Source organism: Coregonus clupeaformis, chromosome 3 (assembly GCF_020615455.1).
Source record: "Coregonus clupeaformis isolate EN_2021a chromosome 3, ASM2061545v1, whole genome shotgun sequence".
Classification (NCBI taxonomy): domain Eukaryota; kingdom Metazoa; phylum Chordata; class Actinopteri; order Salmoniformes; family Salmonidae; genus Coregonus; species Coregonus clupeaformis.
Genome location: NC_059194.1, coordinates 7,160,867 through 7,449,224, shown reverse-complemented (window position 1 = coordinate 7,449,224; position 288,358 = coordinate 7,160,867). Strand labels below are relative to the sequence as shown.

General features: G+C 44.5%; 8 protein-coding genes, 1 non-coding gene and 1 pseudogene across 13 annotated transcripts in view; 5 read left to right on the top strand and 5 right to left on the bottom strand.

The window, feature by feature from the left end:
• Window positions 1-85,596: 85,596 nt before the first annotated feature.
• trnaa-agc lies at window positions 85,597-85,669 on the bottom strand. The gene has a single exon. It is a non-coding gene; the product is annotated as a tRNA-Ala (tRNA).
• A 33-nt stretch (window positions 85,670-85,702) lies between these two features.
• On the top strand, window positions 85,703-99,173 carry LOC121539797 (bromodomain-containing protein 8-like). Of its 2 annotated transcripts, XM_041848477.1 has the most exons (18): window positions 85,703-85,804; window positions 89,557-89,653; window positions 89,796-89,865; window positions 91,110-91,159; window positions 91,280-91,402; window positions 91,611-91,691; window positions 91,907-91,971; window positions 92,083-92,243; window positions 92,522-92,713; window positions 93,568-93,664; window positions 94,316-94,479; window positions 94,614-95,084; window positions 95,173-95,375; window positions 95,636-95,728; window positions 95,816-95,884; window positions 96,051-96,336; window positions 97,972-98,016; window positions 98,524-99,173. In XM_041848477.1, exons 1-18 carry the CDS (start codon window positions 85,786-85,788, stop codon window positions 98,581-98,583), a joined length of 2,346 nt encoding a protein of 781 aa, XP_041704411.1. In that variant the 5' UTR covers window positions 85,703-85,785; the 3' UTR covers window positions 98,584-99,173. The 2 variants fall into 2 exon arrangements, with proteins under 2 accessions (XP_041704411.1, XP_041704416.1); XM_041848482.1 differs by lacking the exon at window positions 97,972-98,016.
• A 111-nt stretch (window positions 99,174-99,284) lies between these two features.
• LOC121539815 (DNA damage-inducible transcript 4-like protein) lies at window positions 99,285-101,261 on the bottom strand. The gene is made up of 2 exons (XM_041848486.2): window positions 100,990-101,261; window positions 99,285-100,277 (listed from the first exon to the last, which is right to left on the bottom strand). Exons 1-2 carry the CDS (start codon window positions 101,159-101,161, stop codon window positions 99,832-99,834), a joined length of 618 nt encoding a protein of 205 aa, XP_041704420.1. The 5' UTR covers window positions 101,162-101,261; the 3' UTR covers window positions 99,285-99,831.
• A 575-nt stretch (window positions 101,262-101,836) lies between these two features.
• On the bottom strand, window positions 101,837-121,731 carry LOC121538080 (annotated as a pseudogene).
• Window positions 120,260-170,030, bottom strand: LOC121539826 (serine/threonine-protein phosphatase 2B catalytic subunit alpha isoform). Of its 3 annotated transcripts, none has more exons than XM_041848490.2 (14): window positions 169,596-170,030; window positions 156,181-156,381; window positions 154,565-154,689; window positions 151,721-151,832; window positions 150,409-150,554; window positions 147,164-147,303; window positions 146,409-146,486; window positions 145,990-146,084; window positions 145,769-145,894; window positions 144,163-144,246; window positions 143,876-143,960; window positions 143,640-143,737; window positions 142,963-143,010; window positions 120,260-122,117 (listed from the first exon to the last, which is right to left on the bottom strand). In XM_041848490.2, the coding sequence occupies exons 1-14, from the start codon at window positions 169,642-169,644 to the stop codon at window positions 121,936-121,938; spliced, it is 1,569 nt and encodes a 522-aa protein (XP_041704424.1). In that variant the 5' UTR covers window positions 169,645-170,030; the 3' UTR covers window positions 120,260-121,935. The 3 variants fall into 3 exon arrangements, with proteins under 3 accessions (XP_041704424.1, XP_045063019.1, XP_045063021.1); XM_045207084.1 differs by lacking the exon at window positions 169,596-170,030 and adding an exon at window positions 168,892-169,020; XM_045207086.1 differs by lacking the exon at window positions 169,596-170,030 and adding an exon at window positions 167,899-167,928.
• Window positions 170,031-173,894: 3,864 nt separating this feature from the next.
• Window positions 173,895-190,105, top strand: ube2d2 (ubiquitin-conjugating enzyme E2D 2 (UBC4/5 homolog, yeast)). Its single transcript, XM_041848496.2, has 7 exons — window positions 173,895-174,180; window positions 176,632-176,695; window positions 187,829-187,860; window positions 187,998-188,075; window positions 188,343-188,448; window positions 188,708-188,801; window positions 189,019-190,105. The coding sequence occupies exons 1-7, from the start codon at window positions 174,157-174,159 to the stop codon at window positions 189,062-189,064; spliced, it is 444 nt and encodes a 147-aa protein (XP_041704430.1). The 5' UTR covers window positions 173,895-174,156; the 3' UTR covers window positions 189,065-190,105.
• A 1,486-nt stretch (window positions 190,106-191,591) lies between these two features.
• Window positions 191,592-200,007, top strand: zgc:110843 (uncharacterized protein LOC541492 homolog). The gene is made up of 3 exons (XM_041856751.2): window positions 191,592-191,766; window positions 198,900-199,111; window positions 199,387-200,007. Exons 1-3 carry the CDS (start codon window positions 191,673-191,675, stop codon window positions 199,474-199,476), a joined length of 396 nt encoding a protein of 131 aa, XP_041712685.1. The 5' UTR covers window positions 191,592-191,672; the 3' UTR covers window positions 199,477-200,007.
• An 808-nt stretch (window positions 200,008-200,815) lies between these two features.
• LOC121545875 (CXXC-type zinc finger protein 5-like) lies at window positions 200,816-206,305 on the top strand. The gene is made up of 3 exons (XM_041856764.2): window positions 200,816-201,053; window positions 201,821-202,753; window positions 205,768-206,305. The coding sequence occupies exons 2-3, from the start codon at window positions 201,953-201,955 to the stop codon at window positions 205,810-205,812; spliced, it is 846 nt and encodes a 281-aa protein (XP_041712698.1). The 5' UTR covers window positions 200,816-201,053; window positions 201,821-201,952; the 3' UTR covers window positions 205,813-206,305.
• Window positions 206,306-208,092: 1,787 nt separating this feature from the next.
• zgc:92242 (uncharacterized protein LOC436899 homolog) lies at window positions 208,093-215,972 on the bottom strand. Its single transcript, XM_041848500.2, has 5 exons — window positions 215,789-215,972; window positions 213,951-214,364; window positions 210,124-210,359; window positions 209,310-209,535; window positions 208,093-209,160 (listed from the first exon to the last, which is right to left on the bottom strand). Exons 2-5 carry the CDS (start codon window positions 214,129-214,131, stop codon window positions 209,009-209,011), a joined length of 795 nt encoding a protein of 264 aa, XP_041704434.1. The 5' UTR covers window positions 214,132-214,364; window positions 215,789-215,972; the 3' UTR covers window positions 208,093-209,008.
• A 45,805-nt stretch (window positions 215,973-261,777) lies between these two features.
• Window positions 261,778-288,358, top strand: part of LOC121539853 (PH and SEC7 domain-containing protein 2-like) — a 34,366-nt gene continuing 7,785 nt past the window's right edge. Inside the window, exons 1-6 of one of the 2 annotated variants that reach the window (XM_045207078.1) lie at window positions 261,778-262,204; window positions 268,047-268,746; window positions 268,923-269,597; window positions 285,936-286,130; window positions 286,482-286,562; window positions 287,034-287,194. In XM_045207078.1, the coding sequence (XP_045063013.1) occupies window positions 262,120-262,204; window positions 268,047-268,746; window positions 268,923-269,597; window positions 285,936-286,130; window positions 286,482-286,562; window positions 287,034-287,194 (1,897 nt within the window). In that variant the 5' untranslated portion in view covers window positions 261,778-262,119. Of the gene's footprint in view, window positions 262,205-268,046; window positions 268,747-268,922; window positions 269,706-285,935; window positions 286,131-286,481; window positions 286,563-287,033; window positions 287,195-288,358 lie in introns of both variants that reach the window. The other variant, XM_041848510.2, reaches the window with a different exon arrangement.

The following is a 288,358-nucleotide window of genomic DNA, read 5'->3' as shown; positions in this document are numbered from 1 at the left end:
ATGCCTGAAGGTACCAAGTTCATCTGTACAAACAATAGTATGCAAGTATAAACACCATGGGACCACGCAGCCGTCATACCGCTCAGGAAAGGGACGCGTTCTGTCTCCTAGAGATGAATGTACTTTGGTGCGAAAAGTGCAAATCAATCCCAGAACAACAGCAAAAGGACCTTGTGAAGATGCTGGAGGAAACAGGTACAAAAGTATCTATATCCACAGTAAAACGAGTCCTATAGCGACATAACCTGAAAGGCCGCTCAGCAAGGAAGAAGCCAATGCTCCAAAACCGCCATAAAAAAGCCAGACTACGGTTTGCAACTGCACATGCGACAATGATCAGACTTTTTGGAGAAATGTCCTCTGGTCTGATGAAACAAAAATATAACTGTTTGCCCATAATGACCATAGTTATGTTTGGAGGAAAAAGGGGGTTGCTTGCAAGCCGAAGAACACCATCCCAACCATGAAGAACGAGGGTGGCAGAATCATGCTGTGGGGGTGCTTTGCTGCAGGAGGGACTGGTGCACTTCACAAAACAGATGGCATCATTATGTGAATATATTGAAGCAACATCTCAAGACATCAGTCAGGAAGTTAAAGCTTGGTCGCAAATGGGTCTTCCAAATGGACAATGACCCCAAGCATACTTCCAAAGTTGTGGCAAAATGGCTTAAGGACAACAAAGTCAAGGTATTGGAGTGGCCATCATAAAGCCCTGACCTCAATCCTATAGAACATTTGTGGGCAGAACAGAAAAGGCGTGTGCGAGCAAGGAGGCCTACAAACCTGACTCAGTTACACCCACTCTGTCAGGAGGAATGGGTCAAAATTCACCCAACTTGATGTGGGAAGCTTGTGGAAGGCTCCCGAAACTTTTGACCCAAGTTAAACAATTTAAAGGCAATGCTACCAAATACTAATTGAGTGAATGTAAACTTCTGACCCACTGGGAATGTGATGAAAGAAATAAAAGCTGAAATAAATCACTCTACTTTTATTCTGACATTTCACATTCTTAAAATAAAGTGGTGATCCTAATTTTTACTAGGACTAAATGTCGGGAATTGTGAAAAACTGAGTTTAAATGTATTTGGCTAAGGTGTATGTAAACTTCCAACTTCAACAGTATATCTTTTTTAAAGGTAAAATCCATATTAATCCAAATGCCTAAGTATTTATATGCAGGAACACGTTCGATTGGAGAACCATCTAATGAGTGAACAGTTAATCTGAAACATTCTTAAAAACAACATGTATTTTGTTTTGTCGGTATTAAGCACAAGTTTTAAATCAGCAAGGGATTCCTGCATAGATATAAAATCAGACAGTATTTTTGACACAGCCAGATCAACAGTCAGGGCAATAGCATACATAATAGGATCATCTGCATGTAGATTAAGTTTAAAATTGACCAATGGTGTTTATATAAAAAAAGATAACAGGTCCCTAAATCGACCCCTGTGGTACACCTTTATGTACTTAACCCTATCAATCACGATGGCCTGAGTTCTGTCACTAAGATAATCATGAAACCATGAACAGGTGTCAGAGCTCATGCCTATTGAGGACAACTTATTCAATAAAATAGCATGATCAACAGTATCAAAAGCATTTGACAGGTCCACAAACAAAGCAGCACATTTCATTTTAGTGTCTAAAGCATTGGCAAGATCATTAACAACTAAATTGGTTGCTGTAATAGTGTTATGCCCAGGCCTAAACCCTGATTGGTTTACATTCAAAATACATTTCTCAGATAGAAAACATTTACCATGGATTCAAGAATCTTCGCTAGACAAGAAAGCCTTGAAAGTGAGGGTGTATGAAAGAGGGTGTATGAAAGAGGGTGTATGAATGAGGGTGTATCACTTTCTGCATGCCTGCTTTGTGTGGAAGTATCTCTATGTGTACTTATTGCATGTGATAGCCTGGAACAATGAGATGATTATTGAAGAGATACAGCCAGTTGGGAGGATGGCCTCACTGATACACACTCCCCTGGTCAATATTACAGGGATCAATAATGAAAACGAGCACTGGTAGGACCTGCTGTTCTAGCCATGCTTTAGACCCCTGCTTTAGACCCCTGAAGCTAGTGTGTGTGTGTGATTCAGTTCTGTCTTCAAGGCTTTTGCATAGACCCATAAACGCACCCAGATTTTATGAACACATACACAAGTACACACCCTCTTCCACCTCCTTCCCCCTGCTCTCGCTCTCCACATTTCTGAAAGTCTTCCCACTGGGGATGTTGCGTAGTTGGCCCCTGCATGTCGCTTTAGTTTGATGGTTGTTTAAGGCTTTAATTGGTGCCAGAACCTGGGAGCAGAGTGGAGCAGCAGACTGGGAGGAGGGTGGAGGAGCAGACTGGGAGGAGGGTGGAGGGAGCAGACTGGGAGGAGGGTAGAGGGAGCAGACTGGGAGGAGGGTAGAGGGAGCAGACTGGGAGGAGGGTAGAGGGAGCAGACTGGGAGGAGGGTAGAGGGAGCAGACTGGGAGGGTGGAGGAGCAGACTGGGAGGAGGGTGGAGGAGTAGACTGGGAGGAGGGTGGAGGGAGCAGACTGGGAGGAGGGTAGAGGGAGCAGACTGGGAGGGTGGAGGAGCAGACTGGGAGGGTGGAGGAGCAGACTGGGAGGGTGGAGGAGCAGACTGGGAGGAGGGTGGAGGAGCAGACTGGGAGGAGGGTGGAGGAGCAGACTGGGAGGAGGGTGGAGGAGTAGACTGGGAGGAGGGTGGAGGGAGCAGACTGGGAGGAGGGTGGAGGAGTAGACTGGGAGGAGGGTGGAGGAGCAGACTGGGAGGAGGGTAGAGGGAGCAGACTGGGAGGAGGGTGGAGGGAGCAGACTGGGAGGAGGGTGGAGGGAGCAGACTGGGAGGAGGGTGGAGGGAGCAGACTGGGAGGAGGGTGGAGGAGCAGACTGGGAGGAGGGTGGAGGAGCAGACTGGGAGGAGGGTGGAGGAGTAGACTGGGAGGAGGGTGGAGGAGCAGACTGGGAGGAGGGTGGAGGGAGCAGACTGGGAGCAGGGTGGAGGAGCAGACTGGGAGCAGGGTGGAGGAGCAGACTGGGAGCAGGGTCGTAGAGCAGACTGGGAGCAGGGTCGAGGAGCAGACTGGGAGCAGGGTCGTAGAGCAGACTGGGAGCAGGGTCGAGGAGCAGACTGGGAGCAGGGTCGAGGAGCAGACTGGGAGCAGGGTCGAGGAGCAGACTGGGAGCAGGGTCGAGGAGCAGACTGGGAGCAGGGTCGTAGAGCAGACTGGGAGCAGGGTCGAGGAGCAGACTGGTAGCAGGGTCGAGGAGCAGACTGGGAGCAGGGTGGAGGAGCAGACTGGGAGCAGGGTCGTAGAGCAGACTGGGAGCAGGGTGGAGGAGCAGACTGGGAGCAGGGTGGAGGAGCAGACTGGGAGCAGGGTGGAGCAGTGAGCAGGGACACAACATGTCAGCCATCTTTACCCTCACTCCTCTTATGGAGGTAGAGAGAGGGGGGGTGGAGATGGGGGAGGCACAGAGAGATGGCAGAGGGAGAGAGTGCAAGAGAGAGAGGGGTAAATAAAGAGAGATGGGGTCATAGAGCAATTAGAGAGACAGAAAGAGAGAGAGAGAGGAGTGGGGGATGAGAATAAACAGAGGCTGGAGTTGGAATTAACAAATGCTCCTATTGTAAAGAAAGCTTGTATCAAGGGGGCAATGTGCCTTCCGATTGTTTAGGGCCCCAATTAACCAGCAAAGCTACAGCATTAATTAGCTTTAGTGTGGGTAGGAGAGTTGATTCAGCACAAAACTGGCACACGAGTGGGAATGTATGTTACTTAGTGACTGCTAAACAGCCTGCTCTTCACAGCAATGGAAGGGGTAATTTCAGTAGTGATAATCATGGTCCGCAATCGCATTGCTTGTTACAATGGCTTTGACTCATATGTGTATTTAAGGAAGATGTCTGCACAAACCATGTTCAGCTTTTAACAGTTAGTCTTCAACAACGCTTTCGGATTGTTAGCTAATATTAATAAATATATATGAAGCTGAAAAAGACTGTCTTGTTGAACGGACTTAGTTTCTATTGTGAAGCCATCAGGTATATGGTGTTGGTCAGATCTGCAACGTCTAAGCCACAGTCACAGCAGTTAGGATAGTGTGTAACTGGTCTTCCCTTCTCGTCAAACCTGAAGAAAGGGGTCTCCTACACTGGGTCTCCTACACTGGGTCTCCTACAGAGCAAAAGGTTAATCACAAAGACCTTTGTTTTCCCCCCCCCTTCTCTCTCTTCTCTCCTCTCCCTCTCTCCTTCTCACTCTTTCATTCTCCCTCTCGCTCTCCCTCCTTCTCGCTCGCTCTCTCTCCCTCCTTCTCGCTCGCTCTCTCTCCCTCCTTCTCGCTCGCTCTCTCTCTCTCCTTCTCGCTCGCTCTCCCTCCCTCCTTCTCGCTCGCTCTCTCTCCCTCCTTCTCGCTCGCTCTCTCTCTCTCCTTCTCGCTCGCTCTCCCTCCTTCTCGCTCACTCTCTCTCCCTCCTTCTCGCTCACTCTCTCCTCGCTCGCTCTCTCTCCTTCTCGCTCACTCTCTCCTTCTCGCTCGCTCTCTCTCCTTCTCGCTCTTCTTTCTTTTTCCATGTCTCCATCCTCTCATTGTCTACTATATCCCCTCCTCTTGTTTTACATGTAGCTAAACACATAGCTCCCTCTGAGTAAAAGACAGTGCAAACAAGTGACTCACAAGAGGTGTGTGCTGAGGTAATTACTATGGAAACCATAAGGTTGTTCACTATCCACCCTTGCAGGTCACCCACAATTGGCAATGGATAAACCTGCACATCCTCCCCTCACACTTGCTTTTCACCTCTCTTTTTTTCACTCTGCAATCCAAAAGTTCTACGTTAGTGTAACAACGGGCCATACTGTAACATTTTGTTTAGCAAAATAGCGTCAACAACAGTATAAAAATACATGTTTAATATTCTTCTTTGTACATCACATTTTTGCTTCACAAGAAATCACCTATTTGCCAGCTTGGTATTACTCCTGCTGCATAATGCCTAAATCATTGTATGCTTTGACCAATGAAATTATGCCTCAGACATGTTTCAAGGGAGTTACTTTTATAGGCGAGGTGGTTCTGAAGGGCTACAGTGCCCCCTGATGGACAATAATGAGAAAGAACTTGATTCTCACCGACTTCATTAACGCCCTCTGTACTGTACTCTGCAAAGAACAACCTTTTTATGTCTACATAAACTGGGGGAAGGGGGGGGTTCTATTAAGCTATATGGAATTGTTTTTTATAGAAGGTCACACCAAGGATCATTTTGCTATTTGATTTGGAGTTAAGACCCCTTGAAGAATCAAGAAAATGATGTAAAAAACTATATTTGATGAAAAATGTTATTTACATTTTAGTCATTTAGCAGACGCTCTTATCCAGAGCAATTAGGGTTAAGTGCCTTGCTCAAGGGCACATTGACAGATTTTTCACCTAGGGGATTAGAACCAGCGACCTTTCGGTTACTGGCACAACACTCTTAACCACTAAGCTACCTGCCGCCCCATATTTGGCCTGAATGCTATTAGCCCATACAAACGCATTGATTAACAGATTCACTACATGGACCAACAGATAGTCCCCTCCAAAGAAATCAAAAGGAAGTTTGTTTTGAAGTGTATGAGAGATGTATGAGAGATATAAGAAAGATGAACATTTTATTTTTACATGTATTTAACCCCTTCTTTTTTGGCACTAAACAGTCTCCATATACTATATGCTTCCATAAAAACTGGTACCGGGAGACCTTCAGACGAGTCTTGAGAGGTCTGTGAGCATAATAACCAATGTGTACGTTTTCGTGAGAGTCTCACCTTTCCACAGAGGGGTCATATTAGTGTGTAGCCCAAACTGTTCAGACGCTACAGACAGAAGTTGGCCGATCAGCTGTACTGACTTCAGACAAGTCCCCAAATCGGAGAACACCATCGTGTTAGTGAGAGTCTCATCTTTCCATAGAGGGGTCATAACAGTTTGTTCGGACGCTACAGACGATTTTGTGAGAAGACCGATTTTCGGGATGTCTCATGGTCTGACAAACCTTTCACCACAGATGTGGAAGTGCTACATCAGCGGATGCGGTGGATTGAGACGCAACCAACGCAAAAATATATATCTCTAGCTTAAACTGATGGAATTTTATATTATGCTAATTCGATGTACGTGGGGGCTTTCACAATTCATATCTCGAAATGTATAACATACTAACTTCCTGTGTATCGAACATTACATTTTTGATCAGAGTCCTATTTATTTCAGCAACAACACACTCACTCATCAAAATTAGCAAGTTAGTTACAGTCCCTCCTAAAGACATGATTGACATCAGGAAAAGAGGGTAGGCTATCAGCTTATTTTTAGTAGCCTAGGGTCTGGGAAAAATTTGCCCTTTTATAAAAGCACTTCATGCAATTCTACATCATTTTACATGACTGGAGACTTTTTTTTATACCGCACAAATGATTGAAACGACAGACTACTTTGACTGACAAACAGAATCTGAGATCAATAAAAACTACCTTGTATTGAATCCATCAATAGCCTAGGATTAGGTGTGTGGAGACAGGCTATAGTATGAGGAGATTAAGCATTTCACACTGCAGGCCTTAATGCTCGAATCGGTTTTGATTTTCAAACCCGTTGTGGAATACTGACTGTCCAAACAGCAAGTTACAAGTGACCAAATTGTGTGTGTTCAGACAGCAGTAATTTGCTGACATGGCTACGCTAGTTGTCATAGCAACGACGGGTGTGTGAGCATTGGTGTCGGCTGATTGGTGCTCGTGCTTCCTATCACTCAGAAGTTTGAAACAAACAATATTAAAATCTGACTATCCACAATCATTTTATAATAATATAATAATATGCCATTTAGCAGACGCTTTTATCCAAAGCGACTTACAGTCATGCGTGCATACATTATTTTTTTTATTTTTTTGTGTATGGGTGGTCCCGGGGATCGAACCCACTACCTTAGCGTTACAAGCGCCGTGCTCTACCAGCTGAGCTACAGAGGACCACATTTTATTGTGTGTGCATGTAACCGTACTCACTGACTCACCCAACGATGTGCAGCTCACTCGACAGCAACAGAGATGGCCGATGCCCTCATGCCAAAGGCCTATATCTCTCTTGTTTTACTTTGTAAAACAATGTTCGCTCTATAGGCCTATTTGGAATTTGATAAAATATTTTGGTAGCTTACATCAGACAGATTAGACTTATATTTTCAGCAGGAGCCACTTGCTTTCCAAACTGTGTTTTCCCGCGATGGTATTTGAAATATTGAGAAAGGCCTGTTTTGTATTCATAAGTGAGTTTATGCTGTTCACTTACAGATTTGCCACACGCTATGCCTAGCTACACAATATCCACAGCTAGGATTTTTTTTTTTAAATAGAATCTATAACCAGATAGTACCAGTCGGCCAGCCAGATGGGACCGGTCGGACGGCAAGAATGTACCAGATGGGTCCGGTCGGCCGGACCAGTTGACGGCTTGAAAGGAGCAGTTGGCCGGCCAGATGTGACTGGCTGGCCAGATGGTAACAGTCAGCCCTCCAGATAGTTCCAGTCGGTTGAGAATGGGACCAGTCGGCCAGTGGGCCGGATGGAGCCGGCCACAATGTACCAGTCATCCGGCCAGATGGAACCAGTCGTCCGGCCAGCCGGATAGGGTCGGCCAGCCAGATGGGACCAGTCGGTCGGACCAGTTGACCAGCTTGAAAGGACCAGTCGGCCGGGCTAGATGGGACCGGTCAAACAGCGGGCCAGATGGGACCGGTCTACCGACCGGCCAGATGGGACTAGTCAGTCAGCAAGATAGAAGAAAAATGGAATTTGAACAGCTAAATAAATCGATCTGGTGCCCTTTGAGATGAACATTGAGAGATGAGCTCTACTAAGAATTGTTATTAACAAATAAAACATGTGGGTCAACTATCCCTTGATGTGGATCACCACCTCAAGCTGAACCTCGACAAGACGGAGCTGCTCTTCCTCCCGGGGAAGGACTGCCCGCTCCATGATCTAGCCATCACGGTTGACAACGCCATTGTGTCCTCCTCCCAGAGTGCAAAGAACCTTGGCTTGACCCTGGACACCCTGTCGTTCTCCGCTAACATCAAAGCAGTGACCAGATCCTGCAGGTTCATGCTCTACAACATTCGCAGAGTACGACCCTACCTTACACAGAAAGCGGCACAGGTACTAATCCAGGCACTTGTCATCTCCCATCTGGATTACTGCAACTCGCTGTTGGCTGGGCTCCCTGCCTGTGCCATTAAACCCCTACAACTTATCCAGAACGCTGCAGCCCGTCTGGTGTTCAACCTTCCCAAGTTCTCTCATGTCACCCCACTCCTCCGCACACTCCACTGGCTTCCAGTTGAAGCTCGCATCTACTCCAAAACCATGGTGCTTGCCTACGGAGCTGTGAGGGGAACGGCACCTCCTTACCTTCAGGCTCTGATCAGACCCTATACCCAAATGAGGGCACTACGTTCATCCACCTCTGGCCTGCTAGCCCCCCTACCTCTACGGAAGCACAGTTCCCGCTCAGCCCAGTCAAAGCTATTCGCAAGCTCCCCGACGACGCCAGGACAGCGGAGTCACTGACCACCTTCCGGAGACACTTGAAACCCTACCTCTTTAAGGAATACCTGGAATAGTATAACAGTAATGCCTTCAAAAATGTATAGCCTCTTGTGATTTCTTTTCAAAAGAACCAAGTAGGCATATTAGATTTCAAATAAGTAGTTACACCAGCAAAATCGGAAAGAAGTGGACCAATAAAAGAAGAATGAGGAACAACAGTACTGTTCTTGCTGACAGACACACAAATGATCATATAATATGACAGCCCACCATAAGGAATAGTTCCACTGACATACATCAGCTAATGTGAAATAAACATATTAAAACAGAAAATCACCTGAAGACAACATGGCATAGCCTAAACTCTCTCTCCCTCAAGTCCATTCAAGTTGTTTACGAACCCATTTAACAAAAAACACAATGACATGGCTATCTTACATGTTGCACCAGGTAATCCATATCCAAAGGTAAACATTGACATTGTTTGACGGTTAATGTTTACATATACAGTTGAAGTCAGAAGTTTACATACACCTTAGCCAAATACGTTTAAACTCAGTTTTCACAATTCCTGACATTTAATCCTAGTAAACATTCCCTGTCTTAGGTCAGTTAGGATCACCACTTTATTTTAAGAATGTGAAATGTCAGAATAATAGTAGAGAGAATGATTTATTTCATCACATTCCCAGTGGGTCAGAAGTTTACATACACTCAATTTGTATTTGTTAGCATTGCCTTTAAATAGTTTAACTTGGGTCAAATGTTTCAAGTAGCCTTCCACAAGCTTCCCGCAATAAGTTGGGTGAATTTTGGCCCATTCCTCCTGACAGAGCTGGTGTAACGGAGTCAGGTTTTTAGGCCTCCTTGCTTGCACACGCTTTTTCAGTTCTGCCCACACATTTTCTATAGGATTGAGGTCAGGGCTTTGTGATGGCCACTTCAATACCTTGACTTTGTTGTCCTTCAACCATTTTGCCACAACTTTGGAATTATGCTTGGGATCAGTCCATTTGGAAGACCCATTTGCGACCAAGCTTTAACTTCCTGACCTTGAGATGTTGCTTTAATATATCCACATAATTTTCCTTCCTCATTATGCCATCTATTTTGTGAAGTGCACCAGTCCCTCCTGCTGCAAAGCAACCCCACAGCATAATGCTGCCACCCCCGTGCTTCACGGTTGGAATGGTGATCTTCAGCTTGCAAGCAACCCCCTTTTTCCTCCAAACATAACGATGGTCATTATGGCCAAACAGTTCTATTTTTGTTTCATCAGACCAGAGGACATTTCTCCTAAAAGTACGATCTTTGTCCCCATGTGCAGTTGCAAACCGTAGTCTGGCTTTTTTATGGCGGTTTTGGAGCAGTGGCTTTTTCCTTGCTGAGCAGCCTTTCAGGTTATGTCGATATAGGACTCGTTTTACTGTGGATATAGATACTTTTGTACCCGTTTCCTCCAGCATCTTCACAAGGTCCTTTGCTGTTGTTCTGGGATTGATTTGCCCTTTTCGCACCAAAGTACGTTAATCTCCAGGAGACAGAATGCGTCTCCTTCCTGAGCGGTATGACAGCTACGTCGTCCCATGGTGTTTATACTTCCATACTATTGTTTGTACAGATGAACGTGGTACCTTCAGGCATTTGGAAATTGCTCCCAAGGATGAACCAGACTTGTGGAGGTCTACAATTTTTTTCTGAGGTCTTGGCTGATTTCTTTTGATTTTCCCATGTCAAGCAAAGAGGCACTGATTTCGAATGTAGGTCTTGAAATACATCCACAGGTACACTTCCAATTGACTCAAATGATGTCAATTAGCCTATCAGAAGCTTCTAAAGCCATGACATCATTTTCTGGAATTTTCCAAGCTGTTTAAAGGCACAGTCAACTTAGTGTATGTAAACTTCTGACCCACTGGAATTGTGATACAGTGAATTATAAGTGAAATAATCTGTCTGTAAACAATTGTTGGAAAAATTACTTGTGAAAAATTGTAAGACACTAAGATATCAATAACGAGTAAGTAAGAAAACCGATACTCCATAACAAGGAGTACCGGTACCAAGTCAATGTGCAGGGGTACGGGATAGTTGAGGTAATTGAGGTAATATGTACATGTAAGTAGGGGTAAAAGTGACTAGGCATAGATCTTAAACAGAGAGTAGCAGCAGTGTATGTGAAGAGTGTGATGGAATGTGAATGTGTGTGTGTCGTCAATATACACTATATATACAAAAGTATGTGGACATCCCTTCAAATTAGTGGATTCGGCTATTTCAGCCACACCCATTGCTGACAGGTGTATAAAATCGAGTGCACAGCCATGCAATATTCATAGACAAACATTGGCAGTAGAATGGCCTTACTGAAGAGCTCAGTGACTTTCAACGTGGCACCGTCATAGGATGCCACCTTTCCAACAAGTCAGTTCATCAAATGTCTGCCCTGCTAGAGCTGCCCGGTCAACTGTAAGTGCTGTTATTGTGAAGTGGAAGCATCTAGGAGCAACAATGGCTCAGCCAAGAAGTGGTAGACCACACAAGCTCACAGAACGGGACCGCCGAGTGCTGAAGTGCATAGTGCGTAAAAATTGTCTGTCCTCGGTTGCAACACTCACTACTGAGTTCCAAACTGCCTTTGGAAGCAACTTCAGCACAATAACTGTTCATCACGAGCTTCATGAAATGGGTTTCCATGGCCGAGCAGCCGCACACAAGCCTAAGATAACCATGGGAAATGACAAGCATTGGCTGGAGTGGTGTAAAGCTCATGGCCATTGGACTCTGTAGCAATGTTCCCTCTATTTTTTGTTGTTGCACTCAGCAAATGTCAGGTCTGCTGAGCGCAAACTTAAACATTGTGAAAATTCTGTGCAACTTCCAGCGCGCATTTACTGTGAACACTGAGGATGTACCCGCTTTAAGTTACAGTTTTAACAGTGGCCAAGTAGGCTGCTGTGGCTATTTGATCATAATATAGGCCTACCAGTGGCCTACCATCAAAAACAATGGAGAAAATGCGTCCCATAACATTTAAACATGGAAATAGCTGTTCTATCATTCAGCCTACAGTAGCAATGTAGGCCTACATTCCATGATACTTTTTTTTCAAAACAGGCTGGGCTTGACATTAACCTGTTGATCCACTTGTCCTTCAGACAAGGAGGTGACTGAAAATGATGTGTTGTTTGATGCAAGAAACCATTTTACAAAATAAATTGCATTATTATTCCCATACCATTATTACAGAGAATCAGACAAATTATGCTACCCTCTGCCTATTGGCTACTTCGTTTATTAAAGTCTGTCTCAAAACACAACAATGCCTATGACTCGCTTTTCAAAGATGTTTAGAAATGTACACATTTTGTGCTCTTGTAGGAAGCAATCACTCCCCTATTGCTGACTACACATTTTCTACTACTGGGCTAATAACTCACTAAATAGCAAAGGATATACACAAAATGTGTACACGTGGCTACATGCAGCTCTCTCTTTGATCTCAAAGCAGCACATCTACTCACGACCGCTCATGCTGTAAACAAAGTCCAGTTCAAAGTAAATGGCACAGATCCATATATGTTACTCATTTCAGGAAACTAATGTCGCACGTCACTTCTTCACAGGAGAGGCATTTGAACATAAACATACATGTTTTATCAAAATAAACATTTTTGGGGCAGAAATGCCTTCTGAAACAGGTGAACTTTAATGTGCCTTAATAACAAACTTGTTTTCCATCCGTAAACACAAATAAAAATGCTAAATGACAAGCCTAGTTGGTTTAGCCACGATTGGCTGAGATAATGGATGGGCTGGACATGCTGGGAGATGAGTTTGCATTGGTCTGCCATGTAGAATCCTTCTGTCATATCCTTTGCTAGCTAGCCTACTAAAGTTTCATTAATAAGATGATATGATTTGATTACAATATGATTTGCACAATTTATACATACAGTGGGGGGAAAAAAGTATTTAGTCAACCACCAATTGTGCAAGTTCTCCCACTTAAAAAGATGAGAGAGGCCTGTAATTTTCATCATAGGTACATGTCAACTATGACAGACAAATTGAGAAAAAAAAATCCAGAAAATCACATTGTAGGATTTAATGAATTTATTTGCAAATTATGCTGGAAAATAAGTATTTGGTCACCTACAAACAAGCAAGATTTCTGGCTCTCACAGACCTGTAACAACTACTTTAAGAGGCTCCTCTGTCCTCCACTCATTACCTGTATTAATGGCACCTGTTTGAACTTGTTATCAGTATAAAAGACACCTGTCCACAACCTCAAACAGTCACACTCCAAACTCCACTATGGTCAAGACCAAAGAGCTGTCAAAGGACACCAAAAACAAAATTGTAGACCTGCACCAGGCTGGGAAGACTGAATCTGCAATAGGTAAGCAGCTTGGTTTGAAGAAATCAACTGTGGGAGCAATTATTAGGAAATGGAAGACATACAAGACCACTGATAATCACCCTCGATCTGGGGCTCCACGCAAGATCTCACCCCGTGGGGTCAAAATGATCACAAGAACGGTGAGCAAAAATCCCAGAACCACACGGGGGGACCTAGTGAATGACCTGCAGAGAGCTGGGACCAAAGTAACAAAGCCTACCATCAGTAACACTACGCCGCCAGAGACTCAAATCCTGCAGTGCCAGACGTGTCCCCCTGCTTAAGCCAGTACATGTCCAGGCCCATCTGAAGTTTGCTAGAGTGCATTTGGATGATCCAGAAGAGGATTGGGAGAATGTCATATGGTCAGATGAAACCAAAATATAACTTTTTGGTAAAAACTCAACTCGTCGTGTTTGGAGGACAAAGAATGCTGAATTGCATCCAAAGAACACCATACCTACTGTGAAGCATGGGGGTGGAAACATCATGCTTTGGGGCTGTTTTTCTGCAAAGGGACCAGGACGACTGATCCGTGTAAAGGAAAGAATGGGGCCATGTATCGTGAGATTTTGAGTGAAAACCACCTTCCATCAGCAAGGGCATTGAAGATTAAATGTGGCTGGGTCTTTCAGCATGACAATGATCCCAAACACACCGCCCGGGCAATGAAGGAGTGGCTTCGTGAGAAGCATTTCAAAGGTCCTGGAGTGGCCTAGCCAGTCTCCAGATCTCAACCCCATAGAAAATCTTTGGAGTTGAAAGTCTGTGTTGCCCAGCGACAGCCCCAAAACATCACTGCTCTAGAGGAGATCTGCATGGAGGAATGGGCCAAAATACCAGCAACAGTGTGTGAAAACCTTGTGAAGACTTACAGAAAACGTTTGACCTGTGTCATTGCCAACAAAGGGTATATAACAAAGTATTGGGAAACTTTTGTTATTGACCAAATACTTATTTTCCACCATAATTTGCAAATAAATTCATTACAAATCCTACAATGTGATTTTCTAGATTTTTTTTTCTCATTTTGTCTGTCATAGTTGACGTGTACCTATGATGAAAATTACAGGCCTCTCTCATCTTAAGTGGGAGAACTTGCACAATTGGTGGCTGACTAAATACTTTTTTTCCCCACTGTATTTGCCATACATTTAAATTAAAAAACATATTTCTTACATATTCATGTTGAAATGCATTTTTCAAAAACTGTCCAAATACATTTTAAATTATATTAAACAAATATATCGATAAATACATAAAAAAATGTGTTCTAAAATAAAATAGATTCTTCAATGCATTTCAACATGTCTTTTGTAATACGTTAAATATATTTTCCAATGCATTTTATATATATATATATATATATATATACACATATATATTTTAAATATTTTGACATTTTCACTTAGGGGTGTACTCACTTTTGTTGCCAGCGGTTTAGACATTAATGGCTGTGTGTTGAGTTATTTTGAGGGGACAGCACATTTACACTGTTATACAAGCTGTACACTCACTACTTTACATTGTAGCTAAGTGTAATTTCTTCAGTGTTGTCACAAGAAAATATATACTCAAATATTTAAAAAAATGTGAGGAATGTACTCACTTTTGTGAGATACTGTATGTTGTAATATATTACAAATGTGTTATATAAAAAATATGTATACATTATTTGGCCAATTTTATAATATTTCACATTATTTCCTATATGTTTTCATCTAAAAATGTGTTTGTCATGATTTTTTTTCCAGATGGGAGAAGACATTTTTGTTATTTGCTGTAACATATGGTCAATAAAGTTGTATTTTATTATATTTTATAACATCCTGCTCCGTTAGGACAGCAATAATTCAAGCCATTCATTCAACATTTCTGCTCTCCTGAGTGTACACTTTCCTGTTTATGTTGCAGGTGCAGTAAAGAAGTGGGACCTGAAGGCACCGATCAAGATATCAAGGGTGCCATGGCAGAGCACCTCAAGCATGCGCCGGGGAGAACGGGGGGTGGTGGCAACAAGAATCATTGATTGGGCTCCAGACTCTATGCTGTAACAGTTCACTGGACAGAACCCATTTGTTATGTGTCGTTGTTTTGTGGTTGGTACTATACATTTTCGCATCTGCCATTTTCACATGTAACAGTGTTGTTTCCCAGCCATCTGCATCCACTCACCATTCCTGATGAACGACCACTGCGCTGCTGCTGACACCAGGGCCAGGAGGTTGCCAACTTCAACAGCCAGGTGTTGTTAGAGCAGGTGTTCTTCCATATTGCCACCTGTGTATATTACCCTGATTGTGGCCACTATTTTCACAGCTCCTGCTTTTCCAAAGTCCTTCACAACATGGCACCGACACATGTTTTGTTTTTTGCCCTAGTACTACACAGCTGATTCAAATAATCAAAGCTGATGAGGTCGTTATTTGAATCAGCTGTGTAGTGCTAAGTCAAAAACCACAACGTGCACCAAGGGGGACCCCAGGACCGAGTTTGGGAAACCCTGCCTTAGGGTAGAGTCCTGCATCGGTTGGTGGGTCAATTTTGAGCATTCTATAAGTCTGCGGGCCGGGTTGCACTCAAAAACAAACGTTGCCCGTTTGTTCCAGTTTTAGTCATGATAATACAATTGTAACTTGTAATTTCATTCTGTTGTCAGATTGGGCTCCCGAGTGGCGCAGTGGTCTAAGGCACTGCATCTCAGTGCTTGAGGCGTCACTACAGACCCCCTGGTTCGATTCCAGGCTGTATCACAACCGGCCGTGATTAGGAGTCCCATAGGGCGGCGCACAATTTGCCCAGCGTCGTCCGGGTTTGGCCGGTGTAGGCCGTCATTGTAAATAAGAATTTGTTCTTAACTGACTTGCCTAGTTAAATAAAAATACAAATAAAATTGGCACTGAGACAGGATGCTTGTGCACACAGACAGTGGTATAGCATACCCTGCTTTCCCTCCACTTTCCCTTCCCATCATCTTACTGTCTCACAGTCACCATTTTCTCCCTATAAGGTAGCTAGGCCTACACGAAGTGGCAACGTTTGAGAACAGAATGAGAGGAAGGAAATTATGGGAAACAGTTCACAGGTGAAGTTACAAGTTTGGAAAGATATCGTTGATGTTATCCTTGGATGGATTTTCACTCAGCATGCAAATCCGTTTTGATTGATAGTTCCAAATCAGTTAGCCAAAGCGGTAAGAATGACTTTTCAAAAAAATTAATGCATTCAGGCTATATCACAACCTTGAAATAGGCTGTGTTGAATGCATGGGGATACTGCCTGTAAGCTACTAGTCATAACAATGAAAACAATTGATAGGGTTTCGGTTCAAATTCATGCGGGCCAGGTTGTGTTAGCACTCTGTCCTGATTGGCAGGTTGCGGTGCGGTCATGGTGTGGGTTACCTCAGGGCTGTATGTAGTTAGCGCTCAATACGTTTCACAATAAAGTCAATTATCATTACTTTTTTCAAATCACTGTTGACAAGACTAATTTTCATTGTTCCTACCACTAAAGTGTGATGGGGTAGAACCGTCAACCTATATAGTCTTGTAAATCCTGCCAACTATGCTAAATGTAACGTGGGAGATTTACACATAAATACCTATTCCTGTAGCCAATACTACACCACCTTTTTTATATACAATAAATCCTATTTGTCATACTTACTTTCTTAAAAACCACCATCACCGCTCCCAACCTCCTAATTCCCGCTGACCAGCACATAGTAAGGGGATCACCTTATTGACACAAACAGGAAGGCTTTTATACAAAAGGCCACACCCTTAATTAACAATCACATACACCTGGCACTGGCAGACCAACAAGGGTGCATTCACAATAGGTTGACGGTTCTACCCCGTCACAAAACAACATATGTTTTTCCTACATTCTGGTTCTGGACATTGTAAAAACAGCGTTTCCCAAACTCGGTCCTGGGGATCTCAAGGGGTGCACGTTTTGGTTTTAGCTCTAGCACTACACAGCTGATTCAAATAATCAAAGCTTGATGATTAGTTGATTATTTGAATCAGCTGTGTTGTCCTTGGGCAAAAACCACAACGTGCACCAAGGGGGGCCCCAGCACTGAGTTTGGGAAACGCTGCTCTAATGAAAGGAGAAGAGGAGATGAATGTGAAAAAGTGGAGAAAGGGTGAAAGAGAAAGAGATCAAGACCACCGTTAAGACAATCTCCTCTAAGCCAGACTGGGGCCCAATGAGTGATTCCATTACAGACGAAATGGGATAGCAGCACAATTATCCCAAGTCCAATTCTCCAAGCCCCATTGTATCTGTAAACTGAGGCCTAAGCAAGGATTAATGTGTGTGTCTGGGGGGGGTGAGGGTGGTAAGGAGGTAGACTGAGAGCGGGGAGGAAAGCGGAGGAGGGGGAGGGAAGTGGGAGGAGGGGGAGGGAAGCGGGGGAGAGTTGGGGGTAGGGGGAGGGAAGCTGGATGAGTGGGAGGGAAGCAGGAGGAGGGAGAGGGAAGCTGGATGAGGGGGAGTAGGGGAGCGGAAGGGTGGGAGTGGGTAGTGTGAGGAGGGGGAGGGAAGCGGGAGAAGCGGGGGAGGGGGTGGGAAGCGGAAAGTGTGAGAAGGGGGAGGGAAGAGGTAGGAGGGAGAGGGAAGTGGGAGGAGGAGTGGGGGAGGGTGGAGGGAAGCAGTGGGAGGTAGAAAGGGGGGGAATTGGGGGAGGGGGAGGGAAACAGGAGGAGGGGGCGTGAGTGGGGAGGGGAGGGAAGTGGGGGAGGGGGAGGGAAGTTGGTGATGGAGAGGGGCAGAGGAGGGAGTGCGGGGGAGTAAAGCAGGAAACGGAGGGGGGAAACGGGAGGAGGAGGAAGTGAGGGGGGAGGGAGGGAAGCTGGAGAAGGGGGGAGGGAGAGGGAGGGAAGCGGGACGGAAGCGGGAGGAGAAGGAAGTGAGGGGGGAGGGAGGGAGGGAAGCTGGAGGAGGGGCTGTAGCTCTAGCTCTTTCCCATGAATGCACTAAAGCTTTTTCAACATCAGAGAGAGAGGAAGAAGAAAATAGAAAAATAAATATATAGAACACAGGAAAGAAAAGAAGCTCTTGAATCAAAAGGCTGGCCTTGTGTGCCATGGAGATCAGTTTGGGGTGGTTGTCTGGAGGATGCCTACCACAACAGGAAGAGAACAAAAACAGTGGCAGGGAAAATATATAAACAAAAAGTATATTTACTGTTGCATGTAATGGCAACACCATTCGCGAGAGAGTGACGCAACGTTGCGATGGCAGGCAGAATTACAAAAAGCCCCTGGTCTTCCCATCATGGTTCTCATCTCACATTACCATACAATGATGACATTATGTGCAAGGTCCTTTGCTACTGCAGCCATATTGTGCCAATGCTCAAAAGTCTTGGATGAAAGTCAGGACTTTTAGTTGGGTACCAGTCTTACAGGGGTGGCAGACTTTTTTTATGCAAGGCCTTTCCTTTGACACATCATCAACACAAAAGGTGTGAGATTAACCACCAACATACAACATTCCTTACCGGAACCCAGAACACAGAAGACATGGAATACAGAACTTGTGTGCTGTGGATTCCCTCTTGTGTCCACCACTATCTGCATTCCACACACCTGAATTCGTAGTTAGCAATGGCTCCAGAAACGACCTTCGAGTAAGTAGAAAAAAGGGCTTAACATCTCATAGAGTCGAGGTCCGCAATTCTAATTAGCATGATAATAAAAAAATCCCCATCAAATTCCATCTGTTTAAGCTAGAAATATCTGGAGGGTTCTGCATGGGCTGGGTCTCAATCCACCGCATCAGCCGATGTCGGCCTTACGCATCTGCGGTGGAAAGTGACAGAGCTACAGTAGTGATTGTCAGACCAGGAGACATCCCGAAACTTGGTCTTCTCACGAAAACGTCTGTAGCGTCCGGAGGGTTTGGGCTACAAACTAATATGACCCCCCCTGGAAAGATAAGACTCTCACAAACACGATGGTGTTCTCCGTTTTGGGACTCTGAAGTCGGTACAGCCGTCTGTACACTCTTAGAAAAAAGGGTTTGAAAATTGTTATTTGCGGAGGGATAGGGTTCTACCAAGAACTGTTTTGATCAGAAGAACCCTTTTTGGAAGACAACTGTTCTTTGTAAGGCAAAGGGTTCTACCTAGAACCTTTAACATCCTAAGAACCGTTTTTGGAAGAAAGCGTTCTTTGATGATTCTTTGGAAGGCAAGAAGGATCCTTTGGAAGGGTTCTACATAGAACCATATACAAAATATTTCTCGGCATGCTCTATTCCAGGGAGATTTTCAGAATTGTTTGTTTTACTGTAATATCTGTACATTGATTGGTAAACAAATTTTATGCTAAACAAAGATAAATAACATAGTTTTCTACACTAATCCAATCTGTAGGATTTATTGCTCCCATTACTGAGATGTTTGTGCCAGTTTACATGACCACTGTGTTACGGTATACAGTACCTAGGCCCTCAAAGAAAGACCTTATGATATACAGCGGGGAAAACAAATATTTGATACACTGCCGATTTTGCAGGTTTTCCTACTTACAAAGCATGTAGAGGTCTGTAATTTTTATCATAGGTACACTTCAACTGTGAGAGACGGAATCTAAAACAAAAATCCAGTAAATCACATTGTATGATTTTCAAGTAATTAATTTGCATTTTATTGCATGACATAAATATTTGATCACCTACCAACCAGTAAGAATTCCGGCTCTCACAGACCTGTTAGTTTTTCTTTAAGAAGCCCTCCTGTTCTCCACTCATTACCTGTATTAACTGCACCTGTTTGAACTCGTTACCTGTATAAAATACATCTGTCCACACACTCAATCAAACAGACTCCAACCTCTCCACAATGGCCAAGACCAGAGAGCTGTGTAAGGACATCAGGGATAAAATTGTAGACCTTCACAAGGCTGGGATGCGCTACAGGACAATAGGCAAGCAGCTGGGTGAGAAGGCAACAACTGTTGGTGCAATTATTAGAAACCATCTGGATGATCCAGAGGAGGAATGGGAGAAAGTCATGTGGTCTGATGAGACAAAAATAGAGCTTTTTGGTCTAAACTCCACTCGCCGTGTTTGGAGGAAGAAGAAGGATGAGTACAACCTCAAGAACACCATCCCAACCGTGAAGCATGGAGGTGGAAACATCATTCTTTGGGGATGCTTTTTTGCAAAGGGGACAGGACGACTGCACCGTATTGAGGGGAGGATGGATGGGGCCATGTATCGGGAGATCTTGGCCAACAACCTCCTTCCCTCAGTAAGAGCATTGAAGATGGGTCGTGGCTGGGTCTTCCAGCATGACAACGACCCGAAACACACAGCCAGGGCAACTAAGGAGTGGCTCCGTAAGAAGCATCTCAAGGTCCTGGAGTGGCCTAGCCAGTCTCCAGACCTGAACCCAATAGAACATCTTTGGAGGGAGCTGAAAGTCCGTATTGCCCAGCGACAGCCCCGAAACCTGAAGGATCTGGAGAAGGTCTGTATGGAGGAGTGGGCCAAAATCCCTGCTGCAGTGTGTGCAAACCTGGTCAAGACCTACAGGAAACGTATGATCTCTGTAATTGCAAACAAAGGTTTCTGTACCAAATATAAAGTTCTGCTTTACAGATGTATCAAATACTTGTCATGCAATAAAATGCAAATGAATTACTTAAAAATCATACAATGTGATTTTCTGGATTTTTGAAGTGTACCAATGATAGAAATTACAGACCTCTACATGCTTGTAAGTAGGAAAACCTGCAAAATCGGCAGTGTATCAAATACTTGTTCTCCCCACTGTATGTAATGTCTTGTCATAAATAATAAAATGTTAAAGGCTAATATCGCTGGTGGAACCGTTCATAGAGGGTTCTAGGAATAACACTCCAAAGATATAAGGGTTCTAGGTAGAACCATTCTTAGACGCTTCTAGGAAGAACCTTTAGATGATAAAATTGTTCTTGGTAGAACCCTTCATAGAGGGTTCTAGGAAGAATGCTTCATAGAGGGTCCTAGGTAGAACCTTATACAGGGGGTTCTTTGAAGAACCCTACATAGAGGGTTCTAGATAGAACCCTCTGCAAAGGGTTCCACCCAGCTCCAAAAAGGGTTCCCCCATGGGGACAAACTGGAAAAACCCTGTATGGTTCTACTTAGCACTTTTTTTCTAAGAATGTAGCATCCGAACAGTTTGGGCTACACACTAATATGACTGTAGTGATGTCATAGTATCGTGGGGACCAGGTTAGAGTTAGTAGATAAGTGGTTTGGGGCCATGGAGTCTACATTCCTTATGTCAAAGGAGATTACTGATGTTTATGATAGCAGGATGGATGGACAGGATATACTGACTTGGGGCAAAGGGTAATAACATCAGAGAAAGGGAGTGCCCATGGAGGGTTACCAGATGTAGGTTAAGGAATGATAACCAAGGGTATAAAAGGGAGAGTGGATCTTTGTTAGAGTTAGTTGGAAACAGCAAGAGGCAAAGCTCTGCCCGTGTTGTATCTAACCCGGTACCGACTAATAAAACCTTTGCATTAACTTTCTACAAAGTGTCTAACTATATTCTTACATCCTTGATTACTTGATAACCGAGAAACTCATCATAACAATGACCCCACCATCGACTCTCACAAACACGTACATGTCGGTGGTTTGGTCTAGGACAGAGTCCCCCGCTGACTTTTCAGAGAAAAAAGAATACATCAAAGACTGTAAAAACACAAATCAGTTCCAAATGATTTTAATTTTGGAAATCTGTTCCAAAGTATTCCCACGCATAATAGGGTGATGTATGTGATCATATACAAATTAAGGCTAGGTTTGAAATGATTATATTTTAGTCAAACATTATACCTGTTTGGGTTTCTTGCGGTCAATTTGCAGTCTACAAATTAATTTTTACTATGTTCCAGCCCCCTGACCATCCGCTCAAGAAAAGCAATCGGCCTGCAGCTGAATCTATTTGATGATCCCTACTCTAGGACGCCCACAAGCCTCACAAGACTCATCTGAAAGTAGCACGGTACCAGTAAAACAAAATGATGGAAGTATTTATGAAAGTACTTTAGTGCCAAAAAAAGGGGTTAAATATGTGTAAAACAAATCCTGAGCTTTCTTATATCTCTGAGATATAGGCCAGACACTTGAAAACATACTTCCTATTGATTTATTGTTTGACTATCTGTTTTGTCATGTATGAATATGTTATTCAATGTGTTTCTATGGGCTAACAGCAGTAAGGCCAAATTCAATATTTCATCAAATCATTTTATAAATTTTTTTATACTTACAGGGATCCTACAATTCCAAATCAAATAGCTAAATTATCCTTGGTATGACCATTTTAAAACAATTCCATACGTTAACTTAGTAGAAATCCAGCACCAGACCTTAGGGGGTTAGAGATGTGAGAATACAAACTAAGCTTGGCGGCAGGTAGCTTAGTGGGTAAGAGTGTTGTACCAGTAACCGAAAGGCTGCTGGTTCTAATCCCTGAGCCAACTAGGTGAAAAATCTGTCGATGTGCCCTTAAGCAAGGCACTTAACCCTAATTACTCCTGTAAGTCGCTCTGGATAAGAGCGTCTGCTAAATGTAAAATCAATAAATAAATAAGCTTTGTGTCATCACAAAGAGGAACTTTAAAAACTTAAGTGAACAGGAATTTTTACATTATCTTTATTTTAGTTACCTTGATTGTATTTCAGCTATCCCTGAACCTGATTTAGCGTTCAGCTATTTTTTCAGTTGTCTTTAATACTACTGTGGATAATCATGCTCCCTTAAAAAAACTAAGGGTTAAAGGTAGGTTGAATGCCTGGTACACTCCGGAATTATCAGAAATAATTCATAAAAGAGATTATGCTTGGGTCAAGGCCAGGAAAACAGTCTTATGCCCGGGCTGGCAAGCTTTTAAGCCACTGAGGATTCATTGTGTAAGACAAATCAGAAAGGCTAAATCTGATTATTATGTAACCGCTCTTTCGGATTGTAATGGGAACCCGGCTAAATTCTGGAAAACTGTCAAATCCCTGAAGGGTTTTACTTCCTCCTCTCTGCCACAACAAATTAATTCAGACACTCACCTCATTACGGGAAAAAATGCCATCATTAATGCATTTAATCACCATTTTATCTCTTTGAAAGAACTTCTAAGCCTATTCACAATGATACTGGGCTGGATGCTGATATGGAAAACTTGCTGAATGATCAAAGAAATGATAGTCAAAGCTTTTCTTTTAGGCTATTTACAGAAAAATAAGTCCTGGATGTGTTGCTAGCAATATACAACAATAAATCCACAGGGGAAGACCAATTGGATCCTGGTCTGCTCTAGTGTGCAGCGCCCATCATTGTTGGCTCAATAACCCACATTTTTATTTAACATTGTTATCAGCTAATATTAAAAAAGTATGGAAATCAGCTCTTATGCTGCCACTCCATAAGGGCGGGGATACAGTGAGGGAAATAAGTATTTGATCCCCTGCTGATTTTGTATGTTTGCCCACTGACAAAGAAATGATCAGTCTATAATTTTAATGGTTGGCTTATTTGAACAGTGAGAGACAAAATAACAACAAATACATCCAGAAAAACACATGTCAAAAATGTTATAAATTGATTAGCATTTTAATGAGGGAAATAAGTATTTGACCCCCTCTCAATCAGAAAGATTTCTGGCTCCCAGGTGTCTTTTATACAGGTAACGAGCTGAGATTAGGAGCACACTCTTAAAGGGAGTGCTCCTAATCTCAGTTTGTTACCTGTATAAAAGACACCTGTCCACAGAAGCAATCAATCAATCAGATTCCAAACTCTCCACCATGGCCAAGACCAAAGAGCTCTCCAAGGATGTCAGGGACAAGATTGTAGACCTACACAAGGCTGGAATGGGCTACAAGACCATCGCCAAGCAGCTTGGTGAGAAGGTGACAACAGTTGGTGCGATTATTCGCAAATGGAAGAAACACAAAATAACTGTCAATCTCCCTCGGCCAGGGGCTCCATGCAAGATCTCACCTTGTGGAGTTGCAATGATCATGAGAACGGTGAGGAATCAGCCCAGAACTACACGGGAGGATCTTGTAAATGATCTCAAGGCAGCTGGGACCATAGTCACCAAGAAAACTATTGGTAACACACTACGCCGTGAAGGACTGAAATCCTGCAGCGCCCAAAAGGTCCCCCTGCTCAAGAAAGCACATATACATGCCCGTCTGAAGTTTGCCAATTAACATCTGAATGATTCAGAGGAGAACTGGGTGAAAGTGTTGTGGTCAGATGAGACCAAAATCGAGCTCTTTGGCATCAACTCAACTCGCCGTGTTTGGAGGAGGAGGAATGCTGCCCATGACCCCAAGAACACCATCCCCACCGTCAAACATGGAGGTGGAAACATTATGCTTTGGGGGTATTTTTCTGCTAAGGGGACAGGACAACTTGTTTTATTATTTATTTTTACAACTTCACCGCATCAAAGGGACGATGGACAGGGCCATGTACCGTCAAATCTTGGGTGAGAACCTCCTTCCCTCAGCCAGGAGATGGGTATTCCAGCATGACAATGACCCAGAACACACGGCCAAGGCAACAAAGGAGTGGCTGAAGAAGAAGCACAGGTGGGAAAGGGCAGTGTGGAGTACAATAGAGATTGCATCATCTGTAGATCTGCTTGAAACATGTTGGTATTACAGACTCAGTCAGGGACTTGTTGAAAATGTCAGTGAAGACACTTGACAGTTGGTAAGCGCATGCTCGGAGTACACGTCCTGGTAATCCATCTGGCCCTGCGGCCTTGTGAATGTTGACCTGCTTAAAAGTCTTACTCACATCGGCTACGGAGAGCGTGATCACATAGTCATCCAGAACAGCTGATGCTCTCATGCATGCTTCAGTGTTGCTTGCCTCGAAGCGAGCATAGAAGTGATTTAGCTCGACTGGTAGGCTCGTGTCCCTGGGCAGCTCCTTTGTAGTGTGTAATAGTTTGCAAGCCTTGCCACATCCGTCGAGTGTCGGAGCCGGTGTGGTACGATTCAATCTTAGTCCTGTATTGACTCTTTGCCTGTTTGATGGTTTGTCGGAGGGCATAGCGGGATTTCTTATAAGCGTCCGGGTTAGAGTCCCACTCCTTGAAAGCGGCAGCTCTACCCTTTAGCTCAGTGCGGATGTTGCCTGTAATCCATGGCTTCTGGTCGGGGTATGTACGTACGGTTACTGTGGGGACAACATCATTGATGCATTTATTGATGAAGCCAGTGACTTATATGGTGTACTCCTCAATGCCATCAGAGGAATCACGGAAAATATTCCAGTCTGTGCTAGTAAAACAGTCCTGTAGCTTAGCATCTGCGTCATCTGACCACTTCCTTATTAACCGAGTCACTGGTGCTTCCTGCTTTAGTGTTTGCTTATAAGCAGGAATCAGGAGGATATAATTATGGTCAGATTTGCCAAATGGAGGGTGAGGGAGAACTTTGTATGCATCTCTGTGTGTGGACTAAAGGTGGTGTAGTTTTTTTCCCCTTCTGATTGCACATTTAACATGCTGGTAGAAATTAGGTTTAAGTTTCTCTGCATTAAAGTCCCCGGCCACTAGGAGCGCTGCCTCTGGATGAGCGTTTTCCTGTTTGCTTATGGCCTTATACAGCTCATTGAGTGCAGTCAAAGTGCCAGCATCAGTTTGGGTGGTAAATAAACAGCTATGAAAAATATAGAAGAAACTCTCTTGGTAAATAGTGTGTTCTACAGCTTATCATGAGATATTCTACCTCAGGCCAGCAAAACCTAGAGACTTCCTTAATATTAGATTTTGTGCACCAGATGTTGTTTACAAATATACACAGACTGCCACCCCTTTTCTTACCGGAGTCAGCCGTTCTATCCTGCCGATGTAGCGTTTATCCCACCAGCTGTATGTTATCCATGTCGTCGGTCAGCCAAGACTTGGTGAAACATAAGATGTTACAGTTTTTAATGTCCCGTAGGTAGGATATTCTTGATCGTAGGTCATCCATTTTGTTTTCCAATGATTGTACGTTCGCTAATAGGACTGATGGAAGAGGCAGATTACTTGCTCGCCGTCGGATCCTTACAAGGCACCCCGACTTACGTCCACGATATCTCCGTCTCTTTCTCATGCCAATGACGGGGATTTGGGCCTTGTCGGTGTCTGTAGAATATCCTTTGTGTCCGACTCGTTGAAGAAAAAATCTTTGTCCAATACGAGGTGAGTAATCACTGTCCTGATATCCAGAAGCTCTTTTTGGTCATAAGAGACGGTGGCAGAAACATTATTTTATTTTATTTCACCTTTATTTAACCAGGTAAGCCAGTTGAGAACAAGTTCTCATTTACAACTGCGACCTGGCCAAGATAAAGCAAAGCAGTGCGATAAAAACAACAACACAGAGTTACATATGGGGTAAACAAAACATAAAGTCAAAAATACAACAGAAAATGTATATACAGTGTGTGTGAATGTAGTAAATTATGGAGGTAAGGCAATAAATAGGCCATAGTGCAAAATATTTACAATTTCGTATTAACACTGGAATGATAGATGTGCAAAAGATGATGTGCAAATAGAGATACTGGGGTGCAAATTAGCAAAATAAATAACAATATGGGGATGAGGTAGTTGGATAACTGACGCCTAAAGTTAGTGAGGGAGATAAGAGTCTCCAGCTTCAGAGATTTTTGCAGTTCGTTCCAGTCATTGGCAGCAGAGAACTGGAAGGAATGGCGGCCAAAGGAGGTGTTGGCTTTGGGGATGACCAGTGAGATATACCTGCTGGAGCGCAGACTAAGGGTGGGTGTTGCTATGGTGACCAGTGAGCTAAGATAGGACGGGGATTTGCCTAGCAGTGATTTATAGATGACCTGGAGCCAGTGTGTTTGGCGACGAATATGTAGTGAGGGCCAGCCAACAAGAGCGTACAGGTCACAGTGGTGGGTAGTATATGGGGCTTTGGTGACAAAACGGATGGCACTGTGATAGACTACATCCAATTTGCTGAGTAGAGTGTTGGAGGCTATTTTGTAAATGACATCGCCGAAGTCAAGGATCGGTAGGATAGTCCGTTTTACGAGGGCATGTTTGGCAGCATGAGCGAAGGAGGCTTTGTTGCGAAATAGGACGCCGATTCTAGATCTAACTTTTGATTGGAGATGCTTAATGTGAGTCTGGAAGGAGAGTTTACGGTCTAACCAGACACCTAGGTATTTGTAGTTGTCCACATACTCTTGGTCAGACCCGCCGAGAGTAGTGATTCTAGTCGGGTGGGCGGGTGCAAGCAGCGTTCGGTTGAAGAGCATGCATTTAGATTTACTAGTGTTGAAGAGCAGTTGGAGGCTACGGAAGGAGTGTTGTATGGCGTTAAAGCTTGTTTGGACGTTTGTTAACACAGTGTCCAATGAAGGGCCAGATGAATACAAAATGGTGTCGTCGGCATAGAGGTGGATCCGAGCGTCACCAGCAGTAAGAGCACCATCATTGATATACACAGAGAATAGAGTCGGCCCGAGAATTGAACCCTGTGGCACCCCCATAGAGACTGCCAGAGGTCCAGACAACAGGCCCTCCAATTTAACAAATTGAACTCTATCTGAGAAGTAGTTGGTGAACCAGGCGAGGCAGTCATTTGAGAAGCCAAGGCTATTTAGTCTGCCAATAAGAATGTGGTGGTTGACAGAGTCGAAAGCCTTGGCCAGGTCGATGAAGACGGCTGCGCAGTACTGTCTTTTATCGATCGCGGTTATAATATCATTTAGGACCTTGAGCGTAGCTTTATGTACAGAATAAATTACAAATAACGCGAAAAAACACACATGATAGCACAATTCGTTAGGGGGCCGTAAAACGGCAGCCATCTTCTCCGGCGCCATTATTACAATTTCATAGTTTTGAGGTCTTCACTATTATTCTACAATGTAGGATTCCCCCTATCCCCCACTACCTGCATTCCATACAATTAATCAAAGTAGACAAGTGACACTACAGACAAAGCAGAACATTATTTTACTCATAAACAGAAATAGGAACAGACATACTTGATTTTACAACATGGATAGAATCCAGCAAATATCTACAGTTGAAGTCGGAAGTTTACATACACCTTAGCCAAATACATTTAAGCTCAGTTTTTCACAATTCCTGACATTTAGTCCTAGTAAAAATTCCCTGTCTTAGGTCAGTTAGGATCACCACTTTATTTTAAGAATGTGAAATGTCAGAATAATAGTAGAGAGAATTATTTATTTCAGCTTTTATTTCTTTCATCACATTCCCAGTGGGTCAGAAGTTTACATACACTCAATTAGTACTTGGTAGCATTGCCTTTAAATTGTTTAACTGTTTAATTGGGTCAAACGTTTCGGGTAGCCTTCCACAAGCTTCCCACAATAAGTTTGGTGAATTTTGGCCCATTTCTCCTGACAGAGCTGGTGTAACTGAGTCAGGTTTGTAGGCCTCCTTGCTCGCACACGCTTTTTCAGTTCTGCCCACTCATTTTCTAGAGGATTGAAGTCAGGGCGTTGTGATGGCCACTCCAATACCTTGACTTTGTTGTCCTTAAGCCATTTTGGCACAACTTTGGAAGTATGCTTGGGGTCATTGTCCAGTTGGAAGACCCATTTGCGACCAAGCTTTAACTTCCTGACTGATGTCTTGAGATGTTCCATCAATATATCCACATAGTTTTCCTTCCTCATGATGCCATCTATTTTGTGAAGAGCACCAGTCCCTCCTGCAGCAAAGTACCCCCACAGCATGATGCTGCCACCCCCGTGCTTCACGGTTGGGATGGTGTTCTTCGGCTTGCAAGCCACCGCCTTTTTCCGCCAAACATAACGATGGTCATTATGGCCAAACAGTTCTATTTTTGTTTCATCAGACCAGAGGACAGTTCTCCAAAAAGTACGATCTTTGTCCCCATGTGCAGTTGCAAACCGTAGTCTGGCTTTTTTATGGCGGTTTTGGAGCAGTGGCTTCTTCTTTGCTGAGTGGCCTTTTCAGGTTATGTCGATATAGGACTCGTTTTACTGTTGATATAGATACTTTTGTACCTGTTTCCTCCAGCATCTTCACAAGGTCCTTTGCTGTTGTTCTGGGATTGATTTGCACTGAGTTTGAAGGTAGGCCTTGAAATACATCCACAGGTACACCTCCAATTGACTCAAATGATGTCAATTAGCCTATCAGAAGCTTCTAAAGCCATGACATCATTTTCTGGAATTTTCCAAGCTGTTTAAAGGCACAGTCAACTTAGTGTATGTAAACTTCTGACCCACTGGAATTGTGATACAGTGAATTATAAGTGAAATAATCTGTCTGTAAACAATTGTTGGAAAAATTACTTGTGTCTTGCACAAAGTAGATGTCCTAACCGACTTGCCAAAACTATAGTTTGTTAACAAGAAATTTGTGGAGTGGTTGAAAAATGAGTTTTATTTGTATTTAACCCTCCCGTTGTCCTAGGGTCAAAATGACCCGCCACTGTGTTGAACCAACTTTATTTAATTGTTATATTTTTGGGATCATTTGTGAGAAGGAGGCAGTGAGACTTTAAAGAAAGTATCATTTTTTTTTTTTTTTGGCGGGTCATTTTGACCCTAGGACAACGGGAGGGTTAAGGATCAACCATCCATCAATTCTTGAGTAAGAAGTATCCTCACTGTATAATGTTGAAGTCTTGGTGATACATTTCAATGTTAAACAAATGATCACAATCATAGTTGTGACTATTTCCAGCGATGCAAAAACTAATGTCAAGGAAAATGAGACCTGGAGCAAGGTTGTGGGACGGAATGCCCCAAAGGAGATTGTTTTACCTATTTTCAGGCCTCCCGAGTGGCGCAGTGGTCTAAGGCACTGCATCGCAGTGCTAGCTGTGCCACTAGAGATCCTGGTTTGAATCCAGGCTCTGTCTTGGCCGGCCGCGACCGGGAGACCCATGGGGCGGCGCATAATTGGCCCTGCGTCGTCCAGGGTAGGGGAGGGAAAGGCCGGCAGGGATGTAGCTCAGTTGGTAGAGCATGCCGTTTGCAACGCCAGGGTTGTGGGTTCAATTCCCACGGGGGGCCAGTATGAAAAATAAAATTATGTATGCACTCACTAACTGTAAGTCGCTCTGGATAAGAGCGTCTGCTAAATTACTAAAAATGTTTTTTTTTTATGTTTATCATGGAGAGAGAAATCCTGACAAAGGAGGAGGCCATAGCCAACCCCATTAAGGAGGAGCTCTAACACAGTCTCATACATGAAATTCATCCAAACCACTTTAGGTCAGTACAGAGAGTACATGCACTCTGACGTATATATCTTCTCAGTAAGGAAGCAAGGGCAAAGCTTCTGATCAGAGGAATAACAGTCAGAGGAAAACATGTTGTGTTCAAAGAGGATAATCCTTTCAGTTTGAAGTCGCGCTTGGCTGACCAGAACTCAAGTTACAATTAAAGAACTACCTGAATCAGCAGATGTTAGTGCTGTGACTGAGTTTCTGGCTAAAGCTGGATGTAAGGTGGTGAGGAGAGTGTTGAGGCGCATGATAAGATACAAGGGTCAACTTACAACTACTCCAATGGAGATTGTTTTGTATATGCTGAAGCAGCACCCATCACTTCCATAACACAGTCTCTAAAGATGGACCCTCACTGGGTCAAAGTATTTTATGATGGACAAGGCCCTGTAAAGATGGGCCCTCACTGGGTCAAAGTATTTTATGATGGACAAGGCTCTGTATAGATGGGTCCTCACTGGGTCAAAGTATTTTATGATGGACAAGGCTCTGTAAAGATGGGCCCTCACTGGATCAAAGTATTTTATGATGGACAAGGCTCTGTAAAGATGGGCCCTCACTGGATCAAAGTATGTTATGATGGACAAGGCCCTGCACGTAGACAGGACTGGCAGACACAATCTCACGCTAGAGGGGGTCAGGAGATGGTAGAGGACAGTCCTACTACACTGGACAACATAAGATGCATAGAGGAAACTTTTTCACACTATGTGCAGGACAACAATCCTGTCCCCATGAGTAGGGCAGACGAATCACATATCTCAGCTGAAATGACAGAAAGTGAGATTGAGGTTGAAGAGCATAATTTCTCAGCTCCCAAGTAAAAAAACAGAGTGAATGAAACATTGGAGTTGGTACCTGGTAAGCCAGAGTCTACAACAATGACCTCTCATTCCAAGAAAAATAAGAAGAATAAGAGGAAAAATGCTAAAAATGAAGCTGGGAAAGTGGCTACTGAGACCAGTGACAATCAAAAGCTAATAGAAACTCTGAGGATAATCAGGGACCATGAAGGAGGTGCAACTCTCTGGGGAATATAAAAGAAGGCAGCCAAACATCAATGTTGGCCTTCATTCAAACAATCTGGAATCAACAAAACACCCAAGCAGCCCAGGATACCAAGCTCCCCATCAGAGTCTGGAGTTAGGTCACCTGCAGAAACAAAGGCTGATATATGGAGGATGTCATTCTGGGAAAAGTGGAGAAAAGTCCCCCTAATTAGCCATCCAGACCGAAATCATTGATGAATGGTGGAATATGAATGATTGAAATAATCTATATTTGAGTAGCCTATATTATCTGGTTCAGAGGACATTCTGTGTATGTGAGCATAACCTCTGTCACTAACATGGCTTTTCACGAGAATGAGCACTCTGCAGCTAATCTCATTTTAATTCAAACTCTTGATACATGTCCCAAACTAAACCCGCCTTCGAGACAGAAATTCAGTTCCCTAAACCCAGCTATTAGAAAACATTGTACCATGAAACTTTTTCAAACCGTTAATCAGGCTAAAATGCTCTGGGACCCTCCTTCCAAGCCTAGAGGAATATTAGGAGATCATCTGAATATTCGTAGCATTATTTCTAAGAGTGAACAGGTAGAACATTTATTGAATGACTCTAATCTTGATTTTTTTTCTGTTTCTCTGAGACATGGCTGAAGAAATATTTTTCTATTTCTGCCTATAATGTCCCTGGATATTCCATATTCAGGAGGGACAGGGGAAAGGGCAGAGGGGGTGGATTGCTTCTATACATGAAAGATACCTTTAAATGCAATCGTATCATATGGAAACATGCCAATGACCTTGAATGTACAGTGGGGGAAAAAAGTATTTAGTCAGCCACCAATTGTGCAAGTTCTCCCACTTAAAAAGATGAGAGAGGCCTGTAATTTTCATCATAGGTACACGTCAACTATGACAGACAAATTGAGAAAGAAAAACCCAGAAAATCACATTGTAGGATTTTTAATGAATTTATTTGCAAATTATGGTGGAAAATAAGTATTTGGTCACCTACAAACAGGCAAGATTTCTGGCTCTCACAGACCTGTAACTTCTTCTTTAAGAGGCTCCTCTGTCCTCCACTCGTTACCTGTATTAATGGCACCTGTTTGAACTTGTTATCAGTATAAAAGACACCTGTCCACAACCTCAAACAGTCACAGTCCAAACTCCACTATGGCCAAGACCAAAGAGCTGTCAAAGGACACCAGAAACAGAATTGTAGACCTGCACCAGGCTGGGAAGACTGAATCTGCAATAGGTAAGCAGCTTGGTTTGAAGAAATCAACTGTGGGAGCAATTATTAGGAAATGAAAGACATACAAGACCACTGATAATCTCCCTCGATCTGGGGCTCCACGCAAGATCTCACCCTGTGGGGTCAAAATGATCACAAGAACGGTGAGCAAAAATCCCAGAACCACACGGGGGGACCTAGTGAATGACCTGCAGAGAGCTGGGACCAAAGTAACAAAGCCTACCATCAGTAACACACTACGCCGCCAGGGACTCAAATCCTGCAGTGCCAGACGTGTCCCCCTACTTAAGCCAGTACATGTCCAGGCCCGTCTGAAGTTTGCTAGAGTGCATTTGAATGATCCAGAAGAGGATTGGGAGAATGTCATATGGTCAGATGAAACCAAAATATAACTTTTTGGTAAAAACTCAACTCGTCGTGTTTGGAGGACAAAGAATGCTGAGTTGCATCCAAAGAACACCATACCTACTGTGAAGCATGGGGGTGGAAACATCATGCTTTGGGGCTGTTTTTCTGCAAAGGGACCAGGACGACTGATCCGTGTAAAGGAAAGAATGAATGGGGCCATGTATCGTGAGATTTTGAGTGAAAACCTCCTTCCATCAGCAAGGGCATTGAAGATGAAACGTGGCTGGGTCTTTCAGCATGACAATGATCCCAAACACACCGCCCGGGCAACGAAGGAGTGGCTTCGTAAGAAGCATTTCAAGGTCCTGGAGTGGCCTAGCCAGTCTCCAGATCTCAACCCCATAGAAAATCTTTGGAGGGAGTTGAAAGTCTGTGTTGCCCAGCGACAGCCCCAAAACATCACTGCTCTAGAGGAGATCAGCATGGAGGAATGGGCCAAAATACCAGCAACAGTGTGTGAAAACCTTGTGAAGACTTACAGAAAACTTTTGACCTGTGTCATTGCCAACAAAGGGTATATAACAAAGTATTGAGAAACTTTTGTTATGACCAAATACTTATTTTCCACCATAATTTGCAAATAAATTCATTAAAAATCCTACAATGTGATTTTCTGGAGAAAAAAAATCTCATTTTGTCTGTCATAGTTGACATGTACCTATGATGAAAATTACAGGCCTCTCTCATCTTTTTAAGTGGGAGAACTTGCACAATTGGTGGCTGACTAAATACTTTTTTTCCCCACTGTATGGGGCTGAATGTCTTCCTCTCCCCTCATATGTCTCTCACTATTATTGGATTATATTGACCACCAACATCTGATATCTCGTTTTATGACCATCTAAATGCCATGCTTAAAGAATGTGATCATAAGAAGGAGAACATCTTCATGGACGATTTCAATATAAACTGGGAAAACAAAACTTGCAGGAAAAAACTCAGAGATCAGACTATTTCAACCTGACTCAAATAATACAAGGACCAACCAGAGTAACACAGACATCCCAGACTCAAATGTATCTGGTGTTTACTAACAGACCTGATCGAATAACTAAGTCCATGAACTTACTAACTGGCATATCTGACCACAATGTTACCTTGGTGGTTAGAAAGCTCACTAAAAAGAGATTTAAGAACCATATTCATGTGCAACAGTACGATAAAAATAATCCTGAAAAGTGAGCAGAGTAACTACGATGCAGCTAAAAGTCAAATTGACTGGTCTGATCTGTTAAGCAATGAAGACCCAGAGTCTGGATACACAACATTTCTGTCAGGTATTGACAAAGTGGACACCTGTTTTACCAGGAAATGTAAACCAAGACGGAAAACCTCTCTACCATGGCTCAACGAGGACCTCTGGAGACAGATGAGAGAATGGGATCTTTCCTTGAAAAAAGCACTGAAGTCTGGTCAGAATGATGACAGAAGTTTATTTACATCACTGAGAAATAAGGTGGTAAGGAATATATATATATATTTTTTAAAAGTAAAAGCAGAGTTCTTCCTCAGAGTGATCAATGAAGCAAAAGGAAAGTGATTTTGGAAAATCTCAACAAACAGGGAGAGGAGATGAAAAGTCCCAAAAACATCCTGAATTAAAGGTTAGTGAGATAGTAATTCAAGACTCCAATTTCATATGCACCACCTTTAACTCTTTTTTTTGTTGACTGTCAGGGAACTGGCTCAAAGATTTTCAACCAAGAGCACAGTTCTCACTCCATGGATAATAAACCAATATTCAGAATTCCTGAAATCTCAGCGTCGGCAGTTATTATTAGCTTCTTCAGGAGCTCTAGAACAAAATATGTATTTGGTCTAGACACTGTATTCATGAAGAGACATCTAGTCAACCTATCCATCAAATATGGGTTCTTCCCCAATGCTTGGAAGTCTGTTGAAGTGATACCTGTTTAAAATCTGGTGACCCTGTCACGATTCTCTAAAGCAGAACCCAGAAGCAGACCAGGACAAGGTGAGTAGAATGAAGGTGAGTATTTATTTACAGACTCAAATGTGGAAGCAGAATAATCCAGGAGACGGAGCGGGCAGCGGAGGTGAGTTGGTGGGAGTGAATAGGCAGAGCCAATGGTGTCACAGAAGCCACCGACGACCAGGCAGGGGTGGGGTGAATGTTCCGGGAGAATGACTGTAGACAGAGTAAACGGAGGTGAGTACACGGCAAGCAAAAAGTACAGAACAACAAAACTAACTCTAGTAAACTTGAGGCTGATACGCTGACACAACATACTGTTCATGGCTAACGATCCGGCAGGGGATGGATGTCAGGTCAGAGTTTATGAAGTGTAGAGGTGATGATCAGAACCAGGTGTGCAGATAGCTGATAAGATGCAGGTGCGGGTAATAAAGAGATCTCCCGCCTAGCTTCGTCGCCTGGCAACCAGACAGGGTGCGTTCAGGAACCTCAGGAAACAGACTCCAGAACAGAAAACAGGCAACACAGGCAGAAACAGACTCAGGAAGCAGGATTCATGACAGACCCAATACTGGTGGAAAATTACCAACCTATAAGCATTCTTCCAGTACTATCAAAAGTAGCTGAAAGCGTTGTGGCAAATTCGTCCTTATACTGATCAAAGAACCAAAGTATTTTCAGAGTTTGTGTAGAATTGAAATAGACTTTATTACAATGGACAAAGCCGAGTGGTCTGCAGAGCATCTCCTTTTCCACCTCCCAGCTCTCAGTTTATATAGTCATTTTACATACGTTTCATCTTAACCCCTCCCTCTTGGGTTCCCCCACCAGTGTCTCCAGTTTCCACCTCTTGACCACTTCCTTAGTTTATGATAGTGGTGAAATCTGACTTCTCCTCTATGTATTCAGTTTGGAAACAATGGTGGTGCGACCAATCAAGCCTTGTCATGCAAAATCATGTTCCGTTTGAACTCTGTTCAACCCTGGCTCACCCTGGCTTGACCTGGAGATTGATTGTTGGACATGGTAGGTCCACAATCAATCTCCCAAACATACCCAAGCCCAACCCATCTCTCCCCTCCCGTCATGCTGTAATTAATCAAGAAGACGCCCGAGGAGAGACAAAGGGTTTAGCCTGAACTCTGTTCAACCCCGGCTCACCCTGGCTTGACCTGGAGATTGATTGTTGGACATGGCAGGTCCACAATCAATCTCTCAAACATACCCAAGATCAACCCCTCTCTCCCCTCCGTCATGCTGTAATTAACTTATCTTATAGTTTACTGAAAAATCCTCATCATATCCCTCGTCTGGGACTTCATAGATCCCACATCCTAACAAAAGGTATATAATGACTAATATAGTGACTAACATAAGAATACGCATGTTTATGATATAAGGCACAATCCTTGCATTTAAGGTTATATTTTCAAACATTACTTATTCAAAAAGTAACAATATAAATGTTTCTACTCACAATAAACAATATAAATGTTTCTACTCAAAACAATACCAATATACATGTTAGTATCCTAACATATTAAAATACATAAATAATGCAGCTTCGTTTTTAAGACAGTTATTTTGCAATTGTATAAGCAATACATGAAATAATAAATCCCTTTTAATATTATTTATCATAATATAATCCCTTATGTTTACATGGTTTAGTAATGCATGTTTCCCCTTTCGGACACCTCCCTTATATTTGTTTTTTTGATTCTAAGCAGGACCTGCTTAGGAGATTTAAGAAACATGTTCGTGGACACTCGTAACCGGAAAACTTTCCCTCAATTAATGCTTCATTTATGTATGCTCATTACCCCATTTCTGATATCTATATAGAGTCATTATCATCACCAAAGTAATATGGAATAGGATACAAGTTTGAGAGATTAATATCTCCAATTCCAGATTTCTCCAGGTTTTGCTGGTCCTTGTAGTCATGACAAGCCCATCCTCCTCCTGCCACTACCCCATATACACATTCTGAGTTTCCATAAGGACAGTCAAGTGGTCCTCCTATGACATTGCAAGGCTTCCTGTTAGAATTCATATAATGCCCTGGTTTCCCTGGAACTGGGATCACCTCTGTCAATTTCATGTCCCATTCGGTTTTGGTCCTTATAGCCGTTCTCCTCACAGTCATTTGTTTTACCGTTGTTTTGATCAACAGGGATTTCAGCAATGGCAACACACACCAAAATACTATTCCCATTACTACCAGTGCTATACCTATCATTATTGCCATTTTAGTGAACATTGCTCCCCATTTTCCAAAAGTTAAGTCCAACCTATCCCAGGCATGTGCATCCTTCCCAGCATTGTTCTTGACTTCCTGTCTCAATCCTTTAAGCTTGATCATTGCCTCAGAGAATGTTCCTCCTGGGGCAGTATTATTAGGAATAAACGTGCAGCACTCACTTCCAAACATAACACAGACTCCTCCTTTTTCTGCTAGGAGCCAATCTAGAGCCTGTCTATTTTGCCAGGTCATTCTACTTGTTGCCTGTACTTGTTCTCCCAGCGTTGACAATGCTGAGTCAGTATAATTTATGAACCTTTGTTGATTGTAATATATGTAATTGATCCATTCCAAATTTTTATTAGGAGTTATCCAAAGAAGTATTGATTCAAATCCTGATTTAATTTCACTCCTAGCTTTAAATTCATTGGGAATTCCTCTAGGCTGGCCTATAACATCTATCTGTACGTTTTGATCGGCTTCATGTGCCCTTTTTGATCTTCGTATTTTAGTATCTCGTGTATCAACCTTTATAGCCTTCCAGTCAACTATTACAACTTTTTGTATTAACTGTACCCAGGCACAGATCCCTTTCCATCCTTTTGGTAATAATGTCCTTAGTTGCCCCTGACAGACCCAGAAAACATCTGCAATTGCCACTGACTGATCCTCATATGGATCGATAAGTGGTAATGCCAATGTTTGATTTTCGCATACTTCTGGGGTAACTATTACACCAGTACTTGACCCTGCTTCCTGATAGATTTTTCTTTGAGGGGTGTCTGCATTCCAAAAGCTATCTGTATCGTGGTGCCATGTAATTTCACATTCTCATTTGAATTCTCCCAAATTATATAACCCGATTGTTTTAATGCAACACTCATATTTTTGCTCATAGTCTATTTGATATTTCTCTGGTGCTTCCCTTTTCCTTGTTTCTATTCTAACATCTAATTGCTTACATTTCTTTCCCCATCCTGGTTGATTATAAAATTGTTTATATTTAGGATTTCCTAAATATGACAAACATTCTGCTGGGCAATACGGTCTTTCCGAGTTCCTTAGATGACAGAAGTTGTGGTTGAACATAGCACAGTCTTGGTAACTGTTGTCACGATCGTCGTATACAGAGGAGGACCAAGGCGCAGCGTGGAAGGTGAACATGCTTTTTATTAAATGTTACACGAACAAAACAACAAACGATACGTGAAGTCCTACGGTACAAACACAAACCAAAAGGAACAAGATCCCACACCATACTGTGGGAAACAGGCTGACTAAGTATGGTTCCCAATCAGAGACAACAAGCAACAGCTGATTCACAGCTGAATTCTTTGACAATATATATAATAAATGATCAAGCCTGCAAGCAACTCAAGACAATATTATTATGGTGGGGGATTATAATACTGTTTTAAATAGCTCAATGGACCGAAAAGGAAATCACACCACAAACAATCACCCACATGCTCTTAAGGAAATTGTGAATGTCATGGATACATTAGAACTAGTAGATATATGGAGGCTTAAATATGCTGATCTAGTGAGATATACATGGCGGAGACTGAATCAAGCTAGTCGTCTTGACTTCTTTCTTATCTCATTCTCGTTGGCACCAAAAGTAAAAAAAGTGTTGATAGGGGGACAGAATGCGGTCGGACCATCATATAATAGGCATATACATTACTCTGACTGAATTTCCACGTGGGCGAGGATATTGGAAATTTAATCAAAGCCTATTAGATGATAATTTATTTATAATTAGAACAAAGGAATTTATAACTGACTTTTTCCAACATAACATAGGTACAGCGAATCCCCTTATTGTATGGGACACCTTTAAATGTGCCTTTAGAGGCCATGCAATTCAGTACTCATCTCGAAAACAAAAGCAATTTAGGTCAAAAGAGTTTATACTAAGAAAGGAAATAGAAAGTCTAACAGAACAGATAGATGGCAATAAAAACTGTAACATAGAGGCTCAGAATAAATTAGAGGAAAAACAAAAAGAAATGGAAAAACTTATTCAAGAAAGATCAAGTGTAATATATTATAAAAATAAAGCAAACTGGATGGAATATGGGGAAAAATGCACAAAATTCTTTTTTAATCTTCAACATAGGAATGCTTCCAAAAAGAACTTAATGAAACTGGTTACAATTGACGGAGTCACCCATAATTCACCTAATGATATTTTGAAGGAAGAAACAAAGTATTTTAAGCATATGTTTTCTTTTCAGTCGCCTCCATCTCCTCTAACTGAAGCTAATTGTAGAGATTGTTTTTCTATTGATAATGTCAAATTAACAGCCACACAGAAAGACTCATGTGAAGGTGAAATTACAGAGGAGGAACTTCTGGATGCAATTAAAGACTTTGAGTCCGGGAAAACTCCAAGGTTGGATGGCATACCAATCGAGGTATACCAAACCTTTTTTGATATACTAAGAGGACCGTTATTAGCATGTTTTAACCACTCCTATGTAAATGGTAGATTATCTGACACTCAAGAAGAAAGTCTGATCTCATTATTACTGAAACAGGATACAAGTGGAAAATATAAAGATCCAGTCCATTTACAAAATTGGAGGCCACTTACACTTCAGTGTTGTGATGCAAAAATCCTAGCAAAATGTATAGCGCATAGAATTAAAAAGGTATTGTCGGATATTATTCATTCTAATCAGACAGGTTTTTTACATGGAAGATACATTGGAGATAATATAAGGCAAGTATTGGAAACAATAGAACACTATGGAAAATATGGGAAACCAGGCCTGCTATTCATAGCAGACTTCGAAAAGGCATTTGATAAAGTTCGACTGGAATTTATATATAAATGCCTGGAGCATTTCAATTTTGGAGAATCTCTTATAAAATGGGTCAAAATCATGTATAGTAACCCTAGGTGTAAAATAGTAAATAATGGCTATTTCTCAGAAAGTTTTAAACTGTCAAGAGGAGTGAAACAAGGTTGTCCACTATCGGCATATCTATTTATTGTGGCCATTGAGATGTTAGCTATTAAAATCAGATCCAATAATAATATCAGAGGATTAGAAATACAGGGCTTAAAAACAAAGGTGTCATTGTACGCAGATGATTCATGTTTTCTTTTAGATCCACAACTAGAATCCCTCCACAGCCTCATAGAGGATCTAGATACATTTTCTAACCTCTCTGGATTAAAACCAAATTATGACAAATGTACTATATTACGTATTGGATCACTAAAAATACAATTTTTACATTACCATGTAGTTTACCAATAAAATGGTCTGATGGTGATGTAGATATACTCGGAATACATATCCCAAAGGAAATAAATGATCTCACTTCAATAAATTTTAATAGAAAGTTAGCAAAAATAGATAAGATCTTACTACCATGGAAAGGAAAATACCTGTCAATTTGTGGAAAAATCACCCTGATTAACTCTTTAGTATTATCCCAGTTTACCTATTTGCTTATGGTCTTGCCTACGCCTAGCAAACAGTTTTTTAAATTATATGAGAAAAAAATATTCAATTTTATTTGGAACGGCAAGCCAGACAAAATTAAAAGAGCATATTTATATAATGAATATGAATTCGGAGGACAGAAATTATTAAATATTAAAGCATTAGACCTATCACTAAAATCTTCAGTCATCCAAAAGTTATACTTAAATCCGAACTGGTTCTCAAGCAAATTAGTAAGATTGTCTCACCCACTGTTCAAGAAAGGCCTTTTTCCCTTTATTCAGATTACAACCTCTCACTTTCAGTTATTTGAAAAGGAAATAATCTCCCAAATGTCACTATTTCTAAAACAAGCCATAGAAAGTTGGTTGCAATTTCAATTTAATCCTCCAGAAACGACAGAACAAATAATGCAACAAATATTGTGGTTAAATTCAAATATACTAATTGACAAAAACCTTTATTTTTTGACAGAATGTTTAAAAAAGGTATAATCTTCGTAAATGATATCATCGGTAGGACTGGTGGAGTTATGTCGCACATGCAGCTAACAAAAACATATGGAAATGTCTGCTCTACCCAAAATTACAACCAAATAATTGCAGCCTTACCGCAAAAGTGGAAGAGGAAAGTTGAAGGGGGAGAAAGTAAGGAACTTGTCTGTCGGCCTTGCATTAAAGAACATAATTGGTTAAGGAAAACTGTGATAAATAAAAAAGTATATCAGTTTCACTTAAGGACCAAAGGATTGACAGCCGTCCCATATAGATTGCAAAATAGTTGGGAAGAGATCTTTGACGTACCGATCCCATGGCATAGTGTTTATGAACTGACACGCAAAAACGACACCGGATTCAAAAATTAGAATCTTTCAATTTAAATTATTATATAAAATTCTTGCTACCAATATAATGTTATTTATATGGGGGATACAATCTTCCCAGCTCTGCAGATTTTGCTGTGAAGAGATAGAATCATTAGATCATTTGTTTTGGTTCTGTCCATTTGTAGCTTGTTTTTGGACACAGGTCCAGGAATGGCTAAAGGATTGCAATATTTACCTGGAACTAACCTTGCAGATAGCATTACTGGGTGATCTGAAAAGTCATAGTCAATCAATCAATAATATAATAATACTTTTAGCAAAAATGTTTATTTTTAATTCACAATCTGTAGAAGCAATGAGAATAGAAAGGTTCAGAACTTTTGTAAAACATCACAGTACGGTTGAAATATATATGGCAAATAGAAATCCTATATGGATGGTGTTAAGAGATAGATGGGAGGTATTGAATAGAGTTGAAGGATGGGACTAATAACAAATAACAACAAATAATAACAAAGATAGCTAATAATGTAAGCATACTGTGTCCATAATAAGTATATAGGTTGTATGTTTGGAGCTTTTGGGAAAGAGCACAGTTAGAAAGATATGGCATTTAGAAGCAAACCGGATGGACATCATGAAAATGATCGGAGAGGTTGAGAGTAGAAGAAGTTCAGGAGCAAAAAAATAAATAAATATATATATATATATATATATATATATATATATATATAGATATAGAATTATTGTAAAATTAACTCTGTCCATAAGGTGTAGATAGTAAGTATAGACCGGAAGTAGAGGCCTGGGCGTTGTTGTTCACTAATTTACTCCAAGTAGGGAAAGGATGGTGGGGTTGAAAAGTAATAAAGGGGAATATATATATAAAAAAAAAAAAAACATGGGGGATTGGAAGTGATGCAGACAATTACATTGATAGAAGATGCAATCTATCTGCAATATTAAGCTGATCCATCCCCCCCCAAAAAAATAAAATAACAGCTGATTCACGTTGCCTCTGATTGAGAACCACACTGGCCAACATAGAAACACAATAGTAGAACGAACACAAATGAAAACTCACACCCTGGCTCAACATACTAGAGTCCCCAGAGCCAGGGCGTGACAGTACCCCCCCCCAATCACCACAGGGGAGGGACCGGGTGGGCACTCCGCCTTGGCGGCGGATCCGGCTCCGGGCCTGATCCCCACTCCCTCTCCAACCCCCCAAAGTACCCCTGGTCCGGTCTGGCCCCGCTGGCCAGAGCTGGACTGCACACTGGTGGAGCGGATTGCTCTAGCTCCGGCGTGAAGCAGCTGACCGGTGCCGGACCAGGCACCGGTGGAACAGGCACGGGCCGTGCCGGACTGACGACGCACACCACTGGCTTGGTGTGGGGAGCAGGAACGGGCCGGACCGGGCTGGCGACGCTCACCATAGGCTTGGTGCGGGGAGCAGGAGCGGGCCGGACCGGGCTGGCGACGCGCACCATTGGCTTGGTGCGGGGAGCAGGAGCGGGCCGGACCGGGCTGGCGACGCGCACCATTGGCCTGGTGCGGGGAGCAGGAACGGGCCGGGCCGGTTGGCGACGCGCACCATAGGCTTGGTGCGGGGAGCAGGAACAGGCCGTCCGGGCTGGCGACGCGCACCATTGGCTTGGTGCGGGGAGCAGGAACAGGCCGGGCCGGGCCGGCGACGCGCACCATAGGCTTGGTGCGGGGAGCAGGAACAGGCCGGGCCGGGCTGGCGACGCGCACCATTGGCTTGGTGCGGGGAGCAGGAACAGGCCGGGCCGGGCCGGCGACGCGCACCATTGGCTTGGCGCGGGGAGCAGGAGCGGGCCGGACCGGGCTGACGAAGCGCACCACTGACTTGTTGCGGAGAGCAGGAATGGACCGGACTGGGCTGGCGACGCGCACCACAGGCTCGGTGCAAGGGACAGGAACAGACCGGACCGTACTGGGGACACACACCACTGGCCCTACGCAGGGATCAGGAACGGGCCGGACCGGACTGGTAACACACCCCAGTACCTCTCGCCGTGCCTCTACACCTTCCTTCCCCTTTTTGACCAGTGGCCCCCGTAACCTGCCGGCCTCCTCTGCCAACCCGCTGGGCCGCTCTATCGCGGTCTCCTGCTGCCCCGTCGTCAACGGCGTGAGCCCCCCCCTAAAAAATTTCTGGGCTTCTCTCCTTCCCGTGGACCAGGTCTCCATATCTCTCGCCAGCCTTTCGCCCTTCTGCTTCCAAGTCAAGCCCCTCTCTTGCTCACACGGCTTGACCCAGTCGAGGAGGTGCTGGATATCCGCTAGAGATTTCCCTGGCGATGGCTCCTGGACCCGCTGCTTGGTCCAGTTCTGGTGGGATCTTCTGTCATGATCGTCGTATACAGAGGAGGACCAAGGCTCAGCGTGGAAGGTGAACATGCTTTTTATTAAATGTTACACGAACAAAACAACAAACGATACGTGAAGTCCTACGGTACAAACACAAACCAAAAGGAACAAGATCCCACACCATACTGTGGGAAACAGGCTGACTAAGTATGGATCCCAATCAGAGACAACAAGCAACAGCTGATTCACGTTGCCTCTGATTGAGAACCACACTGGCCAACATAGAAACACAATACTAGAACGAACACAAATGAAAACTCACACCCTGGCTCAACATACTAGAGTCCCCAGAGCCAGGGCGTGACAACTGTGGGGATTTGGAACTACTGTTAATTATTTTAAAGGAGATGAAGTGCATATTAGACGGTTTTCTTTCTTTAATATTAATGTAGTATATTGTGCCCATCTATACCAGTCATTGTTTAGCGCCTCCTTCCATTCCCTTTCTTCTGCGTCTGGTGGGGCTCTAACATGTAAGGGGTTTAGTGCACTTTCCCAAGGAATGTAGCACTCATAAGTCCTACATCAAATTGTTTATCTAAGTCTTGGGCTGTTATCCTTATGTCTATGATCCACCTGTCTTTTTTTAAAATTATCTTAAGGTCACAGTTACCCCATGTGATTTCCCCATAATCCTTGTGCTGGTTCCTCCCACACCAATGACCATTTGACCGTCGTACTTTAATAGCGATCCCTTTCTGTATTTTAGTGATGGTTCCTGCTTGTGCAGGAATATACATTCTAATCCTGCCTGTTTCTCTTTTCTGTCTTGTTCTTGTGCTCTTTACAATTGTCAGTATGCCATTTTCCTTACTCAACTGTTCTGGTCTCCAATTTCTGTTAGGGGGACTAGTCAAGGGCAGAGAAATCAATGGTGGGGAAATCTGGTGAGTCTTTGATGTCTAGAACATCTTGGAGGTCTGGGCTCTCTTGGAGGTCTTGTAGGATCTTGGAGGTCTGGGATGTTCTTGGAGGTCTTGGAGGATCTTGGAGGTCTGGTAGGATCTTGGAGGTCTGTCCTTCCGCCGAGGGAATCAGCAACAGCACGTAGCTCATCAGTAGCATTCCCATTGCCATCCTCCCCCATCTCCTGATTCTTGCCAGCTCCAACATACTCAGCTCCCTCATCTCTAGGTCGTTGGTTACCTTGTGGTACCCTGGTGCAGTGGTTTAGATGATACCAGGTCGAGCTCCCCTCTATCCGTACAGCCGTTGGTGTAGCCTGGGTGATGATGTATGGTCCCTCACGTCTCGGTTCGTTCCACTTCCTTCTGAAGACCCGGACGTAGACCTTTTCCCCTGGGACTACCGGTCGTGGTGGATTCACTTCTGCTTCTGGAACTCTGTTTTTCTCCTGTTGGTAGATAACTGTATTTATCACAGTTAGTTGCCTAATATACTCTTCTAATTCTCTTTCCAACTGTTCTCGAGGTGGACCTTTATATGGTCCCCTTATTACTGACACTGGCATGGGTCGACCCGTAAGCATTTCATGCGGTGTTAGATGCGTTATTCTGTTAGCTTGCATGCGATAACTCATTAGTGCCAGAGGTAAGGCATCTACCCAATTCAATCTCGTGCTTCTACAGATCTTTGCAATTTTCGTTAACTTTTTCCACCATGCCCTGAGATTGGGGGTGATACATACATCCCAATCTTTGTTTTATGTGCAACTGCTGCAGCACTAGTTTTACCATTTTCTGTATAAATGCGGAACCATTGTCTGTACCGATTTCTGTCGGGATTCAGAATCATGGCATCACTTCTCTTCTTAAGAATTTCACTACTGTTGCTGCCCCTAGAGTTTTCGATGGAACTGCTTCTACACATCTGCTAAATCTGTCAATTACTATTAGCATATACCTTTTCCTATTCACTGGTTTTATCATCTCCACATAATCTATTACCAGGTGTCTGAAGGGTCCCTCTGGTACTGGTATATGTCCAATTGGTGCTGTTATTCCTTTCCGGATATTGCTTTGCACACATGTCTCGCATTCTGCTAACCTTGAATCTACTGTTGCTGGCATATATGGAGACCACAAACCTTGTTTCCTAATTGTTATTATTACCTCCCCTCTCACACAATGGTCAAATCCATGGGCACTAGTAATAAGTACGTTCAGAAGTGTTGTAGGAGCCACTATTAGTCCATCATATGTTCTCCATAACTTATTCCCATCTCTTGTTGCGCCTCTTTTTTCCCACATAGTGTGCTCATTTATGTTGGCTCTCTCTTGCATTCTTATTATATCATCTATTTCTGGGGCTGCTTCTATCAGAATCAGTGGAACCTGTATGGCTACTTTACATTTGGATGCTATTTTTGCCGCCTCATCTGCTGCATCGTTTCCTCTAGTACTGTATTCCTTTCCCTTTTTATGTGCTTGGCATTTAACAATTGCTATTTGTTTTGGCCTCATTTATGCAATCATTAGTTCTGTATTTGTTCAAAATACAAAATTGGGCTTCCATCTGTTTTCCTAAATCCTCTCTGTTTCCAAACTGCTCCAAGCAGGTGACATACCCCATGCGCATATGCTGAATCAGTGTAAACATGTACTACTTTGTCCCTTCCTCGGTGACATGCTGCTGTCAATGCTCTCAGCTCTGCTAGTTGAGCAGAACATGGTTGGTCATAACTTTCACTCTCTATGGTGTAGAAGTTGTCGTCTAGCCCTTTCCTTACTACTGCATACCCATCATGATTCCCTTCATAATCTCTAAAGCAAGACCCATCTACAAACAACTCCTCCGTAGCTCCTAGGATTGGAATTGACAACAAATCAGGTCTCAATTTAGTGAACATCAAAGACTCTGCTACATAGTCATGTGGGTCACCTTCAGTTTCTATTGGTATCCTCTCTGCTGGGTTAACTGTAGTACACCGTTTTATGGTTACGTCTGGATGGGTCAATAATGTTAAATGCTCTAATATTCTAGCATTGGTCAGTACAAATCTTCCTTTCTCAATCAACTCAGTTATTTTATGATGAGCATAGATCACCACTGGGTATCCCATTGTGATTGTGGATGCTTTGTCATATGCATACTGTACAGCTGCCAATCCCTGGTAACATGGTGGATGTCCTTGTGCTACCGAATCTAATTTAGAGCTATAGAACGCTATTGGCTGCTTTCTCCTTCCTGCACAGGTTTCTTACATCAATACTGCTGTTGCGAATCCCTGACAGCAGTTTGCTACATACAGTAGGAGGGTTTTGTGTAGTCTGGAGTTCCTAGTGCTGGGGCTGTTTGCATATCCTGTTTTATCGTTTCAAATGCTGTTGTTGCATTGCTATTCCACATTAGCTTTGCCCTCAACTCTGTTACTCCTGCATTTTTCATTATTTCTCTCAACGGGGCTGTCTTTACTGCATACTCCTCTACCCAATCTGAACTGAATCCTGTCATTCCTAAAAATGTCAGCATCTGTCCCACTGTCTGTGGCATCAGAGCCTTACTCAACCCTTCCAATTGCGAGGGAGCAATCGCTTTAGTCTGCTGAGCTATAGTTCTTCCTAGGTACTCAACCTGTGCCTGACAATACTGAAGCTTTTTCTTTTACACTTTGTGTCCTCCTTCTGCAAGCCTCGCCAATATTTTTACAGTATCCTGATGGCATTGCTCTATCGTGGTTGCACAAACCAGTAAGTCATCTACATACTGTATTAGTGTTCCTTCCAATGTTAGGTCTTCTAAGTCAGCTCTTAACTCTTGATTAAATAAATGAGGAGAATGCTGAGGCATTCTCCTGTATGTAAATTGCTGACCTCTGTATGTAAATGCAAATAAGTGTCTACTCTCTTCCGCTAATGGTACACTGAAAAATGCTCCACATACAGTGGGGAAAAAAAGTATTTAGTCAGCCACCAATTGTGCAAGTTCTCCCACTTAAAAAGATGAGAGAGGCCTGTAATTTTCATCATAGGTACACGTCAACTATGACAGACAAAATGAGATTTTTTTTTCTCCAGAAAATCACATTGTAGGATTTTTAATGAATTTATTTGCAAATTATGGTGGAAAATAAGTATTTGGTCATAACAAAAGTTTCTCAATACTTTGTTATATACCCTTTATTGGCAATGACACAGGTCAAACGTTTTCTGTAAGTCTTCACAAGGTTTTCACACACTATTGCTGGTATTTTGGCCCATTCCTCCATGCAGATCTCCTCTAGAGCAGTGATGTTTTGGGGCTGTCGCTGGGCAACACAGACTTTCAACTCCCTCCAAAGATTTTCTATGGGGTTGAGATCTGGAGACTGGCTAGGCCACTCCAGGACCTTGAAATGCTTCTTACGAAGCCACTCCTTCATTGCCCGGGCGGTGTGTTTAGGATCATTGTCATGCTGAAAGACCCAGCCACGTTTCATCTTCAATGCCCTTGCTGATGGAAGGAGGTTTTCACTCAAAATCTCACGATACATGGCCCCATTCAGTCTTTCCTTTACACGGATCAGTCGTCCTGGTCCCTTTGCAGAAAAACAGCCCCAAAGCATGATGTTTCCACCCCCATGCTTCACAGTAGGTATGGTGTTCTTTGGATGAAACTCAGCATTCTTTGTCCTCCAAACACGACGAGTTGAGTTTTTACCAAAAAGTTATATTTTGGTTTCATCTGACCATATGACATTCTCCCAATCCTCTTCTGGATCATCCAAATGCACTCTAGCAAACTTCAGACGGGCCTGGACATGTACTGGCTTAAGCAGGGGGGACACGTCTGGCACTGCAGGATTTGAGTCCCTGGCGGCGTAGTGTGTTACTGATGGTAGGCTTTGTTACTTTGGTCCCAGCTCTCTGCAGGTCATTCACTAGGTCCCCCGTGTGGTTCTGGGATTTTTGCTCACCGTTCTTGTGATCATTTTGACCCCACGGGGTGAGATCTTGTGTGGAGCCCCAGATCGAGGGAGATTATCAGTGGTCTTGTATGTCTTCCATTTCCTAATAATTGCTCCCACAGTTGATTTCTTCAAACCAAGCTGCTTACCTATTGCAGATTCAATCTTCCCAGCCTGGTGCAGGTCTACAATTTTGTTTCTGGTGTCCTTTGACAGCTCTTTGGTCTTGGCCATAGTGGAGTTTGGACTGTGACTGTTTGAGGTTGTGGACAGGTGTCTTTTATACTGATAACAAGTTCAAACAGGTGCCATTAATACAGGTAACGAGTGGAGGACAGAGGAGCCTCTTAAAGAAGAAGTTACAGGTCTGTGAGAGCCAGAAATCTTGCTTGTTTGTAGGTGACCAAATACTTATTTTCCACCATAATTTGCAAATAAATTCATTAAAAATCCTACAATGTGATTTTCAGGATTTTTTTTCCTCATTTTGTCTGTCATAGTTGACGTGTACCTATTATGAAAATTACAGGCCTCTCTCATCTTTTTAAGTGGGAGAACTTGCACAATTGGTGGCTGACTAAATACTTTTTTCCCCCACTGTAAGTCTATTACTGAGAACCATTTTGCGTCTGGTGGAATGTTGGTAACCAGTGTGTGTGGATTGGGCACCTCTGCTTGGTAATCTTGAAATATTTAATTCACTGGTCTCAGGTCCTGGACCAGTCTCCACTTCTGTTTGTCCGCTTTTAGCACTGGTAGCAGTGGCGTGTTACAGTCACTCTGAGTTTTAATCAGTACTCCTGCTTCTAACAATCCCTCTATTGTAGGTTGGATTCCTGCCTCTGCTTCAGGATTCATTGGGTATTGCTTTTTCCATAGGGGTTTTGTATCTGCCTTTACTTTAACACAAACTGGATTAGCTGATTTTACCAAACCCACATCTGTATCATGTTTTGTCCACAGTTCTTCTGTGATTATACTTTCCATTTGTTTCCTTAACTTTCCTGTTTTGTTTCTTCTTTAACTACTGGCATCTGTCTTTCCTCAGTTATTTCCACTTCCTGTGGTTCCCCCATCAGTTCTGCAAAGCATAGGACTTTAATGTTTTTGTCAGCAGAATGGAAAATCAATGGATTCTCTGTATTTTCCCATTGTGTATTCTTAGCTTCTTTCATCATTGGTCCTAAGTCTTTTGCCTGATATCCCTCAGCCACTAAGAGTGTTATGTGAGGTTCTGTTCCTGGTATCTCAAACCAGGTCTGTATGATATCAGATCCTGGAGCATCTTGTGCTTCCATTGCTGCCCCTTGTTCCCTATTACAAAATATTGTGATCTCATGGAGGCCGGTTTACCCCATGCCTTCATTTTGATATGGGTCATATTGCAGTGTACAATGATAGCCTAATTTTGGTCATTTCATTTCTGGAAACTGAGCCTTGATACATTTCCCCCACTTCTTCATTACCTCTTGTACTGGTGGTTCTATGTTCCCTATCCAGTATACATTTGCCGTTTTGTCCATAGCCATCATCATCTGTGGACGTTTACCTTCCTGATCTATTATTAGTCCCTCTGATGTGCATTTAATTTGGATGCCCATTCTACACAGTGCATCTCTTCCTAATAAATTAACTGGAGTTTGTTCTGATACTAATATAGGTATGCAGGTAACCTTTCCTCCTGCTTCTAGTTTTACTGGAACTGTCATAGGTATTAGCTGTGTTTGTCCCGAAAATCCTACTGTCTTTGCATATTTGCCTGACATGGGGAGGTGAGAGGCATAATTTGGACTTATACATGAGTAAGTTGCTCCAGTATCTATCATCATTGGTGTGCCTCTATTATTCCCCTGAACCTGCAGCATAGGTTCTTCATCAGCCTGCATAGTTACTGCCACTAGCTGACCCTCCCCTTTAGGATTCCCTGGGCATCCCTAGTATCCCTGATTTGGTCCTCCCCACGGGTTCACTCGGCCCTGTGGAGCCTGTGTCTGAGACTGCTGCCATGCCTCTGAGCTAGTTCCATTTCCTTTCCAATTGCCCTGTTGTGGTTGCTTAGGCAGCCACGGGTTGGTAGGACAATTCCTTCTTCTATGTCCTGATTGATTGCACACCCAGCAGACACCTACAAATCTTCCTGGTCCACCATTTTGGTATGTCTGCTGCTGTGGTCAGTGCCCTTGATTCCTGGGTCTGCTTTCATTATTTTTGTTTTGCCACTGTCCAGGGGATTGTTGTGTGTACACATTCACTACTGGTATGGCAGGAGCTCTTTGGCCTTGCTGTGGAGGCGGTGGTTGTTGACCTCCCTGGATGACAGGTGCCATAGTGCCCTCTTCTGGCGGCGTTGGAGTGATTACTGGAGCTTGTGTTTTCTTTTTGTCCTTTTTTGTCAGCTCTTCCAGCTGCATCTGTGTCAGTTTTCTTTGAATGTCTCTCCCCTGCTCTGTCAGTTTCTGTTCGTCCGTCCTGTATTTCTCCACTGCGTGGATAACATGGTCGCAGAACTCTTTGTGTGACTTTGACGTTAGTCCCACCACATCTTCCAGTCTGCTTCTGACAGGCGTTGGCATTGCTTCCATCAATGATGTCCTGAACAGTGTTGTCATCAGTGGATCCCCCTCTGGATATTTTTCTGTTTCTTGTCACCACCTCTTGAGCTGGTCCTCCAGGTAACCTGCCAGGTTTTCTTTATCCCCCAATGGCTCCCCTCTCAGTGCTTTAGGGCCTATTTTGGTTTGATACTCCATTCTCAGAGTGTGCCAAAGTCCTGGCCTATAATTGTCAAAGGCCATTCCATCCAGTACCGTCCTCCGCACCGCCTGTATGAGGCCACCCGCCTGTAACAGGTCCTTCATTTTGGCCACTCCCACCACCCTGGCCAGCAATGCCTTCAAGTCTCCCACCGCCAGTAGCTTCCCCATTGTTTGTTCTTCAAATGTTCTCATCCATTTTCCTGCTACTTCATGCAGGTTTGGCAGTCTATTCACCAGGCCTTCCAGGTCCTGAGATCCCCATGGCACATAGTGAACCTGTGTCCCCTTTACCAAAATGGGATATTAAGCTCCATACTTTTCTGGCTTTTTTACTGTCCTTCTGTTCCTTCAATTAGATTTTTCCAGATGGGCTTGCAGTGCCTTACCTAATTCTGTTACTATAGTTTTGCCTCCCGTTGTCACGATCGTCTAAGGAGGAGGACCAAGGCGCAGCGTTGAAGGTGAACATATTTATTCAATTAATGATCACACGTAACAAAACAACAAACGATAACGTGACGTCTACGGTTTAAACACAAACCAACACGAACAAGAAACCACAAACACAAAGTGAAAGACAGACAGTTAAATATGGCTCCCAATCAGAGACAACCAGCTGACACTCGTTGCCTCTGATTGGGAGTCACTCAGGCCAACATAGAAATACAAACATAGAATTACACACCCTGGCTCAACATAACAGCGTCCCCAGAGCCAGGGCGTGACAGTACCCCCCCCTAAAGGCGCGGACTCCGACCGCGCCAACTAAATACCACAGGGGAGGGACCGGGTGGGCACTCCGCCTTGGCGGCGGATCCGGCTCCGGGCCTGATCCCCACTCCCTCTCCAACCCCCCAAAGTACCCCTGGTCCGGTCTGGCCCCGCTGGCCGGAGCTGGACTGCACACTGATGGAGCGGATTGCTCTAGCTCCGGCGTAACGCATCTGACCGGTGCCGGACCAGGCACCAGTGGAACAGGCACGGGCCGTGCCGGACCGACGACGCACACCACTGGCTTGGTGTGGGGAACAGGCACGGGCCGTGCTGGACTGACGACGCACACCACTGGCTTGGTGTGGGGAGCAGGAGCGGGCCGAGCCGGGCTGTCGAAGCGCACCCCTGACTTGGTGCGGGGAACAGGCACGGGCCGTGCCGGACTCACGACGCACACCCCTGGCTTGGTGTGGGGAGCAGGAGCGGGCCGAGCCGAGCTGTCGAAGCGCACCCCTGACTTGGTGCGGGGAACAGGCACGGGCCGTGCCGGACTGACGACGCACACCACTGGCTTGGTGTGGGGAGCAGGAGCGGGCCGAGCCGGGCTGTCGAAGCGCACCCCTGACTTGGTGCGGGGAGCAGGAACGGGCCGAGCCGGGCTGTCGAAGCGCACCCCTGACTTGGTGCGGGGAACAGGCACGGGCCGTGCCGGACTCACGACGCACACCCCTGGCATGGTGTGGGGAGCAGGAGCGGGCCGAGCCGGGCTGTCGAAGCGCACCCCTGACTTGGTGCGGAGAGCAGGAACGGGCCGGACAGGGCTGACGAAACGCACCACAGACTTGGTGCGGGGAGCAGGAATGGGCCGGACTGGGCTGGCGACGCGCACCACAGACTTGGTGCGGGGAGCAGGAACAGACCGGACCGTACTGGGGACACACACCACTGGCCCTACACCGGGATCTGGAACGGGCCGGACCGGACTGGTAACACACCCCAGTACCTCTCGCCGTGCCTCTCCACCTTCCATCCCCTCTTCGACCAGTGGCCCCCGTAACCTGGCGGCCTCCTCTGCCAACCCGCTGGACCGCTCTATCGCGGCCTCCTGCTGCCCCGACGTCGTGAGCCCCCCCCTAAAAAAATTCTGGGGGTCTCTCCTCCCCGTGGGCCAGGCCTCTATCGTTCTCGCCCAACTCTCGCTCTTCTGTCTCCAACTCCCGCTATTCAGCTCCTCAATGGGCTTGACCCAGTCGAGGCTCTTCCTCCATTGTTCCCAAGTCCACTCTCTCTGCTCTTCCCTCGGCTTGACCCAGTCGAGGCTGCCACGGAGATCTGCTAGGGATCTCCCTGGCGATGGCTCCTCGACTCGCTGCTTGGTCCAGTTGTGGTGGTTTCTTCTGTCACGCTCGTCTAAGGAGGAGGACCAAGGCGCAGCGTTGAAGGCAAACATCTTCTTTATTTAATAAATGATCACACGATCAAAACACCAAAACGAAACCGTGACGTCCCTGGTTACATACACCAACCAACACGGAACAAGAAACCACAAACACAAAGTGAAAGACAGACAGTTAAATATGGCTCCCAATCAGAGACAACCAGCTGACACTCGTTGCCTCTGATTGGGAGTCACTCAGGCCAACATAGAAATACAAACATAGAATTGCACACCCTGGCTCAACATAACAGTGTCCCCAGAGCCAGGGCGTGACACCCGTGGCTCCTTGCTGTGATAATTGTCCCTCTGTCTCACTCTGTTCTTGATCAGAGTCAGCACACTTTCTAAGTTCTTCACCTTCCTCATCACTTACATTCTCCCGTTCACTTTGTCCATCATACTCTTGTTCATCTATCCCATTATTTTCCAGTTTCGTTAACATACCCCTCAGTCCCCCATAACAGTCTATATCTCAATGTGATCCTCTTTCTCTTTTTGTTGTGGAAGCCTGCTGCTTCCCTTTTTCTACTTCTAGCTCTACATTCCCTGTTATTGAGACTAGACCTGCGACCTGAGGATATTGTCCCCCTTGTGTGTATGCTGGAGGTGCAGTTGAACCAGCCTTTTCCAGTTCTTTCTCTTTTTCTTTTAATATTTTTCTAGCTCTGGCTATGCTCTCTCTCCACCCCTTTCCTTCCTCCCAGAACATTTTCAAAATGTCTCCCTCTTTCCCCCTCTTCTTCTTTCTCTTTTCCCATTTCTCTCCTGCTCTATAGTTCTTTATTATGGTATCCATTTCCTCACGCACTGCCACATCAAACGTCCCTTCCTTTGGCCATTTTGTTGCCGTTTTTCTGGTTCTCATTTCCCATTTATCAGAGATCTTTCCAATCTCTTATTTATTCTCTGGGAACCTTCTCTTCATGATTTCTACTGGTGTTCCTGCCATCTCTATGTTTGGTTCAGTGTCTATGTTAGGGTGTAAGGTCACCAGTATTCCCTTATTGTTCTCCTCGTGCCTAATTGTTCCCTTATTATTGTTGCTCGCACTGAACTTCTCTCAATACTATAGACACTTCTATTTCCTATTATCCTGGTATCGTTACTGGATCAACGACATAGGTAATAACTGTTTCGCATTAGATTGTGCCCCTTTCCGATAATGTTATCATTGTAGCCTATTGCATTAATTTAGTCAAAATGTAAATTTGTTGTTTAACAAATCTAGAACCTACAAAAAGTTGGTGCTATCCCATCCGCGTAATAGTCAAAACAACCACTGTTCCACGTAATGGAAACAGATTTTCGTTTTAGAATTCATAACTGTTTGCATAAATCACTGGTGTTACGCAAACTATAGAATTGAGTAATAATAATTAGAAATTGTCAAACAATGTTTCCAATTCAACTTCCCTATTAACTTACTTTCCTTTGTTATCCATTCAGATCATGGCCACAGCTCTATCCCAATAGCCAGTCCGCTATTATTAGAAGTCAGTAGATTTAGGTAACTGTCCGTTCTGATTAGGCTACAGGTAACAAAACAAACACTTGCTGTAGTTGACAAGCATATATTCAATTATTTTCCATATTCCATTTAATATTTAAAATTACAACCCCGTTCTCAGTAGGTTCCTCCAGCAAACCATTAGGCCACACAAAAAACCTGTATTTCCTCAAAATCGTTCCGTTTACATCTCAAAATAAACACTGGCTGCTATTATCAATCTAAGCAACCCATGGCCATAGTTGAATTATAATCAGAAACCCAGATTTTAGTCAGTAACACAGAACCTATGCCTATTGAAATGACAAGTAAATCCCGCAAATATCCCAATTACAATGGTTTGTAGTCTTAACATCTGGCACATAACACAATTACCAGAAAATAGCCTTAAAGGTCGTCCAAGTGTTTCTTTGCAAAGATCTCAAATGCACAAAGGGAATAAATTAGCAGTCAACGAGTCAAATCTACATTCATTGAATTGGAAACAGATCTAACAAGTTTAATCAAATGGATTATGTTTTACCTTGCGATGTTCATCCAGAAATATTTTTGACATCTTCTGGTGTGCATCTTTTTGACTACAAATCATAGAAACCCGCCCTTTTTTACATATGTTAGTGTTGGGGTGGTGCTGGAAATGATGAATATGAGGTAGAAAAGTGGTGAAATTTCCATATAAGTATTTTGTATGTTAGTGGAAATAGTGTGGAAGTTTAAATTGTTAGAGGCTAGTGTTGGGTAATGTAGTATTAGTAGTAGGAGTAGTGACTGTTGTAAATAGTAGTGGGCCTGTAGTGGGATAACTGTAGAAGTTGTGACTGCAGTAGTGGTGGATGTAGTAACTGTAGCCCAGTAGTAGTAGTAGTAGTAGTAGTAGTAGTAGTAGTAATAGTAATAATAGTAGTAGTAGTAGTAGCAGTAGTAATAATAGTAATAGTAATAGTAGTAGTAGTAGTAGTAGTAGTAGTAGTAGTAGTAGTAGTAGTAGTAGAGGTAGCAGTAGTAATAATAGTAATAGTAATAGTAATAGTAATAGTAGTAGTAGTAGTAGCAGTAGTAATAATAGTAATAATAGTAATAGTAGTAGTAGTAATAGTAATAATAGTAGTAGTAATAGTGACTGTTTTAGATAGGTAAGTCTACAGTGAGGTAATCATATGGGTTAGCTATGGTAAGTTGGGTCACTACTGTAGAGTTTTTAGAGAATGCAAACACTCTAAATACACAATTTTTTTCTGTTTCCAAGGTGACTCACTGGCCTATCATACAGTGGCGGCTGGTGAAAAATATTCTCGGTGGGGCTGTGCCATACTTTTTTTTTCCTGTAACCATCGCGATATATTTTAACACAAACTGCAGGACAGCAGTGCTCAGTGAAACATTCAGTAATTATTTAATGCCAATATTAAAAAGTTGAGGCATTCTTACACAAAAACATATTACACAAACCCAAGCCTTTCATTTGCATTTAAAGTGAACTTTTCACCATTGGTAGTAAACAGGCAACGCAACAGGCATGCTGTCAGAACAGAGTGGAAAGTGGACAATAACATGAAATTATTATAAAGTTTATAGGAAATCTTACACTGTATAAAAGGATGTATAATATAGAAATGGATATCAAGTGGATGAACTCAAACCTTTGACTGGAAGAATAGCATACAGTATTTTATGATCATACTAAATGTGACTAATTGTTAATGTGCTCCAGAACTGCAACAATTAATTGATACAAAACAACATATATACAGTAATATTAGCAAAGACACTATTAAGACTTTCTAGAGTACCATATATAACTGGATTTTTTATGCTAAGGTCAACTATATACAAAGAAACATGCGGCCAGAGCTGCTCTGTGTGTGTGTGTCTGTCATCTTATTTGTACAGGAATTTTGCCCGTCTGTCCTTCTGAGTGGCAAACCTCTCAATGACCCTTTGATTAAAGTCAGGAATGTCCCTGACAAGTTTCTTCTCCATGGAGAGCATGGCCAGAGCGTTCAGGCGATCCTGTGTCATGCTGTTTCTCAGGAAGGTCTTGATCCTTTTCAGTGTAGAGAAGCACCTTTCTGACTCAGCAGTTGTCATGGGTGTGGTGATGAGGATCTTGAGGAGGCTGGCAGTCTCTGTGAAAGTGCTCTGAAGGTTGTTCTCCATGAAGAACTGGTACAGGGGCACTGCACCACTACAAGCCTTGAACTCACTGTTCTCATAGATGAGGGACAGTTCGGTTTTGAGCTTGGCCTTGTTCAACATGGGGTACGCCTCCACGGTTGTTTCAAGCGCTGTATCGGGGAACTTCACACTGTGTTGTGGGAACAACTCTCCGTGCAATAGTGTTGCGCTGATGAGGTGCTGGGTGAAGGAGAACCTCTCTTTGGCATGACTCAGGATGGTATCACATACCTGTAAAAGATACATCATCAGCTTTAATTTGCAATTAAGCTATTTTGATGCAAGTGATCCTGACTGGCACATGCCTATGTCCAACTCAAGTATATGATTACCAAGGTGCTGATTGTTCAGGGTTTTGGCTACATACTACCAGGCCTGAAAAAAGTTCTAGGGGGAAAACACTGACAATTACATCACAACTTACCTCTATAGCCAACCTCTGTTGTTCTCCTGGTCCCAGCATCCTCCGTCGCTTGATGGGCTGTTGCTGCTCGTCAGATGCGCTGTCCCCACACAAAGAGGGAATTGAGGCCCTGGGTCCAAAAAATAAAGTTTAATTTGATAACTTGCAATCAGACTTCTTAACTCACTGTAATTCCCCCTCAACACACAACCAGTGACTTTTATATATATATATATATATATATATATATATATATATATATATATATATATATATATATATATATATATATATATATATATATATATATATAGACAGACAGACAGACAGACAGACTAGTGTGTATATACACACAAACTATGTCTAGTAACTGCTTTTAACCTGTGATGTACATAATTAACTGATGTTATTACGTTTTAAAGCCTTTTTCTATTACATTTGTGAGAGGGATGCAACATCATTTTGTTCTGCTGTGCACTTAGCAATAAAGTTAATCTTCAATAACAACTAGGCCTCTTCTAGAAATTGACCTGGTGGACACCTGAATAATTATTACAAACTGTGTAGTACTTTCCTGCATTATTATCAACGTCTGATTGTGTCTTCTCTTTCCTTTTAAAATACTAAAACAAATATAATTGTGACGGCTCTATGATAATCACTCACTTTGATGACCAGACACATTTAGGCTTTTAAACTGTTGTAAGTGAACTATTCATCTTTCTAACAACATCTTTATCAGCCAATAGTAAATATAGTTATTTACCTGATTGTTAGCATGCTGTCTGTGAACCTCTGGACAAGTGCTTTAATGAAGACAGGGTCGATGTTCCTCTTCTGCAGCTGGCTGAAAAGCATGTCCACATTTGGCATGATCTTGTGGAACAGTGCCAGGAAAAAACAGAAAGCCTCGTCTTCGAGCATCCTCACAAAGCCCCCCGCCTCTCTGACAGTCGGGGCATCAAAGTTCCCAGAGTCTCTGATGGTCTGGAAACACGTTAGGAGGTCATCCCTGTACTCGTACACAGTGTTTACAGCGCGACTGTGGAAGTTCCACCGTGTTGTAGAGGCTCTGGGGAGTCTATGCGCAACCACTTCGTCAAGCACGGTGGTTCGCTTGGGAGACCTGGAGAAGAAAGCAGAAAATCCTGCAAGGTCGGAAAAGAAAGTGCCGATCCTGGGGATGCGTGAAGTAGCCTGCTGCATGATGAGGTTCAGCTGATGTGCATAGCAGTGGACGTAGTGCGCATTTTCGTACACATCCACTATTTTACGCTGCACTCCGCCGGTGGCTCCCCTCATCACACTTGCTCCGTCGTAAGCCTGGGCAATAAGTTTGGCCTTTTGTCCATGTGAGAGTATGGTGCTGAGCCTCTCCAGCAGCGCTGTAGCGATGGTGTCGGCGGTTGCGTTCTCGATCAAAATGAACTCGAAAAACGCTCTTGGGACGTTACTTTTAGCATCGATGTAGCGTATCACAAGCACCAACTGGCAGTGGGTGGAAACGTCAGTCGTCTCGTCAGCTTGAATGGCGATAAAATCAGCACTCTTTACTTCCTCCAGGATGTAATCCTTAAGCACTGACAGCATACAGTCCAACAGCTCGTTCTGTATCGTCTTTGACGTGCCCTTAAAAACGGTAGCTGTCTTCAGGTGCTCCTCCAGCACACTGTCGAGGGAGGCAACAAAATCCACTAAGCCCCGGAAAATGCCGGGGTTGTCCGAGGAGTCAGTCTCCTCGTGCCCACGCAAGGCCAACTCAAAAGCCCCACAGAACTTCACACAATCGATAATTTTGGATAGAATGTGCCTGTTTTTATCCACCTCCTCATTGTGTTTCCTCACCGCAATCCTGTGGCCGTCATCCAGCTGCGTAGCAATGTTCACCCTTCCTAATACAGCTAGCTTTACAGAGTTGTCCATGTGTGCCCTGGTGTTCTCATGTTTCTTTACCTTCTCTGACAGGTGCTTCATATCCCTCACTCCGGTACCTGTCCATGCTGAATCTGACCCCGTCGTTTTAAAAAGCAAGCACGGAAAGCAAAATAAAGCATTAGCATCAGTGCACCCAGCTAGCCAAGCCTTCCTGGTGTACCAGCTACGGGAGAAGCCGCGCATATACTGCTTCCCTTTCTCGCTAGCCTGCTGTCTGATTGAGAGGTCAGGTTGATCTGGGCCCAGCTCTTTCACCCGAACTTTCTCTGACAAAGTTCTCCTCTCAAACGGATCTTGGAGGAGAGATTTCACCGAGTTAGGGTGGGGTCTTGGAGGAGTAACGTTTGCGCTCGCCATTGTCGTCTAGTAAAATGGCGCCACTGGAGCCCGGTCCTTATTTTATCAGGGGCGAGCTTGGGGCGATAAAATAATCGCCCTCCTTGGATTCGATTTAAGATCGCTGATTGGCTACATTTTATGTCATACATTCATATCTTAAATTAGCAATTGGCTTAACTGCTACGTAGACCCGCCTCCTCGGGGCACTTTCTGTATCGCCCAGAGCTGACGAGGCGTTTGACAGGCAGAGGAAAGGTTGCGAATATGATTTTCTATCATATCTTACACATATTACTGTGTGCATTCCATATTTCAAACACACAAATATTGACATACTGATGTTTTTATTATTATTATTATTATTTTTATTTATTTTTTATTTTATTTTTTTAAATAATTTTATTTAAGGGGGCGGCGCCCTAGCGCCCTCTATCGGCCAGCCGCCACTGCTATCATAACAAGTTTATGTTCAGGACACTTCGTCTGAAAACTGTGCAACTACTTACTATGGGGTATTTTGGTATGGTGCTTGTCACCACGCTAACATCAATGGAGAGTACCTATGGGGAACGACCAAACATTTCGCTACGGGTGTCAATTGGTATCACTGGAAAGGTTATCAATATTCTCTGAAAACTCCTCTATGAAGATTAGACCAGTGTCTTAGACCAGTGGGGTATTCCAGAAAGTAGGATAATTAATTTAGCTAGCTACCTTTGATAAACAGCCACATTTAACTCTTAATGTACTGGTTAATTACAATTTTGAACAGTAAGCCGGCTAAGTCATTGATCCAACTTTCTGGAACAGCCCCCAGTGTAGAGAAGCTGCAGCCAGCAGGGTCTCCCAATGTGTATAGTAGGGGCTTGGAACCCACTACTCTGACATTATGTTGTTAATCAGACAATCAGACAATCATAGCCACCTGCACCAGATTAGAGTGAAATGTGGGATACCAGGGCTGTTCAGTTGTACATACACTGTCTGTTATGTATGCTATGAGTGTTTCTGATCTGACGAGATTTACTTTATGTTATGTTTATCAACTGTCACAAACATTGGCCTCGTTCCAGGCCTACTACATTCCAGACACCTGCCAGATCTCACAACACCTGGATAGGAGTTTAACATATTGTAGCGACCCTGTGTCTGATGCTAGTACAGCAGTTGAACAGTAGTTGATGCAATGCAATGACTGCAATGTAGTCAGCCTGGAACGAGGCCAATGTTACAATATCAGGTATGTAGTGTATGTTGTGTGTGTGTGTTGTAGCAAAAGGCCGAAGGCATTACCTTTAAACACTCGTAGGCCCGGTATTAAGCTTAGTTCTGGACTAAATGCACTGTCAATGACAATATTCCATTGATAACTATTGTTTGTCCAGGATTTGGCTTAAATCTGGGTCTGGGAAACCGTCCCTTAGTGCATAAATGTGTTGTTCTACTTTTATGGATGCCGTGAGCTCACGTCACTTTGCTATGATAAGATTGAACGAGTGCTGAAAACGATACCTGTTGATATAGATGAAACAATCCAAACTGTGAACTGTTACTGAGTTGATTTAACTTTTTAATAAAGATTAGTTCAGAAAAGATGTGGTGAGACTTTCTACGAAGCACACACACCATGCTTCATAACTGCATTTATGATGCCTTTTGATACACTTATGATGCATTATAACACTTGCTTTAAGCTGTCATATTCATAGGGGGTGACTAACTGGAGTCATAAGAACCAATCAAATCATTGCTACTGATGGCGCTAAGTCATACTACATAAAAATGCAATGATAGCATCTAACCACTAGAGTCTGCTATTGCACTTCAGTAGAGCAAGAACAGCAGGAAACCATGTAGTGTAACCTATAGGTAAAAACGTGCACTCTGTGACGGAAAAGTTTAAGCAGAATCCTTGGGATGTCCAACTCTGAAGTCACCCCATTGATGTTTAAAAACGGTTAAGGTTAGGGTTGGGTAAGGGTTATGCTTAAGGTAAGGGTAGGGGTTAAGGTTTAGGGTAGGGTCGTCTTAAGGGTCCCACTTACATTTACATTTTAGTCATTTAGCAGACGCTCTTATCCAGAGCGACTTACAGTTAGTGAATACATATTTTATTTTTTTATACTGGCCCACCGTGGGAATCGAACCCACAACCCTGGCGTTGTAAACGCCATGCTCTATCAACTGAGCTACATCCCTGCCGGCCATTCCCTCCCCTACCCTGGACGACGCTGGGCCAATTGTGCGCCGCCCATGAGTCTCCCGGTCGCGGCCGGCTGCGACAGAGATGGATTCGAACCAGGATCTCTAGTGGCACAGTTAGCACTGCGATGCAGTGCCTTAGACCACTGCGCCATTCGGTGACATAGGCTGATTTATTATTTAATACCAGGCCTGTATCACCTATCCAACTGAGTCGGTCTCTGCTGTGAATAGTCTGTGGCTAGAAGCAATGTAGCATTCGTAAAGCCTTTATAAGCACCACAAAAAAACTCATAATGTAACAAGATCTCATATACAGTTGAAGTCGGAAGTTTACATACACTTAGGTTGGTGTCATCAAAACTCATTTTTCAACCACTCCACCACAAGTTTCTTGTTAACAAACTATAGTTTTGGCAAGTCGGTTAAAACATCTACTATGTGCATGACACAAGTCATTTTTCCAACAATTGTTTACAGACAGATTATTTCACTGTATCACAATTCCAATGGGTCAGAAGTTTACATACACTAAGTTGACTGTGCCTTTAAACAGCTTGGAAAATTCCAGAAAATGATGTCATGGCATTAAAAGCTTCTGATAGGCTAATTGACATAATTTGAGTCAATTGGAGGTGTACCTGTCGATGTATTTCAAGACCTATCTTCAAACTCAGCGCCTCTTTGCTTGACATCATAGGATAATCAAAAGAAATCAGCCAAGACCTCAGAAAAATATTTGAAAACCTCCACAAGTCTGGTTCATCCTTGGGAGCAATTTCCAAATGCCTGAAGGTACCACGTTCATCTGTACAAACAATAGTACGCAAGTATAAACACCATGGGACCACGCAGCCGTCATACCGCTCAGGAAGGAGACGCATTCTGTCTCCTAGAGATGAGCGTACTTTAGTGCGAAAAGTGCAAATCAATCCCAGAACAACAGCAAAGGACCATGTGAAGATGCTGGAGGAAACAGGTACAAAAGTATCTATATCCACAGTAAAACGAGTCCTATATCGACATAACCTGAAAGGCCGCTCAGCAAGGAAGAAGTCACTGCTCCAAAACCACCATAAAAAAGCCAAACTACGGTTTGCAACTGCACATGGGGACAAAGATCTAACTTTTTTGAGAAATGTCCTCTGGTCTGATGAAACAAAAATATAACTGTTAGGCCATAATGACCATTGTTATGTTTGGAGGAAAAAGGGGGTGGCTGCTTGCAAGCCGAAGAAGCTTCCCACAATAAGTTGGGTGAATTTTGGCCCATTCCTCCTGACAGAGCTGGTGTAACTGAGTCAGGTTTGTAGGCCTCCTTGCTCGCACACGCTTTTTCAGTTCTGCCCACTCATTTTCTATAGGATTGAGGTCAGGGCGTTGTGATGGCCACTCCAATACCTTGACTGTGTTGTCCTTAAGCCATTTTGCCACAACTTTGGAAGTATGCTTGGGGTCATTGTCCATTTGGAAGACCCATTTGCGACCAAGCTTTAACTTCCTGACTGATGTCTTGAGATGTTGCTTCAATAAATCCACATAATTTTCCTTCCTCATGATGCCATCTATTTTGTGAAGTGCACCAGTCCCTCCTGCAGCAAAGCACCCCCACAGCATGATGATGCCACCCCTGTGCTTCACGGTTGGGATGGTGTTCTTCGGCTTGCAAGCCATCGCCTTTTTCCGCCAAACATAACGATGGTCATTATGGCCAAACAGTTCTATTTTTGTTTGGCCTTGCCATTCTTGGACCCGGGGATATAAGAGACCGTGAATCGGAAACGGTTGAAGAATAGAGACCACCTTGCCTGTCGGGAGTTCAGTCGTTTAGCACTGTGAAGATACTCCAGGTTGCGGTGGTCCGTGAGCACTTGGAAAGGATGATCTGCTCCCTCCAGCCAATGTCTCCACTCCTCCAGTGCTAACTTCACCGCCAGTAATTCACGATTTCCCACGTCGTAGTTCTGCTCGGCCGAATTCAGTTTCTTAGAAAAGAAAGCACAGGGTCGTGATTTAGGCGGCTCACCTTGGCGCTGGGATAGCACGGCTCCAACTCCAACCTCCGAGGCGTCCACCTCCACGATAAACGGCAAGGTAGGATCCGGCTGACATAAAATGGGAACGGTGGTAAAGCGTTGTTTCAAAGTCTCAAAAGCACGCACTGCCCCCTCCGTCCAGTTCAGACCGCGACCCTTGTAGCTGGTCATCGCCGACAGGGGAGCTGCGGTTGTGCTGAAATTACGCACGAACCGTCTATAGTAATTGGCAAACCCTAAGAATCTCTGGAGCTCTTTCACCGTCTGGGGTTGAGGCCAGTCTCGTACCGCTTGCACCTTGGATTCATCCAGTTTTACCCCTTCGGGAGTGAGTATGGCCCCAAGGAAGGAAATCGTAGTGACATGGAATTCACTCTTTTCTGCCTTCACGAACAGAGAGTGTTGTCGGAGTCGGTCCAGAACCTGTCGTACATGGGACACATGTTCACTCAGAGAGTTAGAGTAGATTAGAATGTCATCAATCTACACTATAACAAAGCGATCAATCAAGTCCCTGAAAATGTCATTCATGAACGCCTGAAACACTGAGGGCGCGTTGGTAAGTCCATAGGGCATGACACAATATTCATAATGCCCTCGATGTGTGATGAAGGCGGTCTTCCATTCATCCCCTTCTCTAATGCGCACCAGATTGTACGCACTCCTGAGGTCCAGTTTACTGTAGATTGAGGCCTGCCCCACCTGCTCGAGGGCTGCCGGAATCAAAGGAAGAGGGTAACGATTTTTAATGGTAATATCGTTCAAACCTCGATAGTCTATACAAGGACGCAGTCCGCCATCCTTTTTCTTAACGAAGAAAAAACTGGATGCGGCGGGAGACGTAGATGGGCGAATGGCCCCTTGCTGTAGCGCCTCATCAATATACTTGCTCATAGATTCTCGTTCCGGCTGTGACAAAGGATAGATTCTTCCGCGAGGAGGTGTAGCCCCGGATAGCAGATCAATTGCGCAGTCCCAGGCCCGATGAGGTGGTAACACGGTAGCCCTCTCCTTGGAGAACACCTGCGCGTAATCCTGGTATTCTGTTGGAACAACAGTAGACACCGCACCCTGCGCATCCTCCACAGTAGACGTTTTGCAAGGTAAATTAAGGCACTCCGCCCTACATACCTCACTCCAAGCAGTGATAGTACCAGATTTCCAGGAGATGACCGGATCATGGGTGACGAGCCAGGGGTGGCCGAGAACTAGCGGCTCCCGTGGAGCGGAGATGACGAACATAATGATGTTATCATGGTGCATGGAACCCACTTGTAACCTTATTACCTCTGTACGGTGCGTAATGAACCCAGTGCCCATGGGCTCACCGTCTAGCGCGTTGACTCGCAGGGGTGGTTGAATTGGGATAAGTTGTACTCCCAATTCCTCAGCGAGACCTCATCCATAAAACTGGCAGCCGCCCCGGAATCAATAAGACCTTCCAACCTGCGCACTCTCTCTCCGACAGATAAGGTAACTGGCACATACATTTGTTTAGATGTAATGTTGAAAACTTGAGTCTCACTCACCGGTTTGGCAGTTCCGAGGCGATATTCTGGGGTACGGTTTGGTCGTACCGGACATTGACGAATGAAATGACCCGACTGACCACAGTACAGGCATAGTCCGTCTTGCCGACGTTGTTGTCTCACCGAGCTTTGTAAGGGTGACCGTCCCAGTTGCATGGGTTCCTCCTCAGATTCTCTCCTCCGCTCTGTCGATTGCTTAGGACCAGTGACTGAGGGCTCCCGGACTGCGGATACCTTGTGTTGCACTAACAAATTATCAATAGAGATGGCTATGTTGATAAACTCATGCAGCGCAGTGATATCTCCCCGACAAGCCAACTCAGTCTGCACTTCTTTGCGCAGCCCTCTTCGGAAAACGGTGAGCAAAGCAGTCTCGCTCCATCCGCTACCGGCTGCTATTGTACGGAACTCTAATGCGTAGTCGGCTACTGTGCGACGGTCCTGCTGAAGTTCGCATAGTTGGTCTCCCACACTACGCCCAGATACTGGGTGGTCGAACACCTCTCGGAACAGTTTCTTAAACTGAACTTCCGCATTCAACTCGGGGACCTCAGCTGCCCACAGCGCAGTAGCCCAATCCAGTGCTCTTCCCGTTAGCAGAGAAATCATGAAATCCACCCTGCTACGGTCATCGGGAAACATAGTACGATTATAGGACGTATACAGGGACGTCTGGAGTAGAAACCCCTGACATTTGCCAGGTTCCCCCTCGTACTTTGTCGGTAGAGAAATCGGAGGTGCATGACGAGGACTGACCGTGCTCGGAGGTGCATGACGAGGACTGACCGTGCTCGTTGAGTAGCTGCAGGAGTTCATCCATCCGTTTCTCCTGTATCTCCCATCGCCTCTGTAATTCCGCTGGATCCATGGTTGAGGCGAGGTATTCTGTAATGAATACTCGGACAGAGTGGTAAGATCCAATCGCAGAATTGCGATGTTTTATTAAAGTACAGACAAGGGAATTGCTTAATCGTGGTCGGGCGAGCTGTGGTCAAAACCGGGCAAGGCAGAGACAGGCAGAGGTACAAAGGGAGCGGGCGTAGTCGTAGTCGAGGGCACGGGCACAGGATCAGAGTACGGTAATCACTGGGAGAAACAAGCAGAGGATTAAGCAATTCGGGGAGTCAAACAACGAAGCACAGGTCTGATACACTGGTAATCAAAATAACAAACTCTCTCTCTCTCTGAACAAAACGCTTAGCAAGTCAAAATGGAACAATACCTCGCACCGACTGAACTTCTGAGCACACCTTATATCCTAACTCTAATTACTGACAGGTGTGCTCAGAACTCAGGTGAAACAGATCGAGTCTGATGACTCCCCCTCTCTGTAGATCGGGGGAGTGTCAGACTCTGTCTAGACCCAGCCAACCCCCGATCCCTTATAATTATCAGTAATGAGAGATTCCAACTGACTTTCTTAACTATCTAGCTAACCCTGCTTTTAATTATTGGCACCCTTAATGAAGAAGAGCAAAAAAGTATAAAATAAAAATACAAATACTGAGCTACAGTGAGGGAAAAAAGTATTTGATCCCCTGCTGATTTTGTATGTTTGCCCACTGACAAAGACATGATCAGTCTATAATTTTAATGGTAGGTTTATTTGAACAGTGAGAGACAGAATAACAACAAAATAATCCAGAAAAACGCATGTCAAAAATGTTATAAATTGATTTGCATTTTAATGTACTGCAAACTGAGAAATCATGTGACTAAACTGAATAAAAAGAAGAAGAAACTACACTATGAAAAAAATATAAATGACATAAAGAATGATAGTAAAAAGCTTTGGAGCACCTTAAATGAAATTTTGGGAAAAAAGGCTAACTCAGCTCCATCATTCATTGAATCAGATGGCTCATTCATCACAAAACCGACTGATATTGCTAACTACTTTAATGATTTTTTCATTGGCAAGATTAGCAAACTTAGGCATGACATGCCTAAGTGTCTATAGGGATATTTTGCTTGAATAAAGTTCAAGTAGAATAGATTGAGAGGAATAAGGCCAATGAATATGTGTACAACTTAGAACCGCTGCGGATCTACGGTAGCCCTCTTAATGAGGCGATCTCTAGGATGGGCCAAAAATCCTTATAACACGTTAGGTGAAGTTAGGTAAGTCCATGGGGCTTGAGGCTGTGGTATATATTCGATTGTATGTTACCGCTCATCTTATGGTTGACTAATTATATGTCTGATGTAACCGCTCATTGAATTTCCGCGGGAACTCGTGGTAGCTAAAATTTAGGAACAAAGGAATTTTATGACGCAGCGGAGGGAAAAATGCTACATGCTACATGCTAAATGCTACATGCTACATTTTTACCTTGGGGGTCCATAGGAATGGATCAAGCCTCCAGAACTGTGTTTAGGATAGTGTGAGATGTGTGTCCTATGGTTTGTGAGCTCTGTTAAGTGTTATTGTTTGTCTATGAGGGGTAAAAGAGAGGAGGTATAGCGGGACTGTTAACTTTCTGTTGTCTGGCGTGGAGAGAGCTGGGAGAGAGGTCCTTCCACTGTGAAATCGTATTGATGTTTGAACTACGCATGCGCGTGATTTTATGTCTCTAGAGTTACGTAGGGGTAAATATGCCACTCCTCTGCCTACACTCCTCTGCGGGGAGATACAGACGAACAAATAGATAGAGATTTAGAGGCTAATAGTGTATTCTGGTTGTTACATCGGCTGTTGTTTGAAGAGTAAACTGTTTTCTTGAGACCTATCGAATTGATAAACTAGAGATGTCGACGGATTAAAAAATATAAATAATTAAATATTCTTAGCGCGAATGTGACTAGAGGAATATAAAATAGTTGTTACAAGGGGGAAAAAGGACATCAGAACTATGAAAGTAATTACGGCTGTTGATATAGTTGAAAATAGTAAACCTTGCAATACCATTAACTAAAGGTTATCTGGAAAATGGAATAAACGTTGGCCTGACATTGAACAACCATGGCCAGTGGAAGGGACTCTTAACCCTGACGTCATCAACATAATGAAAGTGCTTCTGTCAATTCATAAAGCAGGTCAAAAGAAAGGAAAAAAAAGGGAACAACGTAAAGAAAAGAGACAAAGAGAGCTGGGTGTTCTTAAGTTGTTTGAAAATGAAGGACAAAAACTGATAAAAGATACCAGAGATAAAAGAAACAAAGGTATAGAGAAAATTGTAAATGCAGTGAAGGTGACAGAAAAACTAATGACAGAATTCAGTACACCTTTCTCACATACGGATTCAGCAATAAGACCCCCACCTTATGAGAAAGAAGTAGAGTTTAAGGACGTCTATCCTCAGCTTCCAGTGATCATTCAGGAGGGTGATTATTGCATCAGAGATGAAGATGAACGAATAATAGAGAGAGGACAAGCAGAAACGACCATAAAAATGAATCCAAACTCCAGAAGTAAGAAAAAACCGAGATGTCTGGAAACTAAGGGTAGAATGAGGTTCAGGAGGATGGAACTTGATGAAGATGATGATGATGATGATGATGATGATGATGATGATGATCAGAGTGATTCAGAAGAGATCATGGGTGGATATGACCCTGTGATCAGACGGAGGTTGGCCAGAGCAGAAAGAAGGGGTGATGGATGTTTGAAGAAGAAGAATACAAGAGATTCGAGTTCTGATGAAAGTAAAGATGGAGACAGCGATAAAGATTTGGAGATTAAAGGTGCTTCATATTCAAGAGGATTTTATCCTACAATGACTAGCACAGAAGAAATAGAACGAGATATAGACCGATGCGTATCATGCCTGGATAAAGCGAATGATTTAGAAGAAGTAAAAGGACTGGAAGAACAACTCAAGAAGCTGAAGATACAGAAGAAAAAACTGCTGAAAAAAGGATCCCAAGAATTGGAGAAGAGGTATACATTAAGGCCAAGACAAGGGAGCACCAGTAAGAAGATGATGCCAGTGATCATTCGAGGTCAAAACCTAGAATATAAGCCTTTGCAAAATACCGATATGTCAGATATACTTGAGAAGCTGCCTACTCTTCAAGATGGAGCCTATCCTTGGATTTCAAAATTGGAAGAAATTACGGTGGGAACACAGTCTGCTATAGGAGACATTAAGCGACTTTTGGCTAATCTCCTTGGGATTCCAGGTATGGAAGACATTTTTCAGAGAGCAGGACTCAATAGATATGTGGGGACTGCAGTGAACGACCCTGAATTGTTGGCTGCAAGTAGGAATCGTCTGTGGAGAGCACTGAAAGATACGTTTCCAACAAATGTGCATCCTGATAACATTCTGATTGACCCACTAGGACAACAAGAAAATCCGAGAGCCTATGTGTCAAGAGTCCATCAAGTGTGGAGAAATATTACTGGAAATGATCCAGATGTGAGTCAAATTGAGCAGTCGATTTTGAGAGCTAAACTGCAGATGGGACTGCCCTCACCAGTAAGGAGCAAACTGGCAGAGGCGGTTGGACTTGGAAGCATGACAAAAGGCGTCTATACAGATCATATAGCCCATCAAGTGGATCTGTACAGGAAAAAGGAACACAACCAGAAAGAACAGGACCAAGAAACTCTCAGAAAACTCAATCAAATACAACTGGTGGAGAATAAGAAGGAGAAGAAACAAGCTTTGGTTATGCAGAATCAGGGTGCACCAAATCAACAATCACTGCCACAGCTTTAACAGGACCAGTTCCAACCGCAATTGTATCAGCCACCAATAGCGGTTCCAGTTGTTCCATATCCACAGCCAGTTTCTGGACAGACACAGAATTGGAGAGGAAGAGGACGAGAAGGCTTAGAAAGAGGAAGAGGAGGAAGGTTTAAGCCATACTTCCAGCAACCTTCAGAAGCGTGTTATAATTGTGGACAGGTTGGTCACTTTGCACGTGAGTGCAATGCGCCAGGAGGAAACATCAGAGGGAATTTCAGAGGGAGATACAGGGGTCAGTCAAGATCATCTGGAGGACCGGTGAACCCTTATAGGGATAAGGAGCAAGGATTCTAGGGGTGCCTAGAAGATCCGAAAGGGGGGTGTCAGCTGGTAGCACCAATTAGGGAAAAATATCCAACAATTGAAGTGAAAACAAAGGACTATGAGAAGTGATGGTGAATAGCGGAACAGCTTTTATCTGTGTTCAGCCTGAAAAGGTTACACATCTCACTATGTAAAATTAACTAATTAGGATAGGGATTCGAGGGAGTAAAACAGCTGATTATTCTTAAGGAACCAATTGAGCTCTGCTATAAAAATCAAAGAGAAAATTACAATACCCATACTGGTATCAGAACATATACCTATTGCATTGTTGGGAAGAGATGCATTGTGTAAGTTGAACTGTACAATAAGATGATTATGATTATAAGATTATGAAAGAGTAGGGTTTTTGGGAATCATATTTGCTTGAAAAGATTGTCCTCCTTCCTATAGGACAATCTGTCTGAAACATAATGTTTAAAAGGGGTGACTATTATTCTTGGTTATATTCATACACCAAGAGGTGCATAAGATGTCAAATTAGGCTAAAAGATGCTCGATCGTTTGCCAAGTCTGTGTGTAAAGAAGTCATAAGCAGGTGGGGACTTCCCGATCACATATTCTAAAATTTAGTGGGAAAGGATTTTGTGGATAAATCAGTGAAAAGGTTTTAAAAGTTAGGAGAAAAGTCAGACCAAAACGTTACGAAAACTAGGGTTGAAGGAACTCTAGGACAGTCAGCTAAGCTTCAATGTTAGTAGGAAGAGAGAGAGAACAGTGGTGAAGGGAAATGTGGAGTTCAGTGGGAAGATAGATATGGCAGGAGTTTAGATCTGTTAGGAGCAGTTGCATTGAGAAAGTATGCGTTGCTGAATGATGAGAGAAGAATGAAGATTGAGGGTGATTGCGGTATCTATATTTACAATTCCCAGCAGGAAGATCAAGGTGATTATAAGTGTATTTTTTATAATCAACAGTTTGAAAGTGAGGGATTAGAGCAGGGGTGTCAAACGTCCGGCCCACGGACCGGATCAGGCCCACAAACGGGTTTAATCCGGCCCGCGAGATGATTAAAAATTTTTTTTAAACATTTAAAAAATTGTAAAGTATAAAAATGCGCTGCAATTTTTCAATAAAATAAACTGCTGTTCCAATTGTGTCCACTGGATGGCGCAATAGCAAATGTGTTAAGCAAGCAAACTGTTTATACCGGGGCAGAGCAAGTAGGTCAAGCACGTGCAGCCAACGAGCTACTTTGTTTTGCCCGCGATATTTATTACGGCTTCTACTTTTAACATTATGTGCTTTGGCACCCTCATTGCCCCAATATGTCTCTGTCAAAAAAGAGAAAAGTGGACGAAGAGTGCAGAGTGTTCCAAGAAAAATTGTCATCCTATTTATTCACGGAATTGAATGGGAAAGCTGTATGTTTGGTGTGTTCAGAGCATGTTGCAGTGCTGAAAGAATATAACCTTCAGCCGCCACTATGTGAGTCTTCATGCCGACAAATATGACAACTTTCAAGGACAGCGGAGATGAGAGAAGGTGAATGAACTGTTGGCGGGTCTGAAGAAACAGCAGTCTGTGTTTACTCACAGCCGAGACATCAGTGACGCTGCAGTGAAAGCTAGCTACCTCATTGCTTATGAAATTGCAGTGGCTTCAAAAACATTTAGTGAGGGTGAATTTGTAAAAACATGCATGATGAAGGCAGCGGAGATTGTGTGCCCTGAAAAGCGGCAGGCTTTTGCAAATATCAGCCTGACAAGAAACACAGTTGCAGACAGGATTTCCGATCTTTCAGTGGATTTGAACAGCCAGTTGAAGCAAAAAGTAAAGTCATGTATTGCGTTTTCGGTTGCAATTGATGAAAGCACGGACATTACAGATGTTGCACAACTGGCCATTTTCATCCGCGGAGTTGATGACACATTGACCGTCACCGAGGAGTTTGTGGAGTTGGTGCCAATGACAGATACAACGACAGCAGCTGATATTTTTACCATACTCGTCGGCGCGCTGGACAGGGTCGGAGTGGACTGGTCTCGCGCTGTCAGCCTGGCTACAGATGGTGTGCCCTCAATGATCTGGAAAAAAGCAGGCGTTGTGACAAAGTTCAGAGAGAAAGTGCAATCTGCAAATGGAGGACGTGATTTTTTGACTTTTCACTGTATTTTGCACCAGGAGGCTTTGTGTTGCAAGTCATTAAAGATGGATAACGTCATGAAGGTGGTCATCCAAACTGTTAATTTCATCCGATCCAGAAGCCTGAATCACCGTCAGTTTGACAGCCTTCTCAGAGAGAAAGACCACATCTATGGCCTGCCATACCACACTGAGGTAAGATGGTTAAGCCGAGGTGCTGTGCTGAGGCGTTTCTTTGATTTACGAGAAGAAATTGAACAGTTCATGGAAGAAAAGGGCAAACCAGTGTTAGAATTTCATTCTGCAGAATGGATGCAGGACCTTGCATTTATGGTGGATGTTACAGAGCACCTGAATAACTTGAACAAACAGCTGCAAGGGCGCAACAAAGTTGTCAAGCAGTATTATGACAGCATACGTTCTTTCAAGTTGAAGCTGTCATTGTGGGAGACGCAACTTGCCGGTGGTGATGCAGCTCACTTCCCCTGTCTGAAAAATGTGTGCGCGACCCAACATGTGGCAGACATGAAGCAGTTCAAAGATACAATAACGGGACTGTTACGGGAGTTTGAGCAACGCTTTCAGATTTATGTTTATATGTTTTTATGTTGATGTGCTATTGTTTTTAATTGTTTTTATTTTATTTGTATATTTAACCTATTCTTGACTCTGTGGTTCTTGCACTTGTTTGGGGAACAGGATTTCATTATTTTTATCTACATTTCTGCCTGAGAAATGACACCCTGCTATAGTTCTGTGATCTGTGAAACAGTTCTGTTAATCACTGAGGCATTATGTGTTCTTTTTCTTTAGAATTTTCAAATAAACTTGACGTGTTTTATGATTAATAGTGATGTTGTGCTTGTACTATTTTGGACACACTGTCCTCAGGCTCCAGCTTTATGTTGTATGTTGATCGTATTAAAACAAATAAAACAATCTGAAGTTGTTGTTTTTAAGTTATATATACCATGATTTTTCCGGTCCGGCCCACTTGGGAATAGATTTTCCTCCATGTGGCCCCTGACCTAAAATGAGTTTGACACCCCTGGATTAGAGTTAGGATTGAGAGTCAATGTAGTGACACTAGTGGTGATAGATGGAAATACAAGTCAAGAGTTCAAAGCCTTAGGGAGAATGGATGAATTAACAACAATGACATCAACACTTCAGCCTATTATAACAACAGTGAGAAGCAATTTAACTCTTTCAACATTGACAGTTATTAAAGCTATAAATATATCACATTTGATTACAAGGGAGCCAATCGCTCCAGCACCAATTTTAGAGGAAAATACTGTTATTAGGGTTAGGATGGGTGATACAGCTCATCTTCCTTGTAGATGTGAGAGATGGAGTGGGGGTGGTGACGTTCCTCCCACATGGAGAGATAATTATGGAGAAGAAGTGTTGTTATCAGGACCAGAAGTAGAAGCTGTTTCACCTAGTCAAAGGAAGTATATTTTGTATGAAGTGGAAGAGGGTTATGAGTGATTGCTCACTTATTTTGCGTAATGTTACATGGAAAGATCAGGGAGAATATATGTGTACTTATTTAGTGCAAGCATTAAAGTTTGTTCCGGCTAAGAATTATTGGTTAAAAGGCTATGTAACTCGTAAGGTGACGCTTATGATGGAAGATTTGAAGTCTGTTGAAGCTTCCACAGTCACCAAAGGAGTTCAGGAGAAGTATATTACAGTAGCCTCTCCAACAGTAAATACTACACAGAGGATATCTGTACATTTCCCACTGGAAATAGTTAAGAGTGTTAAAGCAACTATTTTAATAGTAACTTTGAAAGAGATAAATCTGATTCTGAAAGAGAGGAATTTCATAGTCTGGAAGCCTACCATTGGAGGATAAGTCTAGGAGAGAAGTGGGGACTGGGACTTTTTCCATGGTATGGTGTAACATTTTTGGCAGATCATATTGATAATATTACCTATACTTTGCAGGGTTTTGCAAATGAAACGATAAGAGGGTTTAACCTTCTGTCGAATACTCAAAGAAGTCACAGACTGACGCTGTTGAAACATGACATGGCTCTTGACTATATTTTAGCAAAACAGGGTGGCTTATGTTTGCCTATGAATTTGACGGGGGATGATCGTTATACTTTGATCCCAGATAGTTCCGATAATATCACTAGTGTTATAGATGCATTGAAGAATATAAGGGATGCGTTTGGTAGATCTGAAGGAGCTGGATGGTCAGCGAAGACTTGGTTGCAAGATCAGTTCATCCCAGTGGGAGCAGTGATGGTTCAGATTTTAGTAGCAGCTCTGATAGCACTGTGTGTGATGTTTTGCTTTTGTACTTTGTTACTGACCTTTGCGAAGGCTATGATATTGAGATGGGTTGGAGTTGTGATGCCTGGAGACAACACTCAGATGCCGTTGTTGACTGTTCCTGATCTGGATGAAGATGGACAAGTGGGACTGGATGGAGTATTGATGGATAAATATCAATTTTGATTATCTGATCATTTTTCAAATGTTTTTCAATATTAGTGTGATTTTAGTATTTTGTGATGAATCAAAGGGGGGAAATAGAATGTGATTCATTTATATATCATTTTATATATCATTTTTATATTCTTAGTTGATATTGATGTTTTAATTTGAATGTGTTGTTTTGCAAAAGATACTGTTTGGTCTTTTATTTTCTTCCAGAAGCATATGGGGGAATATGTAGAGATTCAAATGCTCAAACAAGGACAATATGAAGGGACTAGAGGAAATGGAACAAGGAAGGTGTGGAAATGTTCTGATTCCATCATCGACGATGCATTGGAAGTCGACACTGCTGAGGAGATGAAGTGTAGTGGACTACATTCCAGTGTCTGCAATGAAATATAGACATATTTGCATGTGTAATACATAATTTGTGTCATATTCTTTCTGTATTAATTTTTGTAGAATGATATTTGCTGTTATTGGATACATGTGGGGATCTCAGATGTTTTTGTTTATTTCGTGGATGCTTAGGGATATTGGGTCTAGGCAGGGATAGAGAGAATCCACCAGTGGCGGCTCCTGAAAAAATTCTCAGGGGGGGCAATTTTTCTGATGATTTAGGTGACCTACACACATTTTTAAAAAGATATGTCCAGCAACAACATGAAGACAGGGGCAGCATATAAGTCAATACCAGAAGCATTTATTGACTGATCTCAAAAGTGTTGGCTTACAAAATCAAAATAAGTTATCACAGTAAAAATAATCAAGGGTGTTCTTTCACATTCCTCAACACTGCATAAACAATATGCATTTCCATAAACAAATGAAATATCAGCTGAAAATACAGCATCTTGGTATTTGTTCAGATTGCAGGATCAACAAGAGCTTTTACCACATTTTTTGCCTCATGGTTGAATTGGAAATATGTGCACCTGAGCATAATTCACAACAAGTAAGCAGGAGCTTTTGATAGAGGCTACTGAAAACATTGATGCAAGTTATTGGTAATAAGACATTTTTATAGACTTCCATATTCTGCCCTCTTGTATAGATTTGTGAAAATGAACAGTGATAGACATTTTGCCTGAAAACAGAATTTGAAAGTAATTTCTAGAAATGGTAAACACAGCTATCTGTATGGCTTTGTAAAATGAACAACCATATTCTGGCCAATTGTATAGATTTGTAAATATGAACAACCATATTCTGGCCAATTGTATAGATTTGTAAAAATGAACATGAACAGATTATTTTTTTAAAAACTTTTTTTTAAATGAAAAATAACTATTTTAAACAACATCAACTGTGAACTGATTTGGGCGTGTGTGTGTTAAAGAGACAGACAGGGAGGGACAAAGAGAGAGAGAGGCTACATTACTTGTACTGAAACTGTTCTCTTCTCTGTTTCAATACAGCAAAGCGTTCAATGACTTGTGAAAATGAAAGATTGAATGATATTGTTTAATCTTACCTTATGGCCTGCACACTGCTTGTGAAGCTGTCGAGGGCACGTTTGATAAAGACAGCATCGATGTCCTTCTTCTGTAGCTTCTGGTACAGAATGTCGACGTGGGGCATGATTTTGTGAAAAAGCCGCAGGAAAAAAATAAAATCTTCATCATGTAGCATCCTCACGTAGCCAGATGCCTCTCTCACGGTGGGCTGGTAGCAGAAAACTGCATTAGCTACATCGCAGCCTGCTAGCCAGATTTTTCGTTCATACCAATTTTTGGAAAATCCTCGGGTGTAGGACTTTCCCCCTTTAGTAGAAACCTGTTGAATTATTAAATTTGGTCTGGGAGGTCCTAATTGTTTCGTTGCCAATTTATCTTGATTTGTTCGCCGACAAAAAGGGAACTTCTTTCAAAGAGACAATCGAGTTGCACTGCCATTTTGACAGTAGTAGTGAATTGATTGATGAGGCTACCCGCTCTTTTTTTAGTTACGTTCATGGTTATGTTACGTATGACGAAAGCGCGTAAGTGCAAGCCCTCAGAAACCCATAGAGATTGTATTGAAAGCTCTGATATTTGAAAAAAATTGATTTTACATTAGAGGCTATGAGAGACTTCTGGGCGATTTTCAACCTGACTGAAATCGCCCCAAAACGGGCGGGGACATTTGAAGCACGACTTTAGCCTGATTGGACATTTAGTGGCAGATCAGACGTCTAGATTAGAACACTGATAACTACTGTTGCCGTGATATAATTGATTAGAAAAAAAATCCCTTTATTTTCCCGTTTGGCAGTGCGTCGCCCATATCGCCCTAATGAACACACCGCCCCTGGAATCCACAGTAGGGTCCGATGGGTCGACCAGCCTGAGTGTGGACATTTTTGATAGTATTTTGTTTGCTGAGGCTTTCATGTGTATTTAGTTGCATCATAGTTTCAAATGCATTGATAAAGATTTATGAATTGATCTGGAGTACTTAGGTGGTTGCCTGGGGCAGAGGGGCCGTGAGAGAATTTTACTGTCTTGATTGATGGATGGATATTTGGAAAGAAGGCTGCCAGACAGGTTTTTCGCTCTCACACTCCATAGAGATTTGTTCATATTTCATAGAAATGTATTTACACTCCATAGAAAAATGTGTTTTTGGTTTATTGTTAAAGATACTCAATAAGATAAATTGTAATAATCCTATTCTGTTTGTTTTCAAGACTTAATTAGTCTCGAAGGGGGGAATATGTAGTGTATGAGGGATTATGACTTTGCTAATGTTTTCAAAGTGGAACCTGAGAGGATGTTTATTCAGTTTTAGGAGGAGCAGTTTTAGAGGGACACCCCATAGAACAGAGGAAGTCTGTTGTGTGGAGACAGGTGATTGGTCAGTATGGGAAACCACTCATATCCTGGTAAAGATTATAAATACTTGGTTTGAGACAAAGAAGATCAGAACAGACATATTATTTTGGGACACTGTTCTCCAGATGCTGCAGATGTCTGTAAACTTATGCTGAAATCTTGTGATATAAATAAAACGTATAATCAAAGTACAGTATAAGCGGACTCCTTGGTTTCACAGCATAATTAGCAACGTTTACTCGACACAACATTAGCTATTTATCAGTCATATTGCTTGGGGATAGAAGCTGTTCAAGAGCCTGTTGGTGTCAGACTTGATACACCGGTACCTCTTGCCGTGCGGCAGCAGAGAAAATAGTCTATGGCTTGGGTGGTTGGTTTCTTTGACGATTTTCCGGGCCTTCTTTTCACACCGCCTGATATAGAGGTCCTGTGATATAGAGGTCCTGGATGGCAGGGAGCTCGGACCCAGTAATGTACTGGGCTGTCCGTACAACCCTCTGTAGCGCCATGCGATCGAGGGCGGTGCTATTGCTATACCAAACAGTGATGCAGCCAGTCAATATGCTCTCAATGGTACAGCTGTAGAACCTTTTCAGGATTTGTGGGCCCATACCAACATTTTTCAACCTCCTGGGGGGAAGAGGCACTGTCGCGCCTACTTCACGACTGTGCGAGTGTGTTGGGACCATTTTAAGTCTTTAGTGATTTGGACACTGAGGAACTAGAAGCTGTCTACCTGCTCCACTGCCGCCCCGTCGGTGTGGATGGGGGCGTGCTCGCTCCCCCGTTTCCTGTAGTCTACGATCAGCTCCTTGGTCTTGCTGATGTTGAGGGAGAGGTTGTTGCTCCGGCACCACACTGCCAGGTCACTGACCTCCACCCTGTAGGCTGACTCATCGTCGCCGGTGATCAGGCCTACCACCATCGTGTCTTCAGCGAACTTGATAATGGTGTTGGAGTCGTGCGTGGCCACAGTCGTGGGTGAACAGGGAGTACAGGAGGGGACTAAGCACACACCCCTGTGGGGCCCCTGCGTTAAGGGTCAGCGTGCAGGCGGTGATGTTACCTACCCTCACCACCTGGGGTCAGCCCGTCAGAAAGTCCAGGATCCAGTTGCAGAGGGAGGTGTTCAGACCCATAGTCCTAAGCTTGGTGACAAGCTTGGAGGGGATAATGGTGTTGAACGCTGAGCTGTAGTCAATGAACAGCATTCTCACATAGGTATTCCGCTTATCTAGGTGGGTGAGGACAGTGTGGAGAACAATTGAGATTGCGTCATCTATGGATCTAATGGATCTAATGGCGCCGGAGAAGATGGCTGCCGTTTCACAGCCCTCTAACCAATTGTACTATTATGTGTGTTTTTCCGCGTTATTTGTAATTTATTTTGTACATAATGTTTCTGCCATTGTCTCTTATAACCAAAAAGAGCTTCTGGATATCAGGAGAGCGATTACTCACCTCGTATTGGACGAAGATTTTTTCTTCAACGAGGCGGCCGCAAAGGATATCCTACAGACACCCGACAAGGCCCAAATCCCTGTCATTCGCATGAGGAAGAGACGGAGATATCGTGGATGTAGGTCGGGGTGCCTTGTAAGGATCCGATGGCGAGCGAGTAAACTGCCGCTCCCATCAATCCTATTAGCCAATCTTCAATCATTTGAGAATAAATTGGATGACCGAAGATTACGGTTATCCTACCAACGGGACATTAAAAACTGTAATATCTTATGTTTCACCGAGTTGTGGCTGAATGACAACATGGACAACATACAGCTAGCGGGCTATACGCTACATCGGCAGGATAGGACAGCTGACTCCGGTAAGAAAAGGGGTGGCGGTCTGTGTATATTTGTAAACAACAGCTGGTGCACAAAATCAAATACTAAGGAAGTCTTGAGGTTTTGCTCGCCTGAAGTAGAGTATCTTATGATGGGCTGTGGACCACACTATTTACCAAGAGAGTTTTCATCTATATTTTTCATAGCTGTCTATTTACCACCACAAACCAATGCTGGCATTAAGATTGCACTGAATGAGCTGTATAAAACCATAAGTCAACAGGAAAACGCTCATCCAGAGGCAGCGCTCCTAGTGGCCGGGGACTTCAATCTGTTCTACCTAATTTCTACCAGCATGTTAAATGTGCAACCAGAGGGAAAAAAAACTCTGGACCGCCTTTGCTCCGGACACGGAGACGCATACAGGGCCCTCCCTCGCCCTCCATTTGGCAAATCTGGCCATGGCTCTATCCTCCTGATTCCTGCTTATAAGCAAAAACTAAAGCAGGAAGCACCAGTGACTCGGTTAATAAAAAAGTGGCCGGATGACGCAGATGCTAAGCTACAGGACTGTTTTGCTAGCACAGACTGGAACATGTTCCGGGATTCCTCAGATAGCATTGAGGAGTACACCACATCAGTCACTGGCTTCATCAATAAGTGCATCGATGATGTCGTCCCCGCAGTGACCGTACGTACATACCCCAACTAGAAGCCATGGATTACAGGAAACATCCGCACTGAGCTAAAGGGTAGAGCTGCCGCTTTCAAGGAGCGGGACTATAACCCGGACGCTTATAAGAAATTCCGCTATGCCCTCCGACGAACCACCAAACAGGCAAAGAGTCAATACAGGACTAAGATTGAATCGAACTACACCGGCTCTGACGCTCGTCGGATGTGGCAAGGCTTGAAAACTATTACAGACTACAAAGGGAAGCACAGCCGCGAGCTGCCCAGTGACACAAGACTTCCAGACGAGCTAAACCACTTCTATGCTCGCTTCGAGGCAAGCAACACTGAAGCATGCATGAGAGCACCAGCTGTTCCGGATGACTATGTGATCACGCTCTCCGTAGCCGATGTGAGTAAGACTTTTAAGCAGGTCAACATTCACAAGGCCGCAGGGCCAGACGGATTACCAGGACGTGTACTCCGAGCATGTGCTGACCAACTGGCAAGTGTCTTCACTGACATTTTCAACATGTCCCTGACTGAGTCTGTAATACCAACATGTTTCAAGCAGACCAAGGACTCTAAGATAACCTGCCTAAATGACTACCGACCCGTAGCACTGACGTCTGTAGCCATGAAGTGCTTTGAAAGGCTGGTCATGGCTCACATCAACACCATTATCCCAGAAACCCTAGACCCACTCAAATTTGCATACCGCCCCAACAGATCCACAGATGATGCAATCTCTATTGCACTCCACACTGCCCTTTCCCACCTGGACAAGAGGAACACCTACGTGAGAATGCTATTCATTGACTACAGCTCAGCATTCAACACCATAGTGCCCTCAAAGCTCATCACTAAGCTAAGGATCCTGGGACTAAACACCTCCCTCTGCAACTGGATCCTGGACTTCCTGACGGGCCGCCCCCAGGTGGTAAGGGTAGGTAACAACACATCTGCCACACTGATCCTCAACACGGGGGCCCCTCAGGGGTGCGTGCTCAGTCCCCTCCTGTACTCCCTGTTCACCCATGACTGCATGGCCAGGCACAACTCCAACACCATCATTAAGTTTCCCGACGACACAACAGTGGTAGGCCTGATCACCGACAACGATGAGACAGCCTATAGGGAGGAGGTCAGAGACCTGGCCGTGTGGTGCCAGGATATCAACCTCTCCCTCAACGTCACCAAGACAAAGGAGATGATTGTGGACTACAGGAAAAAACAGAGGACTGAGCACGCCCCCATTCTCATCGACGGGGCTGTAGTGGAACAGGTTGAGAGCTTCAAGTTCCTTGGTGTCCACATCACCAACGAACTATCATGGTCCAAACACACCAAGACAGTCATGAAGAGGGTACGACAAAGCCTAGGAGACTGAAAAGATTTGGCATGGGTCCTCAGATCCTCAATAAATTATACAGCTGCACCATCGAGAGCATCCTGACTGGTTGCATCACCGCCTGGTATGGCAACTGCTTGGCCTCCGACCGCAAGGCACTACAGAGGGTAGTGCGTACGGCCCAGTACATCACTGGGGCCAAGCTTCCTGCCATCCAGGACCTCTATACCAGGCGGTGTCAGAGGAAGACTCTCAAAATTGTCAAAGACTCCAGCCACCCTAGTCATAGACTGTTCTCTCTGCTACCGCATGGCAAGCGGTACCGGAGTGCCAAGTCTAGGTCCAAAAGACTTCTCAACAGCTTCTACCCCCAACCCATAAGACTCCTGAACAGTTAATCATGGCTACCCGGACTATTTGCACTGCCCCCCCACCCCATCTTTTTACGCTGCTGCTACTCTGTTAATTATTTATGCATAGTCACTTTAACTCTACCCACATGTACATATTACTTCAACTACCTCAACTAGCCGGTGCCCCCGCACATTGACTCTGCACCGGTACCCCCCTGTATATATAGCCTCCCTACTGTTATTTTATTTTACTTCTGCTCTTTTATTTCTCAACACTTTTTTGTTGTTTTATTCTACTTTTTTATTAAAAATAAATGCACTGTTGGTTAAGGGCTGTAAGTAAGCATTTCACTGTAATGTCTGCACCTGTTTTTTTCGGCGCATGTGGCCAATAAAATTTGATTTGATTTGATTGGATCTGTTGGGGCGGTTTGCAAATTGCAGTGGATCTAGGGTTTCTGGGATGGTGGAGTGAATGTGCCCCATAACAAGCTTCTCAAAGCACTTCATGATTACAGAAGTGAGAGCTACAGGGCAGTAATCATTGTGGCACGAAGCCTTATAATTCTTAGGAACAGGGATGATTGTGGTCATTTTAAAATATGTGGGGATTACAGACTGGGACAACGAGAGTTTGAAAATTACCGTGAATATGCCTGCCAGCTGTTCTGCGCATGCTCTGAGAATGTGCCCTGGAATACCGTCGGCCTCAGAAAGCGAGATCACCCAATCCTCTGGGTCGGGGACGGCCCTCACACCCGGCTCGATGTTGTTGTCGTCAAAGCATGCAGGTTCTCAATGGAGTTCAAGTCCGGAGACTGAGATTGCCATTGCAAAATGTTGATTTTGTGGTCAATTAACAATTTCTTTGTGGGTTTTGATTAGTTCTTGGGGTTATAGTCTTGCTGGAAGATACACTTGTGGCGAAGTGTCAGCCTCCTGGCAGAGGCAACCAGGTTTTTATCAAAACTGACCTGGTACTTGGTAAAGTTCATGATGCCATTGACCTTAACAAGGGCCCCAGGACCAGTGGAAACAAAATAGCCCCATAACATCAAAGATCCACCACCATATTTTACTGTAGGTATGAGATTCTTTTCTGCATTTGTTACTGTTTTCAACGCCAAACCCACCACTGGTGTGTGGCCAGAGCTCTATTTTCATGTCATCTGACCATAGTGCCAATGCCATAGTGCCAATGCCAATGCCATCCAATCCAAGTGCCAATGCAGTTTATCAAACTCCAGGCGATGCTATGGTCAGATGACATGAAAATAGAGCTCTTTGGCCACATAAACCAGTGTAACATGGCTCATATAGTGAGGATCGCTACAGTACAACTCAGATGTGTGAGTTTACGGCGTTTTGCCTTAGTCCTCGTGTCAAAGTCATTTTGCTATTGGCCAAGTATGTTTATTACTTTTGATGTTATATATTTTTTACAACATTTTTTTCATAATTGTTCTGCATTTGTAAGTTGTTGTAAATACAACCTCTGGAGCTAGCCTAGGCATCTGATAGTGGGCGCTAGAACTGCACTATGGTCTTGGATTGACGTGCCCAGCCGGTAGTACACTCCTGTCCCCCGGGGGAAAAAAACAGGAAAATATGTGTACTGTCTTAATAAAACCCAATTTTCCACCATCATTTTCAGATTTTTTGACAAATTAGGATGTTGCACACCCTTGGCTGAACGCGATGTGCAAAAATCCTAAAACAATCGGAAAATGGTGGTGGAAAATTCTGATTTATTAATACAGTACACATCATTTTCCTTTTTTTTTTTTTATGGCCCTCCATTAAAGCTAGTTAAGAAGGGAAATGGTGCCTTTGCAGCCTGAATGGAGGATGCTTTATGCCAGGCCACAGAGGACACAAATGTATTACCGGCTGGGTACATCAATCCTAGATGATGGTGCAGATCTAGCGCCCACTATCTGCTGCCAAGGCTACTCTGGAGTCAGTCTAATGGAGGTCCTGTCAACCAGGGAGGTAATTATAGAGAATTAGACATTTCTTTATCACTTGCCGCTTCAGTTATGGGCTCCACTTCCTGGTTTGAGTGAAATATGAAGTGGGTGTGTCAGGAAGAGGGAAACCATATTGACTGCAGGTCATGGTAAGAAATGTTTGGTCATCAAGACTGTTTAGTTGCTCTGAGGATGCTCTCAGTCGTTCATAGTAGGTCCCCTCCTCTCCTGTAACATGATTTGCTCTGAGGGAATAAACATTATTATAATAAAGAATCAAATCAAATCAAATTGTATTTGTCACATACACGCGTTTAGCAGATGTTATTGCGGGTGTAGCGAAATGCTTGTGCTTCTAGCTCCGACAGTGCAGTAATATCTAACAAGTAATATCTAACAATTTCACAACATATACCCAAAACACACAAATCTAGTAAGGAATGGAATTTAAGAATATATACATATATGGACAAGCAATGACAGAGCGGCATAGACTAAGATACATTAGAATATTATAGAACAGAATACAGTATATTTACATTTTTGTCATTTAGCAGACGCTCTTATCCAGAGCGACTTACAGTTAGTGAGTGAATACATTTTTTCATACTGGCCCCCCGTGGGAAAGAACCCACAACCCTGGCGTTGCAAGCGCCATGCTCTACCAACTGAGCTACACCTGGTAAGATATGTAAACATTATTAAAGTGACTATTGTTCCATTTCTTAAAGTGGTCAGTGATTTCAATAGGCAGCAGCAGCCTCTAATGTGCTAGTGATGGCGACAAACAATTAAAGACAAACAACAACAACAACAAAATATTAAACTTTATTACAACTCTATTACAAGTTGTAATGTAACTAATGTTTTATGTACACTGTATCAACTTCTGAGGGAATAAACTGTCTAATAATGTTTATTGTAATAAACTGAGTCAACTTTATTAACTTTGTTAAAAGTTATCCCGTGATTAATGTTTTAAAGGGATAGTTCACCCATATTACAAAATGACATATTGGTTTCCTTATCCTGTAAGTAGTCCATATCAGTTTCCCTGGCACTGCTTCCAAATGCTAATGTTTTATATACAGTATATTAGCATTTTCTGTGCATCATGTCCAAATCATTTATAAGTGACTTTGTTGAGCTACACAATTAATTTTAGATACTGTACTTTAGGATGATTTGGACATGATGGGCAAAAAAGGTCACAAACGTTACAGCGTCGGCCCATATAACGTATCCAAAAGTACAGTTACAGCAACATCCATTTCTAACATAACACAGAAGCAAAGGGAATTTATCATACTACTTTAGAAAGCTTATTTGATCACATTAAATTCAAAGAATGGAGGATGCGGGCATCGATCCCGCTACCTCTCGCATGCTAAGCGAGCGCTCTACCATTTGAGCTAATCCCCCGTACTGAAAGACAGCGTACATGAATTATTGGAATGTCATCGTCCGCGCCTGTCCTACATTGAAATGATTCCGGCGGAAGTTTAGTGGCGAGGCCCTGTCCATAAAGAAACAAAGAAATGGCGAGTGGAGTCGGGAGTGAGTATTATTTGTTATTGTTTGCTAGCTTGCAAATGTAGCTACAACGTATACATACATTTCAAATGTAATGTACAATATGTTCGTAGCTAGCTGGCTTTATACATTATATTCGTCTAGTTAGCGGCGAGCGCCTGGCAAGCTAGCTAAATTGCTAACTAACAATGTGTTCCTAGCTACAGAGCACGCACCTTCCTAGCCGAATATGGTAAACAACAAAAACAATTATTGGGTTAGATTACATAGCCAGCTAAGTGGTGATGTTATGCTTTTCTAGCTAGCTAGCTCGAACCCTTCTTTGCATTAACAACAAGATTGTAGCTTGCTGGCTGTGTAGCCGGTGTTTAGCTAACTAGCTAGCCTAGATTTGCGCTCTGACCTAAGTTTGGTTCCCCCTTCGCTGCGACCTGTCAAATCTATCTTTCTCTCTATTGCTAGCCTAATAATGGACTAAAGGAGCCTAACGTTACTCCTTGTAGTCCAAGGACCTTACATGTTCTGTTTAGAGGCGAAATGGCTCTGGCAGCCAAATACTCCGTCTAAACGTCCAACCTGGACTTAGGGGTAGACGTAGCTCTTGATCATGACTCTCAGTTCGATTACATTACACATAAGTCATTTGCCCAAGGGAAGGGGTCTTCTGTAGGGGTAAGTTTTGTTAAGAGCCAGGAGGCTCAGTCTGAACATAAACATGAATTGATTCTCAATTGCGGTACAGTTCTAGAAACATAAATCCCTCTACTTTCATATCACATCTAAATCATTTGAAAATACACACTGTTTTAACACAGTTGCAGTCGACAGTATTTTTCAGTGACAACACGTTGGTGGCATCTGTCTTCCGTTTGTAGAGGCAGATAGATAATTAGCACAGGTAGTCGACAGTCTTCCATCTGTTTGCTGTAACATGGAACTATGGCAGTGTGGGAACCCTAATAATATAAAGGTGTGTTGTAATTTAACCTTTAGTTTTTAGAAAATTATTTATCGCCGATATGAAAGATACGTTCCTTATGTTTCAAAAGCCGTACCACAAGCGATGCGTGTTAACGTTTAGAGCAAGCGTCTGGGCTCTTAAAGGGATAATCCACCCCCAGAAATAAAAATCATGAAACTCCTGTCAATTTGGTGAAAGCTAACAGTGCCTTCAGAAAATATTCACACCCATTTGACTTTTTCCACATTTTGTTGTGTTACAAGGTGGGATTGAAATTGATTTCATTGCCATTTTTTGTCAATGATCTGCACAAAATACTCTGTCAAAGTGGAAGAAAAATTTGAACATTTGTATAACATTTATGAAAAATTAAACACTAATATCTTGATTACATAAGTATTCAACCCCCTGAGTCAATACATGTTAGAATCACCTTTGGCAGTGATTACAGCTGTGAGTCTTTCTGGGTACGTCACTAAGAGCTTTGCACACCTGGATTGTACAATATTTGCACATTATTCTTTAGACAAATCTTCAAGCTCTGTCAAATGTGTTGTTGATCACTGATCACAGCCATTTTCAAGTCTTGCCATAGATTTTCAAGCAGATTTAAGTCAACTGTAACTAGGCCACTCAAGAACATTCAATGTTGTCTTGGTAAGCAACTCCAATGTATTTTTGGCCTTGTGTTTTAGGTTATTGTCCTGCTGAAAGGTGAATTTGTTTCCCAGTGTCTTTTGGAAAGCAGACTGAATGAAGATTTTCCTCTAAGATTTTGCCTGTGCTTAGCTCTATTTATTTATTTTTATTTTAAAAACTCCCTAGTCCTTGCCGATGACAAGCATACCCATAACATGATACAGCCACCACCATGCTTGAAAATATGAAGAGTGGTACTCAGTGGCGTGTTTTGTTGGATTTGCCCCAAACATAACGCTTTGTATTCAGGACACCAAGTTAATTTCTTTGCCACATTTTTAGCAGTTTTACTTTAGTGCCTATTCTGTGCAGGCTTCCTTCTTTTCACTTTCATTTAGGTTAGTATTGTGGATTAACTACAATGTTGTTGGTCCATCCTCAGTTTTCTTCTATCACAGCCATTAAACTCTTTAAAGTCACCATTGGCCTCATGGTGAAATCCCTGAGCGGTTTCCTTCCTCTCCGGCAACTAAGTTAGGAAGGACGCCTGCATCTTTGTATTGATACACAATCCAAAGTGTAATTAATGACTTCACCATGCTAAAAAATAATGAGGTAGTCATTCAAAAATAATGTTAAAACATTATTATTGCACACAGTGAGTCCATGCAACTTATGTGACTTGTTAAGCAAATTATTACTCGTGAACGTTAGGCTTGCCGTAACAAAGGGGTAGAATGCTTGTTGACCCAAGACATTTCAGCTTTTCATTTTTTATTAATTTGTAAACATTTCTAAAAACGTAATTCCACTTTGACATTATGGGGTATTATTTGTAGGCCAGTGACACAAAATCTCAATTTAATCCATTTTAAATTCAGGCTGCAACACAACAAAATGTGGAAAAAGTCACGGGGCTGAATACTTTCTGATGGCACTGTATGTTCTATCAGTGGGTCAAATAAACATAAATCCCCATGTTTTAACTTTTAAGTGGTCCGGAAATCGTGTAGGAACGCGTCATAGCTACATAAATCTCGTCACTGGAGATAGGGGATAACACGCTCACATTTTCATAACTCTTTTAAAACAATTACCTGCACTCCAGGTCGCCAAATCAGCCAGTACATGATATGGGCATACTTGTCTAGAACACATCCATCTGTTTATATCGTCGTGACAAAGTATATATTTCACTTAGATGTGCTCAATCTAGACAGTGTACCAAATTATTCAACTCTGTTTCTGTGTTTGTGGGAAACAGAGATATTACAGAAAGGATGAGATAGGTATCCCATTGGGCAATAAATGGAGCAACGCTCCACCCACCTGACTGTCGACCCATCGTATTCACGTTGTCATGCTGCTTTACGCGGTTGCTAAGCTAATCCTCACACAATCCCTTCTCAAAGTCAGGGTACCTGCCTATTTTCCTCGAAAGTACGTAATGTCACGATTCCAAAGCTATACGATATTACAGGGAACACGTTAATTATCTCACATTTTGGAAAATATTTACAATGTTGTACTTCTTGTTCGCGGAATTCATGCTAATGTTCGGTTTTTGAGCTAGCGCAAGATTGATGCCCATTCACTCCTTGAAGGAGTACACAATGGCCGTTAATACGATTTCTAATAGAGTTTCCCATCTCCTCAAAAGTATCTCTGTGTGAAAGAAATGTGCTCTGGGCAGAGACGAACTGCAAATTGAACTCTTGTGAGAGACTCCTAAATTGATAGTGCAGTTTGTTTAGCCGACTTTATAGCTAGCTAGCTACTCCACATGCTGATATTGACTTTGATATTGTTGTGTGTAGCTAGGTTTTCTAGCTAGCTAGCCAGCCAGCCCAAAGAGAGCGCATTGCATTGTGGGTTTTGTAGTAGACTTGAGCTGCAACATATTTCCCAAAACGTTTTTCACGTTTCTACCAACCTTGTCATAACGACAAAATGAAACATTTGTTCACAAAAATTGTTTTCACATATTAGTGTTATTTAACACTGTTAATCATAGGAATTAGTGGTTTGGGTTGGATTTATCCCATTAACAAAACTCCCCCTGCCAGAAGATACTATCTTCAATAGGAGCTAAAGGTAGTTAGCGTCTATGAATGGGCAATTGCTAACCTACCTCTTCCAAACTTCATAATTTCCTTATCTCTGTCTTTATGTGTAGAACACAAGATGCTTTCCGCTGGCCCGACGGAACCGTGGTCATTGAGGGAGAAACTATGCCTAGCCTCCTCTGTTATGAGGAGCGGAGACCAAAACTGGTAAAGAAACACACACTACCAACGTTTTCCCCAGTCTTTCACTCTGTCTGCATCTACATGTTTTTATTTCTCTAGTGTGCATAGTAAACTGTTCTACATGGTCATTTTTTGTACACTACTTGATTGTCCTCCTACCTTTCAGGGTGTCGGTCAGCAGAGCCATCAAGCCTTTCTCAGAGCAAGGCCGCCCAGCAGACTGGTTTTCTCAGAAGGTAAGAGACAGACACGCTGTGACACAACAATTAATCTCTGTCATGATGAACAAGGATAAAAGTTCAGCTACTATATATACAGTATGTGGACACCTGCTCGTCGAACATCTCATTCCAAAATCATTGGCATTAATATGGAGTTGGTCCCCCCTTTGCTGCTATAACAGCCTCCACTCTTCTGGGAAGGCTTTCCACTAGATGTTAGAACATTGCTGTGGGGACGTTCTTCCTTTCAGCCACGAGAGCATTAGTGAGGTTGGGCGATTAGGCCTGGCTCGCAGTCGGCGTTCCAATTCATCCCAAAGGTGTTCGATGGGGTTGAGGTCGGGCTCTGTGCAGGCCAGTCAAGTTCTTCCACACCAGTCAAGTTCTTCCACACCGATCTCGACAAACCATTTCTGTATGGACCTCGCTTTGTGCACGGGGGCATTGTCATGCTAAAACAGAATTGTCTAGAATGTCATTTTATGCTGTAGCATTAAGATTTCCCTTTACTGGAACTAAGGGGCCTAGCCCGAACCATGAAAAACAGCCCCAGACCATTATTCTTCTTCCACCAAACTTTACAGTTGGCACTATGCATTCGGCAGGTAGCGTTCTCCTGGCATCCGCCAAACCCAGATTTGTCCGTCGGACTGCCAGATAGTGCAGCGTGATTAATCACGCCAGAGAAGAACGCTTTTCTACTGCTCCAGAGTCCAATGGCGGGAAGCTTTACAGCACTCCAGCCGACGCTTGGCATTGCACATGGTGATCTTAGGCTTGTGTGCGGCTGCTCGGCCATGGAAACCCATTTCATGAAGCTCCCGATGAACAGTTATTGTGCTGATTTTGCTTCCAGAGGCAGTTTGGAACTCAGTAGTGAGTGTTGCAACCGAGGACAGGCGATTTTTACGCACTCGGCTGTCATTATCTGTGAGCTTGTGTGGCCTACCACTTCGCGGCTGAACTGTTGTTGCTCCTAGATGTTTCCAATTCACAATAACAACACTTACAGTTGACCGGGGCAGCTCTAGCAGGGCAGAAATTTGACAAACCACTTTGAAATTCACTGAGCTCTTCAGTGAGGCCATTCTACTGCCAATGTTTGTCTATGGAGGTTGCATGGCTGTGTGCTCAATTTGATACACCTGTCAGCAACGGGTGTGGCTGAAATAGCCGAATCCACTATTTTGAAGGGGTGTCCACATACTTTTGTATATATAGTGTATCTAACTTGCTGTCTGTGTCTCTGACCCCCACAGCACTGTGCCTCTCAGTACTCTGAGCTGCTGGAGGCCACAGAGGCTCCAAAGTGAGTACACAAACACACACACTTTATTGGAGTATTCTGTTGCGTAGTCAGCACTCCAGCTGTCATCAGAGCGGTTCCCACAGAGTGTAATCATGTGTCTGATGCACGGTGCTGTTTCAGGCGTAAGCGTGGGGAGAAGGGTGAGGTGGTGGAGACCATTGAGGATGTGATCGTCCGAAGACTCACTGCCGAGAGGATAGAAGAGCTGAAGAAACTACTGAGAGACACACAGGACAAATACAGGTCAATACACATGGGCACTCTCGCTCACACACCCATTCAACCTCTCACGCTGTCTTTCTGTTTCGCTCTCGATCTTGCTATCTCTCTCACATTACACACACACACTCCCACTCTCACACGTTAAACCCATCGCTCTCAATGCATAGCCAGTGTCTGTGTTCAAAGCCATTGTAGATGACAATGTGAACTCTACTTCCTGCTCTAACAGGAAGCTGAAGAAGGAGGTGGATCTGATCCAGACCGGACATCTGGACTCCCGGCTGGAGGAGCTGTGGACAGACGTATCACAGTAAGAAACTGGTCTGTCTGTCTGTCCACCTGTCTGTCTCTTAGTGTATGACTGCATGCCTGTCTGTCCACCTGTCTGTCTCTCGGTTTGTGTCTGCATGTCTGTCTGTCCAACAGTGTGTTTATTTGTTGTATGCACTACATTGTGATTCATAGTGTACTTTCTGTACCAGATTTAGCAGTGACGATTGTGTTTAAAATGGTTTTGTTTGGCAGGAAAAAGAAGCAGGATGAGGACGAGGCAGATCTTAAGAGGAAGGCCACAGAGACAGCCTATCAGGGTAAGCTTTGGCCTAATAATAATAATCCAAATGTTTGGGCACCACTGATTGGACCAATGATTAGGCTCAGGAACTACTGTTAATAGTAACCCCTCCTCTCTCTGGTCTCAGCTCGCCAAGCGGTTAAGAACACGCCCAAGCGGGTGCCCAGTGTCACTGTACGCTCCCCTCTGGGTGCCAGTCCCACGAGCATGGAGGCACAGACAGACACCCCCACACCCCCAACAGACACAGCCATGCCCCAGGCAGAGGAGCCCTCTGGCACCACTATGGTAAGGGAATGACCCAAGTACTGGTCATCATACGCGTGCTTTGTTATTTTGTTTTGCTTTTTGTCTTCAACAGTTGTCCCTTGTTGACGTGTGTGTTGCTAGCAAATGACAAGTGACTTGCGTATTCTGTATTCAAGCTCTGCCTTGCACTTCCATCAGCGTGCATGAAATGGGTCAAAGACTGATCAGTATTGGAAGGAATACAATTGAAGTGCTGTGGTCTATTAAATGGAGGAGTAGTCAGTGAATGTTTTTTTCCCCCCAATCTGGCCACGTAGGCCCAGGGCGTGGCTGTGTTTCTACCATCGTCGGATGCTCCAATGGTGGGGCCTAAGGAGGGAAGCCTGGGGTCTCTGGTTGACGACTCCCCACAGAAGAGGCTCCTCAGTCAGAAGTCCACACCACCTCCCTCCCCTCTCCTCTCAGAGCTGCTGAAGAAAGGAAGCCTGATCTCTGCTAGCCCCAGACTGGTGAGAAATACACAACAGAGAAAGTTGAGAGGGATAAAAAAATAACGGATGATTTGCGGTTATAAGGGATGAAATTATTGAGTTATATTGGGTGGATATGTTTAAGGGAGAGGGTTCAGATTAAGTTTGACTTCACAAGCTACTGGTGTTGGAAATTCCTGTCTTAATTGTATCACTCTTGTTGCTGAGAATTTTCATGCACCGCAGGAAATGCAGATGAGCTTCGTGATTTACATAAATTCACTGAAAACCCACACTAACACATGGTTATATTAAAGCAGCAATCAGCAGTTGCTGCATACATTTTTTGACTTATAAATTAATAATTATATACCCATTGATTCTTGAAGAATCTAACTTCTAAATGCCTCATGAGCTTAGTTCAACTGTCGTACCCCATCAGAACCCCAAATAGAAGCTTGTTTTACTCCAATGTTTTTAAACAATGTAAATGTAAACAAACACTATTATAGACAAAAAATTTGGTTCAAACTATAATTTTGACATCATGGATGGTCAGTCCTTGCATCCATAGCACTGTCTATGCAGTTTAGAGTGGTTACATTTCTCCAGCCCCATCCCTCAGCTTTTTACCGAAACAGTGGCGGGGGAGAAACTGCGAATTGCCCCTTTAACAGTATTGCACTTTTCATGTAGCCTACTTTTGGCCAGCTAATAGGCTAACCACAGATCAAGCAACATTATGGACTGAACATTCAAATCCTGTTGCTACAGAATTCTATTGTTGTGACCATATAGGTCAAATTAAGATCCTACATCTGTACCAAGCTGCTCAGTTAAAAACAGTTGAATCAGGGATATTGTGTGTTGATGATGTAATATATCTGTGTCAGGTGGTGGAGGGGGATGTTGCTGCTGCAGGACTGGCTAATGGAGGACTTCCCACTACAACCCTTACTATCCCAGCAGGCCTTGAGGTCGCCAGCTCAGGTAACTACGGCAACCGTGATGTAACACTGCTTGCTAGCTGGCTGGATGTTATGTGTTTGCCTTGATGTGTATTTTAGGATGCTAAGTTGAGTGCTATATGTGCTGGTGTGTGCTTCTGTGCTTTAAATGTGTTAGAAGCAAAGTGTGTGGCTGTGTCCTTTTATTAGATTTACTTTGTTGTGTCCAATGGAAACAGTGTCCCCACTGCCCAGACCAGCCCTGCCCCACCCAACACAGGTTAAAACTGTCCCTCATCTTTTTGTCCCTCCCTCCCACACTGTCTCAGTGTTTCTCTCTAAACCCAGCTGTCTCTCTCTTCCCTCTAGAAAAGGGAAGGAATATCTATGTGAAGAGGAACACGCATCTGATATCTACTCCCAGTGAGACCAGTGTACTATTTGTGGTGACACGTGCTTCTTTCTTTCTTTCTTTCTTTCTTTCTTTCTTTCTTTCTTTCTTTCTTTCTTTCTTTCTTTCTTTCTTTCTTTCTTTCTTTCTTTCTTTCTTTCTTTCTTTCTTTCTTTCTTTCTTTCTTTCTTTCTTTCTTTCTTTCTTTCTTTCTTTCTTTCTTTCTTTCTTTCTTTCTTTCTTTCTTTCTTTCTTTCTTTCTTTCTTTCTTTCTTTCTTTCTTTCTTTCTTTTGTGTGTTCAGTCGGAGAGGCAGGCTCAGAGGTGGTGAAGGCAGAGCTGGGTGAGGAGGTGGAGCTAGTGAAGGAGGTGGGGCTAGTGGAGGAGGACCTGGTAGCTGTTTCCTACATGGAAGACGAGCTGGACCTGAAGACAGTGGAAGACCTCATCACCATCATAGAGGAGAAGGTACATAGTGTGTGTGCGTGGGGGGTGGGATGCAGCTTTTGACCTAGATATCTCTGTAGTAAGCGGTCTTGTTTGTGCGCACTCATCACAGTCCTCTCTCTCTCTCTCTCTCTCTCTCTGTGTGTATTTCTCAGGTGGATGACTCTGTGGAGGCTCTAGATGCTGCAGCAGTGGAGGCTGCTCTCTCTCTCTGTGAGGAGGCTGTTTCTGCCGGCCACTCCCTCTCAGGCCCCTGGGAGGCCCATGACTTGAAGGCCTCAGAGCCTGGGCCCACGGTTCAGTCTGACCCCACACAGGGGCTTCAGGGCGGGGTTGGGGCGGGAGCTAACCCTGGGGGCCTGGAGCCAGAGACAGAGAGTGGAAGGGGGGAAGCCAAGGAGGGGAAGGACTGTGAGGGATTAGAAACAGTGGGGACAGACGTTGCTCCTTCTGTTGCCGCTGACGACAGCCTGGCAGGAAGTGAGGTCACAGAGGAGGGAGTTCTCGAGGTGGAAGGAAGCCTGAGCACAGCTGTGAAGACTGAGAATGAGGAGTGGACCCAGCCGGAACCAAACACACCCTGCCTAGACTCAGAAGACAGCTCTGGATCAGGGAAAGAGTCCAAGGTAATTGTCCTCTTTTCAGTAACACACACACACATACCTCTAACAGGTGCAGTTGAATTATCATCTCTCCTTGTGTATCTTTGTGTAGGAAGTGAAGGATGAGGATGGAGGGAGCGACGGGGATCCTGATGAAGGAATGGAGATGAAGGAGTGTGGAGAGGGGGAGGGGGAGGGGCCCTACCTATCAGAAGTAGAACCGGCAGCCAGTGAGAGCGAGGATGGCTATGGCCCCTCCTCCCAACGCTACACCACAGCTGATTCACTAGCCAGCAGCCCCGCCTCTTCTCAGTTGTAAGTGTCCAACCCTGGTCCTTGTATCTATGGCAACTCTTAACCTGAACATGCCATCACAAGCCTGAATAATGCAAGTTAACTCGACCCTAAAGAATGCTTTTTGACCTCTCCCCCAAGATGAGGGGTGGTTTCTCTGTAGTAAACTGTCTTGTGGACTTTTGTGCACTGTCATCACAATCATACCTGTCTCACTCCATTGACCTCTCTCGCCCTCTATCACTCACTCACTCACCCTCCTGTCTCTCTCTCTCTCTCAGTTCGATATGTGGGGAGGATCAGGAGGCCGTTCAGGCTCAGAAGATCTGGAAGAAAGCCATCATGCTGGTGTGGAGAGCAGCAGCCAATCACAGGTCAGCTCTTAGCCATGTGCCCAATAACAGCCAATATGTCTGAGGCACTGTGTAGTTTGCCTGATCTGTTGTTGTTACCTATGACAGGTACGCCAGTGTGTTCCTCCAGTCTGTGTCTGATGACATCGCCCCTGGTTACCACAGCATTGTACACAGGTGAGAGTTCTATAAGAGCAAACAGTTTGTGTTATTATATGTTATGTGCATATGAAAATAAAATATATATAAACAATGTAAGTACATACTAACCATCCCCTGTAAAACACACACACACACTCCTCCCTCACACATCCACACACCCTTTCCCTCCCTCCCCCTCCAGACCCATGGACCTGTCGGCCATCAAGAAGAGCATCGAGGCGGGTCAGATCCGTACGACAGCGGAGTTCCAGCGTGACATCATGCTGATGTTCCAGAACGCGGTGATGTACAACAGCTCTGACCACGATGTGTTCCACATGGCCCTGGAGATGCAGAGGGACGTTCTAGAACACGTGCAGCAGTTCCTGGCCACTCAGCTCATCATGCAGACCTCGGAGTCCTCCATCTCCACCAAGAGCCTCAGAGGCCGCGAGGGGGGCCGCAAGCCAGGGGAGCCAGTGGAGAAGGTAAGGCTAGACTAGACACACACACACACACCTCCGAGTCCAGCATTGACACCAATGCTCAAGACATATACAATTGATGCCAGACAGACTGTGTACCCATCTCATGCCCCAATAATCTTATCTTGCCTCTCTCCTACCTCCCCGCCATTACACTTCCTCTGTAGGAGCATGGAGCCTCTGTCTGTCTCCCCTCTCCATTACTACTGTCTGTCTATCTGTCTGTCTACTGTCTCTCTCCTCTCCATTACTACTGTCTGTCTGTCTACTGTCTGTCTCCCCTCTCCATTACTACTGTCTGTCTATCTGTCTGTCTACTGTCTCTCTCCTCTCCATTACTACTGTCTGTCTGTCTACTGTCTGTCTCCCCTCTCCATTACTACTGTCTGTCTACTGTCTGTCTCCCCTCTCCATTACTATTGTCTGTCTTTCTACTATCTCTCCCCTCTCTATTACTACTGTCTGTCTACTGTCTGTCTACTGTCTGTCTGCCCTCTCCGTTACTACTGTCTGTCTGTCTGTCTACTGTCTCCCCTCTCCATTACTACTGTATGTCTACTATCTCTCCCCTCTCTATTACTACTGTCTGTCTACTGTCTGTCTACTGTCTGTCTCCCCTCTCCGTTACTACTGTCTGTCTACTGTCTCCCCTCTCCATTACTACTGTATGTCTGTCTACTGTCCGTCTCCCTCTCCGTTACTACTGTCTGTCTACGGTCTCCCCTCTCCATTACTATTGTCTGTCTGTCTACTATCTCTCCCCTCTCTATTACTACTGTCTGTCTGTCTGTCTCCCCTCTCTATTACTACTGTCTGTCTACGGTCTCCCCTCTCCATTACTACTGTCTGTCTACGGTCTCCCCTCTCCATTACTACTGTCTGTCTACTGGCTCCCCTCTCCATTACTACTGTCTGTCTACTGTCTCCCCTCTCCATTACTATTGTCTGTCTTTCTACTATCTCTCCCCTCTCTATTACTACTGTCTGTCTACTGTCTGTCTACTGTCTGTCTGCCCTCTCCGTTACTACTGTCTGTCTGTCTGTCTACTGTCTCCCCTCTCCATTACTACTGTATGTCTACTATCTCTCCCCTCTCTATTACTACTGTCTGTCTACTGTCTGTCTCCCCTCTCCGTTACTACTGTCTGTCTACTGTCTCCCCTCTCCATTACTACTGTATGTCTGTCTACTGTCCGTCTCCCCTCTCCGTTACTACTGTCTGTCTACGGTCTCCCCTCTCCATTACTATTGTCTGTCTGTCTACTATCTCTCCCCTCTCTATTACTACTGTCTGTCTGTCTGTCTCCCCTCTCTATTACTACTGTCTGTCTACGGTCTCCCCTCTCCATTACTACTGTCTGTCTACGGTCTCCCCTCTCCATTACTACTGTCTGTCTACTGTCTCCCCTCTCCATTACTACTGTCTGTCTACTGTCTCCCCTCTCCATTACTACTGTCTGTCTGCTGTGTCTGTCTTACTGTTTGTACAATGTTGTCTTGTTTGTCTGACTGTACTTGTTTGTGTTGTTTACTCTGGGTGTGTGTGTGCGGAGCGTAAGTGTGACAGTGTGTACAAGGGGTAAATGTCACTGTGTGTGTGTGGGTCTCTTTTCTCACTAACTGTTTGTCCTCCTACAGGACAGTGTCCCAATGGCTTCTCCCGCTTTCCTTCTCTCTCTCTTTGTAAGTATTCAGGTCGAAGGTCACAACTCACCAGATCAAGCCAAGCGCACGCTCTGTTTCTCCGTCACACACATCTCACACTCACAAACGCATAAAACACCAGTTTGCTACTCACACTGACTATAGTAAAACATTCAAAATGCATACACTCACCTCTCATATTAACAAACACAACCGTCACCAAGTTTTTGACCTTCGGTATTTGATTCTTAAATGGACCCATCCTGGTTGTGTGTGTACGTGCGTTTGTTCATTTATCGCCATATGCCTTTTTTTAATGTATCCAGTGGTTGTCTTCAACTTCTTTCTTTGCATGTCTCTTCTAGTCCATAGTTTTTATTTCTTCCGTTTTTCCGTCCTATAATCTTTTTTTTTTTTCATTTCATCTGGCGGGCAGCAGAGATCATCTTGTTTTAAACGGGCCATCCAGGAGCCATCGCTGGGTTTCCAACCTGGTGTCGGACTGACCTTTCACCTCTAACCTCACCCAACCTCTCTTCCCTGCAGGACGGGGGCACCAGAGGGCGCCGCTGTGCTATTGAAGCAGACATGAAGATGAAGAAATAACCGGAGTCAAAAGTCAGGGTGCCAACAGGCCAGAGGTTCAAAGAGACTTGATGTAGGGATTGGACGATTTAACCAAGAGAATGTTTGGTGGAGTTGTTACTGTTCTGTGAAGTCGGTTGTTTGAGTTTAATCAGAGTTTTCGGTTCGCTGTCTGTGTCAGAGATAGGGCTGCAGTCCTCTGGTATTCTCCTCTCCAGGCCATTTCTGATTTATCGTTGTGTACAGTTTAACTAACTTAAGTCTATGATTTGCATTTGAAGCCAGTACACTAGATATCAGACATAATTATGTTCCCGATTGACAGTTGCCACTGGTAACCAGCAGACACTGCAGCCCTGGAGGACTGAATCTGTTTTACCACTGCAGTAAAACTAAAGTACTAGTGACTGGCTGACTTGGGGCCCCATTGTGTTTTAGGATGTAGCCAACTGCAAAATATCCTGCAAGGAATCATGATGAGTGTCTACTGTATGTTAGTGGGAGTACAAAAAAGTAGTACCTGAGTGTTGAACTTCATGTACAGTTTGTTTTTCATTTCAGTGTGTTTTGTTGTTCAACTGTTTATTAAAGAGTAAGAACATTGCAAACAATGGAAATGTCAGTTTAACTTTGACAGACCTAAGTTGAGCCCTTCAGTTCTTAGGGTATTGGTGATTCTGACAGCTGTTATGATTTAAAGAGTATGGCAACACTGAAAAGAATACTGTGCAAAAACATTTATTTCACATTTCTCAGTTTAACAATACTGAAACCGTCAGACACAGGGTAAGGGGCAACACCATCTTGCTTTCACATCCAGCATGAGGTTTTACAAAAGTAAGACAATCAAGCAATTGTTTTCGAACAACAAATGTGTAACAAAACAAAACAAAAACTATGGGGGAGTTAGATTGTACCATACTTGGCAACACATTTCACCCCCTGCTATAACCAGCAAGGTAACATGCATTCTGTGCTCTTTTCTATGTCAACTCAAATTTCAGCCATACAAAACATATAGGGTAACCATTCCTTCCTTTTTAAACGATACAAAATAATTTTTCCTTTTCACAATTGAACTGACTGTTCTCCAGTGATGTTCCAGTGCAAAACTTTCATTAGAATGTCAACTCTCCAATACAGTAGTGTACACTAACATACATTTAGTACACTGGGGGGAAAAAATAAACAAGTGGTGCAACAGCTTTTTCTCCTAACTGGAATGTAGAGAATTATAGGCCACATGTTGATTCCTGATAAGAAATTGTCTCAGCAAAACTCATGTATGACAGGGCTCGCGGAGGAATACAATTTCTTCTTGACCATCCGGTATTGGGGTCGTAGTTTCAACACCTTGTCGGTAACGAATATGTGCTTGAGAGGCGGCCAACAGTCTTTGTCCAGCTTGAACACGACGGACAGCTCGAAGGTAGGAGTGACAGTTGGGTCGGGTGTTATAGTTCCCAGCGTCTGCAGTGGTTGGCCCGGTTTTGTCTCCAAATAGACCTGTATGAAGGCCCCGCGGAGCCCGCACGGCTCTCCCGCTGAGGAGCGCACCACATCCAGGGCAACTTTGGCAGTCAGCGGGCAGGGAAGCAGCAGTATTCGGCACCGCAGACTCGATTCTTTAGCTTCAGAGAGACAACGCACTATCTGCCTGGTCATGTCCTGCTGGAGTATTCTCTCACAGTCAAGAGTTGTTTCAGAGTCCATACCTGGAAAAGAGAATGGCGTGTTAATATCAATATTGCTGATGAACCATGAGTTGAAGTTGCACAGCACGGCCTATACTTTAGTATTGCATACATTTGATATGGCAGGAGTTATATATGCTAAGACTACTATTTGACCTACTTACTAAGTTATTTAGCCTATTCAAGAACATTGCAACATTACATTTCAAACCATCTTAAAAATGTCCTTATTTTGATGATTAGTCCTAAACAAATGTTGCACTATAGGTTTAGAATATTACATACTCAGTAACATTGTTATTTTTTTATTTTTTTCACATTGATAGTACAAATAAGACAATGGATCAGCCACTTTAAACTAGAGGAGAGAGCTCAGTTCAATTAACTTTTTATAACAGACCATCAGTTGATACAGTCATGAGCAGTCTGTTACACTAGACTATCTGGCTGCATCAGCTACATTGTATCAAGGCAGGCTACTGTGGCCGCTTGGAATGGTCGTTTTATTTGACCATTTAAAATACATAATGTTACACCAGGCAACAGATACATATCCCAAAATGCCGAGGATTAAAGAGTTAAAATACTTGTTTCCATTGTGGTCCTCTACAAAGTTTGTCAAAAGGGCTATACAATTCACCAAAATTAAATCGCATGGTTATCAAAAGCCATTATTTAATACAGTACATCTATCTGATGAAATACATACTTAGATTTCAGAACAGAGACTTACTTGAGTTTATTTCCTTGATGAATTCGGGACTTTCAATGTTGCCTCGACGCACATATTTTTTATCGCTCGATGTGATTTGATCGATAAACTTTCTCATCAGTTCGACAACGTTATCCTCTTCAGACGCAATCGGAATTCCATGTCCGAGGACCAAAGCCGGGGTATAGACCATTGTGATTGTATCTCTATCTCCAACACTCCACTCAGTGATACACGTTTTCGTCTTATTCTCTCCATGTAGCTAGAAGTCAGTTGATTGAAGTCGCTGGAGCTCTCACAGTGTTTAAATAGTCATCCTTGGTTGCATCAGCTGAGCTTGCTCAAGTGTGGGACCGCCTCCTTGGTTACCATAGCAGCGCGACCGCGAGCAACTGCTGGAAGAGATTGAATCAGCCTCACGCAACATGCCTAGACATTGCACTGGCTAGCTACTCAAAACTGACTATGACCTGTTTTATCCAGTATTCTGTCTTCTGTGCAATTAATGTTATTAAGCAGGTTTATTGTTAGGTTATCAAGAAAATCAAAATAAACATTTACTCATATTTAGAACAAATTGTTTTATTTTGTTCTAAACATACATTTATTTTTCTGATCTCATAATGTCTTTTCAACTGATTACAGAATTATGGATAGCTAATTTAGGCCTAAAAAGGTAGGCTTTCGTTCAATAGCCCCCTAAACATGATTTATTGGATATTGTCGATGGTTGTCTTGATTCCCATTTGATTAATCCTTTCATAAATATGTCACCTGTAGGTTCTGGAATACACTGGAAAACACTCACTGTTCTGTTCCCTGCCTGTGCTTGCAGTCTAGACAAGGCCAGCCCAGCTAAACACAAGCCTTACCTGGGCTGAGTCACAGGTATATCACATCACATGGCCTGAAACTCACTGACCAGGCAGGAAGTGGATTTCCCCTGAACCTTGGAGACTTCCTTCCTGCTCTCCTTTCTGTTTCCCTCTCCCCCTGGGCCCATTCTGTTTCCCTCTCCCCCTGGGCCCTTCAGTTTCCCTCTCCCCCTGGGACCTTTCTGTTTCCCTCTCCCCCTGGGCCCTTTCTGTTTCCCTCTCCCTTGGGCCCTTATGTTTCCCTCTCCCCCTGGGCCCTTTCTGTTTCCCTCTCCCCCTGGGTCCTTTCTGTTTCCCTCTCTCCCTGGGCCCTTTCTGTTTCCCTCTCCCCCTGGGCCCTTTCTGTTTCCCTCTCCCTTGGGCCCTTATGTTTCCCTCTCCCCCTGGGCCCTTTCTGTTTCCCTCTCCCCCTGAGTCCTTTCTGTTTCCCTCTCTCCCTGGGCCCTTTCTGTTTCCTTCTCCCCCTGGGCCCTTCTGTTTCCCTCTCCCCCTGGGACCTTTCTATTTCCCTCTCCCCCTGGGCCCTTTCTGTTTCCCTCTCCCCTGGGTCCTTTCTGTTTCCTTCTCCCCCTGGGCCCTTTCTGTTTTCCTCTCCCCCTGGGCCCTTTCTGTTTCCTTCTCCCCCTGGGCCCTTTCTGTTTCCCTCTCCCCATGGGCCCTTTCTGTTTCCCTCTTCCCCTGGGTCCTTTCTGTTTCCTTCTCCCCCTGGGCCCTTCTGTTTCCCTCTCCCCCTGGGACCTTTCTATTTCCCTCTCCCCCTGGGCCCTTTCTGTTTCCCTCTCCCCTGGGTCCTTTCTGTTTCCTTCTCCCCCTGGGCCCTTTCTGTTTTCCTCTCCCCCCTGGGCCCTTTCTGTTTCCTTCTCCCCCTGGGCCCTTTCTGTTTCCCTCTCCCCATGGGCCCTTTCTGTTTCCCTCTTCCCCTGGGTCCTTTCTGTTTCCTTCTCCCCCTGGGCCCTTTCTGTTTCCCTCTCCCCCTGGGCCCTTTCTGTTTCCCTCTCCCCCTGAGTCCTTTCTGTTTCCCTCTCCCCTGGGCCCTTTCTGTTTCCTTCTCCCCCTGGGCCCTTCTGTTTCCCTCTCCCCCTGGGCCCTTTCTGTTTCCCTCTCCCCCTGGGCCCTTTCTGTTTCCCTCTCCCCCTGGGCCCTACTGTTTCCCTCTCCCCCTGGGCCCTTTCTGTTTCCCTCTCCCCCTGGGCCCTTTCTGTTTCCCTCTCCCCCTGGGCCCTTTCTACACTCACACAAGTGTTTCAGAATGAAATGAATGAGTATCTGGAAGTGTCAATGTTTTCTCACCATGCCACTCTTTAACACACAGGCCTTGTGTGTATTGGAAATTTAAAAAACAAGTCTCGCACTATATATAGACATATGTGCAATTTTTAAGCTCAGATGTTGGACCTATTGAAAATCTATGGCTGGACCTGTGCCCCAGGAAGGAGTCTGACAGTAAAAGTGTTCAGTTATGGGCCAGGTCGCAGTTGTAAATGAGAACTTGTTCTCAACTGGCTTACCTGGTTAAATAAAGGTGAAATAAATCAAATAAAAAATGGGTCAGTTATGAGTCACAGAAAGGGACTTTTCCCCTTTTGTGACTCCACCTGTACACCAGCCTATCATCTTCAGCCCTGCCCAGATCATGTGAGGATCTGGCTATCATTATGACGTCAGAACAGGAAAGAGGGTGTTTACTATTTTTCTATGGAAGTGAAGGGAAACTACATAATGTGTTGGTCTGTGGGGCTTACCACTGTTTCTAGCTTGGCTGATGCAGACAGCCACTCTGCTTGCATTTTCCATGTGTTTGTGTGTGTGCGTCTATGTTTGTGTGTGTTCGCTCACAGATATCAGCTTCCTCATCAGATTGAGAACATGTATTCACAGGTTCTCAGCTGATTTACCTAATCAAGTAAATTAATAAAATGCTACTCTACCATGTTCGGTGGGGGAAAAAAGTATTTAGTCAGCCACCAATTGTGCATGTTCTCCCACTTAAAAAGATGAGAGAGGCCTGTAATTTTCATCATAGGTACATGTCAACTATGACAGACAAAATGAGAAAAAAAAATCCAGAAAATCACATTGTAGGATTTTTAATGAATTTATTTGCAAATTATGGTGGAAAATAAGTATTTGGTTAATAACAAAAGTTTCTCAAATCTTTGTTATATACCTTTTGTTGGCAATGACACAGGTCAAACGTTTTCTGTAAGTCTTCACAAGGTTTTCACACACTGTTGCTGGTATTTTGGCCCATTCCTCCATGCAGATCTCCTCTAGAGCAGTGATGTTTTGGGGCTGTCGCTGGGCAACACGGACTTTCAACACCCTCCAAAGATTTTCTATGGGGTTGAGATCTGGAGACTGGCTAGGCCACTCCAGGACCTTGAAATGCTTCTTACGAAGCCACTCCTTCGTTGCCCGGGCGGTGTGTTTGGGATCATTGTCATGCTGAAAGACCCAGCCACGTTTCATCTTCAATGCCCTTGCTGATGGAAGGAGGTTTTCACTCAAAATCTCACGATACATGGCCCCATTCATTCTTTCCTTTACACGGATCAGTCGTCCTGGTCCCTTTGCAGAAAAACAGCCCCAAAGCATGATGTTTCCACCCCCATGCTTCACAGTAGGTATGGTGTTCTTTGGATGCAACTCAGCATTCTTTGTCCTCCAAACACGACTGAGTTGAGTTTTTACCAAAAAGTTCTATTTTGGTTTCATCTGACCATATGACATTCTCCCAATCCTCTTCTGGATCATCCAAATGCACTCTAGCAAACTTCAGACGGGCCTGGACATGTACTGGCTTAAGCAGGGGGGACACGTCTGGCACTGCAGGATTTGAGTCCCTGGCGGCGTAGTGTGTTACTGATGGTAGGCTTTGTTACTTTGGTCCCAGCTCTCTGTAGGTCATTCACTAGGTCCCCCCGTGTGGTTCTGGGATTTTTGCTCACCGCTCTTGTGATCATTTTGACCCCACGGGGTGAGATCTTGCGTGGAGCCCCAGATCGAGGGAGATTATCAGTGGTCTTGTATGTCTTCCATTTCCTAATAATTGCTCCCACAGTTCATTTCTTCAAACCAAGCTGCTTACCTATTGCAGATTCAGTCTTCCCAGCCTGGTGCAGGTCTACAATTTTGTTTCTGGTGTCCTTTGACAGCTCTTTGGTCTTGGCCATAGTGAAGTTTGGAGTGTGACTGTTTGAGGTAGTGGACAGGTGTCTTTTATACTGATAACGAGTGGGGGACAGAGGAGCCTCTTAAATAAGAAGTTACAGGTCTATGAGAGCCAGAAATCTTGCTTGTTTGTAGGTGACCAAATACTTATTTTCCACCATAATTTGCAAATAAATTCATAAAAAATCCTACAATGTGATTTTCTGGATTTTTTTGGCTCAGTGTGTCTGTCATAGTTGACGTGTACCTATGATGAAAATTACAGGCCTCTCTCATCTTTTTAAGTGGGAGAACATGCACAATTGGTGGCTGACTAAATACTTTTTTTTCCCCACTGTATCACTGATGTGCCCTATTTCTATCACAACGGTCTATCCACCAAGCATATTCAGTGGTTGAGAAACTCTGAAACTGCTTATATCTATTCCTCAAAGTCAGTCCAGAACACCCAGACCAGTCCCAGTCTCAGTCACCTGCTTGCTAGCTCCGGCATGGTCTATCACCAGGTAATGTGTTGCTGTTTAGACTATGGGCTCTATTCAGTCTGTATCGCTGAAGCGTTGCAGATTGCGCTATAGAAATTGAAAGGTAATATCCGATTGAGCAGACATATGCAGCGTTGCCTGTGAATGAAGTCTCCGCTAACGCGGGACCATTACCTTTATTTATTTTTACTAACCCATCCACCACCACCCTCTTCGGAGGACACATATCTTGTATGTTTTTTACAGCTTTTCTGCTACATATACATACATTTTACATAGACATTTTACATATACATTTTGCATACATATTTTACATACACATTTTACATACATGGCACTTTTATATAAAGCAATCACATAACAATAATACATTACCAAACATAAACTCTTTAATCCCACCCCTCAGCCACTCTCAGCCCAATCCACCTATCACCATAGACCACCCTCGTTTGGTTTCCATGTGCCATATATTTTTTAATTGTGCAGTGATGTTTTACATACATTTTGAACCTTTCTAGTCGTATAGTATCCACAGATTGTGAGCTAAAGATGAAAACCTTTCCTACGAGTATTATTATATTATTTATTGACTGACTATGGTTTTCCAAATCGCCCAACACTGCTATTTGTAAGGTTAATTTTAAGTGAATGTTTTTTTAACCATTTCAGAACCTGTGACCAGTTATAGGGGCAGTACCAGAATAAATGATTTAGTAATTCTGTCTCTTCGCAGCATAATCTACAGAGCTGAGATTGTTATATGCCCCATATACAGTGGTGTAAAGTACTTAAGTAAAAATACATTTACATTTTAGTCATTTAGCAGACGCTCTTATCCAGAGCGACTTACAGTTAGTGAGTGCATACATTATTTTTTCATACTGGCCCCCCGTGGGAATCGAACCCACAACCCTGGCGTTGCAAACGCCATGCTCTACCAACTGAGCTACATCCCTGCCGGCCATTCCCTCCCATACCCTGGACGACGCTGGGCTGCTCTCCTGCACTGCTCTCCTGAGACATCTTATACAGTGTCAGCAGAGGGGTGGCATACTCCACAACACAGTGATGGACCTACAGACACACACACACACAAACAGGGAATACTGAGATTAAGAAAAAAATATATATATATATTCTGCAAACAGGTTTATAGAATGTCCACAGCGGCGCAACTGTTGGGCTTTTCCACATTCTTTTTGTATTTTCCAGAGCTTCTTAATCACTCACTGTTGATTCACAAATTTGACCACATGGTGGTGCCAGTGTGATGCATTTCACTTTGGGATAGTGTCTGAGAAGGTGGCTGACCATAACGTAATCATTTTACATATTTAGCAGATGCTCATATCTAGAGCGACTTACAGTTAGTGAGTGCATACATTTTTATTTAATTTTTTCATACTGGCCCCCCGTGGGAATCAAACCCACAACCCTGGCGTTGCAAACACCATGCAATGCCAACTGAGCTACACCGGTTCCAGCCTGTCTGTTCTCATCCAATAGGCTGTACACACTGTGTTTGTAGACAAGCCCCCTGATCCCTGCCCTGTTGATCTCTGTGTTAGGGAGGTTGTCATGGAAACAGATGTTGGTGTCCTCGTCCTCCAGCTTGTGAGCGATGTTGGCGTTGAGAGGGAGGAGGATGAGGAGCTTTCTGGAACCCCTGGTCTCAAACGGACCTGCCATAATTAAGGCACGGAATTATGCGATAGAAACCTCCAACCCTACCACAGAAACACAGATAAACAAATACACACAGCTGACATGATATAGCTTTTGTTAGGCTACAGAAAACGCTTATATAAATGGCCCTGTAAAGATAAGTCCAGCCTTCTCTCTGACTGTGTTCGTTGTGATTAATCAACATCAAATCCAGAGGTTATTATTTTCTTTGTGTGTGTGAGCTAATGGTAGTCTACTAACAAGGCAGAACCAGGTTGAGGTAGCCCAGGTGGAAAGACCAAGCCAGGCCATGAGCCACGTTCACCTTCTTCTTCTCACAGATCTCTGACACCTCCACTTCAGACAGACCCTGGACATGGGAGAGAGAAACAACAACCGGAAAATAACCAGAATTACTCACAGGCCAAGAGACAGACATGCAGGTAATCTGGTATAAAAAGATCGGAATTACTGTTATGAATATTATCCGAGCTTTGTGTGTGGGAGTTTGTGTGTGGGTGTCAGAAAACCTCAGGGTTCCTAAATGGGCCTACCCAGGGACTTAAGACTGCATGAACATTGTCTTAAACCTCATTGGATACACGGCTCTTTCCAGGTTCACTCTGTGGTGATTTAGGGAAGAAAAAACTAGTTTCCTTTGACATTTTCAGGAATCATGATTTTCTGAAGAAATTAACCACAACAAGATTAAAGCTGAATGCTGTATTTGCTGCCTACTGAAGTCAATGTGACTTCTGATAACTAATGGAAGGAGGTTTGGGTCTCCTTTTGGGGGGTTTCAGGGGACTTACTGAAACCACAACCACGATGAGCAATCAAAAACCACAAGAATCAATCAAGAATCACACTACCACACAGTCAGCATTTTACAGCAGCATATAAGCTACAGTCTCGTTCAGTATCATTGGCTTTAGGAAGCTAAACTATGTTATTAGTGGCATAAAGGAGAGGGTTTGGAGATCCACACCAGACTGATGATTAAAACTCATCCTAGAGAGCAGGGTTGGGGTCAATTCCATTTCAATTCAAAGTCAATTCAGACAGTAAAACTAATACCAATTCCACATTTTCCTCATTGTAAAGCATTGAAAATAATTGGAATTGGAATTGGAATTTCAGGGTACTTCCTGAATTTACTGGAATTTAAATGGAATTCGCCCCCATCCTGCTGGAGACACACAGGGTACTGTGTTGGTTCATACTGTGTGTGAGAGTTCCAGATCAGGCTCTTGTTATCTCACCAGTACTCCCAAGGTTTTGAGTAGAGGGTAGAGGCCACAGGCCAAGATCACCATGCTCAACTGGTCCCTCCAGGGCTGGGGCTCGGTCAGGCCAAACAGCAGCACTGCCAACTCCACACCCAGGAGAGTACACACACCCACACAGGCTGTCACCATCTGACCCAGCCTCCTACCACGGTACCTGGGTAAATAGATGGGTGAGAGAAGGAGAGAGGGAGAGGTAGAGAGAGAGAGGTAGAGAGGGAGGCAGGTAACATGTAAATATCAATCTATTTATTTGGCTACCATGTTTTGTGAGTATGAGTATGACTGTGAGTATGGAAGTTAAGTTGCCTCACCTGGTAATTGCATGATGCAGACATTCCTCTGAGAGAAGAAACACTCCGTGCAGCGAGGGCCCCACAGTCAGGATGAGTATCGCTGCGGCAACGTGTCTGAAGAAGCCCTCAGGCTCCAAAACCAAGATGGCCGTCGTCACCACGGTGGTCAATCCTATTGCACAGGCTTTGGGTAGACTCCCACGAGGCTGAGGGACCAGACAATCCTCCTCTCCCAACTGCTGAATCTGAGGAACAGACATAACAGGACCATGACTTAGTATGAGGGAATATAACATAAAAATAATCAGTAAACACCTGTTCCTTTTGTCATTTTTACAACTTCTTAAAAGGTGTTGCCAGACATTTCAACAGCCATAATCATGAACTAAGTGGCCTACGTTATATGGGCATTGAATTTGTGAAGGCCAGGTAGGGGAGGAGATAGGGATAAATTACTTCTCCAAAGAGAGACATATTGGAAAGACCGCATGTGCACGCTTGCCCCAGCAGGCCTTAATGAGGAATGTTATTTTTCTTGTTGTTTGTAGTATGTTATCAATAGGCCAAACACTTTGGTAATGGCATCTTAATGTAATTGTATTGTGTGTCTATGTATCTTTATTAGATTGTCATGTTTCCCCCACAGCTCTCTCTGCTGGGATCTCTTGATTGGGCCAATACTGACTGGGAATTTAGAATTATGCCCACCGGTGTGAGTTCTTGTTGTGACATTGATTGACATTGCCTTGCACACTGAAGAAGGGCTCATACTGTATGTCAATTTCAGTTTATTTACCGGAGCGCTGTCCCATTACTGTTCTTTGGATTATATACCAGGATCCAGCACCTGATTTAAGTTGATATAAAGTGGAGTCGAGCACATTGTTTATCTTTTCATAGTCCAGTATTGTGCAATGTTGGCATAGGAATCAAAGACACATTCTCACACTACTACACAATGGAAAGCCTGATGATCTTTTAGTCCTAAAGTCAACTACATGGGAGCAATTCCTACAATTGGCCAGTGCATGCTTGCATGGGGGAAGACTGGGAATCTGACTATCATTAATAATAATAATAATAATAATAATAATAATAATAATAATAATAATAATAATAATATGCAATTTAGCAGACGCTTTTATCCAAAGCGACTTACAGTCATAAAATAATATGGCTAATCTACTTAAAGGAATACTTCGGGATTTTGGCAATGAGGCCCTTTATCTACTTGCCAGACTCAGATTAACTCGTGGATACCATTTTTATGTCTCTGTGTCCAGTATGAAGGAAGTTAGAGGTACAGTAGTTTCACAAGCCAATGCTAACTAGCATTAGTGCAATGACACCCATAGAATTCCAGTCATTGCACTAACGCTAGTTAGCATTGGCTTGTAAAACTACCTTTAACTTCCTCTAACTTGCTTGTCTCTCTAACCGCTAGGCTGTCTCTAACCGCTAGGCTGTCTGCCATATGACATCTGTTTAAAAAAAGCAAATTATCAATTCATTCACAAGTCCATCTGACTCTGGGGAAGTAGATAAAGGAACTCATTGCCAAAATCCCGAAGTATCCCTTTAAGAGAAACCCTAATTTGATTTGTATTATATATAGCAGAAAGGGAGAGGACCATCTTTAGATTAGAATTAGATTGAAGGGAATAAGAATTATAGTCCAGTAAAACCTATACACTATTAAATGGTGCCCTGATGTTACCCATGCACTTCAGAGTAGTGAAAACATCCCACAATACATACATAATCTCCATGACTACATTCTCACACCACATATTACAGCTGGAGACTATCACTGATTCATTCATTTATACACAATAAATACATATCTCAATGAGGGAATTGTTATCCTATATTCAGATCTAGACACTATTATTCATTCATTTGAAGGTTCAGTTTAAATGCAGAATTATTATTATTTATTTATTCTGATGATGTAGCTAATCTGCGGAGGCTTACCTTTCTTCTGTTTGGAGTGATCCCAGTTCTAGAACACAGAACAACAGAGACAATCCCAGAATGACAGAGATTAAAATAGATGTGTGTTGATAGAAAATCAGATGAATAGAGATTATAAATCAGTGCTAACACCTCTCCCCTCCTCTTCCACTGTTCTCTCTCCCCCTTTCCCTTTGTGTTATACAAACGTGGGTAATAGTTTCAGTTTCAGTTTTACAAGAGTGGCAGTGCAGAAATATATCCCACACAATGAGAGATAAAGACCAATAGAGCTAGATAAAGAGTGATAAAGAAAGATAGAGAGGTATACAACTTGCTGCAAACAAATTCCACACAGAGGTGTTGACTTACTGTAATAGGAAACAGTAGTGGAACAGGGAGTGGAGGAAGAGGCACGGGTGTTAGTGTAGGAGGTTTTTATAACCAGACTTATCCCTGTTTAAATATACTGATACAGCTGCCAGTTCTCTATGAACCATACAGTATGTGTTCTTATGATAACCTGTTGGGGAGGTGATTTAACACGTTTCAGTCAGTTCCCACCTCTCTCCAGTCCACTCAAACCTTATAAAGGTCTTATTACACAGCACAGCACAACGCTGCAATGCACAGCACTGCAAATACAGTACCTATCCGTTTGTGGACTTCTGGCCAGGGTAGCCTACATATGAGATTAAGATTAAGCAGGGGCGTCAATTGGGTATGGCCATACCCTAGCTCAACACAAACCATTTAAAATAGGCAACTAAAATCATTCCAATCACGATTAAAAGGCAAATGCAGTTTAGGGGGTGTCAGCTGGTCTGATTTTAGGATCATGCGGACACCTGGGAGTGGGAGGGAAGGCTGTTTGTGTGGCTGGCAACTGGCTGGCTTTATGGAGAGCAGAGATCTATATATAATGACAAAATGTTTATGTCTCCGCCCTAATAATGGGAGTCTTCCCAAAGACAGGAAGGCAAGCGACAAGTTTAGGTCCAAAATAAGCCCATAGAAACACTTTGGGCTTATTTTGGTCAGATTTAGGCGATAGTGAAACCTCTCGCTTAGCCTCTTCCTCTCTGTAGAGAGCCGCATCGACGCAACTGCAGGAAACAGCAGGACTTTTTCTCAACACATTGCAGAGGTAGCTAAAAATAGCTGTAGTAGATGGCATTGTCTATGTAACTGCTGTTTGACTTGACATGAAACTAAACTAGAGTTTTGATCCCGGTGCAGAGCTAGTGCGTAGCAGGCTAATTGTTGTATGACCTGTTTGTAGAATGTTAAATCCTCTATTGACTGAGGTAAATGAAGCCACAGCAACAAGGCAATAATGGCTGGAGTCAATTTAGCTTGTTTTTGCTCTTCTCCAAAGTGCATTTGAGAATTTTTAGAAATGTTGTTGAAATGCATTAAATGGGCTTAAACCATATTTTAAATCCTTGGAGGAACCCCTGTCACTTTGCCATACCCTAGGTTTAGCTGAAATGACGCCCCTAAGATTAAGATAACTTTATTGGTCAATTGCACATATGTTCCAACCGAAATTTGACTTCTGATTTTAACCCAACCCCTCTGAAAGGCAAACATACATACACATACAGTACCAGTCAAACATTTGGACACGCCTACTCATTCATTTTTATTTATTTTTTACTATTTTCTACTTTGTAGAATAATAGTGAAGACATCAAAACTATGAAATAACACATATGGAATCATGTAGTAACCAAAAAAGGGTTAAACAAATCAAAATATATTTTATATTTGAGATTCTTCAAAGTAGCCACACTTTGCCTTGATGACAGCTTTGCACACTCTTGGCATTCTCTCAACCAGCTTCACCTGGAATGCTTTTCCAACAGTCTTGAAGGAGTTTGTATTTGTTATGGATCCCCATTAGCTGCTGCCAAGTCAGCAGCTACTCTTCCTGGGGTCTAGCAAATTTAAGGCAGTTCATACAATTTAAAAAACATTCAATACATTCACAGATTTCACAACACACTGTGTGCCCTCAGGCCCCTACTCTACCACTACCACATACAGTGGGGAGAACAAGTATTTGATACACTGCCGATTTTGCAGGTTTTCCTACTTACAAAGCATGTAGAGGTCTGTAATTTGTATCATAGGTACACTTCAACTGTGAGAGACGGAATCTAAAACAAAAATCCAGAAAATCACATTGTATGATTTTTAAGTAATTCATTTGCATTTTATTGCATGACATAAGTATTTGATCACCTACCAACTAGTAAGAATTCCAGCTCTCACAGACCTGTTAGTTTTTCTTTAAGAAGCCCTCCTGTTCTCCACTCATTACCTGTATTAACTGCACCTGTTTGAACTCGTTACCTGTATAAAAGACACCTGTCCACACACTCAATCAAACAGACTCCAACCTCTCCACAATGGCCAAGACCAGAGAGCTGTGTAAGGACATCAGGGATACAATTGTAGACCTGCACAAGGCTGGGATGGGCTACAGGACAATAGGCAAGCATCTTGGTGAGAAGGCAACAACTGTTGGCGGAATTATTAGAAAATGGAAGAAGTTCAAGATGACGGTCAATCACCCTCGGTCTGGGGCTCCATGCAAGATCTCACCTCGTGGGGCATCAATGATCATGAGGAAGGTGAGGGATCAGCCCAGAACTACAGGGCAGGACCTGGTCAATGACCTGAAGAGAGCTGGGACCACAGTCTCAAAGAAAACAATTAGTAACACACTACGCCGTCATGGATTAAAATCCTGCAGCGCACGCAAGGTCCCCCTGCTCAAGCCAGCGCTTGTCCCGTCTGAAGTTTGCCAATGACCATCTGGATGATCCAGAGGAGGAATGGGAGAAGGTCATGTGGTCTCCTTTCCCCTTCTGATAACCAGGTGGCGAATCGCATCTCTGCATGTCTGGCAGACATATCAGTATGGATGACGGATCACCACCTCAAGCTGAACCTTGGCAAGACGGAGCTGCTCTTCCTCCCGGGGAAGGACTGCCCGTTCCATGATCTCGCCATCACGGTTGACAACTCCGTTGTGTCCTCCTCCCAGAGTGCGAAGAGCCTTGGCGTGACCCTGGACAACACCCTGTCGTTCTCCGCTAACATCAAGGCGGTGACCCGATCCTGCAGGTTCATGCTCTACAACATTCGGAGAGTACGACCCTGCCTTACACAGGAAGCGGCACAGGTCCTGATCCAGGCACTTGTCATCTCCCGTCTGGATTACTGCAACTCGCTGTTGGCTGGGCTCCCTGCCTGTGCCATTAAACCCCTACAACTCATCCAGAATGCCGCAGCCCGTCTGGTGTTCAACCTTCCCAAGTTCTCTCACGTCACCCCGCTCCTCCGCACACTCCACTGGCTTCCAGTTGAAGCTCGCATCTGTTACAAGACCATGGTGCTTGCCTATGGAGCTGTGAGGGGAACGGCACCTCTGTACCTTCAGGCTCTGATCAGTCCCTACACCCAAACGAGGGCATTGCGTTCATCCACCTCTGGCCTGCTGGCTCCCTTCCTCTGCGGAAGCATAGTTCCCGCTCAGCCCAGTCAAAACTGTTCGCTGCTCTGGCACCCCAATGGTGGAACAAGCTCCCTCACGACGCCAGGACAGCGGAGTCATTCACCACCTTCCGGAGACATTTGAAACCCCACCTCTTTAAGGAATACCTGGGATAGGATAAAGTAATCCTTCTACCCCCCTTAAAAAAAAAAAAAAAAAGTATGTAAAGTGGTTAACCCACTGGCTATAGGGTGAATGCACCAATTTGTAAGTCGCTCTGGATAAGAGCGTCTGCTAAATTTATTTATTTTTTATTTTTTATTTAACCTTTATTTAACCAGGTAAGCCAGTTGAGAACAGGTTCTCATTTACAACTGCGACCTGGCCAAGATAAAGCAAAGTAGTGCAATAAATGACGTAAATGTAAATGTAAATGTAAATGTAAATGTCTGATGAGACAAAAATAGAGCTTTTTGGTCTAAACTCCACTCGCCGTTTTTGGAGGAAGGAGAAGGATGAGTACAACCCCAAGAACACCATCCCAACCGTGAAGCATGGAGGTGGAAACATCATTCTTTGGGGATGCTTTTCTGCAAAGGGGACAGGACGACTGCACCGTATTGAGGGGAGGATGGATGGGGCCATGTATCGCGAGATCTTGGCCAACAACCTCCTTCCCTCAGTAAGAGCATTGAAGATGGGTCGTGGCTGGGTCTTCCAGCATGACAACGACCCGAAACACACAGCCATGGCAACTAAGGAGTGGCTCCGTAAGAAGCATCTCAAGGTCCTGGAGTGGCCTAGCCAGTCTCCAGACCTGAACCCAATAGAAAATCTTTGGAGGGAGCACAAAGTCCGTATTGCCCAGCAACAGCCCCGAAACCTGAAGGATCTGGAGAAGATCTGTATGGAGGAGGGGCCAAAATCCCTGCTGCAGTGTGTGCAAACCTGGTCAAGACCTACAGGAAACGTATGATCTCTGTAATTGCAAACAAAGGTTTCTGTACCAAATATTAAGTTCTGCTTTTCTGATGTATCAAATACTTATGTCATGCAATAAAATGCAAATTAATTACTTAAAAATCATACAATGTGATTTTCGTCTCTCACAGTTGAAGTGTACCTATGATAAAAATTACAGACCTCTACATGCTTTGTAAGTAGGAAAACCTGCAAAATCGGCAGTGTATCAAATACTTGTTCTCCCCACTGTATCTACAGTACAAAAATCCATGTTTACGTGTGTGTATAGTGCGTATGTTATCGTGTGTGTGAATGCATTTGTCTGCGCATATGTTTGTGTTGCTTCACAGTCCCCGCTGTTCCATAAGGTATTTTGTTATCTGTTTTTTTAATCTAATTTTACTACTTGCATCAGTTACTTGATGTGGAATAGAGTTCCATGTAGTCATTGCTCTATGTAGTTCTGTGCACCTCCCATAGTCTGTTCTGGACTTGGGGACTGTGAAGAGACCTCTGGTGGCATGTCTTGTGGGGTATGCATGGGTGACCGAGCTGTGCGCCAGTAGCTCAAACAGACAGCTCGGTGCACCCAACATGTCAACACCTCTCATAAACACAAGTAGTGATGAAGTAAATCTCTCCTCCACTTTGAGCCAGGAGCGATCGACATACATATATATTAATATTAGCTCTCTGTGTACATCCAAGGGCCAGCCGTGCTGCCTTGCCGTGGTCCTCTGTAGCTCAATTGGTAGAGCATGGTGCTTGTAACACTAGGGTAGTGGGTTCGATCCCCGGGACCACCCATACGTAAAAATTTATGCACACATGACTGTAAGTCGCTTTGGATAAAAGCGTCTGCTAAATGGCATATTATATAATAATATATAATTATTATTATTATAATATAAATAATAATAATATATAATATAATATGCCATTTAATAAATATTATTATTATTATAATAATTATTATTATTATTATTCTGAGCCAATTGCAATTTTCCTATGTCCTTCTTTGTGGCACCTGACCACACGACTGAACAGTAGTCCAGGTGTGACAAAACTAGGGCCTGTAGGACCTGCCTTGTTGATAGTGCTGTTAAGAAGGTAGAGCAGTGCCTTATTATGGACATACTGCTCCCCATTTTAGCTACTGTTGTATCAATATGTTTTGACCATGACAATCCAGGGTTACTCCAAGCAGTTTAGTCACCTCAACTTGCTCAATTTATTACAAGATTTAGTTGAGGTTTAGGGTTTAGTAAATGATTTGTCCCAAATACAATGCTTTTAGTTTTAGAAACATTTAGGACTAACTTATTCCTTGCCACTCACTCTGAAACTAACTGCAACTCTTTGTTAAGTGTTGCAGTCATTTCAGTCGCTGTAGTAGCTGACATGTAATGTTGAATCATCCACATACATAGACACTCTGGCTTTACTCAAAGCCAGTGGCATGTCATTAGTAAAGATTGTAAAAAGTAATGGACCTAGACAGCTGCCCTGGGGAATTCCTGATTCTACCTGGATTATTTTGGAGAGGCTTCCATTAAAGAACACCCTCTGTGTTCTGTTAGACAGGTAACTCTGTATCCACAATATAGCAGGTGGAGTAAAGCCATAACACATACGTTTTTCCAGCAGCAGACTATGATCGATGATGTCAAAAGCCGCACTGAAGTCTAACAAAACAGCCCCCACTTTTTATCATCAATTTATCTCAGCCAATCATCAGTCATTTGTGTAAATGCTGTGCTTGTTGAATGTCCTTCTCTATAAGCATGCTGAAAGTTTGTTGTTAATTTGTTTACTGTAAAATAGCACTGTATCTGGTCAAACACATTTTTTCCAATAGTTTACTTAGGATTGGTAACAGGCTAATTGGTGGGCTATTTGTGCGAGTAAAGGGGGCTTTACTATTTTTAGGTAGCGGAATGACTGTTGCTTCCCACATATGCTGAGCACTTGTTGGCTGCTTTTCCTTCACTCTGCGGTCCAACTCATCACAAACCATTTCATTTGGGTTGAGGTCGGGTGATTGTGGAGGCCAGGTCATCTGATGCAGCACTCCATCACTCTCCTTATTGATCAAAGAGCCCTTACACAGCCTCATTGTCCTGTTGAAAAACAAATGATAGTCCCACTAAGCGCAAACCAGATGGGATGGTGTATCGCTGCAGAATGCTGTGGTAGCCATGCTCGTTAAGTGTGCCTTGAATTCTAAATAAATTCTCCTATTATTGCTACGCAGACGACACACAATTAATCTTCTCCTTTCCCCCTTCTGATAACCAGGTGGCGAATCGCATCTCTGCATGTCTGGCAGACATATCAGTGTGGATGTCGGATCACCACCTCAAGCTGAACCTTGGCAAGACGGAGCTGCTCTTCCTCCCGGGGAAGGACTGACCGCCCCATGATCTCGCCATCATGGTTGACAACTCCGTTGTGTCCTCTTCCATGAGTGCAAAGAACCTTGGCGTGACCCTGGACAACACCCTGTCGTTCTCCACTAACATCAAAGCGGTGACCCGATCCTGTAGGTTCATGCTCTACAACATTCGCAGAGTACGACCCTACCTTACACAGGAAGCGGCACAGGATCCCTGCCTGTGCCATTAAACCCCTACAACTCATCCAGAACGCTGCAGCCTGTCTGGTGTTCAACCTTCCCAAGTTCTCTCACGTCACCCCGCTCCTCCGCACACTCCACTGGCTTCCAGTTGAAGCTTGCATCTGCTACAATACCATGGTGCTTGCCTACGGAGCTGTGAGGGGAACGGTACCTCCTTACCTTCAGGCTCTGATCAGTCCCTACACCCAAACGAGGGCATTGCGTTCTTCCACCTCTGGCCTGCTGGTCCCCCTACCTCTGCAGAAGCACAGTTCCCGCTCAGCCCAGTCAAAACTGTTCGCTGCTCTGGCACCCCAATGGTGGAACAAGCTCCCTCACGACGCAAGGACAGCAGAGTCACTGACCACCTTCCCGAGACACTTGAAACCCTACCTCTTTAAGGAATACCTGGGATAGTATAAAAATAATCCTTCTACCCCCCCCCACCCCACCCCCCAAAAAAAAAAAAAAAAAAAAAAACGAAAATAGGACAATAAAAATTTATAAAAAAATAACAATATCAATATAAAACTAATGAAAATTAAAAATTATGAATAAAAACATACAAATAAAAATAAAGCTGGGTTGAGAGAATGCCAAGAGTGTGCAAAGCTGTCATCAAGGCAAAGGGGTGGCTACTTTGAAGAATCTCAAAAAAATATATATTTTGATTTGTTTAACACTTTTTTGGTTATTTCATAGTTTTGATGTATTCACTATTATTCAACAATGTAGAAAATAGTAAAAATAAAGAAAAACCCTTGAATGAGTAGGTGTGTCAAAACTTTTGACTGGTACTGTACAGTACATGTACAGGTTTTTGGGTGCCCGGGGAGCTGTTGTTGTGGGGGTTAAGTGCCTTCCTCAAGGGCACAATGGCAGCAATGGCATCTAGGATTTGATACTGCCAGCTCACTTCCCGGCAGGTTTTCCCGTCGGACTGGCAACCCTCCAGTTGCTGGCTCGCCTCTCTAACCGCTAGGGTACCTGCCCTATGACATCTGCTCAAAAGTCCTGAGAGAAAAAAAAGCAAATTCATGAATCAAATTGAAATGTATCCCCTTGATGTGTTGGACCCCAACCCTATTATGTCAGGAAGATTGTGTGTGTGTGTGTTTGTGTGTGCAGTTGTGTGTGTCTGCACGTGCGTGCACTTCTGTATGTGTTTGTCTTTGAATGGAGGAAATAAACCAGCCAGGTCACCCATGATAAAAGTCAGTATTCGACGTCCATCCATGTCTGAGGACGTCGGAAGATGACGTGGATACTGGCCACTAGGGGCAACAGTAAACGCTGTTACCTTCAAGTAGGTTTCGGTAGGGATTTTTGGATGGGGATGCGTAAGCATCTGCTTCTGGTTCGGAAGGTTGCATGTTCAGATCCATCGATAGAAACCTTAAAAATTCAGAGTTAATGCCTAAACTTAACCTTAAACACTTCAAAATTGCCTCTGGTTCGAAAGATCGCATGTTCGAATCCAGCAATAGAAACCTTAAACATTTGGAACAACTTCGAAATTTGACGTTTGAGAAACATGGATGAACGTCTAATTCTGACGTGAGACAGGCTATAAACAGAGGTATGCCAAAGGTTCATGCATATTTTATTCAAGAGTAAAAAAAGTGGTTCGTCCCATGGGGCATGCTTACAGTGTGTGTGATAAGGGAGTCCGAGAGCGAGAGAGAGAACCATGGCAAAAACTATATGGTACAAGGTCTCCAGTAAGTTCACCTCTCAAAATAAAGCACAGTGAGACCAAACAAGGATCAGCAAAATGCAAGAGCAACCAGCAGAGAGCTTAAGAATAATGTTAATTATAAATAGAATAATAATAATAATAATATTAAATAACAAGAATATAATTTAAGAATTATGATTAGAGAATACACTTTTCCTTTCAAATGTGAGAGACAACTTCTGTAACTGTGTCTGCTTTTACCATGCAATCATGCTTTGGCTGCCTGAATGTAAGTCTGTGTCTCTTTATAGTATGGTCATTCATTCACGCTATTGTACACTCCTAGAAAAAAAGGTGTTATCTAGAACCTAAAAGGGTTCTTCGGCTGTCCCCATAGGAGAACCCTTTGAAGAACCCTTTTTGGTTCCAGGTAGAACCCTTCTGAATTCCATTTAGAACCCTTTCCACAGAGGGTTCTACATGGAACCCAAAAGAGTTCTCCTTGGAACCAAAAAGGGTTCTACCTGGAACCAAAAAGTGTTCTCCTATGGGGACAACCGAAGAACCATTTTGGAACCCTTTTTTCTAAGAGTGTAGGTTTCAAAACAACTCCTGTACATCAACAGAGAAGAGAGGAGAGATAGAGTCACAATGCATGGCACCTCATACAAACTTCTAGTCTGTACAGCATAAAAATAAAACAATACATTAACTCATAATACAGTCATGAAAAACCTAAAATGAAATAAAACCTAAATCACAAAATAAAATAAAAACTGGAAAATGTTTCTTTAACAAAATAAATATTATCCCTTAGTTAATTTGAAGCAAGAAGAGAAAAATAACTTACCATACTGAAACACGGCACAAATAGAATTTCACATTATTATTATCAAATAACTTAACTGCATGCACTGATGCATTTATAAATGCTTTACAAATAAATAACCTTCTGTTAGTCACTGCTCACACTCAGCCAAAAACACTTCATTTCATTTTCAAAGTAGAACAAAATAGCATATATAGGGACTTATTCCAGTACAGCCAACTCAGGTTATAGGCTACTGGACAGCATATAAGAGGACACCATAAAAATGGAATGCATAGAACGGACTTCACTCATTGCTGATTCTGATTGCATGCCAACAAAACAGCCAATCTATCATAGTTATTTGTACATTTCAATCTCTGATACAGGTGTCCATTCTATGCTTTCTATTTATAAGATTGACTTGGCAGCAATAGAACATAAAAGTGTAGATAGTCCCAGCAAGTGGAATATGTAAAAGTAGTAAAAAGTTGCCCTTAAAATTGAAATAAGATCAGTTTTGGAAATCAACTCTGACTTGGTAGCAATAGAACATAAGAGTGGAATAGACAGACATTGCTCCTAAAACTGATGTAAGGTCAGTTTTGCTTATCTGACTTTAGAGGCAATCTGCCTGGGGTGTAGTGAGTGTACTGTGAACTGTCTGTGCCACCTCAGCGCTGGCTAACTGGCCAGTGGAGCATATTGGCTTATAAAATAAGATCGAGAGACAACACTCAGGTAATAAGACTACATTTTGAACCTTCTGACAACATCGTATTTTGCTTGAAGTTAATAAATAATATGTTTAATTTCAATGTCCTGTTATTATCATATAGTACTAGTTGCAAAACATGTTCGATAGCACTACCATGTTTGCAGATGAACATGCCATTCAAATTTCACCCGCACAGACGCACACAATCGCAAATGCACACACACAAATAAACCCACGGACGTCATGACAAACATCCAGTCCATCTCCCTATCCATCTAGCTATCTTATAAAATAAAGTGAATGAAGTAAACCACTGACAGGGCTGACACAACTTCCTGTTTTAAAATGAGAAGAGGAAACTGTAAATCACGGACTGAAAGTCCCTCCCCCGCATGCCACCTTAGCCCCCGTCGATCTCTCACCTACATGCCTCCCCTTCCCCGACACAACAGAAAGGTAACATCCGTCACCCAGCCACTACACAATGAGAACAGAACACTAGCTCTTTGTTTTGCATTGGAATGTTCCAGAACTTCCAGTAGAGTGTTCCGTAGTATGGTGTGGTCAGGTGGTCAAGTCAGGGGCCTCTAGTAGTGTGTGTGTCCAGGTAGTAATGGAACCTGCAGTACAGTTTGTCCGTAGGAGGCCTTAACCATCCATGGCACAGTCTTGCCACACTGGTAGAGAGGTGGGCTGGGGAGCAACAGGCCAGGGTAGGGGGAGGAGGATGGTGTGTGTACCATTAGTGTATACAGTAGGTCTATATGTTTACTGTGTGTTCTGTATGATCCTTGTTTAAGTGTATGTCTAAGTATGTGTGTGTTTACCATAACTGTGTTTTACTTTGTGTGTAAGTCAAGTGTGTGTATTTGTTGGTATGTACTTTATATCTAAGTGTGTGTTTAAGAGTGTGTATTAGTGTTTATGTGTAAATGTGTGTGTGTGCATCATCCCTGTATATTGCTGTTGTTGTCGGTGCCGTTGGGCTCCTCCATATTCATGCGGCCCATGGAGAGGCCCACACTGTTGACGGCGTCACGGCGGGGGGGCATGCGCTCGTTGATCCGGTCCAGACCCTTGGCCTCCGCAAAGCTATTGATCTTATGTTGAGGAGAGAAGCCTCGGATCGCTGGGGAGGCAGACCACAACTCAGTTACACACTCATCTAATGTATACACACACACATCACACTCATGTAATACACACACACAATGTAGTTACAGTGCACTTGCTACCAGGGTTGGGGTCAATTCCATTTAAATTCCAGTCAATTCAGGAAGTATACTGAAATTCCATTTCCAATTCTCTTCAATACTTTTTAATTAGGAACATTTGGAATTTGAATTTGGTTTACTTTCTGAATTGGCTGGAATTTAAATGGAATTGCCCCCGACCCTGCTGCTACATACACACACACACACACGATAAGCAGTTCCTACACTTAATGTAATGATGTCATGTCATAGTATCGTGGGGACCAGGTTAGAGTTACTAGATACAGTGGGGAAAAAAAGTATTTAGTCAGCCACCAATTGTGCAAGTTCTCCCACTTAAAAAGATGAGAGAGGCCTGTAATTTTCATCATAGGTACACGTCAACGATGACAGACAAATTGAGACATTTTTTTCCAGAAAATCACATTGTAGGATTTTTTATGAAATTATTTGCAAATTATGGTGGAAAATAAGTATTTGGTCACCTACAAACAAGCAAGATTTCTGCCTCTCATAGACCTGTAACTTCTTCTTTAAGAGGCTCCTCTGTCCTCCACTCGTTACCTGTATTAATGGCACCTGTTTGAACTTGTTATCAGTATAAAAGACACCTGTCCACAACCTCAAACAGTCACACTCCAAACTCCACTATGGCCAAGACCAAAGAGCTGTCAAAGGACACCAGAAACAAAATTGTAGACCTGCACCAGGCTGGGAAGACTGAATCTGCAATAGGTAAGCAGCTTGGTTTGAAGAAATCAACTGTGGGAGCAATTATTAGGAAATGGAAGACATACAAGACCACTGATAATCTCCCTCGATCTGAGGCTCCACGCAAGATCTCACCCCGTGGGGTCAAAATGATCACAAGAACGGTGAGCAAAAATCCCAGAACCACACGGGGGGACCTAGTGAATGACCTGCAGAGAGCTGGGTCCAAAGTAACAAAGCCTTCCATCAGTAACACACTACGCCGCCAGGGACTCAAATCCTGCAGTGCCAGACGTGTCCCCCTGCTTAAGCCAGTACATGTCCAGGCCCGTCTGAAGTTTGCTAGAGTGCATTTGGATGATCCAGAAGAGGATTGGGAGAATGTCATATGGTCAGATGAAACCAAAATAGAACTTTTTGGTAAAAACTCAACTCGTCGTGTTTGGAGGACAAAGAATGCTGAGTTGCATCCAAAGAACACCATACCTACTGTGAAGCATGGGGTGGAAACATCATGCTTTGGGGCTGTTTTTCTGCAAAGGGACCAGGACGACTGATCCGTGTAAAGGAAAGAATGAATGGGGCCATGTATCATGAGATTTTGAGTGAAAACCTCCTTCCATCAGCAAGGGCATTGAAGATGAAATGTGGCTGGGTCTTTCAGCATGACAATGTTCCCAAACACACCGCCCGGCAACGAAGGAGTGGCTTCGTAAGAAGCATTTCAAGGTCCTGGAGTGGCCTAGCCAGTCTCCAGATCTCAACCCCATAGAAAATCTTTGGAGGGAGTTGAAAGTCCGTGTTGCCCAGCGACAGCCCCAAAACATCACTGCTCTAGAGGAGATCTGCATGGAGGAATGGGCCAAAATACCAGCAACAGTGTGTGAAAACCTTGTGAAGACTTACAGAAAACGTGTCATTGCCAACAAAGGGTATATAACAAAGTATTGAGAAACTTTTGTTATTGACCAAATACTTATTTTCTACCATAATTTGCAAATAAATTCATTACAAATCCTACAATGTGATTTTCTGGATTTTTTTCCCTCATTTTGTCTGTCATAGTTGACGTGTACCTATGATGAAAATTACAGGCCTCTCTCATCTTTTTAAGTGGGAGAACTTGCACAATTGGTGGCTGACTAAATACTTTTTTCCCCCACTGTAAGTGGCTTGGTGCCACAGAGTCTACATTCCGTTATGTCAAAAGAGATTACTGATGTTTATGATAGCATGATTGAGGGACAGGATATACTGACTTGGGGTAAAGAGTAATAACATCAAAGAATGGGAGTGCCCATGATGATTACCAGATCTTCGTGGAGAGACTTATAACAGAGTGTATATATAGAGAGAGTGGATCTTTGTTCTGGAGTTCGGAGATGGTAGAGGCAAAGCTCTATCCTTCTGTTATAACTAACCATGTTACCATATTAAATATCTAATATGAACTCCCCATCAAAAGTGTCTAAGTACATCCTTACATTCGTAATCACTTGATACCCTAGAAACTCATCATAACAGATTGGCGTCTAAACGAACAGGATGCAGTTTACAGCCAAACTAACAGGTATGCAGACTTTCATATTTTTTTGATTATGTCAAATTCTGCTTATCTGTGGTAAGACTTAGTTGTAACAGACTTTTAAAATTCTATATTTTAAAAGGGGGACGATGAGTGGTATTGAGTTATTTAGTGGGATGTAAGGAGAATTATCAAATTAGACAATAATAGGGTGCTATGATTCTAAGAAGGGTTCGGTCAGAGTAATGATTAAAAAAAACAGAAATGAAGGAGAATGGGTGTAACAATAGTGGGCGTAGGGTCTTTTAATGTGTACTACGATAACATAGGTCAGATGTTTGAGTCCTCAACATGATGAGATTATACAGTGTACGACATTATGAAATAGAATAAGGTATTTTGGTACATAGGTTCGAGTCCTGTGTCGAAAGAGATATGGTTTGAGTCCATGAATCAAGGATATGGTTTGAGGCCATGATGAAGAGGTGCGAATCCTTGGTAGAAGGTTATAAAGGCCCTATAAGGTATTTTGGTGTAGGTTCGAGGCCTACGGTTGAAGGTTAAAATACAGTCCTTAGTAAAAAGACAATACTAAAAAGGTTAAAAGTTGTGAGGTTCAAGTCCTCAGCAGACTTAGGGATAAATGTTAGAACCCTTTATCATTATGGTTTGAGGCCATGAATGTTTAAAAAACATTATATAGGATATGGTTTGAGGCCATTAATGTTTCAGAAGAACATGGTTTGAGGCCATGAATATTTAAGAGTTTGATCAAGGATATGGTTTGAGGCCATGAATGTTTAAGACTACTGTGGTAGAACATTATAAAATGAGGAGAGAATTAGACGTGAATTACTCAAAACGGACAGGAGATGGAGCCAACGCAATGTAACATATTGAATCATAGCACCAAAATGACATTTAAAGGCAAACTAAATTTTAATACATATCAGGATGGGGATTTTATTTAAGTATTGAATTACTAATATTGCATGTACTAATAGCAGTAATGAATGGCCAGCTTAGTAGACCGGTATATATATATATATATATATATATATATATATATATATATTAAAAAAACAAAAAAAACAGTCACCATTAAGAGTAAATCAGAGCTTCATTTAACTCGAAGAGAAAGACAGGAAGTGACAAAATTATAACAGACAAATCCACATTTAGAATAAGTCTCTTGTAAAAGTAATGTAAATTAAGTAAATTAGGATTTTTTAATGGGGGACCATATCTTGGTGATTTATCCGCATGGACAAATAATGAGTACGTTTTTTTTTTTTTTTTTAAAGGGATAAGTTACAGATAGCGTGAAAATATGTCATGGACAATATCGTTGTAAGAAACACTAAATGGGATTTACATTATATTAAAGAGGCGTATGTAGCAAGTGATTTAATGAGCGCACGATGGCAATGAAATTTAAGTTATAAGGAGAAAAAGTCAGCTAACGAAGTTAAGTAATTGAATGGGACAACATGGGCTCTCTTATGAACAAATAGCAGAAGATAATTTGAATCTGAAGAGTGCCTAATAAGTTCTAAAAATGGGTATAATAATTTGATATAAGTTTGGATAAGAAGTTACGATATATAACATAATTAAGTCATTGAATATCAAGGAGTGGTATGGAGATTGTGAGGTTATTTTAGAGAGTAGTAGAAAGGTCTGTATTTTATGGACAGGCAGGGCAGTGTCCGGGAAATTACAGTCTATTATTGGTTCCGCTGGTAAAATGTTTGAAGAAGTGATTTGTGTCGATTAAGAATGGTTAAAAACACCACGAAGGGATTATTTGATGTGAGTACCTAGAAGTTTCTAACGTTATATATGTATTAACTTGCTCACCCAAACGTAGACGTACGTCATGGGTGGAAAAATAATTAATGTGGGTTTTCTAAGTTTGTACTGTTGTTGGATCATGTGATAGAGATAAGGTTTAAGGAATAAACTGACCATAAGTAATGTGGTTATAGACGTAATGTATAATATAGTACAAAGCCAATATAGGGTTCCATTGAACTAATTATCAGGGTAGAGCTAACGTAGTGAAGTGAAGGTACTTTATTTTGTATCAGAGGGTAAGATGACAAAACATTGTAATGGCGCTATTTGTGGAATGTGTTTGTCATTTCAATGACATAGAGTAAAATCTGTATTTATGAGTGTAATTCAATTGCTGGTATGTGTTGCTTGAACGGGTACTACGGAGTATTTGGTTTGTTGATGTTGAATGAAGATTTGTAGCGTGTTGTGGTTTAAATAGAAAGACTCACTTATTTAACAGGTATGGAGAGACAATTGCGTGATAGTAATTTTTTTGCCGTTGACTAAGGGTTTGCTAGATTAAACAATTGAGAATGGTGGCATAATGTCTATAAATAAATTGGATATTGATAATATGGATAAATTCAATATATGATGGTAAAATACAACAAGTGTTTGGCGTCACTTGTAGCCTACTTAGAAAGGACAGTTAACCTACATCTGATATATTCTGATATTTTGGTGGTTTCATATGAGCTGCAGTGATGCCAACTCCTCAGTAAGGAAAGTAGCTATTGGCTGTCCTAAAAGTCGCTAGATTTGTCGCTAGTCACTTTTTTGAAAATGTGTCGCTAGAGGGGTCTGAAAACTCGCTAAATATAGCGACAAAGTCGCTAAATTGGCAACACTGTTGAGCTGTGGCTATAATCTTAGTTGATTACAGGGGGAATAGAATGTAGTTTAGGACGCATAGAGAAGCGAATGTCTTATCTTTATGGGAAGTGAAGCAGGTTCGGAGAATAAAAGGAAATATAACATTGACTGAGGACTATGGCAACTTTTGGTTGAGGTCAATACAGAAGTAGTATGGACATACTATCGTAATAGATCAACTGAACCAAACATGACGTTACTACAGCAATTTAGGATGGTTAATGTTGTTACGTTAATTTTTTAACCCTATGATAGAGGTAAATGCAGAACGCTGTTTGAGAGTGTGTTTTATTTTGTCTACCAGTTTTTTAAAAATGAAGAATTTCCATGTTTTTTGTCTGCGGGTGTTAACCATTGGGGCTCGCTGAAACGTGAGAGCGCTGTAAGGGACATTATGGGTTACGTTAGGTGTACAGGGATCAGTGGTTGCTGTGGAGAAGGAAGTCATTGGGGGTTGAATGTTTGGTGTGAAAGGGCTAGCTAGTTAGTGGTGCGAATTAGTGACGTTTAGAGTGGTGACATAACTTGCTATGCGACGTGGAAGTAGTTGTTTAACTTGCTTTGCAAGGATCGCAGATTTTGTGGAGCGACGGGTAACGGTGTTTCGATGGTAAATGTTGTCGATATGTGTAGAGGGTCCCTGGTTCGAGCCCAGCAAGGGACAGAAAGCTAAACTTTTACAGTGATGCTATTGACCTAGATTACTAGGTGAATTGATAACATTATGTGAAAGGGATTGTCTTACCAACACATAGCGAATAGTATAACATAGTAATTAAAGTTGCATATCGGTGAATGGATGTTTTATTTGTTTTGACTATAACTTCACAATAATTTATATTTTGTTTAGGTACTGTGATGTCACGAGAGGCTGTGTCCTGGAGGGACGTTACATCCCCCTGAGGTGGCTGCAAACCCAGACAGCTATGGCTCCATCTGCTGGTATGGTCGGGAACTCCACCCCTCTATGGCCAATCTTCCCACGCAGCTGAAACAAATGAGGAGCTGATGAGCTGAAGGTTTGGGGAAGGGAAGAGACACAGTCTCCAACCTGGGCTCTCTGGAGGACAAGAGTGCTGCACGTCCACTTCCATGAGGAATATAAGGATTTGGAGATACTTACCTTTGGGAAATACTCACCTTTGGATATATGCACCTGTGGAAATACGTGAGAGACATTTGGAAGGACTTTTTTGCTGGGTTGGCCACTAGCTGCAACGTGGACTACAGTAAGGCTGGGGAAAAGTTATCTGAGCGAGTGAGAATTATGATTTTGGATGTGGAAGAGACATCCCTGAACTGTTAACCCTTAAAGAGCCACAAGAGAACAGAATTTTGTTATATTTTCGTTAATTTCCCAAGACCTATAATAAAATCCTTGTTTTGTTTGAACCTTGTCTCCTTGCACTACTTGAGCAATCCCGCTGAAAGCTGTGTAGCCTCTCGTGACGTCACAGATGGTGGAGAATACAGGCACGCTCAAGCGTTAATAGTGCATGTCAGAGGAGGATACCGAAGGTTTGATCACCCAGTTTTCCAAGTTGGCCGTAGGCTCCCCGCCGACTGAAATGGAGGACATATTGAAAGCCCTTGTTGCTGGCCAGCAAGCCCAGATGCAAGCAAACGTGGCTCTCTTGGAGGAGCAAAAGAAAGCCAACCTTCTGAAGGCAGAGGAATTGCAGTTGCAGAGACAGAGGGTGGTCCAAAATACCCGCCCAATAAAGGCAAGTGACTTTATATCTAAGATGGGAGCTACCGATGACATTGAGGCATACCTGCATGCATTTGAGGCCACGGCCACTAGGGAAGCCTGGCCCAAGCAACAGTGGGTTGGTCTGTTAGCCCCCTTTCTAACCGGGGAATCGCTGAATGCTGTCCGGGACCTGGGCCCTGACCAGGTTACTGACTATGATGCCCTGAAGTCTGAGATCCTCAGCAGATATGGACTCACAAAGTTTGGTATGGCCCAGCGCTTTCACAGCTGGACCTTCCAACCAGACCAACCTCCTCGGGCGCAGATGCATGAACTTGTCCGAATCGCAAGGAAATGGCTGGATCCGCAGAGGAATACAGCAGCGGCGGTGGTGGAGGCCGTTGTGGTGGATCGTTACCTACGCGCCCTGCCTTATGAGGCAAAACGGTTCATCAGTCAACAGGCCTTGACCACGGCTGATCTGACCGTGGAAGCTGTGGAAAAGTACCAGGCCACAGCGGAGATGCTGAATGCTTCCCGAAAAGACCCCAGGAGTGCGGCCCCACCACAAATGGGAAGAACCCGTCCAAAGGACCCCAAGGTCTCGAACCCAGCCACGTCAGGACTTATCCCGGCTCCAGGGGGAGCCAGAAACCAGGCGGGTCCAAGAAGAGTACACCAGGAGGGGGAAACTCGACAGTGTTACCGGTGTGGGGAGATGGGACATATCTCCTGGCAGTGTGGGAAACCAGCCGATGAACCTATGCCCACTGCGGAGTCCTCCAGCTCAGCACCCACACACCGTTTTGCCTCGCTCTTGGGAGTCGTAGATGGCGGCCCAGATCGACCCCCCCACCTGCCCGGTAACTGTGAATCACCATGATGTGGAGGCCTTACTGGATTCTGGTAGCCGGGCCACCCTGGTGCGTAAGGATTTGGTGGGCCCAACGTGTCTGACCCCCGGGGAAAGTCCTCCCAGTTTCCTGTGTCCATGGGGACACCAGAGAATACCCCATTACTGAACTTACAATGACCAGCACACGGGGAACCATACACACGACGGCGGGGTGGTTGATTCCCTCCCCGTCCCTGTCCTAATTGGACGAGACTGCCCAGCCTTTTACCCACTCTGGAGAGAGTCTCAGGAGAGGATAACCCGAGTACCTCGGAAACGGAGAGGCAAGACTCATCCTGGGAAGGCTCCGGTGCAATCCTCCGAGTTACTCACTCCCGCTCGGGCTCTGATAGGGATGGCAGGTGCCCAGACCGACACAGAGACGGAGCTACAGAATCTGGACAAAGAACTGTCTGGTCTGAAGGGGACCGCTGAGAGGTATCGTTTGTTAAAGCAACAGTTAGACATGAAGACAGAAGAGTTAGATATCCTCCAGGCTAAACTCCAACAGAGCTCCTTCCTAAGCAACAGGAGGAGCTGGAGAGGCTGCGCAGGACCATCGAGGAGTGTGAGGAGACCCTGCGCAGTAGTAAGGAGGTCCAGAAGAAGGCAGAGGAGAAGTACAAGGTGTTGGAGAACAAGATGAAGAATGCGGAGGCAGAGAGAGAGAAGGAACTGAAAGCTGCTCAACAGAAGCTAAACTCTGCTAAAACCAAGGCTGATGCGTTCAGTAAGAAACTCAAGGAGAGACAACAGGAGGCTGAGTCCCTGGTCCTAGAGTTGGAGGAGTTGAAGAGAGAGCAGTCTGGCAAGCACCACGGCAATGCGGACGCCCTCTCCCGGCGTGATGCCTTCTTCGCTGCCTTTACCCGACGAGGCGTCGGTCCCGAGGAGGGGGATGTGTGATGTCACGAGAGGCTGTGTCCTGGAGGGACGTTACATCCCCCTGAGGTGGCTGCAAACCCAGACAGCTATGGCTCCATCTGCTGGTATGGTCGGGAACTCCACCCCTCTATGGCCAATCTTCCCACGCAGCTGAAACAAATGAGGAGCTGATGAGCTGAAGGTTTGGGGAAGGGAAGAGACACAGTCTCCAACCTGGGCTCTCTGGAGGACAAGAGTGCTGCACGTCCACTTCCATGAGGAATATAAGGATTTGGAGATACTTACCTTTGGGAAATACTCACCTTTGGATATATGCACCTGTGGAAATACGTGAGAGACATTTGGAAGGACTTTTTGCTGGGTTGGCCACTAGCTGCAACGTGGACTACAGTAAGGCTGGGGAAAAGTTATCTGAGCGAGTGAGAATTATGATTTTGGATGTGGAAGAGACATCCCTGAACTGTTAACCCTTAAAGAGCCACAAGAGAACAGAATTTTGTTATATTTTCGTTAATTTCCCAAGACCTATAATAAAATCCTTGTTTTGTTTGAACCTTGTCTCCTTGCACTACTTGAGCAATCCCGCTGAAAGCTGTGTAGCCTCTCGTGACGTCACAGTACCGTTATATGGAAAGTTAGCGATAGAGAATAATAGATATTGTAGAGGGTTTACAAAGTAAGTAAGTTAATTGGGTGATGAGACATGTTGAATTGATGTTGAATTGGATCGTTTAATAAGACTGGTATTAAAATAATTATTTATATTTAGGTGAATGAAAATATGTTATTAGGTAGTAGTGCTTTGTGGAGAAAATGTACTAATGACATGATTTCGTAAGAGGGTGAAAGGAAGTAGTGATAAGTGGGCTATAGGTCGGCGCACAATTGGCCCAGCGTCGTCCGGGTTTGGCCGGTGTAGGCCGTCATTGTAAATAAGAATTTGTTCTTAACTGACTTGCCTAGTTAAATAAAGGTAAAATAAATAAATAAAATATTGACATATGTAGGAAGCATTGGGATGATATGAAGAACATGTCTAGATAGTTGAATATGGAACGTTATTTGATAATTGGTAATTATTATTATTATTATTACATTATATAGTTTGTTTAAACAACAATGAGTTATGCACAGTTCATTAATTCTAAAAACGATCATCTGTTTATGGTACGTTGAACAATGGGATATAGTTTCTACTATTAGGATGATGGATTAAGTAAACATTTTTTGTAAGTATGAAGTTATTAAACAATAGGTTTATATTTTAAAACATCTATGTAACAGGTTGTGATGATTAAATTACTAGAAAGGGGTTATAGGTTTATATTAGAAGGTGTAGTGAACTTAATGAAACGTGGTATTATCTAGTGTCTTCTGAGTGGGAGTTTTTTTTCCCAGGATTGATGGAAGTCTACTATAGTATTATGTTAAAGGGAAAGTAGGAGACAACGTATGAAACCATTTAAAAATAGATGCCTGGGATAAAATATCACATCTTACTTACACGGAGTACGTGATTGTATTGGCGAATGAATGAAATATGACATTTACAGGGGTGACAGGAACAATAGAAGGGGAAACAGATATTTCCTATGTTGTTGATCAAGTAAACGATAATGGATCATTTGATATGGTAGTCAATTGTACTAATCTTGGATTACTTTACAGGATAGAAGTAAGTTGAGGTATTATCAAATTTTGTCATTTTAATTTAGGCAATGTTGGTGTTTTGTTTTTGAAAGCATGAATCACGTTGTGACTCATGTGTTCAGAAAAGGGGGTAGTAATGATGGTAAGAGGATTTATTGGTACATTTGCATATTGTAGTAAGAATATGAGCAGTAGTAATTAATGTGTTATGGGTTAGATTAAAAGTTTTAGGTGAAAATGTATTTGTGGTTTAAGGTAGAATGTAGTGGAGGCATGTCTATGGAAACTAGTGACTATAACAAGATGCAAGAATGTGCACTTCCTAATAGAGGCTTTTCCTGACTGAGAAGAAGACGTAGCATATTGTGTCTCAACTAACAATGTTATGCAGACATTATTTCAAAAAGGTGAAGGCAACTCTGCCAACATGAAAGGAGAATCTGGACATTTTCTGTGCATGGGTGACTATGTGGCAGTGGAGGACTATGGAAGTCAGAGCTGGACAGAATTTAGAAGGAGTGGTTAGTTCTAGGTGTTGCTGGCTACCTCAATGGAGAGGACAGTAAAAGAGAGATTTGTGCATAAATTTGTCCCACGGTAGGAGTGTTAAAAATAATAGGAGGAAGATGGAACTGCCACTGTGGAGCATTGTTTTTGTTTTTGTGTTTATGTCTGTGTGTCGTTGCAGCAGTGAATCTTGAATCCATATTGGTGCGATGCAAGAAGGACGCTACACAGAGCGATGTGAACAGAAATTGGGAAGTATATTAGAAATTGGTATTAAGAACAATTGTTAAAATATAATAATTTGTCATATGGTAAATGATTGTATGGATTTAATGGATTAGAAATGTAATAAATTAAACTGTTATGTTTGTCTTCTAGTGAGATAAATACAGATGGTGTCTTGATGCATGGCAGTGATAATTTGGCCTAGCATAGTGTGAACCTAAATAAATAACAAACTATGAACCGGCTGAAGATGAATATCAGAGGCGTTGAAGATGTTTTTGTAAAATACCACTTCTACATGCAACTGGTCTACAACAACCAATCGAAGATATCAAATGATTTTCTCATGTTTGTATCTCGAAGGAGGGGGAAAGGAGTCCACCATTGAGTGAGAATGGAGAAAGATATGTTCAAATGCAACATTTTTAATGATGTGGGCATAATGGTTGGCAAATGGAAAAGACAATGAGGTTGTGGAGTTGGTGGTGACTCAAATGATACATTGTAGTTGTGACATTGTTATGGGCAAGTCATTTTGAAATGTGAAGATGTCTGAAGAACATAATGAAGAGATGCCAGAGGATTTAAGTGCCGGGAGAAAGAGGGGTTGCTTAGCTGTGTTGATAATAAAATTGGTAATTTGCTAATTTGGGTAGTAGGTATATACACTGCTAAATGAATAGTATTAAAAATGCATTGAGATAATGATCTGTATTTATTATCAGGATGAGGAAAGTCATAATTGAATTATGGATGTTTATAATGTATGTTAATATAAGTGTACATTCTAACAGTTGTAATGGGTGATAAAGTTGAGGGTTTTAATTTTCATTGATAAGGATAAAGTGAATCAATAACAATTGTCATTTAAAATTTGGTTGAGTTAAGTAATTTGTTTGGTTATAATTTATAACATGAGTGATTTAAGTGAATCATTAGTATGTATTAGTATAGAACTGTTTTCTATAGATAGTATGGGTTAAAACAGTGATACATTATGGTAATGTCTTAGGATACACTTATATGATTTATTTTGAGTAGACATTGTTGAATCATACTGTTTGAAACATGGAAGTTAATGTGAGGATTGTGAATGAAATCATGAATATGTTGATTAATTGGGTTAACGTATTAACATTTTAGTCATTATATACATTTTAAGTATTGGGTGATATTGATGTGGATGTTTAGAGTGGTAAATATCTATGTTGCTAGGCAAGTACTTAATTGGTTACTATCATGGAGTTATGATATTTTCATATTGTCACGTTCGTTCATGAACGGGTCAGACCAAGGCGCAGCGTGATATGCGTACATGTTTATTAAATATTAAACACAATGACAAAACAACAAACAAAACGAAACGTGAAGTCCAAGGCAGCACAACACAACATACCTTAACTGGAACAAGATCCCACAACCCACTTTTGCCAATAGGCTGCCTAAGTATGGTCCCCAATCAGAGACAACGAGCTACAGCTGCCTCTGATTGGGAACCACCCCGGCCAACATAGAAATACACATAATAGATCTAAACATAGAAAATACAACATAGAAAATCACACCCTGACTCAACAAATAAGAGTCCCCAGAGTCAGGGCGTGACACATATGATCTGATTTTGGTTGAATTCTTAAAGCATGAATAGTTTAGGGATGTAATGGAAACAGGACTATCTCAGTAGAGCAGATAGCGCCCCAAGTGACCAGTGACAAGCTTGGGGTTAATCTGACTGCGCATGGATGACGAAGATGGACATTTTTGTTATTTTTATATTCATGTGTCCAGATTATAATATCCATGTAATTTAGTAATGGTCATGGATCTTTGTATTTGTGGGGATGATGTCATGATGGTCACAATTTATTTTATGGATGTTTTTCTTGGTCGCATGTCTCAGAAAAAGGGGTCATTTTAAAATTGGGGATGTCTATGTGGGATTTTTCCATATTGTCACGCCCTGGCTCTGGGGACTCTAGTATGTTGAGCCAGGGTGTGAGTTTTCGTTTCTAGTTGTTGTATTTCTATGTTGGCCAGAATGGTTCTCAATCAGAGGCAACGAGTGTCAGCTGTTGCTGGTTGTCTCTGATTGGGAACCATATTTAGACAGCCTGTTTTCCCACAGTGGTTGTGGGATCTTGTTCCCGTGTGGTTTGTGTGAGACCGAGGACGTCACGTTATCGTTTGTTGTTTTGTTCGTGTTATCATCATCATTCTTTAATAAATATGTTCACTTTTCACGCTGCGCCTTGGTCCTCTGTTCCCGACGATCGTGACAGAAGATCCCACCAACACTGGACCAAGCAGCGTGTCCAGGAGCCAGCGCCAGAGGTATCACTAAAGGACATCAACCTCGGCTGGGCCTGGTCCACGGGGAGGAGAGACCCCCAGAAATTTTTTAGGGGGGGGCTCACGCCGTGGACGACGGGGCAGCAGGAGGCCGCTATAGAGCGGTCCAGCGGGGTTGCAGAGGAGGCCGCCAGGTTAAGGGGGCCACTGGTCACAGAGGAGAGGGAAAGTGTAGAGGCACGGCGAGAGGTACTGGGGTGTGTTACCAGTCCGGTCCGGCCCGTTCCTGATCCCTGCGTAGGGCCAGTGGTGTGTGTCCCCAGTACGGTCCGGCCTGTTCCTGTTCCTCGCATCGAGCCTGTGGTGCGCGTCGTCAGCCCGGCCCGGCCTATTCCTGCTCCACGCACCAAGCCTATGGTGCGCATCGTCAGCCCGGTCCGGCCCGCTCCTGCTCCCCACACCAAGTCAGTGGTGTGCTTCGTCAGCCCGGTCCGGCCCGCTCCTGCTCCCCGCACCAAGTCAGTGGTGCGCTTCGTCAGCCCGGTCCGGCCCGCTCCTGCTCCCCGCACCAAGTCAGGGGTGCGTTTCGTCAGCCCGGCTCGGCCGTTCCTGCTCCCCCACACCAAGCCAGTGGTGTGCGTCGTCAGTCCGGCACAGCCCGTGCCTGTTCCACCGGTGCCTGGTTCGGCACGGGTCAGCTGCTTCACGCCGGAGCTAGAGCAATCCGCTCCACCAGTGTGCAGTCCAGCTCCGGTCAGCAGGGCCAGACCGGACCAGGGGTACTTTGGGGGGTTAGAGAGGGAGTGGGGATCATGCCCGGAGCCGGATCTGCCGCCAAGGCGGAGTGCCCACCCGGTCCCTCCCCTGTGGTGTTTGGTTGGCGCGGTCGGAGTCCGCGCCTTTGGGGGAGGGTACTGTCACGCCCTGGCTCTGGGGACTCTAGTATGTTGAGCCAGGGTGTGAGTTTTCGTTTCTAGTTGTTGTATTTCTATGTTGGCCAGAATGGTTCTCAATCAGAGGCAACGAGTGTCAGCTGTTGCTGGTTGTCTCTGATTGGGAACCATATTTAGACAGCCTGTTTTCCCACAGTGGTTGTGGGATCTTGTTCCAGTGTGGTTTGTGTGAGACCGAGGACGTCACGTTATCGTTTGTTGTTTTGTTCGTGTTATCATCATCATTCTTTAATAAATATGTTCACTTTTTACGCTGCGCCTTGGTCCTCTGTTCCCGACGATCGTGACACATATATATATATATATATATAAAAAGTAAGGTTTTGACTACATAGATTATTAGCATGAATATATAGTAGTTAATTATGTGTTTATCTTTTACTCAGACTGAGTCTATAGAGGTTTGAGAGGTTTGATATCGCATAAGATAGATGACTGAGAATTTATACCTTTGTTGATTAAATATATTGAGAATCAGGTTGGATTCAGGTAGAGAAGGTAGAAAGGGGTGAATTCTCAGTTATCTAGCATAGTTTAGGCTCTAGTCAGATATATATATATATATATATATACTACTGATTGGAAATATTGTATTTTATATGAACTGTTGGGGATGAAGTACAGTGGGGAGAACAAGTATTTGATACACTGCCGATTTTGCAGGTTTTCCTACTTACAAAGCATGTAGAGGTCTGTAATTTTTTTCATAGGTACACTTCAACTGTTAGAGACGGAATCTAAAACAAAAATCCAGAAAATCATATTGTATGATTTTTAAGTAATTAATTTGCATTTTATTGCATGACATAAGTATTTGATACATCAGAAAAGCAGAACTTAATATTTGGTACAGAAACCTTTGTTTGCAGTTACAGAGATCATACGTTTCCTGTAGGTCTTGACCAGGTTTGCACACACTGCAGCAGGGATTTTGGCCCACTCCTCCATACAGACCTTCTCCAGATCCTTCAGGTTTCGGGGCTGTCGCTGGGCAATACGGACTTTCAGCTCCCTCCAATGATTTTCTATTGGGTTCAGGTCTGGAGACTGGCTAGGCCACTCCAGGACCTTGAGATACTTCTTACGGAGCCACTCCTTTGTTGCCCTGGCTGTGTGTTTCGGGTCGTTGTCATGCTGGAAGACCCAGCCACGACCCCTCTTCAATGCTCTTACTGAGGGAAGGAGGTTGTTGGCCAAGATCTCGCGATACATGGCCCCATCCATCCTCCCCTCAATATGGTGCAGTCGTCCTGTTCCCTTTGCAGAAAAGCATCCCCAAAGAATGATGTTTCCACCTCCATGCTTCACGGTTGGGATGGTGTTCTTGGGGTTGTACTCATCCTTCTTCTTCCTCCAAACACGGCGAGTGGAGTTTAGACCAAAAAGCTCTATTTTTGTCTCATCAGACCACATGACTTTCTCCCATTACTCCTCTGGATCATCCAGATGGTCATTGGCAAACTTCAGACGGGCCTGGACATGTGCTGGCTTGAGCAGGGGGACCTTGCGTGCGCTGCAGGATTTTAATCCATGACGGCGTAGTGTGTTACTAATGGTTTTCTTTGAGACTGTGGTCCCAGCTCTCTTCAGGTCATTGACCAGGTCCTGCCCTGTAGTTCTGGGCTGATCCCTCACCTTCCTCATGATCATTGATGCCCCACAAGGTGAGAACTTGCATGGAACCCCAGACCGAGGGTGATTGACCGTCATCTTGAACTTCTTCCATTTTCTAATAATTGCGCCAACAGTTGTTGCCTTCTCACGAAGCTGCTTGCCTATTGTCCTGTAGCCCATCCCAGCCTTGTGCAGGTCTACAATTGTATCCCTGATGTCCTTACACAGCTCTCTGGTCTTGGCCATTGTGGATAGGTTGGAGTCTGTTTGATTGAGTGTGTAGACAGGTGTCTTTTATACAGGTAACAAGTTCAAACCGGTGCAGTTAATACAGGTAATGAGTGGAGAACAGGAGGGCTTCTTAAAGAAAAACTAACAGGTCTGTGAGAGCTGGAATTCTTACTGGTTGGTAGGTGATCAAATACTTACAGTGGGGGAAAAAAGTATTTAGTCAGCCACCAATTGTGCAAGTTTTCCCACTTAAAAAGATGAGAGAGGCCTGTAATTTTCATCATAGGTACACATCAACTATGACAGACAAAATGAGAATTTTTTTCTCCAGAAAATCATATTGTAGGATTTTTAATGAATTTATTTGCAAATTATGGTGGAAAATAAGTATTTGGTCAATAACTAAAGTTTCTCAATATTTTGTTATATACCCTTTGTTGGCAATGACACAGGTCAAACGTTTTCTGTAAGTCTTCACAAGGTTTTCACCCACAGTTGCTGGTATTTTGGCCCATTCCTCCATGCAGATCTCCTCTAGAGCAGTGATGTTTTGGGGCTGTCGCTGGGCAACACAGACTTTCAACTCCCTCCAAAGATTTTCTATGGGGTTGAGATCTGGAGACTGGCTAGGCCACTCCAGGACCTTGAAATGCTTCTTACGAAGCCACTCCTTCGTTGCCCGGGCGGTGTGTTTGGGATCATTGTCATGCTGAAAGACCCAGCCACGTTTCATCTTCAATGCCCTTGCTGATGGAAGGAGGTTTTCACTCAAAATCTCACGATACATGGCCCCATTCATTCTTTCCTTTACACGGATCAGTCGTCCTGGTCCCTTTGCAGAAAAACAGCCCCAAAGCATGATGTTTCCACCCCCATGCTTCACAGTAGGTATGGTGTTCTTTGGATGCAACTCAGCATTCTTTGTAGTCCAAACACGACGAGTTGAGTTTTTACCAAAAAGTTATATTTTGGTTTCATCTGACCATATGACATTCTCCCAATCCTCTTCTGGATCATCCAAATGCCCTCTAGCAAACTTCAGACGGGCCTGGACATGTACTGGCTTAAGCAGGGGGACACGTCTTGCACTGCAGGATTTGAGTCCCTGGCGGCGTAGTGTGTTACTGATGGTAGGCTTTGTTACTTTGGTCCCAGCTCTCTGCAGGTCATTCACTAGGTCCCCCTGTGTGGTTCTGGGATTTTTGCTCACCGTTCTTGTGATCATTTTGACCCCACGGGGTGAGATCTTGCGTGGAGCCCCAGATCGAGGGAGATTATCAGTGGTCTTGTATGTCTTCCATTTCCTAATAATTGCTCCCACAGTTGATTTCTTCAAACCAAGCTGCTTACCTATTGCAGATTCAGTCTTCCCAGCCTGGTGCAGGTCTACAATTTTGTTTCTGGTGTCCTTTGACAGCTCTTTGGGCTTGGCCATAGTGGAGTTTGGAGTATGACTGTTTGAGGTTGTGGACAGGTGTCTTTTATACTGATAACAAGTTCAAACAGGTGCCATTAATACAGGTAACGAGTGGAGGACAGAGGAGCCTCTTAAAGAAGAAGTTACAGGTCTGTGAGAGCCAGAAATCTTGCTTGTTTGTAGGTGACCAAATACTTATTTTCCACCATAATTTGCAAATCAATTCATTAAAAATCCTACAATGTGATTTTCAGGATTTTTTTTCTCAATTTGTCTGTCATAGTTGACGTGTACCTATGATGAAAATTACAGGCCTCTCTCATCTTTTTAAGTGGGAGAACTTGCACAATTGGTGGCTGACTAAATACATTTTTTCCCCACTGTATGTCATGCAATAAAATGCAAATGAATTACTTAAAAATCATACAATGTGATTTTCTCTCACAGTTGAAGTGTACCTATGATAAAAATTACAGACCTCTACATGCTTTGTAAGTAGGAAATCCTGCAAAATCGGCAGTGTATCAAATACTTGTTCTCCCCACTGTACTTCATCCCCAACAGTTCATATTCACTGTAAGTTTACTTGCCACAAAATAAGAAAAAAAAAAGTGGATTGTAATGATGTCATGTCATAGTATCGTGGGGACCAGGTTAGAGTTACTAGATAAGTGGCTTGGTGCCACGGAGTCTACATTCCGTTATGTCAAAGGAGATTACTGATGTTTATGATAGCATGATTGATGGACAGGATATACTGACTTGGGGTAAAGAGTAATAACATCAAAGAATGGGAGTGCCCATGATGATTACCAGATGTTCGTGGAGAGACTTGTAACAGTTTGTATATATAGAGAGAGTGGATCTTTGTTCTGGAGTTCGGAGGTGGTCCTCTGTAGCTCAATTGGTAGAGCATGGCGCTTGTAACGCCAGGGTAGTGGGTTCGATCCCCGGGACCACCCATACGTAAAAATGTATGCGCACATGACTAAGTCGCTTTGGATAAAAGCGTCTGCTAAATGGCATATTATGGTAGAGGCAAAGCTCTATCCTTCTGTTTAACTAACCATGTTAAATATCTAATATGAACTCCCCATCAAAAGTGTCTAAGTACATCCTTACATTCGTAATCACTTGATACCCTAGAAACTCATCATAACACCCGATAAGCAGTTTTGTACACGATAAGCTACACTGAGTGTACAAAACATTAAGAACACCTTCCTAATATTGAGTCAGAACAGCCTCAATTCCTTGGGGCATGGACGGGAAACTGTTGAGAAAATGTTCTACAGGGATGTTGGCCCATGTTGACTCCAATGCTTCCCACAGTCAGTTGTGTCAAGTTGGCTGGATGTCCTTTGGGTGATGGACCATTCTTGATACACACGGGAAACTGTTGAGTGAGAAAAACCCAGCAGTGTTGCAGTTCTTGACACAAACCGGTGTGCCTGGCACCTAATACCATACCCTGTTCAAAGCCACTTAAATATTTTGTCTTCCCATTCACACTCTGAATGGCACACATACACAATCCATGTCTCAATTGTCTCAAGGCTTAAAAATCCTTCTTTAACCTGTCTCCTCCCCTTCATCTACACTGATTGAAGTGGATTTAACAAGTGACATCAATAAAGGATCATAGCTTCCACTTGGATTTACCTGGCCAGTCTATGTAACAGAAAGAACAGGTGTCCTTAATGTTTTGTACACTCAGTGTAAATACACACAACAGCTAGGCCAGTAAAAACAGAGCACACAAACAAAATATACTGAACACTTACAGACATGATTTACACACTACCGATACACTATCCTTCCAGACTTATAAGTATCAAGATTAGCCTACTAGCGACTGACAGTCTACATAAAGACTGTAGTGGTCTTGTGTTTGTTAAATCTGATGATGTAAAAAGAGCTTTATAAATACATCTGATTGAAATTTGATTGGTTTACAATGTGTGTCATCATGGAACATAACGTTTCCAATGCAAAACTCCACAGGCTCCACACAGCACGTTGTTGTACCAAAAGCAAATAGCAGAGGTTGTGTAGGGATGATGCCATTGTGTAGGGACGATGTCATTGTGTAGGGATGATGTCATTGTGTAAGGACAATGTTAGAGTTATCGTAGGGTCAGATTCCTCCCCCAGCCGACACACACTCATGATTAGTCACCTTGTCTTACCGTGGTGGGTGGAGTGTGTGTGCCTGTGTGGAGTGTGTCTGGGGGAAGTGTGTGTGTGTCTGGGGGAAGTGTGTGTGTGTGTGTGTGTGTGTGTGTGTGTGTGTGTGTGTCTGGGGGAAGTGTGTGTGTGTGTGTGTCTGGGGGAAGTGTGTGTGTGTGTGTGAGTCTGGGGGAAGTGTGTGTGTGTGTGTGTGTGTGTGTGTGTGCTGGGGGAAGTGTGTGTGTGTGTCTGGGGGAAGTGTGTGTGTGTGTGTGTGTGTCTGGGGGAAGTGTGTGTGTGTGTGTGTTTCTGGGGGAAGTGTGTGTGTGTGTGTGTCTGGGGGAAGTGTGTGTGTGTGTGTGTGTGTGTCTGGGGGAAGTGTGTGTGTGTGTGTCTGGGGGGAAGTGTGTGTGTGTGTGTGTGTGTCTGGGGGAAGTGTGTGTGTGTGTGTGTGTGTGTGTGTGTGTGGGAAGTGTGTGTGTGTGTGTGTGTGTGTGTGTCTGGGGGAAGTGTGTGTGTGTGTGTGTGTGTGTGTGTGTGTGTGTGTGTGTGTGTGTGTGTGTGTGTGTGTGTGTGTGTGTGTGTGTGTGTGTGTGTCTGGGGGAAGTGTGTGTGTGTGTGTGGGGGGAGTGTGTGTGTGTGTCTGGGGGAAGTGTGTGTGTGTGTGTCTGGGGGAAGTGTGTGTGTATGTGTGTCTGGGGGAAATGTGTGTGTGTGTGTCTGGGGGAAGTGTGTGTGTGTGTGGGGGGAAGGGTGTGTGTGTGTGTGTCTGGGGAAGTGTGTGTGTGTGTGTGTGTCTGGGGGAAGTGTGTGTGTGTGTGTCTGGGGGAAGTGTGTGTGTGTGTGTGTGTCTGGGGGAAGTGTGTGTGTGTGTGTGTGTGTGTGTGTGTCTGGGGGAAGTGTGTGTGTGTGTGTGTGTGTGTGTGTCTGGGGGAAGTGTGTGTGTGTGTGTGTCTGGGGGAAGTGTGTGTGTGTGTGTCTGGGGGAAGTGTGTGTGTGTGTGTGTCTGGGGGAAGTGTGTGTGTGTCTGGGGGAAGTGTGTGTGTGTGTGTGTGTGTGTCTGGGGGAAGTGTGTGTGTGTGTATGTGTGTCTGGGGGAAGTGTGTGTGGAGAGAAGGAATAAGAGCAGAGTCACCATGAGCAGTGCTGTTAGAAGAGCTCAATGCATTGTGGGTAAGTGTATGGCGTAGATGGGTCGCCATGCCTCATCCCCATCTTTCTCTACCTCTTTCATTCTCTCACACACTCGCTTACACTCATTGTCGGTGCATGAGTGGAATTTACCTTCTGAGTCCTCAACAGGATCGATGGCTTCAATGGCCTCAATGGTAGCTGAGGATGGAGAGAAAGAGAGAAAAAGAGAGGGAGTGAGAGTGAGAGAAAGAGAGAGGAGGGTGCAGCCTTCAGTGCAGAGGGTGTCTGGTGTTAGCATGTTCGGTAGCTATCGTTAGCTCACACACATACACAAACACACACATATATATATACCAGGCTATTAGTACTATCAGCAGTAGTGAGGTGAGGGTGACATGGAGTGACGGAGTGATTGACAGAACGAACATGGAATACAGAGAGAGAGAGAGAGAGAGAGAGAGAGAGAGAGAGAGAGAGAGAGAGAGCGAGACAGAGACAGCGTATGTGTGTGAGAGAGAGAGAGAGAGAGAGAGAGAGCGAGCGAGACAGAGACAGCGTGTGTGTGTGTGAGAGAGAGAGAGAGAGAGAGACAGACAGCGTATGTGTGTGTGTGTGTGTGTGTATGTGTGAGAGAGAGTGAGAGAGAAAGGAAAGGGAGTATAAGAGAGAGGGGGAAACACACATAGATAGTGTGTGTATGCAAATGTGTGTGAGAAAGTGGGAATGTGTGTGTGTGCTTGTTTGCCCGTGTGTGGAGGGGTGTGTGTGTGTGTGTGTGTGTGTGTGTGTGGAGGTGTGTGTGTGTGGAGGTGTGTGTTTGTACTCACCACTCTGCAGAGTCTGCTTGCCTCCTGACAGAACTCCGCTGGGCAGCATGCCAGTGGGTGTCAGTCCCTTCAGGGTTAAAACATTCTCACTCTCCTCCCTAAAACACACACACACACACGCATAGAGGATTAGAAAACGCACACACACTAGCATACACACTCTCACATGCTTCTGCACACATTCACACACACACACACACACACACATACATACACATACACTGAAGGTCAATCACCGTAAAACTTGGAACATTTTGGCCATCTTCCCTATGGCACGGATCTTGTTCCTGATCACCTCTTTCCTAGCTGCCGCTGCATTGGCTGGAGGGAACCAATCACAGAGGAGTAAAACAAAGGACACCAATAACAAGGAAGTGAAAGGGAAGGTTGAATTGACATAATAATGGAAACAATCAAAGTGTCTGTGTGCCAAATGGCACCTTGTTCCCTATATTGGGAGTAAGGTCCCATTTGAGATGTAGCAGGTCTTCCCATGTGTATCTATTTATAAAGATATGATTACCATCATAGACCTCTTCCTCTCCATCATTCTCCATTAGTTCATCATCTGAACAGATACTGAGAACATTCACCAGCATCTCTGTCACTGTGGAGAGGGAGAGAGTGACAGAGAGAGAGAGGGGGGGGCACAGTCAATATGAGAGAGAGAGAGAGAGAGAGAGAGAGCGAGGGGGCACAGTCAATATCATGAGAAAACAAAAAAGATATTACTTGACACATTGGAAAGAATTAACACAAAAAAAACAGAGCAAACTAGAATGCTATCTGGCCCTAAACAGAGAGTACACAGTGGCAGAATACCTGACCACTGTGACTGACCCTAAATTAAGGAAAGCTCTGACTATGTACAGACTCAGTGACTATAGCCCTGCTATTGAGAGAGGCCGCCATAGCCAGACCTGGCACTCAAGAGAAGACAGGCTATGTGCCCACTGCCCACAAAATTATGTGGAAACTGAGCTGCACTTCCTAACCTCCTGCCAAATGTATGACCATATTAGAGACACATACCGAGAGACTCAGCGAGAGTGAGTCAGAGAGAGTGAGAGAGAGAGTTAGTGAGAGAGGGAGAGAATAAGAGAGTTAGTGAGAGAGAAATAGTGAGAGAGAGATAGTGAGAGAGAGAGAGTTAGTGAGAGAGAGTTAGTTTGAGAGAGTTAGTGTGAGAGAGTTAGTGTGAGAGAGAGTTAGTGTGAGAGAGAGTTAGTGAGAGAGAGAGTTAGTGAGAGAGAGAGTTAGTGTGAGTGAGAGAGAGTTAGTGTGAGAGAGAGTTAGTGTGAGTGAGAGAGAGTTAGTGTGAGTGAGAGAGAGTTAGTGTGAGTGAGAGAGAGTTAGTGTGAGTGAGAAAGTTAGTGTGAAAGAGAGAGTTAGTGAGAAAGAGAGAGTTAGTGTGAAAGAGAGAGTTAGTGTGAAAGAGAGAGTTAGTGAGAGAGAGAGAGAGAGAGAGAGTTAGTGTGAGAGAAAGAGAGAGAGAGAGAGTTAGTGTGAGAGAGTGAGAGAGAGAGAGAGAGAGAGTTAGTGTGAGAGAGTGAGAGAGAGAGAGTTAGTGAGAGAGAGAGAAAGAGAGTTCATGAGAGAGAGAAAGAGAGAGAGAATAAGAGTGAGAGAGTGAGAGAGTTAGTGAGAGAGAGAGAAAGAGAGAGAGAGTTAGTGAGAGAGAGAGAAAGAGAGAGAGAAGAGAGAGAGAGAGAGAGAGAGAGAGAGAGAGAGAGAGAGAGAGAGAGAGAGAGCGAGAGAGAGAGAGAGAGAGAAAGAGAGAGAGTTAGTGAGAGAGGGTTAGTGTGCGAGAGAGAGAGTTAGTGTGAGAGACAGAGAGTTAGTGTGAGAGAGCGTTAGTGAGAGAGAGTTAGTGAGAGAGAGAGTTAGTGAGAGATAGAGAGAGAGAGTTAGTGAGAGAGAGAGAGAGTGAGAGTGGGATAATAAGAGAGTGAGAGTTAGTGAGAGTGAGAGAATAAGAGAGAGAGAGAGAGAGAGAGAGAGAGAGAGAGAGAGAGAGAGAGAGAGAGAGAGAGAGAGAGAGAGAAAAAAAATAAGAGAGAGAACATATTCAGAGTGGGAGACAATCCGTTTCTTTTGGTGTTTGTAATACATGTAGTCGTTTTTCCCACCTTTCTCTCCAACGAAGGGCAGGGACCAGGTGAAGACGTCCATGAAGTTGGGCAGCCAGTAGGGATGAGGGGAACAGTTGAACTGACGGATGTTCATCACGTTGTTCTCATACTTCAGCACCGCCGCTATGAGAGGATGAGAGATGGCAGGCCTGTTACACACTGATAGCCTACTGGTGTGTGTCTGTCTGTCTGTCTGTGTGTGCGTGTGCATGTCTGACCTTTGTTGTTGTAGACGTCCAGGTAGTTAGGTGCTGAGAAGATGGTGATGAGGGAGGGGAAGCCTGTAGTCTGACTCTTTCTGTACATCCGGTACCTGAACAGGGAAACGGTCAAGGGATTGGGATACGTTAGGATTGCATAGATTGGGGTTCACCTGTAAGGGGTGTAGGGTTAAATATATGGTTGTTGTTTGGTTAAGGTTAGTCTTGACTATGGATAACTGTCTATAAATGGACTGATTTGATTATGAAAACTTGCGCTGCTGTATTGGTTGACTGAACTGTTTGTGTTGACATAACAACCCCAATCCCCCCCCCCAAAAAACACTTAACCCACATCCCCACCCCCGGATCAATCAACACACACTGGGGTGTACAGTGTTTGTCAATAACCAAAGAAGAAGTGGGGCTTCTCTTACCCAGAATCTTGCGCTTCATGTGCTCTGATGACGGACAACAAGTTGTTGGTCTGTAAAAACTCACACACCGCAGGGTAACTAGAGAGAGAGAGAGAGAGAGAGCGAGAGAGATTGTATTTTGAACACCCCTACATTATATCAGATGGTAGGTCTACTTTGAAACAGCTCACATTGAATGACCACCAGGGGTCATCATTGAGCCCCTAATGAACAGCAGAACCAGATCTAGTAGGAGGGCAGTGTATTTTTCTCTCAGTAGACTGTGGTGTGGGCTCCATATTGTATAGCACGATACTATGACAACAGTCTCAACTATCCATCACTCCATTCCTCTGGTCTCACATTTGATTAATCTATTTTTTCTCCCTCACTCCCCCTCTCTCTCTTTACCTCACTGTATCTTAATATCACTCCCCAATCTGGCAGTAGTAGCCAGTCGTCATGGAAACAGAACGGTGCAGTCTCCCTAAGGATTGTGGGATATGGTTTAACGCTGAAACTGTGTGTGTGGATCTGTGAGATAACTGGGCAAAATTACAGCTGTTCCACAAATCCCAATTATTCTTTGGTTGTTGGATCTCTGAAGCAGCTTGTAGTACAACACGTTTCACATCCTCCATCTCACCTTTCTCCTGTACATCACACCAACAGATCACACTGGTTCTCACCTGTCTTAGAAGTGTGTGTGTGTGTGTGTGTGTGCCTGTGTGTGCCTGCGTATGTGCGTTGCCATGTTAGCGTCTCTCTGTGTTTACCTGTAGAAGTAGGAGCAGCCCCTGACTGTGTTGTGGCCGAAGTATTCTTGCGTCTTCTCGTTTCCAAAGTCCTCCAGTGGGTCGGCCCACAGCAGGTCACACATGGGCCCGAACGCTGGAGGTTCCTTGAACCTGTCCAACTGGATTATAGAGACAATGACAACACACCAGATATCTGACCAAACATTAAGAACACCTTCCTAATATTGAGTTGCACCCCCCGCCCTCTGGACTCTAAAAGGTGTCAAAAGCGTTCCACAGGGAAATTGGCCCATGTTGACATCCAGCCAACTTATCACAGTTGTGTGAAGTTGGCTGGATGTCCTTTGGGTGGTGGACCATTCTTGATACACACGGGAAACTGTTGAGCGTGAAAAACCCAGCAGCGTTGCAGTTCCTGACACATTCAAACCAGTGTGCCCGGCACCTACTACCATACCCCGTTCAAAGGCACTTCATATTTTGTCTTGCCTATTCACCCTCTGAATGGCACACATACACAATCCATGTCTCAATTGTCTGAAGGCTTAAAAATCCTTCTTTAACCTGTCTCCTCCCCTTAATCTACACTGATTGAAGTGTATTTAACAGGTGACATCAATAAGGGATCATAGTTTTCACCTGGATTCCCCTGGCAACATCCGCACTGAGCTAAAGGGTAGAGCTGCTGCTTTCAGTGTGTGTGTGTGACTCTAACCCGGAAGCTTATATGAAATCCCGCTATGCCCTCCGACGAACCATCAAACAGGGAAAGCGTCAATACAGGACTAAGATTGAATCGTACTACACCGGCTCCGACGCTCGTCGGATTTGGCAGGGCTTGCAAACTATTACAGACTACAAAGGGAAGCACAGCCGCGAGCTGCCCAGTGACACGAGGCTACCAGACGAGCTAAATTACTTCTATGCTCGCTTCGAGGCAAGTAACACTGAAACATGCATGTGGACATCAGCTGTTCCGGATGACTGTGTGATCACGCTCTCCATAGCAGATGTGAGTAAGACCTTTAAACAGGTTAACATTCACAAGGCCACAGGGCCAGACGGATTACCAGGACGTGTACTCAGAGCATGCGCTGACCAACTGGCAAGTGTCTTCGCTTACATTTTAAACCTCTCCCTGTCTGAGTCTATAATACCAACATGTTTCAAGCAGACCACCATAGTTCCTGTGCCCAAGGACACTAAGGTAACCTGCCTAACTGACTACCGACCCGTAGCACTCACGTCTGTAGACATGAAGTGCTTTGAAAGGCTGGTCATGGCTCACATCAACACCATTATCCCAGAAACCCTAGACCCACTCCAATTTGCATACCACCCCAACGGATCCACAGATGATGCAATCTCTATTGCGCTCCACACTGCCCTTTCACACCTGGACAAAAGGAACACCTATGTGAGAATGCTATTCATTGACTACAGCTCAGCGTTCAACACCATAGTGCCCTCAAAGCTCATCACTAAGCTAAGAACCCTGGGACTAAACATCTCCCTCTGCAACTGGATCCTGGACTTCCTGACGGGCTGCCCCCAGGTGGTAAGGGTAGGTAACAACACATCTGCCACGCTGATCCTCAACACGGGGGCCCCTCAGGGGTGCATGCTCAGTCCCCTCCTGTACTCCCTGTTCACTCATGACTGCATGGCCAGGCACGACTCCAACACCATCATTAAGTTTGCCGATGACACAACAGTGGTAGGCCTGATCACCGACAATGACGAGACAGCCTATAGGGAGGAGGTCAGAGACCTGGCCGTGTGGTGCCAGGACAACAACCTCTCCCTCAACGTGATCAATACAAAGGAGATGATTGTGGACTACAGGAAAAAGAAGAGGGCCGCGCACACCCCCATTCTCATCGACAGGGCTGTAGTGGAGCAGGTTGAGAGCTTCAAGTTCCTTGGTGTCCACATCACCAACGAACTATCATGGTCCAAACACACCAAGACAGTCGTGAAGAGGGCACAACAAAGCCTATTCCCCCTCAGGAGACTGAAAAGATTTGGCATGGGTCCTCAGATCCTCAAAAAATTCTACAGCTGCACCATCGAGAGCATCTTGACTGGTTGCATCACCGCCTGGTATGGCAACTGCTTGGCCTCCGACCGCAAGGCACTACAGAGGGTAGTGCGTACGGCCCAGTACATCACAGGGGCCAAGCTTCCTGCCATCCAGGACCTCTATACCAGGCGGTGTCAGAGGAAGGCCCTCAAAATTGTCAAAGACTCCAGCCACCCTAGTCATAGACTGTTCTCTCAGCTACCGCACGGCAAGCGGTACCGGAGTGCCAAGTCTAGGTCCAAAAGACTTCTCAACAGCTTCTACCCCCAAGCCATAAGACTCCTGAACAGCTAATCATGGCTACCTGGACTATTTGCACTGCCCCCCCCCCCCCCCACCCCCCACCCCATCTTTTTACGCTGCTGCTACTCTGTTCATTATTTATGCATAGTCACTTTAACTCTACCCACATGTACATATTACTTCAACTACCTCAACTAGCCGGTGCCCCCTCACATTGACTCTGCACCGGTACCCCCCTGTATATATAGCCTCCCTACTGTTATTTTATTTTACTTCATCTCTTTTTTTCCTCAACACTTTTTTGTTGTTGTTTTATTTTACTTTTTTATTAAAAATAAATGCACTGTTGGTTAAGGGCTGTAAGTAAGCATTTCACTGTAATGTCTGCACCTGTTGTATTTGGCGCATGTGGCCAATAACATTTGATTTGATTTGATTTGAACAAACACCATTGTAAATACAACCCATATTTATGTTGATTTATTTTTCCTTTTGTACTTTTTGTAACTATTTGCACATCGTTACAACAGCCAATAATATGACATTTGAATTTGATTGTTTATTTCACTTTTGTTTATTATCTATTTCACTTGCTTTGGTTTCCCATGCCAATGAAGCCCTTTGAATTGAAATTGAGAGAGCGAGGGAGAGAGAGAGAGAGAGAGAGAGAGAGAGCGCAGTCAATATGATAGAGAGAGAGAGAGCAGTCAATATGAGAGAGAGAGAGAGAGAGAGAGAGAGAGAGAGAGAGAGAGAGAGAGAGAGAGAGAGAGAGAGAGAGATGTCGTCTTGGAAACAACAGCATGTACTGTACAGGAAGTGGAGTCAAAACCAGGGTTGAATCGCCATGGAAACCAGGGCATTAACAGGAAAATACGAGGAATTGTGTGTGTTATAAAAAAAAACATATCCAGTACAGTGGGCGTTGTGTCTGAACCTTTTTGATGTCGTCGAGCGTGTGGATCTCTGGCGAGAGCCCTCCATGGACACACAGGAACTGCTGGTTCATCAGAGCAGCCAGCGGCAAGCAGTCAAACGCATCCATACACGAGTCATACACCTGCTCAGAGTACTTGATCTTACCTGAGGAGGGGAGGGAGGGAGAGAGAGGAGGGGGCAGAGAGAGAGAGAGGGGGCGGAGCGAGAAAGGAGTGGGGGACACAGAGAGAGAGAGAGAGAGGGTGGGGGAGAGCGAGAAAGGAGTGGGGGACACAGAGAGAGCGAGAGAGAGGGGGGGAGCGAGAAAGGAGTGGGGGACACACACAGAGAGAGAGAGAGAGAGAGAGAGAGAGAGAGAGAGAGAGAGAGAGAGAGAGAGAGAGAGAGAAATTAAATCAAAACACCATAGTGAAGTATCCAAGGACTATAGGGCAGTAGCCAAACTATGCTGTGTATGTGTCAATGTGTGTGTACATTTGTGTATGTGTGTGTACATTCTGTGTATGTGTTTGTGTGTGTGTGTGGGTGTGTACATGTTTGACTATATTTGTGAGTAGCAGAAGTCCTCACAAGAATAGTAAACCAACCAAAATTCAGAGAAGTGAGGACATTTTGCCGGTCATAACTTGTAAAAAGGCTATTTTAGGCTTAGGGTTATGGTTAGGGTTAGAATTAGGGTTATGGTTAAAATTAGGATTAGGGGTTGGGAGTTAAATGTAGGTGTTAGGGGTTGTGTGTGTGTGTGTGTACGTGTGTGTGTGTGTGTGTTTTTGTGAGTGTGTCTGTCAACTTCTCCATCTGCCTAGTGTGGAGAGAGCTCATTAATACCAGTTCACCAGCCTCTCTCACACATACACACACACACACACACACACACACACACACACAGCCGATGGTAATTGAGGGCGACCACTATTCGCCATAAGCATCAGGGGAAATTAGGCTCCTCGTCCTCTGGCCAATCACACACAGCAGACTACGTCCCTGGGCCAATCATTAAGGCCAAATTAATTTCCTACTAGTAATTTGTTCTCTGATGGGCCACTGTGATCCAAAACCAGAGGAGAGAGAGGGGAGGATGGGAGGAGAGAGGGAGAGAGGGATCGAGGATGGATGGAGAGGATGGAATGAGCCTTGGATGAGAAAGGAGCGAGAGAGATGGAACTACATAGAAAGGAGAGAGATGAAAGAGTGTGAGAGCAAGAGAGAGAGAGAGGATAGAGAGTGGAACAGGATGAAAGTATGAAGGGAGGGGGATAAATGGTGGAATAAAGGAGGATACAGGAAGAGGAGAGAACACAGATACTCACATTCTGTTTTGAAAGTGAAATATTCTGTCAAGTGTCTACATTCATGGTTTCCCCGTAGAAGAAATAACGTCTTTGGGTAGAGGATTTTCAACGACCACAGATACAACACACACTGAGAGAGAGAGAGAACACAGAAAGATCCGTCAGGAACAGTACGGCTCAGAGGAAAACATTACCAGCTAGCTACTCACTTGATGTGCTTTGAAAGAACACGTCTCCTTCCTGAGCGGTATGACGGCTGTGTGGTCCCATGGTGTTTATACTTGCGTACTATTGTTTGTACAGAACGTGGTACCTTCAGGCATTTGGAAATTGTGGAGGTCTACAATTTTTATTCTGAGGTCTTGGCTGATTTCGTTTGATTTTCCCACGATGTCAAGCAAAGAGGCACTGAGTTTGAAGGTAGGCCTTGAAATACATCCACAGGTACACCTCCAATTGACTCAAATTATGTCAATGAGCCTATCAGAAGCTTCTAAAGCCATGACATCATCAACTTAATGTATGTAAACTTCTGACCCACTGGAATTGTGAAACAGTGAATTATAAGTGAAATAATAATCTGTCTGTTAACAATTGTTGGACAAATTACTTGTGTCATGCACAAAGTAGATGTCCTAACCGACTTGCCAAAACTATAGTTTGTTAACAAGACATTTGTGGAGTGGTTGAAAAACAAGTTTTAATGACTCCAACCTAAGTGTATGTAAACTTCCGACTTCAACTGTACCTTATTTCCATAAGTATTCAGACCCTTTGCTATGAGACTCAAAATTGAGCTGTTTCCATTGATCATCCTTGAGATGGTTCTAAAACTTGATTGGAGTCCACCTGTGGTAAATTCAATTGATTGGACATGATTTGGAAAGGCACACAGCTGTCTATATATGGTCCCACAGTTGACAGTGCATGTCAGAGCAAAAACCAAGCCATGAGGTCGAAGGAATTGTCTGTAGAGCTCCAAGACAGGATTGTGTCGAGGCACAGATCTGGGGAAGGGTACCAATAAATGTCTGCAGCATTGAAGGTACCCAAGAACACAGTGGCCTCCATCATTCTTAAATGGAAGAAGTTTGGAACCACCAAGACTCTTCCTAGAGCTGGCCACCTGGCCAAACTGAGCAATCAAGGTAGAAGGGCCTTGGTCAGGGAGGTGACCAAAAACGCGATGGTCACTCTGACAGAGCGCTCAGGACCTCAGACTGGGGATGAAGGTTCACCTTCCAACAGGACAACGACCCTAAGCATACAGCCAAAACAACGCAGGAGTGGCTTCGGGACAAGTCTCTGAATGTCCTTGAGAAGCCTAGCCAGAGCCTGGACTTGAACCCGATCGAACATCTCTGGAGAGATCTGAAAATAACTGTGAAAAAACGCTCCCCATCCAACCTGACAGAGCTTAAGAGGATCTGCAGAGAAGATTGGGAGAAACTCCCCAAATACAGGTGTGCCAAGCTTGTAGCGTCATACCCAAGACTCGAGTATGTAATCAAATCAAATCAAATTTTATTTGCCACATGCGCCGAATAAGCAAAATGCTTACTTAAAAGCCCTTAACCAACAATGCAGTTTTAAGACAAAAAGTGTAAAGTAAAAAATAGATAAGTAAAAAATAAAAATAACAAATAGTTAAAATAAAATAACAGTAGGGAGGCTATATACAGGGGGTACCAGTACAGAGTCAATGTGCGGGGGCACCGGTTAGTCGAGGTAATTGAGGTAATATGTACACTACCGTTCAAAGTTTGGGGTCACTTAGAAATGTCCTTGTTTTCGAAAGAAAAGCAATTTTTTTGTCCATTAAAATAACATCAAATTGATCAGAAATACAGTGTAGGCATTGTTAATGTTGTAAATGACTATTGTAGCTGGAAACGGCAGATTTTTTATGGAATATTTACATAGGCTTACAGAGGCCCATTATCAGCAACCATCAGTCCTGTGTTCCAATGGCACGTTGTGTTTGCTAATCCAAGTTTATCATTTGAAAAGGCTAATTGATCATTAGAAAACCCTTTTGCAATTATGTTAGCACTGCTGAAAACTGTTGTGCTGATTAAAGAAGCAATAAAACTTGCCTTCTTGAGACTAGTTGAGTATCTGGAGCATCAGCAATTGTGGGTTCGATTACAGGCTCAAAATGGCCAGAAACAAATAACTTTCTTCTGAAACTCGTCAGTCTATTCTTGTTCTGAGAAATGAAGGCTATTCCATGCGAGGAATTGCCAAGAAACTGAAGATCTCGTACAACACTGTGTACTACTCCCTTCACAGAACAGCGCAAACTGGCTCTAACCAGAATAGAAAGAGGAGTGGGAGGCCCCGGTGCACAACTTAGCAAGAGGACAAATACATTAGAGTGTCTAGTTTGAGAAACAGACGCCTCAAAGGTCCTCAACTGGCAGCTTCATTAAATAGTACCCGCAAAACACCAGTCTCAACATCAACAGTGAAGAGGCGACTCCGGGATGCTGACCTTCTAGGCAGAGTTGCAAAGAAAAAAACATATCTCAGACTGGCCAATAAAAATGAAAAGATTAAGATGGGCAGTCTGAGATATGGCTTGCACTGTACACTCTTAGAAAAAAAGGTGCTATCTAGGTACCTTAAAGGGTTATTCGGCTGTCCCCATAGGATAACCCTTTGAATTACCATTTTTGGTTCCATGTAGAACCCTTTTGGGTTCCATGTAGAACACTTTCTTCAGAGGGTTCTACCTGGAACCAAAAAGGGTTCTCCTATGGGGACAGCCAAAGTACCGTTTTGGAACCCTTTTTTCTAAGAGTGTAGTGTGGACTAGTGTGCACTAGGTAGTGTGTACTAGGTACGTTAGTATGCCCTCACCTCGATACTGAAGTAGCCCCGGTCCACGTAGTCCCCTAGGAAGAGGTAGCGGGTTGTCGCGGGGGAACCGCCCACCTCAAACAGCTTCATCAGGTCAAAGAACTGACCGTGGATGTCTCCACACACTGAAACACAGCGTTACAACAATGTTACACTCATAGAATTAGGAATTCAAATCATTCTAGTAATTAAAAGGGTCTCTACGGTTAGACTAGCATACAACCTCAAACACAACAATGTTAAACAAACAGACAACCGCAGTACTACAGAATCACATTCCTATTACTTTAGTTGTATCTTGTTTTACTGTCCCTCTTACAATAGATGACAACCTGCATGTATTTCCAAACAGTCTCTGAAAGTGACAACAAAGCAGAAAGGTAACCAACAACCCTTTCTCTTCTCTTTCAAGTACAGTAAATGTCAACTGTCAAATAAAAAAAGCCCTACTCTGACAGTGGCACTACCCCCACTTCACTCTCTCCTTACTGTCTGTAATATGTTCTTACAGAACAAACAGCATAAAGCGTTAGAGAGATGAAGCGTGATGGCTGCTATGTGTGTGTGTGTCTCTTTAGCCTGCCAGTAGCCTGCCAGTAGCCTGCCAGTAGCCTGCCAGTAGCCTGCCAGTAGCCTGCCTACCATCTCTTCTCTCTAGGGACTAGCAGTATTTTAGCTGAAAACCCTACAGTAGCTAGGTAGCTACCTTCTCTTCTCTCACTGTGAGTGTGGGATGTGTGTGGTCATGGAATTATAATAATAATAATAATAATAATAATATGCCATTTAGCAGACGCTTTTATCCAAAGCGACTTACAGTCATATTATCATACAGATACCATTAGCATGGAGAAAGACACACACCAAAGCTAGCCAGTAGCTTGGTGTCTTTAATGTAGGCTACAGGCAGAAAGCTAGCCAGTAGCTGGGTGTCTATAACGTAGGCTACAGGCAGAAAGCTAGCCAGTAGCTGGGTGTCTATAACGTAGGCTACAGGCAGAAAGTTAGCCAGTAGCTGGGTGTCTATAACGTAGGCTACAGGCAGAAAGGTAGCCAGTAGCTGGGTGTCTTTAATGTAGGCTACAGGCAGAAAGCTAGCCAGTAGCTGGGTGTCTATAACGTAGGCTACAGGCAGAAAGCTAGCCAGTAGCTGGGTGTCTATAACGTAGGCTACAGGCAGAAAGCGAGCCAGTAGCTGGGTGTCTATAAAGTAGGCTACAGGCAGAAAGCTAGCCATTAGCTGGGTGTCTATAACGTAGGCTACAGGCAGAAAGCTAGCCAGTAGCTGGGTGTCTTTAACGTAGGCTACAGGCAGAAAGCTAGCCAGTAGCTGGGTGTCTATAACGTAGGCTACAGGCAGAAAGCTAGCCAGTAGCTGGGTGTCTATAATGTAGGCTACAGGCAGAAAGCTAGCCAGTAGCTGGGTGTCTATAACGTAGGCTACAGGCAGAAAGCTAGCCAGTAGCTGGGTGTCTATAACGTAGGCTACATGCAGCTACACAAGTCTCTTCCTTTCTCTCTCTGGATCTCAATCTTCTTCCCTGTCTTTTTCTCCTTCCCCTCACCTGTCCTCTTTCCTTTCATCTCTTCCCTTGTCCCCTCCCCCTCATCCTCACCTGTGACTGGGGCCTCTATATCCAGCATGGTCCTCTCCTGGCGCAGAATGGCGGCTCCCTCATTGATGACGCGTAGGGCCACCACCTCCTCCAGGCGGCCCTCCTTGGTGAGGTGGGCTTTGAGCAGGTCTACTCTGGGCTTCCCCTCACAGTCAAACACCTCCTTCATGGAGAGCCTGTGGCTCAGGGGGAAGGGGACCGCTAGGGAGAGGAGAGGAAGGGGAGAAGGAGGAAAAAGGAGAGGGAGAAAGATGGAGAGAGAGATGGGGGGGATGGAGAGAGAGATGGGGGATGGAGAGAGAGATGGGGATGGAGAGAGATATGGGGGAGAGATGGGGGGATAGAGAGAGAGATGGGGGAGATATGGGGGGATGGAGAGAGAGATGGGGGAGAGATGGGGGGATGAGAGAGAGATGGGGGATGGGGGATGGGGGGATGGAGAGAGAGATGGGGGGATGGAAAGAGAGATGGGGAGATGGGGGAGATGATGGGGATGGAGAGAGAGACGGGGGAGAGATGGGGGGATGGAGAGAGCGATGGGGGATGAGAGAGAGATGGGGTAGAGATGGGGGGATAGAGAGAGAGATGGGGGAGATATGGGGAGATAGAGAGAGAGATGGGGGAGATATGGGGGATGGAGAGAGAGATGGGGAGAGATGGGGGATGGAGAGAGAGATGGGGGATGGAGAGAGAGATGGGGTAGAGATGGGGGATAGAGAGAGAGATGGGGAGATATGGGGGGATGGAGAGAGAGATGGGGTAGAGATGGGGGATGGAGAGAGATATGGGGGAGAGATGGGGGATGGAGAGAGAGAGATAGGGGAGAGATGGGGGATGGAGGGAGATATGGGAGAGATGGGGGATGGAGAGAGAGATGGGGGAGATGGGGAGATGGGGAGATGGGGGGATGGAGAGAGAGATGGGGGAGAGATGGGGGAGATGGGGGGATGGAGAGAGAGATGGGGAGAGATGGGGGGATGGAGAGAGAGATGGGTGTTAGGGAGAGAGAGATGGGGAGAGAGAGATGGGGTGGAGAGAGAGATGGGGATGGAGAGGGAGATGGAGAGAGAGATGGGGATGGAGAGAGAGATGGGTGGAGAGATGGGGATGGAGAGAGAGATGGGGGGAGACAGGGAGAGAAAAAGGACAGAATAAGAGAGAGAAATGTAATTCACATCATATACAGTACAGTAAGCAGCAGGATACAGGGACATGACCTATCTACCTACTTATCTATGCTGCAGAATGCTGTGGTAGCCATGCTGGTTAAGTGTGCCTTGAATTCTAAATAAATCACAGACAGTGTCACCAGCAAAGCACCCCCACACCATAACACCTCCTCCTTCGTGCTTTACGGTGGGAAATACACATGCAGAGATCATCCGTTCACCCACACTGCGTCTCACAAAGACACGGCGGTCTCCAATTTGGACTCCAGACCAAAGGACAGATTTCAACGGTCTAATGTCCATTGCTCGTGTTTCTTGGCCCAAGCATGTCTCTTCTTATTATTGGTGTCCTTTATTATGGTTTCTTTGCAGCAATTTGACCATGAAGGCCTGATTCACACAGTCCCTTCTGAACAGCTAATGTTGAGATGTGTCTGTTACTTGAACTCTGTGAAGCATTTATTTGGGCTGCAATTTCTGAGGCTGGTAACTCTAATGAACTTATCCTCTGCAGCAGAGGTAGCTCTGGGTCTTCCTTTCCTGTGGCGGTCCTCATGAGAGCCAGTTTCATCATAGCGCTTGATGGTTTTTGCGACTGCATTTGAAGAAACTTTCAAAGTTCTTGACATTTTCAGGATTGACTGACCTTCATGTTGTAAAGTAATGATGGACTGTCGTTTCTCTTTGCTTATTTGAGCTGATCTTGCCATAATATGGACTTGGTCTTTTACCAAATAGGGCTATCTTCTGCATACCACAAATTAACTTTTAAGAAGGCACACCTGTTAATTGAAATGCATTCCAGGTGACTACCTAATGAAGCTGGTTGAGAGAATGCCAAGAGTATGCAAAGCTGTCCTCAAGGCAAAGGGTGGCTATTTGAAGAATCTCAAATATAAAATATATTTTGATTTGTTTAACACTTTTTTTGGTTACTACATGATTCCATTTGTGTTATTTCATAGTTTTGATGTCTTCACTATTTTTCTACAATGTAAAAAATAGTAAAATAAAGAAAAATCCTTTAATGAGTAGGTGTGTCCAAACTTTTGACTGGTAATGTATGTACACAGTGTATGTGTTTGGGCAGACAGTATCGGAGCATGAGGTCTGATACCAACAGGCTCAGAGACAGTTTCTATCTACAAGCCATCAGACTGCTGAACACTTGAACTGGACTGACCACCTGCTCTGATTCTCCGCTCCTTAGCAAACATGCACTCACTCATGCACACAACCACACAGACACACACACATATACATTCATGCTACACACACACATCACAACTGCTGCTACCAGAGTCTTATTATACTGCTCAGTTTATACACTGCAACCCCAATCCCCCCTTCCACAATATTGGACTACAGTGCCTTCTCAAAGTATTCATACCCCTTGACTTATTTCACATTTTGTTGTGTTACAGCCTGAATTCAAAATTCTAAAGGTACACACTTTATTAGAATACTTATGAAATGCACATTATTTTATTTGGTAACACTTGTTTATTTTCCCTCGACTGTGTGGGGGGAGCAATATCTACATAAGGGTGCAAATTAAAAACACACAAATGCTCTGACGAAGGCCTTGAGGCCGATACGTAAAGCTCAATAAAGAGCAGCAATAGAGTAAGAGCATTGGGTTAGGGTTAGGGTTAGGGTTAGGGTTAGGGTTAGGGTTACATTGCAGTGTGCAGGTTTCTTATTTTTTCTTACAGCCTGAATTGAAAATGGATTAAATATATCTACACACAATACACCATAACGAGAAAGTGAAAACATGATTTTAGAACTGTTTGCAAATGTATTGAAATATCTCATTTACATAACTATTCACACCCCTGAGTCAATTAAGCAATAATACATGAGGAGGTGTGGTATATGGCCAATATACCACGGCTAAGGGCTGTTCTCTCGCACTACACAACGTGGAGTGCCTGGATACAGCCCTTAGCCATGGTTTATTGGCCATATACCACAAACCCTTGAGGTGCCTTATTGCTATTATAAACTGGTTACCAACATAATTAGAGCAGTAAAAATAAATGTTTTGTCATACCCGTGGTATACGGTCTGACGTACAGTGCATTCGGACAGTATTCAGACCCCTTGACTTTTTCCACATTTTGTTATGTTACAGCTTTATTATAAAATGTATTAAATAGTTTTATTTCCTCATCAATCTACACACAATACCCCATAATGACAAAGCAAAAACAGGGTTTAGACATTTTTGCAAATGTATTACAAATAAAAAACAGAAATACCTTATTTACATAAGTATTCAGACCCTTTGCTATGAGACTCAGAAATGTAGCTCAAGTGAAGTATTCAGACCCTTAACTCAGTACTTTGTTGAAGCACCTTTGGCAGTGATTTCAGCCTTGAGTCTTCATGGGTATGACACTACAAGCTTGGCACACCTGTATTTGGGGAGTTTCTCCCATTCTTCCCTGCAGATCCTCTCAAGCTCTGTCAGGTTGGATGGGGTGCGTTGCTGCACAGCTATTTTCAGGTCTCTCCAGAGATGTTCATTCAAACTGGTTCAAGTCCACGCTCTGGCTGGAGCAATCAAGGACATTCAGGGACTTGTCCCGAAGCCACTCCTGCGTTGTCTTGGCTGTGTGCTTAGGGTCGTTGTCCTGTTGGAAGGTGAACCTTTGCCCCAGTCTGAGGTTTTCTCTCTGTACTTTGCTCCGTTCATCTTTCCCTCGATCCTGACTAGTCTCCTAGTCCCTGCCGCTGAAACACATCCCCACAGCATGATGCTGCCACCACCATGCTTCACCTTAGGGATTGTGCAAGATTTCCTCCAGACGTGACGCTTGGCATTCAGGCCAGAGAATTTTGTTTCTCGTGGTCTGAGAGTCCTTTAGGTGAGTTTTGGCAAATTCCAAGGGGGCTGTCGTGCTTTTTACTGAGGAGTGGCTTCCGTCTGACCACACTACCATAAAGGCCTGATTGGTGGAGTGCTGCAGAGATGGTGTCCTTCTGGAAGGTTCTCCCATCTCCACAGAGGCACTCTAGAGCTCTGTCAGAGTGATCATCGGGTTCTTGGTCACCTCACTGACCAAGGCCCTTCTCCCCCAATTGCTCAATTTGGCTGTCCTGCCAGCTCTAGGAAGAGTCTTGGTGGTTCCAAACTTCTTCCATTTAAGAATGATGGAGGCCACTGTGTTCTTGGGGACCTTCAATGCTGCAGACATTTTTTGGTACCCTTCCCCAGATCTGTGCCTCGACACAATCCTGTCTCGGAGCTCTACGGACAATTCCTTCGACCTCATGGCTTTGTTTTCGCTCTGGTATTGTATGTAGATCGATGAGGGGGGAAAAAATATTTGATCCATTTTAGAATAAGGCTGTAACGTAACAAAATGTGGAAAAAGTCAAAAGGTCTGAATACTTTCCGAATGCACTGTACCACGGCTGTCAGCCAAGCCAATCAGCATTCAGGGCTCGAACCACCCAGTTTATAATTCATGTTAGAATCACCTTTGGCAGCGATTACAGCTGTGAGTCTTTCTGGGTAAGTCTCTAAGAGCATTGTATACCTGGATTATACAATATTTGCACATTCTTTTTTAGAATGCTTCATGCTCTGTCAAGTTGGTTGTTTATCATGGCAAGACCAAGATTTTCAAGTCTTGCCATAGATTTTCAAGCCGATTTAAGTCAAAACTGTAACTAGGCCACTCAGGAACATTCAATGTCACCTTGGTAAGCAACTCCAGTGTATATTTGGCCTTGTGTTTAAGGTTATTGTTCTGCTGAAAGGTGAATTTGTCTCCCAGTGTCTGTTGGAAAGCAGACTGAACCATGTTTTCCTCTAGGATTTTGCCTGTGCTTAGCTCTATTCCTTTTCATTTTATCCTAAAAAACTCTCTAGTCCTTGCTGATGATAAGCATACCCATAACATGATGCAGCCACCACTGTGCTTGAAAATATGGAGAGTGTTACTCAGTGATATGATGTGTTGGAATTGCCTCAAACATAGTGCTTAGTATTTTGCAGTTTTACTTTAGTGCCTTATTGCAAACTTGATGCATGTTTTTGAATATTTTTATTCTGTACAGCACTTTTATCAAACTCATTCCACAGAGGGCCGAGTGTCCGTGGGTTTTGGCTCCACCGTTGTACTTTATTGATAAATTAAGGTAAATCATTAGTAAGGAACTCCCCTCACCTGGTTGTCTAGGTTACTGATTAGTAAGGAACTCCCCTCACCTGGTTGTCTAGGTTACTGATTAGTAAGGAACTCCCCTCACCTGGTTGTCTAGGTTACTGATTAGTAAGGAACTCTCCTCACCTGGTTGTCTAGGTCTTAATTGAAAGGAGAAAACTAAAAACCTGCAGACACTCGGCTCTCTGTGGATTGAGTTTGACACCCCTGCTGTACAAGCTTCCTTCCTTTCACTCTGTCATTTAGGTTAGTATTGTGGAGTAACTACAATGTTGTTGATCCATCTTCAGTTTTCTCCTATCACAGCCATTAAACTCGGTAACTGTTTTAAAGTCACCATTGGTATCATGGTGAAATCCCTGAGCGGTTTCCTTCCTCTCCGGCAACTGAGTTAGGAAGGACACCCGGATCTTTGTAGTGACTGGGTGTATTGATACACCATCCAAAGTGTAATTAATAACTTCACCATTCTCAAAGGGATATTCAATGACTGCTTTTTTATTTTTACCCATCTACCAATAGGTTTCAAGTTTCACGTTTGAATGTCACGTGCACAAGTACAGTGAAATGCCTTTCTTGCTAGCGTTAAACCCAACAATGCTGTGATCAATGAAACTCTTTGCGAGGCATTGGAAAACCTCCCTGGTCTTTGTGGTTGAATCTGTGTTTGAAATTCACTGCTCGAATGAGGGACCTTAAAGATAATTGTATGTGTGGGGTACAGAGATGAGGTAGTCATTCAAAAATCATGTTAAACACTAGTATTGCACACAGAGTGAGTCCATGCAACTTATTATTTGACTCGTTAAGCACATTTTTACTCTTGAACTTATTTAGGCTTGCCATAACAAAGGGGTTGAATACTTACTGACTCAAGACATTTCAGCTTTTAATTTAGTATTAATTTGTACAAATTTTAAAAAAAACATAATTCCACTTTATGGGGTATTGCGTGTTGGCCATCTTTTAGTATTTCTTATTTAGTATTTCTTATTTCTTTAGTATTGTTACATTGTCGAGAAGTAAGCATTTCATTGGACGATGTGTACCATGCGTATACCGTATATACGACTAATAAAACTTGAAACTTGAATGTACTGTCTGTGTTATAGGTGGTCTAGCAGGCTTTATTTCAGCATGGCATTGGCTGAGTTGTCGGCCTGTGCTTTGCAGCGGTGTTTCTCTTACATAATGAAGGCCTCTAGGGCACTGCTGGAGATGACTGACGAGGAGACTGATAAAGCAAGAGCTGCACGTGAGGACTCACACACACAGGAGCAAAGGCAAAAGCCCACACACACACACACACATAGACACAAACACACATACACCCACGTATGCACAAACATACACAAACAAAGAAATACAGAGACAGAAATACACACATACAGATGAAGAAGAAACACACGCATACACACACACACACAAACACACATACACACACACACAAACACACATACACAAACACACAGACAAACACACATATACACACACACACAAACACACATACACACACACACACAAACACACATAAAGGTAATGTTCTGCAGGATCTACAGAGCCTCATGAAGCCCCACCAGTGCTAACACAGATAATGGCCTAGATCAGGAAAGTAGGCCTTCCGCTCTCTCTCTCTCTCTCTCTCTCTCTCTCTCTCTCTCTCTCTCTCTCTCTCTCTCTCTCTCTCTCTCTCTCTCTCTCTCTCTCTCTCTCTCTCTCTCTCTCTCTCTCTCTCTCTCTCTCTCTCTCTCTCTCTCTGTTTCTTTCTGCCTTCTATCCATCACCCTCTAACTGTCCCCTACTACCTCCTGACTGCCCCTATCACCTAAACCTTAAATCAGGCTAATTCATCACCCCCCACACCTCCAACCCCCTCCCTTCACACACACACACGGACACACACACACACAAGGACGCACACACACACGGACGCACACACACACGGACGCACACCATCACTTCAGGCTCTGCAGCTCCCCACTAGTCATGTGTCTCTGAGATATTGGAGGTATTCCACACTGTGCTAAAGGCTAACCAGGTCAGGTCACTGCTTCAGCTCCACTACGGTAGGGTTAGCCCTACAGGGAACTAGCCCACACTGTTCTTTTACCAATACAAGGAATGTCCTGTCCAATGTATTGCCCTAGTCCCACCACTAAAATTACTCTAACCCATTATGGTATGGTATGGTATGGTTTGAGGGTGTGTGAGGGTATGCGACGATGTGTGAGTGTGTGTGTATGTGCAAGTGTGAAAATGAGTGTGTGTGTGTGTGAAAGAGACTGTGATTGTGAGAGGAGAGGAGAGGAGAGGAGAGGAGAGGAGAGGAGAGGAGAGGAGAGGAGAGGAGAGGAGAGGAGAGGAGAGGAGAGGAGAGGAGAGGAGAGGAGAGGAGGGGAGGGAGGGGAGGGGAGGGGAGGGGAGGGGAGGGGAGGGGAGAGAAAAAGTAGGACAGATTTTAAAGAGAATGGAGAGTTTGAGAAAACGAAGTACAGTACTTGGGGAAAAAAGGCTTTATAGAAGATTATAAACTGGGTTGTTCGAGCCCTGAATGCTGATTGGCAGACAGCCGTGGTATATCAGACCGTATACCACGGGTATGACAAAACATGTATTTTTACTTTTTACATTTATTTTATTTTTAATTACGTTGGTTACCATTTTATAATAGCAATAAGACACCTCAGGGGTTTGTGGTATATGGCCAATATACCACGGCTAAGGGCTGTATCCAGGCACTCCACGTTGTGTCGTGGTAACTGCCCTTAGCCGTGGTATATTGGCCATATACCACACCCCCTCATGCCTTATTAGCCTACTACTGTATATGTACAAACAGTTGAAAAACACTAAAGTGTCTTTTATCAACACATCTGCTGTAGTTAGACCTGACAGCTCTGCATTTGCCATTGGTTCAAAAAACCATTGCTGCGTTTCCCCGTGGCGTGCGTTTCCCCGTGGCGTCTTGGTGTGTGTTGTTGACTGCGTGTGAGGAATCTGTTTCTGTCTCAATACGTTGGCCTCTGCAAGACCTCGTGGAGAACGATACGACACATCTCAGGAGATCTGTTCATCCTACAGCCTGTCTCTGCATAAATAAATGAGAGGGAGGAACTGAGTGATGAAAGAATGGGAGCATTGAACGAGAGGAGTGAGAGAGTGCAAAAGAAGAAGGGAGGAGGGGTGTGATAGTGCACATGCTTGTGTGTTTGTGTGTGTGTGTGTGTGTGTGTGTGTGTGTGTGTGTGTGTGTGTGTGTGTGTGTGTGTGTGTGTGTGTGTGTGTGTGTGTGTGTGTGTGTGTGTGTGTGTGTGTGTGCGTGCGTACATGTGTGTGTACATGCGTGTGTGTATGTCTACATGTATGTGTGTGTGTGTGTGTATGTGTGCGTGTGTGTGTTCATGCCTCTACCATCTCTGACCCAGATCAGCTAGCAGCCTAGCACAGATCCATGGGTCTTTGAAGGTGTGTGTGTGTGCACGCCTCACACATGAAAGACCATCGCTGTACATATGCTCACACACACACACACACACTGACAGAAACAACGGTCCATCCCCTAACAGCATGTCCTCATTAGACAATCCCTCTCTTTCTCTCTCTGTACCTCTCTCTCTCTCTACCTCCTTTCCCTTCTCTCTGTACCTCTACCCCTCTCCCTCTCTACCTCCTTTCCTTTCTCTCTGTACCTCACTCTCTCTCTACCTCCTTTCCTTTCTCTCTGTACCTCTATCCCTCTCCCTCTCTACCTCATTTCCTTTCTCTCTGTACCTCACTCTCTCTCTACCTCCTTTCCTTTCTCTCTGTACCTCTATCCCTCTCCCTCTCTACCTCATTTCCTTTCTCTCTGTACCTCTCTCTCTCTCTACCTCCTTTCCTTTCTCTCTGTACCTCTCTCTCTCTCTCTACCTCCTTTCCTTTCTCTCTGTACCCCTCTCCCTCCTTCTCTCCCTCCCTACATACTCTAAATGGCATAGATAAATACTCTGTCCTGCCATAGTATGCACAGGACTAAGAGAAAACTCTCAACGTGTGACCCACCTCACTACGGGCACCCCCGCTGGCATACGCTCACACAAAGCCCCCCTCACACACACACACACATTAATATTTACTGTACACATACTCACACACACACATTAATACTAACTGTACACACACTCACACACACACACACACACACGAATACTAACTGTACACACACTCACTCACACACACAGACACATGAATATTAACTGTACACACACTCACACACACACACACACACGAATACTAACTGTACACACACTCACTCACACACACACACACACATGAATACTAACTGTACACACACTCACACACACACACACACACGAATACTAACTTTACACACACTCACTCACACACACACACATGAATACTAACTGTACACACACACACACACATGAATACTAACTGTACACACACTCACTCACACACACACACATGAATACTAACTGTACACACACACACACACACACATGAATACTAACTGTACACACACACACACTCACACACACACACACACACTTGAATACTAACTGTACACACACTCACACACACGAATACTAACTGTACACACACACACACTCACACACACACACACACACTTGAATACTAACTGTACACACACTCACACACACTCACACTAACTGTACACACACACACATACAGATGTACACACCCACAGGGCGCAAGGTGTGTGTGTGTGTGTGTGTGTGTGTGTGTGTGTGTGTGTGTGTGTGTGTGTGTGTGTGTGTGTGTGTGTGTGTGTGTGTGTGTGTGTGTGTGTGTGTGTGTGTGTGTGTGTGTGTGTGTGTGTGTGTGTGTGTGTGTGTGTGTGTGTGTGTGTGTGTGTGTGTGTGTGTGTGTGTGTGTGTGTGTGTGTGTGTGCGTGCGCGTGCGTGTGTGTGTGTGTACTGTGTACGCATTTGTGTGTGTGTGTGTGTGCGTGCATGCTTGTATTCATGACCTAAAAATCCATCCTTCCAACCTTCCTTCCTTCCTTCCTTCCTACCTCATTACTGATCACTGATCTGACAGTGCTGAATAGGTTAAATAGCTTAGAAAAATGGTGGCTCATCCAATCCCATCTATCTTTTATTTATTGCATATAATATACAGTATGTGAACCATTCAGACAAGGCCTCTTTGCAGAGTAAGGCTGCGGAATGGAGAGATCTCTGATGATTGCTTCTATTCTCTGACTGGTATGCAGGAATAAAAGGCTCAATCTCTTTGCCTGAAAATGCTCTAATGTAATACCTGATAGCCTATCAACTTGAAGAGATTGCATGAGTCACTAGAGAAATAAAAGACAGCTGGGTTAGTAGCAACTTTCCTCAGAAAGTGGGTCATGAGGAGAGCACTAGTATGGCCATGGATAGTCACAATGGTTTTTTTAAGGTTACATGCAAGGCATGTGAGGAAAGGTGACTCAGGTTCTTCTTCAATAGTCTTTCCTTGTGTCCTAACCTCCCATCCTTTCCCTGCCTCCTCTGAATGTCAACAACCAGGCCTAATCTAGGGCTTTGACAATAGTTGATTATTGAATCAAATATGTGTGTTAGTGCTGGGCTGGAATAAAATCCTGCACATCATGTGGTTCACCAGGATTGAAAATCATTGGTCTTTCATATCAAATCTGGTGAGAACGGTTTGCAAATCTGAGCCATTAGATTGGATATAGTCCACAGGATCAGAAGATCCTATTGGTCCTGGGAGATTCTGTCTGTCCATCAGCCTACATCATGCAATCCTCCATCTCTTTCTCTCTCTCTCTTCTCATCTACTTCACCTCCTCAGTGTGCCTGTCACATTCTCTCTTTCCTCTCCTGCCTCTCCTCACCTCGCCCACACTCCGTCCCGGTCCAGTGCCTCCATTCATCTGCTGTTGTGCTCTCTCTCTTCCAAATCCTCCTGATCCCTCCATCCGATCCCACGCTCTCCTAATCCATCTACAGTAGCCTACACACGCCCATCTCTGGGTGTAACAAACCAACCTTCTGGGCTCCCTTACCATTTATAGGCCTACTGTAGCCATACTGTGCTCAGTTCACTATAGGCCTGCCCTACACATGTGCTTTCTGGGCTCCCTCCTCTCCTCTGAAATGTTATTTCTCACTGTGATGTGTCTCTCTCCTCTAGGCTACATTCTATTCTCACCGTGGCATTGATTATGTGTGTATGGGGTTGCATACTGCTGTTTAGCTGAGCACTATAGCCCGCTGCCCAGCTGCATTCAAATACACACACACACACACACACACACACACCACACTCACACAAAAACATGCGCGCGTACTTGCACACGCGGCGCACATGCACATGCACATACACCCAGCCAAACGCACCTCACAAGGAAAACCCGGGCTTTCCCGATAGTGTCAATCAGCCCCGCGTCCACTTTTTCTTCCACACCAGAAACCCGCGATAAACTCCCAGTTAGGCATCGTCGCATGTGACTACGTGCACACAGTACACACACTGCCAGGGTTGTTGTGACCCCGATAAACATGACAATCTGTGCAAATACGGTGTACTAAGGCTCGCTGAACCTCCATCACCTCGTCTGATGCCGCCCACGCGTAAAAGCCGCTCTTCATAAACACATTAAATGTTCCATAATCCAATGATGCAATAAAAACAGTATATGCTGCCTTAATGAAGGCAATTGGCTACATACAATATGCCGATACGCAACTAAGCGTTCCGAAACTCCATTTTGGCTCTCATTTGGCTCTCAGTGAGACAGAAAGATCCGGGAGGCCAATAAATATAGGCTAGCGAGGAAAGTGAGACTTTACGCACAATTTGTGCAGATGCTCATAATTTCTTTAGGCATAATTTAGCGTGAGGGAGCACTGAGAAACGTTAATAACGCGACATATGCACCATATTACGTTTCAAACACACAATAATAAGAACACAACCATAGGTGCAGGATGGATTACATTATGAGCTCCCATATTAAAGCCATATATGGAACCGAAACGAGTCTCTTCTACCTCGCAAGTTGCATCCTAAAAACAATCAAACGAATCAATTGCCTGACGATGTGAGTCAAATCTAGACATCGACAATGTAGACCAAGCTATAGAGCTCTCACAGCAGTTAATGTCATGGCTATGAACACTCCGATAACGCCAACGTAAGGGACCTCACCAAGAATGGTTCAGGGATGGATAAATGGCAAGTCCCAAAACATATCCTCTATTCACATCGTCACTTCCACGGATCCATGTATTAACTTGTGACACCTACCCATTTCATCAACATCTAATAGCCTACACACAGGCCTTAGATCCCTAAATGAAATAAAACAATGTAACCAATTATAATTTTACCTTTGAGTCTTCCTTTCGCTGTCATCGTCAAACTGCCAGAAATGTTTCATTGAAAAGAGATGCTATTCTCTCTCTCTCTCTCTCTCTCTCTCTCTCTCTCTCTCTCTCTCTCTCTCTCTCTCTCTCTCTCTCTCTCTCTCTCTCTCTCTCTCTCTCTCTCTCTCTCGCTCTCTCTCTCTCTCTCTCTCTCTCTCTCTAACACACACACACACAGACTCTCTCTCTCTCTCTCTCTCTCTGGTGGGTACATGTAGGCCTACTTCAGAATACCACAAGGCGCGGGGCGCATAAAGCGAGTTCATGCAGCATCACCATGTCACTCAGTGCGCGCGGAGAGACATTCCCCATAATAAGAAATAAGGGGGTATTTCCTTATAGTGCACAGGTCGCATCACCCTCTCGGCATTCAGAACCTAAAACATATTTTTGAGGACTCAAAAAGGCGGCAGTGTCAATCATCAAACACTGGCATCAATAGCTCGACTATGTTGCTGTTTCATCAGTGACTCACCATCCAATAGCTTAAAGTGTTTTTGTTTTTTTATTGGGGGGAAATAACAACGGGGGAGAAAAGGGGATGCACACACACACACACATACACATGCAATCACATATCGAGATTATTGCAGCCATGTTTGCAGCCAATGCAAAGCCAATGCCCCCACAACATTAATGCATAAGCATCCCAATATAATTGTGCGTACTTTTAACCGGCCGATCGTCGGAGTTCATGCTCGCACCGCTGTCGGACATCCTCGGTGGCTTCTGTCAGGGGCCAACCAAATGTTTCTGGTCCTCGGGCAGACGTCGAGAATGTTTGCAGTTGCGGGGTGCGTTTGCTGCAGTAGCATCCCTCGGTGTCTCCGTAATCTTTCAAACGTGGCTGCTGGGGAGGTCTGCGGCGGTTCTCTGGGGGAAGAATGAGCGGATACCTGTCTTCTGGGGCATGCTGGGGCACCGTGTGGCCTGGATGAAGGTGTGAAGAGGCCTGGAGCGTACTAGTCTGCCTCTCTTCGCAGGACTCCCTCAGTGCGCTCTGTAGTGCGGCGACACCCCGGAATGGCGAAAGGAGGAACTCCCACGCACACACTCTGCCTCATACAGGGACTGCCTCATACCGCCATCCGGTGGAGGTTCTAATGCGGGGCTTCCCCCTTTCGTCCTACCAACAAACCACCTGATATTCTGTTATTACCGGTGTGTGTGTGTGTGTGTGTGTGTGTGTGTGTGTGTGTGTGTGTGTGTGTGTGTGTGTGTGTGTGTGTGTGTGTGCGCGAGCGCGCGCGCGTGTGTGTGTTCATAACAATAGGCTAATAATTATATATTTATTTTATTATAAGGGATCTGTCCATATGGGGAATCTGCCTCAGAGCTCAGAGGAGAGCATATTCATTATTGTTGAAGCATCACAAATCTATAAACGGCATCAGGTTTAGGGTATATGGCTACCAAGAAATACAAAAACACAATACCCCCTGCAGTGGTATGTCTGATTTGAGATATTTAAAAAAAACTCCTATTGTTGTTGTTTTTTGTGAGAATGCACACTAGGTACAGGTTATTGCAAGATCCAGCACAAATAGCAGTAGCCTCTCAGTACCCTAGGCTACATACGTGCACTACGCGTTTCCTGTATACCAAGAGGTCTGAACATTTATGGCACATGACATAGTGCCTGGTAGTGCACACCATGTCTTCTTCTTAAAACCTGGTTTAGGGTAGTGGGGTGTAGAGACCCATTATCAACTGAAGCGCAATAAATGAACTGCATATAATGCACGTGAGTAAGTACAGAGTATAAATATGAATAAGATGAGCATGATCTTATTTTCATTATCGTCATTATTAGGCTGCTTTCCAAATAGACCAAGGTCTATATGTTTCATGTGAAAATAAATTCAAATTAAATCAAAACAGATAGTGCATTAGTAAAGAGTTAATGCTGAATATTTGACATCCAATACAACATTACATTCTGTAAAATTGTATTTAGGGTGAGGTAATGGACTGGAGTGGCACCTATCTGCTATAATTTGTTCTGTACAGTGACACTTCATTTGGTGCTATATTCTCGCGATAAGAACGTGAAACAGTCCTTATCCCTCCATGCATAATAAAATTCATCCTGGGATATTTATTTTATTGTTTAACTGTCCCACAGAAATGTAATGTAATAACCCATATTCATAAACAGACATCATAATGATTTACCTGATTGTGGTGTGTCCAAACCATTTATATTGCAACTCATTTGCTGTGAGATGTGTTAGTAAACCATTTGCAAGGATCTCTCGTGAGTTTACAACACGCAAAATATATGCATGAAAGCCATTTTGGCTCGAATCATTCACGCGAACTATTGGGCACGTTCGAGCAGATCACTTTTGTCAGCCTTCCAAAGTGTGTCACATTATGGGGATAAAAATTGTCCGACTTGCGCCTACATGAGGTCTGCATGAACTGTACAAAAAACCATGTGATCAAAGGTCATGAAGTTTTGACTGCAGACGACTGCAAATGTCTGCAGTTGCTCTTCACCAACTTTTAAAAACTAGGTTGAATCATGACGTCAGTGATTTTCTGGTCGGAAAGTTCCCAGTTGTCTTGAACTCACTGAAGACTGAGATTTCCCAGTTCCCAGTTGTTTTGAACACGGCATAACTCCAGTAGCCACCTCCTACATTGTGGGAGGCTCTATTGTCAACCAATCATTAGGGTGTTTTTGTTTGACCGACAGGAACATGACCAACTTTGCTTTGCCCTAAAGCATGTAGGCTATAATTGAAAGTGATAGTTGAGGCTCTCTTTCACCAATTGATAGTACAGTCGTGGTCAAAAGTTTTGAGAATGAAACAAATACAAATTTTCACAAAGTCTGCCGCCTCTGTTTTGATGAAGGCAATTTGCATATACTCCAGAATGTCATGAAGAGTGATCAGATGAATTGCAATGAATTGCAAAGTCCCTCTTTGCCATGAAAATGAACTTAATCCCCAAAAAACATTTCCACTGCATTTCAGTCCTGCCACAAAAGGACCAGCTGCCATCATGTCAGTGATTCTCTCATTAACACAGGTGAGAGTGTTGACGAGGACAAGGCTGGAGATCACTCTGTCATGCTGATTGAGTTAGAATAACAGACTGGAACCTTTAAAAGGAGGGTGGTGCTTGAAATCATTGTTCTTCCTCTGTTAACCATGGTTACCTGCAAGGAAACACGTGCTGTCATCATTGCTTTGCACAAAAAGGGCTTCACAGGCAAGGATATTGCTGCTAGTAAGATTGCACCTAAATCAACCATTTATCGGATCATCAAGAACTTCAAGGAGAGAGGTTCAATTGTTGTGAAGAAGGCGTCAGGGCGCCCAAGAAAGTCCAGCAAGCGCCAGGACCATCTCTTAAAGTTGATTCAGCTGCGGGATCGGGGCACCACCAGTGCAGAGCTTGCTCAGGAATGGCAGCAGGCAGATGTGAGTGCATATGGACGCACAGTGAGGCGAAGACTTTTGGAGGATGGCCTGGTGTCAAGAAGGGCAGCAAAGAAGCCACTTCTCTCCAGGAAAAACATCAGGGACAGACTGATATTCTGCAAAAGGTACAGGGATTGGACTGCTGAGGACTGGGGTAAAGTCATTTTCTCTGATGAATCCCCTTTCCGATTGTTTGGGGCATCCGGAAAAGAGCGCTACCATCAGTCCTGTGCCATGCCAACAGTAAAGCATCCTGAGACCATTCATGTGTGGGGTTGCTTCTCAGCAAAGGGAGTGGGCTCACTCACAATTTTGCCTAAGAACACAGCCATGAATAAAGAATGGTACCAACACATCCTCCGAGAGCAACTTCTCCCAACCATCCAATAACAGTTTGGTGACGACCAATGCCTTTTCCAGCATGATGGAGCACCTTGCCATAAGGCAAAAGTGATAACTAAGTGGCTCGGGGAACAAAACATCGACATTTTGGGTCCATGGCCAGGAAACTCCTCAGACCTTAATCCCATGGAGAACTTGTGGTTGATCCTCAAGAGGCGGGTGGACAAACAAAAACCCACAAATTGTGACAAACTCCAAGCATTGATTATGCAAGAATGGGCTGCCATCAGTCAGGATGTGGCCCAGAAGTTAATTGACAGCATGCCAAGGCGGATTGCAGAGGTCTTGAAAAAGAAGGGTCAACACTGCAAATATTGACTCTTTGCATAAACTTCATGTAATTGTCAATAAAAGCCTTTGACACTTATGGAATGCTTGTAATTATACTTCAGTATACCATAGTAACAGCTGACACAAATATCTCATAACACTGAAGCAGCGAACTTTGTGAAGACCAATTCTTGTCATTCTCAAAACTTTTGACCACGACTGTACAATGTACACCTATTTTTACAATACAGTTTGTGAGCGTGTGATATGGGGGTTGGAGACATGTTTATTTCGACATTACAAAGAAACACTTTTATAAACAATGGCAATACTGCCATGTTGCACTGAGCATCGCTGTTGAAAAACCACATCAGTGTCTGACCTTCGGCTGTCCAGATGCACTTTCCCCCTCTTCACTCTTGGACTTTCGTCTACAATCGGTTGCTTTCGCCTTACTACTCAAACGAGCCCATTCCTATCCTGTCGCCTGTTGAGAGCCGAAATGACGTCAATTGCACCGCTATGATGTCCGCGCGCAATCTCTTGCTACGTTCACGTACTAGTCGGTACTAGGAAACTCGGACATTCCGACTGGCTAACTGGTTGTACTTATACACGTGCCGCGTTCAACGAATCAGGAGGTATGACATTTCCGAGTTTTGTAGTTCCGACTAGTATATGAACGCAGCATTAGGTGCAGAGGTCGCGTTCCCCTGCATCAACCAATGGTTGCGTGCAACGCCATCGATTGACAGATTGCTATAACATCTGATTTGGTTAGCTGATACTTAAAATACTTATCCAGGCATTGTAAGATCTGGCAGGCGTCAGCAACGCCTTGCAGAGGAACGCGCCCAATAGTACAAGCAGGGTGAGTGAGTGGTTTGGTAGCCGCTGCAGCAGGAGGAAGGAAGGCGGTTCAACCACTAGCTAGTATCTTTCAGTTTCGTAATAAAAAATATATCGGTGGGCCCGTTCTGATAGCAATCGGTGATTTGAGTATTAGACCAAGATATTATTTGAGATAGGTATATTTCGAATAATTACCCCCCCGGATAGAGACAGCAACCGCCATTTTAATCGAGTATAACACGTTTTCGGTGACAGCAGCGCTAGCACAACAATGGCTCTGAAAAGAATTCACAAGGTAAGAAGGAAGTCAACGACAAGGCCCAATGTTTCGCAGTTACAATAAATAAGGGATATATTTTAAGATGTTGTCTATTAGATATGTGTCTTCTGAATGATGTCGGGATTAAATGTTGTGTGTTTAAAAGCTTGTTACCCACGGTACGGGGCAAATAGGCTCACCGCCGTGAAGCAATGCGCCTCGTTCAGTGTTCGATCCACATTTTTGGGCCGCCACCTTTTGCTACTAGTTTGCCATCTAACGTTAACTCGCCTGATTAGTAATTTGTTCTCTTTATCCAGAGAAGATCAATGTATTTTACATATCTATAATCGCAATATTAAAAATAACTGGTTTACATAATAGTCGTTTGATTGGTAGTTAGTTGGCTAACAACTTTCTTTAGGTAACTAGCAACGTAGTTAGCTATGGCTAATGCAGTCGGCGGCTAATGTTAGTTGTCTACTAGCTATCCAGACAGCTTTCTAGCTAGTTATGCTAGCCATCTAAATATATTTAATGTTTTATGTCCAGTAATTACTTAACTAACTAGATAAAACATGACGAATTTAGCTAGCTAGCGCCTAACTTCCTTTCCTAGCCTTCCACTCCACTAACTTCACAGATTTAAATGGGGCCCCGAGGAACGGAGTAATGACTGACAATTACATGTAATAAAAATATATAAAAAATTTAGCTAACTAAACATTTTATATATTTTTATTACATGTAATTGTCAGTCATCACTCATAATAGTAATCAAGCCACAATGCGTGGCAGTTAGCTAGCTAACATTGGGGCATTTGTTAACAAGCTAAAGTTACAGATTCATTACTTTTGGTAGTCATGTTGACAAAAGATGGCTAGCTAACGTCAGTGGGTACCAGGCAATCCCAGTAGTAGCTGCCATGATGTTTTTATTTATTTATGCTTTATTTAACTAGGCGAGTCAGTTAAAAAACAAATTCTTATTTACAATGACGGCCTGGCAAAAGGCCTCCTGCAGTCAGTAATACTGTCCATGATTGAGTCTTTGAATGAAGAGATGGAGATAAAACTGTCCAGTTTGAGTGTTTTTTGCAGCTCGTTCCAGTCGTTCCATGTGTGTGTTTTGGGGACCTTTAACAGAATGTGACTGGCAGAACGGGTGTTGTATGTGGAGGATGAGGGCTGCAGTAGGTATCTCAGATAGGGGGGAGTGAGGCCTAAGAGGATTTTATAAATAAGCATCAACCAGTGGGTCTTGCGACAGGTATACAGAGATGACCAGTTTACAGAGTATAGAGTGCAGTGATGTGTCCTATAAGGAGCATTTGTGGCAAATCTGATGGCCGAATGGTAAAGAACATCTAGCCACTCGAGAGCACCCTTACCTGCCAATCTATGGTCATCTGAATCAGGGTTAGTTTGGCAGCTGGGATGAAAGAGGAGTGATTACGATAGAGGAAACCAAGTCTAGATTTAACCTTAGCCTGCAGCTTTGATATGTGCTGAGAGAAGGACAGTGTACTGTCTAGCCATACTCCCATGTACCCTCAGAGGTAATGGATATCTCTGGTGTCACTTGGGAAATGTTGTTTTCATTTTCGATTACCAAAAGCTCTGTAGAATGAAATTGTGTGAGATCAGGCAGTTAGATTTAATACAATTTTACTGTTTTTAGGTGCTGTTGTCACATTCCTAGTGAGGGCATGATTTGTAGAGGGTGGTCTTGGTGGGTGTGTATGTGTGGTGTATTGATGGTGGTCTTGGTGGGTGTGTATGTGTGGTGTATTGATGGTGGTCTTGGTGGGTGTGTATGTGTGGTGTATTGATGAACAGTCCAATTGAGCTGTTTAATAGAACGTGATTGATATGGACATCTTGCTATCCCTTAACATTGTGAATAATCAAGATTCTATATACACTGAGTATACCAAATATGAGGAGTAAACCCCCCTTTGCCCTCAGAACAGCCTCAACTCGTCGGGGCAAGGACTCTACAAGGTATCAAAAGCATTCCACAGGGATGCTGGCCCATGTTGACTCCAATGCTTCCCACAGTTTTGTGAAGTTGGCTGAATGTCCTTTGGGTGGTGGACCTTTCTTGATAAACACAGGAAACTGTTGAGCATGAAAAACGCAGCAGCGTTGCGGTTCCTGACACTCAAACCTGTGTGCCTGGCACCTACTACCATACCCTGTTCAAAGGCACTTAAATATTTTGTCTTGCCCATTCACCCTCTGAATGGCACACATACACAATCCATGTCTCAATTGTCTAAAGGCTAAAAAAATCCTTCTTTAACCTGTCTCCTCCCCTTAATCTACACTGATTTGAAGTGGATTTAACAGATGACATCAATAAGGGATCATAGCTTTCACCTGGATTTACCTGGCCATTCTGTCATACTCAGTGTATGTATTGGTCTATAGGCGCCTACGTTCAAATAGTATTGTCATTTCTAACCACTTACTCCTGTCTCTCAGGAGTTGAATGACTTGGCACGGGACCCACCAGCCCAGTGTTCTGCAGGACCAGTAGGAGATGACAGTAAGTAGCTCCTCATTAGGCAACACAACAATACTATGACATTTCAGGCTTCCACAGCTCTCCAAAGGTATTGTAACAAGCAAACAAACAAGTAGGCTGGATGCAGAAAGTTTTTCTCAACGGTGGTGAGAGTCTGGGGCACTGTGGTTTATTAGGAATATCTCTCTCAGCCAACCAGAATCAGAGAATCTGGACTGCATATAAAAAAAAATATATATATATATACATACATACATACATACATACATACATGTATACATTTTAGTCATTTAGCAGATGCTCTTATCCAGAGCGACTTACAGTTAGTGAGTGCATACATTTTTTCATACTGGCCCCCCGTGGGAATCGAACCCACAACCCTGGCGTTGCAAGCGCCATGCTCTACCAACTTTGCAGCAATTCTACCATGAAGGCCTGATTCACGCAGTCTCCTCTGAACAGTTGATGTTGAGATGTGTCTGTTACTTGAACTCTGTGAAGCATTTATTTGGCCTGCAATTTCTGAGGCTGGTAACTCTAATGAACATATCCTCTGCAGCAGAGGTAACTCTGGGTCTTCCATTCCTGTGGCGGTCCTCATGAGAGCCAGTTTCATCATAGCGCTTGATGTTTTTTGCGACTACACTTGAAGACGCTTTCAAAGCTCTTTAATTTTTCCGCATTGACTGACCTTCATGTCTTAGTAATGATGGACTGTCGTTTCTCTTTGCTTATTTGATCTGTTCTTGCCATAATATGGACTTGGTCTTTTACCAAATAGGGCTATCCTCAGTATACCCCCACACCTTGTCACAACACAACAGATTGGCTCAAACGCATTAAGAAGGAAAGAAATTCCACACACTTTTAAGGCACACCTGTTAATTGAAATGCATTCCAGGTGACTACCTCATGAAGCTGGTTGAGAGAATGCCAAGAGTGTGCATAGCTGTCATCAAGGCAAAGGGTGGCTATTTGAAGAATCTCAAATATAAAATATATTTTGATTAGTTTAACACTTTTTTGGTTACTACATGATTCCATATGTGTTATTTCATAGTTTTGATGTCTTCGCTATTATTCTACAATGTAGAAAATAGTAAAAATAAAGAAAAACCCTTGAATGAGTTGGTGTTCTAAAACGTTTGACCCGTAGTGTGTGTGTTATTGTTACGGACACCGGATAGGTGCAGTGAAATGTGTTGTTTTACAGGGTCAGCCATAGTACTACGGCACCTCTGGAGCAAATTAGGGTGAAGTGCCTTGCTCAAGGGCACATCGATAGATTTTTCACCTTGTCGGCTCGGGTATTCAAACCAGCTACCTTTTTGTTACTGGTCCAACACTCTAACCGCTAGGCTACCTGCCACCCTATTACCTTGGTGCCACACACAAGGTTTGTTCTATAATCTACAGCATCAGTGAAACGCCTCACCTATTTAAATTAGGTTTCACTTTTGGTATTGGGTCAGGTACCAGGAAGTCTGTGCAATCGAGCAATTATTTTATGGCTTCAGTCAGGTAGGTGAGACGTCAGTCATAGCCAGTAGCATCTTGAAACTCTGTCACTGCCTTGCCATATCGGACCTGACCAGTGACCACCATAAACAGTACATTGTCAATTAATTGATCAGATTGCACACGTTTCCCTGTATCTGACAAGTTACCAAAAACCAAGCCATTTTAACAGGAAGGTAATTCATTTGTGTGGAGTGACTGGTTTTCATCAAGCTGTCTGCTCCAAAGGAAGCTTCTCACTGTAACCAGTGCCTGTAATCTGGTTCAGGTTATTAATCAACCTACCAGGGTGTTTACAAACACTACAGGAGCAAGATCATCCACATGTATTGATCACAGTTTTACTAATACTGGGTTATTTAGTCGATTGTTTGGTCAATAGGCTGTTAGTCGAGCAATATTTCTTTAGTCGAGCAGTAGCAAAAACGTTTTAAGTGGTTTAGAAGACACCTTTTTGATTGTCGCCTATGTGAGTGGACTAATCCATTGTGGCGGCCTTGGGGATGGCACAGTCCATCACTAAGATGTGCTACTGAAATTGTATATGGTTATATAACCATCCGCGGTTCTGAAACTCATCAGTCCGCTTTTGAATTGCCGCCTTTCCCCAGACGATGTTGCTGCATAATAGCTAAGGGAACCAGCATATTGGTGTTGAGAACAATGTGGTAGAGGCAGCAGCGGAGTTAGGAGACGAGAACACAGCCCTTGCCTTAATTGTTTAAGAAAAGTGAGGAGAGAGGAAACCCCAACTTAATTAGGTCTATAATCAATAGCCTAAAAATGTTTTATAAAATAAAAATCAATAGCCTACCTTTTTAAATGTGCCTGGCTTTATAAAGACAGATCCTGCTTCTGTTGCCTGTTTGTGTGTGTTTGTTTAATAGCTTACTGATTCCATGAACACGAAGCCTCACGCAACCACATGTTGGATAAACAATTTCACAAATTCGGCTGTTTTTGCTATGCTGCGTTGCAATTTTTTTTAGTTAGAACAGCCTCTGTTCTTATTTGTAATTTATTTCGTGTTTACACTGTTCCAAATTGTCCAATAAATAATATTTATAATAATAACCCTCCTTTCCCTTGATCTCCATATTGTTATTATGATCATCATTAGAATAATAAGTAATGTAATTATGGTTGGTATGCTTAGTATAGCAGCCTTGTATTTTCACCATCGAGCTGTAGGCCTAAGAGCGCATCCTGTTTAGTCTTAATACCGTAAGTTACATAGGCTTATTTCAATACTTACAGTGCATTTGGAAAGTATTCAGACCCCTTGAATTTTACAGCCTTATTCTAAAATTGATTATATTGTTTTTTTCCCTCAATCTACACACAATACCCCATAATGACAAAGCAAAAACTGTTTTTTAGAAAATGTTGCTAATTTATTCAAAATAAATACTTTGAAGCACCTTTGGCAGCGATTACAGCCTCGAGTCCTCTTGGGTATGACGCTACAAGCTTGGCACACCTGATCCTAAATAGTCTCCCAGTCCCTGCTGCTGAAAATCATCCCCACAGCATGATGCTACCACCACCATGCTTCACTGTAGGGATGGTGCCAGGTTTCCTCCAGACGTGACGCTTGGCATTCAGGCCAAAAACTTCAATCTTGGTTTCATCAGACCAGAGAATCTTGTTTCTCATGGTCTGAGAGTCTTGAAGTGCCTTTTGGCAAACTTCAAGCGGGCTATCATGTGCCTTTTTACTGAGGAGTGGCTTCCGTTTGGCCAATCTACCATAAAGGCCTGATTGGTGGAGTGCTGCAGAGATGGGAGAACCTTCCAGAAGGACAACTGTCTCCACAGAGGAACTCTAGAGCTCTGTCAGTGACCATCGGGTTCTTGGTAACCTCCCTGATCAAGGCCATTCTCCCCCGATTGCTCATTTTGGCCAGGCAGCCATCTCTAGGAAGAGTCTTGGTGGTTCCAAATGTCTTCCATTTAAGAATGATGGAGACCACTGTGTTCTTGGGGCCTTCAATGCTGCAGAAATGTTTTGGTACCCTTCCCCAGATCTGTGCCTCCCCACAATCCTGTCTCGGAGCTCTACGGACAATTCCTTCGAACCTCATGGCTTGGTTTTTGCTCTGACATACACTGTCAACTGTGGGACCTTATATAGACAGGTGTGTGTGTGCCTTTCCAAATCATGTCCAATCAATTGAATTTACCACCGGTGGACTCCCAAGTTGTAGAAGCATCTCAAGCATGATCAATGGAAACAGGATGCACCTGAGCTCAATTTTGAGTCTCATAGGAAATGGTCTGAATAATTATGTAAATAAGATATTTCTGTTTTATTTTAAATACATCTGCAAAATAATATAAATACCTGTTTTCACTTTGTCATTGATGTATTGTGTGTAGATTGATAAAAAAATAATATATATATATATATATATATATATATTTTAGAATAAGGCTGTATTGTAACAAAATGTGGAAAAAGTGAAGGAGTCTGAATACTTTCCGAAGTCACTGTATATAGGATACTGTATCAATCAGTCAATCATTCATGTCATCACACAGCATACGAGTCATTCATCAATCAAGCATTTTAGTTTTAAAATAAAATGACAAAGCGGCCCTTGAAAAATTAGCGTAAACAATAAACTGTTCCATTTCGGAAATTGCATACACGAATGAATGCGACTATTTATAGTTTTTGCTCTAATAAAGGCTTTACAAAAAACGTTACCACAGACTCTCTGGTACGCTTATAATTTATTTAGTGTTTACATTGTTCCAAACTGTCAAAGATTATATTGTAATCTAACAGCACCTGTTTGGCACACATAATATGCACACAGAGGTTGTTCCTTACCTTTTTCTTGATCTCCAGTATTTTCCACAACTAGTAAAATGTTTTCCACACATCTGACTTTCACTCGCTGTCTTCTTTTTTTTTTTTTGCGCAGGGATTCTGAGCCCGGCCCAATCAAATCAATTGCAGTCGGACTCTCTTTAGTCATTTGTGTGTCTTAATTATTTCATCAAATAGTGCACTTAAAGCATCAGACAAGCTCAGTGCATATACAGGGGAAATAAGTATTTGACCCCCTCTCAATCAGAAAGATTTCTGGCTCCCAGGTGTCTTTTATACACTCTCTCAGTTGGTAGAGCATGGCGTTTGCAACGCCAGGGTTGTGGGTTCGATTCCCTCGGGGGGCCAGTATGAAAATGTATGCACTCACTAACTGTAAGTTGCTCTGGATAAGAGCGTCTGCTAAATTACTAAAATGTAAAAATTTATTTTATACAGGTAACGAGCTGAGATTAGGAGCACACTCTTAAAGGGAGTGCTCCTAATCTCAGATTGTTACCTGTATAAAAGACTCCTGTCCACAGAAGCAATCAATCAATCAGATTCCAAACTCTCCACCATGGCCAAGACCAAAGAGCTCTCCGGGGATGTCAGGGACAAGATTGTAGACCTACACAAGGCTGGAATGGGCTACAAGACCATCGCCATGCAGCTTGGTGAGAAGGTGACAACAGGTGCGATTATTCGCAAATGGAAGAGAAACAAAATAACTGTCAATCTCCCTCGGCCTGGGGCTCCATGCAAGATCTCACCTCGTGGAGTTGCAATGATCATGAGAACGGTGAGGAATCAGCCCAGAACTTCACGGGAGGATCTTGTCAATAATCTCAAGGCAGCTGGGACCATAGTCACCAAGAAAACAATTGGTAACACACTATGCCGTGAAGGACTGAAATCCTGCAGCGCCCGCAAGGTTCCCCTGCTCAAGAAAGTACATATACAGGCCCGTCTGAAGTTTGCCAATGAACATCTGAATGATTCAGAGGAGAACTGGTTGAAAGTGTTGTGGTCAGATGAGACCAAAATCGAGCTCATTGGCATCAACTCAACTCGCCGTGTTTGGAGGAGGAAGAATGCTGCCTATGACCCCAAGAACACCATCCCCACCGTCAAACATGGAGGTGGAAACATTATGCTTTGGGGGTGTTTTTCTGCTAAGGGGACAGGACAACTTCACTGTATCAAAGGGATGATGGACGGGGCCATGTACCGTCAAATCTTGGGTGAGAACCTCCTTCCCTCAGCCAGGGCATTGGAAATGGGTCGTGGATGGGTATTCCAGCATGACAATGACCCAAAACACACGGCCAAGGCAACAAAGGAGTGGCTCAAGAAGAAGCACATTAAGGTCCTGGAGTGGCCTAGCCAGTCTCCAGACCTAAATCCCATAGAAAATCTGTGGCGGGAGCTGAAGGTTCGAGTTGCCTAACGTCACCCTCGAAACCTTAATGACTTGGAGAAGATCTGCAAAGAGGAGTGGGACAAAATCCCTCCTGAGATGTGTGCAAACCTGGTGGCCATCTACAATAAACGCCTGACCTCTGTGATTGCCAACAAGGGTTTTGCCACCAAGTACTAAGTCATGTTTTGCAGAGGGGTCAAATACTTATTTCCCTCATTAAATTGCAAATGAATTTATAACATGTTTTTCTGGATTTTTGTTGTTATTCTGTCTCTCACTGTTCAAATAAACCTACCATTAAAATTATAGACTGATCATGTCTTTGTCAGTTGGCAAATGTACAAAATCAGCAGGGGATAAAATACTTTTTTCCCTCACTGTAGTTGATTTGATTATATGGAAAAATACACGTCGAAAGAACAAACCCTCGGTCTACCAAGATTTTTAAAGTCTGGGTCAGCCCTTGGATGCGGTAATCACAATATAGTGGCTAAATCTAGGAGAAATAAAGTTCCAAAGGCTGAGGCAAAAATAATGTACGATCATACACAAGATGTAGCTCTTATGTGGACGATGTTAATTATTTGTTGGTCAGATGTGATTTAATAAGGAGCATCCAGATGCTGCATTTGATGAATTTATGAAATTGCTCCTTCCAATTATTGATAAACATGCACCTGTTAAGAAACTGACTGTTAGATCTGTTAAAGCTCCATGGATTGAAGAGGAATTGAAAAAACTGTGTGGTTGAAAGAGATGGGGCAAAAGGAGTGGCTAGTAAGTCTGGTTGGGGCAAAAGGAGTGGCTAGTAAGTCTGGTTGGGGCAAAAGGAGTGGCTAGTAAGTCTGGTTGGGGCAAAAGGAGTGGCTAGTAAGTCTGGTTGGGGCAAAAGGAGTGGCTAGTAAGTCTGGTTGGGGCAAAAGGAGTGGCTAGTAAGTCTGGTTGCGTATCTGACTGGCTGACTTACTGCACATTGAGAAATTATTTGACTGAAGAAACTGTATTATGAAGCCAAGTTAAATAATATAAAGAATGATGGACAAAACTTTTGAGTACTTTTAAATGAAATGATGGGCAGAAAGACTCATTCAACTTAATCTTTCATCGATTCAGATGGCTTATTCATCACAAAACAATTTATTTTGCCAGTTATTATAATGATAACTTCATTGGCAAAGTGTTCAAACTTAAGCAGGAAATGCCAACAATGAACAGTGAGCCATCGTATTCATGCATCCAATTGTATTTATTTTTTTAAGAATGAAAGAAAAGCATTGTAAGTTAGAATTTTGTAAAGTTAGTGTGGGAGAGGTGGCGAAATTGTTATCTATCAATAATGGCATTGACAACTTAGATGGAAAGTTACTGAGGATGGTAGCTGACTCTATGGCCACTCCTATCTGTCATATCTTTAATCTGAGTCTAGAGGAAGTTGTTTGTCCTCAGGCCTGGAGGGAAGCCAAAGTCATTCCGCTACCCAAGAGTGGTAAAGTGTCCTTTACTGGTTCTAAACGGTTGAAAATGTCTTATTTGTATTTATTTATTTTTGGTACTTTTTACCCCCTTTTCTTCCCAATTTTGTGATATCCAATTGGTAGTTAGTCTTGTTCCATCACCGCAACTCCCGTACAGACTCGGGAGAGGCGAAGGTCGAGAGCCATGCGTCCTCTGAAACACGACCCCGCCAAGCCGCGCTGCTTCTTTGACACACTGCTTGCTTAACCCGGAAGCCAGCCGCACCAATGTGTCGGAGGAAACGCCATACAGCTGGCGACCAAAGTCAGCGTGCATGCACCTGGCTGCCACAAGGAGTCGCTAGAGCGCAATGGGACAAGGACATCCCAGCCGGCCAAACCCTCCCCTAACCTGGACAACGCTGGGCCAATTGCGCGCTGCCTCATGGGTCTCCCGGTCGTGGCCGGCTGTGACCGGGAGGGTTTGGCCGGCTGGGATGTCCTTGTCCCATCGAGCCTGGATCTGTAGTGACGCCTCTAGCACTGTGATGCAGCGCCTTAGACCGCTGCGCCACTCGGGAGGCCCTAAAAAGATGCAATTTCTCTGTAAACAAATTGACAATACTTTTTATAGTGTGCTTATAGAGAAGGGCACTGATACAAATAACTGATTGGTTGAAAGAAATGGATAATTATAAGATTGTGGGAGCTGTACTGTTAAATTTCAGTGCAGCCTTTGTCATTATTGACCATAACCTGTTGTTGGCAAAACGAATGTATTATGGCTATTCAACCTCTGCCATATCGTGGACTCAGAGCTATCCATCTAATAGAACTGAGGGTTTTCTTTAATGGAAGCTTCTCTAATGTCAAACATGTAGGGTTTGGTGTACTGCAGGGCAGCCCTCTACTCTTTTCTATTTTTACCAATTACCTGCCACTGGCATTAAACAAAGCCTGTGTCCTTGTATGCTGATGATTCATCCATATGTGTCAGCAACCACAGCTAATGAAGTCACTGAAACCCTTAACAAGGAGTTGCACTCAGTTTTGGAATGGGTGGCCTGTAATAAACTGGTCCTGAACATCTCTAAAACTAAGAGCATTGTATTTGGTACAAATCATTCCCTAAGTTCTAGACCTCCGCTGAATCTGGTAATGAATGGTGTGACTGTTGAACAAGTTGAGGAGAATAAATGACTTAGTGTTACCTAAGATTGTAAACTGTCATGGTCAAAACATATAAAACATTAAAAAAGAAACGTCCTCTCACTGTCAACTGTGTTTATTTTCAGCAAACTTAACATGTGTAAATATTTGTATGAACATAGGATTCAACAACCGAGACATTAAACTGAACAAGTTCCACAGACATGTGACTAACAGAAATGGAATAATGTGTCCCTGAACAAAGGGGGGGTCAAAATCAAAAGTAACAGGCAGTATCTGGTGTGGCCACCAGCTGCATTAAGTACTGCAGTGCAGCTCCTCCTCATGGACTGCACCAGATTTGCCAGTTCTTGCTGTGAGATGTTACCCCACTCTTCCACCAAGGCACCTGCAAGTTCCCAGACATTTCTGGGGGGGAATGGCCCTAGCCCTCACCCTCCGATCCAACAGGTCCCAGACGTGCTCAATGGGATTGAGATCCGGGCTCTTCGCTGGCCATGGCAGAACACTGACATTCCTATCTTGCAGGAAATCACGCACAGAACGAGCAGTATGGCTGGTGGCATTGTCATGCTGGAGGGTCATGTAAGGATGAGTCTGCAAGAAGGGTACCACATGAGGGAGGAGGATGTCTTCCCTGTAACGCACAGCGTTGAGATTGTCTGCAATGACAACAAGCTCAGTCCGATGATGCTGTGACACACCGCCCCAGACCACGACGGACCCTCCACCTCCAAATCGATCCCGCTCCAGAGTACAGTACGCTCATTCCTTCGATGATAAATGCAAATCTGACCATCACCCCCGGTGAGACAAAACCGCAACTCGTCAGTGAAGAGCACTTTTTGCCAGTCCTATCTGTTCCAGCGACGGTGGGTTTGTGCCCATAGGTGACGTCTAGTGAGGACCTGCCTTACAACATGCCTACAAGCCCTCAGTCCAGCCTCTCTCAGCCTATTGCGGACAGTCTGAGCACTGATGTTAGGATTGTGTGTTCCTGGTGTAACTCGGGCAGTTGTTGTTGCCGTCCTGTACCTGTCCCGCAGGTGTGAGGTTCGGATGTACCGATCCTGTGCAGGTGGTGTTGCACGTGGTCTGCCACTGCGTGGACGATCAGCTGTCCGTCCTGTCTCCCTGTAGCGCTGTCTTAGACGTCTCACAGTACGGACATTGCAATGTATTGCCCTGGCCACATCTGCAGTCCTCATGCCTCTGTGCAGCATGCCTAAGGCACGTAAACGCAGATGAGCAGGGACCCTGGGCGTCTTTCTTTTGGTGTTTTTCAGAGTCAGTAGAAAGGTCTCTAGTGTCCTAAGTTTTCATAACTGTGACCTTAATTGCCTAACGTCTGTAAGCTGTTAGTGTCTTAACGACCGTTCCACAGGTGCATGTTCATTAATTGTTTATGGTTCATTGAACAAGCATGGGAAACAGTGTTTAAACCCTTTACAATGAAGATCTGTGAAGTTATTTGGATTTTTAAAGACTTTGAAAGACCTGAAAAGGGGATGTTTTTTGTTGTTGTTGCTGAGTTTAGATTCAATGGTTGTAATGATGGTGAGCGGTCTGTCCGTCATAAAGAGATGCTCTGCTTTTTTGACACCACATTCCAAAAAGCAAGACCTGCAGGCTCTAGTTTTGTCTTGTCTTGATTATTGTCCAGGCATGTGGTCAAGTGCTGCAAAAAGGACCTAGTTAAGCTGCAGCTGGCCCAGAACAGTGGGACGTATTTCTCTTCATTGTAATCCGAGGGCTTATATAAATACTATGCATGCCAGTCTCTCTTGCCTAAGGGTTTACTTCTTAAGAAACGTGTTGACAATTCCAAGTTGTTTGCATAGTCAACTAAGGCACAGCTCTGACACACACACCCACCAGACATGCCACCAGGTGTCTTTTCACAGCCCCCAAATCCAGAACAAATTCAAGAAAACGTAGAGTATTATTGCATGGAACTCCCTTCCATCTCGTATTGCTCAAATGAACAGCAAACCTGGTTTCAAAAAAACTATAAAGTAACACCACGGCACAACGCCTTTGACCTAGATATTTTGTGTGTATGTACTGATATGTAGGCTGTGCGCCGTTTTAACATTTATGTAGTTCTGTTCTTGTCTATTAATGTTCTATTTTATTTCATGTTTTGTGAGGACCCCAGGAAGGGTAGCTGCAGCTTTCGCAACAGCTAATGGGGATCCTAATAAAATCCCTCCATGTTGTGCAAGCTAGACTAGTTGTTGTTGTTGTTTTGAAAGGGGAAAATGTGACAAATTTGAGCTTTGTCACCCTTGTCCACAACTTGTTTTGGATTTATAACATCCCAGATAGGCTAGAGTAGCAACCTGGGTCTTTCCAAGAAAATGGTTGTCTAATGGTCCTAAAAATTGATGTTTTATTCCTTATAGATTTTCTCACATTTCCCAGTTTTACCTCAGGGTGGTATTGGTGCATTTGTTTAGCATGTTCTGAAGTGCTAGTTATTTTTCTTTTGTTGAGAGCTTCACGTTCATTCTTATCTTTAGATGGCATTCGGCCACGCCCCTGTGTTTTTAGGATGGATTACGTCAAATATCCATTTGCTTAACTACTGCACTGACATCATTCATGATATTATGTCAATACATGTTTTTTTATACTGCTGGAATGGTATTATAAATCTTAGTGAATGTCCAGCCCCCACGCTGGGCTTTGCCTCAGCCTGACTTCACAGCATTCATACTCACACTCGCTACACTGGCTGACTACATCTGACTGTTTCACTTCTCTCTTTTTCAGTGTTTCACTGGCAAGCCACGATAATGGGACCTGTAAGTACTGTGACGACAATCACCATTATCATATTAGTTTAGTTTTTTTTGTATTTTGATTACATTTTCCTAATGACCTGTGAAGCTCTGCCAAGGTTTACATGATACCAATAGTGCTGAATCTTCTACTCTAACAGAACGACAGTCCTTATCAGGGTGGGGTGTTCTTCCTGACTATTCACTTTCCCACAGACTACCCCTTTAAACCGCCAAAGGTGAGCCAGAAATATGTGTTTGTGCGCATGCGTGTGTGTGTGCACACTGAAGTGACAGACGACATCCATTTATCCTAGTCAGTCATACACACATGCATTTGTCTGTACGTGTTTTCTCTGTGATGGCTGTACGTGTTTTCTCTGTGATGGCTGTACGTGTTTTCTCTGTGATGGCTGTAACTGCGTCGTTTCTTGATGCTCCTTTTCTGTACCCTTCATCTATTTTAGTTCTTCCTCCTCTTAACTCAACCACGTCTGTGTGTGCAGGTTGCATTTACCACGAGAATCTATCACCCAAATATCAACAGCAACGGCAGCATCTGTCTCGACATCCTGCGATCACAGTGGTCTCCCGCCCTCACCATCTCCAAAGGTACACAGTAGATTACACCATACAATAGAGTAGATGGAATATGTGAATTAAACAACTTTGTTTTTGTCACTGTAAGGCCGTAAAATAGGAAATTATTTTTTTGTTGGTTTTGGTACCTGTGTCTGGTGTGGTATGAGTGACTGGCTGAACTTTCTCCTGTTTGTCTGTTTTGTCACAGTAACTGCCTAACTAATTTAAGTTCAACTCTCCTTACCTTAGTCCTAAACCAATAACATCGAACCTTGACCTCTTCCCTTAGTTCTCCTGTCAATCTGCTCTCTGCTGTGCGACCCAAACCCAGACGACCCCTTAGTACCTGAGATTGCCCGCATCTACAAGACGGACAGGGAAAAGTGAGTAACTAACTATAGCTCTTGCTTCAGAGGATAGTGTTCTATAGGATAGCATACAACCTCTTGAGTCCATGTGGTTAAACATAGGATTATCTCGTTAGATCCTTTAGATAATCCTCTGGGTATCTGTCTGTATGCTAAAACTGTTGAACATATAGTAATCTGGACACTTACTGTATTCAAGAACCGGAAACAAACTATTTTTCTCTGCTTTCAGGTACAACAGAATAGCTCGGGAATGGACACAAAAGTATGCAATGTAGTGTTGGCGTAGAATCATGGCGAACCACCTCTACAGCTAATGTTAGTGGAGCTTTGAAAGTGAAGAGAAAAGAAATGAAAGATCTTGTTGGTTTCCATTGGAGTGCTTTCTTTGAGCCACATCTCCCCTTAACCAGAGCACCCGTAAACTCCCTCTTTCCTGCCCTGTCCCCCCTTCCTTCACAACCAGTCCACCCCCCTCCACCTCTCCACCCTACTTAACCTGGCAGCCATGGTGTACATATTCTCAATTTGCAATCGTACCCCCCTTCTACTCCTCTCATACCTACCCCACACTCCCCTCCTTATTCCTGATCATATTCCTGATGCATGCTGGGCTACTCCTCTCCCCCCTGACGTTCCCATAGGGCCCTCCAAATGTTCTTCACTCTAAAAGCATTCCTTATCATCTGTGTGACTAGGGGGGGTGGGGAGGGGGTCTGAAATGTAGGGATATTTTACTCTGTACCTTTTTTTTTTTTGTCTCCTGATCTCCCAGCTATGTAGACGTGAAAGCTTTTCACATGTTTAGCCGGGGGCACTCGTGTGTTTTGTATCAAATCTAGTAAGGAATTATTTTAATCATAGCGGGCTATAAAATGAAAAACTGTTTATGGCCTTTTTGTCTGTTTCTCTTGAATTATATGAAAGGACTTGAATTGATCCACTCTCCCGCACTATTGCCATAAACAAAGATTGTTCCCGCACGCACACACATCCACACACAGACAGACACCCCCTTACCCCATTTCTCCAAGACCACCACCTTCGTTACATTCACAAACTGGAGGTTTTGGACCAGGTATTTAAAGAAAGTTTTCTTAGTTCATCCTGTGTTTTATTATTTCCCTACAACTCTTAGGTTGCATTTTTGTTACTGTTGAAATTCGAGGCTAACATCTTCAGGCTGTGGGGCTGGTTTGGGCTCTGGGTGTGAGGACAAAATGCTCCTCACACAAACAAACTCTGTATATTGAATTACCTGAGAGGCTCTTTGAGCTTTGTGTTGATTAAACTGTGTAATAAAAACCATGACTCAAGCATCCACTGTTGAGTTTCAAACATCACTGACTGGAGAGATGGATGGAAGACAGCTACTGGTTTTGCTTCTTGGGTCTTGCAATTGTTTTTTCCCGCTAAATTAAAAGAAGGAAAAAAATAGTATTTCGTGCTACCATGTCTAATATGGCCCTAATATGTAAAGTACATTTAATCACATCTTACATAAATGATGTTGCATGTAGAATGAAAAGGTGACAAATAACTGTTTATGATTTAACCTATTTTTCATCAAATGTTTCTTATGTAGTAGACTACGGTTTATCTCCCAAAACATCTAAATAAATTAACTCCGATTGTTGACCATCTACAGCAGGGTTCATCAACTACATTCAGCTGCGGGAAGTAGCGGTGCTGAAGCGCCGCCTGAAAAATCACAAGTAGTGCGCTGGGCCTTTACTAGTATTAACGGGCGATATTCATCTGTAGCGCAGGCAACAACAACAAAAAATCTCCACCTCTGCTTTGTAAAAAAAGGTAGTTGTATAATTAAGAACAGTATCTTGCAGGATTCATTAGTTGGAATTGAAAGAGTTGTTGCCCTGTCACTTTCTCTGCGATTGTCATTCTAATGGAATCCCGAAAGAACAAAACCCTATCCTCAAACATTTACATCAAAAAGTGCGGGGTTATGGGCAAAGACAAAACATACACATCAAATTAAATATTTTTCTTGATCAAATAACATGGAAACAACCACTTGGGTAGTATTAATTTATCATCTTTACAAACCACTTTATTTAAATGAGCATAGGCTGGTCATCTAGGTTTGTACCTGTAGACTTTCCATCACCATGAAGAAAAACAATGCACAATACAGTTATTGACATCAAGTGGTTTGTGATGATGTGGCTCAGTTGGTAGAGCATGGTGCTTGCAATGCTAGGGTTGTGGGTTCGATTCCCACGGGGGACAAGTATGAAAATGTATGCACCCATTACTCTAAATTGCTCTGGATAAGAGCATCTACAGTTCTAAAATGTAAAAGGAATAAATAGACTATTTCGGTTTTCACAGAAATAAGTTGCATTTGCAAAGTATTTCAAGAAACTGCACAATATATCAAGCAAGTATTTTTATATTGCACAAGTATTATCAGAATTACTGTTTTGTATAGATAATTGTCAGACTCAAGTTACGAATGCTGGTAAACACTCATACATTTAGTTTTTTCTCTCACAAAAGTAGGCCGTTACTCGTCCTGTATTAGGGGATCAATATAGACAGGGGAATACTTTAAAACAGATTTCCAAAATTAAAACCAGTTGGAGCTGATTTGCTAGTTTTTTACAGTATTTTGTGTCCAACAATTAAGATAAATATATTTATTAATTTGCTCAGAGAACTTGGGGGGGCAGTTAGGGAACCCTGACCTACAGTTAGCTTATAACCATTTTGATAATGGGATTAATTGGCCAGTCCTATTGGTCATCACACCAGTGACGTCATTCAGTCTGGGCTGATACTGTCGGTCAGAAAGGACAGGGTTCAGATTTATTTTGATTGACCTTGGTGCGCTACCCCCAAACATAATACCGATCAACGGACAGGATGGCAACCACAGGTTTACCGTTACCTCCACTTCCAACGTTGCCAATGTCAACCCCAGTAGTAATCGAAAGTCATGGATTCCAGATATCTAAAGGTAAAGCAATTAATTTTATCGTTCTCTAAGTTAACGGCTGGCCATGTGAACGTTATGAATACCCCCTGTGAATAGTCTGTCTATAAATAATTAACAGTTGATCTATTCAAAACACTCGCCATATTTAGTCACAGTTCCAGCCCCTGTAAGCACAAGTTATTATGTAGCCTAAATATAAGGACCATTTACCTTGTTTACTACAATCATTAGCCCACTGCACCTAATGACACTTGAAAGCAACCTTTTGAGAGAAGCCATAAATAAACTTGACGTCAGTTGCGTAGCAAGTTGTTTTTAACCAGGTTAGGACAACCTTACCACCAGTCAGCCCAGTGCACCTCGCAACTTTGTGTCAGGTGGCTTGTGTGTGGCCATTACTTCAGCAGCTAAGCCGCGGTAGCCTGTGCGCGACATTACTTGCTCTCCAAATCCTTGACAAGCTCGATTGTTTTCATAGGCCTACTTATCGTCAATCCAGATTGATGTAAGTAAATTTGGCTCTATGCTATCTGCCACTCTGTTGACCATAGTACAGTTGTAGATTCCAACCAGTAAAACGATTTTCTCTGTTTACGTTCGTGCGCAGAGCTCCAGAACGCATGTTGCCCCAGCAGTGCCCCGATCTCAGATTTCATAGCGGGTTATGTGGGGCCAAGGGCCAGGCAATAAATTGGGGCTGTTGTGGCAGTCTGTCGACCTAAAGAAGTGTTGTTAGTCCCGTGTAGCTCAGTTGGTAGAGCATGGCGCTTGCAACGCCAGGGTTGTGGGTTCGATTCCCACGGGGGACCTGTATGAAAGAAAAATGTATGCCCTCACTAACCCATGTGGCGGCGTACAATTGGCCCAGCGTCGTCCAGGGTAGGGGAGGGAATGGCCGGCAGGGATGTAGCTCAGATGGTAGAGCATGGCGTTTGCAACGCCAGGGTTGTGGGTTCGATTCCCACGGGGGGCCAGTATGAAAAATAAAAATAATGTATGCACTCACTAACTGTAAGTCGCTCTGGATAAGAGCGTCTGCTAAATGACTAAAATGTAACTGTAAGTCGCTCTGGATAAGAGCGTCTGCTAAATGACTAAAATGTCAATGTTGTTATGTTTAAAAAAAATTCTAAGATTTCCATTCCAATCGCCATGGCAATGTAGGCTTACCATAGTAGGTTAACCATTTCACATCTTAAAATAAGAAGAGGCGTTTAGTCTAGCCACATTTATGGTGTTTTATACAGTAATAGCCTACGTGCGCATATCTTCATGGATTAAGAACAGCACAGAGAATAGGCCATTTACACAGGACCTGTCCTATAGGTATATTATGCTTCCATAATAGCATTTCAGAAAGTGGAACTTGACTAATAGTGTTGTTTATATACCTTTATTACAATGTTACAGAGGAAGGCCTGGTCTTCTGTCAGGTGAAAATCCAAACTGTATACCTTAAAACGCTGAGTCTCAAATAGCCGCCTGTCCCTTTAATAGCTGGACAAGGGCACACGTTGATTTCAGCAAATAAACATCCGTTTCAAATAAACGTGGTCTAAATTAATTATTTACGAGGTTACCATGAATTATCATGAATTGGGGAATGTTTGATTTGTTATGTTAAATTCAATCATCCTTTTTTATCACCAGTAAGGCTAGTAAGAAGCTGCTAGCCATTGGCTGCTAACAAAGGGGCCAGGGTTCAGGTCTAGAAGCATGGTTTCCACTACTCAAAATGTTTTCCCCCATCACTCACAGCCTAAGATATTAATATTTACACTGAACAAAAATATAAAGTGTTGGTGCCATGTTTCATGAGCTGAAAAAAAAAAAGTACCTACAATTTTTCATTCGCACAAAAAGCTTATTACTCTCATGTTGTGCTCAAATTAGTTTACATCCCTGTTAGTGAGCATTTTCCCTTTGCCAAGATAATTCATCCACCTGGCAGGTGTGGCATATCAAGAAGCTGATTAAACAGCATGATCATTACACAGGTGCACCTTGTGCGGGGACAATAAAAGGCCACTATAAGTTGTACACACAACACAATGCCACAGATGTCTCAAGTTTTAAGGGAGAGTGCAATTGGCATGCTGACTGCAGGAATGTCCACCAGAGCTGTTGCCAGAGAATTGAATGTTAATTTCTCTACCATAAGCCTCCTCCAACGTCGTTTTAGAGAATTTGCCAGTATGTCCAACCGGCCTCACAACCGCATACCACGTGTGGGCGATTGGTTTGCTGATGTCAACGTTGTCAACAGAGTGCCCCATGGTGGTGGTGGTGGTGGTGGGGTTATGGTATGGGCAGGCACAAGCTACAGACAACGAACACAATTGCATTTAATCTATGGCAATTTGAATGCACAGAGATACCGAGACAAGATCCTGAGGCCCATTGTCGTGCCATTCATCTGTCGTGTTGGCCCACCTCATGTTTCAGCATGATAATTACCTTGAAAAGAACAGGCGAAAATCTTGGACACAGTCTCCAGTTCTTATTGTACCTCAGTGCTGGTAACAGCTGAGAACTGCCAGCTAACTGGCAGGCACAAAAACAGTCAACAACTTCGGGAGTACAGAAAAAAAAAATGAATGACAGCTCTGATGGAAACAGGACGTTTCGGTACAATTTTAGAAATGCTGACAGATAATTTGTTCGTTTGACATGGTGGGATCTTTTTGTGTCAGTAAAATGAATTATGCAAGAAATGGCGGTGGAAACACCTTTATGCGCAAATATTGATATAATAACCAGTATATTGAAGTAAGCTTGGAGTCAAGCGATGATATGGTGTGTGGTCCTCCCACTACGACTCGGGAAAGTATGCAGTTTAAATTAGGCTTCACAGGGTGATGAATGGTGCACTGTTATCTTGATGCACCTTTCCAATAAATATCGAGGGTCTTATTCTGGTGACATGATGATCAATGCTTGACTGCCGTTTTCACAAATATCCATAATCTCATCATGTAGACTAGCCTACCCACACTGTATCTGCCAGCTGTTGGCTAGAGCGCACGTGCCAAGACCAGAGATGGCACATTTGCTATCAGTGGAGTTAGAAATGGGATGGAAACACACTGAACTTTTGATTTTTATTCGCTCAGGTGTACCCTGTTTCCATTGGTCATCCTTGAGATGTTTCTACAACTTGATTGGAGTCTACCTGTGGTAAATTCAATTGATTGGACATGATTTGGAAAGGCACACCTGTCAGTATAAGGTCCCACAGTAGACAGTGGAATTGTCCGTAGAGCTCCCGAGACAGGATTGAGTCGAGGCACAGATCTGGGGAAGGGTACCAAAACATTTCTCCAACATTGAAGGTCCCCAAGAACACAGTACCCTCCATCATTCTTAAATGGTAGAAGTTTGGAACCACCACGACTCTTCCTAGAGCTGGCCGCCTGGCCAAACTGAGCAATCGGGGGAGAAGGGCCTTGGTCAGGGTGGTGACCAAGAACCTGATGGTCACTCTGACAGAGCTCTAGAGTTCCTCTGTGGAGATGGGAGAACCTTCCAGAAGGACAACTATCTCTGCAGCACTACACCAATCAGGCCTTTATGGTAGAGTGACCAGAAGGAAGCCACTCCTCAGTAAAAGGCACATGACAGGCCGCTTGGAGTTTGCCAAAAGACACCTAAAAGCTCTCAGACCATGAGAAACAAGATTCTCTGGTCTGATGAAACCAAGATTGAACTCTTTGGCCTGAATGCCAAGCGTCACTTCTGGAGGAAACCAGGCACCATCCCTACGGTGAAGCATGGTGGTGGCAGCATCATGCTGTGGGGATGTTTTTCAGCGGCAGGATGTTTGAACGGAGCAAAGTACAGAGAGATCCTTGATGAAAACCTGCTCCAGAGCGCTCAGGACCTCAGACTGGGGCGAAGGTTCACCTTCCAACAGGATAACGACCCTAAGCACACAGCCAAGACAACGCAGGAGTGGCTTCGGTACAAGTCTCTGAATGTCCTTGAGTGGCCCAGCCAGAGCCTGGACTTGAACCCGAACGAACGTCTCTGGAGAAACCTGAAAATAGCTGTGCAGCAACGCTCCCCATCCAACCTGACAGAGCTTGAGAGGATCTGCAGAGAAGAATGGGAGAAACTCCCCAAATACAGGTGTGCCAAACTTGTAGCGTCATACCCAAGAAGGCTTGAGGCTGTAATCGCTGCCAAAGGTGCTTCAACAATGTACTGAGTAAAGCGTCTGAATACTTATGTAAATTCCTTCGACAATATGGCTTGGTTTTTGCTGTGACATGTACTGTCATCTGTGGGACCTTTAATAGACAGGTGTGTGCCTTTCCAAATCATGTCCAATCAATTGCATTTACCACAGGTGGACTCCAATCAAGTTGTATAAACATCTCAAGGATATTCAATGGAAACAGGATTCACCAAATCACTGCCAAAGGTGCTTCAACAAATTATTGAGTTAATGGTCTGAATACTTATGTAAATGTGATATTTCAGTTTAAATACATATATACATTCGCAAAAATGTGTGTCGATTGATGAAAAACAACAACAATGTAATCAATTTTAGAATAAGGCTGTAACCTAACAAAGTGGAAAAAGTCATGGGGTCTGAATACTTTCCGAAGGCACTGTACATTTAATTGTTAGGTAACTACTAACACGTCACTTAAATTGGTACAGTACTCTCACTAACGGGTGCAACAAATATAGCCACGTAAGGCACGCCTTAATATACACTATATATTTCAAATTAGTGGATTCGGCTATTTCAGCCACACCCGTTGCTGACAGGTGTATAAAATTGAGCTCACAGCCATGCAGTCTCCATAGACAAACATTGGTAGTAGAATGGCCTTACTGAAGAGCTCAGTGACTTTCAACGTGGCACCGTCATAGGACGCCAACTTTCCAACAAGTCAGTTCATCAAATTTCGACCCTGCTAGAGCTGCCCCTGTCAACTGTAAGTGTTGTTATTGTGAAGTGGAAACGTATAACAGCAACAACAGCTCAGCCACGAAGTGGTAGGTCATACAAGCTCACAGAACGGGACCGGCGAGTTCTGAAGCACGTAGCCTGTAAAAATCATCTTTCCTCGGTTGCAACACTCACTACCGAGTTCCAAACTGCCTCTGGAAGCAACATCAGCACAATAACTGTTTGTCAGAGGCTTCATGAAATGGGTTTCCATTGCCGAGCAGCCGGACACAAGCCTAAGATCACCATGCGCAATGCCAAGCGTCGGCTGGAGTGGTGTTAAGCTCGCTGCCATTGGCCTCTGGAGCAGTGGAAACGCTTTCTCTGGAGTGATGAATCACGCTTCACCATCTGGCAGTCCGGTGGACGAATCTGGGTTTGGCTGGTGCCAGGAGAACGTTACCTGCCTGAATGCATAGTGCCAACTAAAACATTTGGTGGAAGAGGAATAATGGTCTAGGGCTGTTTTTCATGGTTTGGGCTAGGCCCCTTAGTTCCAGTGAAGGGAAATCTTAATGCTGCAGCATAAAATGACATTCTAGACAATTCTGTGCTTCCAACTTTGTGGCAACAGTTTGGGGAAGGCCCTTTCCTGTTTCAGCATGACAATGCCCCCATGCACAAAGCGAGGTCCATACAGAAATGGTTCGTCAAGATCGGTGTGGAAGAACTTGAGTGGCCTGCACAGAGCCCTGACCTCAACCCCATCAAACACCTTTGGGATGAATTGGAACGCTGAATGAGAGCCAGGCCTAATCGCCCAACATCAGTGCCCGACCTCATTAATGCTCTTGTGGCTGAATGGAAGCAAGTCCCAACAGCAATGTTCCAACATCTAGTGGAAAGCCTTCCCAGAAGAGTGGAGGCTGTTATAACAGCAAAGGGGGGGACCAACTCCATATTAATGCCCATGATTTTGGAATGAGATGTTCGACAAGCAGGTGTCCACGTACATGTAGTGTATGTTAATTAGCCAGCGAGTCTTTCTCCTCCCACAATATTTCTCCACAATGTACCATAATTTACAGTACGCTGCAGTAAATATATTGCAAAACAGCAATACAGTACTTTATTGATGTATTGAAGATAAATTATATTTGGTGTTTTATATCACTTGCACTTTAGGCCTTAACAAAAGCTTCTAAACTGATAGAGACTACAAGGAAAAACAGACCAAAAGGACATGGCTAGCCACTCAACCATTAAAGGTTGGAGAATTGCTGCCTTTCTGATCTATCCCCTATATAAATTGAATTGTTATGGAACCACTACCACATATCACTTAAATTGCTACAGCACTCTCACTAACGGGTGCAACAAATATAGCCTCTTACAAGACACGCCTCAAAATATGTTAATGAGTGAGAAACAACAATACCATGCACCCACTAGAGTCCAAAAGGTTTTTGTCGCTCCAAAAATGCAGTATGGTACTGTATTCTGAATTACAGTAAATTACTGGCAGCAATTGGCCAGCATGTTACTGTAGATTTTCAGTCTAATAAAAAGCATGAGCTGGCGCACACCCAGAGAACATTATTTAGTGTAGAGGTGCTGACCAACGGAGAATAAACTGGAAGCTATAAAGACAGTCACACACACTATGTATAAACTCCCAGTAAGTTATTAGGTAAGAAACCACCAACGTTTCGGCATCACTGTGCCTTCTTCAGAAACCTTGGTGGTTTCTTACCCAATAAATTACTGGGAGTTTATACATTGAGTGTGCGACAATCTTTATTTGTTTTTATAACTGTAGATTTTCAGGACAAGGTTTGCAGAATTCCTAAAATACAGTATATTACTATATTCTGTGGGGGTACTGCGTTCTCACTCACGGGTGCAACAATTATAGCCTCTTACAAGGCACGCCTTAAAATATGTTTCGGAGCCAAAGACTCTTTCCCCGCCCGCAAACATTTTAATTAATACTGTAAAACACATTTACGGTATTTTACTGCACATTCTACAGTGTTTTACTGCTGAAATTACAGAAAGGTCTTACAGTGTGCTGTAAAACAAATGTATGGTATTTTACTGTGCATTCTACGGTAATCTACTGCATTATGTTTATACATTATCATACTGTTGGTTAATATAGTATGTTACTGATAAAATTACAAAAACGGTTAACAGTGTACATGTGCATTCTCTCTGTTTATGTATGCCTGTATGTGTTGTTGAATTTCAGACCAGCTGACTGTCCTGGTGCCGGTGGCAGTGGCGGCTGCTCTAGGTGGCTTCCTGGTGAGCCGTTACTTCAGTGGGCGTGGCTGTGGCAGCAGTAAGAAAAGCCAGGTCAACCCCTGTGTTTGTAAGGACAGTGCCAAGGTGGTGCACAGCTTCGACATGGAAGACATTGGCAGCAAGGCCGTCTACTGCCGCTGCTGGAGGTCCAAGAAGGTGGGCACTTCTTCTTCTTTACTTGCCTTGAGACTTGACTGTAGACTCCTATGGTCCCTGTTGCCATAGTTGGACGCCATAGCAGTCTACGGTCATGTCTCAGAGCAAAACATTCACTATCATTATCAACTATAATTTGCTACTTTTGACCGTTTTGCGAAGTGTAGTTTGTTATGGGATTTTTATGGGTGGTAAGGTTATACCTTGTGTTATTTATTTACTTATTTGTGTAAATTTCCCCTTTGGGTATCACAGTTTATTCCATTTCCCCACAGTTCCCCTACTGTGATGGTTCCCATACCAAGCACAACGAGGTCACTGGGGACAACGTGGGTCCCCTCATCATCAAGAAGAAGGATGCTTAACCAACCTCCCTTTCCCCTACTCACCCCTCCTATCAAATCATCACTCAACACCATTCAGTCACATGACACATACGCCACAGTCAAACAATCACTTGACATATCCATCCAGAGGTCCTACAGGTGAGCTGAATCACTGCAGGATCCAACCACGCTGAGCAGAACTCCTGCTCAAACCGCCTTCATACAACCCACAGTCAAAACCCCAAGGGAATGATACATTGATTGTGATTTTTGTCCTAGAAGCTCAGCTAATTAATGTTATTGAGGCATTGGTCTTAATGGTCTTAACTAAGAGATTAATAATACATGACTGAGAGTGGGGAAGGTGCTACCCTGTATTTCTATATTCTCTGACACAAGAGGGCACTTGCATTTCCCCTCTAAGACTATTGTGTTCAAAGTAAACCTTTAGGAATATCTATTGTTAATGTCCAAATGAGATACATTTTCTACTGAATATGACTGACTTGATGGTGATGTATATTGACCTGTATATTGTGAATACATGTGTCTTAAAGTGGTCAGACTTGAGTGTCTACTGTCATTCCTTTCCTGAAGACGTAGAAGGCCGACATTATATGGTGCTGAATTTATGTTTCGCTGCAAAGCAGTTTATGTGTGCCGATGTATGCCATTTTACCCACTGACACAAGGCAATATTTTCTCTCGCCGCTGGGAGCTGCTCTCGCTCCACTACTAGGTGTGAGGATTACTACGATTAGGCAGCACCCGCTCCATGTTTCTGCTGCCCAGGCTGGCGGACACACACACACACACACACACACTCATACACACACACACACTCATACACACACTCAGCCTCACACCACAGCTGGCTGTGGTCCAAAAAGGCAGGACTCTCGCAAGAGGTGGAGTGGATTACCCTGCCTAGGACCCTGAGGAGGACGAGGCTGATGCAGTGCACCTCTAAATGGGCCCCAACCCCCTCGCCCTCTCCCCTGATGGCACGTACCCTTCCAACACCATCACATGCCATGGGAAGGAACACACACACAACATACAATCACTCACCTGTCAGTCTGATTAATTTAATCACACTGTGATTCCTCAAACAGTCTCAAATAGCCCTTTCCAATCATTTGTTTTATTTCCAAGATAATTACCAATGTATTTCAAGACTTTGGCGTTGTCACCTGTCTTTTTGTATGGTTTTGTAAAATGCTGTGTAGCACAGAAATGAAATGAGCACAGGAATTTGCTATTGTGGTCAAGGGGTCATTTTTCTGCGTCTCACGGCCATGACTCCAGTTCGCTTTTTGTGTGACGCTCCCCAAATCTATGAAGCGTGTTTGCATGTTCCACTCTGAGAGTGGCGGGGACGAGGAGGTGGGAATGCGAGACGCGAAAGGCGAAGGACCTGTGCAGCAACCGAATTGGACAAATGGTTTACGGCTTCGTTTTCTTTAGTGATCACTGCAGATAGAGCTTGGATATGTCTAATAGTTGACAATTTCTTATATATTTTTTCTATCTCCCTTTATTTATTCCAATATTCGTGGAAGACACCACGGACAAACCACTGGACAGTGGGGCTCTGGTCATCTCGCATCGCATTGGTAGGTGCACGAATTACGAAAGGCTGTGTTAATGTGATATTAATAATATATTGAAGAGAGAGAAATGACCTATTCATACTTTTGCAGTACTATCAATTGTAAGAATTACATCACTCGAACACCCACGTTATCGTTTATTGATGAAATATAGCGTTTTGTATTTATCTACTGCGACCCTGTCGTGCGCGCGCGTACCCTGGACTGTCACCGATTCTAGACAATAGGTCGTTTCTTGTCCTATTCGAACTCGATGGCATTTAGAGGTAGAGATTGTATATTCTCGAGCCTGGCTCACATCACAACTACAGTAGTCAAATCGAAATGCGCGCTCCAAATTTGACTGGCGCATATGCGCAATAGGCTATTTGTTTGTGGTATTCCATTATTGCATAGATTTGTCCCCCTTGGAACTCAGGTGCAACCACACGCAGTCTATCTTAACTTAAATGTAGAAAGCGTCACGTTATTCAAAACATATCATTTTCTTTGCCTCAGATGTAGCCTATATTTTGGACACATTTTACATGCTCACTCAAACATGGGCTAGTAGGCGATTATTCCCTTAATTATGCTTAGGCCTGTGTCTTACAATGTCATTATTGTCTCTCATTCACTAAAAATAAAATCAAGCATCCACCAATGCCTCTCTAATAACATCTACCTCTTTTCTCCCCCTCTCCGCTTTCTTTGTCTCTTTTTCCCTGTCTCCCTCCATATCTCCTTCCCCCTCTTCTCTCTCCTCCATCTTCCTCTGCTCATCTCCACAGGGTATAAAGGTGGCAGAGAGGATCATGGGAATATAACAGCTGTCAGAGGGTTGAGATTGGCTAACTGACAGCTGGACTGCTGTCACTGCTCTAACCTTGGCATTACCCCACCACCTCCCACCCCCACCCAGTATGGCAGATACCCTGGACATGTCTGGCCCTTCCTCTCCAGAGCAGCAGAGAGCCAATAGGATACTCAGTGAGCCTCTAAGACGAAGCCTGAAGCGCTCTCATCCCTGCTCCCTCTCTGAGTATCTCAACAACACTAACAGACTATCCCACCACCATAGCTCCAGTAGTATGGGTATCAGGAGCCTCCTCCACCCTGCTGCAGCCCAGCAAAGGCCCACCCAGCCCAGGCAGACCAAGCCTCGCCGGGCCCCCTCCACCAACATAGACCTCTGGGACTCCCCCAGTGGGCTTCACCTGGCACATGCTGCAGAGCTGCTGATGAGGGCTGGGGCCTTGACACTGACCCCCACACCCAGAGACCAGGGCCCTCTGGGCGGGCTGGGGGCCAGGGAAGCTGGGGTGGAAGGAGAGGAGGTGGAGGGTGGGTCCGGGGCTGAAGGGGACAGCGCGGGTTGTGTGACAGACTTCCTGCCACTGCTAGGCTGCTCCTGGTTCCCCTTGAACCCAGGCCTGTTTGCTCTGATGGCAGGGGGAGGGGGGTTCCTGACTAGTGGTGGTGGGTCAATGGGGATGGCTGGCGTTGGGGAGGGTGTGGAGGTGTTGCAAGGCGAGAACTCGTCCCCTGGTGGTAGGGGTGGAGCCGGGAGAAGGAAGAGGAAGCGATGCGGGGAGTGTGTGCCATGTCGACGTACGGGGAACTGTGAAGAGTGCAGCGCCTGCCGCAACCGCAAGACCGGACACCAGATCTGCAAGTACAGGAAGTGTGAGCAGCTGAAGAAGAAGGCAGCCACCGGGTTCGAGGTGAGAGGAAGTGGAGAAGCACACACCTAAATACATACTATTATTTAGAATGAGCATTAAGCGGGCAGTCTGACTTTATCTGAGGTCTGACAACTAAAAATATATACCTCTGTAGTTGTACTACTCTATACACTACCAGTGAAAAGTTTGGACACTTATTCAATGGTTTTTCTAGATTTTTACAAATTTTTACATTGTAGAATAATAGTGAAGACATCAAAACTATGAAATAACACATATGGAATCATGTAGTAACCAAAAAAGTGTTAAACTAATCAAAATATATTTTATATTTGACATTCTTCAAATAGCCACCCTTTGCCTTGATGACAGCTTTGCACACTCTTGGCATTCTCTCAACCAGCTTCATGAGGTAGTCACCTGGAATGCATTTCAATTAACAGGTGATCCTTCTTAAAAGTTAATTTGTGGAATTTCTTTCCTTCTTAATGCGTTTGAGCCAATCAGTTGTGTTGTGACAAGGTAGATAGCCCTATTTGGTAAAAGACCAAGTCCATATTATGGCAAGAACTGCTCAAATTAGCAAAGAAAAACGACAGTCCATCATTACTTTAAGACATGAAGGTCAGTCTTTGAACTTTGAAAGTTTCTTCAAGTGCAGTCGCAAAAACCATCAAGCGCTATGATGAAACTGGCTCTCATGAGGGCCACCACAGGAATGGAAGACCCAGAGTTACCTCTGCTGCAGAGGATAAGCTCATTAGAGTTACCATCCTCAGAAATTTCAGCCCAAATAAATGCTTCATAGAGTTCAAGTCACAGACACATCTCAACATCAACTGTTCAGAGGAGACTGTGTGAATCAGGCCTTCATGGTCGAATTGCTGCAAAGAAACCACTAAAAAAGGACACCAATAAGAAGAAGAGACCTGCTTGGGCCAAGAAACACGAGCAATGGACATTAGATATGTGGAAATTTGTCCTTTGGTCTGGAGTCCAAATTTGAGATTTTTGGTTCCAACCGCTGTGTCTTTGTGAGACACGGTGTGGGTGAACGGATGATCTCTGCATGTGTATTTCCCACCCTAAAGCATGGAGGAGGAGGTGTAATGGTGTGGGGGTGCTTTGCTGGTGACACTGTCAGTGATTTATTTAGAATTCAAGGCACACTTAACCAGCATGGCTACCACAGCATTATGCAGCGATACGCCATCCCATCTGGTTTGGGCTTAGTGGGACTACCATTTGTTTTTCAACAGGACAATGACCCAACACACCTCCAGGCTGTGTAAGGGCTATTTTACCAAGAAGGAGAGTGATGGAGTGCTGCATCAGATGACCTGGCCTCCACAATCCCCCGACCTCAACCCAATTGAAATGGTTTGGGATGAGTCGGGCGGCAGAGGAAAAGGAAAATCTGCCAAAAAGTACTAAGCATACAGTATGTGGGAACTCCTTCAAGACTGTTGGAAAAGCATTCCAGGTGAAGCTGGTTGAGAGAATGCCAAGAGTGTTCAAAGCTGTCATCAATGCAAAGGGTGGCTATTTGAAGATTCTCAAATATATAATATGTTTTGATTTGTTTATTACTTTTTTGGTTACTACATAATACAATATGTGTTATTTCATAGTTTTGATGTCTTCACTATTATTCTACATTGTAGAAAATAGTAAAAATAAAGAAAAACCCTTGAATGAGTAGGTGTGTCCAAACTTGACTGGTACTGTATATACAAAAGTATGTGGACACCCCTTCAAATTGGTGGATTTGGCTATTTCAGCCACACCTGTTGCTGACAGGTGTATAAAATCGAGCACACAGCCATGCAATCTCCATAGACAAACATTGGCAGTAGAATGGCCTTACTGAAGAGCTCAGTGACTTTCAACGTGGCATTGTCATAGGTTGCCACCTTTCCAACAAGTCAGTTTGTCAAATTTCTGCCCTGCCAGAGCTGCCCCGGTCAACTGTAAGTGCTGTTATTGTGAAGTTGAAATATCTAGGAGCAACAACGGCTCAGCTGCGAAGTGGTAGGCCACACAAGCTCACAGAACGGGACCGCCGAGTGCTGAAGTGCGTAGTGTGTAAAAATTGTCTGTCCTCGGTTGCAACGCCCACTACCGAGTTCCAAACTGCCTCTGGAAGCAAAGTCAGCACAATAACTGTTCATCGGGAGCTTCATGAAATGGGTTTCCATGGCCGAGCAGCCGCACACAAGCCTAAGATCACCATGCGCAATGCCAAGCGTCGGCTGGAGTAGTGTAAAGCTTGCCGCCATTGGACTCTGGAGCAGTGGAAACACGTTCTCTGGAATGATGAATCACGCTTCATCATCTGGCAGTCCGACAGACAAATCTGTGTTTGGCCAGGAGAAAGCTACCTGCCCGAATGCATAGTGCCCACTGTAAAGTTTTGTGGAGGAGGAATAATGGTCTGGGGCTGTTTTTCATGGTTCAGGCTAGGCCCCTTAGTTCCAGTGAAGGGAAATCTTAACGCTAGAGTATACAATGACATTCTAGATTATTCTGTGCTTCCAACTTTGTGGCAACAGTTTGGGGAAGGCCTTTTCCTGTTTCAGCATGACAATGCCCCCATGCACAAAGCGAGGTCCATACAGAAATGGTTTGTTGTGATCGTTGTGGAAGAACTTGACTGGCCTGCACAGAGACCTGACCTCAACCACATCGAACACCTTTGGGATGAATTGGAACGCCGACTGCTAGCCAGGCCTAATCGCCCAACATCAGTGCCCGACCTCACTAAAGCTCTTGTGGCTGAATGAAAGCAAGTCCCCGCAGCAATGTTCCAACATCTAGTGGAAACCCTTCCTAGAAGAGTGGAAGCTGTTATAGCAACAAAGGGGGGACCAACTCCATATTAATGCCCATGATTTCGAAATGAGACGTTCGACGAGCAGGTGTCCACGTACTTTTGGTCATGTAGTGTATGTTAGTGTGTTACTGTCAGTGGTCTGGAGGTGTAGTAGTCTGTATCCATGTGTTGTGTTTTGAGTGGACGACTGCCTTCTGACCCCTTTCCTCTCCTTTCATAGAAGATGGTGTTTCCATCAGGAGCAGCGTTTCCATGGCTACAATAGGATTCCGCCCATTGATCATGAACATTGGTACTCTGGACCTACAAAGAAAGTCAATTCAGCTGGCCTTGTTGGATTGGCTTGGAGAGTACAGTACCTTCGACAATCAAAAGCATGAAGATGAAAACACAATGAAGAAAAGAGAAGTCATACCAATGGATTTACATATTGTTGAGCCAACATGAACCACCTCATGAAGCACCTCATGAAGCACCTCATGAAGCACCTCATGAAGCACAGATTATTGTATATGAATAGAAAATGTCATTCCTTTTTATATTCCATTTTTGGAACATTTAGTCATGGAAGCTTCTGACCTGGACGTTTCCATATAAGCCAAACCAAGAAGGACAGACTGGTCATAATATGATGTTTAGGTTTGTTTTTATATTCATGTCACGGTTAATAAAATGATGAGTAGTAGATGTACTTAAGTCCTGATTAGTGTCTAGTTCTTACATCTCTACAGTCTGCCTTCTGAATAAAGACAAGGAAACTGCCAGTCTGTGTGTGTTGGGGTGAGTATGTATTTCAAGAGTGTCTCTGTGTGTATTTCAGGGGCTGACTGATCGCTCTCCATTTTCCGTGGGGCTTATGAATGTGTGTGTCTTGGGGGGAGGCATGCATGATGGCCTGACACAGAGTGGAGAACCTTATCACTACCTTCCAGACACACACACACACACACACACACACACACACACACGACCAAAACGTACATAGACAAAACACATGCGCACATGACTCACCACACACTCAACACATTCACACACACGCTCTCTCTCATTCCTGTTCACACACATGCTCTCTCTCTCTCATTCCCATTCACAGACATGCTCTCTCGCTCTCATTCCCATTCACACACATGCTCTCTCTCTCTCATTCCCATTCACACACTGATTCAATTCCAATTTCATTCACAAGCATGTAGTATGAAGACACACACACGGTGACGGCCCCAATAACATTGTGAAAGCAGAGAGAGTCCAGCTCACACAGACCGGGGGGGGGTTTGGAGGTTGCCGTGACGATGGTTGATAAGATAGGACCTTAATCTTCCACCGTTCACTCCGGGGGACGGGTGGACAGCGTAACCATGGAAACGGCAAGGCGAGATGTCACGCTATAATTGGGCCATGGCTGCACTTCCTGTGTGCCTTCAGTCAGGGGATCACAGAGAACCAGTGTGTGTGTGTGTGTGTATCCTACAGAAGTCCTGCCAACTCAAGCTAAAAAGCAGACAGGCACGCTGTTACAATTTTCCACTGAATAAGAAACATGTCCTATCATGCATTTCTTTCTCTCGCGGTAAAAGGGATTTTATATTCCTGAATCTCCAGTTTCCCCTTGTGCCTTTCCAGTCATTTTGGAGATGAATCCCCCTTCCCCCGGAAATCTGTGTCACCCGCTGGCCGTGAGGTCTGGAGCCTCCCCAAACGCCTGCAGAGTCTGGCTCTGCTGCCCTGCAAGACGGCAGGAGGGATGGCGAGAGAGGAGAGGGGGAGGGGAGAAAGGAGATGGAGAGACAGCAGGAGATAAAGATAGTAGGGGAAGAGTGAGGAAGCAAATAGAAAAAGAGAAAGGGAAGGGGTCAGACAGATAGAGAGATAGAGGGAGGGGAAGGATAAAGATGGATGCGTTGTCGAGAATACAGATGAGCCTGTCTCTGAGTCTGTCTATGTTAGCCTCTGCAACCAGCTGCTGCATGGCTCAGTAACGCTACACTGGTTGGATCATACTACAGCAGCTCTAGCAGGGTGCCTTAGAAGAAGAGGTCAATGTTCCTGAATCCTAAAGACACACTTTCATCTGTCCTGGTGGTACATGAGACATGCTTTATTGAGTTGGCAGAGATAGAGTTGTGCTGAATGTGCTCATATAGCCAGCCTGACATTCATCTACCGTGTGTGTGTGTGTGTGTGTGTGTGTGTGTGTGTGTGTGTGTGTGTGTGTGTGTGTGTGTGTGTGTGTCTGATCTTAGCGCATGTTTCTGTCGCCATCCAGCCGCCACTCGCTAATCAAGTTACCACTAGTCCCTTTTGATCCTTTGTTAACCAGCTGCTGGGAACTCCACTAGTGAACCAGAGCATGGAGTTCCATGTAAACAACAACCACTTGAGAGCACAGCATGGGGTCAACACTGTTTTATTAAGGGACTTCAGAAAAACAACCTTAACCCATCTCGGATTATTCTAGTTTTTAATTCATTCCACCCACACGTGTGACCTGTGTGTGAGTGTGTGTGTGTGTGTGTGTGTGTGTGTGTGTGTGTGTGTGTGTGTGTGTGTGTGTGTGTGTGTGTGTGTGTGCGCGCGCACATGCATATGTGTGTGTGTGTTTGAGATCTAGATGTAATCCTACCCCAGAGCAGGGTGAAAGGCAGGTCTGGTTGTCCTCAACCTCTCTGGTCACCATGGATACCACTCACTACAAATGAAACAGAGGACTCCCTTTTTCTCTCTCTCTCCCTCTTTCTTAATTCTCTCTATCACCCAAGCACACCCACACACACACACACACACACACACACACACATTTCTTCAGAATTTTTATTTAGCTGAATTAGAGACCAACAGGTCAAAGAAATCTGTGTTTCGCACAAGCATGTTTCACACACAATTTAGAAATAACCTCCTCAAACAAATGTAGTTACAGTGCAGATATACAAAACAGAATATGACCAGAAAGCCTACGAGGTTAGACTGTTAAATAAAAAAAGATCAGGCAACTAAAAACACGACAGGATGGTTTGACCTATAGCCCAAACATACCAGAGACAGCAAAGTGAAAATAAATTATGCAAAATTCATGATTAGAAACGTAAAGCTAAATATCTTCCAACACCCCATGTACAAATCAGATACAAACCTCATGTAACTATGTAGAAATAGCTCATGTTAACCATGTCCAAACCCTCTTGTGTATTTAGGTTCAAGGAGAGGTGGAACTGTATGACTACCACACAGTCTCCAGGAATCTTCAAAGGGGGGCACTTCACCAGAATACCAGCGTCAAGCATTCCTCCCACTCAGCCATGCATGTCCACCTTTGACTCGGCTAAGTTTATAGCTCCTATTTCTCGGCACCGTAGCTCAGGTGAGTGTCTGTCCGTAGGTCACTTGTACCTGGTATTCAAATGAGCTCTTCAGGTGGGCAGTACCTCTTCTGTGTGATTGGTTGACCGTGGGTGCCCCTTGTGTTACCTCAGAGAGGACCTGGGCACCAGCTGCAGGTGCAAAGGTTTGGTGGGCACAGGAGGCTTGGCGATGGGAGAGGATGTGACAAATGTTCTCCTGAGCTGGGCCACCCGACCACCAAACGCTGGGCTCTCCTCCTCATGACTGACCACCACTAGAGAGATAGAGAGGGAAAGGATTGTAGAAATATCTGTTAAGTCAATTAACTTGAATCGAGTGTAGAGTAGACATGTCATTCCAGAGAAACATGCACATGCAAGTATGCACACACAAAAACACACTCTCTCTCTCTTTCTCTCTCACCTCCTCTGCCCTGTGAGCGGGCCTTCTCTGTGACTGACAGTTGGGGTTGGAGAGACAGGCTGATGTTGCTGCGGTGGGGTCTGTAGCAGAGGCCCCAGTCCTTTAGGTCGTCTGTGCTGTTGCCTGACTCACTGTCGCTGCTGTCCTCCCCGGGGTCCTTTGGGTCATCCTCAGCACTGCCTGAGTTCTGGTCCTCCTCAGAGTCCTTAGAGCCGTCTGACTCTTGCTGGAAATAGAAGAAGAATGGTGAGCTACATCCTGTATGGTAGAGCTACATCCTGTATAATAGAGCTACATCCTGTATGGTAGAGCTACATCCTGTATGGTAGAGCTACATCCTGTATGGTAGATATACATCCTGTATGGTAGAGCTACATCCTGTATGGTAGAGCTACATCCTGTATGGTAGAGCTACATCCTGTATGGTAGAGCTACATCCTGTATGGTGAGCTACATCCTGTATGGTAGAGCTACATCCTGTATGGTAGATATACATCCTGTATGGTAGAGCTACATCCTGTATGGTAGAGCTACATCCTGTATGGTAGAGCTACATCCTGTATGGTAGAGCTACATCCTGTATGATAGAGCTACATCCTGTATGATAGAGCTACATCCTGTATGGTAGAGCTTAAATATTTATCTCCCTCTTTCCCTCTCTTTCTGTCTCACACACACACCACACACACCACACACGCACGCACACACACACACGCACGCACGCACGCACGCACGCACACACACACACACACACACACACACACACACACACACACACACACACACACACACACACACTTAGAAACACACTTACGCTGAGTTGCATCCGTATGGCTGATTGTGAGCTGGTTTGGTGGTTCTCTCTGTCTGTCAGTAGAGACACAGTATGGATATCAACCACTAGGTTGTTAATTTCTGTACTCTGTAGTCTGGTGTTGGTACGGAAGGTCTGGAGGAGTTTGGAGGATATAAATTCATCCACCTCTCCGATCACGCTCACACTCACATCCCCATCACGGCCCAACAGCCAGCGCACACTCTTACTGTGACCTGAGGAGACAAAGAAACACATAGACACATTTAATATCACACTGTGTCACTACCACAGATAATACAATAGCAGGGAACTCTTAAAACCTATCTCCATTTTAGATCGATCATCAGACTTCGTTGATGGAGTCTGGTTGTCATACTGGTTCCAGCCCAGCAGATGGTGCTGTTGTCTTATCAGTGAACAAACACATTACTGAGGTCTGCTCTGCAGGAACCTAGCTTTGTCTATTGTCCAGTCTACTGGCTCTGCACAAACACTGCCTTACTGACACACTAGTATATGGTCTTCACCTTACAGTAATCACTCAGATCTGACCACAGATCTGTGCTAATTAGATGACTAACAATTGGTGGGATACAACCTCTAGTCTCTAGTTACAGACAGGTCACCATTACAGTTATATGATCACGATACACATGAATAGGCAACTAGCCTAAATGTAAAACAATTACCCATTTCAATTCATTCATTTCAATTCAGATAACTGAAGATAAGCCTATGTAATATAGAGCAAAATTGCAACAAAAGGTGTGGAAATGTTCTTGCAGCAAATCATTTTGGAAATATGGGAATCATTGTACAAGATGGGCCAAAGGCTGTGTGTGTGTGTGTATGTGTGTGTGTATGTGTGTGTGTGTGTGTGTGTGTGTGTGTGTATGTGTGTGTGTGTGTGTATGTGTGTGTGTGTGTGTGTGTGTGTGTGTGACATTGTTGTACTGTGTTACCTACGTACTGTCTTACGTAAGGAGAGTCTTTCTGGGCCATGGGGCTGTGAGAGGAGAATAAAGGGCCTGTGAGAAGAATGGTGAAGTGTTGCGCAACACAGCGCTTTTACGGCTCAGTTTAACACCCAGTGTTAAGAGACGAGAGAGGACTGGCCTACTGCTACTCAGGTGACACACGCACGCTCGCACACACGCACGCCACACACACACACACACACACACTCAGGTGACACATAGAGCACAGATTGGAAAGACAAAGGGGTAACGTGATATTCGGGGCTAAAAGCGGTGAGCCACACCAAACACAGGGCTTACTCAATTCTATGCACTGCTATTCAATCTGCCGGGCAGGCAGGCAGGCATGTGGAATGAATCAATCGCTGCAGCTGTGTTTCTGACGATAGAGCTCTGATAAGAGGGCTTGCTAGTACACTATACTGGAGGGGATAGGTCTCATTCTATATACAGACCAGTATCCCTTCTCTCTTTTCTTTCCAAACTATTGAGCGTGCCGTCTTTAGCCAACTCTCTTGCTATCTCTCTCAGAATGACCTTCTTGATCCAAACCAGTCAGGTTTCAGGACTGGTCATTCAACTGAGACTGCTCTTCTCTGTGTCACGGAGGCTCTCCGCACTGCTAAAGCTAACTCTCTCTCCTCTGCTCTTGTCCTTCTAGACCTGTCTGCTGCCTTTGATACTGTGAACCATCAGATCCTCCTCTCCACCCTCTCCGAGCTGGGCATCTCCGGCGCGGCTCACTCCTGGATTGCGTCCTACCTGACCGGTCGCTCCTACCAAGTGGCGTGGCGAGAAGCTGTCTCCGCACCACGTGCTCTCACCACTGGTGTCCCCCAGGGCTCAGTTCTAGGCCCTCTCCTTTTCTCCCTATACACCAAGTCACTTGGCTCTGTCATATCCTCACATGGCCTCTCCTATCATTGCTACGCTGACGATACACAACTAATCTTCTCCTTTCCCCCTTCTGATAACCAGGTGGCGAATCGCATCTCTGCATGTCTGGCCGACATATCAGTATGGATGACGGATCACCACCTCAAGCTGAACCCTGGCAAGACGGAGCTGCTCTTCCTCCCGGGGAAGGACTGCCCGTTCCATGATCTCGCCATCACGGTTGACAACTCCGTTGTGTCCTCCTCCCAGAGTGCGAAGAGCCTTGGCGTGACCCTGGACAACACCCTGTCGTTCTCCGCTAACATCAAGGCGGTGACCCGCTCCTGCAGGTTCATGCTCTACAACATTCGGAGAGTACGACCCTGCCTTACACAGGAAGCGGCACAGGTCCTAATCCAGGCACTTGTCATCTCCCGTCTGGATTACTGCAACTCGCTGTTGGCTGGCCTCCCTGCCTGTGCCATTAAACCCCTACAACTCATCCAGAATGCCGCAGCCCGTCTGGTGTTCAACCTTCCCAAGTTCTCTCACGTCACCCCCCTCCTCCGCACACTCCACTGGCTTCCAGTTGAAGCTCGCATCCGTTACAAGACCATGGTGCTTGCCTATGGAGCAGTGAGGGGAACGGCACCTCTGTACCTTCGGGCTCTGATCAGTCCCTACACCCAAACGAGGGCATTGCGTTCATCCACCTCTGGCCTGCTGGCTCCCTTCCTCTGCGGAAGCATAGTTCCCGCTCAGCCCAGTCAAAACTGTTCGCTGCTCTGGCACCCCAATGGTGGAACAAGCTCCCTCACGACGCCAGGACAGCGGAGTCACTCACCACCTTCCGGAGACATTTGAAACCCCACCTCTTTAAGGAATACCTGGGATAGGATAAAGTAATCCTTCTACCCCCCCAAAAAAAAATTGTAAAGTGGTTATCCCACTGGCTATTTGTGAGTTGCTCTGGATAAGAGCGTCTGCTAAATGACGTAAATGTGCCCTTGAGCAAGGCACTTAACCCTAATTGCTCCTGTAAGTCGCTCTGGATAAGAGCGTCTGCTAAATGACTAAAATGTAAATGTAAATGTAAATCCTATCAGATAAAGTGGGGGAGAGGGAGAGAATTCTGGGCATTACACATATACACACTGTTCTATTAGAACCAATGGAAAGGATAGGTCACATTCTATATCCAATCAGATAGAGAAAGGGACAGGGAAAGAGAGATAGATAGAGAGAGAGGGGGATAGAATGGGAAAGAGAGAGATGTGGGTTAGTGAGAGTGGTGGAACTTGGCCTGAGCTGAAGGCCTCTTTCTGTAGAGTGTGGTTTCAGGGTTGTTCTCAGAATAGTGGGGTGGGTGCTCCAGCATGCTCAATTACTCAGTACCTCCCTCTCTCTCTCTCTCTCTCTCTCTCTCTCTCTCTCTCTCTCTCTCTCTCTCTCTCTCTCTCTCTCTCCCTGCTGCTTTCTCTTCTCCTCCTCAGTCTCTTTAACCCTCATTACTCCTGTATCTCTCTCTCTCCCCCTGCATCCCTACCTCCCACACTCTCTCATGTCCCCATCTTTCATCCCCCCTTCCTGTTCCCTCTCTCTCTTTCTCTCTTTCTATATGTGAAGGGTTTTCATCTCTCCCTGGCCTGTATGTCCTTTGGTGTGTTGAATCTAAGGACAGAACATTATGTGCAGGCAGAGAGAGGAGAGGAGGCAGAGGAGGGTACAGGTGGGTGTGACCGCCCAGGGAAAGGAAAACAGAAGTTTTGAAATGCACACTCTCATTTCTCATATGCAGTTACCATGACGCCAGGGGTGTGTTCTGAAGTATAATCTAGTGTACTGTACATGGTCTGGAAGGATTCTGCATTCTGTACTCACTATTAAAAGACTGGTGTGTGTGTGTGTGTGTGTGTGTGCGTGCGTGCATGCGTGTGTATTCATGTGTCTATTCATGTGTGCATGCTGTACCTTTCTTAGACCTGCCGTGTTCCCTGGTTCTCCTCTGTCCCTCATCCTTCTCCTCTCTCTCTGTCCAGCGTCTGACCTGCTCCTCTCTCATCTTCAGGAACAACATTCTCCTCTGGTCTTCACTCAGGGCCTCCAGAACCTCTGGGTCCACCCACATCTCCTGTAGGATCTGAGCCAGCATACTGTCTGATGCTAGATAAACCCCCTTCCTCTGGTGCTGTTGGGACTGTCTAAAATGCTGGTGCCGGCCTGGTTCAACAAAGAGGGTTTTAAATCCCCCACGTCTGGTGGATCTGGTACAGTCCAAATTCCAAAATGCTGAAGAGTTCTCTTTCAACTTCTTAGACGTTCCCTCAGTTATGTTATAAAGCTTCTGCTGGGAGAGTGGATGGTCACTGATTCCTTGCTGGTACTCTAGAGCAGGAGAGAGCATATATATGTGATTAAAGCCTTTCTCCTCAGCTTCTCCCTCTTTGGCTGTCCACCAACACAATTGTATGTTTGTGTGTGTGTGTGTGTGTGTGTGTGTGTGTGTGTGTGTGTGTGTGTGTGTGTGTGTGTGTGTGTGTGTGTGTGTGTGTGTGTGTGTGTGTGTGTGTGTGAGTGCCTGTGTGCGTACGTGCGTGCGTGAGTGCGTGAGTGTGTGTGTATGTGAGTAAATGTGTGTCCACTCCCTCTACTACCCCCCCACACAGAGCGCTGCCCTGCTGCTTTCAAACATTCAAAGGTAAACAGAGACCAGAGACCAACTCATCTGGGTGGCAGGACAGCTTTATGTAAACAGAGAGAGAATGCCAGTGAAAGACACACACAGAAACCTAGCTTTATTTCCATTATTTGGATTTAGCGAGAGGGAGGGAGAAACAGAGGGAAAGTTGGCACTGTTTATACTTTTTTTAGAGAGAGAGAAAGAGAAAGAGAGAGAAACTCAGAAACAGAGAGAGAAAAGGCGTGGAAGAGACTTTGCAACGAGGCTAGCTATCTCTAATGACCAAAACAGAAGAGACAGAGAGATAACCAGAACTATGTATCCCCCTCCTAAGGCTCATGATCACCTACCCTCTTACCCTATCTATACTCAGATAAACATACATACTGTTTTTAGAACATTATCAGCAGGTGAATGAGATAATGATCAATAGTTATCTTTGTATATGACTCAACACAGAGGGCCAGACCACCAACACTACCAACAACCACGCATTGTACAGTTACAGGACATCAATGGAGAGAGAACAGAACAGCAACACTTTCTATCAGCTAATATATGGAATACCACTACTATTATCAACAGGTAAAGCACTGCAGGAATCAAACACTGGTACAGATTAGAGGCATTACAGCAATTATAACATCATTATAACCTCATTATAACGTCATTATAACAACATTGATACACAACATAAAGACTTGCAGTAGTGTAAGTACAGACTAATCAGAACGGATGCCTGTTACACACTGACCATGGCAGAAAGACACACAGACACACAAAGCGGGAAGTCTTGAATCTATGCCAGCATGAAATACATTAAGGGTTACCATAGTCACTGTTCACATAGAGAGAAAGAACCAGGGCAGAAAAGACAGAATAGAGAGAGCAAGAGGATGTATGTTGTGTACTAACAGAGAAGTTTAAAAAGTGTTTAGTGGAGTTTTCAAACAGAGCCTGTTTTACTGGGACTGACAGAGAGGGGTTATGAGAGTTGGATGAACTCGGACAAGAACAAGAAAGTAAGAGAGAAACAAAAACGAGAGAGTGGTGAGGAAAATAAGTAGAGTGGAGAAACCCCTGAGAAACCCCTGAGAAACCCCTGAGAAACCCAGCATACTTTACTTACTGTGACTGCTCAGCCTGTAGCGTTAGCGAGCCTGGTCCGTGTGTGTTACACAGTGACTGACTGTATCTGGGTGACGTGTGTGTCTGAGTGTGTGAGTCTGAGTTTGTGTGTCTGAGTGTGTGTGTCTGAGCATGTGAGAGCAGTAGAGCAGTCTGTCTAGCCTTTGTACTGGATATGAGTGGGCTGCAGTGACATCATAACATTCCCTCTCTCTATTGCTCTCTCTCTCTCTCTTTTGTTCTCTCTCTCTCTCTCTCTCTCTCTCTCTCTCTCTCTCTCTCTCTCTCTCTCTCTCTCTCTCTCTCTCTCTCTCTCTCTCTGTCTCTCTGTCTCTCTTTCTCTCTATTTCTGTATGTCTCTCTCTCTCTCTTTCCTCTCTCTTTCTCCCTCTGTGTTTCTCTCTCCTCCTCCTCTCCCTCTCTCTCTCTCTCTCTCTCTCTCGTTCTCTCTCTCTCTCTCTCTCTCTCTCTCTCTCTCTCTCTCTCTCTCTCTCTCTCTCTCTCTCTCTCTCTCTCTCTCTCTCTCTCTCTCTCTCTCTCTCTCTCTCTCTCTCTCTCCTCCCTCTTTGAGGTGGAAATATCTGGAACTCTTACAGGCAGGAGGAAGTATAATAACTTACCGTTAACTGGTCATTGATAAACATGATCACATCAGCAGTCATCGTCAGGTGGCTGACCCCACCCATAGTTGAATGACTTATCAGTATCTGGTAATGAGAGCCTTTGTGTTGTGATGTCTGGTTCCTGGTGCCACCTCATGGCTTAAAGTCAATACACTGTTAAAGCAAAACATGAACACAGGAAGGACATTTGCAGTATACAACAATAACAATGTGCTGTAAATGTAGCATATCAATAAATGTTGGGTTTGAGTCTTGCTGAATTGAAGCAGGAAAAGGAAACAGAAAATATTTACAGTCAGGGGAAAAAGTATTTGATCCCCTGCTGATTTTGTACGTTTGCCCACTGACAAAGAAATGATCAGTCTATAATTTTAATGGTAGGTTTATTTGAACAGTGAGAGACAGAATAACAACAACAAAATCCAGAAAAACGCATGTCAAAAATGTTATAAATTGATTTGCATTTTAATGAGGGAAATAAGTATTTGACCCCCTCTCAATCAGAAAGATTTCTGGCTCCCAGGTGTCTTTTATACAGGTAACGAGCTGATTAGGAGCACACTCTTAAAGGGAGTTCTCCTAATCTCAGCTTGTTACTTGTCTAAAAGACACCTGTCCACAGAAGCAATCAATCAATCATATTCCAAACTCTCCACCATGGCCAAGACCAAAGAGCTCTCCAAGGATGTCAGGGACAAGATTGTAGACCTACACAAGGCTGGAATGGGCTACAAGACCATCGCCAAGCAGCTTGGTGAGAAGGTGACAACAGTTGGTGCGATTATTTGCAAATGGAAGTAACACAAAATAACTGTCAATCTCCCTCGGCCTGGGGCTCCATGCAAGATCTCACCTCGTGGAGTTGCAATGATCATGAGAACGGTGCGGAATCAGCCCAGAACTACACGGGAGGATCTTGTCAATGATCTCAAGGCAGCTGGGACCATAGTCACCAAGAAAACAATTGGTAACACACTACGCCATGAAGGACTGAAATCCTGCAGTGCCCGCAAAGTCCCCTTGCTCAAGAAAGCACATATACAGGCCCGTCTGAAGTTTGCCAATGAACATCTGAATGATTGAGAGGAGAACTGGGTGAAAGTCTTGTGGTCAGATGAGACCAAAATCGAGCTCTTTGGCATCAACTCAACTCGCCGTGTTTGGAGGAGGAGGAATGCTGCCTATGACCCCAAGAACACCATCCCCACCGTCAAACATGGAGGTGGAAACATTATGCTTTGGGGGTGTTTTTCTGCTAAGGGGACAGGACAACTTCACCGCATCAAAGGGACGATGGACGGGGCCATGTACCGTCAAATCTTGGGTGAGAACCTCCTTCCCTCAGCCAGGGCATTGAAAATGGGTCGTGGATGGGTATTCCAGCATGACAATGACCCAAAACACACGGCCAAGGTAACAAAGGAGTGGCTCAAGAAGAAGCACATTAAGGTCCTGGAGTGGCCTAGCCAGTCTCCAGACCTTAATCCCATAGAAAATCTGTGGAGGGAGCTGAAGGTTCGAGTTGCCAAATGTCAGCCTCGAAACCTTAATGATTTGGAGAAGATCTGCAAAGAGGAGTGGGACAAAATCCCTCCTGAGATGTGTGCAAACCTGGTGGCCAACTACAAGAAACGTCTGACCTCTGTGATTGCCAACAAGGGTTTTTCCACCAAGTACTAAGTGTTTTGCAGAGAGTCAAATACTTATTTCCCTCATTAAAATGCAAATCAATTTATAACATTTTGGAATATGATTGATTGATTGCTTCTGTGGACAGGTGTCTTTTAGACAAGTAACAAGCTGAGATTAGGAGAACTCCCTTTAAGAGTGTGCTCCTAATCAGCTCGTTACCTGTATAAAAGACACCTGGGAGCCAGAAATCTTTCTGATTGAGAGGGGGTCAAATACTTATTTCCCTCATTAAAATGCAAATCAATTTATAACATTTTTGACATGCGTTGTTCTGGATTTTTTTGTTGTTATTCTGTCTCTCACTGTTCAAATAAACCTACCATGAAAATTATAGACTGATCATGTCTTTGTCAGTGGGCAAACGTACAAAATCAGCAGGGGATCAAATACTTTTTTCCCTCACTGTAGCTGTTTGGAGGAATTTCAACCACTTACAGCATATTTACATTGTAGCCCATATCTCTTTCCCTGTCTTTCCAGTTTACTCTGTATTGCGGCAACAAGCTCAAGGTCCTTTCCCTGTTTCGGTCGAGTCAAGCCGGCCAGGTCAAGGTAGTCGCAGGGAAAACACAGACCTGCAACAGCAGCACGTGGAAATTCGGGGGAAACACAAAGCACATTAGTCATAAACCAGCCAGCACAGGTTGGGTATTTTTCCAGGGCAATCAGATAAAGATATGTCGAAGTGAGTCTTAATGTGTCAAAGGTTGTGATTGAGCACATGAGTGTGTGTTTCGACACACCTACTTGTTTATACTTGGCCACTCACTACCAAGTAGATTTCCTTGCCAGGAAATGACTCCTACATTTTCCTGTAACCGTTTGATTCCTTGTCATTGAAATACAGTAATTATACAGTGATTAAGGATTGTAAAGAAATCACATTCACATAACAACAAGTAGGTGGGTAAACTCTGATCGCTGGTCGCAGTGAAAATATATACTTTCAATGCATTTTTCCACAAAAGCTGTGTAAACTAAATAAAGTGGGTAAAGTGCGTTTGCTTGCATTTACCCTTCACTACACCACTTCTAGTGTGGTGTGGTGTGTGGTGTGGTGTCATGTGTGGTGGTGTGTTCACAGTGAACTGCAGATTACTGTACTACTGTAACATACAGTGCATTCGGAAAGAATTCAGACCCCTTCCCTTTTTCAACATTTTGCTACGTTACAGCCTTATTCTAAAATTGATTAAATAAACCATTTTCCTCATCAATCTACACACAATACCCCATAATGACAAAGCGAAAACAGGTTTTTAGAAATCTTTGCAAATTGTATTACAAATGTAACAAAATAAATACCTTATTTACATAAGTATTCAGACCCTTTGCGATGAGACTCGAAATTGAGCTCAGGTGCACCCTGTTTCCATTGATCATCCTTGAGATGTTTCTACAACTTGGTTGGCGTCCACCTGTTGTAAATTCAATTGATTGGACATGATTTGGAAAGGCACACACCTGTCTATATAAGGTTCCACAGTTGACAGTGCATGTCAGAGCAAAAACCAAGCCATGAGGTCGAAGGAATTGTCCGTAGAGCTCTGAGACAGGATTGTGTCGAGGCACAGATCTGGGGAAGGGTACCAAAAAATGTCTGCAGCATTGAAGGTCCCCAAGAACACAGTGGCCTCCATCATTCTTAAATGGAAGAAGTTTGGAACCACCAAGACTCTTCCTAGAGCTGGCCACCCGGCCAAACTGAGCAATCGGGGAAGAAAGGCCTTGGTCAGGGAGGTGACCAAAAACCCGATGGTCACTCTGACAGAGCTCCAGAGTTCCTCTGTGGAGATGGGAGAGCCTTCCAGAAGGACAACCATCTCTGCAGCACTCCACTAATCAGGCCTTTATGGTAGAGTGGCCAGACGGAAGCCACTCCTCAGTAAAAGGCACATGAAAGCCCGCTTGGAGTTTGCCAAAAGGCACCTAAAGGACTCTCAGACCATGAGAAACAAGATTATCTGGTCTGATGAAACCAAGATTCAACTCTTTGGCCTGAATGCCAAGTGTCACATCTGGAGGAAAACTGGCACCATCCCTACGGTGAAGCATGGTTGTTGCAGCATCATGCTGTGGGGATGTTTTTCAGCGGCAGGGACTGGGAGACTAGTCAGGATCGAGTGAAAGATGAATGGAGCAAAGTACAGACTGATCCTTGATGAAAACCTGCTCCAGACCGCTCAGGACCTCAGACTGGGTTGAAGGTTCACCTTCCAACAGGACAACGACCCTAAGTACACAGCCAAGACAACGCAGGAGTGGCTTCGGGACAAGTCTCTGAATGTCCTTGAGTGGCACAGCCAGAGCCCGGACTTGAACCCGATCGAACATCTCTGGAGAGACCTGAAAATAGCTGTGCAGCGACGCTACCCATCCAACCTGACAGAGCTTGAGAGGATCTGCAGAGAAGAATGGGAGAAACTCCCCAAAAACAGGTGTGCCAAGCATGTAGCGTCACACCCAAGAAGACTCAAGGCTGTAATTGCTGCCAAAGGTGCTTCAACAAAGTACTGAGTAAAGGGTCTGAATACTTATGTAAATGTAATATTTCAGTTTTTCTTTGTCATTATGGGGTATTGTTTGTAGATTGAACAATTTAATCAATTTTAGAATAAGGCTGTAACGTAACAAAATGAGGAAAAGGTCAAGGGGTCTGAATACTTTAAGAATGCACTGTATACCTGTTACGAGAATTTTGTTATCTCAATGGTTGAAGTCAACTACTTCTTAAATCTTTGAATAATTCCCAAAAGGTTGTAAATCTCTTAGTTTAAATAAATTAAACAAAGACCCAATTCTGCTCATGGTCAGCATATTTATTAATGAGAGCGCTCTGCTACAAAATGGTAGTACAATCCTTTTATACGCACACGTCAGAGGAAAAATCCCACCCCGCTGTGGGTTTAGCTCATGTTTTCCTCTGCTCTCCTGACCATCAGGTCACACACACACACACACACACACACACACACATACACACACACACACACATACACACACACACACACACACATACACACACACACACACACATACACATACACATACACATACACATACACATACACATACACATTCACATACACATACACATACACATACACATACACATACACACACACACGTTCTTATCATAGTCTACTCCTTGCTCGGGCAGGCTGCATTCCTTAGTTATCGCCGTCCTCACAATATCCTGAAACCTTTTCATACTCTCCTCCAGGCCTAACGGTTTCTCTCCTCCCTAAATTGGGAGGCCTAACTCCTGCTCACATTGCTACCTACGCACACACATTATTAGATTATAGTCTCATGATTCTAACACATTTCATAAAGTGGAGTGTAATAATTAGTTATTACCAAATTCTTCTATCAATCCACCCTTTGACAAAATATTACACACATACTCCCAAAATATATCTTGTTATAAAAATGAATCACACACATTGAAGCATATAAGTTGATTTGCATATAAAATGAATCACTAGTACAAAACAGATAGTATACTAAACATCAGAAATGGTCTCATTTAATACAGGTTCATCAGGATTAAAATGTTCTGCATCGTCCACTAAAGCAGGAGGATATAGGTTGTCGTTTCATCGGTCTGAGAAGGGAATGGGCCCATAGGTCACTGCTTTCTCCAACGCATTGCTCACCAACCCTCTGACATGGGAATAAGACAACATCCACAAAGAACAAGCATACCCATACAAGCTATAGCTGCACCCAGAATAGTTGCAACAATAGTTTTCCATTTACCAAACATTTTATCAAACCATCCAGTCATTGATGTATTCACCCCCAAGCTCTCAGCCCATTCTTCACTTAATGCCGTGAGACCGGCCAGTGCTCTAGTTACTGTACCATCTGGGGCTTTATTGTTGGGGATAAACGTACAACAATGACCTCCCACCATCTTGCAAACTCCGCCCTTCTCTGCTAAAAGCATATCGAGAGCCAATCTATTCTGCCAGGTCATGAGTGAGGTGGCGGATAGTTGGTCTGAGATTCCCTTTACTGCATCCCTTGTCTGATTAATGAACCTTAATAGATGTAATTAATCCAGTCAACATTTTTATTAATTGTAACCCACCAGAAAAACACTGTTGTAAACCCTTCTCCAATTTGATCTGCGATTCGCATTACTTTGGTGTCTATAACATTGATAATCTCCGGGGGTCATTGTGAATTGGGGTGCCTTAGTATTATCCTTTTTTAAGAGTGGTTATTTTAATATCAGAACAATTAGGTGAGGTTTGGATTGATACCAAATCTATCACACAAGAGAACATGGTCTGAGGCATAGGTGCAATTAAAAGGGTTGGCCTACCTGTTGAACAGGCATAACAATTAGTTTGACGCAACACCCTAGCTGTGTAGTTCATCCACCTTACCCAGAAGTTCTCATTTGAAATTCCTTCTACTTCTCCTTGGTTCATTTCCTACAAGAGGAAATCTTCTACCCTTGGTGGTTTAGTGCTATTTAGGATTCCTTCTGAGGGCCTTCTAAGGGGTGTTAGACTAGTTTTTGATACCTCTGGTGATAACATTGGATCTACCTGCTGTTCTGTCTCAGGGGTGGAAGATTAATTTCTCTCCTGGAAAATGAGCCTCACACATGTATCTTCCCCGACATCATCAACACAGGCTCAATAGTTCCTTGCTATGTCATCTTGCATAATTACTTTACCGTTATCACCAGTTCCGTTTTACATTTATCATGGGTTTGTTTAATTCCCCATCTGTGTGCTGCGTCCATCCCATTCTCATAGTATGTTCCCCAGGTATGTTTAAACACCTTTGCCCAAGGACATATGCGTTCCCCAGTACAAATGTATTTACCATACCTTCTAGGACCTAACTTTCTTGTACACGCCCCCTTCTTACCAAAGCCCCCAAAACCTCATATCTCTTCATGGGAGAAGTCGAATAGTATCTTGAATCCCCCATCTTGTCCTAAACTGACTTTAACTATAAAATAATCATTCCCCCAATAGCCTTTTTTGGTTTCAGTATTTCTACGAGATCGAATCAGTGCCTTGGTATTATTTTGTTCATCATTTCCCTGTTTAGGTTGACCTGGATTAATCCATAATATGGTTAACACGATGATGCAGCTAAGAGTCCCCCAAAATCCCCAAAACCGCCATCCCAATCCTGTCCCTGACCCACCTGCCTGGTACTTCCCCATACCCACACCTCTAGGAACACCCCACAGTGATGAAAGGTCGGGGTAGGGTTTCTTCGTTAACAGAGTTTACCCCCGAACCCTAGTGGTTCAGTTCTTCTCTTTAACTCTGTGTTGGTATGTGGGCCTACCTTTTTGCAGTGGGTAACGTGGACCCAAGTGGCTCTCTCAGCTATTCTTATAGCGAAGGCAGTTACCAATAGGACTTGGTATGGTCCCTCCCAGCGTGACTGCTTTCAATCCTTTTTCCTCAACGATTGAAGCCACACCCAGTCTCCAGGGTGTATACTATGAGTCACCTTCTCCTTTAATTCTCCTGTAGGACAGAAATTCTTAGACATACGGGTATGGTTAATGAACAATTTTCTCATGTGTTCTGCTAGTGTATTCTCTAGTTCTATGTCTGCCTGTTCTGGTCCTGCCTACTGTGGCATTCTGTAAGGTCTTCCAAACACTTTCTCAAAGGGGGACAATCCGTTCTTATCTGGCGTTATTCGGATAGTCATTAGTACGATTGGCAGACATTGTACCCAATTTCTTCCTTTCACTCCGTGATAACTCTATAAAATCAATTTCCAATTGCTGGACTGGATATTTTGCCAGGGGGATATTCCCCCTGGGGTGCTCTCTGTCTATCTTGGTGATTGTTTTGTGCACAGATGACACATCATTAGTTTTTTGTAATTCGTTATACCATAGGCCACAAAGTGTTTCCTAACCTGCTCTACCATCCCCCCTATTGACACATTGCTTTACCCATGTGTCAATATTTCCGCATATCAAAACAGTGACTTTAATCAATTTAATAATTTATCCTTATGCCAGACATTATCTCGTAGGATTGCCCCTTTCTTTACAGTATGAAAATGTATGCACTCACCAACTCTAAGTCGCCCCGGATAAGAGTGTCTGCCAAATGGCCAAAATGCTAAATGTAATCAAGAACATAGGAAATACAGTGGGGAAAAAAAGTATTTAGTCAGCCACCAATTGTGCAAGTTCTCCCACTTAAAAAGATGAGAGAGGCCTGTAATTTTCATCATAGGTACATGTCAACTATGACAGACAAAATGAGGAAAAACAATCCAGGAAATCACATTGTAGGATTTTTAATGAATGTATTTGCAAATTATGGTGGAAAATAAGTATTTGGTCAATAACAAAAGTTTCTCAATACTTTGTTATATACCCTTTGTTGGCAATAACACAGGTCAAACGTTTTCTGTAAGTCTTCAAAAGGTTTTCACACACTGTTGCTGGTATTTTGGCCCATTCCTCCATGCAGATCTCCTCTAGAGCAGTGATGTTTTGGGGCTGTCGCTGGGCAACTGCTTTAACTGCTGATGGTAGGGAGTATCATTCCCCAGTACCTGGTCTGGCTCGGGTATGCCACTGTTTGCGTTGAACACATCCTTAAGCCTCTCTAAGTATTGGCTGACAGTCTCACTATCCCATTGTTTACACTCATGTACTTTAGAGAAGTCTGCGTGATGATAGTAATGTTCTCTGAGGCTATTACACAATTCAGTTATTTTCCCAACATACTCTCCGTGATCGGCCCATGGCAAAAGTGCCCTCTGGGCATCCCCTGAAACCCACTGCCCTCTAATGGCAGCCCAAACCTTACTATTCCTGTTTTGGGGTGGGTCATTCCTTCAACCGCTCGGGACACGTCCCTCTGTGTTCATGGCCTGTATACATCTATGGTTGCTGGGGCCCCTTCATTCCCTGCCAATATATTAGGTAAGGCTATCATTGGGTACTGGCCCCCTTCTACTCTCTCATCTCCTGACTCATACTGACTCCCTCCTGAGCTCAGCTCCTAACTGGACTTTTGTTGTGGGGTTCAAGTCTCCTCAGGGACCTGGGTCTTCCACCCTTCGGTCCCTTGACCCCCCTATTGTACCATAGTACTCTAGTTACTTTCTTAGCCTTCTCTTTCTGGCTTTCTGCTCTTTAACTTCCCTTTTCTGTCTCTCACCCTTCTCTCTCTTTCAAGGCTCCGAGAGCCACACCCTGGCCATATCTAGCCCTTTCACTGGCTCTCTCTGCTCTGCCTTTACACACCTTGTGCATCTGTTTTACCATGGATTTGAGTTTGTCTGCATCCAGACGTCCCTCAAAACCATACCTCTCCCTCCACCTGGTCACATAATGGAGGTTTCTCCTATCCCTTGCCTCCATAAATCTCTCATCCCCGGTTTTCTCCGGGACCTTCTTGGAGGGTTTGTTTCCCATGGTGACAGAACTCTTTGGTCGTCCTATACTTTGAACAATTATTTTATGGCTTTTAACAAATTACTGAGTCTCACCTTATTGAATTTAGATTACTTCAACTCTCTAATAATTATTTTATCACTTTAACTGAATTGTTATGTATTAAATGATTTTACAATATATATATACAGTGGGGAAAACAAGTATTTGATACACTGCCGATTTTGCAGGTTTTCCTATTTACAAAGCATGTAGAGGTCTGTAATTTTTATCATAGGTACACTTCAACTGTGAGAGATGGAATCTTAAACAAAAATCCAGAAAATCACATTGTATGATTTTTAAGTAATTAATTTGCATTTTATTGCATGACATAAGTATTTGATACATCAGAAAAGCAGAACTTAATATTTGGTACAGAAACCTTTGTTTGCAATTACAGAGATCATACGTTTCCTGTAGGTCTTGACCAGGTTTGCACACACTGCAGCAGGAATTTTGGCCCACTCCTCCATACAGACCTTCTCCAGATCCTTCAGGTTTCGGGGCTGTCGCTGGGCAATACGGACTTTCAGCTCCTTCCAAAGATTTTCTATTGGGTTCAGGTCTGGAGACTGGCTAGGCCACTCCAGGACCTTGAGATGCTTCTTAAGGAGCCACTCCTTAGTTGCCCTGGCTGTGTGTTTCGGGTCGTTGTCATGCTGGAAGACCCAGCCACGACCCATCTTCAATGCTCTTACTGAGGGAAGGAGGTTGTTGGCCAAGATCTCGCGATACATGGCCCCATCCATCCTCCCCTCAATACGATGCAGTCGTCCTGTCCCCTTTGCAGAAAAGCATCCCCAAAGAATGGTGTTTCCACCTCCATGCTTCACAGTTGGGATGGTGTTCTTGGGGTTGTATTCATCCTTCTTCTTCCTCCAAACACGGCGAGTGGAGTTTAGACCAAAAAGCTCTATTTTTGTCTCATCAGACCACATGACCTTCTCCCATTCCTCCTCTGGATCATCCAGATGGTCATTGGCAAACTTCAGACAGGCCTGGACATGCGCTAGCTTGAGCAGGGGGACCTTGCATGCGCTGCAGGATTTTAATCCATGACGGCGTAGTGTGTTACTAATGGTTTTCTTTGAGGCTGTGGTCCCAGCTCTCTTCAGGTCATTGACCAGGTCCTGCCGTGTAGTTCTGGGCTGATCCCTCACCTTCCTCATGATCATTGATGCCCCACGAGGTGAGATCTTGCATGGAGCCCCAGACCAAGGGTGATTGACCGTCGTCTTGAACTTCTTCCATTTTCTAATAATTGCGCCAACAGTTGTTGCCTTCTCACCAAGCTGCTTGCCTATTGTCCTGTAGCCCATCCCAGCCTTGTGCAGGTCTACAATTTTATCCCTGATGTCTTACACAGCTCTCTGGTCTTGGCCATTGTGGAGAGGTTGGAGTCTGTTTGATTGAGTGTGTGGACAGTTGTCTTTTATACAGGTAACGAGTTCAAACAGGTGCAGTTAATACAGGTAATGAGTGGAGAACAGGAGGGCTTCTTAAAGAAAAACTAACAGGTCTGTGAGAACCGGAATTCTTACTGGTTGGTAGGTGATCAAATACTTATGTCATGCAATAAAATGCAAATTAATTACTTAAAAATCATACAATGTGATTTTCTGGATTTTTGTTTTAGATTCCGTCTCTCACAGTCGAAGTGTACCTATGATAAAAATTACAGACCTCTACATGCTTTGTAAGTAGGAAAACCTGCAAAATCGGCAGTGTATCAAATACTTGTTCTCCCCACTGTATATATATATATTTTTTTGTAATAATTTATTTGGTCTTTAATTAGTTAATAACTCTGATGTCTTATACTTTTAATTGTATGTTTCTTCCTCAAAATAATCAATTGTATTTACTTTCTTTCTCACACAACCTATTTCAGTCCCCTCTTCTGGAATTATTCATAGATGTGACTTTTGAGCAAATATTAGGTCTCACACGTATACAACCTTACATGATTATTGGTTAACACTATCGGTAACCCGGAGTTTTGTAAGGCTCCAGTTTCATGAAACAGATAGAGTTATGGCAAATCTACAGTTGTTTGTGACTTTTGACTTTATCAATATTCTATTTCTCACACAAACTATTTTAATCCCTTCTGGTGTACTTTTGACAATCCTCTTTCAGATTGTCTCAACACAAGTTTAGTTTATGTTCGGTAATGGCCTCTCTACCTGGAGTCAATTTCGGACTCACCTCGGAGTCAATTTCTGACCCTCCTAACCTCGGAGTCAATTTCTGACCCTCCTAACTGTGCTATACCACTCGCATTTTATATCTATCTAGAATACTGGCGCATTGAGTTTTCTCTAGATAAACGTCTAAAAACGCGATGACAAGTCTTACTGGATTTTGGTAATCATTCTCTGCCCTTTACAAGAATTACAGATTATTATTGCAAGTTCAGATCACTTTCCCCCAAAATCCAATGAATAAAGACTACTGACCTTATTCTTGCAGCTCAATTTTGGTTGGATATCGTCACCGTTTCTGTCGTTTCCAGGTTGTCACCGGCCTGTATTGATCCCCCAATCTCAGAGGGCAGGTCTTTGTCTATACGGATGTATCATCCGCCCGTGCACGGTTTTCGGTGTCCCCCGGAACGACAGAGGACAGGTATTGATATCCAGCTCGGAGGACCAAGCTGTTACGAGAATTTTGTTATCTCAATGGTTGAGGTCAACTACTTCTTAAATCTTTGAATAATTCCCAAAAGGTTGTAAATCTCTTAGTTTAAATAAATTAAACAAAGACCCAATTCTGCTCATGGTCATCATATTTATTAATGAGAGCGCTCTGCTACAAAATGGTAGCACAATCCTTTTATACGCACACGTCAGAGGAAAAATCCCACCCCGCTGTAGGCGGGCTGTATTTTTCCACTGTACATGGGTTTAGCTCATGTTTTCCTCTGCTCTCCTGACCATCAGGTCACACACACACACACACACACACACACACACATACACACACACACACATACACACACACACACACACACACACACACACACACACACATACACACATACACACACACACATACACATACACAAACACACACATGTTCTTATCATAGTCTACTCCTTGCCCGGGCAGGCTGCATTCCTTAATTATCGCCGTCCTCACAATATCCTGAAACCTTTTCATACTCTCCTCCAGGCCTAACGGTTTCTCTCCTCCCTAAATTGGGAGGCCTAACTCCTGCTCACATTGCTACCTACGCACACACATTATTAGATTATAGTCTCATGATTCTAACACATTTCATAAAGTGGAGTGTAATAATTAGTCATTACCAAATTCTTCTATCAATACCTAGCATCCTCTGCTAGTCAAAATAGTTAACTGTAAATGTAATTGGTGGCCTTTGGGTGTCCTTATTTCTGAACAGAAACAAGCATACAGTACTCCCTAAACCACTGCATCTGACATTTGATTATAGGTTTCTGTAGGATGCTGTATCCCTAGGAGCCTTTGGCAGGAAATAGAATGATCTAACAATGATTAGCAGATGCAGCATTTTGTCACTGCATCACCCAGTCAGACAGTCAGGCGCAGTCAGAAAGTCAGACCTGAGTGCACTCTTATTGTCAGTAAAACAGATTAGATATCCCAACATGCATCTGGGCGGGCGCCACTAAAGGCCGCCCATTTGATTTAGTGACATCATCAAGGAGATTTCCAAGAGAAACGTTCTTCCCACCATAGTGGCTGTAACCACTGCAACATGATGTTTAATGCATGATCAAACACACAGGTTGCGTTCCAACTGGTACCCTATTCCCTATATAGTGCACTACTTGACCAGAGCCCTAGGGAGCCATTTGGGACGCATACAGAGACATGGCTGGATCACAATTAGATGTGATTGAAATGAGCAATGTGTTGGACTAACAGGACGGACATAAGACAGTTGATACATCCTTTTCTATAACCTACCGGTGTGTACTCTTAATTTGACCAGTTTCTCACAGAAGGAAAATAATCCTGCAGCAACAGAACATAATTATTATGTGTATTATAATTAATGGACATTTTTGTAGGGGTTGATACATTTTTCATTATGGCAAATCAAGTCTGACATTTTAAAGTGGAAATTACAAACTTTAGAAGCCTTTTTAAATCTCAAATACCAGTACACTACAAGTTTGCATTTCCTGCTGTGCAGGAAAATTATCTGCGACAACAGAGTCATCAAATTATGATAGCAGATCTGTATCTGTGTGCTGAGCTGTCAAGCAGGATTAGAGACTGGGGCTTACCTGTCTTAATAATAGACAGACAGGAATCAACTATTGAAAAGTGGAGAAAGTGTTGGTTTTGTTATTAATAGCCAATATTATAACATTTAGTCCATCAATGAAACATAATGAGGACCAAAGCAGGTGTGAAGGCTAGCATAGGAGCATATATGGTACTGTATGTCATCTGGGTGTCAGTTAGAACAGGAAGGGATCTGGTTTTTAGTGGACAAAAGGGACAAATATTATCCAGCTGATTGTCAGGGTTAACACATTTGCATATCTGGTATCGTGTCGTGAGGTGGGGGATGGAGAGAGTTAAAAGAGGGGTATCTGGGAACTCATACAGTGAGAGAAAAAAGTATTTGATCCCCTGCTGATTTTGTACATTTGCCCACTGACAAAGACATGATCAGTCTATCATTTTAATGGTAGGTTTATTTGAACAGTGAGAGACAGAATAACAACAAAAAAATCCTGAAAAAAACGCATGTCAAAAATGTTATAAATTGATTTGCATTTTAATGAGGGAAATAAGTATTTGACCCCTCTGCAAAACATGACTTAGTACTTGGTGGCAAAACCCTTGTTGGCAATCACAGATCAGACCTTTCTTGAAGTTGGCCACCTGGTTTGTACACATCTCAGGAGGGATTTTGTCCCACTCCTCTTTGCAGATCTTCTCCAAGTCATTAAGGTTTTGAGCCTGACGTTTGGCAACTCGAACCTTCAGCTCCCTCCACAGATTTTCTATGGGATTAAGGTCTGGAGATTGGCTAGGTCACTCCAGGACCTTAATGTGCTTCTTCTTGAGCCACTCCTTTGTTGTCTTGGCTGTGTGTTTTGGGTCATTGTCATGCTGGAATACCCATCCATGACCCATTTTCAATGCCCTGGCTGAGGGTAGGAGGTTCTCACCCAAGATTTGACGGTACATGGCCCCGTCCATCATCCCTTTAATGCGGTGAAGTTGTCCTGTCCCCTTAGCAGAAAAACACCCCCAAAACATAATGTTTCCACCGCCATGTTTGACGGTGGGGATGGTGTTCTTGGGGTCGTAGGCAGCATTCCTCCTCCTTGTCACGTTGCTGTGTATAGGTGTGGTGTGGAATCAGGCGCAGGCAGCAGAGGGTAAGTCTAACAAGACTTTACTTAGCACAAAAATAATCCACAACAGCCCGGAGGCAAAAAGACGCACACAGGCGTAATGCAAGCGCACACAAAGGTGCGTAAATCTCTCCTAAACACAAGGAGGAAACTACGGAAAATAGCGTGCCGTAACAGGTAGCGCAACCACGACTACGAACAATCACACACAACACAAACCTAACAACAAGGAAACTAAATAGGGTGCTAAACGAGACCTAACACAAAACAGGTGTGACTAACAGACAAAACCAAACAAACACGAAACATCGAGCGGTGGCAGCTAGAACTCCGGAGACGACGACCGGCGAAACCTGCCCGAACAAGGAGGAGGAGCCGCCTCGGCGAAACCGTGACAGTACCCCCTCCAGCCGCGCGCCGCCTCCGGCCTCGGGGACGACCAGGGGACGCGGAGCAGGGCGCGCAGGATGACCACGATGGAATTCGGTCATCAGGGACGAATCCAGAATGTCCCTCCTTGGCACCCAGCACCGCTCCTCCGGACCGCACCCTCCCACTCCACGAGATATTGGAGACCCCCCATCCGGCGTCTCGAATCCAGGATGGTCCGAACCGTGTACGCCGGAGCCCCCTCGATGTCCAACGGGGGCGGAGGAGTCTCCTCAATCTCAAAGTCCTGGAGTGGACCAGCTACCACCGGCCTGAGGAGAGTCACATGGAACGAGGGGTTAATATTCTTGTAATCAATAGGTAGTTCTAACCTGTAACACACCTCGTTCAATCTCCTCAGGACTTTAAAAGGCCCCACAAACCGCCAACCCAGCTTCCGGCAGGGCAGGCGGAGGGGCAGGTTTCTGGTTGAGAGCCAGACTCGATCTCCAGGTGCGTACACTGGCCCCTCACTGCGGTGTAGGTCGGCGCTCGTCTTCTGTCGACGTATGGCACGCTGCAGATGGACGTGTGCAGCGTCCCACGTCTCCTCCGAGCGCCGCACCCACTCATCCACAGCGGGGGCCTCGATCTGGCTCTCATGCCATGGTGCCAGAACCGGCTGGTACCCTAATACACACTGAAAAGGGGTTAGTTGGGTGGAGGAGTGGCGGAGAGAGTTCTGTGCCATCTCGGCCCAGGGCACATATCTCGCCCACTCCTCCGGCCGGCCCTGACAATATGACCTCAGAAACCTACCCACATCCTGGTTGACTCGTTCAACCTGCCCATTACTCTCCGGGTGGTAACCCGAGGTAAGGCTCACCGAGACCCCCAAACGTTCCATAAATGCTCTCCAGACTCTGGAGGTAAACTGGGGGCCTCGATCGGACACTATATCCTCGGGCACCCCGTAATGCCGGAAGACGTGAGTAAATAGAGCCTCAGCGGTCTGTAGGGCCGTAGGGAAGACCCGGCAGGGGAAGGAGACGACAGGCCTTCGAGAACCGATCCACAACGACCAGGATGGTGGTATTCCCCTGGGAGGAGGGAAGATCGGTAACAAAATCCACCGAGAGGTGAGACCAGGGTCGTTGTGGAACGGGCAGGGGCTGTAATTTACCCCTGGGCAAGTGTCTGGGCGCCTTACACTGGGCACATACTGAGCAGGAGGAGACATAAACCCTCACATCCCTGGCTAACGTTGGCCACCAGTACTTCGTACTAAGGCAGTGCACCGTCCGGCCAATACCCGGATGTCCAGAGGAGGGGGACGTGTGAGCCCAATAAATCAGCCGATCCCGGACCTCGAGCGGGACGTACACCCGACCCACCGGACACTGGGGAGGACTAGGCTCGGTGCGTAACGCCCGCTCGATCTCCGCATCGACCTCCCACACCACCGGTGCCACCAGACAAGACTCCGGTAGTATGGGAATGGACTCCACGCACCTCTCCTCCGTGTCATACCGACGGGACAGAGCATCTGCCTTCCCGTTCTGGGACCCAGGGATGTAAGTGATCTTGAACACAAACCGGGCGAGAAACATAGTCCATCGAGCCTGGCGAGGATTCAGCCTCCTAGCTGCCCGAATGTACTCCAGGTTACGATGGTCGGTCAGAATGAGGAAAGGGTGCTGAGCCCCCTCAAGCCAATGCCTCCACACCTTTAGGGCCTGTACTACGGCTAACAGCTCCCTGTCCCCTACGTCATAATTCCGCTCCGCCGGACTGAGCTTCTTAGAATAAAAAGCACAGGGGCGGAGCTTAGGTGGTGTACCGGATCGTTGAGAAAGAACTGCCCCGATACCGGCCTCAGACGCGTCCACCTCAACTTGGAAGGGTAAAGTGGGATCCGGGTGCGCCAACACCGGGGCCGAGGTAAACAGGTCCTTCAGTCTCCCAAAGGCCCTGTCCGCCTCAGCTGACCACTGCAAGCGCACCGGACCCCCCTTCAGCAGAGACGTTATGGGAGCTGCCACCTGTCCAAAACCCCCGGATAAACCTCCGGTAGTAATTCGCAAAACCCAAGAACCGCTGCACCTCTTTAACCGTAGTTGGGGTTTGCCAATTACGCACGGCGGACACACGGTCCACCTCCATTCTCACCCTCGACGCAGACAACTGGTAACCCAAAAAGGAAACTGACTCCTGGAAGAACAGACATTTCTCAGCTTTGACATACAGGTCATGCTCCAACAGTCTCCTCAATACCCTGCGCACCAGGGCTACATGCTCGGCCCGAGTAGCACTGTACACAAGAATATCATCTATGTACACCACTACTCCCTGCGCCTGCATGTCCCGGAAAAGTTCGTCTACAAACGATTGGAAGACTGATGGAGCATTCATTAACCCATATGGCATGACGAGATACTCGTAATGGCCGGATGTAGTACTAAATGCTGTCTTCCACTCATCGCCCTCCCTAATGCGCACCAAGTTATATGCGCTCCGGAGATCCAATTTTGTGAAGAACCTTGCCCCGTGTAAGGACTCCGTCATAGTCCCAATCAGAGGAAGTGGATAGCTGTACTTCACCGTCACCTGATTGAGACCGCGGTAATCAATACACGGACGCAAACCTCCATCCTTTTTCTTCACAAAAAAGAAGCTCGAGGACGCGGGAGAAGTGGAGGCCCGTATGTATCCTTGTCTCAGAGACTCGGCAATGTAAGTCTCCATTGCCTTTTTCTCCTCCTGTGACAAAGGATACACATGGCTCCGCGGAAGCGCTGCTCCTGTCTGGAGGTCTATCGCACAATCCCCTTGTCTATGAGGTGGCAACTGTGCCGCTCTGGTCTTACTGAACACGAGCGCCAAATCCTCATACTCAGGAGGAATGTGCAGTGCTGACATCTGGTTCGGACTCTCCACCGAGGTCGCCCTACAGAAACACCCAGACATAACCCCTCACACTGAGCAGACCACCCTTTAAGAGCTTTCTCTCGCCACGAAATAGTAGGATCATGGGTCATCAACCAGGGAAGCCCCAGTACCACCGGATACGCAGGAGAGTCGATCAGATAGAGTTGAATCGTCTCCTCATGACCCCCCTGCGTCCTCATCCTAAGTGGCGCTGTGACCTCCCCAATCAACCCAGATCCTAACGGACGACTATCTAGGGCATGTACAGGAAAGGGTTTGTCGACTGGAAGGAGGGGAATCCCTAACTTAATACAGAATCTCCGGTCTACAAAATTCCCAGCTGCGCCTGAATCGACTAGCGCCTTATGCTGGGACCGAGGTGCAACCTGTGGGAAACAAACAGGTAAGGTAATGTGCACGACAGAAAGCTCTGGGTAAGTAGGGCGCCTACTCACCTGGGTGGACTCCCCACTGTACGACCGGCTCTCTCCCTCACCAGGGGACCCTCCCCAGCACCTAGCCACGGTGTGACCTCCGCGCCCACACTTGGTGCAGGAGACTGCCCCCCTCGGGCTCCTACCTCCTCTCCCTCTAGCGCCAGCACCTCCAAGCTCCATCGGACACTGCTCGGAGGCGCTGGAGGGTGGAATGGGAGGCCCCCACCTGGGACGTCCGCGGGTCGCCAGCAGGTTGTCCAGTCTGATGGCCATGTCCACCAGCTGGTCAAATGTTAGTGTACTGTCCCTGCAGGCTAACTCCCTGCGGACGTCCTCCCGGAGGCTACATCGGAAGTGGTCTATGAGGGCCCTCTCATTCCACCCCGCATCAGCCGCTAGAGTCCGAACTCCAGTGCGAACGCCTGAGCGCTCCTCATCCCCCTGTCGGAGGTGGAATAGACGTTCCCCCGCCGCTCTCCCCTCTGGTGGATGGTCGAAGACCGCACGGAAGCGACGGGAGAACTCCGCATACGTGACGGTGGCGGCGTCTATTCCCCTCCACTCAGCGTTGGCCCACTCCAACGCCTTGCCGGTGAGACAGGAGATGAGGGCGGACACGCTCTCGTATCCCGAGGGCGCCGGGTGTATGGTGGCAATGTAGAGCTCCACTTGTAGGAGGAACCCCTGACACCCGGCAGCGGTGCCGTCGTACGCCCTCGGGAGCGAGAGCCGAATCCCACTGGGTTCCGGTCGATGGACGGGCTGGTTGTCCGGTGGTGAAGGTGATGGTGCGATAGGTGGGGCTATGGGAACCCCGCTGGTCTCCCATCGACGAAGGGTGTCCATGACGCCCTCCAAGGCGTGCCCGATACGGTTGATCCGGTGCTCGTGTCCAAGGAGACGTTCCTCCATGGGGTCGACGGGTGCTCCTGCTGATTCCATCTGTGGTGTGTGATTCTGTCACGTTGCTGTGTATAGGTGTGGTGTGGAATCAGGCGCGGGCAGCAGAGGGTAAGTCCAACAAGACTTTACTTAGCACAAAAATAATCCACAACAGCCCGGAGGCAAAAAGACGCACACAGGCGTAATGCAAGCGCACACAAAGGTGCGTAAATCTCTCCTAAACACAAGGAGGAAACTACGGAAAATAGCGTACCGTAACAGGTAGCGCAACCACGACACGAACAATCACACACAACACAAACCTAACAACAAGGAAACTAAATAGGGTGCTAAACGAGACCTAACACAAAACAGGTGTGACTAACAGACAAAACCAAACAAACACGAAACATCGAGCGGTGGCAGCTAGAACTCCGGAGACGACGACCGGCGAAACCTGCCCGAACAAGGAGGAGGAGCCGCCTCGGCCGAAACCGTGACACTCCTCCAAACACGGCGAGTTGAGTTGATGCCAAAGAGCTCGATTTTGGTCTCATCTGACCACAACACTTTCACCCAGTTCTCCTCTGAATCATTCAGATGTTCATTGGCAAACTTCAGACGGGCATGTATATGTGCTTTCTTGAGCAGGGGGACCTTGCGGGAGCTGCAGGATTTCAATCCTTCACGGCGTAGTGTGTTACCAATTGTTTTTTTGGTGACTATGGTCCCAGCTGCCTTGAGATCATTGACAAGATCCTCCCGTGTAGTTCTGGGCTGATTCCTCACCGTTCTCATGATCATTGCAACTCCATGAGGTGAGATCTTGCATGGAGCCCCAGGCCGAGGGAGATTGACAGTTATTTTGTGTTTCTTCCATTTGCAAATAATCGCACCAACTGTTGTCACCTTCTCACCAAGCTTCTTGGCGATGGTCTTGTAGCCCATTCCAGCCTTGTGTAGGTCTACAATCTTGTCCCTGACATCCTTGGAGAGAGGTCTTTGGTCTTGGCCATGGTGGAGAGTTTGGAATCTGATTGATTGATTGCTTCTGTGGACAGGTGTCTTTTATACAGGTAACAAGCTGAGATTAGGAGCACTCCCTTTAAGAGTGTGCTCCTAATCTCAGCTTGTTACCTGTATAAAAGACACCTGGGAGCCAGAAATCTTTCTGACTGAGAGGGGGTCAAATACTTATTTCCCTCATTAAAATGCAAATCAATTTATAACATTTTTGACATGCGTTTTTCTGGATTTTTTTGTTGTTATTCTGTCTCTCACTGTTCAAATAAACCTACCATTAAAATTATAGACTGATCATTTCTTTGTCAGTGGGCAAACGTACAAAATCAGCAGGGGATCAAATACTTTTTTCCCTCACTGTACCTATATGAGTATCCCTATAGAACAAGTCATGTCTGACCTATATCAGTATCCCTATAGAGCAAGTCATATCTGGGTATGCCTTAAGTAAAGTAAAGGTCCTGACTGCACTACAGACACTATCTAACATACTTTGTTATGACTGCTTATGACAGGTTATGACCTCTGTATGACATATTTTATGTTCTCCATATGACAGCAGAAGGAAGGCTTTGGGACCACGGTGTTACCATGGTGACCAGGTTGCGTGGCGGAGGCAGCGTTTAATGTCCCAGCAGCCCCTCTCCTCAGGGTGGGCACAAGCCCCCGTCACCCCGCCCGCCGAGCTGTTCAGCCTGGGCACTCCAGAGGCCTGATACACACAAATACACATACAGGCACACGCACGCACACACACACACGCACGCACACACACACACATTCACTCACACACACACACATGGTCAGAAACATACATCTCATTCTGCCAGCTGGCAAGGTCACCAGCATACTCTCTCTGTCTGTCTCTGTCAAAACACATGCAAACACACACACATAACCATTCCAACTACCTCTCACTAGGTCAGAATTAGGCGTTGATCCATGTTTCTCAAATGTAAAATGTCAAAGTTGTTCCAAACGTCAAATTTAAAAGTGTTTAAGGTTAAATGTAGGCATTAACTTATATTTTTTAAGGGTAGGGTTAAGGTTAGGTATTAACTCTGAATGGTTAAGGGTAGGGTTAAGGGTAGGTATTAACTCCGAATGGTTAAGGGAAGGGTTAAGGTTAGGTATTAACTCTGAATGGTTAAGGGTAGGGTTAAGGTTAGGTATTAACTCTGATGGTTAAGGGTAGGGTTAAGGTTAGGTATTAACTCTGAATGGTTAAGGGAAGGGTTAAGGTTAGGTATTAACTCTGAATGGTTAAGGGTAGGGTTAAGGTTAGGTATTAACTCTGAATGGTTAAGGGTAGGGTTAAGGTTAGGTATTAACTCTGAATGGTTAAGGGAAGGGTTAAGGTTAGGTATTAACTCTGAATGGTTAAGGGTAAGGTTAAGGTTAGGTATTAACTCTGAATGGTTAAGGGTAGGGTTAATGTTAGGTATTAACTCTGAATGGTTAAGGGTAGGGTTAAGGTTAGGTATTACCTCTGAATGGTTACGGGTAGGGTTAAGGTTAGGTATTAACTCTGAATGGTTAAGGGTAGGGTTAAGGTTAGGTATTAACTCTGAATGGTTAAGGGAAGGGTTAAGGTTAGGTATTAACGCTGAATGGTTAAGGGTAGGGTTAAGGTTAGGTATTAACTCTGAATGGTTAAGGGAAGGGATAAGGTTAGGTATTAACTCTGAATGGTTAAGGGTAGGGTTAAGGTTAGGTATTAACTCTGAATGGTTAAGGGTAGGGTTAAGGTTAGGTATTAACTCTGAATGGTTAAGGGAAGGGTTTACGTTTGGGATAGGCTTAAAACAAAAAACTCAAAAACAACTTTCTATCGCTGGATTCGAACATGCAACCTTTTGCACCAGAGTCAGACGCAAAACTGAAACCTACTTGAAAGTAACAGCGCTCACTGTTGCCCCTAGTGGCCGGTTTCTATGTCATATCCCGACAACCTCAGACATGGATGGACGTTGAATACTGACTTGTATCACGGGTGACCTGGCTGAACCATTCACACACACTCAGTGTTTCTCTCTTTTATGTCTCACTGCACATCACTGGCTTTTTCTCTCTCTGTCAATTTTTATTTCAATACCTTCACTATCCTCTATTTGTCCTTGCTGTTTCTTGCCCTCTTTCTGGAATATTTTTGGGGATAATTATGTTTTTTTATTCATTTTCATTGGCTGCACCATTTGCTCTGTGATGTCTGTCTGTCTGTCTGTCTGTCTGTCTGTCTGTGTCTGTCTGTCTGTCTATGTCTGTCTGTCTGTGTCTGTCTGTCTGTCTGTCTGTCTGTCTGTCTGTCTGTCTGTCTGTGTCTGTCTGTCTGTGTCTGTCTGTCTGTCTGTCTGTCTGTCTGTGTCTGTCTGTCTGTGTCTGTCTGTCTGTCTGTCTGTGTCTGTCTGTCTGTCTGTCTGTGTCTGTCTGTCTGTCTGTCTGTCTGTGTCTGTCTATCTATCTGTGTCTCTCTCTCTCTCTCTCTCTCTCTCTCTCTCTCTCTCTCTCTCTCTCTCTCTCTCTCTCTCTCTCTGGACCTGAATATTGACTGGTTTTCATCAAGCTGTCCACTCAAGAGGAAGTGCCTGTAATCTGGTTCAGGATATTAATCAACCTACCAGGGTGTTTACAAACACTACAGGAACAAGATCATCCACATGTATTAATCACATTTTTACTAATTCTGTAGAACTTTGTTCTAAAGCTTTATCCGTATATTGGATGCAGTGATCACAATATAGTGGCTATATCCAGAAAAGACAAAGTTCCCGAAAGCTGGTCCTAAAATAGTGTATAAGAGATCATGCACAAGATTTTGCTGTGACTCTTACAATTGAGGTCGGAAGTTTACATACACCTTAGCCAAATACATTTAGCTGGTGTAACTGAGTCAGGTTTGTTGGCCTCCTTGCTCGCACACGCTTTTTCAGTTCTGCCCACAAATGTTCTAGAGGATTGAGGTCAGGGCTTTGTGATGGCCACTCCAATACCTTGACTTTGTTGTCCTTAAGCCATTTTGCCACAACTTTGGAAGTATGCTTGGGGTCATTGTCCACTTGGAAGACCCATTTGCTACCAAGCTTTAACTTCCTGACTGATGTCTTGAGATGTTGCTTCAATATATCCACCTAATTTTCCTTCCTCATGATGCCATCTATTTTGTGAAGTGCACCAGTCCCTCCTGCAGCAAAGCACCCCCACAGCATGATGCTACCACCCCTGTGCTTCACGGTTGGGATGGTGTTCTTTGGCTTGCAAGCGTCCCCCTTTTTCCTCCAAACATAACGATGGTCATTATGGCCAAACAGTTCTATTTTTGTTTCATCAGACCAGAGGACATTTCTCCAAAAAGTAAGATCTTTGTCCCCATGTGAAGTTGCAAACCGTAGTCTGGCTTTTTTATGGCGGTTTTGGAGCAGTGGCTTCTTCCTTGCTGAGCGGCCTTTCAGGTTATGTTGATATAGGACTTGTTTTACTGTGGATATAGATACTTTTGTACCTGTTTCCTCCAGCATCTTCACAAGGTCCTTTGCTGTTGTTCTGGGATTGATTTGCACTTTTCGCACCAAAGTACGTTCATCTCTAGGAGACAGAACGCATCTCCTTCCTGAGCGGTATGACGGCTGCGTGGTCCCATGGTATTTATACTTGCATACTATTGTTTGTACAGATGAACGTGGTACCTTCAGGCGTTTGGAAATTGCTCCCAAGGATGAACCAGACTTGTGGAGGTCTATCATTTTTTTCTGAGGTCTTGGCTGATTTCTTTGCATTTTCCCATGATGTCAAGCAAAGAGGCACTGCGTTTGAAGGTAGGCCTTGAAATACATCCACAGGTACACCTCCAATTGACTCAAATGATGTCAATTAGCCAAATTAGAAGCTTCTAAAGCCATGACATCATTTTTTGAATTTTCCAAGCTGTTTAAAGGCACAGTCAACTTATGTAAACTTCTGACCAACTGGAATTGTGATACATTGAATTATAAGTGAAATAATCTGTCTGTAAACAATTGTTGGAAAAATTACTTGTGTCATGCACAAAGTAGATGTCCTAACCGACTTGCCAAAACTATAGTTTGTTAACAAGAAATGTGTTGAGTGGTTGAATGACTCCAACCTAAGTGTATGTAAACTTCAACTGTATGTGGATGATGTAAAATATATTTGTTGGTCTGGTTTGATTAATAAGGAGGATGCAGACGCTGCACTTGATGAATTTATGAAATTGCTTCTTCCAATTATTGATAAACATGCACCTGTTAAGAAACTGACTGTTAGAACTGTTAGGGCTCCATGGATTGATGAGGAATTGAAAAACTGTATTGTTGAAAGAGATCGGGCGAAAGGAGTGGCTAATAAGTCTGGCTACACATCTGACTGGCTGACCTATTGCAAATTGAGAAATTATGTGACTAAACTCAATAAAAAGAAGAAGAAACTGTATTATGAAGCCAAGATCAATGATATAAAACTTTGGAGTACTTTAAATGAAATTATGGCCAGAAGACGAATAAAACTCCATCTTTCAACGAATCAGAGGGCGTATTCATCACAAAACCATTTGATGTTGCCAATTATTTTAATGATTACTTCATTGGCAAAGTGGGCAAACTTAGGCAGGAAATGCCAACAACGAACAGTGAGCCATCGTACTCATGCATAAAAAAATCTAATAATGAAAGAAAAGCATTGCAAGTTTGAATTTTGTTAAGTTAGTGTGGGAGAGGTGGAAAAATTATTGTTATTGATACCTCCTGGCATTGACAACTTAGATGGTAGCTACTGAGGATGGTAGCTGACCCTATAGCACTCCTTTTGTCATCTTTAATCTGAGCCTAGAGGAAAGTCTTTGTCCTCAGGCCTGGAGGGAAGCCAAAGTAATGATGCTACCCAAGAGTGGTAAAGTGGGCCTTTTTATATATACACTACCGTTCAAAAGTTTGGGATCACTTAGACATTTCCTTGTTTTCCATGAAAACATACATTCAATGTGTTTGAATAGGAAATATAGCAAAAATGAATAGGAAATGTAGTCATTGACAAGGTTAGAAATAATGATTATGTCCTTCAAACTTTGCTTTCATCAAAGAATCCTCCATTTGCAGCAATTACAGCCTTGCAGACCTTTGGCATTCTAGTTGTCAATTTGTTGAGGTAATCTGAAGAGATTTCACCCCATGCTTCCTGAAGCACCTCCCACAAGTTGGATTGGCTTGATGGGCACTTCTTACGTACCATACGGTCAAGCTGCTCCCACAACAGCTCAATAGGGTTGAGATCCGGTGACTGTGCTGGCCACTCCATTATAGACAGAACACCAGCTGACTGCTTCTTCCCTAAATAGTTCTTGCATAGTTTGGAGCTGTGCTTTGGGTCATTGTCCTGTTGTAGGAGGAAATTGGCTCCAATTAAGCACCGTCCGCAGGGCATGGCATGGCGTTGCAAAATGAAGTGATAGCCTTCCTTCTTCAAGATCCCTTTTACCCTGTACAAATCTCCCACTTTCCCACCACCAAAGCACCCCCAGACATCACATTGCCTCCACCATGCTTGACAGATGGCATCAAGCACTCCTCCAGCATCTTTTCATCTGGTCTGCATCTTACAAATGTTCTTCTTTGTGATCCAAACACCTCAAACTTCGATTAGTCTGTCCATAACACTTTTTTCCAATCTTCCTCTGTCCAGTGTCTGTGTTCTTTTGCCCATCTTAATCTTTTATTTTTATTGGCCAGTCTGAGATATGGCTTTTTCTTTGCAACTCTGCCTAGGTCAGCATCCCGGAGTCGCCTCTTCACTGTTGACGTTGAGACTGGTGTTTTGCGGGTACTATTTAATGAAGCTGCCAGTTGAGGATATGTGAGGCGTCTGTTTCTCAAACTAGACACTCTAATGTATTTGCCCTCTTGCTCAGTTGTGCACCGGGGCCTCCCATTCCTCTTTCTATTCTGCTTAGAGCCAGTTTGCGCTGTTCTGTGAAGGGAGTAGTACACAGCGTTGTACGAGATCTTCAGTTTCTTGCCAATTTCTCACATGGAATAGCCTTCATTTCTCAGAACAAGAACAGACTGATGAGTTTCAGAAGAAAGTTATTTGTTTCTGGCCATTTTGCTCCTGTAATCGAACCCACAATTGCTGATGCTCCAGATACTCAACTAGTCTCAAGAAGGCCAGTTTTATTGCTTCTTTAATCAGCACAACAGTTTTCAGCTGTGCTAACATAATTGCAAAATGGTTACAATAGCCATTTACAACATTAACAATGTCTACACTGTATTTCTGATCAATTTGATGTTATTTTAATGGACAAAAAAATTGATTTTCTTTCTAAAACAAGGACATTTCTAAGTGACCCCAAACCTTTGAACGGTAGTGTACATTTTATGGACACAGTCAGTTTTACAATAATTCAATTTTGTTTGTTTTTACTCCTGAACTTCGTCTACCCTCAACCTCTCCGATCATTTTCATGATGTCCATCTGGTTTGCTTCTATATACCATATCTTTCTAACTGTGCTCTTTCACAAAAGCTCTCAACCTATAACCTATATACTTATTATGGACACAGTATGCTTTACATTAGTTATCTTGTTGTTATTAGTTGTTGCTAGTTGTTATTAGTCCCATCCTTCAGCTCCATTCAACACCTCCCATCTATCTCTTAACACCATCCATATTGGATTTCTATTTGCCATATATTTTTCAACTGTACTGTGATGTTTCACAAAAGTTCTGAACCGTTCTATTCTCATTGTTTCTACAGATTGTAAATTGAAAATAAACAGTTTTGCTAAAAGTATTATTATATTATTGAGCGATTGATTATGACTTTTCAGATCACCCAGTAATGCGATCTGCAGGGTTAGCTCCAGGTAAATATTGCAATCCTTCAGCCATTCCTGGACCTGTGTCCAAAAACAAGCTACAAATGGACAGTACCAAAACAAATGATCTAATGATTTTGTTTCTTCGCAGCAAAATCTGCAGAGCTGGGAAGATTGTATCCCCCATATAAATAACATTCTATTGGTAGCAATAATTTTGTATAATAATTTAAATTGAAAAATTTGAAGTTTTGAATCCGGCGTCGTTTTGTGTATCAGTTCATAAACACTATGCCGTGGAATCGGTACGTCAAAAATCTCTTCCCAACTATTTTTGCAATCTATATGGGACGGCTGTCAATCCTTTGGTCCTTAAATGAAACTGGTATACTTTTTTATTTATCACAATTTTCTTTAACTAATTACAGTGGGGAAAAAAAGTATTTAGTCAGCCACCAATTGTGCAAGTTCTCCCACTTAAAAAGATGAGAGAGGCCTGTAATTTTCATCATAGGTACACGTCAACTATGACAGACAAAATTAGGAAGAAAAATCCAGAAAATCCCATTGTAGGATTTTTTATGAATTTATTTGCAAATTATGGTGGAAAATAAGTATTTGGTCAATAACAAAAGTTTCTCAATACTTTGTTATATACCCTTTGTTGGCAATGACACAGGTCAAACGTTTTCTGTAAGTCTTCACAAGGTTTTCACACACTGTTGCTGGTATTTTGGCCCATTCCTCCATGCAGATCTCCTCTAGAGCAGTGATGTTTTGGGGCTGTCGTGTCAGTAGTTCCGATGTGGATGTGGTGGAGGAGTCAGGCGCAGGACACAGAGGATACGTCCAAAAGACTTTAATAGTCCAAAGAGCAACAAACAAAACACGACCTCGAAAACAGACGGAGGCGAGGCAATTACGCAAACACGCGTAAACAATAATCCCAAACAAAGACAGAGTGCAGACACGCAGCTCTGCACGACAGGCAGAAAACAACAACACACAATCAGACTAATGCAAAACAAGGAACTTATAAGACAAGTAATCAACACACAAATGGACACAGGTGTAAAAGACAGACAAAAGCAATCACACTACGAAACAGAGCGGTGGCAGCTAGTACTCCGGGGACGGCGAACGCCGAAGCCTGCCCGAACCAGGAGGAGGAGCAGTCTCGGCAGAATCCGTGACAGTACCCCCCCTTGACGCGCGGCTCCAGCCGTCGCCGACCCCCGGCCTCGGGACGGCCAGGAGGACGCGGACCCGGGCGCGTGGGATGCCCACGGTGGAACTCAGTCAGGAGGGATGGATCGAGGATGTCCCTCCTGGGCACCCAGCACCGTTCCTCCGGACCGTACCCCTCCCACTCCACGAGATACTGGAGACCACTCATCCGGCGCCTCGAGTCCAAGATGGTCCGGACCCTGTACGCCGGGGCCCCCTCGATGTCCAAAGGGGGCGGAGGGGTCTCTCCTATCTCATCTTCTTGGAGTGGGCCAGCTACCACCGGCCTGAGAAGAGACACATGGAACGAGGGGTTAATATTTTTGTACTCTATAGGCAGTTGTAACCTGTAACACACCTCGTTCAATCTTCTCAGGACTTTGAAGGGCCCCACAAACCGCCAACCCAGCTTCCGGCAGGGCAGGCGGAGGGGCAGGTTTCGAGTCGAGAGCCAGACTCGATCTCCCGGTGCGTACACCGGTCCCTCACTGCGGTGGCGATCGGCGCCGCCTTTTGTTGACGGATGGCACGCTGCAGATGGACATGGGCAGCGTCCCACGTCTCCTCCGAGCGCCGAATCCACTCGTCCACCGCAGGGGCCTCGATCTGGCTCTCGTGCCATGGTGCCAGGACCGGCTGATAACCTAAAACACACTGGAAAGGTGTTAAATTGGTGGAGGAGTGGCGGAGAGAGTTCTGGGCCATCTCTGCCCAGGGGATGAACCTAGACCACTCCTCCGGCCGGTCCCGGCAATAGGACCTCAAAAACCTACCCACATCCTGGTTGACACGTTCCACCTGCCCATTGCTCTCTGGGTGGTACCCCGAGGTAAGGCTTACCGAGACCCCCAATCGTTCCATGAACGCCCCCAAACTCTGGAGGTGAACTGGGGACCTCGGTCAGACACAATATCCTCGGGGACCCCATAGTGCCGGAACACATGGGTAAATAGGGCCTCAGCGGTATGTAGGGCAGTAGGGAGACCCGGCATTGGAAGGAGACGACAGGCCTTGGAAAACCGATCCACAACGACCAAAATGGTGGTATTCCCCTGGGAGGGGGGTAGGTCGGTTACAAAATCCACCGATAGGTGGGACCATGGTCGTTGTGGAACGGGCAGGGGATGTAACTTACCCCTGGGCAAATGTCTAGGCGCCTTACACTGGGCACACACCGAGCAGGAGGAGACATAAACCCTCACATCCTTAGCTAACGTTGGCCACCAGTATTTCATGCTAAGACAGTGCACGGTCCGGCCAATATCTGGATGTCCAGAGGAGGGTGATGTATGAGCCCAATAAATAAGACGATCCCGAACCTCGAGCGGAACGTACGTCCGCCCCACAGGACACTCGGGGGGAGTAGGGTTGGTACGCAGTGCCCGCTCGATTTCCGCATCGACCTCCCATACCACCGGAGCCACCAAACAAGACTCCGGCAGTATGGAAGTAGGCTCGTTGGACCTCTCCTCTGTGTCATACCGCCGGGACAGGGCATCTGCCTTACCATTCTGGGACCCTGGGATGTATGTGATCTTAAAAACAAACCGGGTTAGGAACATGTTCCCCCTAGCCTGACGAGGGTTCAATCTCCTAGCTGCCCGGATGTACTCCAGGTTACGGTGATCAGTCAGAATGAGGAAAGGGTGTTGAGCCCCCTCAAGCCAATGCCTCCACACCTTTAGGGCCTGGAATACGGCTAACAGCTCCCTGTCCCCAACGTCATAGTTGCGCTCCGCCGAGCTGAGCTTCTTGGAGTAGAACGCACAGGGGCGGAGTTTAGGTGGCGTGCCGGACCGTTGTGACAGGACTGCCCCAATACCGGTCTCGGACGCGTCTACCTCTACTTGGAATGGTAAAGAGGGATCCGGATGCGCCAGCACCGGGGCCGAGGTGAACAGGTTCTTCAGTTTGACAAATGCCCTGTCCGCCTCAGCCGACCACTGCAAACGAACCGGACCCCCCTTTAGCAGGGACGTAATGGGAGCTGCAACTTGTCCAAAACCCAGAATAAACCTCCGGTAGTAATTAGCAAAACCCAAGAACTGCTGCACCTCTTTTACAGTGGTTGGAGTTTGCCAATTACGCACGGCCGATACACGGTCTACCTCTATCTCCACACCAGACGCGGACAACCGATAACCCAAAAAAGGAGACGGACTCCTGGAAGAACAGGCATTTCTCTGCCTTGACATACAAGTCATGCTCCAACAGTCTTCTCAACACTCGGCGCACCAGGGCTACATGCTCGGCTCGTGTAGAAGAGTACACTAGGATGTCGTCGATGTACACTACTACACCCTGCCCATGCATGTCCCGGAAAATCTCGTCAACAAAGGATTGGAAGACTGAAGGAGCATTCATTAACCCGTATGGCATGACGAGATACTCGTAATGACCCGAGGTGGTGCTAAATGCTGTTTTCCATTCATCCCCCTCCCTAATGCGCACCAGATTGTACGCGCTCCTGAGATCCAACTTTGTCAAGAACTGCGCTCCGCGTAACGATTCCGTCATAGTCGCAATCAGTGGAAGTGGGTAACTGTACTTAACTGTGATCTGATTGAGACTACGGTAATCAATACACGGGCGCAATCCCCCATCCTTCTTCTTCACAAAGAAGAAACTCGAGGAAACCGGGGAAGTGGAGGACCGTATGTATCCCTGTGCCAAGGACTCGGCTATGTAAGTCTCCATAGCCGCTGTCTCCTCTTGAGACAGGGGATACACACGACTCCGTGGAAGAGCCGCTCCTGTTTGGAGATTTATCGCACAGTCCCCCTGTCTATGAGGAGGTAGCCGTGCTGCCCTCGATTTGCTGAACACAAGTGCTAAGTCCTCATACTCAGGGGGAATGCGCAGTGCGGGCTCTTGGTTCGGACTCTCTACCGAGGTCGCCCCTACGGAAACACCTAGACATCTCCCCTACACACTGGGCAGACCACTCCATAAGAGCCCTCTGTTGCCACGCAATGGTAGGATCATGGGTGCTTAACCAGGAAGCCCCAACACCACGGGGTACGCAGGAGAGTCAATCAGATAAAACTGAATGCTCTCCTCATGACCCCCTGCGTCGTCATCGTCAGTGGTGCTGTGACCTCCCTGATCAGGCCCGACCCCAACGGCCGGCTGTCTAAGGCGTGGACAGGAAATGGAGCTTCTACCGGCCGAAGGGGAATTCTAACCTACAACAAAATGCCTGATCAATAAAGTTCCCAGCTGCGCCTGAATCTACTGGCGCCTTATGCTGGGAATGAGGTGCCACCTGTGGAAATCTCACAGGAATACTCATGTGACCAACAGAAAGCTCTGGGTAAGTGGGGCGCCTACTCACCTGAAATGACTCCCCAGTGCGTGACCTGTTGTCCCCTCTCCCAGGAGACCCTCCCCAGCACCTGGCCGCGGTGTGTCCTCCACGACCACAGTTGGTGCAGGGGATGGCCCCCCTCGGGTTCTCTCTCCTCCTCTCTCTAGCGCCAGCACCCCCGAGCTCCATGGGGATCGGCTCAGAGGTGCTGGAGGGTGGAATGGACGACCCCCACTCGGGACGTCCGCGGGTAGCCAGCAGGGTGTCTAGACGGATGGAAATGTCCACCAACTGGTCGAACGACAGGTTGGTGTCCCTGCAGGCCAGCTCACGACGAACGTCCTCTCGTAGGCTACACCGGTAGTGGTCGATGAGGGCCCTCTCATTCCACCCCGCATCCGCCGCTAGCGTCCGGAACTCCAGTGCGAACTCCTGTGCGCTCCTCTTCCCTGTCGGAGGTGGAACAGACGCTCTCCCGCCGCTTTCCCCTCAGGTGGATGATCGAAGACAGCCCTGAAGCGGCGGGAGAACTCCGCGTAGGTGATGGTAGCGGCGTCTATTCCCCTCCATTCGGCGTTGGCCCACTCCAACGCCTTGCCGGATAGACAGGAGATGAGGGCGGAGACGCTCTCGTATCCCGAGGGCGCCGGGTGTATGGTGGCCAGGTAGAGTTCCACCTGCAGGAGGAATCCCTGACACCCGGCTGCAGAACCGTCATATGCCCTCGGGAGCGAGAGCCGAATGCCACTGGGTTCCGGTGCTGAGAGAGGAGGACTGGCCGTTGGTGATGGGATGGTGTAAGAGTGCGTGGGCACCTCTCGAGTCACCAACCGGCGCAGAGTGTTGGACACCTCGTCCATGGCGGCCCCAAGTTGCCGGATCATGGTGTCTTGGTAGCTGATCCGGTCTTCCAGGGATTCAGGTGCCGCCGCTGTTCCTGCTGACTCCATAGTTTAGGTGTGTTGTTCTGTCAGTAGTTCCGATGTGGATGTGGTGGAGGAGTCAGGCGCAGGACACAGAGGATACGTCCAAAAGACTTTAATAGTCCAAAGAGCAACAAACAAAACACGACCTCGAAAACAGACGGAGGCGAGGCAATTACGCAAACACGCGTAAACAATAATCCCAAACAAAGACAGAGTGCAGACACGCAGCTCTGCACGACAGGCAGAAAACAACAACACACAATCAGACTAATGCAAAACAAGGAACTTATAAGACAAGTAATCAACACACAAATGGACACAGGTGTAAAAGACAGACAAAAGCAATCACACTACGAAACATAGAGCGGTGGCAGCTAGTACTCCGGGGACGGCGAACGCCGAAGCCTGCCCGAACCAGGAGGAGGAGCAGTCTCGGCAGAATCCGTGACATGTCGCTGGGCAACACGGACTTTCAACTCCCTCCAAAGATTTTCTATGTGGTTGAGATCTGGAGACTGGCTAGGCCACTCCAGGACCTTGAAATGCTTCTTATGAAGCCACTCCTTAGTTGCCCGGGCGGTGTGTTTGAGATCATTGTCATGCTGAAAGACCCAGCCACGTTTCATCTTCAATGCCCTTGCTGATGGAAGGAGGTTTTCACTCAAAATCTCACGATACATGGCCCCATTCATTCTTTCCTTTACACGGATCAGTCGTCCTGGTCCCTTTGCAGAAAAACAGCCCCAAAGCATGATGTTTCCACCCCCATGTTTCACAGTAGGTATGGTGTTCTTTGGATGCAACTCAGCATTCTTTGTCCTCCAAACACGACAAGTTGAGTTTTTACCAAAAAGTTATATTTTGGTTTCATCTGACCATATGACATTCTCCCAATCCTCTTCTGGATCATCCAAATGCACTCTAGCAAACTTCAGACGGGCCTGGACATGTACTGGCTTAAGCAGGGGGACACGTCTGGCACTGCAGGATTTGAGTCCTTGGCGGCGTAGTGTGTTACTGATGGTAGGCTTTGTTACTTTGGTCCCAGCTCTCTGCAGGTCATTCACTAGGTCCCCCTGTGTGGTTCTGGGATTTTTGCTCACCGTTCTTGTGATCATTTTGTCCCCACGGGGTGAGATCTTGCGTGGAGCCCCAGATCGATGGAGATTATCAGTGGTCTTGTATGTCTTCCATTTCCTAATAATTGCTCCCACAGTTGATTTCTTCAAACCAAGCTGCTTACCTATTGCAGATTCAGTCTTCCCAGCCTGGTGCAGGTCTACAATTTTGTTTCTGGTGTCCTTTGACAGCTCTTTGGTCTTGGCCATAGTGGAGTTTGGAGTGTGACTGTTTGAGGTTGTGGACAGGTGTCTTTTATACTGATAACAAGTTCAAACAGGTGCCATTAATACAGGTAACGAGTGGAGGACAGAGGAGCCTCTTAAAGAAGAAGTTACAGGTCTGTGAGAGCCAGAAATCTTGCTTGTTTGTAGGTGACCAAATACTTATTTTCCACCATAATTTGCAAATAAATTCATTACAAATCCTACAATGTGATTTTCTGGATTTTTTTTCCTCAATTTGTCTGTCATAGTTGACGTGTACCTATGATGAAAATTACAGGCCTCTCTCAGCTTTTTAAGTGGGAGAACTTGCACAATTGGTGGCTGACTAAATACTTTTTCCCCCCACTGTATGTTCTTTAATGCAGGGCCAACAGACAAGTTGCTGCCAGCTCTTAGCAAACTGTTGGGAAAAAATTGTGTTTGACCAAATACAATGCTATTTCTCTGTAAACAAATTAACAATAGACTTTCAGCATGCTTATAGAGAAGGGCACTCAACATGTACTGCACTGACACAAATGTCTGATGATTGGTTGAAAGAAATTGGTAATAAGAAGATTGTGGGAGCTGTACTGTTACATTTCAGTGCAGCCTTTGACATTATTGACCATAACCTGTTGTTGACAAAACCTACGTGTTATGGCTTTTCAACCTATTGTTAGGCCTACTGCTGCTAGGTAGCTCTCTCTCTGCTCTCTCCCTCCCCTCTGTCTGTCCTTGATTGCAGGAGTGAAGTCTGGTGTGCGGGAGTCAGGGTTCCAGCTGCAGCTCATTCACCATAATCACCTCAGCCTTTAAGACCCGGTCAAACTTTCCACTCATCGTCAGATCATAGTCAAGACAACCATGTTAGTCTCGCTGCCGACTCAACCTGTCTGTTTTCGCTCTTGTGTTTTTTGGACTGTTTATTTACTTTTTCTCCTGTGCCACAGATATTTGGAACCTGACTCCTGCCTCCGCTTCACTCCTGCCACCACCATCCTGCTCTCCACTATCGGGCCTCTCCTTTGGACTCACCACGGACACTAGGACATTACGGTACCACACCTGCCCTGACCTGGATCTGTACCCTCCCTGTAACCTGGACTTGCTCTTCCCCATTTATTGGAAACCTGGACTATTGAACATTATAATAAACCTGTTAAAACTTCTCTGGCTTGGTGTACTTGTCTGCATTTGGGTTCTATCCAGTTAAATCATAACAGTATGATCTGACCAACATGAACCCAGCAGACAGTAGCTCGGATACCACCCCAGAGTGCACTCAAATTTGGACTGCCATAGCCAATCAGGGCATTCTATTTGGCCAACATGATACCCTGTTTAAGACGATTGCTGAGGACAGTCAGGTGCTGCTTAATCAGGTTCAATTACTCACCAATCAAGTGTCTGCCCTTACTACCCCTTCAGCCCAGATCAGAGAGCCTTTTGTTCCTGCTCCAGAGCGCTATGACGGGAACATGGGAACCTGTGGCGATTTTTTGACTCAATGCTCGTTAGTGTTTGAACAACAGCCCCTCACCTACGCCTCAGAAAGAGCCCGTATTGCCTACCTTATCAACTCTACTAGCGGTTCCGCTCGTGCCTGGGGATCCGCGGTCTGGGAGAGTCAGTCGGACATTTGCAACGCTTACGTGGCCTTCACCACGGAGATGAGGAAGGTTTTTGACCACCCCGTACGAGGCAAGGAGGCTGCGAAACGGTTGTTTTCTCTTCGGCAGGGGGCTCGTAGTGTGGCGGAGATGGCAGTGGAGTTTCGGACTTTAGCAGCAGTGAGTGGTTGGAATGACGAGGCATTACAAGGAGTGTTCATCAATGCTTTGTCTGAGACTTTAAAAGATGAATTGGTGTCATATGATGAATCGCCTACGCTGGATAATCTTATTTCACTCACTATCAGGTTGGATAACCGGATTCGGGAGCGCCGCCGGGAGAGGAGTGTTAGTTCCAAGCAACCTGTCTGTCATCAACAAACTCCTTCCTGCATCGTCCCTACGGAGAGAGCCGTGTCTTCCCGAGTCGATACGAGGAGCACTGAACCCGAAGCCATGGAGGTGGGTCGTGCACGGTTGTCCTCAGAGGAGCGTGCACGTCGTATTCAGGCTCGGGTCTGCCTGTATTGTGGAGAAGCTGGTCATTTCGTTCCTTCCTGCCCAGTTCGTCCGGGAAAAGGGCCGGCTCATCATTTATGGGAGAAGTTTTGGTGAGCCGAGCAGCGGATTCTTCCTCTTCTCCCCGCATTCTGCTCCAGGCATCCCTCCAGTGGCAGTCCCAGAATTTCTCTGTTAGTGCGCTGATTGACTCTGGTGCCGACGAAAGCTTTTGGATAGAGAGTGGGCTCAACAAATGGATTTGGAGACTGTTCCTATGGACTGTCCGCTGCAGGCTAAGGGTCTAAATGGACAATTGTTGACCCGCATTACCCATCAGACTGTTCCTGTTTGTCTTAGAGTGTCGGGAAATCATCAGGAGAACATTCAATTCCATATTATCGACTGCCCACAGACTCCCCTGGTCCTTGGTATCCCCTGGCTCATAAAACACAATCCACACATTGATTGGGTGACAGGTAGCATTGTTTCATGGAGCACATTTTGTCATGTGAATTGTTTGTGTTCTGCTCAGACTCCTGCCAGTACTGTGCCTCAACCTCCACTGGAGTCCATGGATCTTTCTGCTGTTCCTGACGTGTATCATGACCTGGCATCCGTTTTCTGCAAACACAGAGCTACTTCTCTTCCTCCTCACCGGCCTTACGACTGCGCCATTGACCTCCAGCCAGGAGCCCCGCTCCCCAGCAGTCGCCTGTACAATCTCTCCCGGCCGGAGACGGAGGCTATGGAGAACTACATTCGGGACTCCTTGGCGGCAGGTATTATGCGTCCTTCCTCGTCACCTGTAGGAGCGGGATTCTTTTTTGTTGCTAAGAAGGATAAGACCCTCAGACCCTGTATTGATTACCGTGGACTTAACAACATCACCATTAAGAACAAGTATTCTCTGCCTTTGATTAATTCTGCTTTTCCCCTCCTTCATGGTGCTACCATCTTTACGAAACTGGATCTACGAAATGCGTATCACCTGGTGCGCATTCGTAAGGGTGATGAATGGAAGACTGCCTTCAACACACCCTTGGGACATTTTGAGTATCGGGTTATGCCTTTTGGGTTGTCTAATGCCCCTGCTGTTTTTCAGGCACTAGTCAATGATGTCCTTCGGGACATGTTGAATCGGTTTGTTTTTGTCTATCTGGATGATATCTTGATTTTCTCAGAGTCCTCCCAGGAACATGAACTGCATGTGCGCCAGGTGTTGCAAAGGTTGTTGGAGAACAAACTGTTTGTGAAGATGGAGAAATGTGAATTTCATGTGTCTGAGACCTCTTTTTTGGGTTACATCATAGCTCAGGGGGAGCTGCGGATGGACCCAGCTAAGATCTCTGCTGTCACGGACTGGCCAGCTCCCTCTACCCGCAAAACAACTTCAACGATTCCTGGGGTTTGCGAACTTCTATAGGAGGTTCATCAAGGACTACAGCCGCATTGCGGCGCCACTCACCGCTCTCACCTCCATCTCACGACCGTTCGCTTGGAATGAAGGGGCCGAATCAGCGTTCGAAGAACTGAAACATCGCTTCGCCTCGGCTCCCATTCTGATGCAGCCGGACCCCGACCGCCAGTTTGTCGTGGAGGTGGATGCATCCGACACTGGGGTAGGTGCAGTGTTGTCACAACGTTCTCCTGAAGATAACAAACTGCATCCCTGTGCTTTTCTCTCAAGGAAACTTTCTCAGGCAGAGAGGAATTATGATGTTGGAAATCGTGAACTGCTCGCCGTTAAGCTGGCTCTCGAGGAGTGGCGACATTGGTTGGAGGGGGCGGAACAACCCTTCATCGTTTGGACGGATCATAAGAATCTGGCTTACCTCCAGTCAGCGAAGCAGCTCAACCCCCGTCAAGCCAGGTGGGCACTATTTTTTGGGAGATTCAATTTTTCTCTGTCTTACCGTCCTGGGTCACGCAACGTCAAGCCTGACGCCCTGTCTCGTGTTCATTCGGCTGTTGATACTGGTAGTAACCCTGAACCCATTTTGCCTCCTACCTGCAGTATTGCAGTCATCACATGTGACATCGAGGGGATTGTTAGACAGGCTCAACATCATCAAGCTGACCCTGGGAGGGGTCCTCCTAACCGGATGTTTGTCCCTGAGTCTGCTCGCTCCCAGGTACTTCAGTGGGCTCACTCGTCTCCCCTTACCTGTCACCCTGGAGTTTCGCGGACCCTTGACTTTGTGCGACGGAAGTTCTGGTGGGCCACGATGGAGGCGGACACTCGAGCCTTCATTGCTGCTTGTACGGTATGTGCACGAAGTAAAAACTCCACCCAGGCCAGCGCTGGTCATCTACGACCTCTACCTATACCCAGCCGGCCCTGGTCGCATATCGCTATGGATTTTGTCACTGGACTTCCCCCCTCATCTGGTAAGACTGTCATTCTTACGGTGATTGATCGTTTTTCTAAGTTCGCTCATTTTTTGGCCCTACCTAAACTGCCCACTGCCAGAGAGACGGCTGATATTTTGGTTGAACATGTGTTCCGCTCTCATGGTCTACCCACGGATATTGTCTCTGACAGGGGTCCCCAGTTTGTCTCCCAGGTGTGGAAAGCTTTCTGTAAAGCTTTGGGCATTACATCCAGCCTGTCCTCTGGATATCACCCCCAGACCAACGGGCAAGCCGAGAGAGCGAACCAGGAGATGGAGACCGCACTTCGCTGTGTCACTGGGTCTAACCCTGGGTCATGGAGCTCCATGCTCCCCTGGGTGGAATATGCTCATAACACCTTGACTAACGCTTCCTCTGGTTTGTCTCCTTTTCTGTGTGCTCTGGGTTATCAACCTCCCCTGTTCCCTTCCCAAGAGAGGGAACTTGCGGTACCCTCGGTGCAGTCCCACATGCGCCGCTGCTGCAAGGTCTGGAGGAAGGCCAGGGTAGCTCTGTCCTGAGCTTCGGCGTACATGCAGAGGCAAGCCAACCGTCACCGGTCCCAGGCTCCCGGTTACTCTCCTGGTCAAGAGGTATGGCTGAAGTCACGGGACCTTCCATTGAAGGTGGAGTCGAAGAAGATGGCGCCTCGTTTTATAGGACCGTTCAAGATACTGTCTATTGTTAACCCCTGCGCGGTTAAGCTACAGCTTCCTGCCTCCCTACGGGTTCATTCCACCTTTCATGTTTCCCAGATTAAGCCTGTGTCGGTTAGCCCTTTGTGCCCGCCCTCTCGTCCCCCCTCCTCCGCCCAAGATCGTGGGTGGGGGTCCGGTCTACACTGTCCGGCGACTTCTGGATGTTCGCCGCCGGGGTCGTGGTTTCCAGTACCTGGTGGATTGGGAGGGTTATGGTCCTGAGGAACGTTCCTGGGTGCCCAGGAGCTTCATTGTGGATCCTGCTCTGGTTCGTGAGTTTCATAGGTTACATCCTGATAAACCCTGTCGGCCGCCAGGTGGCGTCCGTAGAGGGGGGTACTGTTAGGCCTACTGCTGCTAGGTAGCTCTCTCTCTGCTCTCTCCCTCCCCTCTGTCTGTCCTTGATTGCAGGAGTGAAGTCTGGTGTGCGGGAGTCAGGGTTCCAGCTGCAGCTCATTCACCATAATCACCTCAGCCTTTAAGACCCGGTCAAACTTTCCACTCATCGTCAGATCATAGTCAAGACAACCATGTTAGTCTCGCTGCCGACTCAACCTGTCTGTTTTCGCTCTTGTGTTTTTTGGACTGTTTATTTACTTTTTTCTCCTGTGCCACAGATATTTGGAACCTGACTCCTGCCTCCGCTTCACTCCTGCCACCACCATCCTGCTCTCCACTATCGGGCCTCTCCTTTGGACTCACCACGGACACTAGGACATTACGGTACCACACCTGCCCTGACCTGGATCAGTACCCTCCCTGTAACCTGGACTTGCTCTTCCCCATTTATTGGAAACCTGGACTATTGAACATTATAATAAACCTGTTAAAACTTCTCTGGCTTGGTGTACTTGTCTGCATTTGGGTTCTATCCAGTTAAATCATAACACCTATGCCATATCGTGGACTCAGAGCTATCTATCTAATAGAACTCAGAGGGTTTTCTTTAATGGAAGCTTCTCTAATGTCAAACATGTAAAGTGTGGTGTACCGCAGGGCAGCTCTCTAGGCCCTCAACTCGTTTCTATTTTCACCAATGACCTGCCACTGCCATTAAACAAAGCCTGTGTGTCCATGTACGCTGATGATTCAACCATATACGCATCAGCAACCATAGCTAATGAAGTCTCTGAAACCCTTAACAGCTAAATGACTAAAATGTAAATGTAAATAGAGTTGCAGTCTGTTTTGGAATGGGTGGCCAGTAATGAACTCGTCCTGAACATCTCTAAAACGAAGAGCATTTTATTTGGTACAAATCATTCCCTAAGTTCTAGACCTCAGCTGAATTAGGTAATGAATGGTGTGGCTGTTGAACAAGTTGAGGAGACTAAATTACTTGGTGTTACCTTAGATTGTAAACTGTCATGGTAAAAACATATAGATTCAATGGTTGTAAAGATGGGGAGAGGTGTGTCCGTAATAAAGAGATGTTCTGCTTTTATGACACTACACTCCAAAAAGCAAGTCCTGCAGACTCTAGTTTTGTCTTACCTTGATTATGGTCCAGTTGTGTGGTCGAGTGCTGCAAGGAAATACCTAGTTAACACCTCACGGCACAACGCCTCTCTCCTGTTTGACCTAGATAGTTTGTGTGTATGTATTGATATGTAGGCTACGTGTGCCATTTAAAAATTGATGTGAGCTGTTCTTGTCTATTAATGTTCTGTATTATGTCATGTTTCATGTTTTCTGTGGGCCCCAGGAAGAGTAGCTGCTGCTTTCGCAACAGCTAATTGGGATCCTAATAAAATAGCAGAAAAATACCATACCTCTCATAGGAGAATGTTTCTGTAACCCCTAATCACACTTTTGAATAAAATGACCCAGATGAGACACACGAACACACACACACACATGCACTTTTCCTGATAAGTCTGTTATATCAGCTCTTCTCACATTGGCCGGTAATGTGTGCTGATTAGGTCATTATAGAGGTCCAAACGTTGGGCCAAGACACACCCAGTAGGTCACTGCAATATGGGGGGAATTAAACAACATTATTATTAAATGTAATTCCTCCTCTTTCTCGATGTCGCTGTATGACTCATGCACACACACTGCAATATTTCTCTATCTCCCTTAGTGGAACACACACACACACGCACTCACACACACACACACACACACACACATTCACACACACACTCACACACAAAGCTTTGAATCTTCCTGATCAGAGACAAAGATACAAACACACGTAGAGTCACACACATACACAATCTCACACATACACACAAACACTCTCACTGTAGTGTGTATGCTGTATGCATGCATGTGTATGTGCGACCCATCGGTCTCAGTAAGCTCTATGATGTTTACCCTAGCACAGTCTTGTGTGGCGCAGACAGACAGACAGACATGGAGCTGTAAGCATACTGGATTGATGTACATTTGGAGGATTTCTTTCCCTAACTCCAGCCCAGTCAGCAGTCTTTCTGTATGTGTGTTGGCTACATGCACACACAAAGACGAGTGGAGTGTGGTAGACATACAGTGATTCTGAGCCGCAGACACAGACATCTCATATCATATCCCCTATCTAGGAACCCTCCCCCTCTCCCATTTAAGTTGATTGATCAAAGAGTAATTATTAGTGTTAGCAGAACAACATTATACACTACATAACTACATAACTACACATTAAACTATCACTCTTCTTTCCCACTACAACACCACCATTCCCAACACAGATAGTCTGTCAGCTGTCATTGGGGGACACACCTCTATTCTCCTCTATCACACCAGCCCCCAGGAGGCATGTTGGTTTTAGGGGGAGGGGCAGCTGGTACACTAATTAATTAGTAATCAGGCTTGACAGTGGGTGCATGTCAAACCTACTCCCTTTATAGTGCACTACTTTTGACAAGGGCCCATTGGGTACCATTTGGGATAGCACCAGTGGTTCTGCAAAGAAGGGGTTTTCCCCTCTTTATACTGCAGGCATCTGTCATCTGTGAACCTTATCGCAATCTTTCATTTTTTTATTTTCATTTTTTTAAAATATTAAAACATACAATCTACTTGCAGTGAAGCCGCTCAACATTTACATTACATTCAGTCATCTAACAGACTCCTATCCAGAGCGACCCACATAAGCAACCAGGGTCAACGCCCTGCTCAAGGGCACGTCGACAGATCTCCCACAAGGTCAAAAATGGGGACCCGAACCAGTGACCTATCAGCCACCGGCCCAAGCTCCCAACCGCCAGGCCACCAGCCCTCCAAGATCCCCCCACAGGTCCCCGAGAGCTGCCCCTCAACCATCCTAGACCCCGCCCTCCACATAATACAATTAAATAATTCCATTCCCCACCCCCAAGACCCCCGTCCCCAAGCCCCCGTCCCCAATGCACCAACAAAATGAACAAAAGACAAAAGAGAGAAAGACAAAGGAAAACAGAAAACAACAATGCAAAAAACAAAAGACATCAAGGACAACAACAATCATAACAGCAAGGCCAACTGAATATGTTTGAGTGCATGTATGGCACTATTTACGTGTGTGTGTGTGTCCGTGTATGTGCACGTGTGTGCGTTTGAATGAGAGTGTGTGTATATGCATGTGTACATGCGTACAAACACCTGCATGGCATCAGCCTCAGGCAAACAGGCATTAGCTGTAACAACACTGCCCCTCAGTGTCATTCAAACTTACTTTTTGTTTTGTTTTATTTGGACTTTATTTTTTTATTTTGTCTTTGACCATCATTCAACCCCCCGCCCAGCAACTCCACTCCCACTTGTCTCCAATTCCACATCCCAACCCTCAGCCTCCCTCAGCCCATCCCTCCTGTCTCTGCTGGCCACCCTCTTCGGATTTCTACGCACCTTATATCTTTCAACTATGCTGTGATGTTTAACATACAATTTGAATCTATCTAATCGAATAGAATCCACAGATTGCAAGTTGAAGATAAATACTTTTACTAAGAGTACTAGTATATTAGTAATTGACTGACCAGGTCTCTCCAGAACTCCCAACAATGATATTTCTAGGGTAAATGTTATATTAATGTTATGCTTTTTCAGCCATTCCTGAACCTGAGACTAGAAACATTCTACCTGAGGGCAATACTAAAACAAATGGTCTATTGATTCTGTATCCTCACAACAAAATCTGCAGAGCTGCGATGATTGTGTGCCCCAAATATTCAACATTTTGTTGGTGGCAAGAATTCTGTACAATAATTTTAGCTGAAAAGCACGAAGTCTTGAATCTTGTGTCGTTTTATATATCAACTCATACACCCTGTACCATGGAATCGGGACATCTAAAATCTCTTCCCAACTATTTAGCAATCTGTATGGCACAGCTGTCAACATCCTGGTCCTCAAATGAAACTGGTATACTTTCCTATTTATGCTATTTTTATTCCTCCGCCAGTTTTTATCCTTTATATTGGGCAGACAGACCAGTTCCCTACCTCCTCCCGCTGCCACCTGCCTCCTCCATTTTTGGGGTAATGCTGTAATCAGTTGGTTGAAATCTTGGATTGAGCAGACCTTCCCATACAATTCTGATAACTCCATGAAAGACATAACTCTACCATTGCATTTTACATTATCATTTAAAAACAAAATATCAATTTCAAACATATTTTCCATAAATACAGTATTTTATCAACCAGCACATTTGAGTTCAGCTATAATATTTGTTGTAGTATTTTTCTATCTTTTCAGGGGGATGAAATTGAAATTGTAACCAGCTCTCCAATGCTTGTTTGAAAAAGAGAGATACTTTGAAAAAGGTTTCATTTTCAATTAATCGAAAATGAGACATGGCAATCAGCACAAAGGCAAAAAGGCAATTTTTAAACAATGGATAAGCTTTTCTTAGTAATCTTCTTGTGAACCATTTACGGTTCAAGTAAATCTTTTGTATAAGTGAAGCTTTTAGAGAGAGGTTTAGTGCTTTTATATGTAATCATCTCAACCCACCCAGTTCATATTCATTATATAGATAGGCACGCTTTATCTTGTCTGGTTCAGCATCCCAGATAAAGCAAAATATTATTTGCTCATATGATTTGAAAAACTAATCTAATTCTGTCTCTACCCCTCGGTTTTTCTTTCTGATGCATCTCTCATTCAATCCCTCTCTATCATACATTTTAATTTAGCAGATGAGACTTGCATACATTTATCATACTGGTCCCCCGTGGGAATCGAACCCACAACCCTGGCGTTGCAAGCGCCATGCTCTACCAACTGAGCCACAAGGGACTCCAAAATGTCTTATTGATTGCTGTGTTCCTCCTTGGCCGAGGTGTCTGATGGGTATGAGATTGAACTGTATAGGTTGGCAGCATCACTGAGGGGGTGTACGTGCAGGATCAATACACAGGTTGGAACTGTTTACAAAGGGAAACAGACTAAAGCAGAATCTAATGTGTGGTTGCAGAATGCTGCAAAGTACAGCTGCTCTTGAACATGCCCTTGAGAAGTACTCATAGAACTAAAGTGAAACACTGTTTAAAGGGTGTTGCAAGGACAATGCTATTTGTTCAGGTGAACATCACACAACTTTGAACATCACACAACTTTGCCTTCCTGAACGAAGCATCAGTCTGCTTTTTGGCTTGGCGTCACTGATGCAGGTGTTTGGAAGGGAGGGAGGGAGATAGAGAGAGAGAGAGAGAGAGAGAGATAGAGATAGAGATAGAGAGAGAGAGAGGGAGGGATGGCATAGGTGGAGGGATGGGATGTCCTCTACTCCTATGGCAAGGACATTATTGGTACAGGCTCTATGTCAGTCAATACTCAACCTCTTGTTGTCAGCCGGTGAAGTAATCCAAGCCTTCTAAGTCAACCAATCTAGTGTAATATAGATTGACAATGCTTTCATCTTCTAGTAATTGCGTTAAATAATAATATAATGTCACTTACATTATGCTTTTCTCCCAAGTGACTTACAGTGCAGTGAGTGCATAAATGTTTCATATGTAATCCATATGGGAATTAAACACAATCTACTTGCAGTGAAGCCGCTCAACATTTACATTACATTCAGTCATCTAACAGACTCTCAGAGGGTCGCTTGGTGTTCGAGGGTGACTGTTGTCGATGTGTGCAGAGGGTCCCTGGTTCAAGCCCAGGTAGGGGCGTGGAGAGGGACAGAAGCAACACTGTTACACTGGCATAAAGCACTGGAATAAAGGTACTGGCATAAAGCACTGGAATAAACACACTGGGATAAAGCACTGGAATAAAGGCACTGGAATAAACACACTGGGATAAAGGACTATAATAAAGATACTGGGATAAAGGCCCTTCGTGTCATGTAAGCTATAGCCAAATTACTAAGAAGAGTATGTATTTATATGTAAGCCAAACCTTCTCTCCATCCTGAGTTAGTGGTAAATCGAATCATCACACTGATATCAACAGGGCCGAGAGACAGACAGTCCCACTCTGCCTGCGCGCCTCAGAACAGAACAGACTGGAGACTGGAGAGAGATGCTCCTCACGTGCAGCAGTAGAGGAGGAGAGGGACGTGACAGCCCATCCGCTTAGATCGCACACACACAAAGACGCCCCAATCCACGCACAATCGGTCAACTCGTTTTCCGCCGGCTGGGCCTCCCGCATGCCCGAGCCAGTGCGTGGAGGCGAGACTAGCCTACTGTACCGCCAGCATCCGTGCAGTGAGGAGTTGCTTGCAGCGCAGACTAGACAGGGTACCAGTCGGGAAGGACGCGGCACGACGTGGACAAAACAGACCATCGGTCTATATGTTCCCCGGCGTGGATGGATGGGCAGAGATACAAAACAACCCGAACCTGCGGTGCAGAACTGGTTTTTCAGGCTACCTTTGATTCAACGCATTTTGTTGGTGAGTGCAATATTGGATGCCTGATATTGTTGTGGATTTAATATTATTATAGCTAGGCTATAGATAGATATATTTTGCATGCACAAATCATTTAATTCAATAAATAACCAAAGCCTGTATAGCCTAGATATCCGATTAATACATCTGGAATCCGATTGAATGGGATCATTGAAAGGCTTTCTCTCCAAAATCCCTGTCCTTGTACCAGGACACAAATGCATAAAGGAGAGTGGAAGGTGGTGCACGTTTCCTACTGCCGTTGTACGGGTGGGGGTCTCGGACGCTCTCTGCTTGTCTATAATATCCTATGCAGTGTGTGGGCCACGGGGTTTTGTTAGGGGGGGGGTCTATTTTGGAGAAAATAAAAGCACCGGCCTCATTTAACACGAGCAGTGTCTCACAACCATCCTGTTGTCATGGTTACTGCTGGAGGAGGTTGGGAGAATATCACTGCATCTAGGCTGTGCTCTTGCTCTGTGTGTGAATGAGAGAGTGAGAGTGTGTGTAGCCTATGTGAGTAGTCTGTGCTGTGTTTCTGTATTTTTTAGCTATTCGAGAGCACACGTTTCGTGAGTGTGGTTTGGAGAAGGTTTGGGTCCCGCAAGAGATGGGTGGTTCGGAACAGGTGTCTGATAACAATCCTCTCACCCCTGAGCCACGAGCCGCTATTATCTTAATTATAGTATTTACTCGTCTAGTCTAAATCCATTTAATAACGCTTATTGGGACTTCAATTATCTTGTCCTGAAAACGTCGGCTCATTTGAATAAACGTTTATTTTACAGACATATTGTTAACCGTCTCTCTCGAGGCAAGTGCTTCTCCTCTCGCAAATTAATTCACCCCGAGAATCGAGGCGTCAGACATCCAGACACCCCTGCACCAGCTAGCCCACAGACACAAGACGCCACCGAACATGCTTTCTCTCTCTGTCTCTCTCTCTCTCTCTCTCTCTCTCTCTCTCTCTCTCTCTCTCTCTCTCTCTCTCTCTCTCTCTCTCTAGTCTCATCCTCCCTTTCCATTTATTTTCTATGAAAAAAGTGAATTAGCAGCAAATAAAAAAAGAGCATTGGTGTTATAAATAAGATTGATGCCAGGTCAGGAATTTGATGAAGTCATTGTAAAGCGCTATAATGACACAGTGCAACAGGACGTCTGACATTGATGCAATAGAAGTGACATATCGGGGTGACTTGTGAGATGCTGATTTGCACGGTTCACTGGGCTATAGTGGCTAGTAGGGCGGTTGGTATTCGTCTGCGTTAAGAACCAGGGACATGTCGGTGCTGGGGAAGAAAGACTGTCACCCAGCCAGCATAGCCAGTCTACTGCAGTGTGAGTGTGTGTGTGTGTGCGTGTGTGTGGAAGCTACTGTATGTCTGGAGATAGTGCCTTAGTGTGCGTGCATACAACATGTGCTAGATATGATCAGGTTGAACAGGATACAATAAGTTAGACCTCACCCGTTTTGTGGCCACACTGTGCATGTTTGTGTGTGTGTGTGTGTGTGTGCATGTGTGTGTGTGTGTGTGTGTGTGTGTGTGTGTGTGTGTGTGCTGCAGTGCAGTGCAGTGGCGTGCGAATAAAGGGTTAGTAGGTCATTTGGTAGATCCAGTATGACTGCAGTATGTGCTGTGGTGGTCTTGATGTGGGGGGCGGGGGGGGGGGGGGGTGTACAAGAAAGACACACACACACGGTCCTCATGAGAGACAGTTTCATCATAGCGCTTGATGGTTTTTGCGACTGCACTTGAAGAAACTTTCAAAGTTCTTGACATTTTCCGTATTGACTGACATTCATGTCTTAAAGTAATGATGGACTGTCGTTTCTCTTTGCTTATTTGAGCTGTTCTTGCCATAATATGGACTTGGTCTTTTACCAAATAGGGCTATCTTCTGTATATCCCCCTACATTGTCACAACACATCTGATTGGCTCAAACGCATTAGGAAGGAAATCAATTCCACAAATTAACCTTTAAGAAGGCACACCTGTTAATTGAAATGCATTCCAGGTGACTACCTCATGAAGCTGGTTGAGAGAATGTCAAGAGTGTGCAAAGCTGTCATCATGGCAAAGGGTGGCTATGTGAAGAATCTAAAATATGAAATATATTTTGATTTGTTTAACACTTTTTTGGTTACTACATGATTGCATATGTGTTATTTCATAGTGTTGATGTCTTCACTATTATTCTACAATGTAGAAAATAGTAAAAATAAAGAAAAACCCTGGAATGAGTAGGTGTGTCCAAACTTTTGACTGATACTGTATATCTTCCATATCTCATCTTCTCATTCACATTCATACCACATTACATTGTTACCTGTTCCTTTTTTCCAACGGCCCAGTCTCAGTAGTAATTCTCAGTAGTAGTTCTCAGTAGTAGTTCTCAGTATTAGTTCTCAGTAGTAGTTATCAGTAGTAGTTATCAGTATTAGTTCTCAGTATTAGTTCTCAGTAGTAGTTCTCAGTAGAGTTCTCAGTATTAGTTCTCAGTAGTAGTTCTCAGTAGTAGTTATCAGTATTAGTTCTCAGTCTTAGTTCTCAGTAGTAGTTCTCAGTAGTAATTCTCAGTAGTAATTCTCAGTAGTAGTTCTCAGTAGTAGTTCTCAGTAGTAATTATTTGTGCTATAGTATTTCCTTTAGTCTTCTCTCTGCTGCATTAAACAGACCAATCATTCTTATCACTGTTGTCTCCCAGAGGAATGGAGCCTTGTCTTGAAGAGATCAATAAATAACCAACCAAACCTGTGTGTGTGTGTACTGTATGTGTTTGTGTGTGTGTGTGTGTGTGTGTGTGTGTGTGTGTGTGTGTGTGTGTGTGTGTGTGTGTGTTACTGTATGTGTTTGTGTGTGTGTGTGTGTGTGTGTGTGTGTGTGTGTGTGTGTGTGTGTGTGTGTGTGTACTGTATGTGTTTGTGTGTGTGTGTGTGTGTGTGTGTGTGTGTGTGTGTGTGTGTGTGTACTGTATGTGTTTGTGTGTGTGTGTGTGTGTGTGTGTGTGTGTGTGTGTGTGTGTGTGTACTGTATGTGTTTGTGTGTGTGAGTGTGTGTGTGTGTGTGTACTGTATGTGTTTGTGTGTGTGTGTGTGTGTGTGTGTGTGTGTGTGTACTGTATGTGTTTGTGTGTGTGTGTGTGTGTGTGTGTGTGTGTGTGTGTGTGTGTGTGTGTGTGTGTGTGTGTGTGTGTGTGTGTGTGTGTGTGTGTGTGTACTGTATGTGTCTGTGTGTGTGTGTGTGTGTGTGTGTGTACTGTATGTGTGTGTTTGTGTGTGGGAGAGAATGAGAGAAAGAGGTCTTAGAGAGAGACTATGGTTCTTATCTGTAGTATTTCAACTAGATTGGCAGGTGATATGTATGTATGTGCATGCGTGTGTGTGTACTGGATGTGTGTGTGTGTGTGTGTTCTGTGCGTGTGTGTGTACATGTGCATCTTTGGAGTGAGTAAGTGAATTCTGTTTTCGTCAGCAGAACAGTGGGCTCTTATGCCTTATCAATCTCCCTTAATTACTATCCCAGCATCTGCCAATCAAGCTAAAACACACACACACACACACACTCAGTGCATAACAATGTGAGGTGGGGTATGGGCATTGGGTACAGGAGCACATCTGCCAGCTCCTCATCAGTGGGACTCTTACTGCTGCTCTACATAGCTGTCCTCCTGTTTGGCGAGTCACAATCAACAACACTGTCAACAACATGACCGAGAGGGTAGGTGTGTGTGTGTGTGTGTGTGTGTGTGTGTGTGTGTGTGAGAATGAGATTACATAAGTGTTTGATTGTATGTTGATGTCTATCCATCCATGTGTTTGGGGGATTTGGTTGTCTGTGTTTGAGTGTGGTGATGTGTGTGATAACATAATACTGTCTAAATAAACGTGTGTGACTCAGCATGTCACTCGTGTGTATGTCCTTCATGTGGAAATGATGATGTCCTTTGATTTTAGTCTGCTCTTTACTTCAGCCTGATCCATAGGGTTGGGAGGTTCAGCCTGATCCATAGGGTTGGGAGGTTCAGCCTGGTCCATAGGGTTGGGAGGTTCAGCCTGGTCTATAGGGTTGGGAGGTTCAGCCTGGTCCATAGGGTTGGGAGGTTCAGCCTGGTCCATAGGGTTGGGAGGTTCAGCCTGGTCCATAGGGTTGGGAGGTTCAGCCTGGTCCATAGGGTTGGGAGGTTCAGCCTGGTCCATAGGGTTGGGAGGTTCAGCCTGGTCCATAGGGTTGGGAGGTTCAGCCTGGTCCATAGGGTTGGGAGGTTCAGCCTGGTCCATAGGGTTGGGAGGTTCAGCCTGGTCCATAGGGTTGGGAGGTTGGAGAAATACATGCAAGCAAATCATCAAATCATAACCGTCTCCGACACATACCTCAAATCTGCTTACACCTACTAATGTAAAGCCGTAGGTTATCCGCCGGTCTATTAATGCTGATGAATCAGCAGAGAATGCGACGTCAGCACACAGAGACTCCGTCTTTATTAAAAAGAATAAATGGGAAGATGTAATGGCGGCTCCTCCAAAATCGACTATCATTTCTGGAAGAGTTCTTGGTTCCAAAAGCCTTGTTCTCTGTACAGTAGCCAATTACATTACCACCAAACAATAACAGGTAAAAGTCCAAAATCACATTATTACAGTCCAATAATACATTACCCCACATTATCTTATGCTGGTGCTGCTACCTGCCCAATGAAACACAACCCAGACCAATGAAGAGTGAGACTCACTGCCCATCTCCAGCTGATATTCAAAATAGGAACTGGTGCCTGATGTCCAGAAGGTTGCAGGTTTAAAGCCCCGGTGGACCTTCAGCATCTGGACCCCAGAGCAGGGCACTTAACCTGAGTGGTTTGTGTTAGCCATTCAGCTGTGAAAAGAGGAGAAATAAAGCGGTGAATGAGTGATGTGATGTGAGATGTGATGTGAGATGTGATGTGAGATGTGATGTGAGATGTGATGTGATGTGAGATGTGAGATGTGAGATGTGATGTGAGATGTGATGTGAGATGTGATGTGAGATGAGATGTGAGATGTGATGTGAGATGAGATGTGATGTGAGATGTGATGTGAGATGTGATGTGAGATGTGATGTGAGATGAGATGTGAGATGTGATGTGAGATGAGATGTGATGTGAGATGTGATGTGAGATTTGATGTGTTGTGAGATGTGATGTGAGATGTGATGTGAGATGTGATGTGATGTGAGATGTGATGTGAGATTTGATGTGATGTGAGATGTGATGTGATGTGATGTGATGTGAGATGTGATGTGATGTGATGTGAGATGTGATGAGGAGTAGAGGAGCTGCTGTTGATTAAAGTCCTGCTGCTCTGGAGAAAATATGACTCTGTCAGAGGGATCCTTTTGATGGATCTGCAGGGGCTTTAAAATGATCTTCCTTCGCTCTTCGTCTTCTGCCCTCTTCTTCTGCTTCTTTTGGACTCATCTGGTTTAGAGGACATAGTGTTCTAGACACACACATAGACACTCAGGCAAGTATGTACACACACACACACACACACACTCACACACACACACCCACACACACACACACACCCACACCCACACACACCCACACACACCCACACACACACCCACACACACCCACACACACACACACACACACCCCCACACACACACACACATGCACAGAAGTACAGGGGGGATTCTGTCCAAGGTGACCTCCATATTACAATCAAGGCTAAGAATAATTAAATGAACTGTTTCAGAGAGCACCCCTTCTCCTCCCCCCTACTGTCTCTCTCTTTCTTCACTTTTCTTCTCTTTTTTCACCTGTGCCTCCTTTCTCCCCCTTTCTCCCCCTCTCTCTCTCCCCCAGACGGTCTGTCCTCCCCCCTGGCCCCAGACGACTCCCCCCCACAACCAGGCACCATGACCCAGGAGGGGCAAGGACACCCCCAGACTGAACCCCCTACACCCCCAGACAGCCAGGGGGAGACCCCAGCCCACCCTGCAGAGGAGTCAGCCACAGACCAAGGGCTGGAGGGGCGAGGTCTGGAGGTCAAGGTAGAGGTGATAGAGGGGACCAATGAGGAGGAAGGGGAGGGAAGTGCTACGGTAGAAGGGGAAGTACACAGAGAAAGAGAAGGTGAGGAAAGTGGAAAGGGAGAGGGTGATGAGGAAGGTGAGGGAGTGGAACAAGTGATGCAGGAAGAAGGAGAGGTGCATGAAGAGAGAGAGAGTATGGCAGAGACAAGTGATGAAGAAGATGGAGTGGGGGATGAGAGGATAGATGCTGAGGATGGACAGCCAGATGGAGAGATAGAGAGAGAGGAGGAGGGGGAAGAAAGGAAGGAGGAGGTGAAGGTGAACAAGGAGAGGGATAACATGAACACAGAGGCCACAGAGGAGGCAGAACCAACCTGCGAGCCCAGCTGTGAGGAGGAGGAGGAGGGGGAGGAGGAGGAGGAGGAGGAGGGGGGTAAGGAGGAGGAGGAGTTACCGCCACCACCACCACCTGAGGACCAGGAAGAGGACCAGGACTTACCAGACCCACCACAGTCTCTGGACATAGTCAGGTCAGTACAACAGACATGAGCAGACCTTGACTAGTGTGGTCATGAGTGAATGTATAGGTCGGATCATTTATAGAACATCCGTCAACAGACTGAGATGAGTGTATTAGTGCGGAGGGTGTGTGTGTAGCTGTTTTATAAAAGTTTTATTCTGATGATACTCCATGTTCTCCATACAGGCTGGAGAACGGGATAGGACCTGAGAACGGAATCGAAGGGCATGAAGAGGAGGATGATGAAGAGGATGAAGATGTGGGAGAAGGAGGAGGCTTAGTAGAGGTCATCCAGGAACACCTGGACACGTTCAGCTCCACCTTTGAGTGTTCCGTAGAGCTGGCGGACACAGAGGTGGAGGAAGAGGAGGAGGAGGAGGAAGGGGAGGGGAGGGGGAACCAGGACAGTTTCAGCTCTGTGTTTGAACGCATCGTGGAGCACGTTGTGGCCATAGAGAGGGAGGAAGAGGAAGATGAGGAAGAGGGGGAGGGAGAGAGGGAGAAGAACACGGTGGACAACAAGGACGGCTTCAGCTCGACGTTTGAGCGTATCGTTGAGTCTGCGCTTCTCCGCGGGGGGACGTGCTACAGTAGTTTGGACTCTCTGGATGTCCTGTCACTCACAGACGAGACAGACAGCTGCGTCAGCTTCGAGGCTCCGCTCACCCCCCTCATCCAGCAGAGGTCCTTCCTCCAGAGCCCTGAGCCTCTGGAGCTAGAACTAGCTACTGTCATGGAGCAGGAGGGGAGCGAGGCTGGAACCGAGGCCCAGCAAGGAGAGCCTGAGGCTGGGGAGAGTGCTGCAGGGCCATGGCCTGGACCTGGAGGAAGCCCACTAAGGACCACCATCACCGGGACCAGGTCAGAGTTTGTACTGAGCCAGCCTGGCCGGTGGGCCATCCATAATGGGTTTCATACAGACACCCAGGGGGGAGCGGAGGGCTCTGGAGCCATACCCAACTCAATGAGGTAAGAAAGCAAGGTAGGGGCAAAGCGGTGGGGAAATATGGTGGGTTGAGTGAGTTAAGGTAAGGGTAAGGGTAATGGCTAGGGTTAGGGTTAAGCCGGGATGTGGACTTGAAGCTAGGGTTAGGGTTGTGGTTGAGGGTTAGGGTTAGCATTGTGGTTGTGGCTAGGGTTAGGGTTAGGGTAATGGCTAGGGTTAGGGTTGAGCCAGGGTGTGGACATGAAGCTAGGGTTAGGGTTACAGTTAGGGTTATGACTAGGGTTAGGGTTAGGTTGAGTGGGTCAGTGGTAGGTTGTCACAGGTTGTGGCTGGTTGGCTACCATGAAAGCAGGGTTGATTTAGGTGAATCAAAGTGCAGTACTCAGATATCATTCAAGAAAAGTCTCTGGCCTATCCACTCCTAAAGCATATCTAGTGAAACTCACTTGGGAGTTAGAGGGACTTCCTCTATCAGACTAAAGTGTATTGTCCTGTAATTAAGCCTCTACTGGTCCCAGCCTCATCCAGCAGGGGGCATGAGTGAGATGGCCAGGCTGACTGAGGTTCATTAGCAGGGGGGTCTGGTCTGGTTGGTCTGGCTGGGTGTCTCAGGGGAGAGTCCAGTTCATACTGCCCCCTCCCACTGGCTGTCTCTGGCTGGGCTTGGGTTACAGGTCCAAGGCTGCAGGAGATGGAGGTCTATGGAGAGGTTAGAGTTGAGATTATGCACAGCACACTCAATTTACACAAAATACTGTATGTAATCACCTCCTAGAGAAAGCATGCTAGATCTAGTTCATATACAATGAAATACTTGAGTCTGAGTTCATGTAAAAAAAAAAGTTTGTCAACTATGTCCATTATCACATAGCTATGTTCTCCCATGTCCTCTAGCTCCACTCAGCCACCAGCGTAGCGTGGTAATGTGAAACACATGGGAACATGAGACCTGGACATAGGTCAGGAACCATTATACTATCCCCACAGGACCACAGTCTCTGGGTCTAATGTTTCAAATAGTGTCAGATTGTCAGAGATCACTGCAGTCTGCTGGGATACTGTCTACGTTTTCTGCTGATCACTTGGTGTTCCACTTCTGAATCAGTGCAGGATATCATGGAGCTAAGTGCCTCTTTCTAGAATGTGTGACTGACAGAATTCTAAAGGCTGCTGTTGTGGTGAATTCTAGAACTGGTGGCATTAGAGATCATTCTGAATTCCAGGATGGATTCCAGAATGAGTAAAAAAAAAAACTCTAATACATGCTCAGTGCATTTATGAGCCATAGTTCTCATAGAGAGCATCTCTCTCTCTCTCTCTCTCTCTCTCTCTCTCTCTCTCTCTCTCTCTCTCTCTCTCTCTCTCTCTCTCTCTCTCTCTCTGTCTGTCTCTCACTCTCTCTGTTTAAGCAGATGTTGTCGTTTAAGCGAGAGCCTGCTTCCTGTCAGCCAGCCCCTAGCTGAATGAGGCATTGTTTTGGCGGTGACATCATCGTCTTTTGCCTTCCTCTGCCCAGCGGGTGCAGAGCAAGCCCCAGTCTGAGTGTTAGAGGGAGAGAGACCCAGTCTGTGTGTTAGAGGGAGAGAGACCCAGTCTGTGTGTTAGAGTGAGAGAGCCCCAGTCTGTGTGTTAGAGTGAGAGAGCCCCAGTCTGTGTGTTAGAGTGAGAAAGCCCCAGTCTGTGTGTTAGAGTGAGAGAGCCCCAGTCTGTGTGTTAGAGTGAGAAAGCCCCAGTCTGTGTGTTAGAGGGAGAGAGCCCCAGTCTGTGTGTTAGAGTGAGAAAGCCCCAGTCTGTGTGTTAGAGTGAGAAAGCCCCAGTCTGTGTGTTAGAGTGAGAAAGCCCCAGTCTGTGTGTTAGAGGGAGAGAGCCCCAGTCTGTGTGTTAGAGTGAGAAAGCCCCAGTCTGTGTGTTAGAGTGAGAAAGCCCCAGTCTGTGTGTTAGAGGGAGAGAGCCCCAGTCTGTGTGTTAGAGGGAGAGAGACCCAGTCTGTGTGTTAGAGGGAGAGAGACCCAGTCTGTGTGTTAGAGTGAGAAAGCCCCAGTCTGTGTGTTAGAGGGAGAGAGACCCAGTCTGTGTGTTAGAGGGAGAGAGACCCAGTCTGTGTGTTAGAGTGAGAAAGCCCCAGTCTGTGTGTTAGAGGGAGAGAGCCCCAGTCTGTGTGTTAGAGGGAGAGAGCCCCAGTCTGTGTGTTAGAGGGAGAGAGACCCAGTCTGTGTGTTAGAGTGAGAAAGCCCCAGTCTGTGTGTTAGAGGGAGAGAGCCCCAGTCTGTGTGTTAGAGGGAGAGAGACCCCGTCTGTGTGTTAGAGGGAGAGAGACCCAGTCTGTGTGTTAGAGGGAGAGAGACCCCGTCTGTGTGTTAGAGTGAGAAAGCCCCAGTCTGTGTGTTAGAGGGAGAGAGAAGGGAGAACACTTAGTGCATTTATGAGCGAAGGGAGAGAGAAGGGAGATCACTTACACTTCTAGAGCTTACCAGCTACTCTCCAAACTGGAGTGGATACAGGTGTAGGGGAGTCAATTTGAGTGTAATGTATCATATTTGGAGTCTCTGTCTGTGCTCATGCAGCTCTCTTTGAGGATGTGTAGAGGAGCAGGAATGAGCTCTTTGTTTACATCGTTCTGTCAAACAGAGGATGATGCACAACGTCTGATCTCTTTTACAGTCAAATCTTTAGTCAGTGCTACCAATCCCTCCCTCTCTCTCTCTCTATTTCTCCCTCCCATGTCCCTTCCCTTTCTTCCTATCTCTACCCCTCCCTCTCTTCCCTCCCTCTCCCCCTACTTTTCTCTCCTCCTCCTTTTATCCTTAACTTCTGCCCTTCCTTCCCTCCCTCTCTGTTCCCCACCTCTCCCAAAACCAGCTGGTAGCCCCAATGCTAACATCGTTACTGAGTGTATTGTGGGTAACTCGTCTTTATCTCAGCATGAAACAGCAGCTGCAGAAATGAAGAGGAGAAGAGCACTCAGCCACTCAGTCAGTCAGTTAGTAAACCAGTCAGTCAGTCAGTCAGTCAGTCAGCCACTCAGTTAGTCAGTCAGTCAGTCAGTCAGTTAGTCAGCCACTCAGTCAGTCAGTCAGTCAGTTAGTAAGCCAGTCAGCTAGTTAGTAAGTCAGTTAGTCAGTCAGTCAGTCAGTTAGTCAGTCAGTTAGGCAGTCAGTCAGTCAGTCAGTCAGTTAGTAAGCCAGTCAGTCAGTTAGTCAGTCAGTCAATTAGTCAGTCAGTCAGTTAGTAAGCCAATTAGTCAGTCAGTCAGTCAGTTAGTAAGCCACCCAGTCAGTCAGTTAGTCAGTCAGTCAGTTAGTAAGCCAGTCAGTCAGTTAGTCAGTCAGTCAGTCAGTCAGTTAGTAAGCCAGTCAGTCAGTTAGTCAATCAGTCAGTTAGTCAGTTAGTCAGTCAGTCAGTCAGTTAGTCAGTCAGTTAGTCAGTTAGTCAGTCAGTCAGTCAGTCAGTCAGTCAGTCAGTTAGTAAGCCATTCAGTCAGTTAGTCAATCAGTCAGTTAGTCAGTTAGTCAGTTAGTTAGTAAGCCAGTCAGTCAGTTAGTCAGTCAGTTAGTCAGTTAGTAAGCCAGTCAGTTAGTCAGCTAGTCAGTTAGTCAGCCACTGAGTTAGTCAGTCAGTTAGTCAGTTAGTAAGCCAGTCAGTTAGTCAGCTAGTCAGTTAGTCAGCCACTGAGTTAGTCAGTCAGTTAGTCAGTCAGTCAGTCAGTTAGTATGACACTCAATCAGTCAGTCAGCCATAAAGTCAGTCAGTCAGCCAATCAGTCAGTCAGTCAGTCAGTGCACTGTATCAGTCGCTCTCTATGAGAGCATCAAACGGGTTCTCTCTCTACAGTTCGAACTATAATTCATATAGCTATATGGCTGTAATAAAGCCAGGTGAATAGGAGACCACCGACCTGAAATCCCCAGCCACTCTCAATTTGAACAGGAGGACATACATGTAGTCCAAGTAATACAGCTTAGAAAGCCAGCTGGTGCAACATGTAAAGTGTTGGTCCCATGTTTCATGAGCTGAAATAAAAGTTCCCAGAAATTTTCCAGACGCACAATACGTTTTTTCTCTTAAATATTTTGCACAAATTTGTTAACATCCCTGTTAGTGACCATTTCTCCTTTGCCAAGATAATCCATCCATCTGACAGGCGTGGCATATCAAGAAGCTGCTTAAACAGCATGATCATTACACAGATGCACCTTGACCTGGGGACAATAAAAGGCCACTCTAAAATGTGCAGTTTTGCCACACAACACAATGCCACAGATGTTTCAAGTTTTGAGGGACCGTGCAATTGGCATGCTGACTGCAGGAATTTCCACCAGCGCTGTTGGCAGGGAATTGACTGTTCATTTCTCTACCATAAGCCGCCTCCAACGTTGTTTTAGAGAATTTGGCAGTATGTCCAACCAGCCTCACAACCGCAGACCACGTGCAACCACGCCAGCCCAGGACCTCCACATCCGGCTTCTTCACCTACGGGATTGTCTGAGACCAGCCACCCGGACAGCTGATGAAACTGTGGGTTTGCACACCTGAAGAATTTCTGCACAAACTGTCAGAAACCGTCTCAGGGAAGCTCATCTGCGTGCTCGTCATCCTCACCAGGGTCGTAACCGACTAATGTGGGCAAATGCTCACCTTTGATGGCCACTGGCAAGTTGGAGAAGTGTGCTCTTCACGGATGAATCCCGGTTTCAACTGTACCGGGCAAATGGCGTCGTGTGGGAGAGCGGTTTGCTGATGTCAATGTTGTGAACAGAGTGCCCCATGGTGGCGGTGGGGTTATGGTATGGGCAGGCATAAGCTACGGACAACGAACACAATTGCATTTTATCTATGGCAATTTGAATGCACAGAGATACCATGACGAGATCCTGAGGCCCATTGTCGTGCCATTCATCCGCCACCATCACCTCATGTTTCAGCATGATAATGCAGGCCCCATGTCGCAAGGATCTGTACACAATTCCTGGAAGCTGAAAATGTCCCAGTTCTTCCATGGCCTGCTTAGTCACCAGATATGTCACCCATTGAGCATGTTTGGGATGCTCTGAATCGACGTGTACGACAGAGTGTTCCAGTTCCCGCCAATATCCAGCAACTTCGCAAAGCAATTGAAGAGGAGTGGGACAACATTCCACAGGCCACAATCAACAGCCTGATCAACTCTATGTGAAGTAGATGTGTCATGCTGCATGAGGAAAATCTTGGTCACACCAGATACTGACTGGTTTTCTGATCCACGCCCCTACTTTCTTTTAAAGGTATATGTGACCAACAGATGCATATCTGTATTCCGAGTCATGTGAAATCCATAGATTAGGGCCTAATGAATTATATTTCAATTGACTGATTTCCTTATATGAACTGTAACTCAGTAAAATCTTGCATGTTGCGTTTATATTTTTGTTCAGTGTAGATAGATCTGTTTCTGAATAGCTTTACGGTAGTTATCCAGATCATTGCTGGCTGGATGATGTTTCTGTCAGAGAGAGATGCTGGGCTGGTGATAGAGGTGGAGACGGTATGGGACCCAGTGATCATGTTGTGAGACTAGGGTTGCGTCCCAAATGGCACCCTATTCTTTTTATAGTGGACTACTTTTGACCAGAGCCCTATGGGAATAGGGCCCCTCTCCCCTGTGAGCAGGATAAGGAGGATACAGAGACAAAAAATAACCAGCATCAGTCTCGATATCAGAGGAGCTGATTATTCTGCTCCGTGTAATATGTGCTGGCCATGTAATATGTGCTGGCCATGTAATATGTGCTGGCCGTGTAATATGTGCTGGCCATGTAATATGTGCTGGCCATGTAATATGTGCTGGCCATGTAATATGTGCTGGCCATGTAATATGTGCTGGCCGTGTAATATGTGCTGGCCATGTAATATGTGCTGGCCATGTAATATGTGCTGGCCGTGTAATATGTGCTGCACAGACACACAGACAGACACAAGGAAGCAAACACACACACGCACTGACCTACACACAAACACTCATACACCTTGCACAAGCTATAGATGTCTCTCTCTCTCTCTCAAACACACACACACACACACACACACACACACACACACACACATACATACATACATACATACAGTGAGGGAAAAAAGTATTTGATCCCCTGCTGATTTTGTACGTTTGCCCACTGACAAAGACATGATCAGTCTATAATGTTAATGGTAGGTTTATTTGTGTCACGCCCTGGCTCTAGGGACTCTTTTAAGTTGAGCCAGGGTGTGTAGAGTTTATGTTTTGTGCTCGTTGTGTCTAGTCTAGTTTTTGTATATCTATGTTGGCCAGAGTGGTTCTCAATCAGAGGCAACGAGTATCAGCTGTTGCTGGTTGTCTCTGATTGGGAACCATATTTAGTCAGGTGGTTTTCCCACAGTGTTTGTGGGATCCTGTTCCGTGTTGGTTTGTGTTTTGCACCTGTGGACGTCACGTATCGATTTGTTGTTTTGTTCGTGTATCATTTAATAAATAAGTATGTTCACCTTCCACGCTGCGTCTTGGTCCTCTATATCCGACGATCGTGACAGAAGATCCCACCAATACAGGACCAAGCAGCGTGCCCAGGCAGGAGAGGAGAAGCGGCGCCAACCGGGCAGTTGTCGGACAGGCGAGGGGCACCCCCAATAAATTTTTAGGGGGGGCACATGGCAGGGACGACGGGGCCACTGGAGGCAGATAAGGGGCGAGTTGGTGGACGAGGAGAGAAGGCCACCGGGTTACGGGAGCCATTGGTGTATAGAGGGAAGGAAAATGTAGAGGCACGGCGAGAGGTACTGAAGTGTGTTGCCAGTCCGGTCCGGCCCGTTCCTGATCCCCGTGTAAGGCCAGTGGTGTGTGTTCCCAGTACGGTCCGGCCTGTTCCTGTCCATCGCGCCAAGCCTATGGTGCGCGTCGCCAGCCCGGCCCGGCCTGTTCCTGCCCCTCGCACCAAGCCTATGGTGCGCGTCGCCAGCCCGGCCCGGCATGTTCCTGCTCCCCGCACCAAGCCAATGGTGCGCGTCGCCAGCCCGGCCCGGCCCGTTCCTGCTCCCCGCACCAAACATGTGGTGCGCATCGCCAGCCCGGTCCGGCCTGTTCCTGCTCCCCGCACCAAGCAAGTGGTGCGCGTCGCCAGCCCGGCCCGGCCTGTTCCTGCTCCCCGCACCAAGCCAATGGTGCGCGTCGCCAGCCTGGTCCGGCCTGTTCCTGCTCCCCGCACCAAACCTGTGGTGTGCATCGCCAGCCCGTGCCCGTTTCACCGGTGCCTGGTCAGGTACCGGTCAGCTGAGCAATCCGCTCCACCGAAGTCCAGTCCAGCTCCAGCCAGTGGGGCTAGACCAGACCAGGGACACTACGGGGGGGTTAGTAGAGGGTGGTGGTCAAGCCCGGAGCCGGAACCGCCTCCGAGGAGGAATGCCCACCCAGCCCTCCCCTGTTCGGTGATGTTTAGGCGCGGTCGCAGTCCGCGCCTTTAGGGGGGGTACTGTCACGCCCTGGCTCTAGGGACTCTTTTAAGTTGAGCCAGGGTGTGTAGAGTTTATGTTTTGTGCTCGTTGTGTCTAGTCTAGTTTTTGTATATCTATGTTGGCCAGAGTGGTTCTCAATCAGAGGCAACGAGTATCAGCTGTTGCTGGTTGTCTCTGATTGGGAACCATATTTAGTCAGGTGGTTTTCCCACAGTGTTTGTGGGATCCTATTCCGTGTTGGTTTGTGTTTTGCACCTGTGGACGTCACATATCGATTTGTTGTTTTGTTCGTGTATCATTTAATAAATAAGTATGTTCACCTTCCACGCTGCGCCTTGGTCCTCTATATCCGACGATCGTGACAATTTGAACAGTGAGAGACAGAATAACAACAAAAACATCCAGAAAAACACATGTCAAAAATGTTATAAATTGATTTGCATTTTAATGAGGGAAATAAGTATTTGACCCCTCTGCAAAACATGACTTAGTACTTGGTGGCAAAACCCTTGTTGGCAATCACAGAGGTCAGACGTTTCTTGTAGTTGGCCACCAGGTTTGCACACATCTCAGGAGGGATTTTGTCCCACTCCTCTTTGCAGATCTTCTCCAAGTCATTAAGGTTTCGAGGCTGACGTTTGGCAACTCGAACCTTCAGCTCCCTCCACAGATGTTCTATGGGATTAAGGTCTGGAGACTGGCTAGGCCTCTCCAGGACCTTAATGTGCTTTTTCTTGAGCCACTCCTTTGTTACCTTGGCTGTGTGTTTTGGGTCATTGTCATGCTGGAATACTCATCCACGACCCATTTTCAATGCCCTGGCTGAGGGAAGGAGGTTCTCACCCAATATTTGACGGTACATGGCCCTGTCCATCGTCCCTTTGATGCGGTGAAGTTGTCCTGTCCCCTTAGCAGAAAAACACCCCCAAAGCATAATGTTGCACCAATTGTTTTCTTGGTGACTATGGTCCCAGCTTCCTTGAGATCATTGACAAGATCCTCCCGTGTAGTTCTGGGCACCAATTGTTTTCTTGGTGACTATGGTCCCAGCTTCCTTGAGATCATTGACAAGATCCTCCCGTGTAGTTCTGGGCTGATTCCTCACCGTTCTCATGATCATTGCAACTCCACGAGGTGAGATCTTGCATGGAGCCCCAGGCCGATGGAGATTGACAGTTCTTTTGTGTTTCTTCCATTTGCGAAAAATCGCACCAACTGTTGTCACCTTCTCACCAAGCTTCTTGGCGATGGTCTTGTAGCCCATTCCAGCCTTGTGTAGGTCTACAATCTTGTCCCTGACATCCTTGGAGAGCTCTTTGGTCTTGGCCATGGTGGAGAGTTTGGAATCTGATTAATTGCTTCTGTGGACAGGTGTCTTTTATACAGGTAACAAACTGAGATTAGGAGCACTCCCTTTAAGAGTGTGCTCCTAATGTCAGCTCGTTACCTGTATAAAAGACACCTGGGAGCCAGAAATCTTTCTGATTGAGAGGGGGTCAAATACTTATTTCCCTCATTAAAATGCAAATCAATTTATAACATTTTTGACATGCGTTTTTCTGGATTTTTTTGTTGTTATTCTGTCTCTCACTGTTCAAATAAACCTACCGTTAAAATTATAGACTGATCATTTCTTTGTCAGTGGGCAAACGTACAAAATCAGCAGGGGATCAAATACTTTTTTCCCTCACTGTCCACACACACCAGAGAGACAGGCCCTGTCCTAGTGGGTGTCACTCTGAAGTAATAAAGCCCTTGGGAGAGGTCTTCTCTCTGCTGCTGAAATTCCCTGCAGATAATCCGCTCATGTTCCAGCAGCGATATTTCACGGACACACACACACACACACACACACACAGACATACACACAGACACACACACACATACACACACACAGACACACATAGACACACAGACACACAGACACACACACACACACAGACACACACACACAGACACACAGACACACACACACAGACACACAGACACACACAGACACACACATACACACACAGACACGCAAAGACAAACACACACACACACAGACACACACACACGCACAAAGACAAACACACACACACACAGACACACACACACACAGACACGCAAAGACAAACACACAGCCACACACACACATACACACACAGACACACACAGACACACAGACACACACATACACACACAGACACGCAAAGACAAACACACACACACACATACAGACACACACACACACACAGACACACACACAAAGACAAACACTCACACAGACACACACACACACACAGACACACACACACATACTGCTGTGACACGCCAGATTTATTTCCATCACCGTCTATTTTTAGCTAAATTTGTATTTTTTGACATATCATACGTACGTTGACTGTATCACTCACTGCCATTGACTGAGAGAACATTTAAAATGTATCTCTTTCTCCAGACCTATGTCATTGGTCCTCAACTAGGACAGAACAGATGTACGTACAGTGCCTTGCAAAAGTATTCATCCCCCTTGCCGTTTTTCCTAATTTGTTGCATTACAACCTGTAATTTAAATGGATTTTTATTTGGATGTCATGTAATGGACATACACAAAATAGTAAAAATTGGTGAAGTGAAATGAAAAAAATAACTTGTTTCAAAAAATCACGGAAAAGTGGTGCGTGCATATGTATTCACCCTCTTTGCTATGAAGCCCCTAAATAAGATCTGGCGCAACCAATTGCCTTCAGAAGTCACATAATTAGTTAAATAAAGTCCACCTGTGTGCAATTTAAGTGTCACATGATCTGTCACATGATCTCAGTATATATACACCTGTTCTGAAAGGCCCCAGAGTCTGCAACACCACTAAGCAAGGGGCACCACCAAGCAAGCGGCACCATGAAGACCAAGGAGCTCTCCAAACAGGTCAGGGACAAAGTTGTGGAGAAGATCAGATCAGGGTTGGGTAATAAAAACATATCCGAAACTTTGAACATCCCACGGAGCACCATTAAATCCATTATTAAAAAATGGAATATGGCACCACAACAAACCTGCCAAGAGAGGGCCGCCCACCAAAACTCACGGACCAGGCAAGGATGGCATTAATCAGAGAGGCAACAAAGAGAGCAAAGATAACATTTACATTTTAGTCATTTAGCAGACGTTCTTATCCAGAGCGACTTACAGTTAGTGAGTGCCTACATTTTCATACTGGCCCCCCGTGGGAAACAAACCCACAACCCTGGCATTGCAAGCGCCATGCTCTACCAACTGAGCTACAGGGGACTAGATAACCCTGAAGGAGCTGCAAAGCTCCACAGCGGAGATTGGAGTATCTGTCCATAGGACCACTTTAAGCCGTACACTCCACAGAGCTGGGCTTTACAGAAGAGTGGCCAGAAAAGAGCCATTGCTTAAAGAAAAAAATAAGCAAACACGTTTGGTGTTCACCAAAAGGCATGTGGGAGACTCCCCAAACATATGGAAGAAGGTACTCTGGTCAGATGAGACTAAAATTGAGCTTTTTGGCCATCAAGGAAAACGCTATGTCTGGCGCAAACCCAACACCTCTCATCACCCCGAGAACACCATCCCCACAGTGAAGCATGGTGGTGGCAGCATCATGCTGTTGGGATGTTTTTCATCTGCAGGGACTGGGAAACTGCTCAGAATTGAAGGAATGATGGATGGTGCTAAATACAGGGAAATTCTTGAGGGAAACCTGTTTCAGTCTTCCAGAGATTTGAGACTGGGACGAAGGTTCACCTTCCAGCAGGACAATGAACCTAAGCATACTGCTAAAACAACACTTGAGTGGTTTAAGGGGAAACATTTAAATGTCTTGGAATGGCCTAGTCAAAGCCCAGACCTCAATCCAATTGAGAATCTGTGGTATGACTTAAAGATTGCAAAAATCCCAGTGGCTAGATGTGCCAAACTTATAGAGACATACCCCAAGAGACTTGCAGCTGTAATTGCTGCAAAAGGTGGCTCTACAAAGTATTGAATAGTTATGCACGCTCAAGTTTTCTGTTTATTTGTCTTATTTCTTGTTTGTTTCACAATAAAACATATTTTGCATCTTCAAAGTGGTAGGCATGTTGTGTAAATCAAATGATACAAACCCCCCGAAAATCAATTTTAATTACAGGTTGTAAGGCAACAATATAGGAAAAATGCCAAGGGGGGTGAATACTTTCACAAGCCACTGTAGGCTCCCATGGAAGTCTATTGTATCCAATTGTTAGTATTCCTAGGGTGTTCTTCTAAAGAGGTTGCAGGAGTATATTTAACATTTGGAGTGAGAGCTCATAAATATGTCATAAATGTTCAACCCAGACTTGTTTGGGTTCACGGGTGTATAATGCCTGCTAGAAAGGGGATGCTGATGTCAGTTAATGTTAGAATGTGGTGGCCATTTTAGAGGTTAGATGGCGCTGGGGGATTGAATCTCTGTGTGACCGTCTGCCTTATATAAACCATTTATTTACTAGAATCCTTGTCAGTGAATTGCATCACTATGGTGATGACAACATCCTGTTTCCATCTAGCTTAATGATCAGGGCCTATTGTGATCCTGTCACTTCATGGCTGTCGGAGACTCTATGTGCTAAGAGCTTTCAATGGCTGTCTATATGATCTAGTCTAGATAAGCCCCAGCTCCCCCTCTCCCCTCCTCCGTCTGTCCTCCTCTTCTCCCTTTGTTTTTGTCTCCACGATTCCTCAAGATTAAAAGGGGGGAGGAAGGATTTAAAAACAGAGGAAGCATGTATTGATGTGTCAGAGTAGGTGATTAATATCTGCCACTGTGTGTGTGTGTGTGTGTGTGTGTGTGTGTGTGTGTGTGTGTGTGTGTGTGTGTGTGTGTGTGTGTGTGTGTGTGTGTGTGTGTGTGTGTGTGTGTGTGTGTGTGTGTGTTGCATGCACGTGTGTGTGTCTGGGCCAGTTATCTATACCTATCACAATGCCACCAGTCCACGTCTTCTTCTGCTTTTGGAGGGTGAGTCAGAGATGGTTGGCATCGCAATACACAATAGGGCCAAATAGAGGGAAAATACCATAGCTGTTGGGTAGAACTGGACCTGCCTTTGAATATGACACATCCTTTGAATCTGACTGATATTCTGAAGAGTTGGTTACAGAGATGAGGTAGTCATTGAAAAATCATGTTAAACACTATTATTACACACAGAGTGAGTCCATGCAACTTATTATTTATTATTATTATGTGACTTGTTAAGCACATTTTTACTCCTGAACTTATCTAGGCTTGCCATGACAAAGGGGTTGACCTGAGACATTTCAGCTTTTAATTTTGTATGAATTTGTAAACATTTCTAAAAACATAATTCCACTTTGACATTATGGGGTATTACAAAGTCTCAATGTTATCCATTTTAGGCTGTAACACAACAAAATGTAGCCTCAGGCCAAAAGAAAACAGGCTTTTCTTTGCATCACAACGTAGCCTATGGGAAAAGACCAGTGAGGGAATAGCCTAATGGGCTATATACAGACCTGCATGATCATCAAATGGAGTGTGTACTAACAAGATTTAGAAACAGAATTCAGTAGATTCTGTCGCTCCGCCCCTCATATCCTTTTGAGGGAGACCTCCAAGAACCTTCAAGTAAAAAATCTCATATCCATTCACATTATGGGGAAAGGCAGTAGGCTACACACACTGTAGTTAGATCATTCTGTGCTCTTAAGCTTGGTAATAACCATGCGGGGATTCGAGTACCGTTTGTGTGGGAAAAAACAGATGAAATCTGATTGCTTAAGACTCTTTGGGTAAATACCGCAAACGAGCGAATGCCGGATTTTACCGACCACTGCTGGATGATGTCGCGCGCTCCTTGACACTGATTCCAATCCTCGAATGCAGGAGAGAAAATGTGGAAAGAGGAATATGACGTTCATTTCGACTTTCTTCTCGATCTCCTGTAAGTCTTTTCCTCTGGTACCACTTACAGTAAAATTATTCTGAAGTATATTTTCAATCAGAATTAGATTGAGCGGGAGTGTCAGCTGTATCTGCAATTAGCATATTGAGCCGTTCCGGTTTGACACAGCGGTTATAAATCAACATTGATTTGCAACTATTCGGTATAAATACACTATGGAAAATTATGCCACTTTAAGTATAGTTTAGATAATTTTGACAATAGCTCATTTACTATACCATATAAAAACGTTCAAATGTATTCTCTGTATGGCTTTAACTTTGGTCCGTTTGAACGGTTTTGTAAGGCTGATCAATACATTTGAGCCATCTCTGTTGACCTTGCTACATGTTGCTCACTCTCATGGGAGACAGGCACACAGTTGTTCAACATGCCCCTAGGAACTAACAAGCTACTTTGTTTCCTTTCAACAACAAAAACGGTGACTAATTCCTATGCCTTTATCAGTTATTGTCACGCAGTATACTGTAGTGCAGCATCAGTGAATGTTGTGTTATTTTACAAGTCTTGTGGTTTTGAATAACAGAATGAGACTGATGGGGCAGTAGGGTATGAATGATCCAGTGGTGTACTAGACTGGTGTTGTGTTGGATCATTTAATGCTGAGTCCTTGGTGTTATTCCCTCAAGACATCCTTGCACAGAGGATGCCAGTGAATCCTCAGGAGATGACCTGCCACAGTTATGAAACACACGGGGACACACACCCCTACTCATAAATAACATACACACACACACACATTTACTCACATAATAGGTGTTATCGACTTTAGTCACATTAACTCATACTGGATGCGCAATTCCAAAATTGCAATATTTGGGCAATAGAGTGTGACCCCAACTTATACACCTATCCACACATCCACACACCCCTCATGCCCTTCACCCGACACACCCTTGCTGGCCCGGGGGTGGATGGCACCCAACACAACTGGGAGAGAGAGATTCTCATGTGAGTCACAGACATGCAGCCTCATGCTCTAACTATACACAATGCCACACAGACACAAACACACACACACACAGGCACACACACACACACACACACACAGTTTCACTATTAAACATTGGCTGACTATTCAAGATTTCACTTTGCTCAAGAAAAAGTAGCAGAATCCACATTGAGTGGCTGTGAGTCAGGGGGACCATCCCAAATGGCACCCTATTCCCTACATACAGTGGCTTGCGAAAGTATTTACCCCCCTTGGCATTTTTCCTATTTCGTTGCCTTACAACTTGGAATTTCAACAAGCATTTTGCTACGGCTGGCCATGCTTGCCACCTGGCTACCCCTACCCCGGCCACCAGCTCTGCACCCTCCGCTGCAACTTGCCCATGCCCCCCCCCCCCCCTGTTCTGAAAGAGCTGCAAAATCTGGACCCCTACAAATAAGCTGGGCTAGACAATCTGGACCCTTTCTTCCTAAAATTAGCCGCCAAAATTGTCGCAACCCCTATTACTAGCCTGTTCAACCTCACTTTCGTATCGTCTGAGATCCCCAGAGATTGGAAAGCTGCTGCGGTCATCCCCCTCTTCAAAAGGGGTGACACTCTAGATCCAAACTGTTACAGACCTATATCCATCCTGCCCTGCCTTTCGAAAGTATTTGAAAGCCAAGTTAACAAACAGATCACCGACCATTTCGAATCCCACCGTACCTTCTCCGCTATGCAATCTGGTTTCCGAGCTGGTCATGGATGCACCTCGCCACGCTCAAGGTCCTAAACAATATTATAACCGCGATCGATAAAAGACAGTACTGTGCAGCCGTCTTCATTGACCTGGCCAAGGCTTTCGACTCTGTCAATCACCGCGTTCTTATTGGCAGACTAAATAGCCTTGGTTTCTCAAATGACTGCCTCGCCTGGTTCACCAACTACTTCTCAGATGTGCCCTTGAGTAAGGCACTACACCCTAATTGCTCATGTAAGTCGCTCTGGATAAGCCAGTCAGCTAAATTACAAAAATGTAAAAAAAAAAATAGAATGTAGGGAGGGCAGTAATTTTGTTAATAGTTCCTCGCCTGTCTTAGGCTTGATGAAGGAGCGTATGTCTTCCTTGTACAGAGGGAGGTATGGGTACCTATTGTCGTTTGGGGTTCCATTCTTGTGAGAGGCTTGTGTTGTGTTCTCGGCACGCTGTTGGCTGCAGTGAGGATTGTGGGTAATTGTGATGTAGGAGACATCAGCCTGGGAGGGGTGGTAATTGCGCCCGTTGTCTCTCCTCTTAGGACACCGGGTTCCGCCGCCCGTCGCGACCACGGCAACCAACACATTACCGTGCCGCAGCGTATTGAATTTAGGGAGTAATGCAATTGCTCTAATCAGATTATGCAGAAAAATCTTAATCATCTATAGAGAGATTGTTGACAATGTCAAAGAGACACGTAAAATGATAGGGATAAATGGTCTGGTCTGGTATTGAGGCCTGTGACGTTTGTTTTTAGTACAATTTCAGTAGTGATTGTTTAGGATGTTTTATGTGTTTTGGTTAGAGTGATAGAGCGATGTAGGGACGGTTCTGTTTCAGATAAGCTATCTTTATGTGTCTTCAGGGGATTTTTATTATAGAATCAGGGTTATATGAGAGAAAGCAATCTTATGTTGATAGAATATCACACATTCTTATATTTATCTATCGGTCTAGTGAAAAGGGTCTTAAAATGTGAGTTTATAGCTCCCATATATCATCATAACATTCTACATTTTCATCTTTATGACTGCCAGTCAGTGGTCCTGCTAGGGTTATGTAGAAGACCCACACTAGGGCCCTGTTCTGTGGGGCAGGTAGGTGCCATACTATCAGCTCAATAAGGCTGTCATGTGCGTGTCCTCCTCAGTGATGCCAACGTCACGGACGTGCTGTCGGACTCAGAGTCGGAGCTGGGCGGTCTGGAGCAGCTGGAGAGAGGCAGCACGGAAACCCTGGCCAATGGTTGCCGTGCCGACTGCGACGCCGCCAAACGCCTGGCCAAGCGTCTGTTCTACCTGGAGGGCTTCAGACGCTGTGACGTGGCACGCCACCTGGGCAAGAAGTGGGTTTTCAGGCATACACACACACGACCACACACACAAGTGACCACACACACACACGACCACACACACACAAGACCAACCACACATGACCACACACACACGACCACACACACACACGACCACACAGACACACACACACGACCACACAGACACACACACATGACCATGCACACACACACACTGTCATTCAGTTCCACATTGATACACATGCATACGTCTCACAGTGTTTATATTGTATTCATATGTATTTTGTATCATCTTAAAAGTCACATCTCTTTCTCTCTATCGCTCCCCATCCCCCCCTTCTCTCTCTCCCTCCCCCATCCCGCCTCCCTCTGTCCATCCTGCAGTAATGAGTTCAGCCAGCTGGTGGCGGCAGAGTACCTCAGCTTCTTTGACTTCTCTGGCCTGTCATTGGACAAGGCCCTGAGGTAAGAGCAGTCAGCTCCAGTCAACACTATACTCACAGCCCTGCTCACAACACATTAGCCTATCGCTGATTTCTCTGAGTATAGAGCTGTAGTGTGTCTCTATTTTGCGATACAGTAAACTGTCAACTCCTGGTATACAGTATGCCATGATTTGGGACTGTCTTGAATGCATGTGTTAAACCACAGCATGCAGATATCCAGAGTAAATGAACATGTTTATATTGGGAGTGGTGAACCACACTTACATTGAGTTTGCACTGAATGAATGTGCAATGTACTGTACTGTACTAATCTACTGTACTGTAGCCTTAGTCTTAAGATGACATTGACGATTTTCAAACCAAAGTGAGGAAACCTGTGAAAGAAGGTTGTAGCATATAGCCTATATCACTGTGCGGACAAATACAATCTGCATTCTAGCCTGAAAGCAATACTGCCTGCTCACTCGTTGGTCTTTGACCTAATTCTCAGGAACTTCCTGAAAGCCTTTCCTCTGATGGGTGAGACCCAGGAGAGAGAGAGGATCCTGGTCCACTTCTCTAAAAGGTTCTGTGTCTGCAACCCCACAGCCCTCGCCCCCGAAGGCAAGGACAGATCCAAACGGAATGATGATGATGATGAAGAAGATGATGGTGATGATTATAATTAGGGTGGTGGGGCGGGTGGGGATAGGGCTGTGGTGGGGATAGCCGGTTATTGTCTTACAAATGATCTCACGGTAATTGACCGTTAATTAACATAAACACGTTTAGCATCTTCAGCAGGCCTCCACTCATACAAGCCGCTGATGCACGCCTTTGGAACATCTACATTTTTAAAAAGTAGAATAAATCCATTTGATATATACCATCACAATAAATCCATTATTTATTTTAGGCAGGTCTAAAGAAACATTATTATATGAAGATGTATTTCAGTAGAACAGAATATGAGTTGGCCTACTGTATGTTACCTGGCTATGCTCCATGCTATAGACTGTAGGCTTGTCCATTTAGCAGACAAGATATGCTTTCAAGTCCTGTGCCATTATTTTATATTATTTTATAGTAAGAAGAATATAATTGAACTTAGCTGAATAAAATAGAAAGGATATTTTTCCCATTCCGGAGCGAGTGTGCATATGAAGTGGCTATGTTGAGTGTAAAAGTGATCATTTGAAACAGGTCCTATACGCTAGATTTAGAGTTATTTGGCAACTTTAGTTGTGAATGATACAAACCGTAGAATGTCTTAGAAATCAAAACATACATGGGCTGCATGATGTGACTATAGGCTATTGATGATTTGAGAAAGTCGCAAAAAAAAGCTTGCGCTCTGTTCCTTGCCTCAGGCTGCACGTGCTGTTCTCTCATCAAGTGATCATATTTTCACCCATCAAATCAAATGTTATTGGTCGCATACACATATTTTGCAGATGTTATCCCGGGTGAAGCGAAATGCTTATGTTTCTAGCTCCAACAGTGCAGTAATACCTAATAATACAAAACAATACATGCAAATTATTATTATTATTATTATAAATCCCAAAAATAAAAACAAAGGAATTAAGAAATTTTTGAACAAGCAATGTCAGAGTCAGGAATATAAATATATACACTGAGTATACCAAACACTAGGAACACCTTCCTAATATTGAGTTGCTCCCCCTTTGCCCTCAGAACAGCCTCAATTCGTCGGGGCATGGACTCTATAAGTTGTCGAAAGCGTTCCACAGGGATGCTGCCCCATGTTGACTCCAATGCTTCCCACAGTTGTGTCAAGTTGTCTGGATGTCTTTTGGGTGGTGGACCATTCTT

Excerpts from the sequence above, each read along its gene's own strand:
- LOC121539797 (XM_041848477.1), top strand. Across the intron at positions 91,160-91,279 it reads GAGGCCACAGAGGCTCCAAA|GCGTAAGCGTGGGGAGAAGG; the intron begins GTGAGTACACAA and ends GTGCTGTTTCAG. Across the intron at positions 95,085-95,172 it reads GATCAGGGAAAGAGTCCAAG|GAAGTGAAGGATGAGGATGG; the intron begins GTAATTGTCCTC and ends ATCTTTGTGTAG.
- LOC121539815 (XM_041848486.2), bottom strand. The coding sequence starts at position 101,161 with ATGGTCTATACCCCGGCTTTGGTCCTCGGACATGGAATTCCGATTGCG. Across the intron at positions 100,278-100,989 it reads CATCAAGGAAATAAACTCAA|GTATGGACTCTGAAACAACT; the intron begins GTAAGTCTCTGT and ends TCTCTTTTCCAG.
- LOC121539826 (XM_041848490.2), bottom strand. The coding sequence starts at position 169,644 with ATGTCCGACAGCGGTGCGAGCATGAACTCCGACGATCGGCCGGTTAAA. Across the intron at positions 144,247-145,768 it reads GCCCTTCGTTGGAGAGAAAG|TGACAGAGATGCTGGTGAAT; the intron begins GTGGGAAAAACG and ends CCCTCTCCACAG. Across the intron at positions 143,011-143,639 it reads CAAGCAGACTCTGCAGAGTG|CTACCATTGAGGCCATTGAA; the intron begins GTGAGTACAAAC and ends CTCCATCCTCAG.
- ube2d2 (XM_041848496.2), top strand. The coding sequence starts at position 174,157 with ATGGCTCTGAAAAGAATTCACAAG. Across the intron at positions 176,696-187,828 it reads AGGACCAGTAGGAGATGACA|TGTTTCACTGGCAAGCCACG; the intron begins GTAAGTAGCTCC and ends TCTCTTTTTCAG. Across the intron at positions 187,861-187,997 it reads AAGCCACGATAATGGGACCT|AACGACAGTCCTTATCAGGG; the intron begins GTAAGTACTGTG and ends CTACTCTAACAG.
- zgc:110843 (XM_041856751.2), top strand. The coding sequence starts at position 191,673 with ATGGCAACCACAGGTTTACCGTTACCTCCACTTCCAACGTTGCCAATG. Across the intron at positions 191,767-198,899 it reads TGGATTCCAGATATCTAAAG|ACCAGCTGACTGTCCTGGTG; the intron begins GTAAAGCAATTA and ends GTTGAATTTCAG. Across the intron at positions 199,112-199,386 it reads GCTGCTGGAGGTCCAAGAAG|TTCCCCTACTGTGATGGTTC; the intron begins GTGGGCACTTCT and ends ATTTCCCCACAG.
- LOC121545875 (XM_041856764.2), top strand. The coding sequence starts at position 201,953 with ATGGCAGATACCCTGGACATGTCTGGCCCTTCCTCTCCAGAGCAGCAG. Across the intron at positions 202,754-205,767 it reads AGGCAGCCACCGGGTTCGAG|AAGATGGTGTTTCCATCAGG; the intron begins GTGAGAGGAAGT and ends CTCCTTTCATAG.
- zgc:92242 (XM_041848500.2), bottom strand. The coding sequence starts at position 214,131 with ATGCTGGCTCAGATCCTACAGGAGATGTGGGTGGACCCAGAGGTTCTG. Across the intron at positions 210,360-213,950 it reads ACACGGCAGGTCTAAGAAAG|GTCACAGTAAGAGTGTGCGC; the intron begins GTACAGCATGCA and ends TTGTCTCCTCAG. Across the intron at positions 209,536-210,123 it reads CCATACGGATGCAACTCAGC|CAAGAGTCAGACGGCTCTAA; the intron begins GTAAGTGTGTTT and ends TTCTATTTCCAG.